Source organism: Prorops nasuta, unplaced genomic scaffold (genome assembly GCF_024137725.1).
Source record: "Prorops nasuta isolate Cenicafe-Biocafe unplaced genomic scaffold, Cenicafe_Pnas_1.2 PNAS00021, whole genome shotgun sequence".
In the NCBI taxonomy this organism is placed as follows: Eukaryota; Metazoa; Arthropoda; class Insecta; order Hymenoptera; family Bethylidae; genus Prorops; species Prorops nasuta.
In genome coordinates this window covers 3,159,804-3,446,678 of record NW_027116818.1, presented here as the reverse complement: position 1 = coordinate 3,446,678, position 286,875 = coordinate 3,159,804, and the positions used below count along the sequence as shown (strand labels likewise).

At 34.5% G+C, this 286,875-nt stretch overlaps 25 protein-coding genes across 53 annotated transcripts; 16 read left to right on the top strand and 9 right to left on the bottom strand.

The window, feature by feature from the left end:
• Positions 1–13,851: 13,851 nt before the first annotated feature.
• On the top strand, positions 13,852–19,941 carry LOC136780928 (muscle segmentation homeobox-like). Its single transcript, XM_066739534.1, has 3 exons — positions 13,852–14,934; positions 18,164–18,345; positions 19,135–19,941. The coding sequence occupies exons 1-3, from the start codon at positions 14,169–14,171 to the stop codon at positions 19,351–19,353; spliced, it is 1,167 nt and encodes a 388-aa protein (XP_066595631.1). The 5' UTR covers positions 13,852–14,168; the 3' UTR covers positions 19,354–19,941.
• A 37,203-nt stretch (positions 19,942–57,144) lies between these two features.
• On the top strand, positions 57,145–60,793 carry LOC136780873 (uncharacterized). Of its 2 annotated transcripts, none has more exons than XM_066739444.1 (7): positions 57,145–57,523; positions 57,591–57,708; positions 58,029–58,232; positions 58,359–58,385; positions 58,472–58,750; positions 58,828–59,126; positions 59,189–60,793. In XM_066739444.1, the coding sequence occupies exons 1-7, from the start codon at positions 57,426–57,428 to the stop codon at positions 59,970–59,972; spliced, it is 1,809 nt and encodes a 602-aa protein (XP_066595541.1). In that variant the 5' UTR covers positions 57,145–57,425; the 3' UTR covers positions 59,973–60,793. The 2 variants fall into 2 exon arrangements, with proteins under 2 accessions (XP_066595541.1, XP_066595540.1); XM_066739443.1 differs by having other exon boundaries at positions 57,154–57,229; positions 57,307–57,523; positions 58,029–58,385.
• Positions 60,794–63,536: 2,743 nt separating this feature from the next.
• LOC136780878 (aldo-keto reductase family 1 member B1-like) lies at positions 63,537–67,032 on the top strand. 2 transcript variants are annotated; one of them, XM_066739452.1, is made up of 6 exons: positions 63,537–63,663; positions 63,805–63,915; positions 65,734–66,213; positions 66,279–66,485; positions 66,591–66,739; positions 66,818–67,032. In XM_066739452.1, the coding sequence occupies exons 2-6, from the start codon at positions 63,841–63,843 to the stop codon at positions 66,858–66,860; spliced, it is 954 nt and encodes a 317-aa protein (XP_066595549.1). In that variant the 5' UTR covers positions 63,537–63,663; positions 63,805–63,840; the 3' UTR covers positions 66,861–67,032. The 2 variants fall into 2 exon arrangements, with proteins under 2 accessions (XP_066595549.1, XP_066595548.1); XM_066739451.1 differs by having other exon boundaries at positions 63,572–63,716.
• A 295-nt stretch (positions 67,033–67,327) lies between these two features.
• LOC136780876 (STAM-binding protein-like A) lies at positions 67,328–71,206 on the bottom strand. 2 transcript variants are annotated; one of them, XM_066739449.1, is made up of 8 exons: positions 70,881–71,205; positions 70,369–70,467; positions 70,069–70,290; positions 69,837–70,010; positions 69,452–69,758; positions 69,265–69,377; positions 69,079–69,181; positions 67,328–68,994 (listed from the first exon to the last, which is right to left on the bottom strand). In XM_066739449.1, exons 1-8 carry the CDS (start codon positions 71,021–71,023, stop codon positions 68,929–68,931), a joined length of 1,227 nt encoding a protein of 408 aa, XP_066595546.1. In that variant the 5' UTR covers positions 71,024–71,205; the 3' UTR covers positions 67,328–68,928. The 2 variants fall into 2 exon arrangements, with proteins under 2 accessions (XP_066595546.1, XP_066595545.1); XM_066739448.1 differs by having other exon boundaries at positions 67,328–69,181; positions 70,881–71,206.
• Positions 71,207–71,244: 38 nt separating this feature from the next.
• Positions 71,245–72,819, top strand: Ercc1 (DNA excision repair protein Ercc1). Its single transcript, XM_066739453.1, has 5 exons — positions 71,245–71,494; positions 71,572–71,770; positions 71,837–72,031; positions 72,098–72,286; positions 72,481–72,819. The coding sequence occupies exons 2-5, from the start codon at positions 71,708–71,710 to the stop codon at positions 72,679–72,681; spliced, it is 648 nt and encodes a 215-aa protein (XP_066595550.1). The 5' UTR covers positions 71,245–71,494; positions 71,572–71,707; the 3' UTR covers positions 72,682–72,819.
• A 270-nt stretch (positions 72,820–73,089) lies between these two features.
• Positions 73,090–74,912, top strand: LOC136780880 (huntingtin-interacting protein K). Of its 3 annotated transcripts, none has more exons than XR_010823842.1 (4): positions 73,090–73,378; positions 73,772–73,879; positions 73,988–74,186; positions 74,605–74,912. XR_010823842.1 is itself a non-coding variant. In XM_066739454.1 (3 exons), exons 1-3 carry the CDS (start codon positions 73,226–73,228, stop codon positions 74,081–74,083), a joined length of 357 nt encoding a protein of 118 aa, XP_066595551.1. In that variant the 5' UTR covers positions 73,090–73,225; the 3' UTR covers positions 74,084–74,912. The 3 variants fall into 3 exon arrangements, 1 of the variants encoding a protein (XP_066595551.1); XR_010823843.1 differs by having other exon boundaries at positions 73,988–74,718; positions 74,787–74,912; XM_066739454.1 differs by having other exon boundaries at positions 73,988–74,912.
• A 163-nt stretch (positions 74,913–75,075) lies between these two features.
• Positions 75,076–84,196, bottom strand: rdx (BTB/POZ and MATH domain-containing protein rdx). Of its 2 annotated transcripts, none has more exons than XM_066739446.1 (8): positions 83,123–84,196; positions 80,606–80,750; positions 79,250–79,371; positions 79,024–79,175; positions 78,811–78,950; positions 78,554–78,731; positions 78,132–78,453; positions 75,076–78,059 (listed from the first exon to the last, which is right to left on the bottom strand). In XM_066739446.1, the coding sequence occupies exons 1-8, from the start codon at positions 83,236–83,238 to the stop codon at positions 77,915–77,917; spliced, it is 1,320 nt and encodes a 439-aa protein (XP_066595543.1). In that variant the 5' UTR covers positions 83,239–84,196; the 3' UTR covers positions 75,076–77,914. The 2 variants fall into 2 exon arrangements, with proteins under 2 accessions (XP_066595543.1, XP_066595544.1); XM_066739447.1 differs by having other exon boundaries at positions 78,823–78,950.
• A 7,254-nt stretch (positions 84,197–91,450) lies between these two features.
• LOC136780874 (cytochrome P450 4C1-like) lies at positions 91,451–95,594 on the bottom strand. Its single transcript, XM_066739445.1, has 10 exons — positions 95,270–95,594; positions 95,092–95,201; positions 94,936–95,026; positions 94,475–94,669; positions 94,319–94,394; positions 93,861–93,987; positions 93,081–93,168; positions 92,912–93,024; positions 92,608–92,845; positions 91,451–92,545 (listed from the first exon to the last, which is right to left on the bottom strand). Exons 1-10 carry the CDS (start codon positions 95,445–95,447, stop codon positions 92,205–92,207), a joined length of 1,557 nt encoding a protein of 518 aa, XP_066595542.1. The 5' UTR covers positions 95,448–95,594; the 3' UTR covers positions 91,451–92,204.
• A 929-nt stretch (positions 95,595–96,523) lies between these two features.
• On the top strand, positions 96,524–97,848 carry LOC136780877 (uncharacterized). Its single transcript, XM_066739450.1, has 3 exons — positions 96,524–96,635; positions 96,699–97,015; positions 97,197–97,848. Exons 1-3 carry the CDS (start codon positions 96,614–96,616, stop codon positions 97,842–97,844), a joined length of 987 nt encoding a protein of 328 aa, XP_066595547.1. The 5' UTR covers positions 96,524–96,613; the 3' UTR covers positions 97,845–97,848.
• A 332-nt stretch (positions 97,849–98,180) lies between these two features.
• LOC136780961 (stabilizer of axonemal microtubules 2-like) lies at positions 98,181–101,128 on the top strand. The gene is made up of 6 exons (XM_066739579.1): positions 98,181–98,249; positions 98,321–98,598; positions 98,888–99,208; positions 100,009–100,258; positions 100,570–100,841; positions 100,918–101,128. Exons 1-6 carry the CDS (start codon positions 98,181–98,183, stop codon positions 101,126–101,128), a joined length of 1,401 nt encoding a protein of 466 aa, XP_066595676.1.
• A 67-nt stretch (positions 101,129–101,195) lies between these two features.
• Positions 101,196–109,371, bottom strand: Stat92E (Signal transducer and transcription activator Stat92E). The gene is made up of 10 exons (XM_066739740.1): positions 108,866–109,371; positions 108,540–108,696; positions 108,293–108,449; positions 107,869–108,215; positions 107,497–107,640; positions 106,970–107,438; positions 106,193–106,871; positions 105,948–106,103; positions 105,638–105,872; positions 101,196–103,380 (listed from the first exon to the last, which is right to left on the bottom strand). The coding sequence occupies exons 2-10, from the start codon at positions 108,665–108,667 to the stop codon at positions 103,203–103,205; spliced, it is 2,493 nt and encodes an 830-aa protein (XP_066595837.1). The 5' UTR covers positions 108,668–108,696; positions 108,866–109,371; the 3' UTR covers positions 101,196–103,202.
• A 651-nt stretch (positions 109,372–110,022) lies between these two features.
• rtet (major facilitator superfamily domain-containing protein rtet) lies at positions 110,023–114,588 on the bottom strand. The gene is made up of 7 exons (XM_066739757.1): positions 112,033–114,588; positions 111,696–111,958; positions 111,326–111,617; positions 111,012–111,232; positions 110,842–110,932; positions 110,640–110,777; positions 110,023–110,557 (listed from the first exon to the last, which is right to left on the bottom strand). Exons 1-7 carry the CDS (start codon positions 112,253–112,255, stop codon positions 110,472–110,474), a joined length of 1,314 nt encoding a protein of 437 aa, XP_066595854.1. The 5' UTR covers positions 112,256–114,588; the 3' UTR covers positions 110,023–110,471.
• Position 114,589: 1 nt separating this feature from the next.
• On the top strand, positions 114,590–114,988 carry LOC136780958 (NADH dehydrogenase [ubiquinone] 1 alpha subcomplex assembly factor 2). Its single transcript, XM_066739578.1, has one exon. It carries the CDS (start codon positions 114,590–114,592, stop codon positions 114,986–114,988), a length of 399 nt encoding a protein of 132 aa, XP_066595675.1.
• A 284-nt stretch (positions 114,989–115,272) lies between these two features.
• On the bottom strand, positions 115,273–123,484 carry hfp (Poly(U)-binding-splicing factor hfp). Of its 16 annotated transcripts, XM_066739750.1 has the most exons (15): positions 123,327–123,412; positions 122,792–122,846; positions 122,303–122,482; positions 122,100–122,223; positions 121,983–122,004; positions 121,838–121,903; positions 121,237–121,729; positions 120,288–120,353; positions 119,903–120,063; positions 118,459–118,517; positions 117,561–117,774; positions 116,622–117,108; positions 116,337–116,542; positions 115,853–116,252; positions 115,273–115,779 (listed from the first exon to the last, which is right to left on the bottom strand). In XM_066739750.1, the coding sequence occupies exons 7-15, from the start codon at positions 121,253–121,255 to the stop codon at positions 115,670–115,672; spliced, it is 1,722 nt and encodes a 573-aa protein (XP_066595847.1). In that variant the 5' UTR covers positions 121,256–121,729; positions 121,838–121,903; positions 121,983–122,004; positions 122,100–122,223; positions 122,303–122,482; positions 122,792–122,846; positions 123,327–123,412; the 3' UTR covers positions 115,273–115,669. The 16 variants fall into 16 exon arrangements, with proteins under 16 accessions (XP_066595847.1, XP_066595842.1, XP_066595848.1 ...); XM_066739745.1 differs by having other exon boundaries at positions 121,237–121,365; positions 121,435–121,729; positions 121,838–122,223; XM_066739751.1 differs by having other exon boundaries at positions 121,237–121,365; positions 121,441–121,729; positions 121,838–122,223.
• A 1,426-nt stretch (positions 123,485–124,910) lies between these two features.
• uex (metal transporter uex) lies at positions 124,911–135,656 on the top strand. 2 transcript variants are annotated; one of them, XM_066739529.1, is made up of 15 exons: positions 124,911–125,495; positions 125,591–126,212; positions 128,755–129,040; positions 129,127–129,270; positions 129,346–129,501; positions 129,569–129,757; positions 129,843–130,016; positions 130,561–130,732; positions 130,800–130,991; positions 131,064–131,210; positions 131,280–131,417; positions 131,480–131,752; positions 131,829–132,064; positions 132,140–132,280; positions 132,469–135,656. In XM_066739529.1, the coding sequence occupies exons 2-15, from the start codon at positions 125,785–125,787 to the stop codon at positions 132,625–132,627; spliced, it is 2,835 nt and encodes a 944-aa protein (XP_066595626.1). In that variant the 5' UTR covers positions 124,911–125,495; positions 125,591–125,784; the 3' UTR covers positions 132,628–135,656. The 2 variants fall into 2 exon arrangements, with proteins under 2 accessions (XP_066595626.1, XP_066595625.1); XM_066739528.1 differs by having other exon boundaries at positions 124,912–125,495; positions 132,140–132,361.
• Positions 135,657–136,882: 1,226 nt separating this feature from the next.
• Positions 136,883–141,363, bottom strand: LOC136780926 (uncharacterized). The gene has a single exon (XM_066739530.1). It carries the CDS (start codon positions 140,051–140,053, stop codon positions 138,482–138,484), a length of 1,572 nt encoding a protein of 523 aa, XP_066595627.1. The 5' UTR covers positions 140,054–141,363; the 3' UTR covers positions 136,883–138,481.
• A 3,876-nt stretch (positions 141,364–145,239) lies between these two features.
• On the bottom strand, positions 145,240–150,753 carry LOC136780870 (sterol O-acyltransferase 1). 2 transcript variants are annotated; one of them, XM_066739437.1, is made up of 10 exons: positions 150,659–150,753; positions 149,136–149,186; positions 148,980–149,050; positions 148,125–148,295; positions 147,653–147,801; positions 147,442–147,581; positions 147,190–147,353; positions 146,777–147,050; positions 146,431–146,662; positions 145,240–146,364 (listed from the first exon to the last, which is right to left on the bottom strand). In XM_066739437.1, the coding sequence occupies exons 1-10, from the start codon at positions 150,689–150,691 to the stop codon at positions 146,252–146,254; spliced, it is 1,398 nt and encodes a 465-aa protein (XP_066595534.1). In that variant the 5' UTR covers positions 150,692–150,753; the 3' UTR covers positions 145,240–146,251. The 2 variants fall into 2 exon arrangements, with proteins under 2 accessions (XP_066595534.1, XP_066595533.1); XM_066739436.1 differs by having other exon boundaries at positions 145,241–146,662; positions 150,659–150,751.
• A 4,492-nt stretch (positions 150,754–155,245) lies between these two features.
• Positions 155,246–162,953, top strand: LOC136780851 (uncharacterized). Of its 2 annotated transcripts, none has more exons than XM_066739399.1 (4): positions 155,246–155,411; positions 161,538–161,694; positions 161,926–162,070; positions 162,246–162,953. In XM_066739399.1, exons 2-4 carry the CDS (start codon positions 161,550–161,552, stop codon positions 162,346–162,348), a joined length of 393 nt encoding a protein of 130 aa, XP_066595496.1. In that variant the 5' UTR covers positions 155,246–155,411; positions 161,538–161,549; the 3' UTR covers positions 162,349–162,953. The 2 variants fall into 2 exon arrangements, with proteins under 2 accessions (XP_066595496.1, XP_066595497.1); XM_066739400.1 differs by lacking the exon at positions 155,246–155,411 and adding an exon at positions 160,850–160,986.
• A 97-nt stretch (positions 162,954–163,050) lies between these two features.
• On the bottom strand, positions 163,051–164,306 carry awd (nucleoside diphosphate kinase). Its single transcript, XM_066739397.1, has 3 exons — positions 164,062–164,306; positions 163,549–163,650; positions 163,051–163,449 (listed from the first exon to the last, which is right to left on the bottom strand). The coding sequence occupies exons 1-3, from the start codon at positions 164,239–164,241 to the stop codon at positions 163,213–163,215; spliced, it is 519 nt and encodes a 172-aa protein (XP_066595494.1). The 5' UTR covers positions 164,242–164,306; the 3' UTR covers positions 163,051–163,212.
• A 1,288-nt stretch (positions 164,307–165,594) lies between these two features.
• Positions 165,595–175,199, top strand: MnM (myomesin and myosin binding protein). Of its 2 annotated transcripts, none has more exons than XM_066739387.1 (8): positions 165,595–166,095; positions 169,220–169,596; positions 169,972–170,194; positions 170,305–170,726; positions 170,912–171,084; positions 171,186–171,528; positions 171,647–172,058; positions 172,456–175,199. In XM_066739387.1, exons 1-8 carry the CDS (start codon positions 165,915–165,917, stop codon positions 174,582–174,584), a joined length of 4,260 nt encoding a protein of 1,419 aa, XP_066595484.1. In that variant the 5' UTR covers positions 165,595–165,914; the 3' UTR covers positions 174,585–175,199. The 2 variants fall into 2 exon arrangements, with proteins under 2 accessions (XP_066595484.1, XP_066595485.1); XM_066739388.1 differs by having other exon boundaries at positions 165,596–165,999.
• A 1,911-nt stretch (positions 175,200–177,110) lies between these two features.
• Positions 177,111–232,934, top strand: LOC136780994 (uncharacterized). 3 transcript variants are annotated; one of them, XM_066739630.1, is made up of 45 exons: positions 177,111–177,279; positions 178,696–178,837; positions 184,314–184,614; positions 185,312–185,492; positions 185,613–185,863; positions 185,947–186,091; positions 186,261–186,473; positions 186,561–186,743; positions 186,821–187,018; positions 187,093–187,229; positions 187,522–187,858; positions 188,143–204,711; positions 205,311–205,559; positions 205,791–205,946; positions 206,055–206,384; positions 206,517–206,689; positions 206,767–206,878; positions 210,372–210,535; positions 210,898–211,119; positions 211,241–211,488; positions 211,676–211,839; positions 211,946–212,216; positions 212,818–213,066; positions 213,527–213,659; positions 218,471–218,639; positions 218,844–218,886; positions 218,964–219,099; positions 219,177–219,333; positions 220,814–220,942; positions 221,145–221,495; positions 221,617–221,782; positions 221,868–222,021; positions 222,289–222,415; positions 222,495–222,695; positions 222,795–222,964; positions 223,151–224,314; positions 224,956–225,118; positions 227,702–228,040; positions 228,509–228,806; positions 229,010–229,151; positions 229,300–229,499; positions 229,741–229,893; positions 229,980–230,103; positions 230,293–231,193; positions 231,501–232,934. In XM_066739630.1, the coding sequence occupies exons 1-45, from the start codon at positions 177,264–177,266 to the stop codon at positions 231,728–231,730; spliced, it is 26,661 nt and encodes an 8,886-aa protein (XP_066595727.1). In that variant the 5' UTR covers positions 177,111–177,263; the 3' UTR covers positions 231,731–232,934. The 3 variants fall into 3 exon arrangements, with proteins under 3 accessions (XP_066595727.1, XP_066595729.1, XP_066595728.1); XM_066739632.1 differs by lacking the exon at positions 230,293–231,193 and having other exon boundaries at positions 231,501–231,679; XM_066739631.1 differs by lacking the exons at positions 177,111–177,279; positions 178,696–178,837 and adding an exon at positions 181,055–182,530.
• Positions 232,935–234,856: 1,922 nt separating this feature from the next.
• LOC136780957 (SEC14 domain and spectrin repeat-containing protein 1-like) lies at positions 234,857–237,490 on the top strand. Its single transcript, XM_066739577.1, has 4 exons — positions 234,857–234,990; positions 236,471–236,689; positions 237,010–237,202; positions 237,365–237,490. Exons 2-4 carry the CDS (start codon positions 236,508–236,510, stop codon positions 237,488–237,490), a joined length of 501 nt encoding a protein of 166 aa, XP_066595674.1. The 5' UTR covers positions 234,857–234,990; positions 236,471–236,507.
• Positions 237,491–237,603: 113 nt separating this feature from the next.
• Positions 237,604–240,353, top strand: LOC136780956 (SEC14 domain and spectrin repeat-containing protein 1-like). Its single transcript, XM_066739576.1, has 9 exons — positions 237,604–237,733; positions 237,854–237,954; positions 238,041–238,250; positions 238,453–238,638; positions 238,814–238,928; positions 238,997–239,238; positions 239,372–239,494; positions 239,782–239,973; positions 240,126–240,353. The coding sequence occupies exons 1-9, from the start codon at positions 237,604–237,606 to the stop codon at positions 240,351–240,353; spliced, it is 1,527 nt and encodes a 508-aa protein (XP_066595673.1).
• A 477-nt stretch (positions 240,354–240,830) lies between these two features.
• On the top strand, positions 240,831–245,000 carry LOC136781007 (uncharacterized). Its single transcript, XM_066739660.1, has 7 exons — positions 240,831–240,857; positions 242,566–242,948; positions 243,342–243,643; positions 243,906–244,099; positions 244,167–244,329; positions 244,417–244,815; positions 244,890–245,000. The coding sequence occupies exons 2-7, from the start codon at positions 242,567–242,569 to the stop codon at positions 244,950–244,952; spliced, it is 1,503 nt and encodes a 500-aa protein (XP_066595757.1). The 5' UTR covers positions 240,831–240,857; position 242,566; the 3' UTR covers positions 244,953–245,000.
• A 2,194-nt stretch (positions 245,001–247,194) lies between these two features.
• Positions 247,195–286,614, top strand: LOC136780995 (uncharacterized). 2 transcript variants are annotated; one of them, XM_066739633.1, is made up of 34 exons: positions 247,195–247,371; positions 255,623–255,814; positions 259,432–259,554; positions 259,957–260,135; positions 260,615–260,862; positions 261,146–261,402; positions 262,099–262,290; positions 262,472–263,260; positions 263,351–263,527; positions 263,704–263,887; positions 264,018–264,595; positions 264,697–265,063; positions 265,290–265,729; positions 266,037–266,430; positions 266,517–266,819; positions 266,964–267,130; positions 267,320–267,610; positions 267,796–267,976; positions 268,051–268,241; positions 268,565–268,843; positions 270,847–271,021; positions 274,536–274,873; positions 275,170–275,395; positions 275,482–275,679; positions 275,772–275,975; positions 276,094–276,257; positions 276,416–280,108; positions 280,423–280,597; positions 281,180–281,980; positions 282,355–282,540; positions 282,867–283,370; positions 284,039–284,136; positions 284,344–284,524; positions 284,835–286,614. In XM_066739633.1, exons 2-34 carry the CDS (start codon positions 255,632–255,634, stop codon positions 284,942–284,944), a joined length of 12,576 nt encoding a protein of 4,191 aa, XP_066595730.1. In that variant the 5' UTR covers positions 247,195–247,371; positions 255,623–255,631; the 3' UTR covers positions 284,945–286,614. The 2 variants fall into 2 exon arrangements, with proteins under 2 accessions (XP_066595730.1, XP_066595731.1); XM_066739634.1 differs by lacking the exons at positions 247,195–247,371; positions 255,623–255,814 and adding an exon at positions 251,322–251,351.
• The last annotated feature ends 261 nt before the right edge of the window (positions 286,615–286,875 follow it).

The following is a 286,875-nucleotide window of genomic DNA, read 5'->3' as shown; positions in this document are numbered from 1 at the left end:
TCGCTAGCCCCGAGTATAATACGTCAAAACGCTGCTGATAAGATATTCAATACATCTCGTAAAGGAACACTCGACTAGTATTTCTCCTCCTAATTATTATAGACGCGTAATCATTTCGCTGTATATATATATATATATATATATATATAGTGTATTATTATTATTACTCATGTTTGTTGGCTTTTATTGGATTGGCAGGCTGCGAATCAACGTCAATTTAATCGGGAGACCAGATGGAGAACTGTCAGCGAGTGTGTATCCTTAAATCAAGATACAATGCTGCCCCATACCCCGATCAGACGTGGATACACTACGAAACATCGTCGATTGTGCAGTCCTTGTTCGCCATGCATGGCTGATCTTGCGTGAAAAGCTCTGATTAAAAGTCTGAATCGTGTGGTTCTCCTCCTAAACGGCTCCTATGTCAAATAAACGTATAATCGTGGGGATCCAAGGTGCCGGGGATTGGCTGCTAGTTCGATTGAAGAAAATTGAAGCTATTAAGACTGGGAGCACTCAGGATATTGAACATGGTGGGTGGAAGATTGCTAGAAAATCACACAGTTGTGGATCGCTTCATCATTTATGACCATTTGCCATCGATTACTGCTCAGATTTCACCGCAAGATCTCGCGTGTCTTACAACGGTTTCAAAAATGTATAATATATACAGTGTAGCAATTAAATCACGAGAGAAAATTAATTTATGATCAATTATTTTAGAAATTATATATGACTTTTTTCGTAAGATCTTCAAGGCTATAATTGATTGGGGCTTGAAAATATTTAAATCTCTTATAATTACGACAATAAATCAGTGTGGTTCTTGGTGATTTAAATTGTACACCCTGTACATATAGGAATTGGTAATTAATCGTAGCAACACAGTCTTAAATGATGATGTCGTTGCTATCAAAAGAATTTAAGGAAAAATCAGCTCTATCGGTTTGGAAAGATCTGACAGCAATCTGGATAGGTCCCATGCAGGTATATAGGATAGAAAAATTCCAAGTGAGGTTTTTACGGTTAAGGAGCAATTGTAGATGCACGCGCGGTGAGTTCTGAGGAGATCGAGTTTGAGAGGCATGTCGGACATTTGGAGATGACGATCTGCCGCCTCGGAAACAGAAACGGCTAGTCCCATTGTCCTGGAAAACGAATGGGACTAGTAATTTTTGAAAGGATCTTACACTAATTATAGTTTCGTCGGCACGATTGTCTCAAATGTGTCAGGCCCTTGTTTGCGGCTTGTTCAAGGATCCATTTCTCTACCCTCCTATTTTTGCTTGCCCTCCTCCATCCTTGGATAATTCCCGAGTCTGCCACCAGACCCCTAATATAACAAGGTCCCTGCACAAATGTACTTTTAATTTTCTCCACACCTATTTCCAATTCCTCAGCTCTTCTTCGTATAATAATAATTTCTCTTCTTAAACTAACAATCCGTGTGACAGCTCGCAGGACGTATCCGTACCTTTGCCGAAGAGTATTAGTGTGTTGGCTCTCTTCTTTATGGTGCGAGGTGAGGATGAAGAAGAAGATGAGGAGGAGGAAGAAGAAGACACATGCACCGCTTTAAAAGTGAGCCTGCGTGCAGGACCACTAACCCGGCAGGCACGAGTCCGATTTATGAATTGCCCAAATAATTTATTAAGCGTAATTTTCAATGGGGCCCAAATTGAATCTGATTTAAGTACAATGCGTTATTGTGTGTAGCCGAGCCGAACGGCTGTACAGAATGCGTTGATTCCACTCCTTGATTCGAAAAGGTGCTAACTAGTCTCCTCCTTCTCTCTCTCTCTCTCTTTCTCTCCCTCCCTCCACATCCTCCGCTTCTCCCTCTTCATCCTCCTCCTCCTTATCTTCTTCTTCGTCTTACTGAATGGGGCCCTAAGATCCTCGTTCAATTTTTCTGTCCACGCCACGCGATTACGTCAGCACTTGTCCGATTTCATCTCGCATCTCGATGAATGCTCTTTGATTGACCCTCCCGAATCACTCTTCTATATCGATCCTTCGTATGACACTACTCGGCCACTTTGCGCTAATTGGCTCTTTTTTATCGTAAAGGGGGAGGGGGAAGGTATAAAATTTTTGTTTCGGTATCACTTTGGTCAAAATAAACAAGTGTCAGAATTTTTCTAGCTCCAATCTAATTCTCTGAATGTGATAAACTATACAACTCTGATTGAGTTGGTATATCGCGAATGAGTAGTGTGTTGTATATATATGTATATACTCTATAGTAATACAATAAACAGAGGCTTTCAATGGAATCCAGTTGGTTGGAAAAGATATATATATATATATATACAGAGAGAGAGAGAGAGAGAGAAGACTAGAGATGAAAATCTCTCGGCCCTCTGGCCCACTCTCATTGTTGTCGTAGCGATGATTTTCCCAAGCAAATACCATCCACGACTAATACAAAAGCGAGTAAATAGCGCAACGAGCCAAGGACCTCACGTATACTACCAAGCAGACCACCCATCGTCGCGTGGATCGTCACCGTCACCGTCGCTTCTCAGAATTTGCCATTCATTCGAACCATGAACTTTCAAAATATATATATACACTATATACCGTACAGTAACGTTAACAAACAATTGAAAACCACTGGCCACAATTTCCTCCTTTTTTCCGCTTTTTTTTCTTCCCGTTTCTCGATCTTGAAGATTGTTTTCTGTTGCGAGCTCCCAGACAGAACACTTTGGAATCCTCGAGAAATATATAAATAAAATCTTTGAAACGCTTGAATTTATTAACCATTTGAATTATGTCTTTGTAGGGTCCTGAAGCTTAGATGAATGAATAGCGTGGCTGATTCGACATTATGCGAGGTAGGTATCGATTGAATTGACCAATTATCGATTGAATTCGCGTTAACATTCCGTTGCGTCACGTTATCATGCGAGAGAGGCAGCGATCAAACGCTGAAGAGAAATGCCGTTTATTCGCGTGCCTGTGTGTTTGTGTTGTTGGCGAATAAAAAAATCCCCAGAGAGAGAGAGAGAGAGAGAGAGAGAGAGAGAGAGAGAGAGAGAGAGACATTTATAGCCCAATCAACAGAGCATTCAAAGATAGTCACACCTTCCTGCAAAAGGGACTAGAAGATACAGCCTGATTTAAGAAGACCTTGATCAATCCTGCAGTCAATTTGCAAGAGCCCTTTGAGAGACATTATCAAGCACGTTATTATTACAAATTATATTTAAAGGGCGTAAATCAAGAAGTCATTTATTCCCATTTCAATCGCAGGATTCTCCTCTCTAATCCTAAACAACAAAGGATGTACATAAATTTCTCTATCCTGACTAAACGGAATTCCCATGGATGATGGAATTCACACGGTGTTTTTCAGCATCGATGGAATAAGAGAGTCTCGAGGCAGTTTTCGAGTATATTCGAAAAAGATCGATCATCGTACGAGACACGTAAGTTTTTCCAAACAAGAAGCAGCTGTGGCGAGGACGATGGCCATTGGCAACACGATATGCTTCAGAATCGCAGAAATCAAAGTGGGAGTCTCTTCTTCATCCTACGTGATTATCGATCACTTTGAATAATCCATTGATACACATACACTAACAAGTACAATAAAACCGAGTAAAAACGTTTATGCACAAGCATATGCATATGCAGTACTATATATAAATCAACAGGAGCCTGCGCGTTTATTAATCCGAATCTGCATTTTTATTTTTCAAAAACCACCCATATTGCGCGCGTATAGACTCATATTTTGAAAGCACTTTAGAAGCATTTAAGGGAACGCTGGAGGAGTTTATGGATCCGAAAAGAGTGGGGCCCAAGCGTCTTTAGGAGCCGCGGACAAAAGGCAGCGGGTCCCCAGGTGTCGGATCGTCTGGCACCATTACAGAACACTATATCACTTTCAGCGGGGACACACCCGGCTGCCTTACAGTGCCATACACGTATATATACATATAGGATGCAGCTCGCGTCAAAGGTCTATCGAAACCTTAATTTCCCTCATTAGGCGACTTTTTGCGAGAATAAGTTCTTTTTTATACACAGTGATCTATCAAATCTCTCGTTAGTCGCACAATGGACCGCGTGATAGTTTCTAATTTATTATATATATATATAGCAGAGAGCGTATAGCTGGGTTGATTCGAGTGTGTGGGCTAAAAGAAAAATAGCATACCAAACCGAACGAGATGTATATACACGAGCCACGAGCGAAGTATAATTCATAGACCCAGGATCCGTTTCAAGCGAGATAATTTTATGACTCTCTCTTTCTCTCTCTTCTTCGAAAAGCGAAGAACCAGTATATATATAGCAAGGACATCGTGGCTTTGAGCGCTTGGGTTCAATTTCAGTCTTTTCACGAGATCGACAATCGACTGTACTCGAGAGGAACGAGCCAGCAGAGAGCCAGCTATCTCATTGTACACCATTCCTATTCAACGCTCGCCTTTTTCGTTCTGCCAAATTTCACAAGTTTTCCCAATTTACTTAATAATAATAATAATAATAATGATCGAGGAATAAGAAAAATCCTCTGGGCATTGTTCTCGCGGTGAAACGTGTGGAGGCAGAGGGGGGAGGTTGAAATATTCAGCGAAGTAAAGCACGAACGATCGTTGTCACATAAATCAAGATATTCATATTGAAATGAAAGGCGGAAAGAAGTTTAGCGAAAAATCGAATTTGCATGCAGTATCGATCTGCATCGTAAGGAGTAGCTCTCCTGCATTGTATAACCTATAGTGTATACATGTGTATACAACTAAGACTATTTCGTTCTAGCATCGAGCTTTATGATTTTATGGTTGCGTTCTGAGAAAGATCTTGTGCCGGAGGTAAAAGGCAAAAGCCAAGAGCCAAGAGCTAAAAGGTACAAGAGGGAATTTAAGGACACCTGCTCCCTGTCGCGTTGTGGGTTCGGCTCAGTGGACTCAATTTCACTCTTTTCAAGTGCTCGACAATCGCATCCACTCGAAAGCGGAAAGCGACACCTATCCATCCCTCATCCATCCCTTTCCAACTTCCTCCCCCCTCCCTTAAGGATATTTAAATAATTTACAATCCACTCGATATCATTTTATATTCGCAATTTTTCCTCTATTTTTATCTTATTTTTTTTATTATTTATTTTACAACGTGCTATAAAGTATCTTGTTTGTTATATATATATATATAGGTATATACAAGGCTCGAACGTGGTCGCCGCAACAGCAGGATCCAAATTGTTCGATTGTCCATCTCGAGTGGGCATTGTCGAGGCGTTGTGCAGCTGCTTCGTGAAACTCTTAAATCGCAATTATGCGACCTAGCCAGGTCGTCCGCCACCAGAGAGGAAAAGGACCATTTTCTGGCGTTTCGCTCAAAAACTGATCCCTTCAACAACCGACAATAACCACGGAACGGAACGAATCCACCTTTCTCTTTCTCACCTATACCACTTGTACTTTCATTCCCACCTCTCATCTTCCTCCTCATTCTTCTTCGACGACCACATTGTTGGGGGCGTGATGTGGCGTGAGCCGGTCCTAACCTTCCGGGCAAAACTATTTTGCTGGAAAACTCTGCACGTAGCCTCGTGTGCCACGCATTTGCTCGATCTCGCTTCTGTCTATGAATTCAAAGCACAAATACATATATACGTTCACACAGGCAGAAATCTCTTTGAAGAGAAAACCTGATTTATCGCACTCTAGCTTCAAATTGCTGCCATTCATACCGCTTGAATTTGCTCCCTTTCACGCTATATATAGATGCTTATAGAAAATTTACAAGACGAACGCGCAAAATGACTGTTTAATAGTCCTTATATATTGGGGTGGATTGTATACAAGGTGTCTATGGTTAACTCGAGTACCAAACCGATAAATTTGTGTGGAACGAATGATTTGAAAAAATTAGAAAGGTTCTTAGTATTTTAGGACATTTTTAAATTCCTTATTTTTTTGCCCAAGTGATGTCTAATATTCAAAGGTCACCAGATGTTAAATATAATTCTACCATTACAATGTTTCGAATCGAAGAATTTCTAATCCATCCCAAAACTCTTTAATTAATAACGAACTCTAATAACAGAGTGCTATAAGAATATTCCTCTAAAAATCAATCAGTCCATACGAATTTAATCAAACACTCTTCTACATTATTCTAATAAATTTCTAACGAAATATGTTCTCTCTCCAACACACTGCATTTATACGTGTTTTTCCACGGACGAATATTCGTCAAGTTTCTCTCCAGCAGTAATTAGAAGCTCGCTACGGCCAATTAACGATTTGCAAGGTTCTTCCCCTCGGCTGCCAAGAGAGAGAAGATTGAACGAGCGAAACGTCGGGCCATCCTTCCCAACTGGATGTGCAATCAATTCGCTTCTACACTTTTATTTGTTACTCTTGCACAGACCGTATGGACTACTACTACTGGGAGGCGCGAAGTTCACGCATGCTTTTCTCTGCCAAGCATCCTAATGGGACCGGCAAAAACCAACTCCAGCTGCGCGCGGGATACTTTGGAATAATCCAAGCGCAAAATAAGAATTGGATAATCTTTAATCGAAGCTACCAGGGATGATATTTTTGGAAGATAAAACGAGAAGGAAGGCTCTTAAACGTACCTTAAAAGAAAAACTGCGAGAGAGAGAAAGAGAGAGGAGCAATCAGGCAGCAAACGCCGAGAGTCGAGTGCTGAAACTTATGGCTACTCTATTTTAAGTAGCGTTTAGTCAATGGTATGCGTGCTCTCGATATTTACAGTATTTTCTTTTTTTACAAATTTTTTTAATATTTGACAGTAGGATAAATAGTCGTTTCAAAGGAGAGACGTTACGGGACATTGTTATAAATTACTTATCAGACGCGTTTCAAGCTTCACTGCTCGGCACGTACAGCTCTGGGATTTGTGGAATCGTTCTTAGCATATATATATATATATATATATACTGTACACCTACCTTTAAACCAACGAACGAAAACATTCAAGAATAAATACATTTGGTGCATATAGAGTGCTGCACTATATTACATCCACATTTAATAATAATCTAGCCGACTAATTGAAGTTTCCTTATAGCCATCGTTCAATTACCAGTATGGCCATAAATATATATCACAAGAGAGGGTTTTAATTATTTCTCTTCGTCCGGCAGCAATTTACAATTGTAATGAAGGAACGTCGTGACTGTGACTACAAAGTGGTACACAAAAATCCGAGAAGAATAAAATTGCGTAATTTTGTCGCGAGTGTGCATAATAAATATATAGGCATATAAATTATATTTAACGATAAAGGCTCCTGGATGGATTTAAGGGAAGCTCCTAAATAAATCATCGAGTTTCTCGTTGCACGTAACTCCTATATAGATAAGCCGATATTTCCTAGAGGTGAATGTGTTAATTCGCCATGATAGGTATGCGCCCGTGAGGCGGATGTGAGCCTCACGATTTCGGAGTACTATTAGTGTATATAGTCGCGTGCGTGGCTCGTTTCTCTAACTCTAAACACGTGTTGTCGCTGCTCCCTTGTATACCGTATCATTTCGCTGCTTTCCAAGAAGTCTTTTCTTTCGAATTCCCGTCGACCGCATTTTACAACCTCCAATAAACTACCCCCCCCCCCCTCCCCCTCCCCCTCTTAAACCACCCATTTCGCATACAATACTAATCATCTAATTACACGCTAAATTATGGAAACGTGGCCAGCAGCGGTAAGAATAATGGAATGGAGAATGGCACGCGAGAAAACGCGAGCACGCAAAGTGCGCCACGAGATATCAATTTTGCTTACGAGTCGCGCGACACTGGCAGCTCCACTAATAGACCGAAAGATGCTCATCTGTTTAGCCTCACCCCGCTCCCCCCTCCCCCTCTTTTCTTCTCCCCTCGACAAAGACGAGGAGTCGCAACGCAACGAGATATATATCTAACGATGAGATAAAGAGGCGCCACGTGCGGGGATTGGTGGAAAATATTCAGTCATCAATTTACATGTAAATGTATATATATATATATATATAAATATATATCTATAGTGTAATTGAATTAATAAGGATTTCAGGTGGATGAAAAAAAGTCCCGTTTGACGAGCAGAGGAAGAGGAATAAGGGGAGAAAAATGGTCTGGTATCTCGAAAGAGAGAAAGAGGGGAGAGGGAAGAGGAACGAAACGGAAAGGAGAGCGGGAGAACGCATACCTCTTAATTGGAACGCTTTGCTTCGCTCTCTAAGCGATTTGGACGGATTTCGGAGGAAATGGGCGTTCAAGTCCTCCAATAACCTACTCCTTTTCTCTCGCCTTAGATTCCACGAGCCACGTGTGCTCTGTCCGATAAATCTCGCAGAATGACGTCATTGCACGCCCCTAAAATACTCGGTAAAAGATTTGTTCGTCAGAATTCGACAAGATTGTCTATCGCCGTTGAGGAGAAGCAGAAGTAGAAACAGAGGAAGAAGAGGAGGAGGAGGAGGAGGAGGGAGAAGATGTAATAAAGTGGCGAGGAAGGAGAAGGCGCGAGAGACGCGTGAAAAAAGGAGGAGGTCTTTTAACAAGCAGACTCATTAGGAGCGTGCTGCTCGCTTTTTACAGCGCGAGACATTTGTAAGCAATACAGACTTGAAAAAACAAACTCTCCTGTCGTTGCTCCCGTGCAGAGGCGGCCTGTTCCTCGACGAGACTCTGGCTGCATGCCACTGCCCCCCCCCCCCTCTTCAACTCTCTTTTCAAGACAAACTCGCCTCTCTGCATATCCCCCCCCCCTTCCCCCTCTTTTAACCAACTCTCAAATAAATTCCACTCTTCAGGACCTCGTTGAACCTCGCGCAATCAAATTTTTATCAATAATCGTCCTGGAGGAAATCTTTATTCCAGTCCCAACCGGTTTCCATTAGAATTTTATTCCCTGTGTAAAGAGCCTCCGTATATATAATTCCGCAGCAAGGTTTATCGTTTACGGTCATATCGCATTGTTATGTCACCTTTCTCGAGAGAATTTCGAGAAATTCAGCACGTTCCCGTATGCTCTATAGCGGTTCTATAATTAAGAGGGAAATAACGAGGGAGTTGTCGAACCTGAACGTAATCACTGGGAACTCGTGCGAAACCCCGAAACACATGTTCCTCGGGAATAACACTTCCTGTCGTTAAACGCCGGCGTCTCTCTACTGTTTTGCCTTCTTCTACGATACCCTTTCCTATGTGTGTGTGCGGGGCTGCAGTGTATATACGTGTATACACCGGCGCTTTTTCAAAATCCACGTCAAAAGTGTATACGACCTAATTGGAAGAGGCGCGATTGTCTCCAGTAATTTTCCGGCTTTTTCACGCCTCGAAGCTCTCCCATTTTTTTCTTTCTCTCCCCCCCCCCCCCCCCCATCCATCTATTTAATAGTTTAATCCAGCGAGGCGTCGAGCGATCTAAACACGCGATATATCTATAACAGCGACGCACGGAGGAGGAACCTATTTTTTCGAGCGGAAGTTGGCTAAGTGATCGCAGCTATATACTGAAAAGTGACATCGTGCACCGTGGCCGAACATTAGCGCCACCAAATGTCGACTATCTCTTCGAAGATATTAATGATTTCCCAAAACTCTTGGAGTTTGTCAAAAAAATCCATGCTTTCGAACGTATATATAGTCGAGATAATTTTTAATTCCTATTCTCAGTGATTTGGCGTTAAACTGAATTTCTATTATCCCTCTTTAGTGTATATTTTTAATTGTCTTTTAGTTAAAATTTTTATACGTTTTACTTTCCTCAATCATAATCATATAGTGTGTGATAGCTACAACGAACAGGTTACAGTTGGTATATATGTTTCCCTGGGAATGTATATGTGGCGTTTGCTTATGAAAAGTAAAGCTACGCGTGTACAATAAAATTTTTATACGAGCAAGATTGCTAAAATGCTCCAAAACTCAATATTACACGTTTTAACGGTCGAGGAGTGTTTGGGATATTTAACTCGCACTATTTGGAAAAATACCCAATGCGACACTTTCTTTCATTAAACACTTTAATGACCATTTAACGAACATGACTCTGTATTTCTGAATGATCCTACCGAGGAGAGTTTAAAAGAAAAGAGCCGCTCTGCTTTTCCGGCTGAAAAGGAAATCACACCTTGGACATTTGTGTCAGTTAGCTGCTTATAGTCATTAATTATCGATGACGTTGACTGATGACCGATGTATGTGTGTACGTATAATTAAAATTCAGCAGCTGATAATAGCGCGAAATATTCTCTTATAATTAAGAGGCTTTTGATAAATGAACTAAGGAAGGAAGGAAGAGAGAGAGAGAGAGAGAGAGAGAGAGAGAGAGAGAGAGAGAGAGAGATTTTAGCGGGGCGGAAGTGCGAGTTGGAGGCGCTAGCAAACCGAGCAAAGTATAAAAGAGAGATCGCATGGCGAACACATGTGGAGGTGTCGAGTGTGTGTCTATAGACACGACGGGACGCTCCATTTCGATTTTCCGACACATTCTATGTAGGCGGGGACCGCAAATATTATTTAACCCTGCTGTAATTATTGCATAGTGTGATTGATTCCTCTTGTATCTCTCAAACATCGCGTAAAGAATATTTCAACCCCTTACAAGATACTGACAAAATTCTTACAGGAGCAGATCTTGATTTCACTCTTGTACCGATCTTTCCAAAATTTCTGCTATAGAATAAAAATATTTCTTAATGTTTTAACGGTTGGACTATATTATCTCTTTAAATGAGTCTAATAAAGTTTTTGTCAAATCAGGACCGTACGTTACCCCTACCTGCCATGAAAAAAAAATCTAATACGAACAACACGTCTCTTTATATTTTTTCCTCGACCACGTTTAACAAACCTAATCGATACGGTAACTAAAATATTTTTCGGAGCTAAATACTGAATGGGGTAGCTGTGATTCTAATCGGTAAGGATATATGTTATATATATATATATACAGTAGAAGAGGGGATGCTCCAGAGGATCGTGCTGGGACGTATACGCGCAGGTTGGCCAATGCACAAAGGGGAGCTGGAGAGGAGATTACGATCTTTCGTTCGTTCGTTTTCTTTCGGTCGCCTTCTCTCGATCGTTCCAATTATTTTCTCCAATTAAAATATCGATTTTCTCCCCCATGACCGCCACCACTCGCGGGAGCCCTCAACCCCCACCCCCATGCCACTACCCTCTATACTATATATACATTCGTTTTCCTCCTCGATATTCAATTACCGCCACTGCCAATGGATTCCTCGCAAAATTCGAGCAAACAAAACCACTCCGAGCCCTTCCCTTCCCTAAAATGAAACTCACGCCATTTTCATCCTCGCGAATTTTCAGATTTCCTCCAATGGAAAAATAAGCCGGTGCTGCACCGTCTGAGAATAGCCAGAAACTAATTTGGCGAATGAGACTGCAAGCGTGTCGGGAGAAACGGACCACCGTGATTGCAATTTTAACGCCAATTTCACTCGAATCTCGTTGGTCCGCAAAAAAACCACTGTATATATGTGTATATATAGTACTACTCTTTTCATGCTCAATATAGTGTAACAGCGTGTTAATAATTACCAACGTGCACGCGCGTTCTCTCTCTCTCTCTGTCATGAACATATACACAGCGTGGATTCGGCAAACGTTGGCATATCCGATTTTTCTATCGAGTTAAAAATTGTTTTAGCGATGGACGGATGTGTTATATGGCAAAACCGTAAATAGCTGGCGGGTGGTCCTCATTATGTGGTCCCTTGGCTGTCCTATCTATTTAACGTATCGTTTGCCTTGGTAAGCATCCAAATTGGACCAAGCAGCGCGCGCGCGCGCGCGCGCGCGCCACCACCACTCACGTCTCTCACGATCCCGTCTTATTTAATTATTAGCCAGTCGACGTTTTTAATAAGTCCCCCTCCTGCCCCTTCACCTTGATTCGAAACACTCAGTTTCCCTTGAAACTGTCCCAATTGCTATATATACATATCGATTGGTAGTTAGCATATTTCACCTGTGTCCAAAGTGTATTTTACGAAAATTCTGTTTTCTCGAAATATTGGCAAATCAACGTTCACCAAGTCGTTTCTCTTAATTCAAAACACTCAATATTTTCCCCAAACGTCCTCATCGCTATACCACGCATCGATCGATCATGACGGTCGCGAGGAAATTTCAACGTTGTCCAGAATATTAGAATCGTGGCGAAAAATCGGGAGGAAAAACCTGAGGGAAACTGCGATAGCGAGGCAGTGCAAGTGGATTGGAGAGTCAATGGCCTGTAAACGTTAATGCTAGGAGTAACGAATATAAGATAGCGAAACGCTTTGTTAAGAGACTTTACGAGCCCCTTTATTGCAGCCAAGTTGATTTCTTCCCGATTGCCGGTCGGTCGACTGCCAAGTATTATACCTTAATACCACTTCAGCCTAAATAGCACATTTACGCCTTTTAATCCTATAACGATGGCTGCCCCATCATCGTCATACGCAAAATGGAAATATCGGGATGAGCTCTGGTTGTTTCGCTTTTATACGACCAAGCATTATTTCGCTTAACTGCGAATCAAAAGCAACATTATTCTTGTTATTGTTATATGCTGTTCTCCCTGTGTGTGCAGATATATATACATATATATATATATTAAGCTATATATACTACCACATTGAACAACCTACAGGGCGGAAGTAGCCGTAGGGAAATTTACGGACGAGAAACGACACGACGCGACGCCAGGCAGGCAATTCCGGCCAAATGGAAGAATCCATCGCGTCCATCCGTGGGCTTCAGCTTTTATTCGCTTGGCCTTATCGAGTCGCCTATCGGGACTCATTTGTTTTTGCTTATCAGTGGCGTCAGCCAACTCTGCACCCCCGAGCCGCCCCCGTATAAATATGACGGACGAGCCTGCTCCGAGCGAACAACGGGAATCAGCTCTATATCGAAACGGAAAGCTGCCACGAAAATCTCCCCTGGAGGGGATCGAGGGATGCAAAGCCAAGAAGAGGAAGGACTCTGAAACGGGGCTGTCTATCCCGCGATTCGACGACCAATCGATACCCCAAGCGAAATTTCACCACTTTGCCATGCGCGCCCACTCTCCTAATTCGCCTCTCGATCTTTCCCGCGCACCCCCTCCCTCCCTACGCTTTATATACAGAGTACAGTATTATATACCTGTACATCCTACACTCGCCACCCTTCATCTCACGCTCCCAACTCGATTTCGCACGAGATAATTACAATTTTCCTGATTATAAGAATAATTTGCATTTTTTTGCACCAATCGCGGAGCCTAATTGCTCAATTACGCTCATTACCGTCTCTGATCTGGAAAGGATTAAATCCCCCATTCGGTATTTCACCCCCATCAGCAGCAGCAGCAGCAGCGGGCTAGATGCCTGCAAATCCCATGAAACTGCGCGTGTAGCGGAAACCGAAAGAGAGCGAGAGGGGGTAGCGTTTCCTTGCCACAAAACTCTATTATACACACGTACACACACATATATACGTGTATATACAGTGTAGGATATCTTTGATGATCGGCTGGCTGACTGGCCTCGATGGAAGGGAAACTCGTCGACGCGAGGGTTGGGCTTCATAGAACGCCGCCTTCCACGAGAGTCTCTCATGCCTGCCTCCGCCTCTCTCTCTCTCTCTCTCTCTCTCTCTCACTCACCCCATCTCTCTTTCTCTCCCGCTCCATCAGATTCTTGCTGCGCACAGCAATAGCCTCCCCCACCACTGTTCCCCCTACCACCACTGTACCACTACTACCATCACACCACGAAATAACACCACCAAAGCTCCCTTCAGCACGTACAGCAGGCAAAAGGAAAAAGTCTGGTCGTTCGCAGCCGAGGCGTCTGAAACCAGTCAGTCCACACGGAGAGCTCGAGCTGAGAAGAGGATCTCGTAGATCACACTGACTTCGATCCTATCGAAAACGCCTCTCGATAACGTTACAATAAACTGTCACTGCCATATATGCTATATATATATATATACACTGCATATATATGTACATACATCATGACCTCTTTTCAACTCTTTGCAAACGTGTGATTTTTTCTACCAAACTTCCTGTGTGTTTTTGTGTGTGTATACACGTACATGTGCACTTGATCTCTCAGCAGTCCTCGCAAGAAGAAGGGTGAGGAAGAAGCGTCGAGGGAGATTATCGTCGCAGAGGGTTAAAAAGCTTGAAGAATGACAGTGCTCAGGATGACGTCCCCAGTGACGCCACCCTCGACCAGTCCAGGCGCTCCGGAGGAAGCCAGGGCCCCCCAGAGGCCGACGCAACATCTCAGTTTCTCCGTCGCCGCTCTGCTGGCGGATACCAAGAAGACGGTCGATCTTCGGGAGACCACGTCCTCGACGAAGAACTCTTCAGAATCGTTGAACAAGTCCAGCAGCGACGAGTCGAGGATCCGCTGTGGTTTGCCGGATGCTGCGACGATCGGTACTTCGACGGAGTTCTACAGGACGGGATCTCTCTCGGTGATCAGAGGCGACGAGTCGCCGTTGCTGCAGAGGTCCATCGTTTCCGGTTGCATAGACTACCGGATGCAGAGCGTGGACTCGAGGTCCTCGCCAAGGTCGTCGAGTGGTCATCATCAGGAGTTTGGCTCGCAGTCGCCGAGGAGCTCGCAGGAGGGTAGATCCGGATGTTCGGAGGCGGAAGACGCGGATGATGATGAGGAGGGTAGTTTGGTGGATGTTGAGGACGTCCAGCAGCAGCAACAGTCTTCGCCGCCGTCGTCGTCGTCGACGAGTCCAGTGAGGCCCACACCGGCCTACATCGGAGGGTTCTCCAGCCTCGGTGGGATCTCCGGGATCCCGGCTGGTCTCCATCCCGCGGTTTGGACCGGCGGCCACCAGGACGCGGCTGCAGCGGCGGCGGCCGCAGCTGCAGCGGCGGTTGCATCCGCGAGCTTCTTCCCTTCGCACTTTTCTCATCACGCACCTCTCAACGGTAAGTTTCGAGATCCCCCTCTTCCTCTTCAGGGCCTCTTCCGCCACTGCTCAAACACTCCATCCACGCCATTCCTTTCCCTCGACCAACCCTTAAATGGTATAAACGATCCTCCCCTCCCCCCTCCCCATTATTTTTCAACTGTTGCTCTCTTCCCTCGAGTGTGTTTCACGCATCGCACCCTCCATCATCTCCCCCCTTTGCTGCTTCCTTTATTTACTGCATCATTCATTCGATTATCTCTCGAGTACTGGAAATTTAGCTCTCCTTCCCCCTATCGAGCCATCCTTTATTTCATCCCCAAGCACATTTATTTCGCCGCACGATGAAAGCCGATTCTACCGCTTCCCCGGCGTTTAACCATTTAAACCTTTTGGCTACTATCCAATTAGCCCACGTGTTCCTCCCCCCTCCTTCCCCCTATTATAAAGTCTCTCTCGCAACTTCATTCCTAACAGGCATAATTAGCCCTGCAGTGTTAATTAATTTATCATTATTACACGGATAAAATTATTAAGCAATTATATATACTAAGAAATACCACCTAACATATCGAAACGATAATCGATTTATAAATTTGATGTAAAAATATTCTTCGCTTGGATGAATCCCTGTTCATACTCGAACAATTTCCATAATATTTGTAATCAAATATTTACTTCTCGTCGAATAATTCCTCCATTTTATTAACACCAGCTACAATTCTTCTTCTTCTATCAAATCTTTATTCCAAAATGAATAAAATTATCATTATAGCATAGTCGGATGTAGAATAGAAGAAAATTGAAATTTTTCTCGATCATCCTCAATGGGAGTGAGGAGTTTAAGTGACGGTAGCGCTAATTATCGCGCGAGTCGCGTTATGAATGACAAGGCACGAATAACGAAACGGTCCCGCGTGAGAGGGGGGAGTCAGAGGGATATTTCTCTTAAACGATCGTTAAAGAGGCAATCACAGCTGCGGAGTCAACTTCCACTCCTCTTTTCTCCCGTCTGTTTGGCTCTCAGCTGAAACAATGGCTGATTCTCGTACGCTACTAATCAAGGGACTTCCACATTGGTCGAGGAATCGATAAACCACCGAGGCCCCCGTTGCCGTCGCTTCCACGCTCCCTATACCACTATGTATGTACCATATATAGTACACACTCTGAAATCTCTACTATGCAACGCCTTATTCGCCTTTAATTGGACAATTATCGCCCTCTACAGCCTGTGACCCCGTCCATTTATATATATTAAACCAAAGCAATGTTTGCTCACTTTAAACACTTTATCGGTTCGCGATCAAATTACGAACAATTGGCGCGGCTCCCTCTCCCCCCTCTATCGAGAATTTATATATTCTTACCACGGTGCAATAATACGAATCACGCGCTGAGAAATAAATATTAAAGTCTCATTTAAAATTCTCAACGATTCTGAAATATACAGAATTTATTCTACATCTTCGCAAGAAAACATCATTAGTTTCTCGATTAAATGAGAAAAATATATTTTTATAATCCAACCGAATCATCGTTCCTTTAACAAGGTTTAATTAACATAAAATATTTACTTAAATCATCAAACAATTTTCAATGCTCTTTTCCCTCGATATTAGCTAATATTTCTCTCCATGTAACAGAGCAGTGTGAGAAATAATAAAGGCGCAGCTATAATCCGCATCGTGACGTGAAATCGGTGCGATTGGATCGCGCGCTCTCGGAGCGAGAGTGTGTGTGTGCAAGGGAGAAAAAGTTGGCTGAGAGGGAATCCAGTGTTGGTGTTGCGCAATGCGGTAGCAAAATGAGCGAGCGAGCGAGCGAGAGAGAGAGAGAGGGAGAGAGACTCGGTCCTGCAGGATCGATCGGGAGGCTGAGATGCGATGGAGCGAGGGGTTTGGGGCCCAGGAACGGCTATCTCGTCCTGATCAGCTAATTATTTCCAATGCACATTCTCCCCGATCGGTGGCCGGATTAAAATCAGGCATCGGCTGCGTTTTTGGTGGCCAAGTTGGAGAGAAATCCCCGAATGCCGAGACTAATTGGGACCCTTAGCGAGCCGCAGCGCGCGATACAAAGGACAATTTCTCCCAGACTTATATCTTTCTCCCTCGCACCGATCGTAAACAACAATAACAACAGCAACAACAACAACAGCCAGTACCTTCTTCTATTCCCCCCACCCCCACTATTTGGCGAACCTTGTGGCTGCGAGGGTTGCTCGCTAAAATTTGAATTTCAAAATTCTCCCAGCAGCCCTTTGTCTCTCGACTTGATCTTTCTACCAATGCTGCCGTTCTCCGAGGCCAATCTATACAAATCTGTCAATTGTCTCGTGACAAATCTCGCTAAGAATATCAGCGATACCCTGGCTGATGTATACAAGCACCTAGGCTCAGATCTGGTTTATATATACATGTGTATATACGTGCTAAGAGCACCCACGAACTACTTAAATTTCCACTTTATATATATATATATATATATAAGAATAATTCACGGGAGAGAGGGAGGGGGGGGGGGGGGATTTTGTGGTTGGAATCGTGTGTTCGAAGAGGGAAAAAAGTAATGAGGGGCCAGTTTTGCGGCGCCGTTCCGACGGAAAATTATGAATTGCGCAGGGAGTGTACAAAAAAGTCGAGCTTGTCTTCTTAGAATATCACGAGGGCAAAAAGCGAAGATTGCGGTCAACCTTTTCCACTCTCACGTATACTATATGTATGTATTTACGTGTATATATATATAGTATAGTAGATATGCATATACGCACATCTCTCCCATCCTGCTCCCGTCGCCGCTGATGGTTTGCCTTTGCTCCCCTCGACTCTCTTTCAGTCAAAAAGGACCGAGCGAGGAAAGATGTCCCGTGGGATCCGCGTCAAGGCCCTTTTTAAATCTTCTCCCAACACTTTGATTTACGAGCGGCCTAAACTCTCCCCCACAACCTGCACCTACCTTTTTTTCTGCATAGCTTTGTTTCGAATACATTTAATAGATTATTTCTAAACTCTCCAAGAATTTGCGTATATCCCCTGCGATATTCCTGTAACGTGTGGTTGCAGAAATGGGCTATTAACAAAGCTCGAGTGCAATTTGAGTTCCTTCAACAATTTGACTGACGAACAGCCTGTCCTCTACAACCTCTTCTCCAAAATGCATCTAATTTATATTTTCTTATTTTCGCTCGTTTTTAATATACTTCATCTATGTACCACCATATTTTAACGTATAACCTCTGATTACAGAGAATGGAGAACCAGCGAAGATCAAGTGCAATTTGCGGAAACACAAACCAAATAGAAAACCGAGAACCCCGTTCACCACCCAACAATTATTGGCGCTGGAGAAAAAGTTCCGGGAAAGGCAGTACCTGAGTGTTGCCGAAAGAGCAGAGTTCTCCTCGTCCCTCCACCTCACCGAGACTCAGGTAATTATCGCGAGCGCGCTAATTAATTAACACAGCCCCAATAACGAGAATCGAAAGCAGAAGAAGGATCGCTATCGCGCGATTAATACAAAGAAAGGCTCCGTGTGTGCTGAATGTATATCACGAAGAAACGTGTTAGTGACCTATCGCAAATCTCCCACACTAGCTATATCTATATAAATGTATTATACTTAGCGACAAATGAATCTTGGCAAAAACACGTTTTTCAATTAGTTTATACAAACACGAGCTTCTTGGTCGGAGGAGAGATAACGAAACACGCGAGTAGTCAAAGAAACTAACAAAGTCCTAAAAACTCGAGCTTTTTTGCGAATAACGATAAGAGTGGAATATATGTATTGTATCTATATATAGTATACACGAGTCAGCCAAGAAACACACAGTTAACTCGAGTATGAGAGAATCGCAGCTCCCGAGCGAATCCTTTGTTCTCCTATTTGCACTTTCGGAACGACGAATGCTTTGATGGGAGTTGAGAGAAAGAAGGTGGGGGAAGGGAAGAAGTCTCGTGCTATGTTGCCAGATGTACGGTAATTAGCGCATGTAAATCTGTAGCATACCAGAGCAAACTCGCGCGCGAACTCGGATGCGCCCCCCTCTCTCTCTCTCTCTCTTTAGAGAGAGAGAAGACGTTAATTTTATTAATAGACTACAAATTGACCGAAACGTAAGTGCAACGCGTGATACTCCCAATAAAAATGAAGATGATGATGATGTTGATCCAGAAGAAGCACGTGGATGTAACAGAGGCTTTTGTTTGATTTTCAGGTGAAGATTTGGTTCCAAAATCGACGGGCAAAGGCAAAACGTCTTCAGGAAGCGGAAATAGAGAAATTACGAATGTCAGCCGTGAGGCAACACCACACGGCTCTTTATGGTTCGCATCCTGGACTATTGACGCCCGCGGGACTCTATCCCGTTGGTATGTTGTCCCATCCTGGATTGGCGCCTCATCATCCTATCGCGCAGCATCCATCGAGGGAATAAAACTGCTGCTGTATTTGCGTATGGTGTATTCGTATATAGAGAGCTCGTTGATAATAATCGTTGGTAGCAACGATGGACTGGAGAACACATTCTGGACGAAATACAGAGTCCAGAAGCTCTTGTACATAATGTGATAGCATATATATGTATATCGATGAAAAAAGGAGCAAGAGAAAAATGGAAAATTCTCTCTCGTAGTGTGATTACGTGCCAAACGTATTAAAGTATATATATACATATATATATATATATATATATATGGTATAAATATATGTCGCGTCGTCGTCGCGAATTTGTAAATATAATGTAAATATGTGTTTATACATATCGCCTCAGTTTCTATGATATGTTTCTAGCGATAAAAGTTGTGTGTAAATACGTCTGGCCAAACCAGTGATCAGAGACGATGTAGATGATCGCTGGATGACGCGATGGAGAAGAGGTATAAGTAAGTGGTACAATTTAATTAGTTTCCTACATATTTACCAATCGAACAGCCAACCTGGGAGTGTACAAACACTTTTTCCAATTTTGTATAAATGTAAATCGTATACGGAGAGTGGAGAACTAGCAGAGTTTATTTAATAAATCATAATTATAAAAAAATTACAAGTTTCTTCCTTTCTCTATCATTATATATAACACACAATATACCTATAATCCTGTAGTGTACCCTAATTGATCCTCCGAATCAATATGCCAATAGATACGACAGCTATCGATAGTTGGAAAGCGCGAGAATAGCTGGAATTAGCATAAATTGATTTTTACCTCGATTAATCGATCGTAAATTTGCTTTGGGAAAAGATTTCCTCGAGGATATGTACGATGCTCGTGGTGGATCGTTGAAATTTTAAGAGCAAGAGGTTAATGGTTGTTCGCTCGTGAATATAACAGTTATAGGCACTTGTGTGTTGAAGTATCGGTTATCCGTCTATATATCCTGTACCACGAGGGACGCTGCAAAAGAATGGAAAAGGAAGTAAAAAAAAGTCTCGGAGAATGAGATTACGCGGTATTGGAGAATGGTGTCTCTGTGCATGATATATATATAAGTATAGCATATATATGTCGCGGGATAAATTAGTCGTGGCAATTAGTTTCGGAATCGGCCGGCTCCTGGCGCCACCATCTTGATTACGAGAGGAAGAGAGAAGCAATTGGAGAAGAGAACCTTTAAAGACAGTAGCCAGCACTGTTTGCCGAAAGACTGCGCGGGCTAATTAGCGATGCCCACCGAGATATCGCCGACGTACGCTAATAATACCGCACATAAATATTCCCAATTTTTTCGTCTCTGACCTACGACTCATCCCCTCCCCTTACGCCATCCCATCAACACTTTTTCTTCATTCCATCGAAAAGATTCAAATCGCGTTATTGTTAAAAGCCTTCGAGGCTCCCTTTTCTGCAGAAAGTCCAACTCACGATCGATGAAAGGACACTTGATTAAGTTCCCTAATAAAGGCATAAATACAAGGGGGGAGAAAGCGTCCGAGATTGGAAAATATTCTCTTTCGTATTCAATTTTTCGTAAGGTATATATATATATATATAATGAAGCTTAAAATTTTGATCGAGGAAGACTAAGAGACGCAGATGCAGCCGGAGCGCGTTATTTACTGGCTTTTCGACGAAAAGGGGAAGGTCCAAAGATATTGAACTTTATTTATAGTTTATTAATTAGAGGATAGGAGCGTCCGGCTGCTTTCTCGCTCGAAACGACCAACTCGCGGAAGAAGAAGAAGAGGACGAAGAGGAAAGAGAAGAAAAAATTTACGGTCGGAGAAGGAATTATAGCTTTCGTAATTTTTACCGAAGCGATGAACGTCGCCGTGCCAGCGGATTTCTCTGGGCGAGGACTCCACGGTAGGCTAATTACGTGTAGTAGATTACCATCTTGTCCTTCTGCCCGAGCTGACCCTGCCGCGTGCGTTCTCTCTCTCTCTCTCTCTCTCTCTCTCTCTCTCTCTCTCTCTCTCTCACTCTCTCTCGAGCCGTTAACTCGTATACCAATACACATCCATCTCTCACACCTTCGGTGAATATTAATATCGCTCGGCGACGCTATCAATAATCCTTTTCATTTGTCAATGGAGTAATTGTCTGCTATAATCACCACTGATTCATCTCTCTCTCTCTCTCTCTCTCTCTCTCTCTTCGTCTCATTTCCAGCAACACATTACGAGTTTTTCCCCAGGACCAGTCGTCTCGGACCGATATAATGATTTAATTAAGTCGCGTCTCGAAGGGGACTAATAATTATTCAAAACGAGCCGGTCGTAAATACTTGGCGTATCGATGGAATGTGCGAGGAGCAAACGACCAAAGTTAATTATCGAAATCTTCGACCAATAAGAATGATAGGTCCAACGAATAAAGCGCGAGTCACGTTTAACGACCGATTAACTCTCTTCGTTACGCAAAGGAATTAATTAGTCGACCATGAACCCCTCTCCTCTTCGCTTTTTCTATTATTACAAATATATAGAAGTTGGAAAATATTTTTCTAAAATATATATTTATATGAAAGTATATTTTCTCTACGCGTATATATATATATATATGACGTTATATCATACATGCTGCACGGTTTGAAGAAAAAGCCAATCGAGTTTCATCATAGTCGAGCACGTTGCACTATATCAAGCCGTCGTCGCACGCTTTGCCAACTCATTCACTCTCCAGTCAAGCCAAGTCAATTATATATATAAATTTCAGCCGACCGGCAATTAACGGCTCGCTCGCTTTTCAATGTAGCGTCACGTGCTACAATTTTTCACGGGGACCACACCGACCCGAGTTATAAATTCTAAAAGTCTAAATCGTTGCTGACTCTCAAAATTGTTACATTATACTGAAACGTTCTTTCTTTTCGTTGTAATTGCGCAAAGTTCATTAGTTTTCATTTGCTTTTTGCTTAAAAAGACTGTGTTATATATAATACAAATACTTGCACCGTAATGCGTTATACATAGTATTATAGCAAGGTCACCGGTATCCTTTGGCGAACCTAGCCGAGCCTAGCCAGGGGAGGCGATAATCGTTGATTTTAATTGCTGCTCGTATAGACGTTGAAGATGTTGAAGACTCTCTCTCTCTCTCTCTCTCTCTCTCACTCTCTCTCACTCTCTCTCTCTCTCGCTCTGCGTTTCGGAAGCCGCGCTGTTAAATCGATGGGATCTCGCAGCGGGAGTTTAATCTCATCCAGTGACTTCCTTCGCCGAAACCGGAAAGTTAAATTTTTCTCAACGATTTAATCTTTCCTCGAGAAATATCTAATCTAACGTGAGTAAATTCTCCCTTTATATATACTCCAATAGCCCTTTTATCAAACAAACATTACATTACGTAATTATTAATTGAAAAAAAGACAGAAATTTATTCCCTTATATTGCTAATAACACAAGACAGTATATCTAGCAAAAATATCCATAACGTTAACAATAAAAGAGAAAGAGACAGACGCGTAAATCTTTATCATTAATTTATGCTAATTGCACCATTATCGCGAAAAAAGAAACAAGGTTTTAACTGTAATAATGGTAGAGGCTCAGGTCTGGTCGCCTGGCAAGATAAATGAGCATAAATCAAAGCATTTGGCAGGCCTTATCAAGATGTATCTATTCCAATTTTACGATAACAAGACCGGCTGTATTTTCGTTACGAGTCGGCGAGCGGTTTATTGATCTTGTCTACTTTCATGCGAATTGTAGGAAAAGTGAAATCAAGCAGAGTGTGTGCGTGTGTTGGTTCAAACGGACACACACACATACACACGCAAAAACCATACAGTTAAATACGTAAAGAGTTTATTAAAGAAAAACTGTACAAGTTTGGAACAATGGTGAAACGAAATCATTTATCAATCGACGTGACTGTATCAGCGCCAAAATGCTCGGTTGTAGTACGAATTAAACGGCGTTCTTAACGTTAATTAATATCCCTGTGCGTGACAGAGCGAAAAAAAATTAAAAGGGTCGAGTCGAACGGAACGGAGATTAGAAGCCTATACGTGTGCATGTGTATATGCGTGTTCCTGTGCGTGTGTGCTCGGCGTTAGTTAATCCTAAACCGGTTATAAACGCGTTGATCATCGCGATATCGATGACTTACTAATTGGACGGATAACAGACAAATATATTTCCGAGAGAAATTTCTCTACTCACCGTTGGAGCGGTCGAGAGTTGGCCGAAGCGACGCGAGGACTGCCGCTACAACCACCGCCAGGTGATGAAAAAACCATCCCTGTTTTACATGCATAATTGGCGAATAAAATTTAATATACGACCGCCTTATAAAATTCTTATTAATCAACGCTTCGTAATTTATTCCTTTCCAACAGTTATATAGCGATATATATACGCTTTCCTATATCTGCCCGACTAATTATCTTAATGACTAGAATAAATAATCGAGGGCTTATATATATATATATATATACAGAGTATATTGTAATTTTGGAGAACGCGTTTATTCGATTATGCTCCGGAACCACGGGGGGTGGCTGCGGAGACAAAGGAAACACGAGTCGTGTTATGCTTTTTCGGATAATTTATTGGACGCTCGACACATTTGCTAAGTAAAGCGCAAAGTGGAAGCTCGTGTATACACGCATCGGTAGGTGGTCGATCGCGTACGTTGTAATATACGAAAGCTCGCTTATATTCGCTTTAAATGATATTCGCATGTACGATAATAACATTATTGTGGAGCGCTTTAAGAACCGAGTGTGACTCACACCGACTTTCCTCGTTGGTATATTCTTAAAATACAATCGCGTATCGATTGAAATAGACCATCATTGATATTTATTTTTATCATTTTTTTTTTAATTTATATAGATTATATAATTAACAGTCCACGGTTTTACATGCCAATTTCGATCAATCCTGTATTATAACTATATATATAATTGGTTATTTTATAACCAATATTTTTTACCATTTATATATATATATATATATATATATATATTTTATTAATCAGCCAATTAGTCAAACTGTCGATTTAACGATATATATACCGACGCGACAGCTTTTCAAAAGCTTCGATCAGTATTACGCGTAACATACACGCGATACAAAGATTGACTGTGAGAGTTTGGTCGTGTATATTTTTTTCTTGACAATTAGCAAGCATAGCTATATATACTCGCGGTACTCTTTAAGGGGAAAACTTGTTAAAAGAAGTCGACAAACGAAGCGTTGTGTTTCCAATTAACATCGATAAGAATGATTAATTTTCTTAGTGTCAAAGGTCACCCGACCGTAACGTCGATGCTTCATCGACGAGCATTGGGATAAACATCCTTTTTTCATTCTACTTTTTATGACGTAAATGTAGAAAACTGTATATATAGCACATAAATGGTAAAGGTAATAATTTCATCTTAATTAGTGGACTATGGGAGAGTCATAAATCACGACGATGGAAGCAGCCAATGAAATTACGTTATAGTATATTATATATATGTTCTTTTTTGTTTATAATATAAGATACATGTATAGGTGTATATATATATATTAAAGAGATAAAAATTAACTGTGTTCCCCCGCATTCTTGCTCCATTACTCCAGGTGACTCGATAAAAATAATTTCACAGCATCCGGCAGCGTGTAAGAGTTTCTCTATCTTTTCTTACCTCATCGCGGAACACCATAAATCACACGGACGGCTAATGGGATCGGCTTTCCTCGCGCGTGATTTCCTCCGCTATTGTCGCTCGCTATCCGATAGCAATCTCATCGATGGCTTAAACTACTGCCTTCAGTCAGAACCTATATATATTTCTATACTATATAGATATGCCACCCCCTCCCCTTTTCACTATCCCTCTTTTAGTTATATATAAATGTGAATCACAATTTTAACATACTCGTCTTTGATACATAATAATACTCGATCAGTGGTCTGTATTAAAATATAGAGACTACCCAGTGTACTTTAAGAAATAATTGTAACTACTTAATTAACGTGTGATTGTAAGAAACTGAAGAGTCGAACGAGTATTATAAAGAAATTTTAGTGACTCGTTTCCCAATTAAGATGGTTTGACAATTTCGATATCGAATTATTGTTAAAATAACGTTTAACAGGTAATGAAACGTCGAGGAGCAATTTTGTTATGATCAATGATACACTTTTATTATTATTATAGTATATATATAAAAGTAAGAAAAGTTTCGAGGTGAAATTATACTCATTGGATTCTCACGAGGACAAAAGTCGAGTTTTATTGGGACGTGATTTCTCCTTGAATGAACGTGGCTCTTGAAACGCGAGTTTTTGGGAGGGAAAAACGTGAATAAAGCGTGGAATTTGAAATTGAAAAGGCTGCTAGTCTATCTTGGGGATATATTGTCCAGATTGGATCCCGGAGAGAATTTAGGCCAAAGGCCCGAGAAGAGGAGCCGAAAAGGGCCCACTTGACTGTTTCCAATGGCTGAATGGATCGCGGACTCACTCGATCCTATAAAGATATTAACTCTCGAGTCGTTGTTGCCGATTGTACGAGAATCGCTCGAGCGAAATGACCTGATACATCTCTATATTTGCCGTGTCAATTTTTTTTTCACCCTCCGGAGAAAAGATTCACTCTTTTAGAAGGCCTCGTAGCTCGTATATATATAGTATATATGTATATTGTATATACACGTATAAATCAGTCCTAGGTTTCTCGTGCGAGTCTCGCTTGTGCAACAAACGCAATGACAAAGAATTTTCTGAAATTTAATATTTTCCTTAGGTTATGTATTTATATAATCTTGCAAATCGTGCAATTATAGTATAATAAGAAAAGGAGGAGTGGTTTATTCGTTTTGCGCCCCGCATTTGCCGATAGTGGCGTGGAGCTGGCGCCCCTCGTTCCAAGGAGGAGCGACGCATGCGCGGAAGCAAAAGGGCAAAGGGTCCAGAAATAAGCAAAGGAGCTGCCTTGGCTTTTATATCTGATTGTCCCTCGGGGGCTGCTGGTAATTAAACTCAAACCAAAATTGCCCACCGACCCGAGAGAGAAACTTTTACCTCTTGGCAAATAACTTTTTCTTCCTCCTTATTTTTCCAAATGGAAATCAAGCTTTTTTCTCGCTTAAATAGATATTTGAAAATAAGAGAAGAGAACGAGGCTGAAGAAGAAGATGAAGAGAAACCGAGTATTCGCCTTTTGGCAAATAATTTTTTCGTCGCTCTTATATTTTTTCAAATAGAAATGATTTTCTTTTTTAACTCAAACAGTTTTTTGAAAATAAGAGAAGAGAACGAGGCTGAAGAAGAGGCTGAAGAAGAAGAAGAAGAAGAAGAAGAGGAGGAGGGACTCGGTACTTGGCTTCATAACTCGCGAGGGGCGTGCACGAATGAAGTTGTCGCGGGACAATGCGACGCATAAATATCTTTCGGTCTTTCACTGTATACATATACCAGCTCCCAACGTATATTCTTCCCCTCAAATAATTGTTCTTTTCTCTCTGATTAAAATCTTCATCACGACTAGAACCAAAGAATCTTCGTCCGCTTTGCACTTGACTATTTTCCAAATCTCTCTTTATTTTGAACACCCCCACCCTCGCCTCTTTCCTCTATACACTTATACATATACTATGTATTACATATATACATATATATTTGTTGGAGAGGACGCGCGATAAATCAAGCGAGAGCACGCTATATGTATACCTCTCCCCTGCAGTCTATACTTTTCAATGGAGATTCTACTTTGATATTTCACTGTTAAATCGATTCGTACAAAAAAGCTTCTTACGTTATTTATACAATACTATTTATATACTACATTGTCTCTCTCTTTCACTCGGAATATAGATATAGTATTATAAGCGCGAAACAACGAAAGAAAGGGATAAAAAGTGGTGCACGATTCACCCGTTGGAGCAGATTTGCCGAGCACGCGCGAGAACCTTTCAACACGAATTCCTCCTAACGCGAGATATCGATTGCTTGGGTTCTGGCAAACTTGCGAAAGAACCAGAATCCTTTTACAATATTATATACATATAAACTACCATTTAAAAATATAGCCATTAATTAAAAAGTTATTGAGAATTAAAAATTCCTTACTCGCAAAGTCGTCCAAGTAAAATGCTCGACTATAATAGAAAAGAGAAACGGTGGTCATCCAATTAACGCACGAATAAAAATTCTCAAGAATTAAAGAGTTCTCTCAGCACACGATGAACATTTGCATCGCGAATAAATATCAAAATAATTAACACGGTCTCTCCGAATTGATATATTTTGCACGATTTATTAACAAGGACACCTTGTATATACTTTGATTCGCACTACTGAGAAAGGGAAAGATTCTAATCATTCGTGAAACGCGATAAGCCGAGAGCTTTACCCGCTGTCTTGGAATGGAATCGAAAATGATCAATTAGGCGATTGTGTCTCGCGAAACGTGCGAGTCTCGAGTGTTGGAGAAGATGAGAATGAAAATCCGTTAGGTTGGAAGAGATCGATGGAATATTTGCGTGTGTGCGTGTGTCATTTGTCATCGTACGGTGGCTTCTGGATAAGGTTGGACAGGCGCACGTGACCTGCGATGGCGTTAAAAGCGCGTGTATCGTTGGATCTGAAATCTTTGGACAATAAGCGCTAACTGGATAACTAGCAGGGTCCTTATCTCCGAGTTGCGATAAGTCGCCGATTCTACTCCCTGCTACATAAACGAGTCGCACCCCGCTCGTCGAAATCACTACTATATTCACATGGTAATGTAGTCGGCCCAACGATATCATCCCCCTCTGCTCGAGGGTGAAGTGTTATATTAACAATTTGGCCTATCAAGCGTCCTTATTATATGTATACATATTTCTCTCTCTCTCTCTTTACGAGCATTATCCCGCCGCACAATCGACTTTTCTCTCAATCGACCATAAAAACTCTTATCTGTAGTATAAGTACACTATGAACTGTATATATATATATATATATATATAGGAACTTCACTCTCTCTTCTCCAGATTTCTTCATTTATTTCGAGACAAACGAGAAGCGAGCGATCATATGAATCGGTCTGTTGTTGTTTCTCAGCGAGGCGCGCGAAAAAACCCTATCGGTTATTCTCGCGCGCGCGCGAGACTCTCGTCGTTAATTATTCTCACTCAGCCAACTGCATTGTCGGCGAACGCCTGTCAAAGGAGCTTTCGGACAAATGCGTCACTGTGCGCGGAAAACGTTTCCCGCACTTGAATTTGCGCATCGTTTAACGCGTTTCGCCGGATATATATACTTATAGGATTCTCTAATAGTGATAATAAAATTCTTGAGCAGGACTCTTTGATTTGCATAATGTTTTTAAGGTGATAAATGATTTGTTTATATAGGTTGGTTGGATAAATGCAAATATGCAATGTATAATTTTTTTAAAAAAGGAGGAATGTTGATAATAGGCTATTAATTTTTGGATTATTTAACACGTTTTACACACGTATTGTAAGCTTGGAATCTCACAGTTTACAACTCTGATAATATTCCCACACTTGAAAAATAGTCCTATGGTTGAAACAAATCTTAATTTGGATAGTAGCAAATAAATATTTATACCAGGATTTATAATAAGCGACTGATTGAATTAAATAACAATTATTTAAATCACAAATCAATTCTATAATCAAATCAATTTTAATCGATTTAATTAAATGTCATTATTATATCGAGTTAATATTTATTCACGACTATTCGAATAAAAAGTTATTGAAATTAAATGATTTATTCTTCCTAGTGCAACGACTCCTTTTTCTTTCTTTCTTCGTAATTGTTTAATGAGTCTACGGGGACAGATGATTCGAAATGGGAAGGCGGTTTCTTTATTGGGCCAACTGGGCAAACAACCCCATCGATAACCCTGGAGAGGGTGAGTGGATCTTGCCTACCTCTCTAAAACAATAAGCCGTTGACTCAAGCTTATCCGCTTACAAGGTAAACGGGGTCGGTGTTTCCGCTCAGATCTTTCGAAAATTCGGAATCGCGCCTGTCTCTCGGTAGTGCGTATATCGATTGTTTACGTAGCTATTAGGGTCTTTGGGCATTAAGGGAAGAGGATCCCTCCGATTTTTGCCGAATATCCCGCAGCCGGCAAAAGCCGCCTTATCTAAATACCGCGCAACAAATAAATCTCTGCAGCAGGCCTTTATATATATATATATATATATTCTATATATTATGCTATTCACACACATACGTGAAAGTGGTATTTTTTAATCATGTAGGAAGATGGAATAAAGTTGATATTACAATATTATAGTAGAATCCCAAATAAACAAAAGAAAATGCATGAAACTCTTGAAACTCTGAACAATGAGACAAAATTGTCAGATAATGTAGAATTTTTCAAAGTGCAGCAGACCTTTTCCTACCTCTTATAAATTATCATATATATATTATTCTATTCATACTTAAACGCGGTATTTTTTAATCGTACAACAGGGTGGAATAGAGGCTATATTACAGTATAGCAGAGCGCCAAAGTGCAGGCCTGCAACGAATCGACGAAAGAAGATGTATGAAATTCCGGGGCACCTCCCACTCGGTTTTCTTCGTCGCTCGAGTAGAATATATTGGATTCTGGTAGTCAATAGAGGCAGTTAGGGGTGGTGGCGTTTTATCACGAGGTCCCGTGATATACTGGGCGGACGCTGTTACAGGGGTTAATCTCTCACGCTCGGTTACCTCCTATTCCTAAACTCACCCTCTTCTTTCCCATCACCTCTCTCTCGCTCTCGCTCTCTCTCTCTCTCTCTCTCTTGGCCCTTCTTTCGTATATATAAACGCACCCCTCCATATAAACACGTATACCACTGCTGCACGCACACACGCGTAGAATGATTCTATGTTTGGAAATGGCTCGTTATTTGGCGATGCGATTAAGATAGCGAGGATCGACAGAGCTTATTAATAGCAAAGAGACTCGATAGAAGCGAAGAAGTATAAGAGTAAGAAGAGAAGAAAGGGCGTGGAAGTGGTTTTGCTGTTGCCTGAGCTGGGAGGATACAGAGGTCCCAAGTTAAGGAGCGCATAAACTGCCCATTAGTATCGGCCAGCCACTGTCCATTGTTTCGTTGTTTGCTGAAACAATTGACGGGCCCAACCGCACTCTACGTGTGTTTGTGCCTGTGCGAGTGTGTGTTAGGTCGTCTCGTTAGCAGCCAGCCAACCACCGTACAGAACGGGGCTTTGTGTCCTTTTTCTCCTCAAAATTGTAACGAGCTTCGTCATATGAGAGTCTGCGATAAATAAAATATGGGGTAGGTCACTAAACCTCCCCCCTCCTTAAAAAATGCACATATATAAAAATATTAATGTTTATCTATTGATAAGAGTACAAGGAAAATTGTCAAAAATATACATCATAATTTTATATAATATTTATCTGTATATTATTTTAAATATAGTAAAAGATTTTTACAAAATATATATTTTTTTATAATAGAGAGATTTGCACAATTTTTTGTATCGTTGCTCTAAGGTTCTTCAAGTGGCAATACACGTTTAAATTGTAGAAAACTAGACTGCGGTGATAATCTGCAAAAGTCTATCGCATATGCTACATTGGCCTTGGAAAGCAAACATGCAAACTGCCTACGATTTTATAGTATAAAACTTCCTGTCCGCTGACCCGCAACCTCTGGCGTGTTATAAACTATGCCATAATAACGACCTAATTCTCGCGAGTCTCATTGCCATTCGAGCCCTCCATTATTCCCCGATGACTCTGCGATTATTTAATTCGATTAATTAGGCGAGCTCTCCTCATGGCGAATCGTGTCGTTGTCGATAACAATTGACCAAAGTGGACTGGCAATTTACCGGTGGAAGCAGCAACACACACAGCGATTAGAAGTCGTGAAATAGAAAAAGAAGGAAGCTAGGAATTTGCAATTTATTAGCGAGTGAAAAAATAAAAAATACCATAGAAAACTTATTATTGAGAATTAGCAAGGTCTTATCGCTTTCGATCGTTCGTTCGTTCTTCTTCTGGCGCTTCGTAAAACACATGCACAATAGTCCACGCCCAGTTCGGTTCAATTTCTCCCTATTCCTCTTGCTTTTTTAGTCTCAACCTCCCCCATTTTTTTCTCTTTTCTCTTTGCGATATAGGCGCGAGCGAGAGAATCGGCTGGCTCTATCCGCATCGAATCTTTCAATAAAAAATTTTGTAGCCCCGCGGAGTCAGCGCCATTTTGTGAGTTTAAATGGAAATCCGGCCAGGGAGGGGGGAGAGAGGGAGAGAGTACAGTATAGGGAGCTAGAGGACTCTTAGCATGCAAATTAAAGTGCTGCCATTTGAATGGGAATAAAACGCCCCCGAGAGTCGTCGTCGTCGTTTCAGAGAGAGAGAGAGAGAGGGAGGGAGGGGGGAGAGAGCAAAAGAAAGTAGGGTAGTTTGGGGTGGTTTGACCGAGAGAAGGGGTGGAGGGCGGAGGTGACTCGAGGCAGGATGGAGGTGGATTTGGGGGTGGTACCGAGGATAAAACGGAAGTGAAGGCCCTTGACGAATCGCGCCAACACTAGAGGTGCTTACGTGGTCGACAGGAAATTTTCACAAAAAGATATCCTTCCCGAAAATACCCGAATTAATATCGCTTTCCATATTTTCTCTCCAAAATGCAAAATCTACCGTGTTATTTATAAAGCTAAACACATATACCATTGCAGAGTAATAATATTTTTTACACAAAAGCTTTTTTCTTTCAATTTAAAACTTGGAAAAGCGTTTTATATACACGGCTATATAGAGTATATCGAAGTAACGAATCGTGAAAAGTTTTCCCTGGTGTCTTTGCAGAGCGAAAAACACATTCCCTCGGGTCTTTGAAAGCTCAAACTCGATAAAGTCTTTGAGAAATTTTGTCCCGTCTCATTTTCCTATTCTCGCGAGTGTTTCGATTACAATCCGTGATTCTTCGCAGGTAAATGAAATAGAAAATGCCAGGTGAAATTGAATAGTTTATTTGTTTGTCGTAAAAAATAAATCAGAGGATGGATTAACGTCAGGTGTGTTGGAGAGTTGCGAGGATTTCTGTTTTAGCCATGCACGTTCGCCCCAAAAGACTTTATAAACTCGAAGAATCACGAGAAAGTTTATTATACATACACTATATATATAACCCGCTAAGAAATCGTTCTGGAAAATTTTCAAGCCTCGTCTCGTTCAGTGGGAGCTTGAATTTCGAGTGACGAGGGTATTAATCTTCCAGCTCTGAAACTTTTATATTCCCGAAAGTTAATCGCGGCTTCTCTCGCTTTTTGTCATCCGCTTTATTAAATTCTCTCCTCCACCCCTCTGAATAATACAGCACTGTGTATAGTAGACGTCCGAATTTCGCCATATTCCACGGGATAAAACATTCCTAAAGATTTCGTTTGACCAATTCATCTATGTAAATAAGAATATACTATATATACGAATATACCTAATATCTGTATATACATATATAGTAGGTGTGTTAAAAAGAGAAGTGGTGGTAGTAGTTCCGGTGATTTTATAAAAGGCATAATTTCTCGGTCCCTCTGCTGGCAATTAAGAGTTTTCACGAGGTTTTTCATAAAAGGACGCATTAAATTTGGCGAGATTCTTGCTGGGTAAAGTAAAAAGAAAGAAGGCTAAAGAGGGAGAAGAAAGAGGAGACTATTCTTTCCTTTACCCCGGGAGAGAAAATATTATTCCTTATTCGTGAAGATGAGGCGTCGTCCTGGAACTTTTACGTCGGGCATTAGGAGAGCGAAATAATTCTAAAGAAATTTCATAACTGTCGTCGAAAGGCCATGCAACTGTAAAAGATGCTCCCCTTGGTAATAAGAAGAAGAGCCAAAGTAAGAGCAGGGATACCAGCTCTATATACATATATATATATATATAGTATATACTCCTTCTTTCTAAGAGAGCCTCAACGTAATAACAGAAAAATAATTGAAATTATAATATATTCCCTGGCTTGATTTCATATACAAGGTGTTCGCTTAACTCGTATACCAATTTCATAAATTCATATGGAACGAATGAATGATTTTAGAAATAAAATTCGTACGTTATTTTTACGTAGCTCTTATAATTATAAAGTTACCAAAAACCGCCATTTTTAAATAAAAAATGGCACCAGTCTTAAGATCATCCAGACAGAAAGTGTGCATTGAGCAGCTTGCTCAGCAATCGCATCTGATTGGCGCAGTCAAATCTCCAACCAATCAGATTCGATTGCGTCACTTCGAGATAAGCACGTTGCTTATCACCTGTCAATCAGTCCAGTTTCCGAATTGCCACGTGGTGGTTGTCAGCAAATCGCGCGCGCGCCGGACTTTTTTTCGTCGTAATCGCTGACGACCAATTAATTTTTCGGGATTAAAAATAATTAAATACTTTATTTCAATCACGCACTTGCAGTTTTATTGTTGTGATTTTTTAATTTTACCCCATAGAGAGGATACTTCAAGTAATGATCAAGTTTTTGTTACAACAATGAACAAAGTGAGTTAATGTAACAGATATATTCATTGTTTTAACGAATAGTTTAGTACGTAATGAACTATTCGTTATAATACCAATGATTTTATTTGTTATATTAACGAAATTTATCCATTGTCGTAAAAAAAAATTGTTCATTGATCGAGGATATTTTTCTCAGTGCTGGTTTAATTAAATTAACACAACAGTGAAATGCATAGTGCGATTGAAATAAAACTATTTACGCTCGAAAGAATTCGCAAATAAAGACAGTGCGCGGCGCGAGTGTTGCGATAGTGCAGTGTTTTGGTGCATGCAGCGGCCAAGGGCAACAGCCTCAAGGACTCTCATAGCCTGTGAGTATTATTTTTCTTATTTCATAGCTACGATAAACCAAAATATTTGTTGATTAGAATTTAAGTGAATAACGTTTTCTTCTTCTGTTTGTTACAGTGGGCGATCTCACTTTGAGATGGAAGTGCGCGTCGCGATAAATAATTTATTTAAATATCCGCGTCGCGTATGTAGTTTCGATTAAAAAATTCGCGTCGCGTCGTTTTAATTTAAAATTAAATTATCGCGAGTGCCGTCTTCGTCATCGTCAACGTATCCTGCAGGCTGCAGATGGATCATCGTTGGATTTTCGCCGAATGAGTGAGTCCCACGGGTAAAACTGTGGATTTTCTTCATTAACCTAAGAATGACCGAGAGAACCAACCGGTAGGTTCCAATCGGTCCTTCTTCGATTAAAACCATTTTTTTCATATTTTCTTGTGTTTTCAGGTTCTTGTTTGCGTTAAAAAAATTTGCGTGCGTGTGTTTTTTTCAGGTTTAGCTTTCCGATGTAGGTAGGCCCCCTAGTTTTGCGTTTTAGGTAGGCATTATAGCTTTCGGTGTTAGGCAGGCTTTCTTTTCAGGTTCTTCATTTGCGCTGTTATATTTTGCGTGCGCGTTTGTTTCTTTTCTCAGGCTCTTCATTGCGTTAACATATTTTGCGTGCGTGTGTTTTTCTTTTCAGGTTTAGCTTTCCGATATAGGTAGGCTTTTTAGCTTTGCGTACTATAGGTAGGCATTATAGTTTTCGGTAATAGGTAGGCTTTCTTTTTCAGGTTCCTATTTCCCAATTTTATTACCCTTTCCCTCCCTTCCCGGGGGTAAGAGCAAACATATGCTCAGGAACGGAGTCACGCGCAACTATAGTTTTGTTCGTTTTTGGTTCTTCCCTTTAAATATTCAAATTATTTGTATATTAAAGATATAAAATTATAGAATAAAGCAAAAATGAACAAACATAGCCTCTGCTCTGTTCAAGACCATTGCAATGTACCCTTCGCGAGGTGCCCCTGATTTCGCAAAAAGCAATGGATCTAGAGGAAAGAAGGTACCTCGAAAAATTTACCTTCCTCTAAAAATATTAAAATCTTAATCACATTCTTTCCCTAAGAATTCATTTATTTGGCACGAATCAAACAGACATCTTGTATATTAATTGACATATTTAAAACGTATCAAAGAGTAAAAAATCATAGACGTAAGAAAATATCATTTCACTAACTATACAACAGACGTAAATATTTTGCTTAAGACTTTCTCGAAGCTCCTAATTCTATTTGCATTCAAACAAGCTTTGACAAAAAATTGGTATCTCTTCAAAGCACACAGAGACATAAATAAATGTTCACCTTCCACTTCTGTAATGTCATAAGAGTCACACTCTAAGTACAGTGCACAAACACAGTTTATTAGCTCTCTCAATAATCGTTCTTCGCTTTTTCACCGCGATTAATTTTCAGCTCCTTTTCTCGTCCCTCCCCAATTCCGTCGCCTATTACTTCTTCAAATCTAATATATTCCAACTCTCCCTCTCTGTCTCGAATCTCATTGAGTTTTTTCTTTCTTTCTTTATTCGTATATCCCCCTTGACTGACGCTATTTCTTTCGCCTTGCGTTCTCAGCTCTCTCTCTCTCTCTCTGATCTCGCAGTGCACCGGCACACTCCCAGCCTATTCGCCATTTCGCTTTTCGTTATCGCATCCAATTCCAACGTCGAAGATATTCGGCTGGCGATAAGGGCGCGCGGAATTTAAATAAAGCGAATCAATATTGAAATCCGGCGCCCTCGCAGCAAACGCGCGCGGCGGCCTCGTCACTTTATACTACGCTCTATATAGGTACGCAGAGTCTCATTTATTCGTAACTCGCGCGCTTTGTCGGACGATCCGATCTCTCCTTTCCCGCGTAAGGCTTTTTTCCTCCTTTCACGCCAGTTCAACCGGCTTCTTCAATGGGCCAAATGATTGGTTTGTACTCGTCGAATTGCGTTTGTTCGACTATATCGCGCAGATACCAATCTCTCCACCCCCTACAAAGTAATCAGCCAACTTTTAACGTCGTAATTCCATCCATTCTTCCTCATTCCCATAAGCTAAATCCTTTGTACAGCTTGCAAGGATCGACGTGTGGAAACTCACTGATTCCCAAAATTAGAACGAACGGAATCAATTTTTTTTCTTTGACCTTCCCAATAAGGTGCGTACGCGATAAACGAGTTTTATTCTTGATGTAAAAATCATAATAAGATATCAATGCTTTTCACAGTATACATCTTTCTGTAGTCTTCAAAAAAATTGATATCTCTCATAGTTCGGGAGCGTCCTCTGGTGAGCCTTCGGTGGTAGAACACCCTGTATATTATAAGCCCGCGGAAATCCGTCGGCAGACGCGAACAGGATAGATCCGGTCCAGTCCCGCGTGGTCGTCTTATAACGGTCTCTCAAAATTTTAGCGTAATTTCGCTATTTCTGTGCGGCCAGGATTCGATATTCCTTAAGCGGATCTCTCACGATTCGGTATTCTCACGTTTCCGAGCAAAACCCCATGGAAATCCCAAGAAGAATAAGATCAGAGAGAGAGAGAGTGTCTGTATTTCTGTATAGGCGCATGCAACCACCGTAGAGATCGACTCTTCGTAAATTCTCCAATATAATGCAACTATATATATATATATATATATATATATACATACACCCCTTGCTATTTTGCATTCAATATATATATATGACACACGCAATATTGAGGATCTTTATAAGAGAAAATACAATTTCCGGCGAGCAATCAGTGGCCAATCAGCAGGAAGCTCTCCGATACTATAAGGGTGAAGGAAGATGGTGTGGTAATGGTATTCTATATAGGTGGACGAACGAGGGGCGAAGAAGCATGAATAAAAGATGGCGACGTAGCGTGCTTACAAGCTGCGCCAAATCTCTAGCTGCTTTTATTCCCTCCTATATATATATATATATATAGAATAAGACAGTTATGTGTTAGTGTGGCCTATGATCGATCGAGCTAATAATACGATGGGGCAAAAGCTCGCGCGATAAAATATCAAAGATGGAATATGTATGGAAAGGTCGGATTAATAGGCCTGTAAACGGCGCAATGATTATCATTAATATTCATAGGGTGACGATACCGCTGCGCACGAGCGTCAAATGATTTATGAGCTTTAATTTTCGCCCCCTGCGAGACACGCCCACTCTGTTCTACACTATATACATGTATATATATATCAACTATATCCCACGTACATATTCAATCTACGTACACGTGTCAGAATCACGAAATTTCCTAATATTATTATCAAAGACGAGAAAATTCCTGATAATCGCTCCATTTCCACTCTTTCCGAGAAACCAAATTTTCCAACCCTTTTCCCAAGCCGCGTGACGCTCGACAAACACGCGCTGCACCGAAAACTATTTAAGGGACGCTCCTCTCCCAGAAAAAGCTATATTACTTGGCTTTTCAAAGGCACCGCCTATGCACGGTAATTCGATGCTTTTCCACCACTTGAAATATACATATATACATTGTTTATAGATTTTCCTCCAGAGCGAGATTGGAAAAACAGCGCGTTGTGGTAAAATCTGTTTTCACACGGGATATAGGTGTTTCGGTGTACGGTCGCGCGCGTTGTTGAAAAGGAGCTTCGATGCCGATGGTGCCTGATGAGCTATATAGTATATACGTATAGCGGTGTGTGCAGGCGGCGTGGCGGCGGGACCAGAGAAGATTGTTTTGGAAAAGCAGCGCGCGCGAGGGCTGTTTGCGGGTGGTTGAATCGGGAATTCAAATAGCGCCGCCATTAAACTGAATAACGAGGAGAGCAGCCGTTCGAAATATGAACACGGCCATGATTTGCGGCCTCGTAAACCCGTTCATAACGAATAATAATGTCACCGCTCGCGCGCGCTCGCCTCCTCGCGTAGGTACGGAGCGGCCTCTTGGTGCTCGCTCTCCCAGTGGAGCTCGAACGCTCCCTCTCCCTGGTCTACGTGTATACACGCGTGTGTGTGTGTGTGTGTGTGTGTGTAGGAGGAAAGCTTGCGGAAATGGCGGCAGAAACCAGAGGGGGCGTTCCTCCCTGGAAATCCACCTACAATAATATTATCCTACAAGATTATTTTTTCATGTTTTCCTTTGGTCTTCTCTCCCTCTCTACGGATGACTGAAATTAAATAAAATCAACGATTATTGTTGTTATATATACATATATCGAGGTACTCGGCGCGGAATGGAAATAAGCCGGGACAAATCAATTTATTACCATTATCCCGCGCGTACACGAGTATCTGAAAAGCGATAAAGTCAGAGCGGTAATTTATCTCGGGGCTCGCGCTGAGTTATGAGATAATGCGCGCGGCTGTACTCTGGAGAGTGTCGAGCTCGTAGCGCGCGCCGCGCCGTGCACAGATTGATTTTTACGGGCTTCCGCTCTTCAACTTATCGCCCCCGATTGATTTTCACTCCTCCTTATGCTGTATATATATATATATATATATATATATAGTGTAGAGTGAGGTACGTCACTAGCTGGGAAATATCATCCAACGATAAACCTCTGAGCGTTTGTTATATCTATCGCGTGCTACTTAGAAATAGTTATATGGTGAATTTTTTCTATTGTTTTTTGCGATAAGAAATTGTGCGAAATCCATTCATTCCGATAGAATTGGTAATAATTATTTTATAGGTAGATAATCATGATATATATAAAAGGGACGAGGGGGAGGGGGCGGTGAACTGAACGCATACCGGCCTTGCTTCGTTTACATAATGAACATGTTATTTTAATTGCCAGCTCGCATAATTTTACGGACTTCCGCTCTTCAACTTATTACTCCTGATTGATTCTCACTCTTTTTTATACTATGCAGTATAGCAACATAAATCACTAGGTAGGAAATATTTTCCACCTATAATCCTACGAGTTTCCATCTTTTGTAACTTACAGAAATATATAACAATAATCAATCTTGTATTGTCTCTGCGAAAAAAAAAATTGTGTGAATTGAATCAATTTTGTAGAAACGATAACAATTATTTTATTTGTCTGGATAACCATGATAAGGGCTATTGGGAAGGGACAGTGAACACTTATCGCTGGCTTCGTTTACATAAAGAACATGTTATTTTAATTGCCAGCTCGCATAATTTTACGGGCTTCCGTTCTTCAACTTATCGCCATCCCTTAGATTTTCGCTCTTCCTTTATACACACACATATATCACAGTATATATCGCAGAAAACATTAGCAACAATTTTTCTCCAGAAAACATCATCAAGTTTCATTTCATCAACAACAATGAGTTTTCCTCAGGTTCTACGACAAGAAATAGTGTGAATTGAATGAATCGGTAGGAACGATAACGTGTTTACGTGGCTATTTCTTTTATAGGTCCAGGAGACTGTAACAGAAGTAGAGGAGAAAGGAGGGGGAGGAGGGGTGAAGATGAGGGCGCACCGGGCTTGCTTCATATACACCTAATAATGAAGATGTTATTTTAATTGCCGGCTCGCGTGAGTATCTGCGCTAATTAACGCACTCTTGCTGCAGCTACGGTCCGTTCCTCCCGAGTGCCCTCCCACCCTCCCCCCTAAGCCTCACCATCGGATAGTCGATACTTAAACACTGAAAAACAATTACGTTATTAGTCCCATTTCATTGTTACCGAGATGAGATTTGTATATAGATATAGTTTGGATACGGAAGGCAAGTAGTCTCGTGAGTTGATATCCCAATGAATCAGGAAGGGTTTAATTAAAAGGAAGTTGAGCCGAGGCGAGCGTGGACGGCCATTAGCATCCAGCGGCTCCGTAATTTGTGCCTCTCTTAATTAAATCATCCGTTGGCCAAACCCCCTTCAAAATACTCTTGCTCCTCTTTTTTTCCTACTGCTCCGTTGCACACTTACATTTTGCACACGTACAGTATATATATATATATATATACCGGTCCGCACTCCACTTTACGCAGGCTTTCTTTGTCAAAATCTGCTTGATTATATCGCGCCGCGCGCGCACCGGTGGCGGGAGAGAAACATGTTGAATTTCCGCGAAGGTAAAGCAAGGGTGAGGTTGAGAGGGTGAAAGGGGGAGGGGTGGGGGAGACAGGCGACAACAATAGGCAGGCCCCCCGCACTACGAACTCTAATATATTGCCATGGAGAATGGAGAATGGAGAATCGAGAATCGAGAATGGAGAATGGAGAATCGCCTTGCTAAAGTATTGGAGCTTGTTAGGCCTACCTGTATAAGGACCTAAGAGGATCTTCTGGCCTCCACCCCCTCCTTTACCGAGGAGGAGGATTCAGTGCTCGGCAGCAGCCCACCGTGTACCACTACAGCCTTTCCTGACTCGGGGAATTTTAATGCGAAAAATTACTCCTAACCGGCAGCGTCAGCTTACGCGCCTGTAAACTCTGTATATATATATATATATATATATACATATGTAAAATAAACCCAAGTTTTTCTTCACTCGATCTTTTCTGCGATTCTAGCATATATATATATATATAGTACACACAACATAAAGATTTATTCCGATACGTCCATCGCGTTGAAATCATTTCGCACGCTCGAAAGAACAAAGAAATATGGATGAACGTGGCCGATCTATCAATCTTTATGAGACGAGCGTATATATATATTTATATATATACACGCAGAAATCTCCTTTAATACCCGTTCTGTAGCCAATGAAAATCCGTGGTAATCTGTGGTCTCGCTCAAATAACGCGCTGCGATAAATATATAAGCTTACTATGTATATACGTAGGAAGGAGCTATCCTGACCCCAGTGGTCGTCTGATTATTGATATAGATACATTAATGCTTGGGGTGGGGAGGTGGTGAGGAGGAGAGAGAGAGAGAGAGAGAGAGAGGGGGTTAATTGACGGGGGGCACCCTCTTTTTTAATAAGCTCCACCCTAGCAATACGCACACAGGAGCGGTAAAAGACTGTGTTAGGGGAAAAAGGGGAAAGGGTGGGGAGGGGGAGGGGGGATCAGTGGGAAAGTGCACCAGCCAAAATCACCGCGTGTAATCTCAGCGTAATGACATTACGCGATTTGCATACGGTGCGCCGAGCTAGATCATGAATTTATTGAGCTCAAACGTGTGCGTAAGCGTATTCGCGCGCGAGCGTATACGTGTCGAGTTCCGGGAGTGGTATGCGTCGCTTAAATACCACGAGCCTGCCTCGTGTCCGTGGTGGCGATTATTAATTTCAGCACGAGCCGAAAGGGAGTCTGTAAGAGGGAAACCGTGCAGCTATATGCGATATTATATGCTAATAAGGCGAGCTTAATTGACCAAGTATTCATATAGCCAACACCTATAGTATATATATATATATATTGGTTGGTTGAAAAAATTGTCGATCATCCCCCCGTTATTCATTTTAAAGCAAAAAAATTAGAGCATGATGTTAAATTTTAATTTCTTCTGACGAAAAATCATGGAACCAACGATTAACTCTTGTTGGTATTTTTTCTTGGGGTATAAAAAACATTTAATCATCCTTATAGTTCTAATAAGGCAGAAGGATTAGCGTAGGGAAATACTTTGTACGTATAAAGAAGAATATTTCCGAGTCGCACGCGACTCGCTCGTAAAACTCGCAGATCGAGTAAAATCCATGAATGAAAAAGCCATTTTCTCGCAGTCGATTATAACGAAACGTGTGAATGGTAAACAGGGCAGGGAAAAAGGTGACTGGCGTTTTTAAGGCGCGTGCGACGATTCCCGGACGAGCAAACCTCGACGTTTTAATCGTGTTTGCTGGAGGTTTAACTGCGGATTAACTCCCTCGGCCACTTTAAATCCCCGGGTGGGAACACTCACAGTCAGCTTATGCTAGTTAGTTGGCCCCACCGACCAACCACGTCCATTTATATACATACATGACTCCTGGCTCCTCTATTCTCTCCCCGAACAATACACACTACCCTCTTCTACCCCTAACATATGCTTTTTTTCCCCTTCGCTCGCGATGGTTACATACGTCGTATACATGTGCTTAACGTAAAGGCGTTTCTCCTATTTTTTCTCGAATAATCATAATAATAATAATACTGTCTTGATCAAATTTATTCGATGCTTTCTTTGAATAAACGATAAATAGCACTGTAGGAAAATTGTGGAAGATTATGGTATATGCGAGATTGCATTATATCTTGTTACAGTGGTATAAAATAAAGGAGAGAGGGTGGAGATTATTATATAGGTTTCCTTTAGCATCAGGGTGCTGCCAATTGACTCTATTGTTGCAGCGAACGATGTACTTTTGTCATTCCCGCATAGTGTACACTCTTGTTCGTATTTTTACCCCTGACTCGACGCGTTCCCTCCAGCTCTTTCTCGTCTCAGCCCTCACGTGCCAAAAATACAATAGTCGAGATAACCGAAAAAGCTTTCTTGCCAATGAAGGGATTTCAACTTGGAGTATAATTTTTCTCAATGATTTTAGACTTTACATTTCGTTGAATTGCTTTAAAATTGCAGTTTTGCTCCACACATGTATGTATGTATATATATACAATAAGAGTGGAGAATTTTCTTTCGAATGGATCATTAAGGTACCTAATTGCACGGAGAAATGTGACTCTAAATAAAGAAAGTGACAGAGATCGAGCGAATAAATAGCCGAGAAGAGACTAATTCGCGTTACACACACATGTAGGAACGACAGTTGGGCACGAGTACATATGCTCACGTCGCCTGGCAAATATGCGAACGTCCAAAGGCTTTGCAGTTTACTCTTTTTCTCTGTTTTAAGCAAAGGGGAGAGGATACACTCACCCCCCCCCCCCCCTCCTCTTCTCTCTCCTTCCGCTGCTGGATACTAGCTAAGCTTCTGCCACTTTTTACCCATGCACTTTCATTCGTCTCGCGCTATACTCGCTTCACATGTGTACGTGTGTCAAAGCTAGGCCACTTAGGCGCCACTTAAACAGCCATTAGTCATTATCCTCCTGAGCAATTAAAGCTTTTCTCTCCTCTCAATGTCCCAACATCGTCTCTCTTAACAACATTGTACCTCTTCCTGATAAATCTAATCAATTTTCACGAATGTAGAATTTTTTATCAATATTTTTATCATCCTCCTGAGCAATTAAAGCTTTTCTCTTTTATCAATGTCCCAACATCGTCTCTTTTAATAACATTACACCTCTCCCTGATCAATCTAACCAATTTTCACGAATAAAAAATTTTTCAACAATTTGAAATGTAAAGCAAACGAAACTACATTTATATATATATATATATATATATATACTTTGAGTTTTCTTACTGCTGGTCCTAAAGGAATTCAAGCCTGCTACTACTATATATGCATGTATACCGCGAACACAAATCACAGAAGCAATGCGAATGGACTATGGTAATGCAGAATGTCATTTGTTAATTTAAATATCACGATAATTCAGTCTGGCTCTCCTGTTCTTTCAGAGCCCATGCCACATTCGTCTCCCTCCGCGCAACATCCGTGTCTCTTTATGGATTCTACGCCTACTCCACCCCCCCCCCCCTTACATCTTCCTCTCCCTCCTCACTCGACCAACAAACAAATCACCAATTTCACGAACGATTAAGAAACTTGTTAATTCACTCGTGAACAATTTTCGTCCCTTACCCAAAGATTTACCGATCGTCTAGACATATAATATATATATAGCGAAGAATCGTAAGGTGAACGGTTCTGAAATTAGAAAGGCGATATCGATTGAGAGAAAGTGCGTGGAAAGAAGTAAAGAACGTAGCAGAGCAAATTCCTCCAAGATTCAGGCATCTCTAAAATTATAAAATTCAAAAGCAAAAAGCTTCGAAAAGTCCTTAGGATTAGGCGTGGTTTACTGCAAGTTGTTGTTACAATTTGACAAAAATTCTGCACGGTTCATGCTCTACTGCACTTTCTCACTCGATTATCGTCACGTTAATTTAGACAGTGTCCACAGTACCCTAAAATTTTGTCTGGTTTAATAGGATCTACATGTATATATAATGGGGAAAGGGAGGAGGATGCAAATGCAAAACGGAAGTCGCTCGAAGATACTTGTTAAGATCGATTGGATGAGTATATTTGAGGGTAAAAAGACCGAGAGCGCCGATAGAGCGATTGTTTTCTTGCTCCGCTCGGTTCTTGGATTATTTATCGCAAGGAGGCACTTGTATCCGGCTGCCATAAACTTCCTGCGCCAGTATTCACTGTCAACTGGGCCTAATGAGGAAGATGGAGAGATCAGCACGACGAACATTCGCTATTCGCTTTAGTTGTAAGTTGGATGGGGGCAGAAGGGTCCAGCGAGATTATACATTATAAATTCTCATGAACGATATTCGGTATCGTTCATTATATATAGTTAAGGACAAATATGGATTAGTGTAATGATAAATATGGAGTCGATCGTTTAAAATTCTTCAAAGTGTGCATGTACAGCAATAAGAGGCAAAGAAACAAATCTCTCTCAGAATTTTGATAAAAATTTCTTAAGCCGTATGTACGCTGTACAGACATCGCAACAGAGCACAGGATAGCATGGCATATAATCCTCGAGAAGCAGAAGAGACGGTAATAGCCAATCACGCGTCGAACGCAAAAACTTGAACGAGAAGTCTCGTAAAGATTCTACCCCTCCCCCCCCCCTTGCTCTGCTGTCGTTTGCCTGACTGGCTCGTATACGAAACGAAAAAGAGAGATACCAAAAGAGAGACGTATAACGTAACGCGCGTCTGAAAAACAAGAGAGGCACGCACAAACCGAAGCTAAAGCTCGCCCACGAGTGAGAGAGGAGGCGCTGCCAAGGGAGAGATATTAATTAGAATAATTACTGCTAACAGGCTCGTTAGCGTTCGACTGAGATAGCAAACGAGCGAGGCAGGGACGCGAAAATAAAATTAGACTTCGAGTCTCTTCTCTTCTCTTCTCTTCTCTTCTCTTCTCTCCTTCCCACGGACAACTGCAAAGTAATTCAACTAACTATGTATAAAGGCCATGCCAACCGGAAAAATCTAGATAGGAGAGGGAATTTTCTGAATAAAAAGGATCCTTGTAAAAATTTCAACTCTAGTCTTTAATTAAAAACTTATCAATCATTAAAAATTATGCAATTTAAGACTTTTTATATATATTTTGTTAGTCAATGATTCGTATTAATGATTCCTGTGACTATAGGAATCAACGAATCATTCGATCAATGCAAAGTCTTTGATCAAAAAATGTTTAATTCTTAATAAACTTTTTTATAAAGATTAAAAGTGAAATATTAAATTTTGTGTTGTTTCTTAATGTTCCCTCCTCTATCTAGGTTTTTCGTGTTAGCACCCCCTTAACACTCTATATGTGTATATAGCATAGTATATAGGTGTTTATAATAAACACCAAAACTCTATCTATATCGCTAGACTCAACAAGACTAATTAGAGAGAGAAAGAAAGAGAGGGTCAAACTTTTTTTAGTCATTTTGCTCGAAAAGAATTACCTCAATCAGGCTGCAGGTACACGCGTCATTTGCATATTCCAGCAGTCTCCTTTCAGACTACCTCTCGACTGGAATTCAGGAGAATCGATGCTCGATCCTCAATCCTTTCCTTTCTCCTTTCCTTTTAGCCTACCTACCTCAACCTCTCCAGCTCACCCTGTACCCCAAAATCCAGCTCGTATGAATTTCAAAGATTTCACCTTCCGTGCCTACTGCACCATAAATTTATTGATTTATATTTAACAATAAATACAAAATATTAAAATGCCAAAAATGTATACATAAAAATACAAAGAATTTAAGACAAATTCACGCGTGCATCTCGCAATTTTCAAAAACCTTTTCATTACCAGCAGCAGTAGTAAAAGTAGTAATAGGAATACAAGTTTTACTGCAGCGCAAGGAAAGAAGAAGGTATTGAGGAAGGAAGGTAACGGAGAGCAATCCTGTCTTTATTCAGGAGCGAGTCGAGGGTCTCCTAATCAATTCCAATTAGAGAGCGGAATATTTGCTGGCTGGCCATGAAGGGACTATTAGCAGTGTCTCCCTTTTCTATACGAGGAGGAAAGAAAGACAAGGAGACACGAAGGAGGTTGAGGGGGAGGGGAGGGGGGAGTTAGTCCGCTACGTCAGTGGCCGTAAATCAAGCACCGGTCCTCTGCTATGTATATATAGCTATACAGCAGCGAGGAGAGAACCAGTGTGCAAGGAGAGTAAAGAGAAAAGAGGCTGGAATAAGATAAAGAGAGAGTCTTGGGCTAACGAAGCAAACATAACTCGAGCGATACAACTCAATACGCGATCCACGGTGACAGTGGGTAAAACAGAGTATTTCTAATTGGCTGGACGGGACGCATGCTGATTAGGCTTTTCTTTCTCGTGCAGTCCAACTCTCTCTCTCTCTCTCTCTCTCTCTCTCTCTCTCTCTATCAAGAGAAGGAGAGAGAGAGAGAGAGAGAGAGAGTTACTCTTCTTCGCGAGAGTATATAGGTAGATAGTATATCTCATCTCCCCCCTCTTTGACGATCTTAGTCCTGGTGGTGGCTTCTCTCCATCGAGAAAACACGTTGATTGGACACATGGGCCATACCCATCCAATCCTGTCCTCCTTGTCACAATACGCCATTCGTTTACCATTGACCCTTGCACAAGCGTAAACTCAAACACACACATGGATGTATGCTATATACGTATATATATGTAGGTTCACCGCTTTTTCTCTCTTAATCTCCTCTAATTACGGGACATCATAATTATCTCCCACCCCATTTCTCCTTTCTACATTAACGCGCAATCGTGTGTTTCGCTAATACGGTGCAAGGGAGGGAGAAAAAAATTTACTACTTTTTTTTCTCTCGACGCGAAGGGAAGAAGAAGAAGATATGGAAGAAGAGGGATACGCGAGGATACGTATATATATATATATATATATATATAAGAGATGCGAGCAGAGGGGTACAATGGCCGTTATTCAAATCCCTCGCTTCTCACGGGGCGAGGGCGCGCGTGCGCGCATTTTTTTCGGAGGACCGAGTTACGTCAAGAGGGAAAAGGTGAGACGGGGTTGAGGAGGGGTGAAGAGGAGAGAGGAAGCTGCTGAACACGTATATGTAGATCGTGGATGGAGATTTCGGGGGAATTCGACGGTGAATCGACGAAGCACGTGGCTAGAAATCAGAAGAGGGTGGAATAAGGGGAGGGGGGAGGGGGAGCATTCTGTCGATCGGAGACTCGAGTCAGTTCCCTTCGGCCCCGACCATATCTATAGGCTGCATGGTGTGCCCCGCCAAATTTAAAATTCTAATCTTATGATTTGTGGCGGCGACTCGCCACTTCTGACTGCGACTGTACCCACCAACCACTCTCAACGACTCTATTAGCCTCCGATACACCGACACTCGACACACACTGCACACTCGCACGGTGCAAACTGCACCGTAGCTCGGCTCCACTCGGCTCGACTCGACACCGGCGCACCAGGAACCGAGCAACCTCCGCCATTGCCAGCACCACCAGCCTCCCTCCCCCTCCTCGAGACCCACCAACTTCTCCTTTAAGAACACGCTTGTTTGTTCTTCGCGTATTATTAAATACCGGCCCACTCTCTCCCTCCCCTCTCCCCCTCTTTCACTCTCTCTCTCTCTCTCTCTCTTAGCTCTCACACAAACGTTCTCTCTTGCTTCTTTCCTTCCTTCCTTCCTTCCTTCCTCCCATACATAGTCCTTCTCTCTCTCTCTCTCTCTCTCTCCAACGAGAGAGCTCGAAACCGTCGAAAGTCAACTTTATTAAGGACTCGTTAGGAGGCGAGTTTCTGTGTGCCAACCTGTTCACTCGAGAGAAAAAGAGGCTGCCTAGGTAAATTACACAAGGCAAACACATTAAATTTGGATCGATGCAATTCGTCGTTAAAAACTCTCGTGGGAGCAAAAAAGCTCTCAACCTTTCTGCCTCGTCCCACCCTCTCCCCCCTCTTCCACGTTTGAAATGTTCCGGCCAATTTAAATACATATTGTTAAGTCGCTTTAATTAAGCCTACTTAATTTTCTACGGGACCTGCTCTCGCTCCCTGTAATTAGTAAGATACCTCGTTCATTTTTTTCTCTCCCTCCTCCCCTTAGATATATTTTCGTACCTATCGCTGCTCTACCCACTGAATTAAAATACAATAAACTTCCTTCCGAGAAATATTTGCAATCATCGCGAGGCTTCGATAGGTTTTTTTCTTATTTTTCATCTTTTGGACAAATTATCGAAATTGTCCACTCGCGTGTCTCATCGAAAGGAACGAATTCTCTCGAATGCAAATGTTCTTCGAGAGCAATTTATTTTAAATAAAAATGTAACACGCGAAAGAAACTTCCTTTCCCCTGCGTTTAACGAGAAAAGAACGGAATATCGATATAGAAGTTCATTTGAGATAATTCATCTGATTATTAAAGTCAAAATCCACCTTATAAACACTATATTTCTCTTAATATATTTATCGAGTCGAAATAAAAATGAAGGTTTATATAAATTTATTAAGGATAAACACGAAATGATTATATTAATTACTGTTTATATATTCATGTTTTGTTTAATGAAAATATTATATAATTAATTGTCTCAATTAATTTTTTTAGATTAATCAGCGCAATCAGCTTATATGCAGAATAAAAATGTTACTTTATTATATCGATTTAACAAATTATTAAATAACTACTAAAATCCATTTATAATGTACTTATATATTTTATTAGTGTAAAGTGTTTTTAATAAACAAGTGTCAATCAATTAACCATATTTTTCTGAGAGTTATTTTGTGTTTAGGAAACTTTTATGCTATAATTTTCTTAGCAGGTTTTCTTCATGTCCGCGCCCTTACTTGTACTCGTACCTGATCATATAATTATATAGCGTGTTAGCGATCCTTAATTTATGTTCTGCTGCTACTGTTTGGGATGTGAAATAAACACGTAAGTACCTACAGCCTAATTAAATCGTTAGAACTACTCAAGACACGATTAAGGTTACGTGCAAAGAATATCATTTTTTTAATGTAAAAACTGCTTATTAAAAAAATTAAATAGACAAAAATTAAAAATTGACTCTGGAGACAGAATTCTTCAGTGAAACGTAATAAAATCTAGACCAAATATTTTTCTCTTTCCTTCTAAAAAACTATTTTAAAACTCGTCGTTTTATACGATTACTGATACTACTGGGTAGGATCATTCTCGGTCGATCCTAACGAGAGATCTCCCAGCAAGTTTCGAGAGATACGTATGTCTCTCCTGGTCGGATCGCTGCGCTAAACGGCTAATAAGACCCTAAAGCGAGGATCTCCCATTCGGGATGCGGACGGAAGCTAATCGAATAATAATAATAATTACAGAGGTGTGGTTAAAACTGTCCAAACATTAAGCTTAAAATCCTAATACTCGCAATACTGCTTAACAATATATTTATTGAAAAAATTATATCGACACAATATACCAAAATTTCTCAATAACCTCATTTTCACATTGACTTAATAAACAAATTAATAAAAACACTAATTAATAACTCACTACCTATCAAGTGCTTTTTTACATAAACTTTTAATTACACCGATTAATAAACAAACTAAATAAAATCCACGTTCGTCGTTTCCACAAGAAAATAATCATCGATGGAATTTCAATAATACAAACACTTTATCCTCTTTTCCTCGAGGTTAATTGTTTCGGAAGAATCCTCCTGGATTTTCTTTGTTCGTAAAATTGACTTTATATAGTATATAATAGAATACTATATAGGCTATCGAGAGGTCCTCTCACCCCACCGTCTCTCTCATAGAAGACATGCACTCGCCATACAGTATATATATGCATATAGCGTATACGAACTGAGAAAAGATCTGGCCGATGAGATAGCAGGGTGATCTGTGAGGCCCGGTGTGTGGTACCCCTTTCGACGAAGATCCTGCTGCACGGTGCAGTGCACGCTTTCGCCTCCTCTGCATCCTCGCTCGCGGGTTAGAGTGAGAGAGTAAGATATATATATATATATATATAGGAGAGGTGGAAGAATCGCGCAAACTTGTGTGCGTCGCAGCGGACCCTCCAAGGCGCTTAAGAGAAAAGGAAGAGGGGGGGGTGGGAGAGAACCGGGAGAGACTCCGATTGAGACGTCGTGGCCTCTTTGTACCCGCCGTGATGCTTTCGTAGCGTCGTCGTATTTACGAGTAACGCCATGTAAGCGTGCACGATTCTTCTCCTCCTCCTACTCTTATTCGTGCCTCGTCGTGACTCCTGCCCCACGCTCTAACTCTATTCACATTTCAATATACCGTGAAACAGCCGCGCACGACGCGCCAAAATTATTCCGTCCTTATCGCAGATATAGATAATTCGCTGGGAGGGGTGGGGGGGGGGGGGGGGGTAATTTTATAATTATAGCGTCGAGTTTATATATAGAGCAAAGTGCGTACGTACTGATTAAGCCAGTTTACGCGTTTCACCATCCAATGACCCGCACTGCCATCTTCTTCGTGGTGGCCCCAGTCCACTCGGAGACTGAAGGACAGCTCTCGATAGATCGAGAATGATCTTGGATGCGACGGGTCACTGGAGTACAATGCTTCCTGCAGGGGAAAGAGGCCAGACTCTCGAAGCTCTGATTGCGCAGTTGCGCACCGTTCGAGCCGGCTGCCTTTGACTCCGATGACTCGCTCTAATCCGTCCCCCGTAATCCTCATTCTCTGCGAGTTAGACAAACAAATCACAATAGAGATCTCTATCGCTTGAAACACACGAATGTGTGTGTGCGCATATAGGCGTGTGTTATAGAATACACACGCATCAGGCTGTGTCGAAACTGTGCGGCTGTGGTACTGGTGCACTGATACGGCGACACAACGACAGGTGGCTCCAACAACGGTTCGGTCTAATGAGTGATGCACCGAGCGCTAATTGGCATTAAGCCGACAGTTCCTTTCTTCTCGATGCCAAAGAGGGAGTTCTATCACATTTGCCTAGCAATTGACCGATGTAGTAATTAAAATCACTCGAGTCGTATATACTGTGTGATAAAGAGTCTGATCCAAAAACAGATGTATTATTTCTCTTTATATACCGGGTGTCCAAAATTTAAAGGACTTGCGATAATTCTAAATATTTAATTGCTCGTTGATTTCAAGGTCCATAGTGTTGATGTTTAGGTATTTGAGGAGAGAATTCAAGGAATAATTATTTTTTATGGATTATATTTACAGCAATCTCTTTAAAGGTTTGAAAAATAAAAAATCGTGACAGATTATTCTTCAAGATCGCTAGAAATGTATATCGTTGTAAATTTTCATTACTGTATTAGCGTAGAAAATATTCGAGAAGACAGAGCGAATAAAAATTACAAGGTGGTAAGTCCTTAAGGTGGACACTGAGTATACACATACATATACGGAATAGCAGCGAATGCATTCTATTAATATCGTTAGCATTTCTACGCTGCCTTTTCGAATATCAATAATGGTCTCGGCTGAAAAGCTGTTTCCATTGTTTCGGCTTGATAGGCTCACCAATCTGCTTTACCGTTTGGCCGGGTGAAGTGGCGAAAAAACGAGAAAAGGAAGAACACAGAAATAAGGGGGCAGAGAGAAGAGCTTCTTGGTTGGATTTAAGGGATGGCCAAGGGGTGACGATGTATGCAACTTGTGTGCTCGGATCTGTTTCTCTTCAACACACACACGCACACACACAGGATATATAAGAGGAGAGAAGAGGGGAGGGAGATTACGATCTAAGTATCCAGAGAAACAAATGCCGAATGCATCTCGGCCATTGTCGGAGATCCTTTGTCGGCAAAAACGAGCGATAGCAACACCTGCGCGCAGGACCACGGCTTGTCTCTCGCCCCCTCGAACCAGTTGTGTGCGTGTGCTTGTCATAGAGAGGTGCTCGTTATTGATTGCTCAATGCGAGAAAGCGCTGCCTCCCCTCCCCTCCTCCTCCCCCTCACCGCACCTCTTTTTTCATCCCTCCCTCTCCCTCCCCCCTCGCGAGCCCCCTACTCTCCTACCCCGACACTACCACCAATGTCGATTCGACGTCCGCGAGAGCACTGCGCACCGAACACCGCGCGCATCGCTTCTTTCGCGTCTCCTCAACGCCCCAGCTTAATGAAATCGTGTCCAGAAGACTTGGTCACGTGGGATCGAGGAGTGGGTGAGGAATTGGAAGGTAGAAATTTTCCGCTTCGTCGCATTCCGGCTGAAGAGGCGAACGAACAGGTAGACTGCGGGGTGTGGGAGGGGGGGGGGACGAACAATGACGAACCAGTCCGATCCTAGAAGAGCCAGTTTACGAAGAAAAATGGGTTTTTAACTCGCGCCAACCTTCTCATACGATGGGACGAGGCGGAGGACGTTTATGCCCGAAGCCATATAATTTGTATCTCCTGACTTTTCCAGGCTCTCGTATATATATATATATATATGTCATACGTATATACAGCGTGTGTTAAGCGCCGCCGTAGGCGTGGCGGGAAAATTAAATCTAGCCCGTACATATATATAGCGTACATCAAGGCAGCATATGCACGTGTACAGCAGAGCGAAATGACAAGATCGTTTGTCATCGTTAAAATAATTCCCTTTCTTCGGCATGTACCTTGAAGAATCTCAGACTCGGGCATCAGGTATCCATCCAATGACTCGGATGGTTTATGGCGTCCTTCGCTTATGCCATATCTGCTGCTGCTCCTGCTAGCTGCTGCTGTTGCTCCGTTGCTGCTTTGGCTGCTCTCGCGACCCGCACCTGTCCTTCTTCAAAATATTCCCACCTACCGTGCCCATCCATGACCGACCGACCAGCCGACCGGTGCGTGTCTAAGTAACCTCCGAACGATACTCATCGACAAATTTGATCATCCATCTCGAACCAACCTTCCTAACTATCCTTCTCAATTATCTCTCTCCGCCAATTTCAATATACCATATATATATATATATATATATATATATATATATATATATATATAATATACGACGCGGCAATCTTTCAAATTCCGAGTTAAAAGGGTCAATTTAAAGGTACGAAAGGAATTAATTTCTTTGTGATTTGTGGCCACTTATCGGAATCGAGGGATCTTCATCGGCTACTTCTGCATTAGGTAGGAAAACTGGCGCTGTGGAACAAGTCGATCCGATACCCACCGCATGGTTTGCTCGCAGCAACAGGCGTACGTTGCAGCTAGCAGCAAATCTTCTCTTCTCTTCTCATTAAGCATGGTAATGCTCGTTCACCTTGCAGATCCTGATCCTTAGCTACCTACTAATTACCGGTGCTCCCTGTATGCTGCTTGCTTGTGGCCTCTCCTTACCCCCTCCCCTCTTCACGCTAATTAATTCCTTCGCTTCAAATATTATCAATCGATCTGCCTAATCCTAAGATCAAATCTGTACAACTATCTAGGTCCAGGATGCTGTTTTAAAAAAACGTCCTAGAGTTATATATATACAAATAGAAGACTGTCTTTGAAACTCTGTATAAAAATTATTAATTTTATTTACGTAAAACATTCTTCTAAAAAACTCTCACATCTTTGACAATTATTTTTATTGCATATATGTTAATAATAATATTTTCTTATTCTTGCATTCTTCCTAGCCTTTTCGAACGATTGACTATAGCTATTATATAGTATAGAGAAAATAACTCGAAAAGACCGTGCAATACCGATTTTGGTCGAAACGATATTCGTAACATCAATTATTTTGGCTAAAGCTTCGGCGTTTTGTTTCGTTCTATTGCGGAGCGGCGACAGTGCTGAGAGTCAAGAGAGAGAGAGAGAGAGAGAGAGAGAGAGAGAGAGAGAGAGGAGGGAAGAGAGAAGAGTGCCTTTTCAGGGAGTTGGCCCGCTATAAATTAAGCAGCGGGGTTCCTACTCCCTCCTTATTACTCTCACCATAACCTATTCTAGTCTTCTCGTTGCTCTCCTCTTCCCTCCCCTCCCCTTACTTTATCCCTGTCATCGAGCCTTCTTCTTCTTCCTCTCTCTTCTGTTTTCTGTTCTCTCGATCCTTTCCCAACTGAACAAATTAAATTAATTTTCTACTACAAGCCATTGTTCTCTTATGAATTCCAATAGGTCCTCTCGAATAATTCTCCTGAAATGGAGATGTTACCATTAGTACAGCATTTCTCCGCTCGGATACTCTAATTTACGACGTGGAATGAAGTAGAAAAAAGTTAGAAGGGGCTTGGGGAGGGAAAAAGAGGAACTGACAACTCTAAATTAATAAAACCAAGCAATTGATCTTGCGTAAGATTGCGTGAGAGGCTTTCTGGGTGGCTCGAGCTATGGAGTTATCGACACTCCAGTATATTAGATATTATAATAAGTGTATATACGAGCAGATAAGGAAGAGCGAAGGAAAGAACGAGTGAAAATCTACTTGTTTCGGTGTGGAGAACGAGCGAGAGAGGGAAAGCACGAAAAGTGGCAGCGCATATATACGCAGGGTTAACGAGACGATAAGAAAGGTCAGAGATCTAGCGTAGCAGGGACGATAAGCAATTTGTAACGTTAGTTGGAAAAAAAAAGTTAATGAAAAAGGAAACATAGAAGAAGAGGTGGAGGAGGAGGCGGAGCACACAGGGGAAGAGGATGAAGAGACTGTTGTTGGCGAGAAAAAAAATTTGGAGTATGTGCGCGTTTTTGGTGGGATGCATATAACTTCTCGCAGATATGGAAAAGCGCCGCACATATGCCTCAACCCCCCCCCCCCCCCCCTCCAACACCATTCTCTGTGGCCAGCCATGACGAAACATAAATGTTATTCCTGTTTGTGTAATTCATGTCTAAACTATTTAGATAGACCGTTATCGCTTACAAACGAGGCGCAAACTCTACTCCCCCCTCCCACTCGTTATCCACGCTTGCGTAATCGAGATCCTCGTTTCGTCTAGCTATCGAGATGCTCTCAAGCTTTCCGCCCTTCTAACGCCATCGACATTACCGAAGCGACGCGACACGACGTGCTTAAAATCCTCTAAACGATATAGCACTACCATACTGTGTGCCAAATGAAAATAACGATGATGCCTATATACACACACTCTTGACACTTTATATCTACCGCGAGAGATCTGCCAACTCCCATATTTTTCCTCACTTTGCTTCCTTTTCCCAAATGTGTCAGACGCACTCCAAAATGAATTATAGCTCGTAGTTATATACCATATGTCTATTTTCACACTAAAAATTGTACATTCAAATCGAACAACGAAAATGGACAAAAGATTGAATTGACCAAGATGCATCTTTCGGATTAATCAATCTTTCGTGCCTCTTTCGGGTCCAATGAGTGAAGTCTCAATATAAAAATAAGATAGAGAGGAAGAGAGAGAGAGAGAGAGGGAACGTTCAGCTCGAGGCTACATTATTAAGGATGAGCTTGTAACAATATCGAACCAGCAGACAAATTGGACCACCCTGGGCTCACTACCCCCTCTGGTGCACGCACTCTTCAAAGAAATTCATCGATGCTACCAGCTGAGATATCAAGATAATGACGACCCTGAAGAGATCTTGACTCTCGTCAAGAATTTAGCTGCGAGATTGAAAGAGTCAAAGAAAAACAAGCTGAGAGGTCAAATGCATTATCTTTTTTTTCTATAATCGCCTCTCTCTCTCTCTCTCTCTCTATCGTTATTACGAAACAATCGCATCGTCTTACAAATAAGCACGAACTTTATTTACCGATCATTTACACCTCTTAAAAGATTAATTTAATCTTCTTTCATTAGTATCTGCTCTTGTTTAAATTCCTAATTTTTATTAGATTACTGCTTAATGTTCGCCGAGTGCAATTGTAGCTTTTTGTAAATCATTGGTTTGTGAATAAAGCAAAAAACAGCAACAAGAATAATTAACAGTAACTACTTGCTGCAAAACAAAATGCGAACAAAAGCCTCCGCACATGGTTGTCGTTAATTCACTTAAATTTAAACTTAAGATCGGAGTACAGAACTTAAAGTCGAGGCGTTTCCTATGTACCAATCATTAGCTTAACTTTAAGTGGCGCGTAAGAAGCGTATGTAGATTCTTCGAAGTAAAATTGGGACTCATCAACGCTATCTGGATAAAAGAAACGTAACGAGTATGCAAAGTTTAATAGCCAACGATCGATTAACATGATGCCTACTTTAATCCCTCGGTCGATAAGCTATATGCAGGCGCCGCAGTGCCACATTAGTTGCATCCATTGATCTACAGGTTGCGCCATCAACGATAATGAAACGAAAGTACGTTCGCGCGTGCTACATAGTACATAATTTTGTATACGCAACGAAAACGCTATATTAACGCTATTTGGCGCTACTGCGCATAGAAAATTGCATGAAACGTATGCACATTGCACAATAGCATTTATAAAGACTGCATGAACCCGCTTAAAATGACTGTTCTTTGTACTTGTATTTACTATTTGTACAATTATTAGCGTTTTGGGCTTTAAGGGCCGGTTTTTTCACCTATTGGTAAAATTTATCTGCTTGGTAAAATTTACAAACTGTAGTAAATTCTATTCAATTTCAAGCTTTAGCAAATGGATAAATTTATCCAGACGTTTGCCAATAGGTGGAACAACCGGCTCTAAGTGGAACGCATTCGAGGCAAACGAAGATGAGTTAAAGCGCGCGAAGTAAGAGCGCTGGTTTCTTTTCAAAGTGGTTCCTAAATGCAACGAAAAATTAAGAAAAGCCATACTTGGCAATCAATGTATACTCTATGGGTGCGTTCACGGAGATGCTATTTAGCGCTATTTGTGCTACTGCGCAGAGAAAATTGCCTATTATGGGTGCGTTCACGGAGACGCTATCAACGCTACTGCGCACATATAATAGGCAATTTTCTCTGCGCAGTAGCACAAATAGCGCTAAATAGCGTCTCCGTGAACGCACCCTATATGTGCGCAGTAGCGTTGATAGCGTCTCTGTGAACGCACTCTATGTATATTAAAATTTGTATTGTATTTGGTTTGTGAGTAAAGCAAATAACTATAAAACGGCATGTGACCTGTAATATTTAAAACAATACGCATTATGATTGAAATTCTTTTATTAAACAAGTTTGTTTTAATCTTCCGAAAAAATTTTATGCTATAAGATATTATGCTCTCATTTAACTCGCCTATTTTTTTTAAAGTCGTTTGCGGTTAAAAGGTTATGTACGGTTCATTTTCTGAGCTTGGTCAACAAGATCTCTTACCCACTTAAAAGTTCCATTTTTAATGATTTTGCCAAAATTATTACAATAAATGAAAAATGGAATTTGAACAAATTTTATCTTTACATGGTATAATCATATTTAGCTTTGTAACATTAATATCAACCATCTTTGGAGTGGTGTATCGGAGCTTGAAGTAAGTTACACATGTTATTGTTAAATGAAAGAATGGTAATTTATGTACAGATAAATTATTTTATTAGGTTAAGATGGCCTGTAAAACTAAATTGTTGGTTTTGCAATTGTATTGCAAAAGTTTCAAGGAAAAATGAACAGTGGTGGTTATGTCCAACTTGCAATCAATATAATGGATTTTCCAAGGTATATTAAAATACGCTTATTTTATGTATAATCTGGAGTCTGGTAAGCTTGCCAGCTGAATTCTGCTAAAATAATTGATTTCATAGGATCCCTATCTTTCACCTACAGCTATACTCTTATGCATTAATAATACATACAAGTATTGACAATGATTTTACATCAATGTTTAAAAGTTAAAGGTAGAAAAAGAGATCTTAGGAAGCAAGTTATCACAGTCTGAATGATCAGCTTTCTGTGCTCCTTTTTGTACATTGTTATATATATAATTGATTAATTCATTTGAAGAAATTTAATAAGCATTTTTTGATTTTATTTGAAAGTCTGGAGATTATAATCATGAAATTCCTGAACAGTACGAAAGTAACTTAAATCATTACGCAACATCACATATAAGAGAAGACAAAAAAAATGTTGACAAATTATTTAAAAATGGATTGTGTAAAGAATGTAATAAAAATGAAAACTTGAAGCTAATAGAGTTAACAAATTTCAATGCCACAAGTGAAAGATTTTATGACAAAGAGGTAAAACAATTTAAAATATACTTGGAGCATAAGTATCCCATATGCTTTGATTGTCAAATGACTGTAAAAAATGTATTGAAGAAACAAGCTAAATGGTTACTACATTATAAAATGTTAATTTTTAAGCAAAAACCAGTTCAACTTTTGACAAAGGTAAACAAATTAAAATATTAATCACATACAACATAATTGAATCAAGTGATAACTTGTGAAAAAGTTATTAAATTATACATTTTTAGAATCATCACAAACTAGAAAAAATGTGCAGAGTAATTCTAACAATTTTGGATTCAGCAACGCTATATAATGCTGGAATATGGATATTACCTATTGGCGGTTTATTGTTTCAATTATGTGCGTGTATTGCCAGTCCAAGAAGCCGTAAAGGTACAGATATTATTATAGCTTCTTTATGGATATGTGTTATAATTCTCACACCCTTCAAAGAAATGAGACTTATAAAAACCAATGTAAAAAATTCATGGTTCTCTATGGAATATGTTACTCAACATCACTTAGTAAGTAATTTAAAAAAATATATATAAAATATTCAGATTTTATGCAAGAAATTATCTATATTTCACAATACTTCCAGAATGTTACTTTTGCATTAATCATAGGATTAATGAACATCAAGCCAAAATTATATGAATTTCAAACAAAGGAGAAAGTATTTTTCAAAAAACTGGATTCTCCGAAACCAATACAAAGTATAAGTAATACCTCAAATAAAAAAACTAATGATGTTGAAATACTGAAGAACATAGTAAATCATAATCAACATCAGATACTAAATCGACAGTCTCCAATTAACATAACTAATATCTCAATGTCTTGTAACACAATGGAAACTCCTCTTCTAATAAAACAACAAAATTTAGAAAATGAACCAATGTGAGTAACACACTTTAAATATAATGTGCATTTAATAAATTTATTAAACAATTTGTTTACAGACCCCAACAATTTAAAAAATCAACTAACAGTTTTACTGGAAACACACATAATTCATCATTATTTTTAAATGGTAATATTATGGATGATAATTATTTAAATACCAGTATAAACTCTTTAAGTACTTTGTCAATAAGTGGAAGTGCACACAGATTATCTGAAAAAGTACCAAGAGATTTTCAGAGAAATGTATACAATTCAGCCAATGTAGAATTATTCAGAAAAGCAAATTATTCATATAGTAGAAGTATTTTAGCGCCTCCAAAGCTAAAATCAGTAACACAAACATCGTGGGTTGCTGGTGGGTATTGGCAAGAAGGTATGAGTGCACCAACCTTATCAAGATCATCTAGTCAAAGTTCTGGATTTGATTCCATTGGATCAAATTTTACTCCTTCAAGGGAACATTCTGTATCGAAATGTGATTTTGATCAATCCTCTGTTACTTCTCATGCATCACAGATCTACTATCCATTTAGATCAGATACTCCTAGCTATGTGACATCCTACAGTCAGCAAATATTAAGGCCACAAAACTTACAGAATCAACCTTCTATCTCGTCACACAGCTTACTGTCTCCAAACTTTGCTTGTAAATCTAATTGTTCAAATCATTGGATACAGACACATAAAATAAGAGAAAATGATAACATAGATTTTAATAAAAAACCTGAACAATGTAAAGGAGGTCCAATTTTGACTACAAACTCTGTTTGGCTGCCAGTACTGCTTTGCAGCTCACTTGTTATGAATATGATTGTATTAATCATGATATTATTGCGTTAGCAGTATGGTTAATGTTTGTTTTATTGTGCAGGTTAAACTTTAAATACTTAATGTTGTATATTTTAGGTAAATGTAAATATTATTATTAGTACTACTATAATTTTCAAAACATAAGCGTTGTATATGAGTTCCAATGTTTTTATTTTTTTGTTTAATACTGCCATAACTAGCCATATACTAAAAAAACATGTGATACAAAAAAGGATGATTAATGTGTTCATTAGCAGTGTTCTATGATAATTGAAAGAATTGTTTCCACTAGTATTTATACAAGTCTTACTACTGCAGACCTGATACATTTTTAATTGTTAACGTTTCTATTACATTGGTATAGCAATTGTTTATTTCATGGCTTTGTTCAAATACTCTAAAAGTATTAGCATAACGCTGCAAGATTTATTTTATATTAGATATTTTTCTAAGTGGACAAAAATTTATATTATGTAATTGAAAAAACTTAGCTCTTTTATAAGAGTTTTATAATATTATAAAACAATTTACAAGGTTCAGATGCACTGCAGGCAGTGATAAAACAATAAATATTAATGAATACTTGGCATTTCTTATTACAGTTTAAAATATTTTTAATACAGACAAAAATGTAATCTTTGTTTTATAATATGAATTATGGTTTGTGTAATAACTGAGTTTATTAAATAAACCTTTACATCTTTATTAGAATTAATTTAGATTGATTTTAAAATTTCCAAAACAGTATACTAACTTAATTCTTTAATCACCTTTTAAATCGAAATTCTAGACAAGATTGCGGTGTTTTTTGACGACCAATTTTAAACAGTGTAAAAAACACTTGTAGATTGATAAAGCTACATCCATCCTTTTACAAATGCTGGTTTCGATGCATTTTATAGAATTTAATCGTATCTTTAAACCTTTTGCCGTTACAAAAACCAAAATTACAGAAGAATAATTAAATTATATTCCTTAACAATATATATACATATATTATGTACAAGCCAAGAATACCTCACCCTCCGAATTTCACTACATTTCCCTACACATTCCTTACCCTTACTTTCCCCTCCCTTCTTCCCTACTACACGTCAATAGAGGATGGTCCATATTTTTCAACACTTAATCTATTCGATGACCCGTTTGCAATGTTCTGTTTCTGTATCCTCATGGTCCCAATGCCTAATGACGACAATAGATGCCCCAGCTTCATTTATGTAGTTAACGCAAACATTACACATACACGCGCATACTCGTTAAACCACTTATAATTTCATATCGAAATATTTAGTTAATAACTAGATGAAATGATGATAAATTCGTGTGGTACGTTGCAAAACTCTTGTAATATACTACAAGAAAGTGGAATTAAAAATAAGGAATTCCATTTTAAAAAAAAATTGGTTGACCTTCATATGACCTTCGCGTAATCTTTCATAATTAAACGAATACCACTATAATAATGTTTTGAAACAATAAAACAATCATGTGTATATCTTTATTTATTGAAAAGTGTATATTTTCGAGAATAATAGGGAAAGAGGAAGGAACTTTATGAACACACCCTGTATATATATTAATTTAATGAAAGATTCTTTTCTCTCTTTATACACGTCGTTCCACTCCTAAATTCGAGACGTTTCAAAAACACAGTAGCTTCCTTCATAAGTCCACGCGCTACTTTCAACAAGTATTTTTCACTAGCATTAAGTCATATCAATTTTCCAAATAATGGGCGTCTCTTTCACTTATTTTAATTTTAATTTTCTATTCAAATACCTATCACGATTATACATGCAATATAACATATAGCGTGTTAGATAAGTGTATAACCGTTTGAGTATCTCAAAAATAAATATTTTAGAGGATAATGTTTCTAAGAAACATTGTAGGGATTTAAACGTTCTATTGAGTGATGATATCTGTTTAACCTTGAAAAATCAGTATATACAAAGGGGGGCTATTTTTTTAATGAGTCATACAATTTTTTATGAATCTATGTGAAGGATAAGAACGCGCGTGCGAGCGCGAGAGGCGTTTTCAATACTCTAATTAGATATTTATTTTCATTGGGAATAACTAAAATTGTAAGTTTTTATATAAATTAACAACGTCGCAGAATTAGCACCAGTGTGAAGTTAGCACTCCAAATTTTAAAAATGGGGAAAAAAACAAACAGTGCTAGTAGCACCCGGAAAAGTTTTACAGTTTCTTGGTATTTTTACAAGAAGTTTTGCAGATTTAAATCGAAAAACTATAAAAAGATGATTTAGGGTGCCAACTTCACTTTCTCTAATATTCAAATGCTCATATCCTTTAAAACTAAAAGTCCTATTGATAAAAACTAATAGACATAGTTATAGAACTCTTTAGGGTGCCATCAGAACTCTAGTTAAAAATCAAAAATTAAAAAAAAAATTAAAATTTTCCATGTATAGAAGTCCCATGGTTAGATTAACATCTTGTGTGGATACGTCAAGGTAGCCTTGACTTTTTCAAATAAAATAGCATATGCTTTAATATTGTTGTAGCTTCTCAAAAGCTTTACAAAATTTAAAATGTTTATTCCACCCAGTCATTTACGCGACATTTAAATTTGAAATTATTGGTAGAACATGAGTAGAACGAATATACATGTATATGCGTAATGGTCACGTACACTATTTCAACCTAGTTCACACCTATGTGCAATTTCAAATCGAGAAATCTTGTAAATGTCTAAATGGAATGATAAATTAAGTGTTTTTGCAAAACTCTTGAGATAATCTATAATATGAATATAAAAAAAAATACTATTTCACTGACAAAATTTAAAGTGATCTTAACGTAATTTTTATAGCGTATTTCTAAGTCAATTAATAAAGTGAAAAATAGATTTTTTAAGTAATATAATTTTAGTATAAATAAATATCTTTTTCGCAAACGCTTTGTTTATAAATTATATTTGAAGGAGTTTCAGCTTTTGGAACACTTTATAGTACATACTCTAGTCTGAAATTGATTGAAATATTCATAGGGAATTCTTATTTAAACTAACCTATCACATAATTTATGAAATTGATTAAAATTTTCGACTATTAAATCATATATGAAATTCTCATGTAAAAAGTTCTGTCAATGCCCTTCTAGACTATTTCATTCGTCTGGAATCTCTGGATCGCGTGATATGCCACTGATAACAGTCACTAGCAAAACGCTTGCTGCTCAGCTGAATCATATCCCGAAGTCACCTGCACTGCTAAACGTACATACACTGAACGTCATAAATGACTTTTCCTACCTAAGGGCTCCTGAAAATAATAGAACCACTGTCTCCCATAAACGCTTTGTAGGAAACAGTATACGATGGTACACACAGTATCTAGAGTATTACCATTACATACTTACAATACTCAAATCCCTATTGTTTATATGGATTATGGTTATGAACGATCATGTAACACATCTCATATTTCAGTATATTCAGCTAATTTCGGAATGCAACCTGAGTGTTTGAAGAGAGTCAAGGAAGAACGGAAAAGTTGATGACTGTTTAGTTGTATTGGGTAAATTCGAGATAATTGTATCGTTCCTAACCTAACCTGACCTAACTGGATATGGTGTGGCGGCCGGCGAATGATCATTGAATCAGTGTTCATCAAAGAGGGGGTACTGGACAGACGGAGAATTTATAAGAAGGAATCCAATCTGCTCTACCCGGTTGCTCTTACAACTGCCGGTCGGTTACATAGTGATAACTCTTTCTTTTATACATATCTATACTCATACAAGGTCATTTTGCTAATTTTGCAATATTTCATAACTCTTTGTAATAGTCTTCTTGTTACTACAGGATTCAAATTTTTTCTCTACTTTTTAGTTTTCATCACTAGATAACTGAAGAAAACAATTAATAATGTCTTTAAACGTGCCGAAAGTAAAGTTTTACAACAACAACGAGATTCCGATTCTTGGTCTTGGAACTTGGAAAGTAAGTCAAAAACTTAATGTTTACAACGTATATTCTTGAAGCTGGGTTTCCATCTCAATGATGACTTTTAATATCTCATATTTTTCCTGCTATCTTTGCATCTTTCACTTTTATCAAAACCATATCAACTTTTGATCCACTAGTTTTCCATTGTCTATTTATTATCATTGTCAATAACAATAACCTAGTAATCTTTGCCCAACGATCTTGCTCCGTTATGAGAATTTACGTGTTTCTATTTTTTAGCCAAATCAGTATATCGAACTTATACACAATTCTAAAAACCTTACACTAAAGGTCTACCGTCTATCTCGTTGGCTAGACTTTCATGTTTAGTTTCATCCCTAATACAAGTTAAATCCGTACAATGTACATAAAGTATAAAAAGGGTGGGCAATAAAAACAGACCTTATAACTCTAACAAAAATCCCCTACTGTGGGTTATTCTATACCTCATAATATTAATTTCTAGATTACTGGTAAAGCTCCTTTTGGGGCTTTGAAAAATATCGCGATGAGATAATCGACCAACTTTTTATTAGAAGCTAAAAATTTTCCACACAAAAAGCCCATATTTCGGAGTAACATCGCCGGCAGCCTGCAGGTTAATGAACCTTACATGTAAGAGCTCTCATCGCTCGAAAGCCATTTTGACCAAATAGATGGAAAGATACTGAAAAATATGATGTTACTACTTTTATTAATGTAGGCATAACCTGTCTTTATGAAAAATCGAAATGAAAAATGCAAATGATTTTGATTATGCAATTTCAAAAATTTACCTAGGGTATAAAATACTTCATAGCAAGGTTCTAAAGTTAAGCTTCAAATGTCATTCATTTTTTGTCTTAAAGAAATTATTGCAGTACATTCAAACTATATTGAATGAACTGTAGGAAAACGAAAAAGTGTTAAAGTTAGTCTTTTTAATGTAACTGATTTATTTTTTGAAGAAAAAACGTGTTTACTACACTTTTATATCATTAAAAAGATAAATTGGCAGAATAAACTTTTATGATTAAAATGACTCAACAATAATCAAAAAAAGAATCAAAAATGCAATTTTTTTAATCACTAAAAGTGATGGCCATAAAAATAAGTTATAAAAATATACTTTGGGTGCCAATGTAATAGTCAAATAAATTAGTTTTCTAAAGTTCTTTAATCGAATATTTTCAAATTTAAAGCATGTCTAACAAGTACATCTGAATATACTTCAAAATCTCCTTAAGTATTTAAGTTCAATGTTCAGCCCAAATAGAACTTAAGTTTAGGCTTATCTCAATAAATTCCTTATAAGTCAGATTATCTAAGATCATGCATAATTCTATGTTCTCATGATAAAATACAATTCAAGCTTTGCTAAGTTTACCAATCAAGTTTTCTGTTATCTACTTATTTACATATACCGGGTGGCTAATTAACTGAGGTCAGACGTGTATATTAGGAGAGTATGAATAATTATACAAATTAATTTGCTATACCACTTTTAAATCTCGTTTTTATTAAAGAAGTTATTAAAGGTAAAAAAATTCTTGATTCAGGGCTTCTTGCGATCTGAAGAATATTCTATCGAAGTCCAACTAATAACGACAAAAATAACAACGGTTTGCTTTACCAGAAGTGTCGAATTGAGCAATATTTAATTCTCAATACGTTTTTTATTAAAGTTTGGTTTAAAAGATGATAGAGGAATTCTTTTCTTACGATTATTCATACTATTCAAATTTGTAGGATTGACCATGGTTGACCGTCCGCCCGATATATTCAAATTATCTTATTTTGTTTTATCTTTAATTTTCATCATTAATTTTTCAGTCCAAACCTGGTGAAGTTACGCGGGCTGTCAAAAGTGCTATAGACATTGGCTACAGACACATTGATTGTGCACATGTTTATGGAAATGAGAAAGAAGTTGGAGATGCAATTAAAGCCAAGTTAGACGAAGGCGTTCTTAAAAGGGAGGACCTTTTTGTAACAAGCAAATTGTGGAACACTTTTCACAGACCTGATTTAGTTGAACCTGCAATTAAAGAGACCCTGAAAAATTTGCAACTCGATCATTTGGATCTGTATTTGATTCACTGGCCATTTGGCTACAAAGAGGATGATGAATTATTTCCCAAGGACTCCAATGGTTTACCTCTGCTTAGTGATGTGGACTATATTGACACCTGGAAAGCGATGGAAACTGTTTTGAACAAAGGATTGGCCAAGAACATAGGAGTTAGTAACTTTAATTCTGAGCAGATTGACAGACTACTTAAGAATTGCACAGTAAAGCCTGTCACCAATCAAGTAAGTATCCTTGGTATAACTAATTTTCTTCTACCTTCTGCTGTTTTATACTTTTATATTCCTAGATTGAGTGTCATCCCTATTTGAACCAACGGAAACTATCCAATTTTTGTAAAGAAAAAGGTATTACAATAACAGCTTATAGTCCTTTGGGTTCACCAGATAGACCATGGGCTAAGCCAGATGACCCTAAACTCCTCGAGGATAAGAAATTGCTTCAGTTATCAGAGAAATATAAGAAAACCCCTGCTCAGTTATTAATTCGTTACCAAGTATGTTTATCTCTTCTGTATATACATTTGAAAACTCTGTTTTTCATCCACTTCTATTACTATCTTATCTTTTCCAAATCAATCAATATACAAATTTGTTGATAGATTGACAGGGGCCACATAGTTATACCCAAGTCAGTCACAGAGTCCAGAATTGCTCAAAATGGTCAAGTATTTGACTTCCAGATGGATTCTGAGGATATCGCTTATATAGACACATTTGATTGCAATGGAAGAATCTGCCCGATGACCGGGTATAAATTTATTATCCTTTAATAATAAGCCCGATAGACTATTCTACGATTGCTAATGTGAACATTATTTTGTTACAGGACCGAATCCGGGCCTTATTACCCATTTAACATTCCTTTTTAAAGCCAAGAAGATCAGTGCACCGATAGTCATGATTGGTACACGATTTCGTTTCTATGATTTCACTAACTATGTTTAGAATAAATTACCCGAAGCGATAAAAACATGCGAAATTTATTTTATTATTCTTGTCTTAAATGACGATGTAGCATTAATTAAAATACAATTGAAATAAGTCTCTTTACAAAGCATATCCGTACCTGTACATTTTATGTTACTCTATTATCTTTTACAGAACTTTAGATAATTTATTTCAACTCAAGATATTTACAACACTTTTTATTAACTTTTATCCGATTTGCAATCCGAGTCTGAGCACCTAGTTTATGTAACATTAAAGAATTTAGGCATGACTCGGAATGCAGTCTCAGTATATCGTGACTAGCAGCATTATTAATCGCGCGTAATAAGAAATATCTGATATTTAGTGCTTTGAGTATTAGCTGGGAACATTTACCAAAACAATACAATGAAGTGAGAATGTATAATTGCATACATATACAAAGTCCTACAAAAGTAACGGCATGTATATACAACACTATATATCCTCACCTGAATATCACTGTGTTTGTATACACATAGCAACTATTATGGAAAATTGATTCGGTTACAATTCAACTAACTTCTTTCCATCTGTACTTTCTTTACCAAATATAATACTGTATTTAGCACGAAGGAAACAACTCAATTTCCTACATTACAGTACGATGAACACGATTGATTTTCTTTCTTCAAAGGCACGATAGATTTACACGATTATGCGCCGACTATTATACCTAAATCAAAATTTGTTCCCCAAATTTTAAAAGTTTAATATTCTAATAGTACAGTAATCATACGCTACTCCATTTTATTCAATAGAATCAATTTTTTGTATTGCACATTCTTGTAACTATTAATGGGATTTCTCATACCGGCATGATAGATTAAAAACGCTGGTCAGCGATATGACGTTATTTTACATGTTTTAGAAAATGATGAACAAATTGAAAATACAGCATCCTTAAGACAATTAGGAACTTTTAATAAAACCAACAAGCCTATAAAAATTGAAATCGGATAAGAAATAACGATGCAGCGTTGTCCGGCGTTTTCGATCTGTAATGTTTCTATAAAGACTTCCATTAACAGGGGCTTTTCAAAAATTTCAAATTTACACGAAACATATGCATTCTTCAAATGCGCGTTTTTAATTTCGACTATAAGTTTATACATGTCGCATTAATTCTACTTTCCAAAAATCAATGCGAGGTATTTTAACACATAGGGTCTCTATAGTCTCGAGAGCAAAATCGATCTAAGTTAGTTTATAATTGCTGAAAGAGTGCGACAGCTTTGCGTACAGTGGGAGAAACTGAATTGTCATCTTTGTTATAATGTTGTATAGGACTTTAGTAGAGAAAGTGCAAAGTGAAATTAATTGAAAGATTGACGAATCAATTTCCCACAGAGTAGATATTAACTTACAAAATATTTCAAGTTTAAATTTAGCATAAATGCTTAGATCGAATGCTGCATCTATATGGTGTTTTAGAAATTTTTCAAGATAAGCAACAAGAACATGAGATGAAATTAGGTGATTCATTGAAGAAAATTAGAAGAAACCTTATCATGGCCTTGACAAGGCTACTAAAGGTCAAATTAATACTGTTACAAAATACATTTCTGCAATTCTTAAAAACTTCCACTTATAATATTTTCTTTTACCGTGTTTAATTTTTAAGATGATTTTGACGGTATGAGTGGTTTGAAATACGCAGGTATAGTATTTTTCTCTCCCTTTAGATCTATTCACACTAAAATCAAAAATAAGAGGATAATTTAAAATGTGCGTAAAACTTTTATATTGCTCTAAGCTAAATCTTTGAAAATTATAAAATGAATCACCCACCAAAACCAATAATTAATTTTCTCTTGCTCATTACATTACGGGAAATTGATTCTTGTGTGGTATAGCAAACTTTAACCTATACTTTCTCAAGAAACTATATATTACACTATGGCCAAACTACACCATAATCAATTTCCCGCATTAAACTTCCTAGCACTGAATCTTTATCTCAGGAAAAGATCACTGTCTTCTCAAATCAACCACAACTACACCAGCTGCAAAATCCAGTTTGCAATGAGTTGCTTTCTGAAAATATTATTACACTAAATGAAAATAAAATCTACAGATTTCGCAAATGTTACACGCGAAACAAAACTGCAGATTGCTTACCGTGTAAAGCGGTGGTTCTGTTGGATGAGGATGGAAGCCCGTTCCTGTACAACTGGCGATAAATTCTAAGCCATATTGCGGCGTTAGGATAAAAAATCCAGTTCTACGAGAAATTCGATAAGACAGTAGTATGAATATAGTACTGATTAATAGAAATTAACGTGTAGCAATGCCGAAGATACGTACTCATCATATTTTGGGGCGCAAACGATAGCTATAGCTTCAGCCATCATCAATTGATATGCGCAATGAGTGTGAAGGTCTACGCTAGATAAGAACGCGGTTTGCGTTGGATGCGTCTGTAAAGTGGGTAATACCCTTAATCATCGAAAGGGATGTATCTTCGTTATAAATTCTTTGATTTTATACATACATGTATCCACCCTAACGTGAATAAATTATGTCGATCCTGATAGTCAAAAATATCTTCTTCGTTATGCGTTGCACAAGAATCTGGAGAGCCCGTTTGTTGCGGAATTAGTAAGTGCGTTACCAAGAGTTTGTTCCTGTCCAGTCTCCCTGCTATTATACCACAAGTTTCTTTATTATTCGCTGTATTTGTAAAAGCCAAGGTGAGGAATTTCTGCAATAATTCATTTGGTAAAACGATATCGCGTAACTTTGGTGTATCATTCGTGGTCGTGGCAGGCTTGGTAGACCTATCTATAAATGGTGTTTTCCTGATAATACAGTAAGAAAAAGTATAGATTTACTAAAATGTTCGATTTTAATCATAGGGATGAGCAGCTTCAACATACTTCTCTCTTGATGGTTGACCTACATTATCTGTCTGTGGATATAGTGTCTTTCTATTATCCTCAGATAAAATTTTAAGATCTTCTTTGTTAGCAGATGCTCCAGATAATTCTTTTACCGTTTTCAGTGCTGCTAATGTGGCCAGTTTCTTTTTCCTTTCCTCCTCTTCCTTCAATCTAACAACAGTTTAGGAGATTATAAAAAAATGTTCACATTAATTCCTACCTAGTATACCTTTGATGTTCTTCTCTCTTTCGCCTCTCCTTATCAGCTAATTCTTTCTCCTTGACCTCTTCCAAATATTTTTCAAATTCTGCTTGATATTGGCTTAACAATTGCTTTTTCAATTCCTCAGCCTTTGTAATAACTTCTCGTAATGCTTCTTGATTTTTAGCCTTTTCTACTCTTGGTACAGTATGATACAGGGGATGATCTCTTATCTTTTCTACAAAGATTCTATAAAAATTTATACATTGCTTGCTTTCATACTGTTATTGAAATTCTTAAATTTTTTTATTTCTCTCTTATACTTACGTTATAAATTTCATGTACAATACATAAGCATCTTCATATTCACCATCATCAATATATGAGTTAGCCATTCTTAAAAGTTGAATACCAGAACGATAATAGCTAAAAAAAATTACAAAAAATTTTAATTAAAAACAAGTTGTTAGGTTGATTATAAAAAAGAAATATTCGGAGCGAGACAGGAATTTGTAAAGTTGAAGAACATGAAAGAAAATCTTCATTTTTTTTAACATAAAACGGATCGAAAGATTATGTTTATCTAGATTGTAATAGCAGTTACACTTAGTTAATGAGTCCGATTAAAGGCTTTTAAATGCATATTTTGTATAAAGTATAATTAAAAAATCAAAATTAATTCCAATCGAAAATGTTTTGAGGTTGGAACGTACAAAAGTTAATATACTGTATAAAAATGTCTACGGCCGTGTAATTTTCTATACATTTGCCGTCGAAACACTATCATATCTCTTGATAATATTTCATGTTTAAATATTTGATTATCAAATTGTCAATACCGTTTTGGTGGAATATTATGATCCATTGTCACATCGCAGGCATGATTAGATAGAATCTTTAGGCGAGTTTTTGGGTCACTAACACTTATGTCCTTGCATAAAATTCTGTTAACGGTGTCATCGTCTGTATCATTTTTTTTCATTTTAAAAAGATAAATTATATGTTCCTATTATAACAATTGCTCAAGACAAATTTTTAAACACTTTAAAGACCAACATAAAACCCTTGAGAGTCTTGAGACTGCTTGAAACACTTCATTTTACTCTCTGACAGTTTCTGACCTTGATAGTAAACACCATAGAGCATAGAGCTACGAAATACCTGGCTGGAGCTGGAGCGTGAAGCCGCTGGAGGGAGCGCAACTCAACGTAAAGTTCATTTTAAAGCGAAGTCAAAGTAGTAGGGGAAGTAAATTGGTTTCGGATTGGATCGCAGTATCCAAGCCGACAGTAGTGAAAAGTGAAAATACACTAGTGTTAATTTGGAACTTAGTGGAAATCAGTGATACCACTGGTATCATAGTACCAGTTGAAAAGCCGAATTGACAGATCGGCGAATTAAAACCAGCAAGTTATTAATCACGCGAATACATAAAATATACTTTCTTTGGAAGGTATATAATGGCAGTTAATTAATTTTGCTGTTAACAACAAATAGCTTTATTAGTTTATATACTCTCTATAATTGCAGATAAATAAAGAAAACACTTGCCACCTCTGGAAATTAGAAGTCACTGTTGAAGAACAAGAGGGTTGTGTCATTTATTTTAAAAATATCCATTTGATATTTATTGCTATCTCCTGTTTTCTTTTATTTCATAAGTAAAATGAGTGCCAAGTTGCCTGAAAGCTCCACAAGGACAAATGCTTTGCTAGTTAGCCATAAGCAGGCACGTTTATCATTTGCTTTTTTTATGCTTTATAGCAAAATGTTTATTATTAATTATCGATTGTAGAAAGGTAACCCACTACTGAAATTCATTACCAATGTTCCATGGGAATTTGCTGATATTGTACCAGACTATGTCATGGGCAATACTGCATGTGCCTTGTTTTTATCCATAAGATATCACCAGCTAAATCCAGATTATATTCATGGACGTTTGAAACTACTTGGTAATGCATACAACCTCAGAGTTCTGCTTGTGCAGGTATTGAGTATAAAATAAGATTTGTGCTGACATTTATGATTTAAAAGTTTTTTATCTAATATTAAGGTAGACATTGCTGATCCACACTGTGCATTGAAGCATCTTACAAGAATTTGCATTCTTGCTGATTTGACCTTAATGCTAGCTTGGAATACAGAAGAAGCTGGACGAATTATAGAAACTTATAAAATTTATGAGAATAAGCCACCAGATTCTATAATGGAACGTTGTGATAGGCTTGTTCCACATGAAAAGGTATCTTGTAGCAGCAGACTAAAAAACAGTTGCTCCACCTGTTGATAAATTTATTTATTTGGTAATGCTTCAAAATAAATATTAGAATTTATTATAACTTGTACTTTTTGTCAAGCAAATAAATTTTATCAGTAAGTGGAAGAGATTATTTAAAATACTGAGTTAATTGCATAAAGTAATGTTTTATCTTATAGATCATGAATGCTTTGACAGCGATTAGGTCTATTAATAAAACTGATGCAACAACTCTTCTACAAACTTTTGGCTCTTTAAAAGCAATTTGTAACACTAATCAAGCAAATTTAGCTCTTTGTCCTGGCATTCGATTGCAAAAAGCTCAAAGGCTGTATAATACACTTCATCAACCTTTTCTGAGAGAGAATAAAACAAAATAAACTTAAAAGATTTTTTTTGTACTGCATATTTAATAAATATATTTTTTTACTGTTGCTTAATTTCACCATACATAAGTTAATTACTTAGCTATAAAAAATTGAAACAAATGTGAAGTCCGTTATAATTAACTTGAAACTATAACTTTAAATTATAAAATCAGCGCGCTAAATGCATACTCAACATGTTAAATTTTTAATAAATTATTGTTAGTGACAACAATGACTATCTATGTGCATGCATGTATACAATAGAGTATACATATGTATTGCCGATAGTCGAAGCCAGTCAAAGGCCAAAGCTTTATTGGCTTGTAAGCTAGTATGGAATTGCGCAGTCGTGTGTGCTACTGTTTTAACAAAAAACATTCCACAAAAGCATTTTTAGTATTGTTTTACTAATAATTGGTACCCCTGCTTTATGTTTGTGTCATTTTTTTTAAACCTCCAACACCTCCTCCCACATTGCTCCCTATTTAGCGCTTTTTCTTTCATGCAAGTGAGTTTGTCTGGACTCTGAAATGACAGAAAATGCCAATTGTTAAAAATGGCGGACGAAGATGTGAACGGGGATTCCGATGAGATACAAGAAAAGGCACAGAAAAAGGTTGCAAAGTATGATAGTGGAGCAGCAGACTTGGAAAGAGTAACTGACTACGCGGAAGAAAAAGAAATATCTTCGTCGGATGGTTTTTCTTGTGTAAGTATATATGATTTTTCATAGCCCACGTGTTTTTCGACCACAATGGTATTACATATATACTTATTGAGCATCGCTGTCGGAAATTTCTTAATTTATAGTTGTCGGTGATTTATTTATTGTTGTCTCTATCAAAAGGAATAGAATATTCAAGTCTGCATAACCTAGTAATGTATACATTAGCAAAGTCAGATTTTTCTATATTTTTCCATGGCATCAATATTATTTTAGCCAGAAAAGCAAAACAAGGGAGTTATTTGGTTTGTTTGTTTTAACAGACTTTCTGGTCTCTATTCCTATGTAACTTTATACTGTCAAAAATGCAGTAAATGCAACTAAATTAAAAAAACTCGTTATATATTCAGATCAATTAATATCTAATGTTGTTTTTAGGCTCTCAGTATCATCGGTGATAGACGCAATAAAGAGGTTGCTGAGAAAAAAGCTAAAGAGAAAGAGCTACTTAAGGTCTCCATTAAAAAGGAGGATGTTGATTTGATTGTGAGTACAGCTAATTATATTTCTAATTTATTTAATTTATCATTATTTGACCAGAGCATTTGAGTATATAGTCAGGCATATCATACTTACCTGTATATGATTTTTCAGATGAAGGAAATGGAGATCAATCGAAATTTAGCAGAGCAGACTCTCAGGGAGCACAGAGGAGATATTGTGGAAGCTTTGATCACATTGACCAATTAAAGTTGTACAGTGTACATTATGCATATAATTCTGTAATTATAGATTTTCATGGTAATTCTTAAAGGGTAAAAAGAAAGAACGATGAGGAAAGAGTGATAAATAGGTATTTTGTCTTATAAGTCCTTTTCTTGATTCCTTTTTTTTTACTCCTATATATCTGTTCTTATTAAAACTAGATTGCCTGAAGAAGTAAAGCCATTTTAACTGCTTTTTAATTTCTGTTAGAGGAGAAAAGTGTTTATAATAATAGAATTTCTTAGAATATTAAGGCTTTTTATACATAAGCTTGTATAAAGTCTTAAAATCCTAAGAAATTCTATTATTATATACATATTTTTCACTAACAGAAATTAAAACAGTCAAAATGACTTCTTCAGGCAATCTAGTGCTAAAGGAGCATAATTTGCTGATATAGACTAACATGAATTTGTTGGAGGCAGTAATATAACATTATGAACAAGGAAAGTTTTCATTATCAATATGAACTACAGATAGTATAGTAATTATACTCTTATTGCCAGGTATGCACAGGTCATTTGGTCGCCCGATATATATCGTAAGCCATTTAACACGATCCGTCATCAATGGATATTCGTGCAAGCGTCACAGATTTTGGATAATACAACGAGATAGCTGTTGCGTACCATTTTCTGTGTTTTGTAACCATTGACACGAACAAATTAAATAATTGTGGTATTTACAGTGACAAATGTGTAACGAGAGAAAGAGAAACTTCATACTCTTTTCATCGTTAGTATAGTTCTTTATACCGAAAAAAATATGAATATCTGAGATATGAGCGTTCGAAATAAATATTTTGTTAAAATAATTTTTAAACGACGGTTAATTACTTAGAAACCGTGGAAATTGACGTATAACGAATGTTGTTTACGAAAGTGATCTTTAACGTCTTTAGAAAAAAAGATCATATTGTCAAAAATGGAAATATTGGAATTACATACCAGTAAGCGAAACTCATAATCAGTATCATTTGAAGTACATTATTGTTTTATTTGTTAAAATATTTTCCTTTTCTTCAATAGGAGCATATGTTAATAATAATAATAGATGTAGTCATGATATCCATAGAGTCTGGTCAATCTTTACATCAAGGCTTTCTTCTCGCGGCTGTAATAATGGTACTGCGAGGATAATGAAGACTGCATAAACTTGTTTCGATTGATAATGAAAATGTCATTTATTTGTTGTGGTGCAATGACTTAAAAATTAAATGGATAAATGAATATCTGTATGAGCTGGGTTTGATGAACGACACACGAGTGATTTAATTGACCACCACTATTGTACGATACGTTACAAAGAAAGTTTAAATTTAAATGCAAGATACAATGGAAGTGTGCCGAACGATGACATAGTGGTAGCCAAGTACAGCAGACGATTGTGTCGGTTTTCATGTGATGAGGTAACATTTGTTTTACTTGTACTTATTTTATCAAATTGTCCAGTCATACAACCGTTATATATTCTTGCTGCAAATTATTCTTTGAAATATTGATCTATATAATTGATTTTTCTCAATCGCTATGCCATTTTATAATTAAATATATTTGCAAACAATCATAAACGAAGACAAAATTTATTACAGTCGATTTAAAAGTGATAAACAACAGAACGGGACTCGAAAAATTTTAACAATTTTTATAAGACCTGATCGCGCGCGCGGGACCTATAGGATACTTGATTTTAAAATGTAGCTTGTGACACAAATGGTTTTTTTTTTATTTGTTGTACAATCTTGAGAAAGTTACTCGAGGAACATGAATTTAGCACAGACCGTAAGATGCAATAGATTTGATTGCACATCGTAACATTGGTAAACCTATTATCCCCTCTAATTATCTTTTTGTATCCCTTTTTGTCGGTATTTTTTGGCTTTACACAGTAAATATTTGCCAATAAAAACTATTAAAAGTAAAAGAAGGGAGTGTATGGATAGCGATCGTTTCTTAAGTAATAAATTCATCACTGGCTGCCAGGATCGATGGAGAAACTGGGAATGAGGAGCGATGATACATTTGCAGAGTAATAGACTTATCACAGAACATGTATGGCATTAAACTTTGTCATTAATGTAATGGTAGAGATATCTCGCATTTAGAATAACCGGTAAAACTAAATCGGAGGATCAGGAAGCCAGTACGACACTAAACAAATGAATATTCTTGTCCCTGGTTGTCCACAAATTGATTTCATCGACCAACGATTGTACTATACTACATTTGTAATTGACTAAAATATATTATATACTCTCCATACGTTCCGTTCACATGTGAAATTATTAGATTTGCCTTAGATCAATTGGCACAAGTTCGCCTCTTCACGGAATTTAAAAAGTCTCTTTAAAGTTGTTTGAAAGTTTTTAGATCAATCATGGACAACCTTTAATTTCATATAGTAGTAGTATAATGGTATTAATGATAATTTATAATTAATAGTAATAATAATAATAATAACGTTAAAAATAAAAATTAATAATAATTAGCAATGAAATAATTGTAATTTGAAACTATCACTTTAGCTACTATATAATAATCCAGAAAACGGAACAAGCTGTGCCTAGCAGAGATAGAAAAGGAGAAACTGCGATAGTGGTAAGGCCGCTCACATCTGCAGACGAAAATTTACAAAATTGTTGGGGCACAGGTTGTTGAGTAGCATTTATCGCAATCATAGTAGTAGTCGTACACGTGTGAGAAGAAGAGATCATAAAAAACACTAACTAGAATCATTTCTCCGTTCTGGAAGATTTTACGCATTAAAACTAAAAAAAAGGGAGAAAAAAATCACTCTATAGGTAATAGACAAAGTACTTAACATATCCCAGCCCTAAGTTGGCAATGTACGCATTTTATCGTTCAGATACGCGGGATATTATTATATTTGATCCATTGGACAAAGGAACGAAATCATTAATCGTCTGGCTGACGCGTCTATCACATCATTTCTCGTGCGTCATGTGCTGGCGTGACAATGGAAAAGCGATTCTTGATCGCTGTTCTTGGTCCTCTGACTGTCAATTCTGTCTGTTTGTTCCTCATTTATTTTTATTCAGATGAGAGACACTGTTGCCGCACGATAATTAATCATCATTCAAGGGGGACCTAATGATACACATATCGAAGTATCACGTACTACTACAGATTTTACACTGGCGATAAGGGAAACGATGCTGCGTTCACTTGTTAGTCCTTAATAACACGTAAGCAGCGATCTCTGTAAACTAGTGATACTGTCCGAGATAGCCGGCAATTTAGAATGTTCTAACAACTTTACTTCACCATTGTCTAGGTAAAGTTCTTCTAATATGGACGCGAACATAGGGCAAAGTACGCGTATCTGCGCACCAGCATACCGACTAAAGCAATTGTCTTGTTCACCATTGACAATCCACCGAACACGAATGTTTGCCACTATTGTATGCACAACACGCATCGACGATCAACCACAAACACACTTTGTGTGAATGAAAATAAGTCTCATGTTGTGTTTCTTTGTCGAGTGTGCCAATGGAGATGGCACGATAAGAGAGAACATTTGCTTATTCCTACTACCAGTACCACCGTAAGAATATGGTCAAGGAGGCTGTAAGACAGGGGGCGGTGGTGGTGGCAGCGACGGAGGTGCCGCTTGTTGTTGCTGCTGTGGTTGTTGTGGTTGTGGCGGAGGAGGTGGTGGTGGTGGTGGTGGTGGAGGAGGTGGTGGTGGTGGTGGCGTCGTCGATGGCGATGGTGGTATAGGCGGTAGTGGCTGCGCCGGTGGTGATGATGACGGAGACGTGGATGTTGTGCCTGGAATTAGCGACGTTTGCTTTCAGCTCTGCTTTACTCGTTTCCTGGGTGGACCGATAGGTGGAATTTGTTGTGTGGCTAATGCACGGAATGCTTCCGCAATTAAATGAGGATGAGAATTCACCATGGATTTAAAGCCAGCAGTGTCCATTACATCCGTTGCATGGCTGTAACAATATTTACATTATAATAAAACAATCGAGTTTTATGTTGGTGTTCCTATATACCAAAATACTTACGTATTGATAAAATCAATGGCTTGTGCTTTCAGCTGATCGGCGCTATGAAGATCGGCGAGTATCAAAATATCAGCCGCGTTCTCTATGGCTAAACTGGTGCACAGTGCTTCTTCGCACATGACCTTTAGCCTTTCGAGTGCGTATTTATCCGCCGCTGCTAATAAATCGTCAGCCATCTTCTCGAGGTTTGCTGCTTTTCCAGTATATATAAACCGTAACATTTCTCTTAAAACCTCGTGATCAACGTCTGTAATATCCACTCGGTTCTGTTTCCTCTCTTCCATCTCGTGCTCAAACATAGCTGAGAATACGGGACTTCGCGCTGCAGAAAAATAGGAGCGTATTATCATTGAGATTGAGATTAAGATATAATACAGTTTGAATTCTATGAGAGCTGAGAAAAATGAAATGTTCTCCAATACCTGCCAATATAGCTTTATGCGCTTGGAACTCCCTACCGCATACTGTAAGCGTGACGTCACTAAATTTTTGGTTCTCAAAAAGTAATCCAAGGTCATCGGGCAATCGACACTCTGGCACTTTGAATTGTATCGTGTTGCTTTGTCCAGAGATGTTAACGCTGTCTGCTACCACACTCACCTGCAGAAGAGTTAATTTTACAATGGTTTGCTCTCGAAAAGTTTGTTCCATTGTCAAATAAATAGGACAATTAACATACAAAGGTATATACCTCACAGAATATCGTGAGTTTGTCATCTGGCAAGAGACCATTGGCTTCATCCAGAAGAAAATCCCTCCTGATGAACTTTTTGAAACCCCAATCTTTGCCTTGGACAAACCTGTATGCCCGTTGACTCTCTATAGAAACAGAATGAGACACAGTTAATTACGCAAAGCTCTATAAAGATGTGGAAAATGTCGAAATCATTACCCATTGCTTTGGTTTCCTCTCTTTTGGCATTAAGAATAGAAAATTTGAATTTTGCTCGAACTTCAGCTTTATTGCACGAGACAAGAAGCAGATAGAGTGATAGGTAATCTTTGCTCTCCTCATCGAGACCCTTTGGATTGACTCTTAGACACCTGAAACAAAAATGAATTAGTAAACTAGTTTACAACCGGACAAAAAAGTGACTGATAAAAATTTATTCTCTTACCATTTCAATTTATCATTGGCCCCTGCTGAAAAGGTCGATGACTTTAAAACCTCTCCCATCTCTTCACGGCAGAAACTGAAGTTATTTATCGTCCACATGTAGCTGAACTTAACCACCTTCACCTGTGCACACAAGACCTTCAAATGCGACACCACGTCAGAATCTATACCGTGGAATCTAGCTTATTATCTAACTACGTTAAAAGCTACACAACCAAACCATCAATTAATTACTAAGATCCACCGAATAATCTCAATAAGGAACCAAAACTGGTCATTAAATCTCGTGTACATAACGCGAGGGATCGAGGCCCTACGAGTCAACGATCTCTGACGTCAGCCACTTTGCTCGACCTTGCTAAACGTAAGAGCGCCATTACCAAGCAAAGAAATTTTAGCAACTTTTCGTCATTTTACTACGATATTCCCTTAATGTCTTTCCAGCTCCGAGGACACGAATAGAAGATAAAATAATCATGACAAGTTCGATGATCCGTGGCTTATGCGATGACCTTCGCACATTGGCAGCGTGAGGTCAACATTCGCATTGCGGGGCAGGTAGAAGGTGACTATCTAGCGAGTTCAATGCACGCTCGTATAGTCGTCTGTCGTTCACTCTATACAACATTCTATATACGCTCACTCTAAAGGAGCTGAATGAGAAATAGTAAAACAAAAAAAAAGAGTAAAACTTGATGAATCCAGCAGAAATTTTCTTAGATTATTCAAGAGGAATGGGGAGGGAGGGGAAGAAGCCTAGTGTACAAAGTATTCTATATACACTCGCTCTGAAGAGGCTGGATGAAAAATTGTGAAACAAAAACAAAAAAAGAGTAAAAATTGATGAGTCGAGAAGAAATTGTCTTGGATTATTTAAGAATAGTATGAGGAGGGGGCAGTGTGTACACAGCATTCTATACACATTAAATCCGAAGATGTTGAATGAGAAGTTTAGCGAGAAAAAATATATAAAAGAAACAAAAAGAGAGCAAAACTTGACGAGTCGAGCAGAAATTTTCTTGGATTATTCAAGAGGAATTAGAGGAGTGGGAGTGGTGGCGGAGGAAGGCAGAGGGTGAGGGGAGAGGAGAGAAAAGGGAAGCCCAGTGTAGAGAGTATGGAGGTTCGGTCGACGCCCCGGGAGTCGTTCAACTTGCGCCGGCGCTCCTTAGCGAGATCGGCCTTGGATCAGCCATGCTCGTGTGCCACAGAGATCTATCGTTGCTGTAGAAAACCCTAACCTCAAAATGTAAATCTATACCTCGAGGGCAAAGCCACTCGTAAAAATAGAGCGAATTTCCTACTTAAATCGTAACTATCTAGACGAGTAGCGACATCTCGCGTGATTTTCACGTACCTGCGTGTAACACCAATTCTCGGCGACAGGGGTGTTCACTTCCGGTGGTGGTGGACTCGGCACACGACTCACTGCCATGCTACTGCTACTGTGTAAATTCGAGGTGACGCGCGATGTTTGTGGCGCACAATCGCTCACCGCAAGCCTGTAAACAATTTATCATATTTAATTTTCTTTGTGCTTTCATTAGAGAATCATTCTTATAGTATAGTAGCCTATGAGAATCAATGAATTATTATGTAGAGAGGTTAGAGAGTGGAGAGGAGTCGAGTCAAGTCGAGTCGAGGCGAATCGAGCCGAGGAATAAAGGCGTGGGCCAGACTACTATACCAAGGGAATCCACCAAGGGAAAGTAGAACGAGGCTCGGTCGAACTCGCTGGTGAAAACGAGCAAGTTAGCTGAAAAGTATCTATGTGTATATGTATACATAGAATTTATACAGCCTCTAGCAGAGAGAGAGATAATATTTGGATATCACTCGATTAGAAAAGCGATCGTCCTCGACTCTCGATACCGAGGACGAGTAATATTGGTGAAATATTTATGGAGAACCAAAGTTAGTCTTGTTTTCAGGATGATATTTTGAAATTAATTTCGAAACAATTAGAAGAGTGATTGTCCTCGACATTCGATCCTGAAGACTAATAAGATTGCTGGAATATTTATAAAAATCGAAGCTAATCTTGTTTTCAAGACAATATTCGAAATCTATCTTGAAAGATGATTAGAAAAGTGATCGTCCTCGACATTTGCTCGGCTGAACTTGATGCCGAGGACGAGTAAGTTTGATGAAATATTTATAAAAATCGAAGTCAGTCTCGTGTTCAAAATAACAATTTATTTAGTAAATAGCACAGGATAAAATCTTATTGATAGTAATGATGTTTGCAGACTAGGCGGCGAGATAGTGGACATAAACGTAATTCAAGACACACGAAAACGGAAGCGTGAGCGGTGTAAAACTATTGCGTTTAGACCTGAGAAACTCGGTTTTTGTGCCTTGATCTACGTTTACGTCCACTACGTCACTATGTCCGTCATCATCCCAAGAAAGACAAATAAGCGAAATAGCATCACAGTTTAAAATTATAAATTATATGAAAAACACATTAAAAAAGAACATTATAATTATTTTAGATACAATACAATACCAAATTTAAAAAGATTACAGAAATTGTAAAACGGAAAAGGTTATATTACAGTATTGGTTACACATTACGGCTTAGGTATACAAAAGATAGTACGTTTAAATATTTGAAAATTAACCTCGAAAACGATTGGTAAACTGCTCGTTCTCGATAATTGTTTGATGAAAACGATTAGAAAAGTACAGAATGAACGGGGGGGGGGGGGCTGACGAAAACTGGTATCTATGTAAATATAGTATTTAGATAAAATCTGAAGTACATCGATGGACCAATAGGAATCCTTTCTGAATCCACAAAAAGCGTGACCAGCCGAAAAATATATATGCTAACGTCACAGTGTATAGAGAGGTTAGAAGAGAAGATAAGCTTATAGCGCAGATTGTATTCGGACGTCAGTCTAAAACGACGATTAGAGCAGTACTCGTCCTCGACACTTGCACGAGGCTAATCGAGGAACAGTGTCGGAATCATTAAGGCCAGATCGATATCGATGTGGGACGAGACGCTTCCATTCCACTCGCACCTAAAACCTGCATCCGACCCGAATTATACTCGTGTTTCAGTCTGATAAGAAAAAAGCAGCTTGTTTCATGGACATGGCGCAATTCGATTTTATATAAGTCTTCCAACGAACGCTTTCAAAGTTGATTCTTTTCGCAAAGAAATATTAGCGCCTGTAAGAGATAAGATGTATTCGTGTGTGTGTGTGTGTGTGTGTGTGTGCACACAAACATATATATAGCGAAACTGAGAAATTGACCATGAGACTCAAGGTCGTCCAGTACGAAGCACGTATTGGTCGGTGCTCTTGCAATGGTACGATACGAGCCAAGAGCCAAGGGAGAAAGAACCATCAGTCCCTTGTCCCTGCTCAGCTTCAATTTAATTAGGACCTATTCGAGAATCGATTTCTCCCAGAGTGTATGCATTATATATAGTATAGCATGGACGCTTACGGCGGCCCTGTATCCTTCAAGCAGAAGGTTGCCAGTTGCCACTGAGCGAGGACAGCCTGCCTTCCTTCCTTCCTTCTTTCCTAGTGCGAAAAAGAAAGAAAAGCTATACAGCCAAGCAAATAGTGCAATTTGAACAATCCAGTAGTGATACATGCGCATGCGCATTGTCACCGGATGTAATCTTGTGATTCATCGTTTATACGAAGACCTTACTTCTATCAATTAGGATTGGTAAGGTTCTTTCTTTCTACTTCTGCTGAAAAATATTAGGCAACAGCTGCAGCATGATGGGCGTGTTAATGGGGAAAGAAATAATTGTCTAAAATGTTTGAAAGAAAATTTTTATTATGGATGGAAAGTAAAAGCGTAAAAACAGCAAGTTGAACGGAGCGTGAAAGAAGAAGATACGCACCGCGCCAGCGCCATTCTGACATGAGATAATCCTGGCCCCGTAGGTGGTGAGAGCAAAGTATCCAGTTCTACGAGAGGCGATTTTTCAGTAGCACTACTAAATCCCACTGAACACATGCGCGCAAATTTCTCTTCTGTTAGAAACGACACACGGACTCCCCATTTCCTTTACCTCCGGTTCCTTTATCTTCTTTTCCTCCTCTAAAAACTACACCTTCACTGCCTCCTCATTCCGACACTTTGAAATCCCTCGTACACTTTTGCTGAACAATGAATCGGTTCAAGAACATCATTGAAGCTTTCTCCCTCGTTTCTCGGCACTGTCACAAACGTATTCGTTCACTTCCATAAAGAGAAACGCTGTTAATGTTATTATATTATGAATGAAGGAAAACTATAGGAAAACGTCACATAACACTTGCGAGAAGATTGTTAGCGCGTGAAATGTGGTGGGATAACGCAACATGGGCCACAACAAGCAAGCAGCAAATATTAATACACATGTATATAGCGAGAAACGAACGGAACGAGCCGAGCGAGCCGAGCCTACGACGATAGCGAAGGCGAACAGACCGACGACGGTTTGACCTCGCGCATCGTGGCAGTGTAGCACACAGTAGGCAAATGTATATAATGTAAATCGAGCTTGCCTTCTTCTTCTCTGTTACGCATTAATGTACTACTACGCGTTATATCGGCAAAACACAGTAACGTAATGAAGAGAGAAAGAGATAGAGAGAGAGAGCGAGAGAGAAGGAAGTGATCTAGGATGAGACGGAATGGAGTGGGAAAGGAGAGAAACGGAAAGCTGCTGTTTCAAGCATTCAAGGCAAGGGGAAAGGGGGTGTAAATAAGGCTGGGAAAGCGAGAGTAGCAGGCATACGGTGTCTAAGGCAGGTATATTCGGAGGTTATACAAAAGGGACATGGAAAAGGAGAGACGAAGGGGCAGTCGCGAAGAGACGAACAGACACACGGACGATTAGGAAAAAAAAAATCACTATGCGCCTCCCCCGATGTGCAGTCGCCAGACACAACTCCGACTCCGACCTCGGTGGTGCTGGCTCGACTGAACGGAGCAGCAATACTGTAGCTAAAATCGCTCCCCCCTCTACCTTTCGTATTAGCTACCTTCGGATTAGTTCGGCTGTTTCCGGCACGGCCCTCGTACCGTGCTGCCGTTCCATCGTCCGTACCCGTCCCGCCGTACCACTCGTTCGTCGTGTATAACGACAAGTACAGATTAAAAAGCGCTGCGAGCAGTGTCGTGGCCGTGCTGTGAGAATTCAGATGAAACAAAGTCGAACCTGTAACCCGTCTCGTCTAACCTTACAGTATACTGTACTCTTAAACTATACACTGTACTCTACTGTACCATACTACTAGTACACTATACCATATTCAGTACCGTATGCTGCATTAGTCTATACTTGGCTACAACTTATTCCTTTGTTGTGGGGAGAAAAACGAGAAATTTCCTCTCTCTTTCCGCGTATTTGCCTCTTCCTCCATTCCCTTCCCGTTTCCTTTCTTCTGGCTGCTTTGTCATTCGATATATCAGACTTCGTCTACAATTTGTTTTAATGGGAAAAAAGAGGTCAGCGAGAAAAATTTAACGAGTGTTTAAGGCGCTTACTTAGGGCCGCCTGGTGTCAATGAGACCGTAACGTCGTGCCGGAATCACGCACAGCGATTGTGACACTATGGGAACGGTAGATAGATCGAGTCAAAAGGATAATTTTCGGTGAAAGTCATTGTGCCGTTCTTAATGATGTATTACAGTATATGATTGGTAAAAAACGAGAAGGGGAAGTGTAAATATTCAAATACTAAAAATAATGAAAGGAGACTAGAATATAGATTTTTTTGTTGTAGGAATTGAAATGCCTAAAACTTAGATGGCGTTACAGAGAGGTTCCCTTGACCCCCTTAAAAAGCGTCCCTGAGACGCACTCGTTCCAAAGCCTAAAAGCACGCGACGGCATCCTGTGTTGAAAAAACGCACCACTTGCCTCCCTTTCCCCTACGCAACCCTTTTAGCCTTACGCAATGAAATCAATGTTGTTGTTGGATTATTCGCCGGACAATGCAGAAATCGCTGAAAAACTCGTGGGCTTTTCAACAAGACAGCCTTTCGTCAGTCAAATAAACACATGTAGGGCAAAATTTCAATTGATTAATCGATTGAAATGAATTTTGTGAAAATGTCTTTTGAGATGAAACTGAGTCAAAGTCAAGACGGAGATCTGATACGGACCTCGCTCAAGTCGGTCAAGGCAGAAGACCGTTAGATCTCGAAGAACACAACTTACATATATATAGATATAGCTGATAACAAGCATTTTACTAGATTGACTTATGGTTTGTTTTTTCAGAACACCATAACGAACGCTACAACCATAGAATCAAATGAGTAGCCCTGGTAGGGAAGTCGAGTTTTTCAGATATTCGCATTAGTTAAGTTTTAATAAAGAGATGGCGAAAAAAAGCTGTGTGAAAGGGAGAGAAAAAGAGAGAGAGAGAAGAAAAAGTGGAAGGTACGTAGCATAAAAGAGACGAGAGGGGAGCGAGAGAGTAGACAGATATTGATGGTGTGTAGTACAATACTAGAATACGGTGTCGTTGTCGTCGTCTACTAAGCACAACTCTGAGACCGAAGGCTTGTTTTATATCGAATAGAGCGTATAGTAGTAAGCGGTGTGCGGCACAGGACGTCCTCGAATGCTCGTTTTACTCGTCCTAGACGACCTCATCGTCAAAAATAACCATTTTAATGCTCGCTTCTCAAGAGTTGGACCCTCTTCTATTGTGCTTTCCGGTTTTCTTACGTATCCCAAGTTTTTTCGGCATCGTTGCTCAAACACAAAAAGCAGCAGACGAATGCTCGAAAATCAAGATTAATGCATGGGTAAAGTGAAAATCACTCTCTGAAGCGAAGGATAAGAAGGAGGTGGTGGTAAAACTTTCAAATCGACGCTGCTCGATCGGCGTATTTTCACTAGCACATTTTCACTCATTGGCTAGTGATTTTCACTTTCTCTCAATGAGCGCTATAATATAGTATTTTGTCGAGGAAACTAATCAATGAAATATAATCACAAGTTTTATGTTTAAGATGGTAAGAAGAATGTATATAATGACATGGAGGCAGAGGAGTATAGGCTAGGGTAGGGTAAGGTAGGGTAAGGTAAGGTAAAGTAAAGTAAGAGATATATGTACACAGAGAGGACAGGGAGAGAACGGAATGGAACGATTTGGACAGAGACGGCCCTGAGCCACTTGCCACAGTAGGTCAACTCCCCTTACCATGTAGTTTGCTTGCTTTTTCGAGCGTCCAATATGATCCTATAGCAATCCAGAAGAAGGCCATCGACAGCTTCATTGTTCATGACAATGATGAAAACATATTTCCCTTCTTTCGCTATTTCTTCGGCAAACAAACAAACAAACAAAGAAGAAATAAAATCAGAGCAGTGTGAGGCTTGGAAAAATGCGTGATTCAAGAATGTACAAACTTTCGAAAGATATTTCTGGGAGGAACTATGCCAGGGACTGGCGAGTAGACGTGCTATTATACAGCTCGCATTGAGTAAAAGTACATGGGTAACCTCGTAAGCGAGTTCACCATGTCGCTTTCACTCCTCATACCGCAACATTAATCCTTCTCTCGAGGACCAGAGCTCTTAATCGATTTTCCAAGCGTAACTATAATTTTCGCTCAAATGCAGGAAGCACCAAACCTCTCTTCTCTCGAAAAAACGTGGCAGTGATAGCTTTTGAGAGGAGCAAAAAAACTCGAGCTATCTTAGCTTCAATTGTGAGTAGGTTATCAGTGAATTTCCGTCTTTTTAGCCCCCCCTGAAACAAAGGATATCAAATTGAATAATCCGTAGTAGAGAGTACGTTTGTAATTTGAACTGAATCACTGATGAATTTCAAGAGGTTGCTGTAGAAATTTGTTGAAAGTAGTTTTAGTAGGTGGGAGAATAGAAGAGTTATAGGAATGGAGATGAAAGAAAAGGGAAGGGAAGGATGGGGGGGGGGGAGCAGGCAGGCAGGCGCAGGCCAGGCCAGGTAGGCGCGTGCCACTTAAACCCGACAAGAAACGCGGTCGCAGCCTCGGCACGTCTGCTCGAGTCTGCTACTCTGCTGTGCTGGCGTTATCCACGGAATGGCTCGAGCAATTTCAGAAATTTTTCGGTTATTTCGTTGGACATCCTCTTTGTCCGCTGGATCACTGGCCAATCGCTTCCTCCGCGTCGATTCTCCAAGCGTGGTTCTGTGTGCTTGCCTTTGGTGAAAATTGTACTCGATGAAGATGATCCAATTGAAAGGGGCAGCAGGAAAAGGAAAGGTTGCCGATTTCACGAACCGGTGCTTGCTCTTTCACAGACCTGCTGCTCTTGCTTGCCCCCAAAACCCTCATACCTCGATCCAACACTAAACTTCTTTTCCGTCCTCTTCTATATACACAATATAGGCTGTACGCACTATGGTGTGTCGATTTAACTCTCCCCCCCCCCCCCCCCTCACAGAGACGTTTCAACTTCTCATTTCGTAGTTTAAAGATTGTTTACATCCTTTTTAGATGGATTATGCCATTCAGTAGAATATTAATACTTACCGATAATGTCTCTTTCTTGATAATAAAATCCACGTGTTCTCCAAAGCATTTTTGTATAGTCTTTACGAGCATTGAAATATCAATGATGATACTTTTTTATATTAACATATTGCATAACACTAGGCTTGTTATCCAATGTTATTCTTCGATATGCTACTCTTTTGAGCGAATTCTAAGAAAACTTCATTTGTTTGCTTATAATATTATTGAATATTTCTCAAGTTGTATCATTTGCATTAAACTGTGTTTACTAATATTAGCCTTTATTTTAATATGTCTAATGTTTCTCGAGTTATGAATGACAATTGTAGGTATAATTCAACTGAGCCTTTTATATCGTCGATGATTTGGCATCTCCTGCAAAATATGACTCAGGAGTGTTTTATCAAGTGAATTTATTTTAACCATTACATTTTTTCAGAACATCGAGATAACTCGAAAGAAATATTAATTTGCATAGGAAGCTTATTTTAGTTGTTAGTTTTTTACAGGTAATAAGTTCCTTAAACTGCAAATATAATAAAAACTTAGCGTAGACGGTTGGTTATAGAATCGAGTGGTATATTAACAAATGAATTTGTTTAAAATGTAAAAAAAGTCAGTTTGAAAAGACAATCCTCGATACCTAATGTAAATGTGTAAATAAATGTAAAATGACGAAACGAGAAAGCAGTTTTGAGTAGGAAGAAAATTTACTCTCGCGAGATGTCGATGTCTCAAGATTGAGACGACGAAAAGGCGAAAGTATTTCCCAAGGTGAAAGCGCCATTCAGCCATCAGTTTATGGAGACGAGTTTGAAAACGGTAACGCGAAACACCGCTATTGGCAATTGGGCAGTAAAGGGCATACATACACGAAAACTTGAAAATTCTCCTTAATTCTCTTCAAGCCATCTTCCATCTATATTTATATTCAACCTCAATAATAACAACAGTTATGAAACTTGGCCGCGATAGTGAAAGTAGCGCTTATAGGACGTTTCACAAACTCAATATTTCGCCAAACTGATGAGGCAGCACACACTTGTATATGTATGTGTATATGTAATACCGTACACATTATTATTGTATACAGTGTGTGGCTTAGCGTGGCTCGATTTCTCGCTACAGATTTCAAATATACTTCTTCTTCATCAGTAGCTCATGGAATCTTATTAACCTTGCTTTAACGTTCAGTCGATAACGTAGGGGTTTTTTTTTCTAACAGAAAATGATGGGAGAGATCCTTGCCAAATAATTATTTCAGATCTTAGATTACGTTGGAAGCTTAAACTTCTTACCAATAGAGAAAGATCACTCGCTGGAAATCTAGCCAGGCTTGGCGAAAGTGAAATTTACGCAATAGCCATATTACATGGTAAAAAAGGAAGTATAAGAATTTAATCGATATTTTTCAAAGCTAAGAAGATAAGTGGCATTATATGCAGTGTAGGGGTGATACTACTTCTGGAAAATATAAACAAGTAGTGTGAATATATTACTTTTACCTAAACACTCCAATTTCCCAATGAAATAAATCATAAAAAAAATCAACGTACCTGCGTTGGGTTTATGCTAAATCTCCTCTCGACAGTAATTACTTTATGAATTTTAACCTCTTGTCCAGAAGAAATTCTAAATTATACTTCAAAAATGCGCACAGTTGCAATAAACTCGTTTATACCCCGCTTAACGCTCCTTTTTATACACTTAGAAAAAATATATTTTTCCCTTAGCTATGTGTTTATCATTGAAACAAACGTGTATTAAGGTCTTGACACAATTGGAATGAATAAGATATTAGATTTTAAATCAAGCAGTTTATGACTTCTCATTGGCCAAAAGCTTGTCTTTGAGAAATTTTGACCAATGAAAAGTCATATAAATTGCTTGATTTAATATCTAATATTTCAATTGTGTCCATCTAGGTCCTAATAGTGGCAATATGCAAGAAATAGCAACTGCGCGCTCTCTATTGGGACAGTTGGTAAGCCAGACACGAAATACAAAAAGAGCTTTTCTCTAAGAGCTGTTTGTCGATAATAATAATAGTATACGAAGCTTATCTCTTTTAAAATTTAAAATTTAAGAAAACAAAAACAATTGGAGCAGTCATATCCAGTCATGGGAGAGAAAAATAAATTTTGTACACATCAGTAATTGATATAAGTAAACAGCATCTTCATGTAATTAATGAGTCGATAAGCAGTTTGCAAAAGTTATGTAGGTGTAACGTGTAATAGAAGCATCCTGTTTTGTAAATCGTACGATCGAATAAATAGAATGAATCTGCTCCTTTTATTTATAGAATATGAATTTTCTTTAAGAGAAAAAAATGTACTACAAAGATAGACTTATCGTTTAAGATATTCATTCAACTAAAAAAAGGGGAGATAGAAAAGAAGCCTCGAACTGTATAGCAACAGACATCGATGAAATTAGAACGCAAGGATACGACAAATTACATTTTAAGGTTAGAAGAGTTTTTCATCTTCTCAAAGTGTTAAATCAACAGTTGTTAATGAATGTGATATAATTCTAGCTAAATATATGTAATAACCATAAAAACCAATAATCAATAGCAAATACCGCTTTTGAATGAAAAAAGGAGCAATTATTAAGCCATCGTTTGTATACTTTACAGATATTCATAGCTTTCATGTGTGCATGCATGTCGTGTGCACATACTTACGTTATAAAGTATCCATGAAAATTGTGTGGTTATGAGCAGTCTGGCTTCCCAATTTGATACACTTCCATCTGGTATTAAATTCACTTGACATTTCTCCACAAATTACCTACCAAAAGCTTATTTGCTCATTTTTAAATATACTCTTGCTCGATAATAACAATCCAGAATCCAGAAATGGTTTTACACTACTACTGCTGTATAGGACTACATAAATACATAAATGTCCTGTTTTATGAACCACTACACGCAACTCTATCTACAATTCCATAACGATCATAACCAATTCCATACGTAGCACGTAGTTACACTACACCACGACTGACCACGACCATACTACACTAACGATGACCGACTGCACTAAAAGCAACAACTAACAACCACTAAAGCTGCGTCTATGTGTGTGTGGCAAAACGTAAGTGTGGAGTGCAGAAAGAGTCGATTGTCGCGCCGTTCTACCTGGTGGCCCTGGTGCCATGTACACTGTGCCAAATTAATTCGCGGGCATTTCAACTAAGTTCTCTTTATACATTTCTGGCCTATACGGCCAATACCAGAGACGAAGGAGAAATTGCTGTAGAGGTATAGGCCAGAGAAGCACGGATTGAAGTTAGCTGAAATGTCCACGAATCAATTTATTTGACACACAGAGCATTACAAAGGCTACGTTCAGGAATCTACTGCCATACCTGCAGCTTCATTTTATTGTCATCTACCAGTAAACGCAGATAGAGAATGATACTGCGACTTGCGAGTGCTGGCTGTGGATTCCCGAATGTATTCTAAGATTGAAGGGAGGAAACGAATTCCAAACGAGGCAGAGAAAAATAATTGGTGGATGATAGTAAAGGCTAAATTTATTAACCGAATTAAGCTCGAATTTCAGCTTAGCAATTATTTAGACAAAATGAAGCTAAGCATATTATATTGAAGTGTGAAATAAATTGATCTTAGCTAAGATCATGCTAAGTTCAAGTTCGGTTTATAAATTTATTTGTAAAAGCTGGGGGAGATATCCGGAACGTATTCAAATTAAGCTAACTTTTAATTTTCTTTTATAGATTTCCATTGTATGGTAGCAAATATTATGCACATAAAAAAAGATTCTTGTATACATATACATACACATATAGGGCACACTAATATATTCTCATATGTTATAAAAATGTATCATTTCAGTTGGTTATGGCCAAGGTCAGGCCAACCGCGCTACTATTAGTAAAAAAAAATGCGTAATCACTTGCATATAAAACATTCAAACTTTTGTGTAGTATTTATAGAGCCTCTATTACTGTAGTTTATTGGTAAAAACGCCAAGAGATCCATTCATTGTATGTTAACCAGTTTTAAAAGCAGAATTTATACTAGAGCCGTGTTCATTTATTAATTGTAAGAGCTGCCATGTATTCACGGTGTTTTGATAAGCAAACGTGGCATTATTTAAAGAACTTTCACAATTCCCATATGCATAGGGCATGTAACAACTTTGTACTTCATATGAAACTTTTGCAGTCAACTATTATACGTCTACTGGCAAGGTTTACATAGCGTTTCCGTATGCAATATCTCAGGAATGCATATAGTATATAAAAGCCTAACCTTCTAGTAGATATCTGACTTCCCCTTTAACCCTTAAATAATGAAACATTTATTTAGGTAACCTTTTCTCTCTCGCACAAGCTGACTATTATTCTAAGGCAAATGACAATAAGCACATCTGTATTTAATACATTAGTTGAAAAGAAAAAGAGAGTCATCTAAATTTTTCACTATCGAGCAGAATTTAGCACATTTAGTCTTTTCGAGTGAAATATATGTTTACACCATTGGACGGACGCAGTATTATAGCAGCGTGCAAGTCGATAGTATCGTAAGTTTTAACGCTTTTAAGCCTCCAAATTCTTAGAATTGCCGTGACAGCTGTTTTCAGCTCGAGCAGTGCGTACTTTTGTCCAATACAATTTCTTGGTCCAGCACTGAATGGAATATATGCGTAAGGATGTCGTCCTTTTGAATTTTCAGGTAAAAATCTATCCGGATCAAATTTATCCGGGTTTGGCCAAAACTCTGGGTTCCGATGAGTACTGTACACATCGAAAGTTATCGTTGTGCCTTTCGGAACTACGTATCCAGCTACAATTTATTTATTAAATGAGTAAATTATATAAAATCGTGTTTTAATTTTTTTTCCTCACCTATTTTTGTATCGTCAATTAATTTTCTTGAAACGGTTGGTGCACTGGGAAACAACCGTAATACCTCTTTGAGCACTCTATCCAAATACTTTAACTCTGTCAATTCTTTGGTCGTGGCTGGCTTTTTGCTGTCGCCAAATACATCTCTTAGTTCATCGTGTACCCTCTCCTGTACTTCCGGCTCGTTACCCAAACAGAACAAGGCCCAGGTTATCGCAACACCTGTAGTGTCATGCCCCTGCACCATAAAAATATATAATATAGTATATTTCGCATAAAATCTTCAAGCTGTGAAGTATCTTACAGCAAACATAAATGTATCCACTTGCTCGCGCAATTCTGTCAATGACAAAGGATTTGAATCTTTCTCACTTGCGTCAAGAAGAAGATCAAGGAAGGCTTTTCTTTTTTGCTTGCCTGTAAAACAAAAATGATGTATTATACAGAACAACTACTAATTTGAATGACTCTACCTAAAAATTCATCAGCTTCAGCGTTATTTTCTTTAGAATTATCAGTACTGTGCTCCACTTTTCGTACCGCTTGCCTTCGACGTATTACCTGGAAGCGATCATAGTCTTAATCAATTTTTTTGTTAACATAAAAGGTAAAAAAAAGGTCAGATCCCTAAAAATGTTCAGAATCAAACGCTTTAAAAAAATAGAAACTTTCAGACAAGTTTTAGAGCTAAAATTAGTCTATCTACCAGTGTTGCAAATTCGACCTTGAAAAGTGGTTTGTGTTTTGAAAGAGAACCGCTTATTTTTTATTGCGCATACACACATTCTGATAGTTTATTTCAAGAGCTTTTCCAAATCTTCGTTTCATCGTTTTATTTCTTCCAATCGTTTACGAAATATTTTGATTTGAAGTATAGAAACCGGTTTGTCTCTCTTTAAAGTAATTAATGTGCGTGATCTTTACGCGTACGCACACATATTGTCGCTCACTAATTTCAAATCAAAGTATTTTTTAAACGTCTGAACAAAATAATAAAATGAAGAGAGCGATTTGGAAAGTCCTTAATATAAGCAACAAAAATGTTCAATAAAAAAGAAGGCTCCGTTAAAAAAACAAAGGCATCCTTCAAATGAACTTTCAAGGTCAAATTTACAAGATTAATAGATAAGCTAATTTAAACTCTTTACCTTTTATCAGAAATATTTTTTCTAAACCGTTTGATTTTTAAATATTTGAAGGCTTTGTCCTTTTTTATACGCTCTGTATATTTTACTTTATTGCAGTCGTTATACTTTTTCTGTAAATCGATGCATCGTTTTAATTGCATTAAAGTATTCTTTGCCCAACTTGGTTTGTTTGAAAATCCAATCTGGCTTGAGCCATGGCCGAAAGAACCGGTAAAAAGTTATTTCAGAAAATCTGTGGAATAAAAACAAACAATTTCTGTATACCTATGTATGTACTACTACTAAGACTATTATATAGGGTTCATTAGTTAAAACGCTTCAGAGTATAGATGTAAAAAGGCGTGTATCCTTTATAGTTTCAGAGATACACGTCATCCGTTTTAATGTCAATTTATATAATATACGACATTAGACCGGTACAGCACCAACCAACACATTGGTCAGAAGGATATAGGTAATACGTTTACGCTTCTTTGACTGATGTGTAGGTAACGTGCTGCATAGTATAAATCGACCCTTAACTAGCGGACCCTGTATGCATGTAATACAGAATGAAGCTTTACGTGTATAGTGCTTTGCTGTATTCGTTCTCCTGGTCAGTGTCAGCCTGTGCATCGATGTTTATGCCCATTGCCGTTTCTATAATTGAAAGAGAGAGATAGAGAAATAGAAGAATAGGTATTGCAGGTGGCAGTGAAAAAGATGATGAGTATTTGTACCACAAATTGTATCGAGAGCACATTTGGTAGCATATGGAAACACATCAACAGCTTTTTTCGGATAATTTGTCGTTTTCTCTTCGAGATGCTTAATCATAAGTTCCGTTTTTTCAGACATAACAACTGCAAACTTTTCCAATATATTGAAATGAAAAGTTGGAGTGATCAGCTTCCTGCTGTGAAACCATTTCTCACCTGTAATAGTAAAATCAAATTAAAATGTGCATAATTAGATGGTCAGGCAATTAACGTGCCCCAGAGCATAGGCACAAGTAAATTTTTCTCATTAACTATTAAGTATGTTATGTTTGTATACAATTTTTTCGAACCATCTCTTTAATTGCATCCAAGCAGGTTTCACAGTAAATTGAAATAATTCGTTCCAACTCTGGAGATATTAAATACCTCGCCTTACATAAAATTAAGAGTGTTTAGATATTACATAAACTTGATGACGTTACCCGTTGATGTTAGAAGACCGGTACCAAGCCATGGCAATAAGAAATCATAAACAAACGACTTTGTGATCTCTTTTGTGCTTGTTATAAGATCCTTGAAAATTAATAGAGGTCAAGTATTAAAGTCTAATTATTTTCTAAGATAATAAGTTGATTTACCTCCATATAATCAGGCTTGTAAATGTGAACATTTCCTTCAAACAAGATCCATGTTCTGAAGATTCCTGCCGGATATTTGAGGCAGTAATCATGTAAAATCTTGAATCGCCCTAAAAACAACAACGGTTGTAAATAACTAACAGCGACGATAGAAATGATTTATTACAAGTAAGCTTACCTTCCTTGGTAGCAGTAATGCCTATATACGTCAAGCCAAAGAAAGGTAAACCTGGTCCTGGTATTTTATTTAACGCGATACGGTAGATACACGCATTGTAAATGGATTGCAGGATATTTATTGATAAAATAATGGCTAAAGCTAGGATGACGAGAAATAACAATGACGTTGGTTCCATCACGGTTGTATGGAGAAGTTGCGTACTCTCTGACGACTGGACTGGACTGCCTGATTTTGACTGGCTGGCTTGGCTAGCGGAGCTTGACTGACTGGTCTGACTGGTCTCCACTGATGATAAGAGCGATAAATTATATGCGGTAGACGCCACGCGATTCAAATGGAGTCTGGACCCAAATGCAACTGAAATATGCACTGCATGACTTGCAATTATTGGCTAACTGGCAATTTTATCATCACGGCGATGATTGTTAAGTATCATCGGACCAACGTGGCTCGATGACATTGCAGCATTTGATTGGAAGCTTAGGGACAGGCGTAGAAAAGGACAAGGATGTTGGTAAAAATTCACCGGGCCATAGTCGAACTGCATCCATGCATATAAGAACGATCAAAGCCCCATGGATGATTGGTACAAGCATATTGGCAAATTTGTTTTTTGCTGTAGGTTTTTGTGGCCAGATAAAAATTAATCTCGTGTTGCCTGCTAATAATCCTACGCATTATCATTTAATATGTAATTTGTAAGTCATGACAAGACCTGTTTTTCTTCTAGCTGTGTTCCATGGTATGCTTAAACTGTTGCTGGAGAGAGATAAATTTTTTTTCCTATATTTCAAAGCACAGGATCTTCCACGTTCCCTTGTTTCTGCCTTGTTAATATCATCAAGAGGATACGTCGTTATTGGCAGTCTAATCCTTGCTATGGAATCTTCCTCCCGAGGCAGGAATCTAAAAGACGAAAAACTTTCTAAACAATTTATAAATATAAAATCTATTATTACACTCACCCCTTTTGACCACGCAGTCCTCTCCTTCCATTGCTAGTTCCTGCGACTTTAATATATTCCAGATTCCCAATGATCAATTTGTCAGTTGTAGAAAAAAAAATGCGCAATAAAAAGATAATAGAGATTAAAAAAATAATATGAAACAAAAGAACGTATATAACAGAATATAACCTGTAAGTGAGAGGCCAGCCAGCCAAGCAAGGCAGCTAGGCTTCTGCTATTCTTCTAACTGTCAATTGTCCACAAATGTTTAGTTGAAGTTTAATCAAATTCTTACAATAGGCCTCATCTTTCTCTTGTCCTCTCTTTCTCTTAACTAACAAAATTTGACCATGTTTTAGTCCAATTAAAAAACTGAAAAAAAATTAGAAAAATCATGGCAAATACACGTGAAAAACGTAAGTAAATATATATATGATAAAATAAAGAGAAATAATTAACTGTGTCGAATAATTCAACAGGAGCTCGACGCAGTTCAAAAGATTTAGGTTTGTGCCCATACTTGGAGGACTGCACGACTCGTCTAGAAAAAATGAGCAGTAGCCTGATGGGACGAGAGAACCATTTAAAGGACAAAATTACAATGATGGAACGGTCAATGCCAGCTCTAATAGCGCACAGCATGCAGATGCTGATGAAAAATTGTGCAAACGTGCCAAACTGTACGTCTCGTCAGTTCATTCAACAATTGGTGTCTGGTTGCAATGGTACTGAGAAGATCCTGCAGGAACTTAAAGACCAAATCCAATCCATCCTGGCGGAATTAACGGAGTTGCACGTACGGCTCCATTGACATTCATGCCAGGTGTGCTTTAGCCTGACAAAAATTAACTCGAAGAGAGAAGGCTTTGCACGATCGTCCATTTACATTTTACTTTCATCGGGCTCTCTATTCTTCATAAAATAAACTCTAAACCCTGCAACGTCTTGCCTGTACATTTATCCCATTTGCATTTTAGAACAAAATTATCTCAACCGACATAGAATTGGAAGAGAGCAAAATGCGTTTATGCTCCTTAGAAATGATGAATCAGGAGATGGATGACGTCATGATGAAGCTTCAGAAGGAACTGGACGAGGACAGAAAGCTCAGTGTAAGCTCTATTCATTCGGAAGATGTTGTATGTATATCGAAGATACGTCAGCTGGCCAAAGAAGAACTTGATTTGAAGCATAACATTGAAGATTTGGAGAGGAAAGAGTTCTACTTTTATGATCAGATCAATCGTCTATTGATGAGTCAAAATGCCCAGTCTGCCTGTAAACATAAGAAGAAAGAAAAGTGTCAAAGGAAAAAATTACCGTGTAGAGGATTAATAGTAAACTTACCAGATTTTTTCATTATTTTGCAAATTTTGTTACTCGTTAGATATAAATACTATTTTTTTACTTCCAAGGCTCTCCAGAGTAGCTGTACTGGCAAATGCAAAGAATTCGAAGAGGACGGTTTATCGAGATTCAACCGTTTGCACTTTAAGCATAAAAAAGAAGATAGGCGATGCATGCAGTGCAGTTGCTCACATAGTAAATCTCCACAGATAATGGATAGTGATGAAAATTCTTGCGATTTATGCTGTTGCGAGAGTGAATACGATGATATGAATTGAATGTAGCCAGCTTGTGTATTACTTAAGTCTAAAATAAATAATAAAGAATCAAAACAAAGAAGATAACAAATATAAAAGTTATGCATTTTGGTATTTACATAAGATTAGATAAGTAATGCTACTACGTTTAATTGACGAAGGGGGACTGAGGGGGATACGCACAATACTGAAAGTGTCAACTTATTTTTTCAATGATACAACGGTATATATATATATATATATATATATATCGTGTTGACAGTGACAGGTGACAGTACGACATGATGACATTTCAATTGACACATCTACGCGAGAAAATAAACGTTTTTACAAAATTTTAGTGGATAAAAATTTATAATGGAGATAGTAAAAGTTTGTACGGAGAAAAGCCCTCCATCATTATCGGGTTATCCATGTAATACAAAAGTAATTAATTTTTTTGTTATTTAGCATATAAGGCAATGAAAATTTTTTTAATATTATACATTCCCATTCAGTGTGGACTGAAATACATTCAACCACCAAGAGTAGAATCATACGCCCCTCAAAATCTCTATCGTCCATCCTCGAAACCTTTCGAGGCTAAAACTACATATCACTTATCCTATTTGGATGGTACTCCAAGCATAAAGGGATATCTTCCTGTGCGACCATACAAGCCAAACTGTAATATTGCTAAGCCTGATGGAAAAATATCAGACGACACGACGAATAAATCAAGTTATCGACCTGTATGGAACATTGTCAAAGCCAAAGCTATCTTACCACAAAGAAGGTAATTAACGTTATGTAGGGGAACGTGGAGCAAAACAAGGTCACAATCAGCTGATAGTGTTTTCCTAATATTAAATAATATGATGCATTAATTGCGATGAAAAAGTATACATATAACTTCTAATGAATAACAACACTCATTAGACACATTTATATTTTTTTACTTTTTAAAGTGTTAATCAAACCCTTTTCACCTTTTAGAAAACAGCGTGTTTAACGCGTTTTACGCCATGGTCCCCTACTCTCTTTCTCTTTTTATTTTTCGAGACTCTAACTGCTTTTCCATATAGGCAATTCCAACGCAAATTACCAATAGAATCTGTGACAACTGCTCGTGAAGATTACGTTGCAAAATATGTGGAAAAGGCCAGAATCATTCCTCCACGCAGTAATATTCGAAGGAGTTCGGAGCCATTTGATGGAAGGTCAACTGTCAAAATGTCGTATGTTGATCCTGGTCCACCAACGCCAAGAAAAAATTTTAAGCCAGATACAAAATATACTCCATCCAACATACCGTTTCTCAAAGATACCACACAGAAATTGAGCTATCAACCATTTCCAATCAAGAGCAAAGAAATTTATCCTTGGATGCTGAAGGCAACCTACAAGTAATAAAACATACAAGTGGTGGCCAGTAAACTATGGCCAATCACATAAATTTGAATGTCATAAATAATTATAAGGAAAAAGTTCTTTTACCATGTTTAATTCAAGCCCTTACTGATGAAATTAGTAAGATTTAAAAATGGTTCAACATAAAATTTCCTATAGGCCGGATTTAAATATAATTCTCTTCGAACGAATATAAAGCCGTAAATCAAACAATTTCCAAACTTCTTTGGTATTACTGGGATAAATAAGAATTCTATTAATAATAAATTAGCAGCGGACAACTGAAATTTTGAAAATTTTGAAAATTTTTACAAATAACATGTTTAACAAATACTTTGGTCTGTCTATATTTATTCAAATAATTAATGATAAATTTATGCAAAGCTATGTGAATCTTTTTCCTTTCTCTTACTTAACAGATCTTGTCTACGTTAAGTCAACACCGTCCATTTCTGTTTATATTAACTTTCGCAATTCCTCGTGTCTACATTGCTGACAAATAAATCCACGAGATGTGAACAAGTGAAGAATAAGTTCCACGTAACTTATTCTAACTACATAATCATATATTTTAAATATTAAAGTACGTGAAAAACATTTTCATGCAACATTTCAAAATATTCAATCGTTCAGTCCTCTCATATTATCCATAAGTTCTGTTTTGACCCAATAATTTTCTACTGAATTTCCATTCTCTACCCAATGTCTTAAGAAAATACGATAATATTGATACATCCTGTATATTAGTAGAAACTTTTGCCAGAGCATATATTTCATTTGGCCATATTTTTTGTAGCCCTCCTGATTCAGCCATGTGCGAAAAAACTACCTACAACCAATGCTACTTGAAGAATCAAGCAATAAATGTGGTAAAACCTATCCTTCCCAATGGAGCAGATATATTTCCTTGCGGAGCTCAATTTTCAGGACGTACAATGTATAACGAGAGTTTTCTTCCATGCGAGCTCATGGCCAACGCTCCTATCCTTCCCATAGGAAGTATCGCCTTGTCAGATGAGAAAATGTCGTGCGACACGACTACCAAGGTTCCTTCTTTAAATCTTCGCTTTTGCTAGAGCAGGACATGATATTTCAATAGCTATCTTAATCCAACCTCGAACTTTGACCATCCAAACATTCTCACTTAGTGTAAAATCTGAAAGTTAACAATATATATTAATCATATTTTACAATAAAAAAAAGATAATTGATTATATATATATAAAAACTTACATTTTCCGTATGATATTTTAGATAGTTTTCTTCTTGTACTAAGTTTGCAATGCGAGGAATTGTCATGGTTTGTTTTTTCATTCTCGGACTACAGTATCCACCTGTTACATGTTGATTTTTACAGCTGAGTTACAAGGCAGTGCGAGGTGAAAAACGAGAACCCATTATTCAAAGAGCAAAAAATATTATGAGCAATGGGCCGATGCAGAGCGAAACAACCAATCGTCGTGACTTTGTAGCTAAAGTAGCAGAAAAATCTAAACCCCTTGTACCCTGTGACAATATACAATCATCTTGTGAAAAATTTGAGTCCTCCACAACGTCTGCACTTTCTTTTCAAAAGCCTAGTCCTATGAAGCCAATTGACAATTTTAAACCAGTGTCTTTATATAAAAAGTATAAAATGCCAAAACTTAAAGACTATGTGAAAATGACAAATTATTCATTTTCAATTACTTTCCATTCTCTCTAGGCCAACGACGAAACTTGAAACAGAGACAATAAACAAATTATCCTTTCAAGCTTGGGAACCAGTTGCAAAAGAGGAATTGTCCTGGATGAAAAAGTACGAATATCAGCCACCCAAGGACAAAATGGCTGGTAGTACCTTGTACAACATGAGTTATCCAGCACCAGGTTATTACGTAGAAGAATGCCCAACAGTCGATTGCCCAGGTCAATAGACTTAATTAACAAACTCTTATACAGATAGGTACAAATAGATTGTTTTTATACAATAAATTCAATATATTTTACATTAAAACATACTTTATTTGTTGCGCAAAATTAATTGTGCGCATCTTATATTACACTAGTGTATACTATATAGTATATACGCATACTATATTATAATTATATTGTATACGACATGTAATGAGGCTACAATATCTCTTACGAGTGGTAAAAATCTTTTCTCAATGATAAAGTAAATTCTATTATTAATATATCAATGTACACTTCATAAATTTTCCATGTTTAATGTCGCAACAGGCTTCAAAATAACGAGAAACAAAATGAATTAAAAAACACACACATTAAGCACGTCTCAGTGGTGTTTTGGCAAATGCGCGACGCTAAAAATCACAATAATCACATGTCAGTGGAGGTGAGACAAACGCGCATAGTATTAAATATCTCAATTAGCAATAATACATCTTGCACAGTGACAAATACACTTTTATCAGCAATATTATTTCGAGCCGCAACTGATTATCGATAGTAGATATGTTCTTGTAGGTATTCCCGGAGAATCCTTGATAAGAATCATCTAATAAACTATTTCATATTTCTATTAACATGAGTCATACCGCAAGACACGAGAAACACAAATACTTCATCTCTATATCGATCTCGACGAATATTGCAAATAGCATAAAATTTTCAATTTCAAAAAGAGTGTAAGGCACATTTATAGATCACACAATTCCAATGCTGTTTTTCACTAATTACATCTTGCTCTTATTTCAAAGTCCAAATATAAATGATATATATAAGGAACTTTAACAATTAACTATACTATTGCCTTCGTGGAGATCAAAGTATACACGTTGAAATCTTTTACCTTATTTGACTAGCTACAATTATCTCTTAATAATTAATGTTATTAACCATGCGGCATACAGTATGTATACTAGAGCTGATTGTCCCAATGCACTGCATTTTCACACCTGAAACTAATTGCACGATACGCATTTACTCGTCAAAACAGCGATGCAATAAATCAATTCTTTACAGTTTCTTTTTATTGCACAATTGCTTCATGACATCAAGTATCATACAGTGAAATTCAGATGCAAGTGTACACGCTCTTGTAAAAGTCAAATTGAACATTAAATTCCTGCTGAAGCATTCATACCTCTTTTTTTTTTTAATTTCTATAGTTTTTGCTTCGCTAGATTCATTCATCGCTTCTTTTTCTCAGTTAAGCGAGCGTCGACATTTTAAATGCATGATGCATGTATACATAAATATTGTTTTGGTTTAAATTGATTAAACTGCAGTGAAAAGTAAGTACAATTCTAGCCCGTGCTATTTTGAGTCTCGCATAATTATTGAATACGTATAAGCTGCTGCGATAGCATAAATTATTTGGCGAATCGAAAAAATTCGATGTGCTACCAACAATCTCGTCGTTATGCATCTATACTGTTTCTGGCATACTACTGAAAAGAGAGATAAGGATACGCTAAAAGACGATTACTTTTGTAGAGCTAAATTGATATAAGCTTTAGAGGGATTTTCGAGTTAGGGCTCTTTAGAAAGCAAGAGCGAGTTGATATTTTAAAAGAACTAAATAAACATATCACTAACTGCTTTAAAAATAAAACTTCATTTACAGAATAAATATTGCACTTATTGTTAATCAATGTAAATAGTAACACAAAACCCTCCTTAGATTAGAGTAAAATGGAAATTTATTGTTTTATAGAATGCAAATGTCTCTCTCTCTCTCTCTCTCTCTCTCACACACACATACTTTTACCTTTTCACATATATGGTACTGCGAAAATTTCTATACTCCCCCTTATGCTAAATAACGCAACGTGAGAATTATAGAATGTTTATCAAAAACATACAATCGGAGTACAAAGAGATAAAACTTGAAAGGGATATTGTCAAATGATAAGAAAGAGTTAGGATCAATGGCTTTTTAGGGGAAGAGGAAGAGAGGCGAGGACGGTAAGGGAGGGAGGAAGAGCTGTCAGGTGTGTCAAAGCGATTAATCAGCCCATGAGACGACATTTCGCGTTGACGTACCTATTGCGGTTTAGAGTTGCCATATGGTTGCATAAACTCGTTGAATCCGAAGCCATTCAATTGGTCCAAGTTGAGATTTTCATCGATGGAGGGAAGCTCGCCAGGACAAATCAATTCCACGTAGTCGATGTCTGCGTTTGGCCTCCCGAAACTTGACTGGCCATGGCCCGGAGCGTAGCTACCACAAATCAAAACACAACCCCAATCACTCTAATATTCAGGATACTTAATTATGTGTGACCGATTCAGCCGGATAGCCGGTACAACACGGCGAATGATACAAGAGCAACCACAAAACACCCCCAGCCAATCAAAGCTTACAATACATCGGTCACTTGAAATTTTCAGTTGCAATTTTTTCTTCTATTTTTGACACTTTACAATCTCTAATTGACTAGTAACTACGTAAAGTAAGAAAGCACGATTCTACAACACTGATAGCGAATTATAATAATGAATAAGAGAAACATGTGTATTTAGACATTATCAAATTGCTAGTTGAAATTTATTGATGGTGATTGGAGTTGCGTTTTGTGCGGACAGCATGAAAACATTCAATTTTCTCGATTATTGTGGTTGTACCGACTTGCTCCAGGCCTTTCTTTGTAAAAGCGGTCTGATATGTTAACACATACATGCATATTATATATATATATAATAGATACGTGTTATACGGGTCATCCAGCTATCAATTACGTGCCACGATATGAGTCGATAAATAAAAAATTTGTTGCGTTGGCAATTTGTGAAAAAATCTTCGAAAAGTTTACCCTATATATCTTATCGTAATTGACAAACTCAGTTTTCACTTAAAGGATGATTCACGACACATCGTGTTGGATTTGAGCTGAGAGACATGCTTCGTTAAAAAATGTCTTAATTTATTTTTCAATACACTGGCTCAAGTTATACAGAAACCTCCAATATGGAATATTGATGTGCATTGTTTTGTATCATTCTGGCAGTAAGAATTGAAAATGGATGATGATAAATGAATCTGGTTCCTATTCTAAATTATCGCTGTAAAATGCTATTTCTGAAAAAAATTGAATCAGTCAGGTAATTATCAGTAATATTGTTATATTATTTGTTTGTTTTTATGTATTATAAAAATTAAAAAATACTCGCAGCGTTGATAAACGAACCCAGCTAGTATTCATCAAGATGTATCGCGGATCACCCTTTGTGCTGTATAAAAATAAAATCAAAAAGAGTGCCTGTTTGGCCAGCCTCATACAAGAAAGTCAAAATTATGTGTTTGTTAAAAAAATTAATACTTTTCTCATTTTTCCATTCACGGCGCTTGAGATTTGTTTTCAATTTTTACTTGCTAACACCTTACTTTATACTAAATTATTAAATCAATTATTGTAGTGCGTTTGAGGCATACACATCTTTCATTTAATGTTCCTTCTCATATACATGAACAGGATTAAGATTTTACAGCATTAATAACAAAAATGTTCCTTCTTCCTTTTATTTAAAGTATGTTCACATGTAGCAAAGTTTCGTTATAAAATATATTTTGCACGTGCGTGTATGTGGATACGTATATTTCCTTCTCTTTTAATAACTTACTTTTACTTGCGAGATCTTTAATGGATAACTATTAACGCGTTTACAAGGATTTTTAGACAACTTAACATCACGATCTGATACAAGTTAATTTTTGTATACATTCAACATTCAATGCTTTAACATTTCTCCAATAACAGATTTATTATACGTATCGACCAATATCTCTGCTATATTCGCACAGACTTATAGAGTACTGAATGGAAAACTATTCCAAATATTTAGGCCTAAATCATTATTTTATATATCAACGAATGAAATGATCATTTTTTTAAATATCATTGCACAAATTTGTAGCATAATTTTAAAAAATATTAACAACACTGCACAACTTCGTACAAACTCATCTCAAAAATAAATAAATACTGATTACTCAGTACTCTAGCTACAACGTATAATCGCAGAGCTTTTGTTGCAACTCGCAAACGTCTTATTTTGATAAACCTCTAACAGCACGTTGTAAAGAATTTTACAAAATATTTCAATCCAAAATACATGCCCTAATTATTCACTATTCGCGCTGTAGATAAAACAGCAATGTAATTAGATAGAATACTGACATAGTATCTACAATGGATAAGATGTAAGAGATGCGCATAAAATTTCACAAGGCGTATTAAATATCAGGAATGTACCTTGTTTTAATATCATGCCCGCTTACTTATTACTCTTAACATTATTTAATGATTTGTGTTGTATAAAATTCTTTTTCATGAGTGCTCGTACTAATGATGAAAAATATAGAAGAACGAGAACGATTTAAATTCTAATGAAAATATATCATGCGCAACTTTTATAAAATATCCATAGCAGTTGGTTGTATAAAATTACGAAAAAATATTTAAATCCAGGGGACTGACCTGGAAGCTACAGATGGAGTATCACGCGTTACAGATGGATCTGGACTATTTGCTTGAAACATTGTGGACGGCGTGGCAGGATAGCTACCGCCTGGTCCACTTTGGCTTCCACCACCTACTCCAACCACTGAAGAGTGTGATGGAGTTTGGCTGCCAACGCCAGGTCCGCCCCAACCAGGTACATGCGTTACCAATAAAGGCTTTACGTAACCATTCGTTGATGTGTTTTGACGATCTGTTTGTTTAACATACACAATTATCACAAGAACCTTTAATAGAAGGCAGAAGCGTTAAAATTTATCAAACTAACCAGAAATAGGTGTGTAATATTTCGAAAATGCTTGATCCTTCGATATATCTGGATACAAATATAATAGGTGTTGCAGGTCAAACACCCTATCTGCCAAACTACGTATAGCAAAGTCTTTACTCGTAAATGGTTGCAGCATAAAGACTTCTGTTTGGTCTAAATAAAAGAGACAAAAAAATCAAATTATAAATTCAGTTGAGTAATTATTTGCTATATCTATGAGCACTTAAATTCCAAGTATTTACCTCCAACCCAAGCAATGGTTATACCCCCAAGCTCCGAATCGGAAAATCGCATTAAGAATGTGCCTGAAACACAATTGGCTAGCATTTCTTCGGCTTGCTTCTTCCTGACAAATCCCAATATGTAACCATCTACCCATGGGTTTTTCAAATGTTCTCTGGTTAATTTCATAACTGCATAGAACCATTCCCAAAATGTAAAGGTTCTTTCAGGTAATGGTTCTTTACAAAACTGGGCCCAGCTCAGTAACAAATTATTGTAATCTTGACCAGCAGCAGTAGAATTTCCCCCTCTAAATACTTTTTCAGCCAAGAATCGAAGGTTGTCCTCAGTCAATGAACGACCTGTCGCAGACCTAAATTTAACGTTCAACGCTTCTGCTACTTGGCTCCAAGGTACTTTGTCAGGTACTGCAAAAGGTACTCTTCCCGGCTCGGCAAATGCATTGTCCCAGGTAACTGTAGCCCATGCGTGCGGCTCTTGATTTCCATGTACGATTACTACTACTGGCAAGCTCAGCGTCCACACCTGGAATACTAGTTCTCCACCGCCTACGCTGAACTGGGATTGGAAAAGCAGCGAAAACTTTTCATCCATAACCGACTCGGTACCTTTCTTGTCCGATCGTCGGATTTTTTTCAATTGCATATTACGAAAGCTTACCGAAAGTTGCCTAGTAGCCTGATAAGCGAAAACAAACAAAAAAGAAAAGACATGAATCAATTTATACAGGGTATGTCTCAAGTAACGTTGATTGATCTGTTCCAATTGTGCATTACCTGATGATATTCCATTGTCCCAGTGTTATTAAGTATTTCACCAATAGCGTCACCACTTTTGGCCAGCTTCTCGCTCTTCAACAAAGCATTGGCTTCTGTCTCGCTGATGATGCTAACTCTTACCTGTGGTGGATTCATGTGAACGTTCAACTTACCGCCCACTAGTAGTCGAACTGTACTTGTAAAACGTGTATTCGTCTTCATAACCTGAGGCGGTTGTTTCTCTATAATAAAGGTACTAGTGACTAGTGAGCTTATAAGTCGGGTAATTTGAGAATTCAAAGCTGGTAAAATGTCTTGCATTCCTGGAGGCTCGAGTGAAAATTTTTGCTTTAGACGCTCGGCTTCTTTGATCTGTTGACGATTTAACCACATCAGCTCCGCAAGACTATCGCACCATTCTTGTATAGATTCCAGATTACTATTAAACGGTGCTCCATTTCCTGCAAGTTGCTGATCTCTTTTCCACCTGCCAAACGCATTTGCCATTTAATAATAGTAAATTAAATATTTGTAGTAAAACCTACCTAATCAGTTCATCGTCAAGTACCCTGGATTGCAGACTATTAAGCCTGGTTATAGTATCTTTTAATTTTTCTGCTAAGGTTAAGCGAAGCTGCATCAATCCAGCTACTTTATGATTTAATAGCTTCTCTTGTTGGTCTTTTTGGCTATAAAATTGGAAAACAAAAATGTATAAGCAAAGATGCCTTTGCTAAAATAAATTATATTATTTACAGGGTCAAAAGTATAAACCAGGCATTTGGCATGTTCCTTTTACCAAAAACTTCAGTTAAACAACCCAATTAAAAACAGTTTATGTAAATTCAACTGTACATAACTGAGTCATTATGGTGTACTTTAAGTGTAAGGGTAAAAAATTAATTTTTTTCTTGTACCTTCGATATTTACTTTCCATTTCCAAATAATGCTGAGTTTTTGGTTGAGCAGCAATCTGTTGGAGATGTGCATTCAATTTTGTACATTCGTGATAGCTAAGTGCAAAAGCTTCCTGTTCCTGCTCCATTTTTCTCAAATCCTCTCCTGTTTCTTGGGTTCGCCTTCTCAAAGACTCAACCTGTTGAGTAATCTCAGCAACAGCATCTCCCACCATTAAACCTATTTGACCACCAGGCATATTCATTGCAACTCCTACATTTTCTGCTTGAGCAACTAACTTCATTTCAGTTCCCAAACAGTGCCTCATAATCTGATATAACGTTGATGGATTTTGACTATATCTTTGCTGTTTTAAAATAAAATATAATTTAGAATATATTTGCATTTCTTAGTAAAAGGACTGAGAAAGAAGAAGTATCTTACACGAAACATTTTTGCAGCTTCCATTAATTTCAACTTTGTTAAGAACATGTCTTCTGTAGTAAAAGAAGCTGCTTTAGATTCTAATTCTTGTATAAGAGAAACAACAAGGTTTGAGATGTACAACTCAAATTGTGGATTTTCTGGCTCTATTTCAGTCCTGCATAGAACAAAAGAGCATAACATTGATTATTCGTAATTGGAGACAAAAATAATATAAGTCCTTGCGATAGGAGTTGTTTTAAATTACCACATTTTTTCTTCGATCCATGATGATAAAAAGTGACGAACTTCTATTGGAAAATTTTCTCCATAAACAGATCTTACTTGCTGCAGTGCCTCTGGGGCTAACTGCTGTGCTTTTGCCCATAGCGACATTTTGGCGGATACTACTTACACTCCTGGACCTGTAAGGAATTTAAAAATTCAGCAGATCTATGTAAGAAGAGTGGGGGATGAATTGTAATTACGAACGGAGGAAGGATAGAAAAGAAAGAAAAAGAGATAGATAAATAGGGGGAGAGAGAGTATGAGAGTGTGAGTATGGTCGAGTTGAAATTATGTTTAAAGAGTTACTCGTCTCTGATGCTGATCCGAAGACAAGCTTCCAGGATATGCGTCGTAGGATTTCAGTCTACCTTTTCGTAGAGCTTATATCGTATGATAAACCTTTCTTATAATATTACTACAAACTTTCAAAAGTTTATTAATATTGCACTATGTACTGTCCAATGTAAATAATTTTCAGTAATAAGCAAGTTTATTTCCGCTTTTTTTTACAAAACGCATTAACTCGATTTCCCTCTCCTCCACTTCAGCCCGCGTCCTCCGACAATCTCCACACTTTTTCAGTCCATAGCACGGACGCAGATAGATAGAGATACAGATGAACGAATAAATGGATATACAGTAATAGAAGTAAACACGGAAAGATTAGTCGCAACAATAATAGAAACAGGAAATGGACGCGATTTACGACAACGACAACAACGACGACAACGGATGACGACCGACGACGACGACGAAGAGTCGGCGAGGCGAGTGTCGCGACGAGTCAGCGCGAACGGCGACGGACTGCGACGGACTGCCGCGAACACAAGTAATTCCGGGAATTTCATACCGTAAATGGTTCGCTTTGTAGTGGAAGGGGTTTACGGTATACCACGTGATTTGACCCTCCAACTAAAATGAGTAAAATGGCGTCTACGCATGACGACAACAATAATTCAGAGATGCACTTGCAGAAACTAGAGAGTCTAGAGAAACAGGCGTTTCGGTTCGAGCCATAGTAAATAGTAAATAGATTAGATCTAGATAGAATGGATTAGGCGGACTTGGCATATACTAGGCCATATGGGGTAATGGGGGACATGCTATATGCTATACATAAGTAGGTATGCTATCGTAGAACGAGTGTATAACACACAAAGCACTAAAATGAATGTATAACAGAGTGAAGATTAACTTAAATTGCTTCAAAGCATACACGTAAATAAAATATTTACCGTCTCATACTATTAGAAGTATAATTTTTTTCATAAAATCTCATTAGATCGTAACTCTAGTCTGAATGCAAATAAAAAGGAGTCTTCGTCCATACAAAAGACGCTATTTTACGTCCATGCTCCGGACCAACTTAAAAAGGCCTTACACCTTTATTATGTGTAAGACTCTCATTCATGGACTAATGTATTAATGCATTAGAATTGTCTATGATTATTAATAAGGTAAAATTAAGCTTACATTAATGATAAGGATTTTACATGGGCCTCAACACACTGACCTTTAAAAATTTAAATAACTAGATTGGTGTGAAACAGGCTCACCGTCCAAGCAAATAACATTTATTTATTAATTTAATTATGCTTATTAAATTGGACATTTGAGAAAAATTGTTGTTTTGTAAAGTCTAATTTAATTGAAAATAATATGTAGTTCTACACTTATTAATTGTAACTTTTAAAATGGATAGAATGAAAATGAAATAGAAACAACTTCCTTAAAAAGTGATCAGCCTTTCAAACAATACATTAAAAAAAACATTAGTTTGTAGCCATGTCTTTTTTATGGTAGACTTCGAACAAGTTTCCACTTTGAAATTAAATATTTTTCAACACTAGTTTCATAGTGGTTTCAATACTAGAAAGCTTCATTTTTTCAAATACCATTATCTTCATTCAATTCATATACGATGTAGTAGCACTGGTGGTAGTATTAGTGCTACAGCAGCCATCAAATATGTCCATTTGCTTCCAATGTACCAGAATGCTAAATAAAAATGACTCTTAAATAGCAGTTATTAAGTCTTTTGTGTAAATTAAATGATAAAGTAAAGAAAATCTGGTAATACCTATAGAGCCTACTATAGGACCACATGCACGAGCTAAAGCTCCAAGAGAGCGAAATATGCCAGTAATTGTGCCTTTCTGATTTTCAGGGCCTACTTGTGATACCAGAGTATTCATGCAAGTCACAACTATAGCTGTAGCTAAAATAATCAAGATTAACTAATAACTATTATTATATATTGTAAAAGTTTTTAAAAAACTTACAAACAGCAAATAATAATATTCCACAGTATAGAGTTAATATGTTCGGTGCTATACCAATTAATACAAAGGCTGGAACAATCAGCCATAATCCCTGAAAATTCAGAATGAAAAGAACTTTTGAAATACAATAGAATCCATGGGTAATTATGAAACTAAAAACTGGTCTTTACCAATTCACCAATTGATTTTGTTTTGCTCAATGGAATATTTCGAACCCATTTAGCTTGCAAGAGGGCCATGATTAGTCCGATGGTCAAGAACATATATCCTTGCTGCATACTAGAGAATCCAAAATAATAATGAGTTAGAAAAGTCAATGTAAACTCCAGCCCACTATATATAAAAAGGTATATAAAATAGATTTGGCCTAGCATTTGCAATTGTTTTCTTTCTGAAATAAATTATAAATTCATTTAGTAAGTTTTACCTCAAGCCAATGCTTACCTAATATTTCTTTAAGTATACATACAGGTAAATACCATACCATGAACAGACAATCCTGATACACCATTAAACAGAAACAGATCTTTTGGATTGACAAAACTAAGAGCTCCTAATAATCCAGTTGAAAGGCATTTTACTCTGTGTTTGTTTGGTAAGCTTTCTTCAAAAGAGAACATAAAAAAAATTAAATTGCAAAAAGCAAGAACAGAAGCAAATGAAGCTGGTAGTGTGTACCAATTTTTGGTCCTACTACCAATAGACATCCAAGAAAACCATGCACCAAACATAGGACCTAACGTGAATCCTATTGAAAAGGCTATTCCAATTAAAGCCTGCAAATATACAAAAACAGGAATTTATTTCTCTGTTCAAGTTAGGTAATATATTTTTAACATTTGACCATACAATACCATTGCTCTTCCCCTTGTTTTGGGGGGAGTAACATCAGATATAATTGCCATGGATAAGCTTATATTTCCTTTACTAATGCCACCTATCAATCTTGCAAATACAAAAATAGGAAAATTACTAGAAAGAACCCAAAGGAGGTGAGAAAGTGCAATTCCTATTAAGCAGAATAGCATTAAATACTTTCTTCCATAAACATCGGATAATGCACCAATTATTGGTGAGCATAAAAACTGGAAAAAGGAGTACATGGACCCAAGTATACCTGTATGACAAAAATATGTTAATATTGATATCTCAATGAAACTGCTATGGTTTACTGCTTTTTATGGTACAAACCTCCATAAAGAATTGTACTGACTTGATCAGGTGCACTGAGAAATATTTGTATATTCTTTATATATTGAAATATTGTTGAGAAAAGTCCATGACCATCATTTTCTTTATAGTGGTCCAGCAAAGCTGGTAGTAGTGGTAATATCATTGTGAATGACAAAAGATCCAATAATAGTGAAAAAAATACAATTCTTATTGTATATGCATTTTTATTATCTCTACCCATTTTATAAAAATATATCTTCAGCAGCAATTGAATGTTTGTGTTCCTTGTTATAAAATTGTTTAGTTACAATTATACTATAAGTATAGTATATAATACTGCATATATATTTTGAAAATCTTGTAAAAATATTGATTAGAATTTTAAATATTTCTTTCGCGTAATACTTTTTATATCTATTTAACGTTTAAAGACTGATACGCGCTATGCTTGACTGCTTGAATTTTGCTGTATTAAGAGCAACAAGTGTCAAAACATTAATATACTGACGATCGCCTGCTTTTTATCCTTTCTGTTGCTCTTTTTTGAACATATTTAATTCCTTGATCACAATCACAATAAATAATACTGTGATAATACTGTCGAAATTAAAGTATAAGGTATAGAATCAGGTGACTCTGTAGTTCGTACTCTGTCAGTCGTCTACACCACTACACTACACTACTTCACTCTACTCTCTCTACCACTCTCTACAATCTCTACTCTCTACTCTCTCTTTACTGCTTTACGGTGCTTTACCTCCTCTTTACCTAGGGCATGAGGTAGGGACAGAGGGGGTCAAGAATCAAAACCTTAGGAGTCTAGGACAAGTCTTGAACAAGTCAGGACAAGCTAGGTCGCTTGGTGAACGAAATAGTCATATGTGCGAGAGGCGAGTAAAATTTTGATGTACATTGCACAGTGAACTGATTGATCTGGCATTCGATACCCTATTGGATTCACATTGCATCGCATTCAGCAAAGACAAAAAGTAGTTGAAAAGGCAATAACAGTTGTCAGCACCAGTGACACCACAAAGAACAACCAAAATCAGCATCATCGACTGCAGATCAATTACTATCGAAAATTCAAACTTAAAGTCCGTATCATTAAATACTACTTAAGCTTAAAGTTGTCTTTGCTAATATCAAGTTGTCTTACGTTAACTTTCAATACAATGCTTTAATTTGATCTTCGGATCTTCGCCTTAAGTAAGTGTTTAGCTGAAGTTCTAACTTAGCTCTGTTTAATTATATCCGGACCCAATATGTGAACATAAAAACAATATCTGAACGGAATATAAAGCTGTGTTTTAAGGATCCAATATCTCTCGGCTCTCTAAATCTATAGATGTCTACATCTATTCTATACGCACTACCGATCTCCTTAGCGTCATATTACTCATATTTATAAATCGAACTTAAGATTAACGCTGTTTTAGTTCTAGCTAAAGCCACTAAGCAGTGACGATAGACGGTAGGAATTTGCTACTCCTAGTTCCTACTTTAACTACTATAGTACTTATGTAGTACTATTCCTATATATATAACATAAGTAGTGGGAATGGGAATCAAAGCGGGAGTCGCCGGGAGTAACAAATTCCCGCCGTATATTATCACTGTCGCTAAGACTAACTTTTCTCACTTTATCACTAATCATCGAGCACTGAACTGAGTCATTACGTCAGATGTGAGATTTAATAGAAAATTTTCTGAGGAAGGAAAGCTGATAATAGTAATAACTCAAAAAATTTGAAGATTTAAGTTTTCAACGTGAGATAAAAGAAGTATTACCTAAGTTTATAACTTTAAAATACAGCAAGATAAATATCTGGTAGAGAAATAGATAAGCATGATACTGATAAGTTTAGTAGTAACAGTGGAACGTACAAGAATTCTAAATCAGCTTAAATTTCAGCTTAGCAATTACTTAAGACAGGGATTGAACTGAGTATTATATTGAAAATTAAAGTGAGACAATTAATTTCAGCTACCAAATCTATAGCAAAATAAATCAATACAGAGCATTTACGAATAAACATTTCAAACACAAACTATAAAGGAATATAACTTTGCATCCAGAATCTGAAATTGAAGGCCTTTGTTTAAATAGCAAGTTCATGGAACATCACCTACTTAAAGATGTTATCTATTACAAGGAAAAAAAAGATAGAATGCATTTGAATACAAGCTCAGTTCAGCCTTCGTCTGAAATATTTGCTAAGGTGAAGTTAGAACTTAGTTCGACTTATTCCACCCTTAGGGTGCGTTCACAGAGACTTAAAAGATAATGTGCGTAAAAAATATCTAAATTATATACGGTCTCCGTGAGGCGTGAACGCGCCCTTAGTCCGCCTCAGTCTCTTCATCCCGTTTTTTCCTGTTTAACGCTATTAACACATCAACTGCTTTGGAGAGATAGGCAAAGATAGGTTAGGTTTACTGTTGTAATTGAGATAACGAAAATATTTAATTCTCGAAGCTTTAAACAGCATTTAATATATATATATATATATATATATATATATACATAGTTATTTTATTATTAGAGGTTCACCTATGATTTATAATATTGCTGATGGCTAAAAGAATCGCAACACAGATTTATGCAAGTTTGAAAAACTTTTGCCTAAAACGCACGCTTGTAGGAGAGGATTATTATGGTACCAAGTATTATGAAGAGCAGCATAAGCCGAACTCCACGTTTAAAAAGCCACATAGATATTTTGAACCAGCAAATAAAGGGGAATTTGATGTAGAGATACCTGCTTTGTGGGAATCATGGTTGCGATATCGTAGACAGATACCACCAACAAAAGAACAAGTAGATGACGACTACATTAGACAAATGGAAGTGAAACAAAAGGCTATGGAATTAGAAGCAGAATATTTAAATAAGTCTAATTTACCAGCAAAAAACCCATCACAACATGAGGAACTTAAGAAGTTTCCTTTATATGACGAGTTCAAAAAATAATGGAGTATTTGGTAGAAAGAAAGTATAAAAACATTATGTAAATATATATATACAAAATGTTTTACGTGAAGTATTGTTATTTAAGAGTTTAATTTTACATACTAAATAAATAATAAAGTGTACATATTACATGAGTAAAATAATTATTTATACTCTTATCTGAAACAATTTATTAATAACCTATTATCTCTATACATTTACAATTGGATTATTTTTATCATATACACTCAGCCATACTATTTGACAAGAAAGCATTGTTTATTAAAACAATAAATGCGAAGTACTTACAATATTTAAATATGAATCCTGTTTATTTTTATAATGAATGTTAACAGTGTTGTTTTATGATCATGTCAAATATTTTACATCTACTACCATTTATACTTAAAAGTTACATATTCATACTGAATCAAGTTGTAGCATCCATGTAAGTTAAAGGAAACTTAAAAAAAATTAATGTAGTCTGTAAAACAAATTGATTTCAATCTAGCATATTATAAATATTCTCTAACATCTTTTCAAAAAGTATGTAATTGAATTCACCTTCTTCTAGTTATACTACTATTAACATATCGCTACTGTAGCAAAATAATGTAGTCAGTCAACAGAAAATACAGGATCTTTCAAGAAAAAGAAAGGAATAGCATGTACACTTTAAAAAAACAAGTATTGTAGAAACGATCAACCTGAAAAATCATTATTGTCGAATAGTGCTTGATCGTATAACTCTCCCTTCACCAATCTTCCTCCGAAATAACGACCATTTAGAGATTCTCTTGCCCTTTCCGCTTCTGTTAAAATATTGGTTGTCAGACTTAAATTTTGGTACGTTCACTAAAATATTTTTAATTATGATTTTCTTACCGCTCATTTGAGAAAATTCGACGAATATTTTGACGATGACTTCAGCATTTTCGTCATCCTCAGATTGATGCTCATTGTAAATGATAACTCGTTCAACAACCCCAAACTTCGAGCATTCGTCTTGAATTTCTTCCTGTAAGCTTTCATCAACATCTTCGAGTGCTACCATATTTCTTAAAATTACAACTCGAGATTCAACTTTTCTCATAAGCTTTTGCATTACCAAATGCCGAGCACTCTGTCCTTTTATTGACATGTTTTCTTGTTGTTGTAACGTTTGCGGCTCAGTTTCTTCTAATAATTTCTTTTGTAATTCCTCCTGTTGTTTCTGATGCGCTGCTTGTTCCTGAGCACGTCTCATAATATCAGGATTCGTTGTCGTCGTCGTCGTTACTGGTAACTAAAGCATTAATTTGTTAACGAAGATAACTATGAAAGCAAATATAAATTAATAATAAAACTTAATATTGTTTATATTACACACCATTGGTGTACCGACAATTGTAGGAGCTACTACTGCTGGTGGGGGTATTACTACGGGCTGCCCTGGAATCGGTTGAATTATTGCAGGCGGTCGAGTTAATGTTTGTGGAATTGCAATGCCTGGCGGTGGTATAACAGGTGCTAAGGACACTGTTGATGGTGCAATAATTGCGGGTGTAATTGTTGGACGCACAATGCCGGGCAATGCTAAAATAAATAAGCCACCGATAAAATGTTCATTATAGATAAAAAATCTTTAATAGTGAATTTGAAATATTTTTTATACCTGTATTTAAAATAGGTGGTGCAGTAGCGCCTAATTTAGTTAATCCAAGAGCAACAGCGTTACTGGCTACTGCATCCATTGCCTGAATTTTAGCAGTAGCTGCAGCAGCAGCAACGGCTGCCGCAGTTGGCATCATGCTCGTTCCACTGGGAGGTCCCATGAGAGCATTAGGTGGTGTTATAGCTCTCCCTACTCTCAAATACTGTCCACCCAAATCGAACAAATTCATAGACGCTATAGCTTCTAAAGCTGCCTGCATAGTTTCATACTCGATAAAGCCGTATCCTTTATGTCTGTGGGGTGAGCTACCTTGTGCAAGCTTGCAATACGTAATTGGACCAAAAGCTTCAAATACAGATTTAATCTCATCCTCCGTCAAATCTTGATGAATCGATGCAATATATATGCGATTGTAATGTTTACTTTCTTCTGTAATTTCGTCGATGACTGACTGCGCCTGTGGCATGTTTGAAGGTCTTCCGACAACCTGAAATTATAATATCCATGCAAAACGATACGTACATTTGCTTAAATATGGCTAGTTTCCCTTTAAACGTTACTAGTAACATTTAACTGAGTTACGTTGTAAAAGGACGCAGCTATTCTTTTATTACAAACAAAAAAGGAAAGTAGGAAAGGATTATTTGATACAGAAGCTGCAAAATATTTTATATGAGCTTAACTTTCTTTGCACATTTATGTTTATACATTCCTCCAAAAAGTGCTTAAATTTAGAATCTGTGCTTTTAATAAAATTTTAGTCAAATAATTGTTAGTGATTAAATTTTATCAAATATCAGGAGGAATGCGAGATATAGAATTTCAAAGATTCGATAAAACTACAAATATGGTGAGACTAAATAAAAATTTGCAGACCTCCGGCGGGATGATAGGATTGCTTGGGGACAGGAAATTCGTTATATAGGTACGTCCTGCTACCTTGATGTTTCGTCCACCAATCATGACACCATTCATCTGTTCCAAAGCCAGCTGAGCAGCTTCAGGAATCTCGTACTCAACAAATGCAAATCCTTTGTGCTTTTGTGTCACTGGATCCCATGACATATTTATTGATTTGATTGGTCCAAAAGGTAGGAAGGCTTGCCGAATTGTGTCTTCTTTCAGTTCGAAGCTGATACTGCCCACGTATACCCTATTTTACGGGAATGTCAGTTTAATCTCAAAATACAAAATAAAAGGAGAAATTAATAATTTGTAAATTTATTAAATTAGCTACTACTTTTTTAAAAAAAATACAATGTATTGCTTTACTATAGAGATAATCGGCTTTATTGATCAAACCAACAAATTTAAGAAATATCTCGTTCATGCTAAAGACCTCTACTACTACTTCATCCGTTTATCTGTAATAAAATGCATGATAATACCTTACAATGAATTGACATTAAGAAAAACTCACTTTGTTAAACAAACAAAAAAACTAAAGTTTTGCTTCTAAAAGAAAAAATGTCACAGAGACGCATGAACTAAAATATTAATAAATAGAGAATGAATGAAAATATAATTTTAGAAAATAGAAGAAAGTTTGCACATAGTTAATATGAACAGCAAATGTAAATATTTAACCAATGCATGCTAAATGTAATAAAAATTGTAATCTCTGAAAGAAATAAAGTGAAACAAGAATGTTATTTTCAGTAAAGGGTTAAGTAAGAGTTTTTAAGTAAAGTTTTAATTTCTTACTAAAATTTTGTGAAAATTATTGATAATTTGAAAGCATGTAATTGTTTAAGCAATTTACATATAGCTTTCGTAGCCAAAATAAACAGCTTCATTCTTGAGGTAATCGGAGGGCTATGGCAAAGAACAAACAAACCTGCACATGAGGGCGAGAGCCTGCTGTCTCTGCACCTGATTCCGTTGACTAGCCATTTGCTGCAACACAAAGGACCATAGGCCTTCTATTGATATCCCACCCCCTTATATATACCATTTCTTGGTCAAATCTCAAAAATCCCTCAAGCTCTTTTACCATTCTATATTCTATGCTCAACTATCAATCCTTTCCATTATTCTTATATAACTATACACAATTTATGATACAATAAAAAAATATTTGTAAAAATATCATAAAGCTGTATAGGTTTCATTTAATTAAAATTTACTTTGTATATTGCTAATTTAATTATAAATAAACTGCTAGTTGGAATTAATTAAAATAGAAAAATCTAAAAGGAAGTATATGTATAGATGATTATATCAATAAATGCTTCTACACAAGAATAATTTAACTATAAGAAAAAAAAGTATAGTTGAGCTCAGAAATATCTTTCAACATCTTCTCAAATCATCCAAAGTATCATGCACAAAAATTGTCCTTTTTGCAGTGGTACAGCTCTGCTCCCGCCGACTATTATCTCAATATTTATCTAATCTCTTATAGTAGAAATTCAGGAAAAAATACAGGAGTGACTGATCTTAAGACGGACTTAAACTGTTTTTTCTTGATTTGGTTGACACTAACCTGCACATTAGCAATAAAACTTGCTGCCGCAGGACCAACTTATTCTTCTGCAGGGAGAAAAAATCAACCGATCAGAGTTTGGTTCATCAACTTTTGACATCTTGTCTGCGTGTATCACTTTATTCGCACGCTCAACGACCGCGAATTGTAAAACATAATATGGTTAAGGTCCAGCTGCATCATCAGCCAAATCCTCAGAGGCAATTATAAAATTCATAATTGACTCCAACTGGATTCAACTGCTGATTTATTGAATTGAAACCTGATAAAACAAATTTAACACGACTCGGCGGGACGAGCTAAATTTGTAAGGACAGAGACTAAGAATTTGAATTTAATTTGACTTTACACATGCTTTTCAGTTTTGTTTTTGATAGATTTCTTAGAAAATTGGCAAAGAGCTAGATAGAGGAAGAAATGTCTGGACATTTGTGAACTCTAATTATTGTCAGTCCTAAAAGACTTTAATTTATTTTATTAACCCTTAGCAAATAGTTTAGGTATTTTAATGTATTATGCATGTGATTTATGATGAATACTCAGTTTGTATAAACTGAGCATTTTAATATTTGCTAAAGATTAAAAAATATATGTACTATGTATTGCTACTTCAGCATTTTCATTGTTTAATGCAAATTATACTAATTTTCAAGAACCACACAAACAAGAATTATATGAAATTAAATACAAATATTTTATGGAAACTATTATGTGAAAATAAAATGTTGAAATAGGAATACTAATTAAAAATGACATGTTAGATGGTAAAGTTCACAAGCCTAACTAGAAGAATTACCTGCTGTTGATGAGCTAATGTCTGCTTCATCAGGACCATTTTTATGCTTTGTTCCATAGCATATTTCTTAGCTCGATTTACGGTATCCTGTTGCTCAGATGTAATTTTTGGTAAACCCGCACCTAATATTCCTGGTAGTGTGAGATATTTAGCACCAGGACCTAAGAAGAAAAATTATATACATAATAAAAAATTTTAATAATTAAAATAGGTGTAATTAACATCTATTTGTCAGATCTTATCAGCTATTGATCACATAGAAAATAAGCAGTGCACCAATAAAACTAAACTTGATACACTTATATAAATACAGTCACTATTATATATGTATACATCATGTTTTAATAAACTGAGTAAAATAAAATTTTTGAAAAAAGTTACATACCCGCAACAACTTGTCCTATTTGATTCAGATCATAAATGGGGCCTGGTAAGAATTCAGAAGCAGGTCCTACAAACAAAATTTGAGTTAGATGTGTTTATTTAGTGTAGAATAGGTCCAGTACTTCCATCATCGTTTATACTGCTTAAAGTTGTTCTATCATCCAGCCAAAATATTAAAAAATATTAGTTTCTTACATATGCTAGTTGGAGCTAGTTTTTATAATTACTAGTAAAAATTGGAAGTGAGTTATTGATCATTCCTCCGAGAAGAAAAGTTTAAAGGTAGTATTTTATGTATGAGAGGAAGCCATGAAATAATTGTCAATTCTTAATCTTTTTTACTTCCAGACTTCCTATTTCTCCAAAGACCATTCACAGTTGTTTTGAATTCTCTAGAAAGTAAATATTAACCAAAACAAGGAAATCATAAACTCATTGAAGCAAACATGTAAATTTAATGCTTTAATTTCAAAATTTTTATTCACTAAAATGGTGAATGAGAAAAGTTACAATGCTTAATTTCATAAAAATTTATTAACAAACAACTGTCTCATTTGAGTAGTCATCTGATTTTTTTATTCACTAAAAGTCTCCTTGTGATTTAGAAAAATTTATGCCATGTATTAAATTATTTTCATTCTAGAATCCTTGAAAGAGAGTCCTAGACGATAGAACTACCTTAAGTTTATCAAACAGAATACCAAATTTATTTTTTGATGATAAAAATACTTTTATTTCATTAGAATTGAAATACTTAGTGATTTTAAATCATGTAAATTATAAAAATTGTCAGTAAAAATACAATTTCACAGAAAACTATGCAGTATTTTCAAAGATGTTATTAAGTTTGCTTTTGTAAAAACTTCTTTTAATATATAAATTTATGATTAAAAAAAAAATTATTACTATCCTATAATATTTTTTTTTTTAGTGTGAACTTGATTAGGTACCAATAATATAATCAAACATAATTTTCTATGCATTATTGAATCTATGATGATATTTGATTGTAATTTAAAAGGCACAAATAAAGGAATGTTGTTGCTGCAGCAGTTTCCATTGTTGGATCTTCAGCCAAACTGTAAGTTCAAAGAAATTAAAACACTCAAGGAAGACCTAGCACAATCTGTTCTACAAGCATAGCTTACATTTACCATACATACAAAATTATTTCAAACAAGGAAAATGGGACCTCTTTTCCTTACTCTTCATAATGCTCAATGTGAGCATTTACAGTTTTATCTCAAATTAATAAAAGAAGTGAAGATAGAGATTTGAGATAGGAAAATGGCCAAAATTTGATAGACAATCTAACTGTGAATTTAAACTATTGTGCAATTATCTCATCACTATCTTGTGATGTCAGCCCTTGCCTATGCACACTGATACAACAATTAAACTATTTGATAATTAGGATTGACAACCAATTTGGTCTGCTAGTCTCTGAAACAGAAATCAGAACACGTTGAAACGTTTTGTTAAGATTTCTCTGTTCGTTTTTAGTTGAGCCTTATATAGATTGTGAATCACGCGAATTAATTAAGATCTAACCGTGTTCTGGGCTGAGCAATGACGGTTGCGCGTACAAATTATCCGAGATTGAGGCGACGCACAAATCTGCAAGCACAAAGCAAAGGAGAACACTCTCAGTGCATTTTCTGCACTAATTTCGTAAATTTTTCCTTGGCCAACCTACCACTTTTTTACCCTATATTTTGCTACACATACACAATGGCGATTTTACACATTTAAATTATTTTAATAATATTTCTGTTTGAATAATTTTGAACTCTTGTACTTTTTCATAACTCACCTGCATTGTATCCAATCTAAACAATATTTCATAAATGTGTTTCAAATAGGGTATATCGCCACTGCTCTCCTAAATTATAAGTCTCTGTAATCGACTTGTATTTCAAAATATTGAACAAATAGTTCTACAATAGAAAAGTGTAGTAAGAAATTTGAGACTCATAACTAGGACCAGCAAAAAAAAAACTATCCTAAAATGCTGACCTATCTAAAATACACATCATATGGGGTACTCGACAATAGATGCTGTATCAGTAGGAGTTTGCAAAACTCTGATTTGTTCTGTTCAACGAATGTAGCAATCTCTTTCTTTCTTTGGCGCACGCTCATGATCACAGCTCAGTCGTAGGCCACAGATTCTGTACTGTCTCTCCGCTGTAACATCTCAGAACAGAAGGACAACCATACATTAGTTTTATTCTTTGGCCAACAATCTTGGATTACCCTATCCTAGCAATATCTATTTTGAAACTGCAGCTCATCAAATAACAGTTAAATTTGCTAGCACTTAATATGTAGCTAGCACCTAATTGCCTTAACTAAATATAATCTATAATCTGCTTCAGCATTTCTTTATAAATTTATTATACATTCCGTTGCTTGTTTGTTCATGATGTTTCCAGTTGTACACATAGAAATATAATTATTTAATAAATAAGCTGTTACAGCTATTAAACCATCTAAGCAAAATACCTTCAACTCTGGACTTCTTGTTGGATGGATCCATGTTATTCTGTGTTGTTGGCACCTATAAAAAAAAATTCCATATTAATTTTCTTAAGTGACAATATACAAATATTATTTTAAACAAAAATAGAATGAAAATTGATTATAACAAAAACACTCTACATCCAATGGTTATTGATTAAATAAAATAATAATTTTACTTCATGGCTAGTCCGACTTAGGTAGCCTATTAATCTAAACTAGATATAACTTTTGAAAAATTATAAAATAAACTTTGTCTACAAATAAAATCAGTAATTTCACATGATTGTTTATAAATAAATACAACTATTGCAGGATATTTTAAGCTTTTAGTAAAACTACGCAAAAGTTACTGAAACGTCTTGAAAAAATAATAAAAATGAATAATTTAATTTTACGACATTTTTGACAAAAATCTGATGTTGAGTTTTCCTCCGCCATTGTGAATAAATACAAATTCTAAATGTTAGTGATCTATGGTGTCAAATTTAGCAAATATAAATCTATATAATTTATATACCATAGCCATTGTTCCATTCATTGTCTATTTACTGTATTGTGGAAAAGTATTTCTTCAAAACAAAACCTAATTATTCTTGATAATTAACGCGTCCTCGTCTCTAATAATCTAGTATAATCTGTAAGCCACTATAAGCGCTATAAGCTGTGTGCAGAGTAAAGGCGGTAAAGGCAGTAAGTAAAGCCGGTTCCACATAGCACAAAACGTGTTCCAGTTGTTGGCGTTTACAATGCTTACCAAATAATAGTTTTTATAACATAAAGGGTGCGTTCCGAGTCACGCATATGCGCGCAGTAAGCACTTAAACTCTATAATAAATGTGACATAAATTGTACATTCTATACGCTTCATGCGTGATTTGGAATGCACCCAAAGTATACAGTTCCATACTTTGTGAATTGGCCCTAAGATGAAAGCGAACCAATCGCAGTTGAAAATTTTGGCAGTGGCTAAGCTGTGATTGGTCTATTTTCATCTTAATGCTTAAAGTTTTTTTGTGCGGTATGATCTATCCTCTAAAGGAAAAGCAAAATAATTTTAACCTCAGGAAATGGCGCGTATTTCAAATTTGTCCAAGCACAAATGCACCTAAAAGCGATTGAAATCAATTGTATTAAAAAATTCTAGTATTATTTAGAACAATTTTATAACCAACTTGATATACAACTGAACACTGAGTTTTTACCTCTAATTTCTTAAAAACTATATTAATGAATATATTCTTCGTTCCTTTTTGAGAACAAAAAACGAAAGGCGCTTTCACGGAACACTTTTAGCATTATCAACACTACTGCATAGTGCGCATAGAAAATTACCTAAAATCTGTACGCAACAGCTTTTACAGTGAATAGTATGCTCCGTTAACGCGCTATTAATATATATCTCTTATTATTTTTCAATCAATTGGAATTAATAACTCTTAGTTGGTATATATATATACTTAGTAAAATCTTAGGGTGCTTATAAAGAATTGGATTTTGAATTGCAGAATAATATGAATTGTGACAATTTGTCTCTCAGGTAGTAAAACTAATCGTAATGATGCCTGAATAACAAAACATTCGATAATTTTTACCAACTTGGATATGGGGTAGAGGATTGCAATTAATAACGATTGTACCATATTTAGTGTATGGTATACATGTACAAACTATTATAAACTATATGGTCCTCTTAATTTCCTAACCAAAAACTTCTTTACGAAAAGTAGTCAGGGAATCAGGGGGCTGAGGAAGCGGCTAAGTTAAAAAGAAATCCTTTAGGTAAACACTACAGCTGTGAATACGATCCGAAATATCTCAGCTATATAAAGCAATTGACTTAGAAGATATGGATTCGACCAGAGCAAGGCGGACTTCTTCCAGACTGCACCAGAATAAACCAGAACTCGATATCGCCACAAGGCTCGCAGAGATGAGATAATAGTATACTAGGTAGAGAGAGTAGCAATAGTAGACAGTGAAGAGTAAAGTCTACTGGCTTGGCCTGTCAGCTGCCTGCCTGTTGATTACGGTCGATGACAACTAACAGTATACTATCCTGCACTCCTGCAGCTTAGTCGCTACGTGTTGCTACCGGTCACCGCAACTTCTCTTCTACCATATATTACACGAATTATGCTTATATTGCCATACTTAATCGAATATTTTAAAGAAATTATTTTATCACAAATAAGATTAATAATGATTATTTTCAGATAAATTTGTAGTGCGACGAGTGTTAGATCCAGATTAGTTCTGGATTAAAGGCGGCAAAAATTTATTCAGGCACATATGTTGATTTGCCTCGTCAACATACTGTCAAATTCCGGCTGTATTCCTTCCCCGTGTGTCGCGTTCACATTTATCAACAAATTTTCGCGCACATCAAATAATTTGTTATAAGTGTAACATAATTTTACACATAATTATAAAATATATTTTCAATGGGGAACTTTCCATGAAGATTCTTTAACTATATGACCATGCGGTCGTGTCTTTACAGACTATAAAATTTATAAAATACATGTGTTATGCCGACTGTAGATTTAAGGGAGCCTTGTAATAAGAAATTGAAGATAAACCCTGTTTTTATACACTCATTTCCAATTACATTCAATTCAAAATAATTTCAAAGGTTGAGGAATATTTGCTTTCGTGAAGGCACTGAAATATACATATATATTACTGGGTAAGATTTGTTGTTATGGTTTTAGAATTTTTGTTATAAAAAATAGATATTTAGTTTCATTTTTACGATTTGAATTTTTCCTGAATCTGGTCTAGGTGGGCTGGACACTGAACAGACTTATTTAGTACAGGGGTGTGGGTGCGGCTGCGTATTATATTTTCGGTATTTGCACTCTTGACGGCGGTATGAGTAATGCGCATGCGCAGAAGATGTCAATCGAGGTTATAAATACAGCATTGCACCCCCCTAAGCAGAGTGAGCTGTGAAGTTGTCACGTTGTATTTGTCGCATGATGGCGCAACATGTTGGTCGAGCAAATATACCGGTTTTATTACTTGTTCTTGCATTTGTTCACTTAGCCAAAAGCAACGTGTTGACTCCCGTCAACACGTTTCATAAATTTAACGTTAAATCTGTGCGTGTGATACAACATGAAGGTGCTGACCCACCAGGAGTTGAGAGCGATGGCGGCCAGCTAGAAATCGTCGGGACAAACCTGACTAACGTTTCGGTAAGCTGGTCGGAAAATCCCGGTGATTGTGATGGAAAAAATGTGCTGAGAGTGTTATTACCCGGGAGCGAAAGGGTCGTTTACCTTTTTGAACATCTTCCTAGATCGACCAATATCTATTTTTGTTTAAAAGCCAACAATGGTTTTTCCGGACGATGGACAAATCTAGGAAATAACTTTACAGTCTCATCTCCGATCATTTCACAGTGAGTCTACATCTGCTATTATATCGTAGAATGTGTTCTCGTTTTTCTCTTCGCCCTATTATACTGTTACCATTTGTTTCTTAACTTTTTATTCTTTTAACCATCTTTTACCTTTCCATTTCCTAAGTAACGAGTCATGTGACATGACACGGTTTTCTTGTCGTGAGAATACACGGCTGCTTTATTGTAAACGTATTTTTGCCATTCCCTTTCTTCTACACTCCTGTTTGTCCATGCTTTAAACTTGACTTTGCTCAAGCTTGATTAATCATGACAAATCTATTGTTACTATATATCTTAAACTATTATTTGTACACGTGTGTGTACATGTATATATCTATGTACTTACATGCTGTTGTTTTCTATTTGATTATATTTGTTATTCAGTAATATAGAAAATTCATCCACTTATGCTGTTGCCTAGTAATGAATATTTAGAAATATTTTTATTTTTCTGCAATTTCCAATAGGAAATTTATTTATTTGTACATGATTACTTTTTAAAGTCCTAAGTTTATTATACATGTTGGATCCTTTTATTTATAACTGAACAAGAAATATTGCATATATAGAATTTTTTTATGCTTTATTTAATTGTTTTTAAGTATTAAATTTTTAAAGAATGACTAAAAAATTGCAATTCCATATAAAATTTTAATAAAACACTTTATAACAAGATTTACATTAAATTAAGATATAATTACATGTCATTTATAATTCCATATACTAATATTTAAATTTCATAGTTTTCATAAATTAAGTACCTCTCCTTTGTTATTGTAAGTCTATTTTAGCTGCAGTTTTTGGCTTTTAACAGTGTCATGCTGTAAGAATAATAAAGTTTGAGATAAAGAAAAATATATTTTAAATGCAGCAGGTACAACCAAAATGAACAAATTTAATTTGAATAGAAAAATCTAAATAGTATGATTTAAAATATATGAGATAAATAACCATAGAATGTTGCATATATAATACCAGTATATAGACAGTTTGTTATTTTACTGTGGATAAGATAAGGTACCAAAGTTTAGTAACCATATACGTGTTACATTATACCTACTGAAAACTCAAATATCATTCCACTGCTATGTGAAGATTGTATGGCAAAATTCTTAAAGTCTTTATTTACTCTTTCTAAAAATATCTGATATAAATATTCGGTAATAGCTGGTAGAGGAACTGAATGGAACCTCTTTTATTTTAAGTCCATTCAAGCTATAATAAAATACTACAAGTCAAGTTATAATGATTTGTCTTCTCAACATATGAGTATTATTATAAATTTAATTAACCATGAATGCTATGAGTAAAATATAAACCAATCAGTATAATAGAAAATCAGTATAATTTTGTGGTTATTTTAAGCCAAATGCATTTCAACTTCCTTCATAGAAGCTATCCAAGTCTATAAATAGAATAGAGTAAATGAACATTTGTTAGAACATTTTTAGTAAAGAGAAATTATAGTGTACAAAAAGTAGTCTTAATCTGTTCTTATTGTTTCCTAAATGGGTTAAAGTTTAACTAATTCTTGATATTATTTAGCACAAGCATATTTAGCTACCAATGAAATATGTCCTAGATTGAATGAATAAAAATAGAGATTATGGCCCACATTTAGATATTTGTAAATTCTGTGGATAGAAGTTATAATACTTTATTAAATAATATATTTGTCTATATTTATAATATTATAGTAATTAATATGTATTAATATATCAACCATTTGTCAATCCAGGCTAAGCATATCACAGTTAATTAAAATTTTTCTTCTCAACGCAATTACATTGCTTCAATAGATTAAGAAGCATTAGATTAATTAAAATCATTTAAGGTCATGATAATGAAGAGCTTCGTAACTTAAAATTTCTCTTTAAAAGTCATCTCTTATTAACAATCTTAAGCGAAATAAATGAAAAGTTTTATGTTGTAAATATTGCAAAAAAAGTAATGTTGTAAATAATTTGGAAAACTTTTAATTTTGATATTTGCAATTTTATTGAAGTCTGTGTTACTCCAAAATAATAAAGTAATCAATAATAGCCAGATGTGAAAAGCTAGCCTGCCCCTCCACACCCTTTAAGCTAACAGAATAAAGGGTGCTCTTGGTAACCTTGACCTACTTAAAACCATATATGTATATAGAACCAATTTAAATTTGTTTTAACAAATATTTAAAAACATTTAAAATAAAAAATATTATAAATTTTGTAAAATATATAAGAAATTTATAAAAATTAAAGATACTATTTTATTAAGAAATATATACTCTTTTTGAGTATATATTTTTTTTATCAAAAGATATGTGGTAGTGCTTTGACAACAATCCATATAAAAAGACTTATACTGCATTGAAAACACTATCTTTTATACACACATACACACACACACACACACAACAGGTTTTCATGCTAAATCCTTAAAACCATCTTTTTAAATGCTGATGCTTTCATTTCATAGAAATTTTAAAAGAATTATTTTTATTTTTATACTATCAAATTTTTTTAATAATAATACAAATAACATATTTTATTCTCAGAAAATATTTTCGTACACGTCGTGCCAATTCACATGATTCAGAACATGATACTGTAACAGCTCAACAAATGCAAAGTGAATCAATTCACATTGAAGGCCTTAGAATAGAAACAGCTGATAAGGATCCATCCTATACAGAGGAAGGAGTGCCTGAAATTCTAGCTGGATCAAAAGTTGTTATAAGATTATTTGGTACTGGAATCACAGAAAATACTTTTATAACTTTCACTGATTCACCATCTCCAGCTGGTGCTATATGTGATAAAATCAGGAGTAAAGAGTTTCAAGTGAGATTTGCACCTACTATACTAGAATAAATAAAAATATAATTAATAATTTGTAATTTTCAATATTTTTTAACATTTTTTTAAAGGTATTTGATGTACAAGACAATACAGCAATTGCTGAAATTACACTCCCATTAGGTTCACCATTTTTCATTTGTGTAAAAAATGCAATTGAAAGGGACAATGATCTTGTTCTGTTTCGACATCAGGGAGAAGAATCATGGAAAACTGTGAGTTTCAGTTTCTTATTCAAAATTTTCTATGGAGTTTTCTGTTTTTACTATTATAATCTATATACTTTTCAGATTCATACTTATGAAAAGTTATTACCTTTGTGGCTTAGTATAGTTATTATACTTACCTGTTTAAGCTTATCAGCACTTTTCTCTGGGCTTAATTTAGGACTAATGGCAATGGATAGAACAGAATTGAAAATTCTCTGCAATACTGGAACAGAAAAGGTATATTTCTATACTTATTAAAAAAAAAAGCTTTTTTATTTACCTTATATCTTAATGTACACTACAGGAAAAACAATATGCAAGAACAATTCAACCTGTACGAAATCATGGAAATTATCTACTATGCTCAATTCTGTTCTCCAATGTATTAGTGAATTCCTGTTTCACTATTTTATTAGATGATTTAACATCTGGATTAGTAGCTATAATTTGTTCAACATTAGCTATTGTCATTTTTGGAGAAATATCACCTCAAGTATGTACAATAAATTGTATAAATAGACTATTAAGAAAGAAATAAAATACATAACAATTTAAATTAAAACCTTTTTTTTTCCTAGGCTATTTGTAGCAGACATGGCTTATGTGTTGGTGCCAAAACAATTTATCTTACAAAATTGACAATGCTTTTGACATTTCCATTAAGCTATCCTATTAGTAAGTTTCTAGATGTAATGCTTGGAGAAGAAATAGGAAATGTATATAACAGAGAGCGCTTAAAAGAACTTGTTAAAGTAAGTATAACTTATTGTTCAGAGTGATATAAAGATCATATCAATATATATTAGTAGATAGCTCATTGGAGATTAAATTTATCAGAAATCTCTTTAATAATATTCTAAATGAATTTTTCTATACATTAATTGTACATTATTTTACATATTTAACTAATTTAATGCTCAAAAAATGTTTTAACACTCTTTTCTACTCAATAATTGTTATTAATTTTATTTAAAATTAAATAAAAATGTTAATATAAATATTAATATTAATTTGTAAGATCAGAGTCAAATCCAGTTAAAACTTGTTGAAGATACTGATCATTTAGCATTTATCTTGAAATTTATCCATCCTATTGAATATGTGCCAGATTACTTATCATTATTACACAAGATAATTCATATATAATAACGCATTTATACTATAAGGATCTCACAAACGTGAAATCTGTTAATTTATAGAATGAGTTTCATATTTTACTACTAACTTTTCTCCTTTTTTTTATAACATAAACTTCTTTTTGTTTTACCATCATCAATATCATTCATAATTTTACAGGTTACAACAGGCTACAATGATTTAGAAAAAGATGAGGTAAATATTATTGCCGGGGCACTGGAATTGCGAAAGAAAACTGTTGCTGATGTGATGACAAGAATTGAAGATGTTTACATGCTTGACTACAATGCAATTTTAGATTTTGAAACAGTTTCAGAAATTATGAAGTCGGGTATGAAACTTATAGTTAGGAAATTTATAAGTATTATGAATTTTTATTTAACTGTTTTATTTAACAGGATTCTCCCGTATTCCCGTGTACGAAGGGAGTAGAACAAATATTGTAACAATGTTGTATATTAAGGATCTCGCATTTGTAGATCCAGATGACAATATGCCACTAAAAACACTCTGTCAATTTTATCAGAATCCCTGTAATTTTATCTTTGAAGATGTCACTCTTGATATAATGTTCAAACAATTTAAAGAAGGTAGGGAAATTTAATTTTACGATCTACAGCTTGTTTATAATATAATTCATCAAGAGAAAAATTTATTTTCAGGCCACAAAGGACATATGGCCTTTGTTCAAAGAGTTAATAACGAAGGTGAAGGCGATCCTTTTTATGAAGTGATCGGTTTAGTTACTTTAGAAGATGTCATTGAGGAATTAATCCAGGCTGAGATTATGGATGAGACAGATGTATTCAGTAAGTAATGTAGTATATTATCATAATTGTTTGAATCTGTTTCTTATTAATATTAATTAATATTTTTAGCTGACAATAGATCGAAGCGTAAAAGGCAAGCTCGACCTAGAATGCAAGATTTTACAGTATTTGCTGAAAAAAAAGAAAATCAGCGTATTCATATATCACCGCAACTCACTCTGGCTATGTTTCAGTATTTATCAACGGGTAAGTTCACCGTTCCAACGGAGTTGAATTTATTTTGTTTATAAACATTGTTTTTTTTATAGCCGTGGATGCTTTTAAATCTGATACTATATCAGAGACGATTTTACGACGTTTGCTTAAACAGGATATTATTTATCATATAAAAGTTAAATCTCGAGAGAAAGCTAGGAATGATCCAGTTGCACTAATATACCAACAAGGAAAAGCTGTTGATTATTTCGTTCTAATTTTGGAAGGCCGTGTCGAAGTCACCGTTGGAAAGGAAAATATGATGTTTGAAAGCGGACCTTTTACTTACTTCGGATCCCAAGCCTTAACTGCTAATATTGGAATTGGTAAAATTATTGACTAAATTTATTTTTTATTTTCTGCAATAACGGCTGTGATTATTTTTTAACAATTTTTTTACAGCTGAATCACCAACGAATGCTAATCCTCAATCTATAGGAAGTATTCAGTCAGTTAACTTGGACTCAATGTTGCGCCATACCTTTGTGCCCGATTATTCAGTGCGAGCCGTTACTGAAGTATTTTACGTAAAAATCAAAAGATCCCTGTATCTTGCTGCAAAACGCGCTACTTTACTCAATAAAAGTCAAAAGGATCAACTTCCTGGACAGGATCAATTTGATGATGAAGTGGAAAAGGTAAACGATGATTTTATTTGTTTTATTAAACAAGTGTTCTTAAAAGTAATAAATTAATCAATGAATTTATTCTAGTTATTGCATTCTTTGGATGAAGATGATAGAAGCGTACCAGAATCTCCAATTTTACCGAAAAATAAAGAAAGGGATAGCGTGGAAAAACTATCAAATCAGTCTCCGATACGTAGTGTCACTGCACCTACTTCACCATTACCAGTTAGTGCTAGCCCAATGACTAACTCCAAATTCATATCCCGTAGTGATCATAATGGAAAATTGAAGAATTCACCAATTAAGGTTTTTGTAGTACCTATACATAGTCATTCACTTTAAGTCCTACCAAATCCCTATGCTTCAAGATTTTTTTGCATTATTTTGTGCTTAAGGTAAATACGTGATTTTAGATGCTTTCAATTGGAAGTTCAATTGACGCACAAGGGAACCAATTGAACTTGGACGCAGAAATTCTATCTCGTCAAGAAGTTGCACGAGTGCTGAACGCAAAGAAATCGGTCGAGGAGGAGGAGAGAATCAATCTTTTAACTAAGTCAGAACACTCTTAACGCTTGCAGAATGGCCGGCCATTTACAAATGGCTCGGTAACAGCTTTAAGGAACAGTTTAGATCAGAATATGCCAGCGTGACACAAGCTGCTGGGGCACTAGGTACTTAACAAATTACTTATGTTAATATATCGTTAAAGCTGGATTGAAATTCTCAGCAATTTTATCATACATTAATAATACATTTCCTTGTATTTTTAAACAAGGTTTAAAAAATGGAAGGATGATTCTTATGGTATAATTTTAAAGAATGAAATCCAAAGAATAATATAAGTTAAATCCATGAGTTTTCTAATTTTATTAGCTTCGAGACTGTACCCAAAATCTTTTTATAAGATTATCTCTTTCTCAGGGAAGATTTGCCAATATTGTCACATTTCGAACAAGTCATTCATATTCAAATAGTATTTCTAGATACATTTCAGATAGCATTTAAAAAACAGATGATATATTTTCTTAATTCACCATTAGTAAGTTTTAAATATTCATATTTTCACATAATGTTGAAGTAAACAAGAAAAATTTCTAGAAACCTTGTTTTACCTTGTTTTACGAACAAATTAAAAAATTTTGTGTCTATTGTAAGTTCGTACAAAAATGTGAGAGCTTTTATCCAATATTATAAATTAGTAATTACAAATACATGCCGGTTGTTTTTATTATAATTTTTGTCATAGTAAGTTGTAAGGATCTGTTTAAACGTGTGTATTGAAATTGAAGATTATTATTTTAGTTTCAATCTAATATGTATTCAATGAATATATTTATGTGCAATCGTACTTTTCAGTTAAGCGTAAACCTACGCTTATAAGGACGGCATTACTGCCACTCAGTTATACATTCAATATGATATAAATACGAATACTGTGATACAATATTACGCTAATAGAATTCTACAAATATTTTTGATTTTGTAAGTCTGCTCTAGCTACTTATGTTTTTTATATATCCATTCTTGAAGCTTTAAATTTATTTAAAACATGTAATGTCACGTGACAATAAATACGATAGTTTTATTTACTGAAGAGATTTATTTGTTTTTGTAGATGCCAGTCTTTTACAAATTACTATGATGAAAGGTACGAAAAAGTATTAGTATTGATCCTAATACCTATAATTTATGGATATCTTTTTCATTAAAATGGGTACAGTTTTTTAGCTAGTTTCAAGTCTTTGAGCAATTTCTAGCTAATATAGTTGTAAAATAAGTGTTTATATGTGATGATTTATTTACATATGTGAAAGGCAGGACTAACGAAAAACTTCCAAGTACTTTTTAATAATAATTACAACTAGTAAACCAAACAGCACATGACATTCATACCATACAGTTAAAAAACAACTAGGTTGTGCTTTTTATCCAATGAGTATTTGGTGAATATATTTTGGATGAAAGAGGCATTTACAAACAATATAAATGCTGTCCAACAACGCATTACTAAACATATAAATGAATTACTTAATTTCTTAAATGATGGTGTTTAAAGTCTCTAGTTTTGGCTTGCTAGATTTTTTTCTACAACAATAATAACACATTAATAGTAGGAATATATAAGATGAAAAAATAATCAATCATATTGTATTAAAATTATGATTAAGGTAATCATATTTTTATTAAGTGCCTTATGAGATTCTATTGCTTGTAAATATAATCCCAAATAATTGGTCGGAAATTGGTTTATACATTTTGTAAACATTCACACATACATTTTTAAGTACATATATAACAGCTATTTTTAATCTATTAAATAAGAATATGATGCTTACAATTCAGTGGAATAAAACATGATTGTAGTAAGTTTTGGCTGATTGGTAAGAGATGCGTCTAATAATCATGTCGTAAAGACTTCTTACAAAAAAAAAAACAAAACAAAAAAATAGCTTGAAAATATTGAATATTTAAGACTATAGCAATAAAAAGACTAGTCCAAGAAAATAAATGCCACTGACACATATCTATAGCTGGGAGTATATTTACAAAAAGTTCATGTAAATATGAATCTTTGATAGCACTAGTGACAAAATTCATCAATGACTTTAAAAAAGTCCTTAATGTAAAGATATAGAATATATATAATAAAATGCAATTCAATTTCAATATAAGAGAAGTTTTTAGATGAATAGAATTTAACAATGAAGTTAAGCCTCAAAGAGCTTATGCTGAGATTCTTTTAAACGTGATATATGATTATTTAACCAATGCAGATAGATTACATAAAAAAAGGTTATTACTTATATTGCATATGCACGTATAAATATTGTCTATACTCTTAAATAAGTTTATTAAATATTGTTGCAAATATAGTGTTTTTTTTTACACTTTTAAGATGAAGCGTTTGCTCCTACAAAGATACATTAGCGAAAAAAGTACTGCCATATTTTGGATAAAAAATATTGTTATTGTTTTAAATATGTACTATTAATTTATTAATATTATGTGTAAAAATGATCAAATTTGTGTTTTGTGTATACACAATTGACTTTACATCCTGGATGAAAAAGAAATTAAGGTAGCCTTTAAATGTTTAAATTATATTATATTGTTATATGTATGTTTTTAATTAATTTTATAACGTGCTCCTTCAGTACGCTCTGATCGGTAGAAAATGATTATAGTTTGTAAATATTTTTATTTTATGTATATTTTTATTCGTTTAATTAACTGAGCGACGCTTTGTCACTATCAATTTGAAAGGATTCATTCAATGATTTTGCTACATTTTACAGTAACGAGTATATATTTATTTAGAAAATTAAATTATTTAACAGACTAGTTGCTATCGGGAAATTATTTGGCAATATCATAAGTGTATTTATTAATAGTATTTAGAGTTAAGATCTCTATTAATTGTTTGGTAGTATCTTGAAAGCATATATGCCTTACTGCGCGCAACATTTAAGATTTATTTACAACACTTTGAAACTTTATGCCTTCTTATTGTAATGGTAAAAATCTTAAATATCTTAAATACATTTGACGAAAATTAAAATTTAACTATTCTTAAATAAAGAAGACGTAAGAACCTGTTGCAAAGTGTTTCTTATTCTTGACTACAGTTTTTATAAATAATGTTCAGGTATTTACATTAATATTCCGACACCCCTATATTTTAATTCAATTAAAGGAATTATTCTGCTTAGTATGTTTGAATAGTATTAATATTTTTTTTTAAATATAATATTTCATAAAAATGCAAAGATTAAAAGAAAATATAATTTTTAAAATCAAAGAGAAATTCTTTCAGTGAAAATTCAAAGTAGTAATTTAACAAAAACATTTAAATGATTATTATGTTGCAAGCTTGATTAAAATTGGATGAAAAATGTAAAAAAACAGTTATTCAAAGTATGCTAAAATACTGACTCATTAACTTTTGAAAATAATGACTTTAATTATTTTTACATTTTATAAAAAAACAATTAAATTACAAATTTAATAACTTAGCTTCGATTTTCTTATAATTAATTCTATATATTTTTCATGCAGTTGTAATCGATTTCCAACGGTGACGGAATGTTACTGTAAGTAACCATAAGTTATTTAGATTTATATGACGTACTTAAATAGTTTGCGGAGATCATATTTATCATTCATATTTTATATGCTCATTGTTCTATTGCATATTCATTCTATATTAATAATTATAGTATGACGTAAAACTATTGTTATCGAAGTTTTGCGTACTATGTCATGACAATATATAGGCAAACCCAAATGTAGCTCAAAGTATCGTCAAATATAATTTAATAAGCTTGTTTTTCTTTCTGTTTATTTTTTAAAAACCATGTACAGATACAAAAATCGTATACTCTAATATATATATATATATATATATATATATATATATATATATACTAGAGATTAATACAAATGGAAAGATTCTTTGGTTACTCATGTATTTTTTTTCTTAATTTTACTGCTGATAAATAACATAGCTAAAGCGACAAACAGTGAAGTAGTTAGGAAATAATAAAAATTGACAGAGACTAAAAAGTATTTGACGGTATGTACGAGTTAGTAAAAATGATCTACTCTCATTTTCAATAGCTACTTACTACTGATAAATTTTATTACAGTATAAATGATTAATTATTATTTTTAAAATAGAGTCGTCTTTTTCGTTTTGAATCAATGTATGCTTTAGATTAGGGGTGGTCACAGCTTCATTATAGTTTACTAAGTATGGTGGACTATTTTTCTTAAAAATATTTTACCACTTACCTTTTAAAATCCTAATTAAAATATCTATGATGGTTTCTTTTCTTCAAAAAAAAAAAAAAAAAAAAAAAAAACAATGAATTTTTGTATGAAGAGTAAGAAGAGTCTCTTGTCTACCATAATTGGTTAAATATCGCTTCACAATGATTTTTAGTTTTTCCGGCTCCTGATGCCTAGGAAAAAAGATTACACAAAACGTGATGGTACCATTTAGTGCTATTAAAAGAGAATAGTACATTTGTGTATAAATAAAATCAGTGAATTACTAATGTTACATATATTAGTTTTTTTAACCCAGTAAGTCAAGTTTTTTGGTATAGAAAATTGTGTGTAGCACCAATAAATAAGCTTATAGGGAAAAGGCGAATAACCACGGACGACTGGTAATTCCAGACATTTAAATAAAACGTTAGTTTAAATGTCCTTTCTATAAAATATAATCATGTATTTAAATAGAAATTGATTTCAGCAAGCATTTGAAATAAAATTTAATTAAAAAAAGCGTAATCTTCTCTTAATAATTTATGCTTTATGTCCGTGATTACTCGCCTTTCCTCAATTCCTAAAAATGACTTTAACTGAGTAAAAAGTTTTATAGACACATGCTTTATTTCTATAGAAGTGAATAAACATAGGTAAACATCGTTTTATTCTGTTCATTTTTATATAAAGATATATAGTTTCTAATGCCATTATACTGTGTAGTTAATTGTGCAAATGAAAATTGAGTAAATATAAGAATACATAATAAATACGTATATTTAGTTTCTTAGGTATCTCTTTTATAATAATCTAACTCTACTTTGATTAGAAAGAAAATTCTGCAATGTTTAATTTATCTATGGGTTAATTACTCCAGTAATTCTACATTAATACATTTATCAGATTTTGTTATAAACTTTAAAGTTAAGTGAAAAGTAAGTACAGTAATCTTGCTAGTCTGGATGGAAAGTTAATAAAAATATGTTAGATCATCTTATATATAATAAAATGCATCAGTTTGCTACAAAAAGCTACAATCGACCATTATTGTATAAAATTAAGTAAAGTAAAATATAGTTTTAGTTGTGAAATAAGAATAATTTTTATTTTAAAATTGAAAAATAAAATAATTATTTATGTGATGAATCAATATGTAAGTTTGAGATAAAATATATTAATGACAGATTCATAATGTTTTCTATTTTATACTATGAATTTCACAATTATATTGATAAATTATCTTTTTTAATTAAAGGAAGTCTTTAAGTTTGATTCACGCTATATAAGTTTATTTTCGATATGTTTTTGCTTTAAAAAAATATTTTTGCATAGAAAATCAATTATGAGATCAATATCGGAGTAATGACGATATATGAATATGGTTATTTATTTCTTATGTTTATCATATCATTCAGACAACAGCAAGCCCCATGAGTATATCTAGAATAAATTTATAATGTAAATTAATCTTTAAACTCTATAAGTAACTGAGTGTTAATCAGTTTTCAGGGTATGCTTGGCTGATTGACAATTCTCAATAAAATAGATATTATATGAATGAATCTATTGTTATTTCTTTTTATTTGATACAATTATTAAATTATCATAAAACTTTATCTATTGCTAATTTCTTATAAAAATATTTCTCTAATACTACATATTAAAAATATCATTGATTTCTCTGCGAACACTATTTTTAATGTCAATTAGTTTTTTCATATCAACTTTATTCTCATTTACAAGACTTTTTATAAGTTCTATTTTATTCTTTATAAAAATTTCCTTATTTTTAGACAGTAGTTTAATGTTTTGCTCATTAATTTTTGGATAATTTACATAATTTTTTATGACACACCAAGGTTCTCCTTCATTGATATGTGTTACTAAATCTATACTAACTTTATTAACATTAATTCTTATTTCTTCAGGTATACAAAGCACAATGGAAGTCTCAGAACTGTCAACTTGTTTCATACAGCTTACTCTTTGAGATTTACTTTCTAATGATAAGACAACATGACTGTTCATAGGCAACTTTTCTTGAAATTTAGCAATAAGAAAGTATTGATTGGACAAATTTTGTACTGTAATTTTTGGATAAGTCAAGGTTCTTTTCATATTAGCATATAAATTAATTCTGTATAATTTCTGTTGTTCTTTTTGTAAATTTTCATTTAAGGTTTGTAATATTTGTACTTGTTCCATAATTTTATCACAGATCACATCCGAGCCTACTAACATGTCTGGCTCAAGTTTAATAAATTCTTCTTTTTCAGGAAACACAACCTTTTCTATATTTTCGACAGATATCGTGTCTAATTCATTATTATTTTTTAAACAAGATATATTATTAGGACTATGATGTTGAAAATGTGTATAACTCTTTTCTTCAGATTTAATCTTTTGAGCTGGACCTTTGGATAATTGTTTTTTTATGTAAAATACTTTGGAACCATTGGAATGGATTATCCATATATTATCAGTGTAGTCCTTACAGAACCCAGCAACTAAAGCTGTAATTTCTGTTCCTATTTGTTCTTTGTCAAACCTAAGCTTTTTATTCTTTACATATAATATAAGTATGGCATTTGACACTGTGACCACTATTATTCCAGCAATTTTCCCACTTTTTTTTACTGGCACTATATTAACAATATCTTTATCACAAGCATAAATCATTTTTACACAGTTATTTAAAAGAAGAAATAATTTCTGTTTATATCCTATGAAGCATGTATTTCCAATTAAATCTGTTTCATCCCATAAGATATTTTTCAAATCCTTATCAGTGTCTTCTAATGACATTCCAAGGAAAGAAAAGTAATTTGACATACTCTCATTAGAATTTATTTCAAACAACATATTACTAGTTTTTTCATGTTTGTTTTCTAAATAAAGAGCATTTCCTTTTGGAGTAAAGGTTTCATAAAATAAAGAGCCTAGTCCTACAGCATTTTTACTTAAAATAGCAAATTCTTTCCCTCGCGAAAATTTGTAAACACCACAAGGTTGAAATATCATAAATATTCTTCCAGAAAAACAATATACATTTTTTATAATCCCTGGTGCAACATAAACTGTCAAATAAGCAGTTGAATCTTCATCTTTATAAGGAAAAATGACAAATCTATTGCCCTCCCAACAGACGCAGATTTCTTCCCCGTAAAATTCGCAAATAATGAAGCTGTTGGGCTTAAAGCTAGAAAGATTTGTCCTTATATACATTCTTCTGAGAGCTATATACACATACGTATATGCTAAATGGTAAATTAAACAGCAAAGTCAGACATACAGCACCATTTTACACTAAAGCCAATTTGTACTTCGTATGTAGGCTCGTACACTGTGGGAAATTGATTCGTCGACCTTTCGGTTAACTTCACTCCGTACTTTTCTGAATTATACCACAGTATAGAAAAAATCATTTAAGTTGGTATCTGTTGTAGAAAGTATAGAAATATGAAAATAATATATATATTTTCATACTCATGTACATATAGTCTACTCGACATTAGTTCATCAAAATAGTAAATGTCAAATAGGTAAAATTCATGAAATATGAAGTATCAGTTGTTTGTAGCACAACAGAAAGAATTATAATAAATAGTTATTTAACCAATATTTTCAAAAATTATGTATTTCTTTAAAGTATGAAAATATTCTGTTTGTCTACAAATAAATCCTTCATTTGTAAATAAGTGTATGCAAGTTATTTAATCAAAAGTTGGACCAGCTGAAGTAAAGGGACTAATGCATAGCAGAAAGAAGAATAGTTGTCAGATGAGTATTCCAAACCACAAAAGCAAAACTGATTGGGATATTTTTCTTGGTTAAAATGTTTGTAATCATTTTTGTTACAGGAATCATTCATCAAGACACATGGTATAATTGTTATTATTTATTGCACATCTCTAATAAAACAGTGATTTGTGAAGTGGACAAAAATTCTTGTATATTTAAAAGTTGAGTGAAATCCATCTATTGCAGTCGCAGCTACTCCGTAAAACTTGGATTTGAAGACTTAAGTAAATCTCACCTAAAAAAATATAATTATTAAAATTAAGAAATGTAAGTCTATCATAATAAGTTATTATTTGTTTACCGTCAAAAGTCTATAGCATGGCCATTATTTTCTAAGACTTTGTTTAGTCTATGCGGGACGGAATTTACCAAATTTTCACAAATTTCAGGTTCTCCTCTCAATTCTTCCCAAACTCTCAACACATGATTTCTCAGGGCTTCTTTAGTTCTTTCAGCCTCTGGTCTCCATCGTTTGGTTATGATGCCCCAGATATTCTCTATGACATTTAAGTCAGGTGATTTGGAAGGCCAATCAACCAGAGAAATTTGTGGATGCCGGTTAAACCAATCTCGTGTCTTGAACGAGGTGTGTACGCTGGAATTATCCTGCACATAGTGAATGGTAGGCATTTCCTCCTCAGGATAGATTGCTCTTACTGTCGGCAGCATGACATCTTCCAATACATTGATATATATATCCGAGTTCATCTTAGTTTCTATTTGATGAAGCTCTCCAATGCCATGCTTGGACATCCAGCCCCAGAATGCCAACGATATTCTACAACTCCTGTCTCGAGGAAGAACATATTTTTCGTTCAACCTTTCGTCATCTGGCCTCCACACGTGCATTCGGCCGTCTGCTGTTGACACAAATACCTTCTCATCTGTCCAGATCGTATTATCCCAGCAATCATCCTGTTGGCCTAAATATTCTAGAGCAAATCCTACACGTCTTTCTCTGTGCTCATTTGTGTATTTAATTTTTCTGCAAGGACGATGGCAATGGACACCTTCTCTATGCAGAATATTACGCACTGTTTTAGGTGTAATATTTAAATTTATCTCACTTAGAACTCTTGCAGATGCTTGGAAAGGATTGTTTTCCATTGAACTACGAATAATTCTGTTTTCTTCTGCAGTTGTTTTAGCAACTCCATGGTTTTCTTTTCTATGATCTGATAATCCTTCCAGGCCATTCTCTCTATACCGATCTATCCACTTACTCACTGTCTGCCTATGCAAATTTAACTTTCTTGCAATTTCAATATTGCTATAATTTTCTCTCTTCAATGCAATAATTTGCCCTCTTGTAATTAAATCTTTTTCCCTTTGATTCATTTTCACTTTTACTTAATTGTAACTTGCAGTCTTTTGTTTTAAACAAAAGACTGCAAGTTACAATTAAGTGGGAAAAAAACAAAAGACAAATAAAGACTGCAAGTTACAATTAAGTAAAAGTGAAAATGAATCAAAGGGAAAAAGATTTAATTACAAGAGGGCAAATTATTGCATTGAAGAGAGAAAATTATAGCAATATTGAAATTGCAAGAAAGTTAAATTTGCATAGGCAGACAGTGAGTAAGTGGATAGATCGGTATAGAGAGAATGGCCTGGAAGGATTATCAGATCATAGAAAAGAAAACCATGGAGTTGCTAAAACAACTGCAGAAGAAAACAGAATTATTCGTAGTTCAATGGAAAACAATCCTTTCCAAGCATCTGCAAGAGTTCTAAGTGAGATAAATTTAAATATTACACCTAAAACAGTGCGTAATATTCTGCATAGAGAAGGTGTCCATTGCCATCGTCCTTGCAGAAAAATTAAATACACAAATGAGCACAGAGAAAGACGTGTAGGATTTGCTCTAGAATATTTAGGCCAACAGGATGATTGCTGGGATAATACGATCTGGACAGATGAGAAGGTATTTGTGTCAACAGCAGACGGCCGAATGCACGTGTGGAGGCCAGATGACGAAAGGTTGAACGAAAAATATGTTCTTCCTCGAGACAGGAGTTGTAGAATATCGTTGGCATTCTGGGGCTGGATGTCCAAGCATGGCATTGGAGAGCTTCATCAAATAGAAACTAAGATGAACTCGGATATATATATCAATGTATTGGAAGATGTCATGCTGCCGACAGTAAGAGCAATCTATCCTGAGGAGGAAATGCCTACCATTCACTATGTGCAGGATAATTCCAGCGTACACACCTCGTTCAAGACACGAGATTGGTTTAACCGGCATCCACAAATTTCTCTGGTTGATTGGCCTTCCAAATCACCTGACTTAAATGTCATAGAGAATATCTGGGGCATCATAACCAAACGATGGAGACCAGAGGCTGAAAGAACTAAAGAAGCCCTGAGAAATCATGTGTTGAGAGTTTGGGAAGAATTGAGAGGAGAACCTGAAATTTGTGAAAATTTGGTAAATTCCGTCCCGCATAGACTAAACAAAGTCTTAGAAAATAATGGCCATGCTATAGACTTTTGACGGTAAACAAATAATAACTTATTATGATAGACTTACATTTCTTAATTTTAATAATTATATTTTTTTAGGTGAGATTTACTTAAGTCTTCAAATCCAAGTTTTACGGAGTAGCTGCGACTGCAATAGATGGATTTCACTCAACTTTTAAATATACAAGAATTTTTGTCCACTTCACAAATCACTGTTTTATTAGAGATGTGCAATAAATAATAACAATTATACCATGTGTCTTGATGAATGATTCCTGTAACAAAAATGATTACAAACATTTTAACCAAGAAAAATATCCCAATCAGTTTTGCTTTTGTGGTTTGGAATACTCATCTGACAACTATTCTTCTTTCTGCTATGCATTAGTCCCTTTACTTCAGCTGGTCCAACTTTTGATTAAATAACTTGCATACACTTATTTACAAATGAAGGATTTATTTGTAGACAAACAGAATATTTTCATACTTTAAAGAAATACATAATTTTTGAAAATATTGGTTAAATAACTATTTATTATAATTCTTTCTGTTGTGCTACAAACAACTGATACTTCATATTTCATGAATTTTACCTATTTGACATTTACTATTTTGATGAACTAATGTCGAGTAGACTATATGTACATGAGTATGAAAATATATATATTATTTTCATATTTCTATACTTTCTACAACAGATACCAACTTAAATGATTTTTTCTATACTGTGGTATAATTCAGAAAAGTACGGAGTGAAGTTAACCGAAAGGTCGACGAATCAATTTCCCACAGTGTAGCAGCAATTCGGCACGCTCATGCGACTCACGCGGTTGCCGGTCAGGCTGTCAGGTGCGATCGGAGAAGTCCAATCCAGTAGACTCAGTAGAGCTATATACTCACTCAGGCCTCAGGGTAGTCCGGCTTGAGGGCCTTGAGGGCTAGCTTAGCCGGGCTAATATGAGGTCTGTTTTCGTTGGCCTACACTTTTAACACTTTCTACACTTTCCGTATTTCTGTCTTTGTCCATTGTATAAGTTGACACCCTAAAAAGTGCACAAAGTGTAAAAAGTGTAGGCAACGAGAACAGACCTATGGTATACTTTCGGGCTAAAGTAGTATATGTAGTTTCCGTTATATGAGCTGTATGTATGAGTTTAGCCCGGCTAGCTTCAAGTGGCCTCAAGCAGCCTCAAGTGCCTCAACCTCAAGCCGGGCTTGGTGAACCTCACCCTCAATTGGGATCTGACACGTGGGCGGAGTCAATATATATAGATATATAGAAAATTCAATATGGCGCAGAAGTGCCTAAGTGTCTAAATGTCTATTGAAATTACAGGAGGGTTATAATGATTTCGATGGAGAATATCTGTACAAACTTTTCTCCCAAATTCAAAAGTTTTAAGGTTTTCAATAATAAATTGCAATTTATTGAAAAATATCCATAAGAATCAATGTAAAACCCGGGCTTCCTCTGCTTTCATTTTTTACCGCTTGGAGCGCTTCAACTATGTCAGATCCCAATACTCAGTCACTTGCTATATACATTTACACATTCAAAATGGCTGAGCTTTTAGAGTAATTTAGGGTGAGATTCACCAAGTCCGGCTTGGGGCTAGCCGGGCTAAACTCATACAGCTCATGTAACGGTAACTATACTACTTTAGCCCGAAGGTATACCATATTAGCCCGGCTAGCCTTCAAGCCGGACTTGGAATCTCACCCTCAACGCTGCTTGGATGACTTGGATCTAACATACATACATATGTATGTTGCCCGTGTCACGTGTTGGATTGTTTGTGTTTATATGTCGTGTATCACTTATGGTTTCTAACCAAACCATTCCTTACATTCCTAACCTAACACTGTAAACTAACATGTCACAAAAAGTGAGTGAGAGCTTTTCCATTTGTACTTTATTCACATTCAATTGCGGTTAAAACTTAATAAAGCTACAACATGTGGTGTGAATATAAGAATAAAGGAAACTTGAGTTTCTTTAGTTTTTTTTAAATGTTTAAAGGCATGAATTTTTACTATTTATTTAACATTCACAACTAAATGCTAACTTAATATACAGAATGAAATACTCAATTTAACATATCAATCAGCATAAAAACATTAAACGTAAGAAAATTTTATTTTGTTACAAAATATCTGAATTTTTTCATAGTAGTTTTTCAAAGTTTCTAGTCTATAATTACATTCAAATAAGACCTATGTATAAATTGATATCTTCTGAAGTTACACACACAGATAAATGAATTTTCACATTCTAGTTCTGAGGTATTTTAAGAGCCTCCTATAGACTTTTTAGAACTGTGTATGGTGTAAAACAGAGGAGACATCCAACACAGTATAATAATTATAGTATTAAAACATTTTCTCCACATGCTTTAATTTATTAATCAAATTAAAAATTGACATTTTATTTAAAATTAATAAAGAAAACAAATTTATTTCGAAAATCTGTATTTGGTAGTTAAGCTATTAAACCATGAAGTAATTTAAGAAGTAAAAAAGATGCAAACTTTTAAAGTAAAAGTATCATTTTACTTTTATATTTCCTTCAAAAGAAATAAAAGTTTTACAACTTTTAAATTATTTTATTTGAAAGTCCAATTAACTGCCAACTACTGATTTCCAGAATAAATTTAAATGTTTTTCATATTTGAGACACATTCAAAAAAGTTTAAAGCTTATACAATTTTGGAAAGTGTGCATATGAATCTGTTAGAAAATTTGTCAGTTGTTTTGTAATATTTGGAAAAAAGCTTTAATTTCTCAGGTTGAGATATACAATATTAATAATAAAAGTTATAAAAAATCTGGAAGTAATTCCTTCTATGAAAGAAATTTAAAAAAATTGCACGCTTGAGTTTTTATAAATATTTCTATCCTTAATTGAATCACAGCTGTGTTCTTTGAACAATTGTATTATATTGAATTGAAACAAAATGACAAAGGAAAAAGGTCTCTTTAAATAAAATATAATATAAATTTATTTGTGTGCCACAATAGGATGCTTTTTTTTCGCATAAATTATATACATTAACAAATATGCAGATAGCCTTAAAAAATTGATTTGTTATTCTTAGGAAAAAAAGTTTTGCAATTTTTGGTTTGTGAAAAGAGCTTCTAATAACAAATTTTGGCTCTTAACAAGTCAGGCTTCTTGGTAAAAAGAAATCTGTTATACTATCTTTGTGAGGGGGACAATTTATCCTGGCATAATACTCCATAGAGTAAAGACTTAACAAGATCCCTGAACCTAGGAAAAGGGTGAACCACATAAAGAGGTTGCCAGCGTTCTTGAATAAAAATACAAAAACCATACCAGCACCTCCAAACATTACTAGCAGCACTGGAAAGAAGAATCGAAAAGCTACTGTTAAAATGTACTCATGAAAAACCGCTGAAGCAAAGAAAACAGCACAGGTGGATACTATTTTGTTATGATTTGTTACACTTTCATACATATCTTTATAGATATAAGTATAAAGCCAATCATGGACTACGACATTCCAAGTTCTATAGTACATTCCATATGAAGTAGCATTCCACCAATCCTGAAAGATATTTTATTTGATTTTAAAATATTTAATAAAAATTGTACAAAAAAATGGAAATTGGCTTAAGTAGATAAAAATTTGTTCAAAATTTAGAGCTATATATCTTCTTACTTTATAAAACAATCTATCTGCGAATTTTAATAACTCGGCAGAAGCATTCATCCAGGAGTGTAGTAAGCAGTAAAAACCGCACAAAAACACAAGTATTCCAGGTACTAATGTACTTAGAACCATGCACAATAAAGTTTTTGGACTTTGAGGTGTTGTACCAAAGTGTTGAAAAACTGGTACCAAAAATCGTTCAAATGTAAATGCTATGTAAAATACTACTGTAATTACTTCTATACAGCAAAAAGCTACTATCTTCCATCTTATTTTCTTTGTTCTGAAAAAAATTAATTATTTACAATTTATGAAAGAGATATGGGTTTCATTATGTATAGTGTCATAGAGTAAATTGATTGTAGAAGCTAATTTAATTAAATTTATATTACAAAAAATTGAATTAATGTACAAATATCTACCTTGGATAATTATTCCTATAAATAAGCGTTGGAGCAAACAAAAAGTACCAAAATTGTGAAAAACTTGGACCCTTTGGCTTTTTATTTTCTGTGTGTGGCTTGTATCCAAGGAATATTGGTGCTGCACTTCTCACGTAAGCGTGAGTCTTCATTAGCAATCGTACCTAATAAATAGATTACAACAAATGATATCCAATAGTTAAAGTAAATATTGGAAAGGAATATAATTCATTCTTTTTTATTTATACATACTTGTTCCATGAGTATTATTATACTGGAAGCTTGTGGAAGATCCTCGACAAAAATAGCTTTAACGGGAAAAATGATAAATCCTATTTGATAACATACTAATAACGTTAACCATCCGTAATCCCATAACTTTAATAAAAGGGCTATAAAAATGGAAGATAAAACTAAAATATAATGTAAAGCATAAATATATAGATGACGCAAAATTGCTTACATTTTGGGTAAAAATTAAGACGACGATTGCCCCACAAACCAAACATAGCATAAGTGGAAATTGTTGAAGCTTGCATTATCACCCAAATATAAATCACAGACGAAAATTTTCCAAACGCTTTTTGTATGGTGGAACAACCAAAACTGGCTCTGAAATAATTAATTATATTAATAAATTGACTTTAATTACGGACAAAACCTTTACATATATAATTGAAAGGTACACTTTCTGTCAAAATCTAATATCAATACTTCGAAATGGGCAATTAATAATTATGTTGCAGTAACTGTTCAATAACCTTTTTTCAGTTTCTGTTTTATTAAAGAGAGTACAATTTCGACGAGTCTTTATTAATTATATAAAAAAATAAATACTCGGATGATTAAAAAGAAATAATGGTTTATTTTTTGCCTACTGTTAAAATAGAAAAATATTTTTTCTTTAACGGTAAAATTAATGTTAAAATACTTACGAGTTGGTTTCAAGAATATCGTACGCAATGGTATTTATAAATAATATAATTAAAATAACAATAAATATATTATAGATTGTACGAATGTGTTCATTAGTCTCAAAAAGATCCGTAAGCAATGAGTTTCTTGTAACAAACTCTTTACTAGGTAAACATCCATCTTTTGATTTTCTGTAAAAGTAAAACTAAATTAAGTATAAATAAGAGATCTCTTACTATTGATAGGATTTTGTATAATCAATATACTATTAAAAATAATTAAGAGCAGAATGTAAATTTATGATTTTTAACAGTTTACATTTGATTAATAGTACATTACTATATGTCATTAAAAAATCAAAAGATCGTAAAGTATCTAAATAGCAGGTATACAAAAAATTATATTATCGTGAAGACTAATTTTCTTATATTATACAAAGTATACATACCATGAAGTCACATTTGAATATGGACGTAAAGGTACTCATTTTCGAAATGATAACAAACGTCAGTTCTTTGTTAGGATTTTACAGAATGTAATTATAAGAAGTATCTAAAAGTTTATAAGGAGCACTAATATTTTTTATATTAACAAAGATAAATCTATTGTTACTTCTATACTGCCACGATAGGACGATTAAGTATAAATATTTTGTATATTAATATTCACGTTAACAAAATTAAAACACTTGTTGATTTCAATAAATAATTATATACTGATACTATGTCTGTGTGTGTGTGATAATCAGAATTAATTATTAATAGAATTTAAAAAAAGTAGTTTCAGTAAATAAGAATTGCATGATATCAATCAATTCAATTTCACAATTATCAATTAAGAACATTTAATTTATAATTTTAATAGGAGAAGCGTACCTTTTGTCTCGGAATTTATCCGAATAATGGAATGTTTCTTTTCTTTTATCTAAATTGGCTTTTGTCATTTTCTGAAAAATAAAAACGAATCATTCTTTAAATGGAATAATAAATGTTTATATTTATTTAAATTTGCAGCTCTTTTTAGTTTTTCACCTGTTGCACCTGACCTCGAAATTTAAAATGTCTCGTCAATTGTGTTTCTTGCTAGAAGATAAAGCCAAACGAATGATAAAAGTCTGATTAAGAATATTGTATTCTTAATATTCGATTGAAAAGGGTTTTATGACATCAATTTTGTTTGGCAAAAATATAAAAAAAAGTGATAAAATTCTTTACTATTCACAACTATTAATTGTTACAAATATTTTAATAATATTTTTTTATGTAATTTAATATGCATAAGTTTGTTGTAGTTAACTTTTCTTATAAATATATGAATTTATATTCAACTGGCATATTTACTCGAAAGTAGAACAAAGTGTCACATTTAGTTTGGTTAAATTAATAACTAATTCCTTAATTTGTATCTCATTAAATGCTTCGATTACTAAAAAGCTAAAAATTCTATTTACAATATTCTTATAAAATTTTGAGTAAATTATCCGTTTAATTCTTGTTAGTTTAAATTAATTCCTATAGAATTTTAATAATAAACTATCAAAATTTTGACAAAAATCAATCAGAAATAATTAGAATGAATCAGATAGTCTAATCAAGGAAAACAACGACTTAGATTTGTTAAAGTTAGGATTTATTATGTGATAAATTAACAAAATAAACACACGTACATCTCTTTTAGAACATAAAGTTTCTTTAACTAAAGAATGGAAATACGAAAAATGGAGTATCTATTTTTCTTAAAATGAGTATTTACTTAAGAAAATTAATAAATGTTATGCTAAATGTCACAGTAAACGATTTAAAATACATACAATTATACTTTGTATAGCTTCTTGGGAATGGGGCCTCATAACTTTTTAGGCATTTAATTATTTTATTATTTCACTATATAATATGTACGTTTAAAACTTTCTCCCGTTTGTATTTCCATTCTTCAGTTGTGACCTGTATATCAACAAATAGATTCCACTTATGGTGGTAATACGCAATTTTCTATGTTACTTTAAATCTATCCCTAGTAGTCTACTACTTATATACCAGTAATTAAAATCTTTACACGATTAAAGTCCAATTGTGTGCGACTTAAGTTTAAATATTTTCAGGAAAATAACTGTGTGAAGTTCTGTGTTTATTTTTAAGAATATATATCAAAATCATTTTCTGACAAACATGAAAATAAACAATAATTTCTAGTAGCATCACCAAATATACTTTTACTAGTTGATAGTTAATTTTTTTATTTTATGCATCTTAGAAATTGTTATTAGTATGTTTAATTTTCACAAAGAAAAATCATCAAATGAAAAGTAGGCTCATGAAAGTATTACTAGTATTTAGCATTTACGTTCATTCTTACAATTTATTATTACTTACATTTGTATTATTATAATTAGTTACAAATAAATACATAAAAATATTATACTATAAGTTTTTGCTCTTATGAGCCGAGATAATATGATTATGTAAAAAATTGACTATATATTGATAATGAAAGTAATAATATTTTTAAATAAAAATAGTAAAAAGCATTTTTCTCCAATGGAGCTTTGGCTCACCTCGTTAGTTAAAATTCCATTAACTATTGACATAATAAATAATTTTCAATTCACAGAATAACTTTGTGAGAGGCACAACACGTTTTGTTATCATTAAGGCAATGACGATTACTGATTTAACACGAACCTTCCGCAGTCTCTCCTTCAAGATATAACGCAACAAACATAATCTGACGCATGCGTCAATGGTTCTCGTATACATACTATTATAATACTAGATATCCTTGCAGCAATTACTTTTAAAAGTTTAGTGTTCTCTTAATTGATTGCCAGGATTTATATTTAAAATTAACATGTGTAGTTATAAAATAATCTAATAAGTCTTTTTCATAAATACAAAATTTATAAATCTCCGAGTTATTACTGCTTCATATATAGTTGCTGACTATAAAATGTTATTTTAAAGAATTTATTCTTCGAAGATGTTAAGCGTACATCTATGGCACATTTTATGTAAGATTTTATAACTTTGGATTGATAAACGCTAAATGAGAGTGTCGTAATATAGGCAAGCATAATTTTAGATTTCTCAGTTTTTATCTAAAAAATTGCTATCTTCATAGTTATCAAATAATTTACTGAACCCTCAAGTTTATATATATATCATAATATTAGAGATGGAAAATCGTAAAAAGAATTGTATAAAGTAATTAAAGCTATACGCGTTGCTTAAAATGTTATTAGTTTTTAAAACATTTTTAATTCAATATTATGCTATTGGTTAATGGATTTTCTTGGTAGGACAGCATTACCAGATTATTCATTTACTATATAGCCATTATGATGCCACGAATTAAGGGATTTTTTGCACATTTATGTATAAAAAATGTACTTATAATGGCACAATGTCTACAAAAGGTATGAAGTACAGACTGGATTTACAAATAACAACTTGTCAAGAGTCATTATTTTACTCTAATAATATCAATACGATAGAATATGATATATGTATAAGAATAAAACAATAATTTTTGACGCATTGTTATGAATAAATCTAGCCGAAAGCGAGATAAAATTTAATTTTAAATACACACAATTCGTTCTACTGTACAAAATATATTATATGCTATAAAAAGGCTTTATTTACTCACAGGAATTTTTCTTTGGATTATATATTATAATAAGGTGATTTTATACATTACACTCACATTATCAGTTTATCATTTAATTCCTAAAAAATTTTTAAGTGAGAGCTAGATACATGTTTTTGCAAGCTCTTTCTTCTTACAATTATCTTATTTTTATTAACAGTTTTTAGATGAGTACGGACTTCTCATATACTCGGTATTCACTCATCAGAAGACAGTAGAAAATACCCCAAAGATGCATAAGAAAGTGTTTATCTAACTCTTGGAGATAATCAGTTTTTCTTGGGAAACTTTTTGATGCTACTCATAAAAAAAAATGATATCTCTTATACATAGTGATGCACTTGAGACACACCAGAGCTAGACATAAGAGAATGTTTGTGTGATGTCTCTGAAAATATAATAGATATCAATTTTTGTTGTAGACCTGATATTTCAGAAACACGTTTCCCCTATGTTTCATGTTGTCAATAAACTCAAAAACTGTGTGTATGCGTCTTTAAAAACTTGTATTCCGCGTATATCAATAAAAAATATTAAGCCTAGTCAAATATTAAATTTCTATATAAACGTTTTATTTCAATATATAAACAATTATACGAAACGTTGTATAATATTAGTTTAATTGATGTTATCAAGAAAGGTATTAAAGATATAAAAATTGTTTAAATGATCCACTATTTTTATATTTCAAATTTATTACTATATTATATCTGTTATTATTAAAAAACTGAATGGTCCAACATATTCAATGTATAAATAAATGATATTTAAATCATTAACAATTAAAAGCTTATTACAATTCGTTTTAATAAATTCGTTGCTTACTCATAGATTAATATTATAAGAAATAACATAAATGTGTGCGTATTATGCAAATTTTCATGTGTGGGCCTTCCTTTTACCTTATCTCGCAAAAGTGAAAAAACTGTATGTTAATTTGTAGGTTTGCCTAACATAGTGTTTATGAGTCCTACGAAAACTTATACAGAGTCACTAACTTCGTTGTAATTTCAAATCTGATATATCCAATCAACAACGAGATAAATAATAAATTAAAACAGAATTTTTATAGGTTCTCGAAAGTAGCTATAAAAATATGTAATGAAATTTCTATAGGTATCTATTTAATTGTAATTAATTTTCTAAGGTGACCTTATAATGTCTAAAACGCCTTTAACTATGAAAAAATTGTTTGCAAAAAGTAATGCATCCATGCAAACTATGTAACCATTGTGTGAACATTCTTTTTCGTCAAAATATATTTTTCTATTATTTTTACTGATCAAGAGTTATATAGATCACCCTGTATACTAGAGCAAACATATGGATTTCAATAACCTTCACGAAGTGCCACTGCCCACTGTGACTTTAAAAGTATTTTACTGCTTGGTACTTATCTTCGCCGATGACTCACTCTGGTGTATGCTTTTCTTTGAGGATATACCTAAGTTATTTTGGACTAAAACTTTTTCCTTGATAGTGGTTAAACATTGCTAGAAAATTTGTTGACTAACTGAAGTCTTACATTTAAACAGTTTTAATCTTTAACATTTTTTAAATGGATTATTAAGCTTGAAAATCATATTCAAATTTTCTCCTTAGAATCTTTTTTCTTAAGTTTTCCAGATAGTAGGTACTAGTCGCGGACACTAAATTTATAATGTAGATCGTATCGATGCAACATATGCGATTAAATTTCAGTGTTTTCACTTAACTTTGGTATTACTTGTCGACCTATGTACTTAAACATTTGTTTGATTAATTTCCAGAGTTGTTAATATCACTTTGAAGATAACGCTTTACACACTTGTGTATGCAAAAAATTAATGCAGCATTCAGTTTTTCAAACAAAATTATTTAAATTGCAATTACCGCTGATTTAGTAGATTTATTATTGCTATAAGTAATAAAATAATTTTCTTTTCTTTAAATATTGCGACGCGAATGTATTAATTTGAGCTAAAGGTGCCTCTGTGCAAATGTATTTGTCGTATCGCTATATTGTAGAAAATTGTTAGTACGTATAGATATTTTATCTCTAACATACTAAGAAATAAAATATCTATGTATATGTATTTAAGGTTTCCATTCATAACCCTGGATGGACTAAATTATATATAATAGAGTATAATATTTTTAAAAATAGTTTAACTACAGAAACATTGTAATTTAAAACACACAAGCGGTTTTTTTAGAATTCACTTAAAAGAGGACGCGATGACATATACGTACACACACCAATATACGCGGGCGCGCGCACATACTCACGTACACACACAAGCCTAATTATATTAGAAACCAAAGTAATGTCTCAATGACACGTACCAAAAAATCGTTGATTGCTATGATTTAATTAGTTTTACTGAAGTTTTTTTAAGAGACGCATCTGGTATAAATAATTTCTTTGATAAGGACTGTGCGGATATTTATGTGAATATATAGTTTGTTATTAAATTTATTATCTTGAAGTAAACTACAAAATTTTAGTATATTTAATTTTTTATAAAGTTACATTAATTCGTAGAAGTTTAATAAATAGTTTAATCAATCAAGTTAATTTAAAAAAAAAGATTTAAATAACTGTATTTGCATACAGATTTGTTATCTAATCACGAGTGCCTTCTCTCTTCCCCCTTTGAGTTAAAAAGCTTCATGTGAGACAAATTATTCGTAAATATTTGATTCTGAAATAAATGTATGGACGAATGGATTTGGACACCTAGTATATTTTTATAGACAAGTTGTGCCAAAAAAATATATATACACAAAAAAATCTCAAGATCTAAGCATTTTAAAAGAAAAAATAATTAATAAATACTTTTCGTATTTTAAAAAAATGTATCAAAAGATTATATCGTTTTGATCTTAGAAGGCGTGAAAAGAACGTATAAAGGTCATCTAGAATTTTTAAAATTAAAAATCTACATTTTTCATTTCGACATCTTAAAGAATTATTTCAAAAGCTTTCCAAAAATACTACGTATATCTTACATTTAAACATTGCGCTGAAATATGTTTTTCAATATGTTTTTCACGGTCAAACAAATATTTGCAAATCCAAGAGATCAAAAACACTTTTTAAATATTTATCAATTAGTTTTTTATTTATAATTTTGTGTCACCCTGTATACACTTATTTCGTTGACTTCGTATCTGCCTTTGTCTGCAGTGGATCCGCATTGTCATTGTGTTAGTGGTTCCCCCACTACTTAATTCCCCACCCTGACTTTTCTTGGTGCGTGTGTACCGTCGTATTTGGCTAAGCCCATCTAAACCAAGTGCCACCACTGACCACATGGGGTATGTGATGTTAGATTGCAAACGCTCTGACCTCCCACTACGTCTTCTAAGCTCATAAGGTTGCATGGACTTAGGTGTCATGGTGAGGGGTCTGCACGTTTGCAATCTGGTATTGTAGCATGAGGGTCGTGGGTAACGTGGGGGAACCGGGGGAACGTAGCAGGGCGTCTGCTTCGTGTTCGTTGCGATTCTTTGGTTGCGATCATTCGTAGCGTCTACTACTGGGAAACGGAACTAAGAGTGTATTGTGTTCTGTGATCGTGTTATACCTGTAAAGTCACCGCTCGGTCTAAGTTTTCCTGTATACCCAACTGTCTACGCCAGCTGGAAAATTTTTGGCTTATAGTAATAATTTGCTAAAGGTAGAGATGATTAAAACTTTTGGTTTCCTTTTTAAATCAACTATCATTCATCCTTAAAATAGTCGCGTACAATCTATTTCTATGATGCAAATTAGTCTCTTACTCTATTAATTTATCATCACTCATTTTCACGTGTTCGTTTTCATGTTTGCTAAACTAGTTCTCCTTGTTGCATTTTGGTGAATCGTTTCCTACAATTGTGTGTAATACAATTTTAATAATATATTTATTATAATTAATGGCATGACTTTTATAATAAAATGCTCACTACATGCTTTATTGAAAATTTTATGGAATTTTGTAGATTATATATTCTTATTTAGATATTTATAATACAGGGATTTCTCACGTAACTGAGGCTGGCTATAACTCATAGAAAATTTAAAATGAATTAAAAAATGACTAGTTGGTTCAATGGCATTGCATGTACCATGAAGTTAATTATATGCAGTTTAGTGCACACTTGTGCTGGAAAACTGCAACCTTATATTTTTGTATTGCGTATTCTTTTACCTGATTTCAAACGCTTTCCAAAACACTATGTAATAGCTTAATCCATTTAACCTTTAGACTGCCAGGCGCCACTCAGTGGCGCCAGACTTTTGTCGCGTTTTACGAAAGTAGATAAAATAAATTGCATATTATGCTGTATTTAATATTATGCAATTATATTAAAGATTGTAACAATTTTATCAATGTTCAACTGTTTAGGAGGTATATAGTCTGTCATAGTTACAAGAGACACCATGTATATCAGGAGGCTCGGTATCGCCCAGCGCTAAGTAATAAAGTAGCAAAAATAACAATATTACCTGCAGGCACGTATGTACAGAAATGTTGGCTTCACCTAAAGTGTGGCCGTGAAAATGCATTTTTCTCTGTAACTATAAAGAATGCTACATTTTTTTATAATACCTTTTTAAAACTAAGAAAAAAATTTCAAAAAGGTCTAGGCAAAAATTAAACCTATTAGAATTACGTGGATATATGAGTTTTCGTGTCCATGTTCTTACTGAGTTAATGCTTAGACAGCTGCATGGTCTCTGATCTATATTTGAACTGCGTAAAATTTTGGAGAATTGAAATAATTATTAATTATAATTTCAGGAAGTTGAGAATAAATTCTATTTTCTATATATATATAGATAACAATTTTCTAATATAAGGTTAATTATTCTTTTTGCGTTGACTACAAAAGGCATGTGATGCAGTACTCAATATTTTAATCATCCTATAACTGTTTAGATTATTACCAGTAAAAAAATATTGACAATCGTATTTTCTTAACAAAGGAAAAAATGAGAATGAAGGCTTCTGCCTTCCCTTGCTCTTATAATTCCTGCCATCGTATTAGCTAACAAAATTGAAAAATGAAGTGATTTATAAATATTAAAAAATGCAAAAAATGTAATCATTGGTTATATTTCTAATTTTCTATGGTTTAAATATTTACTACATCATACTTTTTATATCATGCATAGATATCAATTTTAAGGAAAGTATTATTAGGTAAATAAGCTTTGTTTGTTTTGTATTTTAGTTCTGACAGAATGTCTTAGACAACCTTCGCACGAGTCGTCGTGATATGCTAGATTGTTTAGAACATATTCTGATAAAAAGTTAAAAAAATAATAGATTGCTATTAGTTAACTATACAATCTCTCTTCGTGTTTTCAATACCTATCCATTTCAAATTTTAATTTTCTAGAATATTTCCATGATGAAACTTTGACTAACACCTTGAATTCGTGTTAATTGGATCATTTACCTTAATTATGTAAAAAGAAACCAATACACAATAAAAGTTAAGACATGATTGAGACTTTTAAATCTATACTGTGTCTAAAAAAGAGAAATAAATGTTACAGTCCGACAAATACTAACGACTTTCAGTTTTTTTATAAGAAGCAATTAGTCTTTTCTTTTCAATGTACTCTTTTAACAAAGTAAATTTACTCCTCTGTTGCGCAAAAATAATTCTGTCATGATTCATTTTATGAATATATTTTAGTTTTTAACCGGAATTATATTAAATTTTAATATCTTTATTATCTTAAATCTAGAATCTCCTTTCTTAAAAATATCAGTATTTTTTAAACATGACAATGTTTTTTTTGGAATATAACTTTCTCAAAACGAGTGTTACTATTCTTTAAATAACCTTATCTTATCATTTGTTATCCCATGAACGATTCATTTCCTTCAACAGAAACAAATTAGTATTTGACCTACATTAGTGTGGTATTATATTGATATTATTGGTATATATATTTAATTTCACATAGTATCTGTGTGGTAATGGATTATAAGAGAATTACAAAAATTATTAGTGAATTGGATAATGAAAATTACCTAACTACTTACAGGTGTGTTGTATATAGGGTGTACACATAAAAAAGTAGGGGCTTCTTAAATTTTTTAAAACTATGTAACTTAAACAAAAATTTGTAGGATCCTTAAAAAGTACCTTTCCAAATATACCAGATAGTTTTCAGTTTAATCTTATGTGAAATTTTAAGAGCATGTATAAGCTTTTTTGAGTTTTATCATACAAAATCTCATTTTTTATTTCATACTCTTGTAATTTATCTTAACATTTGTTTAGAACCTAGATATCATTTTTTTTATTTTATCCAGTCGTTTACGAGATATTTCGATTTGATATTGTATATTTAAGTGAGTTTGTTTGAAGTAGAGTATGTACGTGCTCACTATACGTGTACACATGGATATTCGTTCACCTAATGTATATTTAAAAATTGAAATATTTCATAAACGACTGGATGAAATGAAAAAATAAAAATAATATTTTAAAAGGCTTTTGTGATAAGTTATAAAAATTTACATTAAACAATAAGTGATTCCACTAAAAAAAACTCATAGTGACGAATATATATCGTTTAAATATCTACTTCAACGTTAAACTGGAAACGCAATATGAAAATATTTATACTTTTTTTTTAATAGTCCTACAGATTTCTTTCCTGAAACATTTAGTTTTTACGATATTTAGAGAACTAACCTTTATCACACATCTTGCATATGTTTTGAACACTATAGGAATTAGTAAATTTTATTAGTAATAGTATTTTATTATATTATTAAATAAGCGATTAATTAATTATGCATAACTTAGTATAATATAATTAATAATCAATTATTATTATTACACCCAGAATAGGCGTCTGACTTTATTATTCAGAGTATACATTACAACATATTTTCACAGCAAGTAACCAAGCACCACATGTATTCATTCAGCAACACGATGCTTTCTACCGTAATCCAATAGCAAAAGAGAAATGTATTAGCTGATTGTTAGAGTAAAGCACACCTCTGAAACTCGAGAAATAAATCTTTTTTTAATGCGTTTTAAAGCATGGAAAATTCTTTTGACTGTAATTTTTGACTCAGTTTAAATAAAAGCGTTTGTAAATTAAATGGCAAATCTGTGGTTTTAAATCTTTTCAGCATTTTTATGTTATTCCCCATTATAAAATACTCTTTACGATGAAGTCTATGCTTCATTATTAATCACGTTTAACGGACATACTAGGAGTAGGATAAAATTATAAATTACAAACGTAATACCGAATACGAGTAATTATTGGACATTATTTTTGAGTCTCATTATTCTATATATAGACTAGTTCTTTTATTTTTTATACTTTTTTACCAGTATAAAAGAGTGATTAGTTTTTTTGTATAGAAAAAACTAAAACTCAATATTTGATCAGTATGTAGCTAATTACATCCTTTTACCTATCACAAAAGAAGTTTCCATATTTTGTATAATAGCGTATAACATCCTTACATAAGAAACGTAAAATAAGGTGACAATTCTTGTAGTCTACTGTCGGTATAGTTTTACAGATTTTAGCAAAATTATATTTTTTCTTTGTCTACTTGTTTTACTAGCAAACCTATGAGTTATGTAATTTATTTTCAAATGCTCACATGTTCGTATGTCGCTTTATGTAACTGTACAGAATTTCCTTTATGATACAGGCATTTTATTCGGATATATTTGAAATTTAAAACAAACAAAATTCGGTCATGAGTATGTTGGAATAATTAATGATCAAGTGTTCAAAATCTGTTAGAAGGTAAAAGAAGATGAAATCTAGTATCTACTATTAAGCTATTGAATTCAATTTTATAAGTGAAGTTTTTTTTTAAATTTATAAACTTAGTAATTGCTTTGATGTACTTGTAGAATATTTTTAATTAAAATGACTATTCGTAAAGATCATGCAAGAAATATTAACTTTCTGAATTAAAAATTGTAAAAAAGAATAATGTAGGTAACGATAAGAATTCAATTTTTATTGTTTTAACTATTTTTTTATAAAGGAAACAATGTGTAATGGAACAATAGAGACAAAACAACAAATTCTGATGACTCATACAATAACGGTGTGAGGTGTTTGCAAATTACATAAGAGATTCACATGAATGAACTATACTTTTGCTAGATTTTTTTTGCTCAAGTATAATCATGAGTAAATTAATATAATTTACTTTGAGTTTACTACAAATTAAATGTATTAAATGGAGTTGCATAAAGTTCTTAAAGAAAAAAATTGTAATTACTAATTCATAAAATACCTGTACCGAATAAAAATATCTATATTAATTAATTTTTTTCTGTTTTTAATGTTATATATTTGAAAGCATAATGTATTTGTGAGAATTACAAACTCTTATTTATCTCCCGTTTCTAAAGTTCTCAAATATTGTAATTTAAGGAGAGAGGTTTAATAATTTCTATACCTAGAAATTAATTTTCAATTACTACTAAAAAAAACATACATTAATATAAATATCGTAAATAGCTTCAGGAAAAATTTCCAAATGAATCACCGTCCAGAAGTAGAGCAAGTCACATACGTCAGCACATTTGATGCCATACAATTTTATTCAATAGAGCCTAAAAAATTAACTACTTTTATAATTAATTTCCTCTATTCTTGGACGGTGAATCATTTGGAGATTTTTCCTAAAGTTAAACACAAAATAATAATATTCGTGTATGTTAATATTTTTCAAGTACCTGCAGTAAGGATATTATTTATTGTGTTATGTAAAGCTTATTGAACCTCTTTAATATAAATAAAAGAATAAGCACACGAATGATTGAATTTTGCAAAAGCAATTTGTTTTTTAGTAGCTCGCGTTTTTCGCTGACATACTACTTATTTATCGCTTATCGATTTTCTTTCAATTCGGGTCGTTGATAGGTTTCCAAAATCGTTATAGGTATGAAAGGTGAGATTAGAGTGAGTCGGTAGTTAGTTGTGGCCCCCCCCCACATGAAACACATTTGGTGTTCAAATATAAGAGCTCATTTGCTGTTATCATACTTGTGTCGCCTATGACGACAGTTATCTAGAAATTTATGACTCATGTTTGAAAATGCCTTATAGCGTTACAATATAACACTGCTCGTATAGTGACAGCTTTCAGATCGTGGTAATGTTTCTAGCCGCACACTGTACAGATTTTTGTTTCATTCCAGTTGCATATTTTACTAAATACATTTTTATTTAATTATTTTTTAATTAAAAACACAGTGGTAAGTAAATTGTGTAAATAATACCGATCATTTATAATATTCTCCTGAGAGATTTAATATCAGAATTTACGAATACTCGTGTTTGGAGTTTGAGTGTGAACTTTGCTGAAATGTGATAGATGTTGTGTATGTGGAACCACTGCGTATTTAGAATTCGTTCACTAACTTATCTTTTTAATTCTAAATCTCATAAAGGCCTGGATTAAATAGTACATTAATCAAGTGTTTTAAAAAGCTTTCAGGATAAGCTGCCAGAATATTTAATCATATATATATATATATATATATATATATATATATGGAATTACATTTGAAAAATGATTATATACTTTGAAAGCTTAAACGATTTGACCTTGAGAAATGAGACCCTTCCTATAATAATGTTGTTCATTTTCAAGAAAAAAATTGATCCTCCTAACTGTTTTCAACGATTAAAAATAAGCACAATAACGAAAGTAGCCATAAGTCAACACCTACCGGGTGTCTGGATAATTAGTGATTTATAAATGATTTCCTTGTATTTATAATATTTTTAATTTTTGTTAAAACAGAAAAGTAACGTAATGGAGCCCGGTAAAGGGCCTTATCAACCTCCACCTCCAGGATTTGTACCATCTTCAGGACATCCACCACCTCCAGGATATCCACCAAATTCAGGTTTTGCACCTCCTCCGCCTTACAATGATCCTGGTGTACCACAGCAAACAAGTAAATACTTTAAAAAAACTGTAATTATAAAAAATATAATATAGAGATTCAGCAGTGTACCTGACTGAATGCATATCATGATCTTGATATTTACTTGTGTATACAATGATAACGCATTATTTATCATTCTTCAATTTAACGAGAATTCTGAGTCATGAAAATTTTTTCTGACGCTAGCGTAATTTTTTATTTTTTTATAAATTTAATTAACATATGTTTCTGTGTTTACAGATGTTGTCATTATACAAGCGCCAAATTTTGGCTCCGAGCCTCAAAGACTCCTGTGTCCATATTGTAGAGCTGAAATTTCTACCAGAGTTGAATCCGACTGCAACACGAAAACTCATCTCTTCGCACTAGGCCTTTGTTTACTAGGGTAACTTTAAAATTTCTTTTTATGAAAATTTTATTGTTTTTGGCTCGAGAGAGAATCAATATTATTAATTATTTAAGAAAGCATACACAGTAGGGCAATTTCTGTAAGATAAATGATTAAGCAAAGATAAGAATTCGTTATTTTTCTGTTCTGATTGATAATTTTTTCATTGCAGATTTTGGTGCTGTATCCCATGTCCTTATTGTATGGACACTTGTTTGGTGAAAAAGCATTACTGCCCAGCATGTAAAGAATTTCTTGGACAATCTGAAAATTAAGAGACCAAACGAAAACATCTTTTGTGATAACTTCGTTCCTATTTTCTTCTATATGTAAATATGATTATTTACATGCTACAAAAAGAATACAATTAGAATATCGGACCTTCAATTGCGGCTGTTACTTTCTTCGTCGAAGAATTTTCAGCAAACGCACTTGCACAAAGTTTAAGAGTACTCTACAATTTAAACACTCGAACTCGTAATTACTAAAACATCATTATAAGTGCCATTTGCATTCCCATGTGAATATAAAACTATTTTTTAAGAGTAATATTATGGGATGCAGCTTATTTAAACGATTGAAATTATATTTCAATTTTGTCTGCAAAGGGTTCCATTATCCCCCAAACTTCTAAATATATACTTATTCTTATAAAAACAACTGTTTTCTTTAGTTACATTTGTATACTTGCATTATGCAGTAGACACATATTTAAAGACTTTGAAAATAATTTTGGTGTACATACGTTCAATTTAATATTTCTGGAGTATTATATTTACTTAATAATTAATGTGAAATTTACTGTAATATAATGTAGATTAAAAGATTAGACTATTGGATAACTTTTGCCACAAAGTTAATTAAATTTTTTATGTCAGTATATGTGTTATGTATGAATTTCTTTTCAGAAATATACTTTATTTTCTGTTTGATGCATTAGTTGTATCTGCATTGTTTTGTATGATTAAAATTTCCAGTTTTTATGTTATTAAAATAAGCTGGTTTATTACACTGCTGGCAGTTATTATACAGTTTTTATGTACAATTATTGGATGATTACAGTGCTTGGCAATATCTAGCCATGGAATTTAATATAATTTTCTAGATTTTCGCCCTGGAATGATTAAGCTTAGGATGATCTATTCATAGATCCATTTCTCAGCCCAAGATGCCCAGTCTACAACATCTTTTTTCTTATCAGGGAACCAAAGATTGATTTCTTTAGTAGCTGATTCTACGGAATCAGAACCATGGATGATATTACGTCCAACCTCAATACAGTAATCACCACGTATGGTTCCCGGTGCAGAATCTTTAGGATTAGTTTCACCAAGCATGAAACGCCCAGTCTTAACAGCATTCAAGCCTTCCCAAACCTTGAAAATTATAAATATTGAAATATAAGCTGCATTAGCTACATATCATTTTAGTAAAAAATTTATCAATATGAATAAGATATGTTAAGAAACAATTACCATTGGCACTACTGGGCCTGAGCTCATGTACTTGACAAGACCAGGGAAGAAAGGTTTGGAAGAAAGGTCAGCATAGTGTTTTTTGAGGAGATCTTCCTCAGCCTATGATAAAGAATATATGTAATTAGTATAAATAATTGCTAAATATTTAATACAAATTAATTTAATATTTAAAGTGATATAGCTTTAAAAAATAAAATCAATATTAGGTTATATTTAATCTTGTTCCCTTAGTGTATTACATAAATCTAAAATTGTCTTAAGATTAGCACAGATAATGCAGTTATAGATTCAGCTTGCAACCATACTGGAGCTTCTTTTTCAAACACATGATTGATTATATATCCAAAGTTTTATGCGAGGAAAATTGTTTATTATCTAAAAAGGTTAAATTATTTTTTCCATAATTTGATAATGGACTTTGATAGATACAAATTAAAAACGTGAGTCAATAATTAGAGGTCAGACAGCTATAGATATTAATGAAACATAAGCTTTAAAAAGGTTACGTACCCAAACCATTTTCATGGCAACGAGTTTGAAGCCTTTTTCTTCGAACCTTTGAACTATTTTCCCCACGAGACCACGCTGGACTCCATCAGGCTTAATCATGATAAAGGTACGCTCGTTTTTTCCAGACATAATGAACTCAAAAAGAAACTGAAGTAAAGTTAGAAAAGTGCACAAGACCATACAGTGCCGGGAACACGAGGTTGAGTGAAGGTCTTTAGAACCGCTAACAACGAGGTTATTTTTAATACCACTTCGGTCACGAACAACTAAGTTTTTAAAGATGGCAAACTCTATTATATTAGTTTCCAGTAATTGCCACCACCGTCGCTCTGGCGCTACTGTAGTTTTAAATATTATATTAATTTTAATTCTACGAGTGTTGTTTCTTACGTAAACTATTTAAACAAAGTTAATATTTTATTTTACAAAATGTTCGTCTAATATACTTTATAAGGCATTAAGGTTAGAGATGAAGCAAGAGTACTTCTTTAAGACATCATAAACTACACCCTCTTAAGTTTATCAATTTCATGACTAGTTGGATATTTAAAAATATTTATTAAATTTGAAAAGTAAAACTTAATTTTTTAATATGTCTAGTACAGTTGTAAGTATTGTTGTTCGTATTCTTTTAATTACAAGATTTTTACATAAATAATTAAATCTTTTGAAAATAAAAAAAAACGCTTTTATAATATTCTCTTTACAAGAAGAAAATATTAAAGTAAATTTTACTTTGTACCCTTGGTTGAACCACCATATTTTTTTATTTCCAGGAAAAATGATTGAATTTAGACAAAATTATTATGGGACCATTAAAATGTACCTGAAATGAACTCGTTTATCTTGAAAATGAAAAGAAGATAATAGTGCAGCTGAGGGCATACACTAAAATTTACTTTAATATATTTCTCTGTGTATATAATCAAAATCTTCAAAATTATATTATTGAGTTATGACTAATTTAGTATTTTAATGGACTATTAATATATAAAATTTGCATATAATAATTCAAAATATTAAAGATAGAAAACATTGTTTTTTATATTTTATTTCTTCACAAGTCATTAAAAAGCGATATAATTTTCATATGCACTAAACGAATATATAAAATATTAATTAATTTAGCAATAATTAGTAATCTGCAAAATAATAATTGGAGCTTTTTAAATAATAATCGTGAAAAATCAGTAATAATTATGGTCGTGATTGATTTTCGATGTACGAATAAAAAAACATTCTTTGAACTTTCTAAAGTAGATAAATTTACGAATACCAAAATCTACATATGATGATGAAAAAAAAATGATTTTGAAGTTAACTGGTTAAAATTTGTTCGTAGCTCGGTGAAAACCGGATGTATCTCTAAATATTGTTTATATGACATTAGTATAAAATGGTAGATCATGCCAAACATAGACGTCGAGGAACCTTAATAGATTGGTGTCGCTACGGTCGTCTACCACGAAGAAATCTTCAGCCAGTGCAGCTTGGAGCCTCGCGCTATATCGGGCCACCTCCTCACTTCCTTTTTCCTTCTTTCTTTAATATTTCTCTCTCCCACTTCCCCCTCTCTTTATTCTTTCCATCGTTTTCTCTTCGTGTCGGCCAATACCGGAGTGGGAGGGTTCACGGAGCTTTTCCGGAGCTTTTTCGCTCTTTCTTTCTCTTTTTTTCTCTTACACAGACAAACACATATATACACACCAGCTGTAATTTTTTCATCCACTCGAAGTCATTAAAATCATACATCTATATACGCCCCTAATCGGCCTCGACTCTCGAAAAACTGGCCAGGAAAAGCGCCGTCGTCGAGCCGAGCTCGGCGAAGTGGAGGAACAAGAGGAGTCATCATGGGCAACGCCAACGCGAAGAGCAGTTCCACCAGAAGCTTACCTACCAGCAACAACTCCATAAGATTACGCTGGGATGGTACAGGTACATGTGCTTCACCCTTAAATTTTAATTTCCATCCTCCAATTGTGACGAATAAGTGTGTTCCAATTATAATGGTCGCGATGAGCTTTAAACAAGGTAATGCAAGCTCCTGTGCTTCAATTTTGTCCCTGATAACTCGAGGTGTATGAAAAGCTCAATTGTTAGGGATACAAAAAGTGAATGTCATTTATACTGGTGTCAAAAAGTTTTGTAAAAGCGATATGAAATTTCTGTGCTTTTTTTGGAGTTGTTAATTCTTTGATTCAAATTGAAAACTCCAACTTTGGATTATTTTTCTAATCTACTACATTGTGCGATACGAGTGAGATATTCGTCTACATTTAAAGCACAGAGATTTCGATAAGTTGGTTCGTGATTTGTGTACTTTTTAAAATCATCAATTCTTTTGTTTTGCCTAAAAGCTACAGTTTCTGGTCCATTTGTTTCGTTTTATAAAACTGTGATAAAAAAGTGAAATTTGTTTATGTTACTAGTACAGAATTTTGCATAAAGCAGTTGAAACTCGTGTACTCTATTTTAACTTAATAATCCCTTTAGTCTTACTGGATACTCTAGTTTTGTGATCCAGATTTTTGCTCATTGTTCTAAAACCGTGATAGAAGAGTGAAATTCAATTGTAAAATTTGCAAGAAAATTAAAATAAGGTAGCTCAGATAAGTGTATTGCATTTTCAATACCAAATTTTTTATTCTCTTAATAAATTTAGTAGAATTAAACTATACAAGGTGTCCGACTAACGCATGTCAAATAAATTCTTATACAGTGGATGATTAGAAGAATTAAATGTCTATACCATTTTTCCCTCTGATATAAATTAAAAAATTATTACAGATTAAAAGCATGTCTTCAGCAATATGGAAAGTCATAATGAGTTTCTACTTAAGGATCTTTCATCCTTAAAAAATTTTTTTTAAGGGCTATATAGAAAAATAATCTAAATATTTTATTTTTGAAATCATTCCCTATATATGAATTAAATAGTCTGGAATGAATTAATCGCAGACACCTTGTATATACATTGTAAGAAGTTTAAAATAAGCTACTCCAGAAGCACGTGATCCAATCCAATCTTTAGATTATCCAACTTGAAAAATACTTCTAAAATTTCCTACTCCAAAACTGGAGTTTAAAGAAGCAGTTCATCAGGTACAGACAAGTTTTGCATTAAATTGTTCTCGAAATGGATATTGCTTATATTTAGTTTAACATCGTGTTGAATCTGTGGTACGAAGTGTTTTTAGTGTTATTTTTATGGATTGGTGAAAAAACGATGGTAATTTGGAGTCTGCTATGGTTCAAAACTGTGACTTGAAAATTATTTATAGTCATTTAAACAGAAACTGCTTTCTTCAGCACGTCTATTGTAAGATTGCGAAAATGACCATTCCGTTCATTCCGATTGGTGGCGTTTCGATAGTGGGATGTCTGCTAAAATTAGGTCCAACTAATCTGTCAAGTTTCTTGTGGTATTAAGTGATCGCAAATACTTGGGTAAAATACAAATATATTAGTGTAATAAGTAATTAAATTATATTTTTCGAAAGGTGTATATGTTGTTGTATTTTGCAAAGAAATCATCTATCTTGCACACCTGCAAGTAATTTATATAAAGGATTTACTTTCTAGGCAGATAAATCGATGTGGTATTTTTTTATAAATTGAATGAAAATGTATTTTTCCATGAAAAAAACTGGCTGGAGAAATTGAAATCTTTTCTTGTTGATTTTATATTTTATTCATAAAAAAATTAATGACAAATATTGATGTATGCATAAGTGAGTTAGGGTCATCAGTACAGAAAGTGTTTTCTTATTGATGCCTGAATGGTGTACAATAAAGAATAGTGAATTTAATTCAGATGAGTGTCAATGCATCTTTTATACAAGACATTTTTTATTTAAAACAATGATTATGACTTGCAGTAGTTGTAATAAATTATTAAATTAACTGAAGCACTCTTAGCAATATAAGGAAAGAAGAAGGCTCGATTGAATGATGTGATTAAAAAAGTGATTTAAATATAATATCTAACAAGTTCAACATTCTGTTTTTATCATGATTTAAAAGAATATATATTTATCTAAATTATGAACTAATGCACACCATGCTAATCTTTTGTGTCTTATATACTTGATAGCCATAGAAGAAGACATGAATTTTAATTACCTATTTTAGCATACAAAATAATTATTATCAAAACTGTTAGAGCTTTTTTTTCATAAAATATGTCAAAATGAGAAGCAAACAATTTGAGAAGAATACCACTCCGTATTTACACTAAAAATATGAAGACATTCTCTTTGTTGTAATTTGAGATATCGCGTGTACACTAGTTCGGAAAATGCTGTTTCAAGATAATCGCATGCAAAATTTGCCTCTCAACTACGCAAATAGATCCTGCTCTCCTCTACAGTAAACGCTATAACTTTGGAACTAGATTAAGTATCGACTAAAAAGCTGCAGTGAAAAATAATTGTAAAGGTTCAAATAACTTTTTTTAAACAAATAAGACTTTTCAATACTTGAAAAATGTTGAAGTAATTTTTTCCTTTAAAATTCTAAAATAAAAATTCATTAAAAATAAGAAATATACTATATACCATGGATGCTCGATAATTGTCAGTCTGAAAATTTTAGGTAAAATAAATATTTTTAAGATATATTAATTCCAAATATCAAATTGATAGAGGATTCCGTAATTTTTTTCAATTGATCAGACTTACTTAGAATAATTCAGTGATCAGCAGTAATTTTAAACAACTAAAATTTTGAGATTGACATTGATTGAGTGTCTATAATGTTTAGTTAAAATGAAAGTTTATATTTCCCAACATAAGTAGGATAATACGGGCACAGATATCTGAAATTGATCACATACCTATTCTTAACCCATTTGTATCATAAACTCATAGTATTATGCGTGGAATTTTCCTAACCATTATCACTGAAGCGTACAAATTCGTGTTACATTTGTATGCATAATAAAAAAATGCTAGTCTGATGAAATATTAGCTAACTTAAAATTTGTAGTTTATTTCATTGGTTACCTAAAATAATTAAACTAAAAGCAAAACATCTTTTGGTTCAAACTGATTAAAAAATTATTAAAATAGTATCTTAAATAATTAAAATGGAGTTGATCTCAAGAATCACAAAGAATAAAAAAAATTTACAATCTTTCTATCTTTTTCACACACAGGTATACCAGCTCCACCAGGAAAACCAATTCTGGTGACAGGAACGGACGATTCGCGCACATTGGTGACCTTGAGTTGGGAAAGATCGCATTACAATGGAGGAGCTGCAATCACCGGATATGTGGTGGAACAACGTACATCTGGTTCCACTAACTGGATCAAAAGTTCACCGAGCTTTTGCACTTACCCAGAACTTACTCTGGGCAACCTTCAACCAGGATTTCGCTACCTCTTCCGAGTTCGGGCTCAAAATTTTATGGGGCTCTCAGAGCCCAGCGAAGTCTCTGACCCTCTCGCAGTAACTTTGATACCATTGACAGCGACTCCACCAAGTTTCGATTCTCAGCTTCAAGATACTTTGGCTTATTTGGACAATCGTGTTTGTACAAAAATTAAATGATTTTTTTAGAAATGAACCCTTGTCTGAAAACATGGATCTTTTATGTCCGGATTAAAACGGTTAAATCAATATTTACTCTGATTGACTTGCTTCTTTTATTTAACAACTATATGACAAAAATATATTTTAATTATTTTGTAATTGATATATCGAATGGAAGGTTTATAACATTAACATGCAATTCTTGAGTTTATTGACAGGATAAAAAAATATATGGGACATGAAAGATCTAGTCTTTTAGAAAAGTGTCAAATACACGTTTACAGACGTAGGATTAAACTTTATTCTCGTCGTTGAAATTTATTCAACAAGAAAAATCATTATTTAAAAATATTTTCATATTTTCATTTACAGGTTGAATTTATTCTGAGTGTTTCTGGAAATCCACTACCGAGTGTTTCGTGGTACAAGGATGATGCACCTATTTTCAGTAGCAGACGCACAAGGGTTTACGATGAAAATGGAAAACATATATTGTTGATACGACAAATAGTCCTTTCAGACGATGGGGAGATAAAATGTGTGGCTAATAATAAAGCTGGTCAGGTTACCACTACAGCTAAATTAACCGTAAAAGGTAATTGAATCAAAGTTCAATAGCAGCACATATTAGTCTATATAATGATTGACTTTTATTTTTAATTTAATTGTTAAGACCAGAGAGAATAATATATATAAACTTTGTAGCTCCACCACGTGTGCGTTTTGCAAAGCAGTACAACGAGGGCTTGCTTTTCGAGCAAAACGAGACGATCAGGTTGAGAGTTTCCTTTACCGGACGGCCTTCGCCCACGCTCACATGGCTGCACGACGGAGAACCTATAAAAGAAGACGAGAGGCAGAAATTGACAACGGATTGCGCGAAAGGCGAATCCTTCTTGCAAATTCGTTCGGCGTCTCGTGACGATAGAGGAGAATACACTGTTAGAGCGACAAGTCCCCTTGGGGAGGATGTAGTTTCTTGCTTGGTGACAATTACCGATAGACCTGCTGCTCCAGAAAAACTCGTCGTCGACATGAGTTTAGGAAGATCTGTCAGTTTGTCTTGGCAAAAGCCACGAGATGATGGCGGTTGCGAAATAGGCACTTACATCGTGGAATACTATAGAGTATATAAATACTAGATAATCATAACACAATTCTTAGTTTTCGTATCGATAGCAAATTTGCCAATCCAAATAATGATAATTTATTTTAATTTTTCAATTTCTACCTTTGCCATGTACAGTTAGTGAGAAAAAAATTATTAACCGAACTAAATAAATTCACTGAATCATCCAATATTAATTTTCAGATCGGTTGGGACGTTTGGCTAAAAGGAGCTACAAGCAGATATACAAAAGCAACATTATCAGAATTAATAGAAGGCTCCGAGTACAAGTTTAGGGTCAAAGCTGAAAATCCTTATGGCGTTAGCGAGCCCAGCGAAGAGAGTGACGTGATTTTTGTACCAGATTTAAGGAGGGGGTATGGAACAATTGCAATACCTCCTGTCGTTTTTTCACATTTAAAAAAATTAGAATTCTACAGAATTAATTCGTCAAAATTTTAATTTAATTTGATTATAGAATAACGTCACCACCTTTGCGAGGAAAGTCTCATAGTAGCAGAGAAATTAGCAGATTTCGTGGTGAGAAACGTGAAGTGAGCTTCATAGAGCCCACACCACGAACGAGAAGTCTCACTAGGGAGGGTAAAACGAGCGAGTCTGATGGCTTTAGCGAAAGATCTTCGTCGGTGCAGAGGCTCGCTTCCGGTAGACCATCGCGAGCCGACAGTAGAGTCACATTTGCACCGGAAACGACGGTTCATGGGATCTCATCCGAGCCACCTATACCACCTGCTAGAACAAGGGACCAATCACACCTCAAACTCAATCGAATCGAAATCTCGAGAACCAGTGTTGAAACAGTAAATATCACCACCGTTAATATGGAACTTTATCAATTGTTTTTAGCTAACAAATGGTTTGAATCCATTTCCAATTTACAAAATCAACAGTTTCGATTAACAGTTTAATTTCTAATAGGAAATTCTTCAAATAAGACAAACACCAACCTCTCCGGAACGTACGATGAGAATTACAATTTCACCACCTGAAACTGATACAAACGAAGAGCCTCGTATTCCTGTAAGACATTCAAGGTCAAGATCAAGGTCAATATCCATCACGAGGGAGCAAAGTCCATCAGCTTTGGAAAAATCACCTGATTCTGGAGGCTCAATGGGTTTCGTTTTAAAGAAACAAACATCGATATCTAGTGATTCTGCGAGCTATTTTGATGATAAAAAAACTAACGTAGATAGAGATTCAAGATCAGTCCCAAGGGATGACGATGAAAATGAACTGCATGGGAGCTCAGAGTTTATGTTAGTACTGTATCCGGAGGGTGTAGATTACCCTGTTCAAAGAAACGAGGAAGAGAAGAGACTAAAAGAATGTAAGTAAATAAATAGATATCAAAATTTTAATTAATTTTAATATTAACGAAAATTGAAAGTCGATTTGATATACTCTTCTCCAAAAATTAGGGCTTCGAAAAATGATAAATAAATGCATAGTTGATTTTTCGTTATTATATACAAGCAATTTGAAATCTGTGCCATTTTATTCTTGCTGCTTTTCATAATTGAATATCGTTCTATTAAAATTTTATATATGAGTAAGTCTCTTACACCATAATGATGCCTAATTGAGAATGTATCCTTATCATATCATAGCAGGAATAGTGAATTACGATCATTGCAAAGAAACTACATTTTTAACAAAATAAAACATTAAAATTGACAATAAGAGTAACAACGGTTGCATAAAATTGTGGATGATTTCTCTTGTAGATGACGGAAAAAGTACAGAGGAGGAAATGAACGACGAGGACGATTTAGTGCCACCACCTATGTCGATGTCCCTTCCAGAATTATTCAGTCCATATCATCAGCCAGTAGAGGTAATGCGAGAAGCTGTAAGCTCCACAGAGTTACTGCATGAACGAGCAATGGAGCGTTTTTACAAAGCAGTCGCTGTGGAGAAAGCTACGAACAGATCCAAGCGTAAATCAGAAGTAGAAAGGGTAACTGGAGAGTTGGCTACTACGACTATAACAGAAAGTACTGAAGAAAAAAGACGAGGATCCATGGATATAAAAACTGAAGAAATATTAGATAGAAGACTGTCATTTCGTAGAAGATCTTCAGGTACATCCGATGTCCAGAGTTTATTGGCATCTTGGCAGATGAAGAAGAATCGACGAAGATCGAGCGAAGGACATCAAGGAAAATCATCGATAAAAACTTTACCCTCGCTTCAACTTGATTTCCATGCAACATCAGATCCCAATTTATTACCAAAAATTGAAACTACAACGGATCAGCCTTGGGAAAAGGACAGTGTGGACAAAGGGGTTGAGCGTTTGCGTAGATGGCACGAAAGCAATGTAGTACTTTCGGAAGAGACATCTGGAATCCTATCGACAACCCAAGTAGCTTCACCTAGTAGTGATGTTCCCATTCCTCAAGAAGTATCGAAGGTTAAACAGGTGGAGAATGAGAATGACTTCGAAGAAAGTATCGAGAGTTCTGAAGACTCTTCTGAACTTAATAGTAGTACCAATGAGGATATAATGATGTTGAAGACTAGAATCCTGGCTAGACAAGAGTGGGAAGACGAGGATACATATCATCCACGTGGAAGACCCATACCACATATCAACACTGATCCCTACGAGTCTTTTAACAGGGTTCACCAGTTAGACTTGTCCCAACCAGCATCACCCAGACCAGTTTCCCCAATTTCAACATCCGGTCAGCCTCCACGGTCTATATTGAAGAAACGCCCTGAGGAACCGATTCCATTGAACAGTTTTAGCAGACCTATTCCACCTGAAATAGCAATCAAACCTCAACCGCAGTATGGATCTAATCTGAGGAAGCAATCATTGAATGATATGTCGAATGAAACGATGGGCGTTGCTGCAATGTCGGAATCTGATGCTGACAGTATTTTTTCAGCAGCTGAAGTCGCCAGGAATCGAAGAATTCAGGCGAAGCGTAGATCGACGAGTGTAGAATCTGAAGACAATGAAGAGGACATTGAAGCCAGAATGGCGATGATTAGCCATTATACTGAAATCGTTCGGGAACATACGCATCCAATCAGCACAACTCGCAGATCATCGATATCTGATAGGACGAGGATGCAGACTCACGAAGACAAAGAGGAGCCAAAAGAGACGATGAACGAAAATGTGAAAAAAGAGGAAACGATGAAACCAGAAATTGATACGAGTCAGCAGCGTTTAGAACGACTTTCTAGAAGAAGCATGGAACGTTCACGGACTCCAATGACCAGGGGGAAGATAAACGAGTCACAAAGGGACAGATCGACTTCCAGGACCAAGTCTCCAGCTTCTAGATCCAGAAATGTGTCAGTTGAGAGGGAAAGAACTTCCCAAATGCAATCTTCCAAGACAAGAAGACGCACACCTTCCCAGGAACGTACAAGCAGACAATCCACCAGATCCGGAATTGAGGATTCTAGACCAGTTAGGGATAAATCTGGCGAACGCACGACTCGAAGAAGTGCCAAGTCTTCATCAAGGCCAACTTCAAGGTCGAATTCGAAAGACAGATATCGATCAACAACTCCCAGTGATTCCAAGATAGAGTCTCTTCAGAGGACACTGGAGAGTAAAACCTACAGACCCCATAGGGTCTCCACAGTTGATCCGCCTAGTGGAACAGGTCAGCCTAAGGAAGACCAGCTTGCTGCAGATGCCATGAAGAATGTCAGATTGACTGTTGGCTTCCTAACTGACTTTTGTTTGCTATTAGCTGCCATTTATGTTTATTTATTTAAAAAGGAGACTCTGGCCGTTCCTTTTATAGCTCTCTTGCTTTATCGGCGCATTCAGCATGAACTTCAAAGGCGTTTCTCACGTGGTAAATGGTTTTCTCGCAGAAAAAATTAGAATCGTTCCTTATATTTGTAATCTCCAAAATTTCGTTTGGCATTATTCTTCGCATAATTGGACATGGTGATAAGCATAGAAAGTGTAGAGTTTATGATCGATAAGAGTAATTATACTGGTTAGTTTTACATCCTATGTGAATTGCATCAATTTATCAAATCAAATGATCACCTACGTTGCTATTTATTCACGCGTTTTTCACCTATTTTTCCTCCTCTCACGAAAATGTGATATACACCATGAGTTCTGCTATTTTTCAAGCCTATATTGTTAAGAATTGTTTAAGCACTTTAAACCATTCTTCTTGCTTAGCTATTTATTTTGTAAATCCATTTAAAGTTTAAGCTCATTGGATTAAGAGATCGTGCTCAGCTATTCCCCTTCGAGTACTTTACGAGACAGATGACAAAAGGTAAATTTATCTTTTTAACGATAAACTTAATTATAGTTTATACTGTACGTATATGAAAGACGATGTTAAGAAATATTTATTAATGAATTTTACCTATTGTTTCCTACAGATAATAATAATATATTGCTATTTTAAGATTCACAGTAAAATATATGTGCAAGACTACGTGTATATGTTGCATATAGATATATGAATAAAAATAGTTCTCATTATTTATTCTTTTATCCTTTAACCTAAAATCGTTACGTATGAAATATCATTGAACAATTATTGTTTGAGTACAAAATTCCTCAGCAATAATAATAGTTACCAACAATTATAATAAATGAATAAAAATTGATTTCTAAATTAACCAGTTTAAATCTTTTCAAATAAACAATATGTATCACAAAATTTTCTTAACAATATATCAATAAAAAAGAATTATTATCAAAGTAAATTTAGAAGATTATAATAAAAAAAATATATTTCCCGTTAATCCGTTGAAGGAATTTGTAGTAGTTGGCGCCGCGTAAGACAAATCTTTACCAACTGTTACATCAGAAGTGTGAACGAGGGGGATAGAGGTAACGACGACGTGTAGAATGAAATAAAGATAAACAAGCATTAAAGAGAGAGAGAGAGAGCAGATGACGAGAAATTAGATGACGACGAAGAGAAGAGTTAAACAAATATTAGAAAGTTAAGAAAAAATAAAAGAAAAGTAAAACAAAAAAATAAGGAGATCGAGGACAAGTGTAAAATTTCGAAGAAGAATAAAAAGAAGAGGAGGAGGTTGAGAGAGGGTTATACGCGTGCGCGCATGTCGTTAAAACAACGAGTTCGAGTGATGGGTCGCTTTGCGAGACGATTTTAGATCGGAGCCTGGGCCTCCTGCCGTCAGAGATTTGTTGGGGCGCAGGGTGTGCCACGCCAAGCCACGCCACTCCACACTAGCGACTAGCGTTCATCTCAGACACTGGCACACGCCAAGAAGAGAAGGAGAGGAGAGGCCGAACACGCCGGACCATAGCTTGCCGGAAGCGGTGCCGGTTTCTCTGCTTCCGTTGCTCTTCAACCTTCTTCAACCTTCGACGATACTTCAGAGTCAAATACAGAAAAAGTGATTTCAATGGGAACAACCTTTAGCAGCTCGGACATTCATCATGACCTTAACAGGTAACGTGCTAAGTGATTTTCTACAAATATGTGTACATATATATTTACACATATACACACATATGCATTTGAATGAATGTGTGCGTTTTGCAGTTTTAAAGTACTCTCAGAATTCTAATATTCCTTTTCAATCTTTCTCACCGCTCTATTCTATTATTTCACTCCCCCCTCCCACCCCTTCTTTCTATCTCACACACACACATGCAACTATATTTCTTTCGATGCTCACTGATACATACGATATATGTATATCGCGAAGGGAGAACACGTCTCTGGATTATATCATTACCTCGTGGCTGACAATCTTAATCACTTAACTTTTAGATCTAAATTATTTTTATTTATTTTATTAGATTTTTTTTAACGATGAGCTATATATTTATTTCTAATTTGTTTTGGCGGTAAGGCTTCTATATTTTTTCGTATTTTGTATATTTGTATCGCGAATTTTTTTATGTTTTAAAAATTATACTTTTTCCACTTTTCTAACGCTTGATGAAACTTATTTTTAATTAACATTTATCTCATTCTTTTCTTCTTATTGCAATCAAATTACTAGGATTTATTACTTTTTATTTATTAATTTTATTCTATTTGAATCTTGCACGAAGGTTATCTGCTCTAAGAAAGAAGTTCATAACATTTGTTAGTCGTCAATCCTTCATGTGTACTTGATAATTTTCATACTGAGAGCTGTCAACTCTATTTTATACATTTTTTACTTTTGTAGATTTTCGATGAATAAACCAGATGTTACTTAAAATTGTCTTTTTTTTATATTTCACAGTTTCTTTACGCATAATAATTGGGTTTTCTCTTATCTTGTATCACTCTGTAATTTTTAAAGCAAATTTTTGAAGTCCAATTTTCCTATAATAATTGCCGGCTACACATTGTATGCTTTTCATAGGGTTTTCAAACATTTCCCATCATTCTGGTTCTTCTTCTCTTTCTAGACTTGGATCGCTGGATATTTGAATGTCATTTCCGCCTGACTGACAATTTTATTCGTTTAATTCAAGTTTGTCTTGCGTCTTTTTCAACCCAAGTTGTTCACAAAACTACGGCATCTCGTTGTATCACTTCTGCTGTGCTGACAGGACTGACCGATGGATCCCATTGGCCGTAAGATATTTTATTTCTTATTTATCGATAAATTTTGTAATTATCTAGGGATCGCTTTTATTTTTTTAAACGGCAGTATCTATTTTTATTTAATTTTTTTATATATTAAATCACAAGCTCTTCATATGACTGTATATTAATTAGAATTGAATATAGGTTTCAAAATATATTTAAAATCTGTACTTAGGCATGAGTTTGGCCGAGGATATAGTATAACTACTACGTATATATGCTTGAGTTCGCTCACCCAACTAGAATTTCAAATCCAAGTATTTCGTAAACGCTTAATTTAAATCGTGTACTAATAAATTGTTTTAGAAAGCTTTTTTTTAAGATGAGCCATACAAAATATATAATATACAAGATAAGTAAAAAGTCCAGGTACAGCAGAACAACTCCAAAATTTCGAGTGACAAAAAAATGATTAAAGGTTTAGTATTTTTTGCTGACTATTCAATGGTGACCATGGATTTGAACTTGTTCACTATTCAAGGTCAATTTAATTTTTTAAAATGAAAATTCGTATTTTACATCCCGGAAACAATATCAGCGGGAAAAATTATGTTGAGATATAATCTTGAGGAGCTCCAAGTTTGACCTTTATAGGTCATTTCCAGCTGAAAAATATAGAACGGTGAGAAAATCAAGAAAATCAGTATATAAGAGAAAAATAAAATACTAAATAGACCTTACAACCATGTACCTTTAAAAAAAGTTGACGTTGAAGACTATTTTTCCTATTTTAGAATATTGATAATTAGTTTTTTTCCTGCAATAGTACTATGGCTATGTTAAATGAGCGAGAGAGAATAATCATTCTTATAATGAAAGGTTGGGGTAACAATGGGATATTATTGGTACAGAAGTGCAGGTTTATAATCAAACATTTAGAGTAAAACAAGAATCGATATCAAGAATGATTGTTAGTAGAACAGTAAAACGTTTCAATACAAGTGGCACTATGAAAGATCTCTCTAGATCAGGTCGTCCAGTAGAGCAACCAATGAAACGAACCAGCTGAATGTGGCACTATCTGTTATTGAAGACCCTCATAACTCTATTAAGAAATTGCAATAGCAACATGAAATTAGTTATAATTCGATATAACAAATATTGTTAATTGCAAAGAAGTTGGCGGTAATCTTTTAAGCACAATATTTAATGGGTCTGCAGCTAATGTTTCAATTAAAAAACTAACTATTATTAAGTATTTCTTCTTGATTTGAATTTAATTGGTTAGGAGTACACTTCACTTAAATAACTTTCAGGGTTAGATTCATAGTCACCATTGAATAGGAAAGGAAAAATCCTAAGTCAGAGTTAATATATTTCATTATGCATTTGGAGAAGCTTGAAAATAATTAGTTATAAATTCATTTTATAATGATATATTTATTGTATTCATGCATTTTTTAGACTATACCGAAGGCGCAGAAGAGCCACCCTGGTTGGATAAAGAAGATCAGGAGTTACAAGTTCAAGGACGACCAGGAGAAGACATTATAATCGAAATAAAGATTAAATCTGCTGAACTATGCGAATCACTTCAATTTGAACTGTGAGTCGTCAACATTTTTTACAATCTATTTTGAAGCATTGACAGAATTACTTTATCGTTCAATAATAAGATTTGATTTTAAATTCTTCATATTATTCCTTAATTGTTATTAGACAATTAATGCTAACAATTCTTCCTTAACTTTTTATTGCAATTCTTTAATTAAATTTGATTTAAGATTTGAAATAATTTTAAACTATTTTCCTAATTGATAAACGATATATCATTTAATGCTCCAGCAGCTTTTACTAGAAGATTAATGCTGACGTATTTCAACCCCTAAAAGTATTATACATTAATTCATGTCCAATTCATAATCTATACCCTCTTTATACATATTCTACTCTTCATTCTTAACAATTGGCAGTAATATTTGCTAAAACCTTGGAACGTGCCAAGGATCCAACGCAGTTTATTTCGAGCTTTAACGCATTTCATTTTCACGTAGGATCAAAGTATTCTAGTCGGGTTGCTTTTCTCATTGAGACTCATACGACAAATTTTATTTTGTTTAAAATTTTTATAATTTCTCACTGAACGACCTTTGTGCCTTTCTTCCAATTTCAAGAGACACTTTAATTCGGTTACTGTTTAAATAAAGGTATGCAATTCTTATGTGGTTATCATCTTAAAATATCTCTTGCTTTGTATATAATTGTTTATCTAAACTATTATATATTTCTATTATTATATTTAATAGTACTTTATAAATTTAGTTCTTTTTAAGATAACTAAGCGTTTGATTTTTTCTTTGATTAAAAATATCGATTAATTTTTCTATTATAACATAACATGTAATTAATTTAATATTAGCTAAATTACTCATGTTTGCGAATATTTACTTTTTGTGCGAATGATTAGTGGATAATAATTAGAATCGATTAAATCTTTTCAATTTTTTAAAGTATCATTTTGATTTATAGAGAAAAGTAGAGTGTAATTGGTAATAGAGGATAATAACTAACAGTCTAAAATATCATAAGGCAATTTACTAATACTTATCATTTTTAACAATCAGTGTGCTTACAACTAGTATTCCAAATGCAACATTTTAATGTCAGATATATAAAATTTAGATCCATCACTTATTTGTCGGTTTTTCCGATCTTCCTTAGATGTTTCCAAATACCCACATTGGCCTATGTATATCTAACCTTTGGCTTTTCCAACTACTTTGCTGCAGGCTAATTTCGAGCGAGCTTGAGATATTTGAGAAAGACTAGAAGAGGTTAGTTAGAAATGCATTCAATTCTTGAGAATTATTGCATATATTTCGCTCGACCAGATGTCCTCATTAGTTTAGTTCTTGAAAAATTGAAAGTTAATAATTTGTGGTTAAAAATATTAATTCTGTCAACTTAAATTTGATACAAAGTAACATTTTTATTCAATATGTAACTCTAATGCTTATGATTAATTATATATAGTTACTCAAATTTTGTCATTTTAGCTTTTTTGGACATCAGTATAATTTAAATTAGAGAATGATACTAATATTTTTAACACGTATGTAATACTTTAACTTTCAAATCCTTCAAAATATACATCTGACTTTAATCTCTTTATGCCAAAATAAACAGTATAATACCCTTTATGAAAAGTACATTATGAATTTTATAAAAATAAATTCCATTCAATTAAGAACACGATTTATTACTATAATTTATTCATGCGAAAAAAAAAATTTAGTCAAAAAGACATCGATATACGTAAACTAGTAAATTGAGAAATTTAAAATCATCGCTTTTTTTTATAAATTCAATGTGTTTTTTATTTAAATGCTTTATTAAAATAAATGGCTTTACGTAGACGTTTTTGCATTAACTTTATAATTTTACGGCCACAATACAATTATTATTATGGTCGTAAGTGAGTTAAGAGCCGAGATTAAAAAAAGGGAGGGAAAAGCTAAAAATATGTATCTATAAATAGTGCATATACATATATAAGAGAGAGAGAGAGAGAGAGAGAGAGAGAGGCAGATAAAAAGGGGCAAAAGAGGAGGTAGCATAAATCATACACGACAAAGTATTAAATCTCGCGAAGACGTTATAAAGTTGAAGAATTCGTTAAAATACGCGTGTATTAGGTGCCGCCCATTTCGGAGTAATTCAAAATTGGCTTTCGGGGGAGAGGAGGGGGGATTTAGCGCGGGCGCCGCGACGTTTCGGCATCGCCGCGTCATATCAGTGTACCGAGGGAGCGCCGTGAGGACGATCGACGCGATTTTCTCCGATCTTAAAGCGTCTTGGTCTCGTTTTCCCCAAAAATAGTCGGGTTCTGGTCACGTCTATCCCCAACAAGTGTCATGTCGAGCCTCACAGACCCATAAATCCTTAGAAATCTTCAGAGAACACGAGTCTCAGCGACGAGATACTGTGGCCGGTTTTCAAGAAATTCCATTGTTCTAAAATGAACTATGTTGAGACTCAACTCCGAAAGTTCATAAAATCGTCGAGCGAGTTTTATTCGATTTGAAAAAATGTATAGATTTTTGGTGATTTTACATCTGGCCAGCTTACACGAATTTTTGGTCAATTTTGCAATATAATTTTAATACTTCTTCGAGATACGATTGGAGACGCTATACCACTGAAGATCTATGTAAAAGGATAGGCTTTGGAATTTATGAATTTCGACGCTACCTGTTGGTGCCATTTTGGTGAAATAAAAATTGTTGCCAACACATGAAAATTGTTGTATCTTTTGTGCCTTCGAAACTGACCAAATTCAGATGAATTTTTAGTTAACTACGTTAAAAAATTCATTATTTCTTCGAGACGAGATTCGAGACGCTATATCATTAAAAATTATGTTTTTATGTGAAACAATGCAATTTTTTATTCTACCCCATGAATCATACGAGCTCTTCCTGAAAGCCAATTTTTCTCTACAACAAAGATTTCGACGTATCGAAAGCAGATATTTGATCAACGAATTGGAGTTTCAGGCTTGACAGTGTGAACATTTTTGAGAGTTTATCGTCTATACGTAGAATAAAATTGGAAAATCAACTGATTCCTCAGGGGTAACGAAATTTGGTTGGAAGGAAATCTCAGAAAACTCAGAAATCTTTCTGAGTAGTTCAATCGGTGGTCCTCTAAGTGATATCAACTCCTCCCTCGGTATACGAAAATTCTTGGAATCATCATTCCTACTGGTTTCATCTTTCAACTAATTTATGTTCGTGTGAAAAATCGTGCATACACATTTTCAATGGAGTAAAAAAGCCTGCTTAACTCTTTTATATTACGTTTACTCGAGAGCTGAAAGCTTCTCACAAGTGAAATTCGTCACAAGTTGATAAAAAAATTAAATTCTTTTTTTGCAACATATGAAAAGTTAGTTCTATTTTTATTATTATTTTAAATAATAATTTTGTTACGTAAAAAGGGATGGAGTTCTTGTGATAATTTGGTCTTCGGTTTGTCAATAATTTATTGATCTGTGCGAAGGAGTTTTTCAACAGAAAAAAACGAGAATAAACTGAAAGATGAAGTGCTGCATGGTGATGTGGAGATATGTGATTGTACGTTTTGACAGACGTGGCGAGTTTTAGAAGCTTGATCGCTTTGAGCTTTTTCGTTGGATTTTTTAACGCTGGGCTAGCATTATGGGGAGTCAGTGCTGCAAATGTGCTAATGGCAAAAATCCTTGCACCTCGGGGTCCTCCGACAACGGATCGGTGTACCGGTAAACTATAATTTTAGAAATTAAACATTGTACTTTTAAATAAACATTTATTGTTGATTCAATCGACACAAATTTTCGTTTAATCAAAACCTATTTTTCATCGAGTAGAACTACGATACTGATAAATAACAGAATTATTCAACTTTAGTATAAAACAACATTAATTTACTAAAAATAAACCAGAAATATTAAAGTAATGCTTTTACAAAAAATCTAGGAAATATTTACTGATTAAAAACATATCTTAGCAAAAAATAGTGCTATTAAATCAAATCATTTAAAAGCATACAAAATTATTGCAGATGGTCTACAAAAATCTTAGAAAAAACTACTTAATTAATATATCAAAATGCACACATAATCGAGAAGAGTTACAATCCTTTTTATACTACTTAAAGAAGAAAGCCATGAAACGATGAGTTCTTTTAAAAAGTGTCTAAAATTTATATAGATTTTTCGAACAAATTAATTTTTTTGTTACTATCTATAATTGAATGCTAAATTGGTTAATGTTTTGAAAAAACGATAAATTTGTTTTGTGACTCGAAAGACGAATTTTGGAGGAGGATCGAGGCGATATCAGCTGATTGGGTGGACTTGGTTAGAATTTAGTTGGTCGGATTTACAGACAACCGTACAATTTAAAAGGTCCACGCTTGGCATTGATCTACTGGCCTATTTTCGTTCAGTTTTTACATGTCTAGAAGACTCGAGAAAACAACCGACTCGAGACATCGAGGCTGCATGACCTGCACAAAGCTTACATCATCCGGAAAGATTGTTCGAAAATTTGAAGTCTTCGAGGTGGTCGAAACACGAGGACTCTCGAGATCATTGGCTGATCTAGAAATATCGCGGCTTCAAAATTCGTGGTGCAACTGCGTGTTACTTATATAACAACAGCGAGCCGAATCACCGTTGACGCAATTCTTCCCTTTCGGTTCCACGTCGAAGAATTTCGTACCTTGCAAATCTACAAGTAAATTGACCCGTGTTATATGGAAAGAATACTCGAATGTATTGATGTAAAAATAAAATTTAACATTTTCATCTAAATTTTTGCTGGATAAGTGAAAAGAACTAGACTCTTTCTAATGTAACGATAAAGTGGGATTTTTTTACCTCAAACTGTAGCCCTTAATCTCTATATTGAATAACTGTTTTATAGTTATATTGGGGGAACAAAAATCCCACGGTATCGTAACACTGTCTCTGTCTCTGACAAAGGGGTCAGCAATGTTTTATTTAGACTTTGTACTTTTAAATATAGAGAACGTGTAGACCGATTGTGAAAATATACTGTTATGCTCGTTTAACCGTTGCCGCCTTTTCTCTTTCCGATTGGACAAAACAAAGATGGCCGCCAACCGCTTCATCAGCTGATCATCCTAGCTCCATTCACATATCTCTTCTAATTTTTTAAAATTAACTCTTGTTTGCACATTGAAAGCTGCACACAAATAATTTAACTTTTCAAAAATCACATTAAAAGATCACTGCTATTTTATGTACGCATTGCTTTTTCATTTTGTTTGAGTATTTTATTATTACAATGAAAACAAGTAGTATTTGTAATACTCTGACCATAAATTAGAGCTTTTACATCCACGATTTCTGTGTGTGTGGCTACAGAAACTCATTTTAATACGGAACGAGATAAAACAAAAAATTTAAATTTCTTGAACTTTGTTACTTTTTATATTTTATAATAATAATAATGTTAAAATTGTACGAAAACTGATGTTACAAGAAAATATGTTTAGCGGAGAAAATTGGATTTCAGAATTCACGAGCAGCGTCCAATTCCGCCTGACAAGTACAGCATCCTGAAAAGGCACAACATTGTACAGTTGACCTTGAAACAGTCGCAAAAGGACGATACCGGTCATTACGCGCTGGTAGCAACGAGACTCGGTCAAACACTTGACAGAGGATCTCAAAGGAGGATTCAACTAATCGTGGAGGAGCCTGGATATGAGGAGGGTGATCCACCTGCGTTTATCAGACGACTCAGTGATCTTGTCGTTAAAGTAGGAACAAGAACTAGGTTCCTCGTGGAAATTCGAAGTTCGACAGCCCCTAAGGTGAACGATTTTTTTTATCTAACAAATCTTACTGAAAAAATAAACTTAAACACAATTCCACATACTTTTTAAGAAGGATATATCTTAATTTGTTTACACAAAAAATCGGAAATCTTGAAATAATTAATGATTTTTTTATTCCATTTCTTTTTATAATGACCAATTTGGGTAATTTATAAAAAGAGTAAGTACAAATTTAGTAGGAAAAAAGAGAAAAAACAGATGTCGAAGCTTGAACGCGGAAGCACTGGCGTGACATATTGCCACTTTACCGTAGATTTCACTGTCGGTTTTACCATCATACCAGACGGACCTTACGAGAGGCCAGTCTAAACGGGATACGATAGGTCAATGACCCGAGCTTACACGTAGAAGATAAGAGAAAATGAAAATCATCTATACTGGTTACTCTTCTTCCTCCTAAGACCCCTATTGCTATTATTATTCGCTTATGTATTCCTACCAGCTATTTCCAGAGTTTACATGATACAAATATATTCTAAACTTACCCCTAATGCACTGCCAATCTCCGTCACCTTTTCGATCAATCAGTAATTTATGTTTATTTTCATTATGACTATGGAATGTTTTATTCTTCAATCAGAAAGCTGTCATGACGAAGTCATCCAACATTATGATAGTGATGTTGGTGATTATGATTACGCTGATTAAAAATGTGGTAATGTTTCATTTATAGGTCACTTGGCACAGAAACGACCGAACCATTCAAGAAGGCTCGAGGTATTCTTTGGTTCACGAGGGAAATTTTTATTGCATCGATGTGGCACCTGTCACAATCGAGGACGAAGGGCACTGGACTTGTATGGCAGAGAATCGAAGTGGGAGATCATCTTGTACTTGTTCTTTAAACGTTATTGGTCAGTATTTTCTACCTATTTAATTGATTGGAGTGTATTTCAATTTTTATTCTGAAGCAACAGGGTATTTATCACATTCTGATTGAAAACAAAAAATTATTATTGATAATCAATTTTCAGTGCCCAAAGCATATAAGCGACCAGAATTCGTGGAAGAATTGAGAGCATTACTGACAGAAACTGGGACTGTGTCATTGGAGTGTAAAGTAATTGGAGTACCAACTCCTGTATTAAAGTGGTTTAAAGATAATAAGGAAATCAAAGCTGGAGATGTTTTTGCACTCACTGCAAATTCTGATGATCCAACTTCTTTGGGAACTTATACTTGTGAAGCTTTTAATTGCATGGGAACTGCTTATTCATCATCAAGAGTAATTTATACTAAATACCTAATATTTTTAATTATGATAGAGCAGTGACTATTGCTTAAAATCCTTATAATTTACAATTATAGGTTCATGTAGTAGGCAGGGGTAGCAGAGAGGGTTCATTGAAACCAGCAGATACTTTAATATCATCGGGCCCTCTTCCAATTTTCAAGCGATTACTTCAAGATGAATGCTGCAGAATCGGAGATACTATCACATTGTCATGTCAAGGTAAATTATTACCTATTTATGCCTTCAGTGAATCAAGTAGTAATGGTTTACGTGTGAGCAGACCATTCCAATACTCAAGCCCAAAAAAAGTTAATTATTTCCACAAATTAATATAACATTTAATTATCATTTATTCTCATTATGATCAACATTATATAATTGTTTTCAGTCCAAGTACCACCATGGCCCAATGCAATTACTTGGTACAACAAAGAAGGTCGTGTGGATGCAAGTGAAAAGTACCATATCATGGAAGATGGTATTGGTGGATATTCCATTGAAATTAGATCTGTGGAAGCTATGGATGAGGGAGAATGGAAATGTGTTGCAACCAACGATGCCAATATAAAGCAGTTTACTACCTGCCACGTTGCCATGTCCAGTGAGTGGTTTATGAACCTTACAAGTAAAACGAAAATCACTGGGTTCCATCAAATATGATTTCATAAATGTTGACGTCTGTTGGCAGTTCCAAAGAATTATAGAAAACCACGATTCATGGAAAGTTTAAAAGCTGTTTTGACTGAGGAAGGTCTGGTTTCGTTCGAATGCAAAGTTGTTGGTTTCCCAACGCCGCTTTTGAAATGGTTCAAGGATGGACAAGAGCTAAAACCAGGAGATGTTTATCAGCTTACAGGGACCAATTCTCTAGGTAGCTCATTTAGTGATATTTATACCACTATTTTTAAAAAAGATTGTAATGTTTGTTCACATAACTATTGCATTTAGGCTCTTACTGCTGCATTGCGAGGAATTGTATGGGAGAAGCAAAAAGTACTGCAGAATTAACAGTTGAAGACATTCAAAATCAATTAAATGAAGAAGAACGTATGCAACTTATGAGTATCAATCAACCACCAAAATTTATTAAGGGACTTCGAAGTTCTGAAGCTAGGATCAATGAAGAATTTCGATTTTCCATTCAAGGTTTGTTCTTCGATCAATTAGCTGTTATTACAAGAAACTTTTAATTTTCACAAACTTTTCAACAATTATTCTAGTAAGTGTTATACCAGAACCACATTTATCTTGGTATCGAGATGAAACACCTGTCGATGAGAATGACAAATACGTGATGACTAGGGAGCACGTTGGAACTTGTCATTTGGATGTAAAGAAGCTTGAATTCATGGATCAAGTAGGTAGCAATTAATAAATTCAACCTTTAGTGGACAGGCCTTCTTTTAGAAAATTTTAAAATTTGTTTCCAAAATATAGGAGTGTTAAGAAACTTTATATACACCCTCTATTTATTAGTGTGAGATTATTTATGAAAAAATTCTCGTTACTCCAAAACGTAAAAATAAGTTTCTGGTCGGGAGGAAATTAATATCGGTGTTCTTAATTAAATGCATTTTGATTCTTAATCATACTTAATAAAAAAATATATTTTTTGAAGTTATTTGTACATTAGAAAAAAATTATTACAGGCTGAATGGAGATGCATAGCTACCAACGATTTTGGACACAGTGTTACTTCGTGTTTCCTTAAACTCATAATTCCTAAACATTACAAGAAGCCTAAATTTTTGGAAAATTTACGAGCAATATTATCAGAAGAGGGTGCAGTAAATCTTGAATGTAAAGTAATTGGAGTTCCTCAACCAGTACTGAAATGGTATAAAGATGGCTCTGAACTCAAACCAGGTGACATTCATAGAATAATATCTGGACAGGATGGAACTTGCTGCTTGGGAACTTATACTTGCGAAGCTACAAATTGTATGGGAACAGTTAGCAGCTCAGCCTCACTTCTAGGCTTTGAAGGTAAATTACAAATAGAATAATTAAAAATGCTTCAACAAGCACTTCTCGTAGCATATTTTTTAGGTTTAAATTAATACACAGCCATCAGATAGATTTTTAAAAGTATTTAAAATATATGTTAATCAGTTATTTTTCTTAAATGCTTACTGTCTAGATTTTTAGAATCATAGCCTGAAGTCAGTTGTCTACACTTTTGCAAAAAAATATTTTTTTAACGAAGCTTTTCCTGAAAGCGAATCAACTTCACAATATATCATTGTATGAGATATGTGTAACATTTACAGGAGGTGTCAAAGAAGCTCAACAAGGAATCACTCATGAACTAGCCAGGAATCTTTCGCTATCCACGATCCACGAAGAGAGGACATCCCAGTTATACGATACTCCTCAAACTGATCATTCAGTGACATTAGACGATCGTGGTGAAGTCTCCTTTAGCTTGGATGGCAAAGAAGTATCAGTCAGCCTCTACGAGACTCCAGATCTTACGGAAGAGGAAGCCCTACAGATCGTCGAGATGTACGCCGATCAATTATCAGAACATGTGACCGAACACAATGTGATCGAACTTCCTCCAATGAGGTTTGTAAAGGAAACATCAAATTCTGGAAATTTACTAATGGAGGCTGTGGTGATTGATGTATCGCCTGATTATTTCGTGAGTGCTGAAGAGGGTGATGACCTTAGAACAGAGGCTGACCTTGAAGATGTATCGATTTTGGATGACCAAACATACGTATCGTCACCGGATGTTAATTCGCGAGAGTCTTTAAAAAGAACAGCGAGGCAAATGTTAGGTGATGACGATAAGAGACCGGTGAGACCTCCGAGGAAGAAAAGTTCCGGGAGTTCTTCAAAAAGCGAGAAAAGTGATAAAACTCAATACAACGAATCAGAGACCTTCCATAGTGCGGAGAAAGGACAACAAGTTGTGTCCATGCATGTGCAGGATGACAGTGATCTTTTCACCGATGCTTTGTCATCTTTACGTTTTTCAATCTCTGAGGATCATGGACGGGTGACCAGTGAGAGAAAAAGAAGCTTGAGTGCTGGTGATCGAACTACTGGATCTAGTTTGGAGGATGCCTCATTGAATTCTGCCACTGGTAGTCCAAGAAAGAAAAAGACTCGAAAGAAACAATTAAAACTGGAGAAAAGCAGCTCGGAAGAGTCTTCGGTACTTGACGAAGTTGGCTCTAAACAGAAAAATGAACTAGAAGCGATGACCTATGATCAACATGTTGAAGAATTGAGAAAAGACGAATTGGAATCCTCGACTTTATCTAAAAACAAAAGAGAGCGTTTGATGGGAACTATAGAACGTTTGAGACATCCAGCTTTGTCGATTCGTAATGCTTTGATAAAAATCAATTCTTTCTCGTTAAGGGATGATATAGAAAATGGTAACTTGAATCAAGTAGTAATAGAAGAAATTATCAGACCCATACAACGTCTTTGCGAAGAAATATCTGCTATAGAAAATAAGACCTTGAGAAAGGGTGGTGACAGATCTATTCAAGCTGTGAGGATGTCCTTATTAGAGAGCATTGGTGGTCCCACCGAGGAGCTTTTACGTGGAATGGAGCAAATAGAACAGGAAAAGAACATAATATCAAAGAAACCTGAACTAATTGCTATATTAGAATCGTTGACAGATCCTGTAGATGAAATTGTAACAGGTATCACAAGAATTGAATATGAACTAAATGGTCAGGCAACTGGAGAAAGGCCTATTGTATTTCTGCGAATGGCACAAACAATTTCCCAGTTAGAAGAACCACTGAAGAAAATGTCTGAGACTTCAATGGAAACTTCAGCTTTAGTTTCAATGTTTAGAGAAGTTTTGGACACGGTAGATTTTTTTTTGAACGATGTTTCGGTTAATCCGTCGACAGGAACAGTTGAAACAGTTGATGTTATAGTGGTTGAATCCATAGCCAGGCCAATCGAAGACATAGTGCGAGTACTGATTGGTACACCTGTCCCTGAATCCACTTTAATAGACATTCCCCAGGTTCTTAATAGGCTATCTCAACCTGCACGTGAGCTAAATTTAAGATTGGATGGTCTCACGACTGCTCTAGAAACTTATGAGGAGAAAGGTATCCTTTCTGAACATCGTTCAAAGTTAGTTGGATCCCTAAAAGACTGTTTAGTTAATATTACCAAAGAAATTTCCAAACTCATGAGTAGTGAGTCTATAAAGAAACTTGAAAAAACTAAGAAAATGACAAAAGACTTCGAAGATTACCAAGAGGTTAAAGAAGACATATTCAAAGGGCCAGTAATGGCATTTGAGGAATCCTTGAAAAGCTTTGAAGAAATCTTAACCACACCTGACCCTAGGTACATGAATCTTTTGAACTGTATCGAAGAAATCAATGATAAACTGCAGATGTATTCTCAAAGTAATCAGAGCATATTGGATACATTGGTGAGCATCGAAGCTCCTTTAAAGGCATTGGATACAGCTCTGATCGTTGTTTCAGCAACTAAAGATTCCTCAACTATTTTCGATCACCTTAGGGCTCCAATTGTACAATTGACATCTGTGGTCATGTCTCTAGACTCAGCCCCAGCAGATCACATTTTAAACCTTCTCTACAAAATTCACGATATGATGAGTTCTAAGCAAGCACAGAAGATCACCAGAGAGATTTCTACAGAATCACACAGTTTGGTCGAACAGATTCTGGATCCTCTGATCGACATTCAATCTGGACTAAGTTCGGTACTTCAAGATTTGGAGGAATCTATAGCAACCATCAGCCCAAGTAGTGCCACACAACAACTATTTACTTCACCTAAGATGGTTGAAAGTTTATTGGAGCTTAGGCTATGTGTTTCGGATGCTGTTCACGTAGCTATGACTTTAAAAGAGATGGAAACTTTAAATCAATTGATGGATCTACAGCCACCTCTGGTGGATCTTCAATCTGCTCTTGTCAGTGAACAAGCAAATGTTAAGGATATTCCAGCTATGCAAAACGTATTAACATCGATAAGAAAGCTACAAAGTGTTATGGTGCAGAGTGTACATTGCCAACAAACACCTGACATTGTAAGTTTAATGGAACCTGTTAAAATAATATTGGATAACGTGGCTGGACAAATGTCCTCGATGATCGAAAATTTATCACTTACCCAAAAGGAAGGAGCAAATGTTCTAAGCCACATGAACATCGATCAGGGCCTTAGCAATATTCATTTTGCTCTTTCTTCAGTACTCGAGAAAATTGAAAATATTGGGAGCTCGTCTGATTTGCCTTTGTCAGTGAGTGCGAAAGAGTTAAGACAGTGTATTGGAGTTGCTGCTGTTAATATTGCTAATAAAGGATCGCCCAAAGACTCTGAAGTTATTGAAGAATTGTTTTATTTGAGGGAGCCTTTACTTGCTCTGCAAAGAGGTTTATTATCCGAAAGACACAATCCAGAAGAAGTAGACATTTTGAATGATTTAACTATGCCCATTGCAAAATTAAAAGTCATGATTAAAAATATAATTCAAACTGGTGTAAACAAAGAACAAATGACTCCCTTATTAGCATTGATCGAAGAAGTAGAAAATGATATTTCTTTGATATCAAGAGAAATTCAAAAGCAAATTTCGAAAGAAGAAAGATCCATTGCTCTAATTAAAAAAGTGAAAGAATCATTAGAGACAATTAATGTATGGGTTAAGCCGATGGATATTGATAAGAAACAAGAAGATTCAAACTTAAATTCTGCTATCAATCATATTAGGAAAAGTATCATGAAAATTTCTCAAGTTTTGACAACTGAAATGCCAATGGACGTTCGACTGGTAGAGGTAATAACTGATCTTGGAGAGCCTTTGGTAAATTTGCAAACTGCCATATCTAATCTTGAAACTGAAAACTTACAAACATTGGAAGATTTAAGTTGGCCTATACAATATATTTCACAAGCAATTGAAAGTGTATTAGTTGAACACCCTAAAGAAACAAATTTGCAAGCAATGAAATTGATAATACAAGAAATAGAGAGGCAAATTCCTGTAGCCATTTCAGAAGTTTTGAGGAAGGAAAAGGAAGTCATAGAAAAGCAGGAGATAGACGAGAAAGAAATTATTAAAGATAAAATGATGAGTACAATAGCATCCTTGAAGAATATAGGATCAAAAATGACTGGTATTCTAGAAAATTACGAGCAACCTACTGCAACAAGTGCTATTATTCCCACATCAAAATTAGCTAATACGTTTCAAGATTTAAAGAAAACCCTATCCACCATTCACGGTAATATTACCAGTACCACTAAAGAAGGAATATTTAACAAAGGGAAATTATTGCACAGCATTGTTTGCTTCAATTATTTGGCACAACCATTAAAAGCTATTCTTCAACTATTGAAAAGACCCTATGAACTAAATGCACAAGATTTACTGATTTTAAATCATTTGGACCAGATTTTAGGAAGCGTAAGTGAAGATTTACTAGAACCAGCAATGGAAGCAGTGGTTGAAGATAAAATACTGTTTAAAGATCTAAAGTCGATAGTTGAAACCATTGAAGAAATAAAGACTAACGTGCATGCAGTAGTAAAAGATGTTTCGTCCAGACAAGAGCTTTTCGATACATTGCGTGATATTTCCAAACCTCTGGAGAATATAAGGGATCGCATGACAAATCTTGAAAGTATAGCAGAGGACACTTTGGAAACTGACGTGACAAATAGTTTATTGAAACCAATAGAAAAATTATTAGATAAAATTTATGCCACCTCACGAGAAATGCAGCTATTGGATTCCAGAAGGAATACAATTATGGAAATGAGAAATTTAATTGCTCCATTCGTCGAATTCATCAGTTGTCTTTCTGTTGTTCAAAGCAGTCGACGGAGCTCTGTAGCGAAAGCTGCGATATTGGATGAAAGGAAATCTGTTATACTACAGGCTGTTGAGGGTCTTCGGATGCAACTTTGCGAAACTCTGAATAATATATCGAATGATAAAGATTCATCAGTATTTATAGATTCCTTGAAGCAATTGAATGCTGGTATATTATCTGTTCAAAAACAAATTGTTAAGTCAGATTACTCGCGAAGACCTAGTAATATAAGTGCTCCACTTAAAATACGTTTAGCAGGTCCTTTGGAACATTTGTGTGGTACAATTGTTAGACTCGAGAAATATGTAGATAAACCAACATATGAAGTTCTTTCGAGCTCTCTCGTATTGCTTCAGAAACAGATTACGTTGCCACAAACCCAAACTTCCGAGATAATTGATCAAACTGTGGATGAAGAAGCAATTGTCGAAGGATTTCTATTCCCAGCCAATCAACTACATTTCTCGTTAAATGCTCTGAAAGATAACATTAGCAATAAGAGTATTTCACTTTCTACTGATGAAGCAACTCAACTTTTGCAAAGTTTAACAGTTTCTGCTGCACGATTGAAGAATTCCTTGTTATCTCATCGCAAAGAATTGTTAGAGGATGGAGTGTCCGATGGAGCCTCGATCATAGAAACACTCACTGCGGTTCTTCAAGTTTTGGATAACATACATAATGATATAACTGACATTGGAATACTGACTAAAGTTGATGTAAAGATGCAGGAGAATCGAGAAAGTTCAGCTAAATCTGCTGTTACAATTACTCAAGTAGAAACTGTAGTTGATGAGGTAGTCGAAATTTCTAAGCATGAAATGGAGAGTCTGACAGTAGTGGAACAATTCGAACCTGATAAAGAAGATAAACGAATCATTGCACCTACGACTGATGATAATAATACAGCTGTAGAATCGTTAAAAGAAATTGCTAGTGTATCCAAAACAGAAAAGACAGCTGAAGAAGTTAGGGCAACTGAGTCTAATGATAAGGAAACGCTGATAGAGGTGATAAAAGATGTATCAGAATTATCTGAAAAAGCAACTGAATTTCAAGATTTGGTTACAGATATATCTGAAGATATGGAAACACCTGACGAAGTGAAAAAATATTCTGATGTAATTAAAGAAGAGGACAAAGTAGCTGATGATACTGTAATCAAGGATAAAACTGATGTTGAGGATGCAATAAAAGAGACTGATAGCAAATCAGAAGTGAAACAAGAAGGAGCTTTGAAGGATTTACATGTACAAACAGAAATAATAGAAGCAGAAAATGCACACAAGCAATTTGAAAAAGTTGTATTAACTCTAGAAAAATTAGATAAATCTGTAAAAGAGCTTGGAGAATCAGTTGTTTCAATTATGGAAAAACAAATTTCTACGGAATCTAGTAAATTAGATACTACGATGTTATCACAAGCTTTGGTCAATATAGAATCGATAAGTTCTGATGCTTGCAGCGAATTATCAATTTTACAATCAGAACCTAAATTGACAAACATATTAGAATCATTGCAAACTATTCAACAAGTAACGAAATCTATTTCATCGTGGTTTGAGGAAATTTCACAAATAGGAATTGAAGATTCCTCTGTAATACCTTTTCGTCCTTTATTGGCAGCACTGGGAACCTTGGAGAAATCGTTAATCAACTTGAAACAAATTAATTATCCTATAGAATTAATTACGAATGAAGAAATATTTGTTTCTACTGTTACAGATTTGTCAAAGTCTGTTAACAGTGTTGTCAAAGTGATAGGCTCAGGTCTGAATGTTAAAAAGGTTACAATAATTGAAGAACCAGAGGTAGCTGAAGTTAAATCTAAAGGGGAACATATTGAAGAAACAACGGCCCGCCCATTGGAGGAATTGATAGAAGCAATTATGGTTTCACAAGCAATAAAGCCTGAGGACACTTCACCTTTTGGATCAGTTTCACCAGCTCCAGAGCCAGCTGATATGCAAGATTTAATGAAAGAAGCTGTTGATGATTCTCAGAGTAACATATTAGGAAAGAGGAACAAAGAGTTGTTGATAAGACTTTCAGCTCCTGTAGAAAAATTACATAAGATAATAACTACAATTGGAGATCAGGCATCACGAGCTGAAGTGTCCCTTGATGAGAAAGCTAAATGTATAACTTTGTTCAAGGACACTCAAGAAATTCTTCAACAATTAGAACAGTCTTTGCACAGATCTACACAGGAGAAATACGAACTAACTAACGATGACGTTGAAGAATTAAAGCAATGTGTGCTTTCCTTGCAAGCATTAGTTGTTGAGCCAGTTATACAAAAATCTGTAGCTGTTATTGAAAATAAACCTACAGTTTTGAATTTTGCTGAGTGTACGACAGATAAATCGACAATAATGGAAGGAGTTGAGAAATCATTGGAAGAGCTTAAATCAGCACTTGCAGCTGATCAAGAAATAATCACTGTTGCTCCAGTAAAAGTAGTCTCAGATTTAACAGAAACATTAGCTATAGAAGTTTTTGCATCTTCCGTTCAAGAACTCGAGGATCAATGTACTGCTTTGATTGATGAGAAGCAAAGATTTAAATCTACTTTAGAAGACGTTCGAGAATTGCAAAACGCCATTTTAGGAACCATTGACACGCCTCTGCAAACTTTACGGGAGCTTACTTTTGATGTACAGCAAGAGAAAGCAACAGAAAGTGTGATAGGTAAACCTGAAGAAAAAGGAATAAACAAAGTCGTGAGATGTATGCTGGCAGCTTTGGAACAGATAGAATTTGTGATACAAGAAAATTTGGCGGAATCTGAGTCTTCAGTGAAAAACCAACAGGCTGCTCAGTTGTCAGTTGTGGAATCCTTGGAAAATGCTATAGTAACTGTTCAAGAAGTACAACTATTGGAGCCAGAAGTAAAAGAATGCAACTTCAAGACAAACATCCCAGTAGAAGTTGGTCAAGAATCTTTTGAAAATTTAAAGAAGTCGTTGGCTAATGTTAAAGAATTGATTCAACCTCAATTGGAAGAAGTGCAACATATTTCAGTAGAAGAGAAACAAAGAACTCTGGAGGTTTTAGGAGAATCTTTGGAACAAGTGAAAGAATGGTGTATAGCTATTGCTAAACAAAAAGTAGTGGAAGCAGACATTACTCCTAAAGGAGTGGAAATAGACACTCAACTTCTTCACGCTATTGTTCATCCAATTCAAGTTTTAAGAGAAAAAATATCTAATTTAGAAGAGCTAAAAGTGGATACAGTAGAAGCTTTATCACCAGTGTATGATATTAAGCCTAGTGTTTCTTTAAGTATATTAGAAAAACCACTTGAAAAATTAGAGAATATATTAAATGTACCTGTCCATGAAGTTAGCTTGCCAACATATGAAGTTTTCACTGAATTAAATAAAGATAAATTGCCACTTGAGCAAATAAAACCAATCCTGCATGAATTGGAGGAATCAATAGCTACAATTGAGGAGAATTTGTCTCTAGATGTCGCAAAAGATTCTACAACTAAAGATACTTCAACAGTAAAGGAATGTGCTACAGAGTTAAATGAGTTAAAAATTTCCATTGCTGCTATTGAATCATTAATGAATGATCAATTAGATGAAACCACAGATCTATCGTCAATACAGCAAAAAGTAATTGAAACTTTTGCAGATTCTGTTACAAAACTTGCTGAAAAATGTTCAATTGCAATTTTAAAAGCTGCAGAGATTAAAGAATTTGAAGAACCGAAATTTGAAATTCTCGAATCAATGATATCTCCAATTCAAGTGCTTCGTGGGACTGTATCTAAAATACAGGAGAGTCTGCATGAAGTAGACCAATCGAAAGTGGAAACCAGGGAAGCAGAAACAAAACTGGACTCGTTAATTCAGCCACTTGACCAACTCAAACAAACTCTACAGATGGCTATACAACAAACTTTGGCTTCACAAGAAGAAGCTACAGGAGTTCCCGAAGAAAATGCTTTATCCAAAGAACAAATCTTACTACAGCCTATCTTGAAGGAACTTGAAAAATCAGTTACCACAGTACAAGATCATGTCCTGTTTGAAATGGAATCTGATCATATAGATACTTTAGAACTTGCTAAAAATTTGGTATCTGCTATTGAGGAGCCACTTGCCAAAGTTGAGGTTGCAGCATTAAAAGTTTACGAAGTTGTAACTCAAAGTGAGAAACCTGAAATTAGTGAAGAAATGCCAGCTCTTCAAGCTTTAGTGGACTCAATAAAAGAACTCGATAGCCATTGCACAGATTTGGTAATTCAGAAAACTCAGGTAGAAGCTGCTAAGACCGAAGTGGAATCAGAACGATTAGAAACAGTCAGTGTGGAAACTATTCAGTCTATAGTTAATCCAGTAGTAGATATTTGCCAAGCAATTGTGAAATATAACGAAGAACATTATGAAGAGACTGAAATTATTAAAATTGATGACAATAAACAATTGAAATGTGCATTGAGCTCACTGGTCCATCCTTTGGAGGATCTGGAAAAAGTTTTACGAGCAGGTACGGAACAAACTAATTCGCTCACGAGTGAAGAAACTAAAAAATTAACGGTGGTACCATTGCAGTCTCTCGATTTAATACCTGTTCTAACCGAATTACAGAAATCTATTGCCACTGTTGAAGAAAATATTGTTTGCGAAACTACAAATGAAACTACAGAAGTATTACCTAGTACAACAGCAATTGAGAAACCATTAAAAGAATTTAAAGAATCAGTTGCTTCCATGGTGACGGAAATGATAGAAGGTGATAAAATATCAGCTCTGGAAACATTGGGTGAATTAGTGGAAAAATTCAAAGCAGAATTTGTTACAATTCTAGAATTATCGAAGGAAACTGTAACAGTGGCACCAGAAGAAAAAGTGAAAGAATTGCTGAAAGAAACTGTCACGGTTACGCCAGAAGAGGAAGCGAAAGAATTGGTTACTCCTATACACAATATTCAAGAGGCCATTTCTAGCTTTGAGAAACAAGAATTGGAAACTTTGAGTTCCACTAAATTGGCAGAAATAGCTACAGCATTAGTTAATTTAGCAACACCCTTGGAGCAATTGGAGGAGAAATTAGCAACTGCGAGTCAAGAAGAAGAAGCATCATTAATTCAACCGGATATCAAACCTGTCCTGGAAGAGTTGGAAAAGTCTACGATTTCAAGCTCCGAGCAAATTTCAGCTTTATTGGAAAGTTTATCCCCGATCATTGATCAAGCTGAAACGTTAGAATTGCAAAATGTTACAAAAACCTTGGAAGAGTTACAATTGTGTGTAGCAGCTCTGGCACAATTACCAATTGTAACTGAACAAGATATAAAAGCTTCAACCGAGGAAAGTAGCTCAACGTTGCAAGAGTTTGCAAAAATAGTTGAAGGATTCACCGAACATTGTTCAGTCATTATAACTAAACCAAAAATAATGCAAGCTTTGTCAACAAAAAAAATTGAAAAACCGAAGAGACTAGAAGAGCATATTCGTGATAAAATTATATCTCCCATTCAGGTACTTCAGGAGTCTGTAGCAGCCATTGAGGAAGAAGCAATGCAGAAAGCAGAAATTCTAGAAATTTCAGATAAAAAAGAACCTGTGACTTTACTAAGTAGCTTAATTAATCCATTGGAACAATTAAACGATTATTTTGTAGCTGCAATGGGAATGGAGCAACAAGATTTTGAAAATGTTGAAAATTTGGAAAAGGATAAGTATCCTATCGAAAAGCTATCTTTAAATCCTATCCTGGAAGAATTCCAGAATGCAATTGCTTTAATTGAGGAGCATTCAATTTTAGAGCCAGAGCTTCAAGAAACTTCAGAATTGACAGAGGCATCTAAACTACAATCAATAGCCGAACCATTAGCTAAATTGAAGATGTCCATAGCATCGATGCAACAAGATACATCTTTAGAGCAAGAAAGTTTTCAAGAAATCCCAAATGACGAAGATATTTTGAAACTGCAAACTTTTGCCAATTCTGTACACGAGCTCGTAGAAAAATTAGCCACAGTCGATTGTCATCAGCTTATTATGGAACCAGCAGCAGTAACTATTTCTGAAGATGCTTCGTCTCTAAAAACTTGGGCTGACGCTGTTGAAGAGCGAATGGATAATGCTATTCCACTAATAACAGAGATTCAGGATGTCACAGATGTTCAGTTTGATACTGCAGAGTCTATGTCTGAAAATGATATTTCTATATTGAAAGCATTAGCGAAACCTTTGCACGAGCTGCAAGAGTCATTGGCTCTGATCATTGAAGAACAAAAAACAGTGGATTCGAATGAAGCTACCCAGGCAATTTCTGACAAGGATACTGTGTCCTTAATGAAGGCAGTTATGATTCCTTTATTAGAATTAAGAGATGCTGCTGCGTCTATTATTCAAGAACAAATGATCGTGGAGTCTGCGGAAGCATTGTGTGAAGATGGAAGGCCTGAAATTTTAACACTAAATCCTCTTTTGGAACCATTGGAAAATCTTTGCAAATCTGTTGCTGTTATGCAAGATCAAATTCTAGTTGAAAATGTTGAAAGTGATCAGCTTACGACACAATCATCTTTGTTAAGCGTTGTTGCTGAGCCTTTAATCGAACTTCAAAGAAGTCTTTCTATATTAGAGGAAAGGGTCATATCACCAGATGTTGAGAGCTTATCTGAGGAGATGCAAAAATCATGGATAAATGAACAATTAAATGCTCCACTGCATGAAATTGAACAGTCTATAGAAGAAATATGCAAATATACTGTAGAGGACCTTTCACAGAACATTGTTCAAGATTGGTCGATAATAGAAGAACTTGAAAAACCTGTTGAAAGTATAATTTCATCCATTCTTGACATGAAAGCTACTTTTGATAGTGAAGAAATAGCGTTAGAGCGTGTAATTGAGTATGAAGCGTTACAGACGCTTGTCAAGCCTCTGTGTGCTGTTCAGGAGAACTTTAAAAGTTTATATGAGAAAAAAGAAACGCAATTTGATAATGATAACATTGTTGATACTATTGTAGATGCTTTGTACGATCTTGAAAAAGGGATTTCAATAGTTAAAGAACAAATTGCTGATAAACCTTATTCTGATTATGCTAGTAAACAAGAAGATGCTAATATATTTGCTGCTTTAACTCTGCCTTTACTGGAGTTACATCGGTCTATAGCTACTGTCGAAACATCACCAATTGAATATTTTCATAATTTACAGGAACCATTAGTGGCACTTCAGGTGGCATTGAAAGTTATAGCAAATACTCTGAAAACTACAGAAATAAAATATACTTTAAAAATAAAAGAAAAAGTTAAAGAAGACCTTGATTTTGATGCAAAATCAACGGCAGTAGAAAGGGAACGATTAAATAAGGAAGTAGATGAAAGTAAGTCTATACATGATCAACAAATGAAGCAGGAAACAGAAGATGATAAAGTTAGGAAAGATTCTGCAGTGATGGAAAACGTACAGAAGCATAAAGCTAAAGCAGCAGAAGCTGTAATAATTAAAGAAGAGGAAAAGGAAGAATTTTCAGAGGAAGAAAAAATATTAAAGAAAGATGAAGAAGATCGGAAGGAAAAGGAAGAAGCTGAGAGATTGAAAAAAGAGGAGGAAGATCTAAAAGTAAAAGACGACGTTGAGAGGTTGAAAAAAGAGGAGGAGGATCGAAAAGCTAGGGAGGAAGTTGAGAGATTAAAAAAAGAGGAGGACGAACGAAAAGCTAATGAGGAAGCTGAAAGGTTGAAAAAGGAAAATGAGGATCGAAAAGCTAAGGAGGAATCTGAGAGATTGAAAAAGCAGGAGGAGGAGCGAAAAGCTAAGGAGGAAGCTGAAAGGTTGAAAAAGGAAGAGGAGGATCAAAAATCTAAGGAGGAATCTGAGAGATTAAAAAAGGAGGAGCAAGATCGAAAAGTTAAGGAGGAGGCTGAGAGATTGAAAAAAGAGGAGGAGGAGGAACAAAAAGCTAGGGATGAAGCTGAAAGGTTAAAAAAGGAAGAGAAGGATCGTAAAGCTAAGGAGGAAGCTGAGAGATTGAAAAAAGAGGAGGACGACCGAAAAACTAGGGAGGAAGCTGAGAGATTGAAAAAGGAGGAAGAGGATCGAAAAGCTAAGGCGGAAGTTGAGAGATTGAAAAAAGAGGAGGACGAGCGAAATGCTAGGGATGAAGCTGAGAGATTGAAAAAGGAGGAGGAGGATCGAAAAACTAAGGAGGAAGCTGAGAGATTGAAAAAGGAAGAGGATCGTAAAGCTAAGGAGGAAGCTGATAGATTGAAAAAAGAGGAGGATGACCGAAAAGCTAGGGAGGAAGCTGAGAGATTGAAAAAGGAGGAGCTGGATCTAAAAACTAAGGAGGAAGCTGAGAGATTGAAAAAGGAGGAGGAGGACCGAAAAGCTAAGGAGGAAGCTGAGAGATTGAAAAAAGAGGAGCTGGATCGAAAAGCTAAGGAGGAAGCTGAGAGATTGAAAAAGGAGGAGGAGGATCAAAAAGTTAAGGAGGAAGCTGAGAGATTGAAAAAGGTGGAGGAGGATCGAAAAGCTAAGGAGGAAGCTGAGAGATTGAAAAAGGAGGAGGAGAATAGAAAAGCTAAGGAGGAAGCTGAGAGATTGAAAAAGGAGGAGGAGGACCGAAAAGCTAAGGAGGAAGCTGATAGATTGAAAAAAGAGGAGGATGACCGAAAAGCTAAGGAGGAAGCTGAGAGATTGAAAAAAGAGGAGGACGACCGAAAAGCTAAGGAGGAAGCTGAGAGATTGAAAAAGGAGGATCTGGATCGAAAAGCTAAGGAGGAAGCTGAGAGATTGAAAAAGGAGGAGCTGGATCGAAAAGCTAAGGAGGAAGCTGAGAGATTGAAAAAAGAGGAGGACGACCGAAAAGCTAAGGAGGAAGCTGAGAGATTGAAAAAGGAGGAGCTGGATCGAAAAGCTAAGGAGGAAGCTGAGAGATTGAAAAAAGAGGAGAACGACCGAAAAGCTAAGGAGGAAGCTGAGAGATTGAAAAAGGAGGAGGAGGATCGAAAAGGTAAGGAGGAAGTTGAGAGATTGAAAAAAGAGGAGGACGACCGAAAAGCTAAGGAGGAAGCTGAGAGATTGAAAAAGGAGGAGCTGGATCGAAAAGCTAAGGAGGAAGCTGAGAGATTGAAAAAGGAGGAGGAGGATCGAAAAGCTAAGGAGGAAGTTGAGAGATTGAAAAAGGAGGAGGACGACCGAAAAGCTAAGGAGGAAGTTGAGAGATTGAAAAAGGAGGAGGACGACCGAAAAGCTAAGGAGGAAGTTGATAGGTTAAAAAAGGAAGAGGATGATCGTAAAGCAAAAGAGGAAGCTGACAGATTGAAAAAGGAGGAGGAGGATCGAAAAGCTAAGGAGGAAGCTGAGAGATTGAAAAGGGAGGAGGAGGAGGATCGTAAAGCTAAGGAGGAAGCTGATAGATTGAAAAAGGAGGAAGAGGATCGAAAAGCTAAAGAGGAAGCTGAGAGTATGAAAAAGGATGAGGAGGATCGAAAAGTTAAGGAGGAAGCCGAGAGATTGAAAAAGGAGGAGGAGGAGCGAAAAGCTAAGGAGGAAGCTGAACGATTGAAAAAGGAGGAGGACGACCGAAAAGCTAAGGAGGAAGCTGATAGGTTGAAAAAGGAAGAGGATGATCGTCAAGCAAAAGAGGAGGCTGATAGGTTGAAAAAGGAAGAGGATGATCGAAAAGCTAAGGAGGAAGCTGAGAGATTGAAAAAGGAGGAGCTGGATCGAAAAGCTAAGGAGGAAGCTGAGAGATTGAAAAAAGAGGAGGACGACCGAAAAGCTAAGGAGGAAGCTGAGAGATTGAAAAAGGAGGAGGTGGATCGAAAAGCTAAGGAGGAAGCTGAGAGATTGAAAAAAGAGGAGGAGGATCGAAAAGCTAAGGAGGAAGCTGAGAGATTGAAAAAGGAGGAGGACGACCGAAAAGCTAAGGTGGAAGCTGAGAGATTGAAAAAGGAGGAGGAGGAGGACCGCAAAGCTATGGAGGAAGCTGGGAGATTTAAAAAAGAGAAAGATGATCGAGAAGGGTCAAAGACAGCTGAAAAGAAGTTAGGGAAAAAACTTGGAGTTGAATCTGAGCAGGAAAAATTAATAGATGAGAAAGATGCTTCTAAAAGACAAGAGGAAACGGAAGAATCCAAACAGGAGGTTAAATTTTCAAAGAAGAAAGATGTCCAGGATATTAAAGAGGAAGCAGAGAAAAAGCTGGTGAAGCAACAACTGGAAGAAGGTGAAGAAACGAATAAATTAGAGTTGCAAGATAAAGGACAGGAAGTAAAAGTCTTAGAAATGGAGAAGAAGAAAAAGTTAGGTTCTAGACGTAAGTCTAAGGCATTGATAGAACAGATGAAAGAGGAAGATCTGAATTCTAAAGAAGAAACAAAAAAGCTTAAAGAAAAAGAAGATAGAAAATTAAGGGAGCGCGCTGCAATATTAAAAAAAGATGAAGAACAACGCAAAATTAAAGAAGATGAATATCAAAGGAAGAAAGCAAAAGAAAAATGGAAAACTGAAGAGGAATCACTAAAGTCAACGGTATTGATGGAGGAAAAAGATAGAATAGAGAAAATAAAGAAGGAAGAATTAGATCTTAAAAATACAGCAGATAAGTTAAGATCGACAAGAGATGAGCGTAGAATCAAAGCTGAGTTAGAGATATCAATGAAAATACAGGAAACGAAGAAAATGGCCGAAAAAGTAAGGACGTTTGATAAGGAGCAGGATAGTTTAGGCGAAAAATATGTTGATCAAGAGAGTGTTACAGTGTCAGGCATCAGAGATAAAGAAATAGAAAAGTTTGATGACGTGATAAGTTTCAAAACGTCAAATAGACAAGCCTATAATAGCACAATGGATAAATATGGTAGTCCGGCAAAAGGACCTCAAAAGTTTAAAGATACGGATTCAAATTATGTTTTGATAGATCAGGTACCCAGATTTAGATCTGACAGGAAACACCATGATATACCTAGATACGAAGCAAGTCGATTCAGATCTATGGAGGATGTCAGCATAAAGGAAGCAAGAAGCAGAAGCAAAGAGTTTGAGTTAAAATTTCCAAGACCTGTTTCAAGAATAGAATCTCCAAGATTTGACGACCGAAAATACAGGGATGTTTATCGTTTCCGAACGAAATTTGATGAACACAGAAGGGATGAACATTTGCTCAGATATAGACAGCACGAGACCAATCGACAAATTTCACGTTTGAGTCTAGAGAGGCCAACTTCTAGTAGGATTTCATTTTACTCTTCAGACAGAGATCTATCTCAGGACCTGAAGTCTTTCAGGAGTGAACGAATGTCTCCAGTATCATCTTTGGACATTCCAAGATCGTTAAGTTGGAGAGAGTCTCTGGCCAAACCTTTGACGAGAAGCAGCGACGAGATTTTGAATTACAAAATACGAGACGTTTTATCCGATAGATCCCTTTACGAATCTTTGTATTATGGAATCCAGAGAAAAAGAGATGCACGCTTTCACGGATCTAGATCTAGCACTTTGTTGAAATACAGCGATTCTTTGCCTGGTTTAACTGAGAATTCGGATTCTGCCATAAGTTTGTCCAGTAAATCCCCGAGATACTACACAGATACCAAATCTTCCTTTAAATCTGAAAATGATTATCGAGAGCACAGTGCAACTTCATACTCGAGTATTAGTAAGACTGATAGTGTCTCTTCGGAAAAGGGTAGAAAACCATATTTCTGTACAAAGCTGACTAACAGAACCGTTGGCCAAGGTATGAGGACAAGATTAACTTGTACTGTCCTTGGGCATCCCGAGCCTAAAGTCTATTGGACCAAAGATGGAGAACGATTTCCGGCGCAAACTACACGCTGTCGCACAAAGTATGATAGTGGAATGGCTTATCTTGAGCTTCAGGAAGCTCTTCCCGAGGATTGTGGTAACTACGCCTGCATAGCTGAAAACAAATATGGTATCGCGTCCACAGAGTCTACATTGAAGGTTTATGTTGATTACGATCAGACGCAGTCACCTCCAGTCTTTACCAGAACTATAAGAGGTATATTTTTTTATGTTTTCAGCTATATTATTTTGTTTTATTAATATTTAGAAAAAATGAATATAAAGACATTTACTGCATAGATTTTTCCAAGAATTCTATACATAAGAATTTTATGAGTAGAAATATTTCTAATAATTTTACGAGAAAGTATAGAAAAATCTCTAAAGAATCAACAAAAATATTTTAATTTATAAATTCAATGCAATTTTTATAAACGAAGAAAATAATGAAATTTGTTAGTTCGACTTATTTAAAGTATAATCAAACTTCATTATAGTTATTTTTGCTTAGTTAGAGAACATATAATCATTATTTTCTTTATCCTAAAAACTAGCTTTCCGGAAATTAGGATCAAGCGGAAGAGCAAAAATCTGATTAACAAATAATGTTGACAATGATGTTCTGCATACACATTTAAATTTGTTCCGCATATGAATATTATTTTTTTTATAAAGTACTTTATTAATAGGAAAAAAACAAATGATATAGAGATTATACTGTTTTGTAAAGCATAAGCATTTATCTACTATTTTATATATATATACACTTAATGTAATTATCACCTTAAGAAAAAGATATTATTTTAACATTTTTAGATATGTATCGATTTGCTGATAATGAATTAGTTTTGGAATGTCGGGTACGTGGAAATCCGGCACCAACGATTACTTGGATGAAGGAAGGAAAACTTCTCTTGGGCGATCGCTATCGTTATTGCGACCTTGGTGATGGTCTGCATCAATTACAGATATCTGATCCTAACACTTTTGATAGTGGAATGTACACGTGCAAGGCAGAGAATGACTTGAAAGCCGAAAAAATTTCACACCTTGTTCAAGTACAAGGTAAAATATATTTGAAATAAATTAAGCTCTAACTTAGAAATTAAATTAAAAATAAGTTTAATTATATAAGGTTGTAACACATGAAATACTCTACTTTAAGATTAAAATTCACTGATAAAGTAAAATAGACCATATAGTACGTTTCAACATAAACATTATTTTTCTTTACTTTTACACGATGCAATTGTATGAAAAGCTGATTTTATAAAAATATATCACATTATATTTTAGATCGAGAAAAAAGCACACTTTCAAAACGAGATTGGATTTTTGATGATGGAAGCTACATTAGTTCAGAAACTTCTAAAAAACCTAGATTTTATAGTTATTTGTACGATCATTGTGTGCCAACTGGAGGTACTATTGCTTTGCAAGTAGAAGTGAGGGGTAAGGTTTTAAATATAATGTTGTAATACTAAACAATGAGAAAATAATGTTTTTAAACTCTGTGTGAATTTTCTTCTATATTATTATACGCATAATTTAAATTTTTAGGAATACCAACACCAGAAATAAAGTGGCTACATGGAGACAGGGGCTCTCCAATTTCATTCTCGAAGGCAATGACTTTTGCTGAATCCGGCGTGCACACTTTAATTTTACCAGAAGCAACGGAATCTGAGAAAGGAACTTATATCTGTAGAGCTATCAATGCACACGGTTATGTTGATAGCAGAGCAACAATAGAAGTTGTATCACCTACAGCATTCGATGATGGAAAACCAGCAATGTTTGTATGTAGACCCAGAGAAAAGTCATTGTCAGTTACCGTAGGTGAAGATGTTAGTATTTCCTTCCGGATGACTGGAAATCCCAAACCACGGGGTAAAATAAATCATCTTTATTTATAAAAATATTATTTTTTCATTATTAACCTATGGGGGTGGTCACAAATGTGGCTAGTAACTCAGTTATATTTGCCTTTATTCTTGTATTAATTATTTCAATTCTTTTTAGTAATATGGATGAAGGGCTTAACTGATATCACGAATGGATCAAGGTCTCATAAAGAAGTACTTGATGATTATGTTAGATTAAATCTGAAAAGAGCAATACCAGGTGATGAAGGTACCTACTGCATCCTTATTAAGAATCGTTATGGATGCGACAGATGTTTCTTCTCAATACGGGTGAGTAAGATTAATTAAATTTTTCTTTATATAAATTTATCCTTCAGAATGATAATATTTTTTCATTCTATGATTAGGTTAAACAACGAGCAAGATCATTGACCCCTTGTCCGGATTGGGCTGTTAGTCGTGATGAAACCGAGACTCTATTACAGGATATCCACAAAGGAGAGCATACGTACATCAAAAGTAAGATAATACATTTTATGTACTAATAAATACAGCTTACTAAAAAAAATATTTTCATATGAAAGGGGTTGCATACAATTTTCAGATTCAGCTCGGTATATTTAATTTATAATGTTTTCAACATCTACCTTTAACTATTGTTGTTTAAAAAATAAAATGTTCATATGCAATCCTTATTTACCGTTTTCAAGAGTGTCGAAGAATTAATTAAATTAATATCAATAATTACAGAATTATAATTAAAACTAATACTCTGGTGATTGTAGATACACTTGTATCATTTATTTGGCACAAATTCATGTGGCTTGTTGCCAAACTATCACGGAAGTGCTAAAAATTATCGGCTTCTTTTCTCCCTTTTCTTTATGAGATGAATCTGTCTAAAATTATTTCTAAAAAATTTTGTAATTGCAAAAGAAATTTACAATATTTTGTAGTACTTATACTAAAGCAAAATATTTATTATAATAAATAATTCTATCACGCGTTTCCTAAGATATTTCAATTTGAAGTAGCTATTATTAGAATGAAGGTACTTTGAATTATGCAAAAGAAAATACCAGATGCATAGCAATACTGCAGGGATATGTTACATAAATTAAAAATAATATCTGAGTGAAATAATATTTTCAAGCTGGTAACAAGCCAAGCATGACTCACGGAAGATAAAACATGTTCTCTCTCATTTGTCAAATTGCATGCTAATCTATCTGAAATATTTTTCTAATTTGTATAAAAAAAAAATATGAAATATTAAAATAAAAAACAAACCAGAAGTATAAGTCGGTCGGAACGAAGCTAAAGTGGTGGGAGAAAGAGGCGGACTCCCATCTTAATTATGCGTAGATATAGCACATAGGAAATGAAGTTACTTGAGAAAAAAAACCCTACCTAACACCGAAAGCTATAATGCCTAACAAATACGTAAAACTAAAGAGCCTATACCTATATCGGAAAGCTATACCTGAAAAAAAATATACACGGCAAAAATGCACGCAAAATTCAATATCGCAAAGGGCCTGAAAAACATGAAAAAAAAAAACAAGAAATGATTTTAACTAAAGGAGGACCGACTGATACCTATTGGTAGGTTTTCTGTCGTTCTTTAGTTAATAAAAAAATCTCCACAGTTTTACCCGTGGGACTCACTCATTCGGCGAAATTCCATCGATGATGGCACTCGCCTGTAATAAAAAAAAAACAAAACGTTATTTAGATAAAAAATATGTAATTAATATTGCAATTTATTCAGTTTTAAAATAAAGACAATGAGACTTACAGGCTGAGTCCTTGAGGCTGCTGCCCTAGGCCGCTGCAAGCACCCAAACACAACACACGCGACGCGGATGTTTTAAACTTCGCTAAAACGGAAATGGTTTAAAAGACACTACACGCGCACTAAACGACTTCGATATTTAAACTTTACTTTACGACGCGGGTGTTTAAAATTTCACTAAACGACGCGGATGACCGAACGCGCACTAACACCTCAAAGTGAGGTCGCCCACTGCAACAAAGAAAAATCAAAACGTTAATCAGAAAAATTATATTAAATTAATTTTGAAGTTTATTCAACTTTTAAATCAAAACAATGTAACTTACAGGCTGTGAGAGATCTTGAGGTTATCCTTGACCGCTGCAAACACCAAGCCACTGCACAAACACAACACGCCCGCCGCGCATTGACAATGTTTACAAGTTTTTTTGGATTATGCGAATTTTTTTGTCGCGCGGCAAATGCTTTTATTTTTATCACACAGTGCATTCCAATATTACATTGTATTATAAAACTTTATTTAATTAGTAATATAAAAAATCCAAATTCAATTAAAATTATTTTAATGTAATAATGATAATATATTATAAAGTATTCTTTAATTATTAATTTAGAAAAGTTAAAATTCCGATAAAAATATTTTAATATAACAATGGAATTACACGTGTGCGATTAAAATAAAGCGTTCAATTATTGTTAATCCCGAATAATAGCATTGTTTAAAAGATACGTTATGATTGGTTGAATTTACTGAATTGACTAATCATAACGTATCACTAAGCTGTTTGCTTTGCTTATAAGGATGGTTTTTAAAGTTCGAACCAGGCTAGTAACAAATGTTCGCGGGAGTGAAGCCAAAATGGTGGAGGAAAGAGACTGACCACCATCTTGATTGTTGGTAGATGTAGCACACAAATGATATATATGCTATTATGTGCTGCATCTACTTACAATCATGATGGCAGCCATCCTCTTTCCCCCACTACTTTGGCTTCACTTTTCTGGCCTCAAACGAACCTTACGTTCCCTCCAGATATCTTGTACCTTCATGATAAGAAAATTATCATTTTTAAAAATGATTTTTTTTTATTATAATATATTAAAAAATATTTTTTAATATAAATATGTTTAGAGGAGATGTAAAAAGAATATTATAGGTTAAAGTTTCATCCAAACTATGTCTTTGATGTAACTAACTTTTTCAACTTAATAGATATTTATTATTACCGAAAGCTTCGATTCATATTTTACAATGACTTGAAGACAGGCTATTTTAGATCACATAGTTTATCAAATTTCATTTATATTTGATAATTTTTCGCAGTATTTACGTAAACATTTTGCTGATTTAAATTGAATTTTCTTTCGGATATAAATATGATCATATCAAATTTCATTTGCTTTACTTTATTAAAAATTTATTAGACCCTTTGCGTATGAAATATAAAATACAGCAAATAGGTCAGCATTTTATATTCTTAAAACGTCATTTAGTCGGTGCTAGAATCGTTACGGCTTCATGATAAACAAGAATAAATTCGCACGTCATTTTCGCAAGGCAGTTCGTGTAACGAGAGATACACTTGTACGACACCACCTACATTCACAATTTCAAGAAACATCTTCGGCTTGGTTATTTTCGTTTACCCCGCCTCCTCCACAAGCCTACTTCAATATTCTCTCAAAAATTGAAATTCAGTCTGCATCGAGACGCGAATTCTTGAAGAATACAGAAATTCCTTCGGTTTCGCTTTTTCAGTGTCATAGTTTCATTTGCTTGAATCAATCGATACTATTTATTATTATAATAGATAGAATACAATTGAAAAATATCAAATCAGGGATTAGCTCAATTAATTGTTACCTTGTATTTATTCAAAGTACTTAATCAAATACTCATCAATGTTTGTTAATCAATTTTAAAAATGACTTCGCACAGCCATGGGATTTTTGTGAATGGAGATAATGAAGATATGACAATTTTTCGTTTAAGAAGATCTTGGACTAATAAAGAATGCTTAATCACAGACTTTTTGGAGTACTTATACAGTCATCGAGGTTATTTGTTATTTACAATTAGTGTCAGTTATTGTAAAAATATATAGCTTAATATTAAACATTTATTATTTAATAGGATTATTTTGGGATTACCGGAGTAGCTTTGCAATTAATTATTGCATGATCCAAAATAAAATTTACTTTGCTCTTCATGCTTAGATGTTCCTGGACCAATTAGCAGCGAACCTGTTGTGATTGATGGGGGAAGAAATTGGCTGTCCCTTACTTGGGGAAAAGCCGAAAGAAGAGGCCCAGCTCCCGTTATTGCATACAGGGTTGATGCTTGGTTGTTGGGTGAAGAAGGTGGAGCTCGATGGACCGAGGTACTTAACATTTAATAGTTATAAAATATTATTCCTAATTATGCTTAATAGTACATAGGGTATATACTTTAATTTTCTTCAGATGATAGACGTAAAACTTAATGTATCTCCGTAAATATATAAAAGATATTACTTTATTCTAAAGGACCTTTTCGAAAATTCTTTTATTTAAATTATAAAATGAAGTATGGAACATATGGATATTTTTTATATTTATTGTTTTAAATTAATTTTTGGATCCATCATCTGAGATAAATTAAAATATACTAGCAATAGAATTAATATACTACTAACAGTTGTATTACTTTTGCTAAATGGTATAACGTAGCTATAAAATATTAATTAAAAAAAATTAATTACAGCTAGGCATCACGCCTATCAACACATTTGATGCCTTCAATCTGAAGCCAGGTCAAAGATACAAGTTTCGAATAACTCCTAGGAACAGATACGGTTGGGGTGAATCTGTTACAATGTCCAGTCCTGTTACTGTCAGCGAGATTATTGAACTTCCAGAGTTCACGACTCTGCTACCTGCACAGTTAAAGGTCCTAGCTGGATCCACTGTTAAACTGGAATGCGAGGTTAGTTTTTGCAAAATAAAATTTTATTATTCTTGATTTTCCTAATTAATTTCATTTAATAAAGCAATATAAATTTAATCAATATTAATTATTAATTATTTCAAATTACGATATTCTTCAGGTTGCTGGAGATTCGAAAATAGACGTTCGATGGTACCGAGATACCACAGAGATTAATCCGAACGAAGATACGCGATGTACCATTTATTATAATGGTTTTAAATGCTTATTAACCATTGGGAATGTCCAAGAAAGTGATTCAGGAAGATACATATGCGAGGCTTCTAGCAAACTGGGAAAAACTTCGTCCTTTGCACGAGTTCTGGTAGTAACTGATCCAGAAATTATTGAAGCTGATGAAAGAACTAAGTAAATATATTGATAAGAAATTTAATCGATTCCTAATAATAATTTTAATTAAAAATACAAATGACTTACTATTAATATTTAAACAGAAAATATAGAAAATAAATTTAGATTCAATTTTCTTTACATTTAAATTAATTTTAATGACTTTGAGTATTGAGAAAAGTTTATTAAAAACTGTTCATTATAGAGCTTTAATGGGTACGAAAGAAGAGAGACCACCGCAATACACTATGAGAATTCGCGACAGGAGAGTACAGGCAACGTATCCAGTGAGGCTCACTTGTCAAGTCGTGGGTCATCCAACTCCCAAGGTCACGTGGTTCAAGGATGACAAAGACATTGTTGAAGATGGTAATCGTCGAATTTTGATAAATGATGTTCGAATTCTAATTTATTATTCCACGTTACATTCTGATCGTTTTGACCAAAATAATCCATATCGATTTATTTTGTTTAGCCCATCACGTTTTCTGGAACGATGATTCAGGCTTCCACACGTTGGAGGTCATTCATTCGACCGTGGAAGATTCAGGGTGTTACATGGTTACAGCGAGAAATGATTTTGGCTCGGTATCCTGTAGATGTAGCCTAATCGTAGACAAGGGCATTCGTGCTTATGTTGCCCCAGAATTTCTCCGTGACCTTGGACCATCGTACTCAGTAAAATTGGGTGAAGAGCTTAGAATATCTGCACAAGTTGAGGCCTATCCAAGCGTAGGAATTATATGGTATGTCTAATAAAATTACAAAACATTACTGAAATCGAACTAAATAAAATTCTTAAAATAGATTATAATATTTATTTAATACTATCATGGGATTCAACTCAACCATATTAGTATTTAGCTTATTGATAGTAACATTCCTCTGTGTGTGAATTGCTTAGTAATTTTAAAAACTGCACTACTTTTATTTTTTAAATAACAAATGCTTAATATATTCGATGTAATTAATACCTAATCAATATATAATATAAGCTATTTCACGAATAGATATCTATACATTTCTTTCTCTCTTGATATTGAAAAAAACAAAAATACAAAGTCATGTATTCGCAGAACAACCACAATTCAAACTACAATTTTTTTAGTACATAAAGCTTTCTGTCTTGTAGAAAAATTTATAATTTGTCGCTCACATTACTTTTAAAATGACAGATTCAATTAGGCTACATAATTAGAGCCGGATGAACGGTGTCTTTATTAGCGAGTGATTTATTTATGTTAATAATACTGTAACGTTATATTCCACATGACATAACGATTAATGATACTTCTCAGTTCTGTAATGCGATTAATATCATAATATGATGATCGAGAAATTTTGTAGGCACCGGGATGGAATTCGTTTGCGGCCCAGTAGGCGAATAGTCATGACTTTGACTCACGATGGTACAGTCGAGCTATCATTAGCCAATGTAACAGCGAGAGACGCAGGACTGTACAGTTGCACAGCCACTAATGAAGTAGGCAGAGCTGAAACCACCACCAAAATCGTAGTCCTTGATAGCACTAAATCTCAAGAAGAGTCCCTTACCCATGGACCACCGGCTGTTACCATCGCACCTCCAGATATGCCGTGAGTCAAGTTAATCATCAGTCCTGATAAAACAAACAAGAAAATTAAGAATTATCATCATGAAAATAATTGATCCATAATAACAATGTGATAAGGAACTTCAATACTTAATCAAGTTATATTTCTATTTTATTATTTTAGAAATATTGGAGTAATGTTATAATTTTAAGGACATGTTAATCCTAAAACAGTCAGTGGTTAATGTTTGATTCTTTTAATTGACTAAATCTGACTTTCAACAAATTAAATACCTTGCAACAATTTGTTACCCATTTAACTGGGATCATTTAAAATGAATCTACATAGTTAGAACTTTTTCGTTTATTCCCTTGCAATTGAAAATATTGAGTTAAACTAATCCATGCATTGTAAAATCACATTTCTAATAAATGTTTTAGCTGAGGGTTATGGTAATAATAAATTAGAAAAGTATTTTAGTAATTGTTATATATTTATTCAGATATTCAAAGGAGCCTCTATTCATCACCAAGCCATTATCCACCGAAGCAGTTGAAGGCGATACAGTGATAATACTTTGCGAAGTTGTTGGTGATCCAAAACCGGAAGTTATTTGGCTCCGTGACTTCCTCAAGGTAAGTCCGGATTGTGTAATTTTGTTCTTTTTAGGTGAAAAGAGGAGTATAAGGTGATGGAAGATTTGCGTCACTGTACATAAATTGAACGTTTACGGTGATTTTAAGGATGCTTGTGTATAATTTTCGCCAGGGGATATGTACATATGTCCAAAAAAGACCTCATTTATTATTCCCAAAGGCAGCTGAACTTACTCTCGCCTTCACTATTAAAAGCCCATTGGCGAAGATAATTTCACAACGTGCTACGCTTTGAGACGTGAGCAGCTTGCAAGAATAGGCATAGTTCAAAATTGAAAGTCTTTGGTTCCTAAAAACAGTCACGCGCTAAAAAATCTTTTATAGGTCTTTCGTGGATTCGTAATTGTCATTGATGCTCGACACACAAAAATTACCGATTCGTTAAATAATCTTTTCTTTTCTTAAATTGATTTATTATTTTCTGTTAAATACCGCGAATAATTTTTGTTATAGTAATTAATACTATGACGAAAAATAACTGTAAATTCTTAAAAACAGTCATGAGCTAAAAAATTATTTGTCTTTCATGGATTTTTGATTACATTTTATATTATCCAAATCAAGGCATTTATATCGTATGTATAAGGTAATTGCAAAAGTTCCTTTGTATAATGTGCTGTATCTTAGTAAGTTAATTTTATATAAGATCATTTTAATGACAAGGTCATTACCATGAATGTATGCTGTTGATTAAAAAACTGTGTTAAATAAATGCAGAAAAAAATAGAAAATATTTAGCAAAAAATGATCGGTAATAATTTTTGAAGATGGAAACATAATTTGGCTGTAAGATAATCTTAAGATGTAGGTCAAGGTAGTACGAAAGAAAATGACAATGTGTTATGCGGTATTATGCCCATAATGGGTCAAGTATTATATGCGTCGGTGAAACTGTATATACAGATATTATTGAACACTCTAAATGGTAATAGTAATTTATGTCTGGTTAGTCATTGGATATAGTGGGAGAAAGGGTGGAATGATTATGCTTTTTGAAACAAACCGCTTAGGATATAAATGAAAAGTATTAATCACTCCTCGGTTAGCAAGGATGACCAGCTGTGTTCAAAGTATTTCTAGTTTACACAAATTAAAATCTTCCATAGCCTCTCATTAATAACCATTTACGTGTTATATCACTGTCCATGGTTTTAAAAAACTACATAACTTTAACATTAACTACATTAAATCTTTTAAAAATAGGATTAGAGTATTATTGAATAGTTGGAGATACGCAAGGAAGTGGCAAAGTGATTAATTGTCGATTTGCATTGGTGTATGTTTGCAAAAGGCTCCACCCCCACTTACCGAGAGTAAATTCCCACCGACAGATCGTCAGGGCAAAGCTGCATGCGGTAAAACAGTCTGCTCGTGACTTTGACCAACGTTAGGCGAGTCCACTTAGGTTTCGTATTTTTTATTAATCGATAAATAATAGAAGCCACATCGCGAGTGCTAAGTGTTTTCAATTTTTTTCAGTCTCGGATATTTGTCCACTCTGCTTATATTCACTTCCTTGTGAGTTTTAATTGTTCCAATACACTTATTTTTAAATTTGATTAAATTAGTATAATTAATCAATTTTTTAACGAGGATTACAAGAATTAGTTTAGATTTAGGGGATTGATAATAAAAATATAAATGAAACTTTTAACTCTTTTCTATTCAATATTTTTACAGATTTATTCATTTTTAGTCTTCCAATCTTTTACTTTCTTGTACATTCTTAAAGCATTAATTAATTCTAACTAGTGATATTTTATTAGCGTTCCTTTTTAATTTGTACAGTAAATTATAGTACCTAGGATTTCACACAATTTAATTTAATATTGATTGTGTATAATTATTACTATTTTTTTTAACACAATGGTACATTTTTTATATGCACAATTAAGCTTTTATTCAAATTTTATCGAAGCAATATTCATCGAGGCTCGATAAAAAGTTTTTCTTTATTTCATCATTTAACGTTTCAAGCTATATAGCTATATTTTACTTTCAACTACGCTTAGTAATCGCCGCCACGCCAAAAACGGGTGGCGTGTACGTACTTGGTTCAGTCGGAGGGCACGTTTAAAGTCAAGTCACACGGTTCCACGAAGCTTTACACCCAACAAAATACACTGAAATTCTCAAGTATCTCTTTCACCAAGGTTCTTATAAGACTTTTACGAATATCTCACCAACTCTCATTATTTTTAAGCATCACAGGCTAAAAGGAAAATATATTTCTAATTGATTTTAGAATGAGCAAATAAATTACGGTATTTGTTAAATTTACTTTAACGAGTCTAATGTATAAATCATTACTACTAGAAACGATACATCGATTATCAGGCAGCAGATTAATTAACAAGTTGTTAAAAATAGTTGATATTTAATTGGAAGAAAGAAATTATTGCCTTTATTTTATACACACACAAAGAATAATATTTAGGTAGTTATAATTGATTTCTAGGTTTTGAATCTTATAAGAAGGGTACTTAAAACTATGAAAAATGATTGGAAAATTGTTCATAAAATAATAATAATTCTTTTAAATAAATCATATAACAATGGAAGGCAAAAACATAATTTTATTAAAATTGTGTGTATATAGGAATAACTTATATAAAAATTGTCTATACATTTTTCCAAGAGATCTACACTTAGAGAAGTTTGAAAAACCTTATTAAAAATAATTTTATTACAAAATTATTCATTGATGATGAAAAAACATGATAGCAAAATGAAGTATATTGGTCATGCATGTCTATCATAACAAGATGCAGGATCTCACCTCATTTTAGCAACAAATATGGCAATTTAGTAGCAGAATGTGTTGAGTCTGTATAACGTTAGAACTTGTTTAATAAATTCATCGCAGCTCACATTAAAAACTTATACTTAAAACTTTTAATTTCTCGAAAATAGCATTTGTTGACCTATTTACTATTTTGGAATAAAGAAAATAGGTATCAATAAAATATATTTTAAATATAAACATTTATAAAAAGCAAAACTAGCAATTTTTATTTAACAAGCATGAATTATTTAAAATGAGATAAACGTTTTATAAGAGGCATCAATTTTATCATTTATCGTGTTCTTAATAAAGATGTGAATGTCATGTTTGATTAATGCAACCAGTGTGACGATCCAATGGCAGAATTGGCGTAACGTGTATAATTTTATGGAAAGCTCATAAATTTGCAATTTAAAACTATACATTACATATTATATCGAATGTTCCCACAAGTTATTAAAGCAAGCTAGGGTTTAAATCGTAATATTTTCTAATATAATTCAGATCCTTTTAACATGTCAGTCACAACTTGCTTTCATTGGAATATTGAAAGAATTCTTTACTATTTTTTTTTATTACTGTTTAATAAAATGTTAAATTTAAAAGGTTGGCTTTAGTCAAACTTTTAAAGATATTCAAGGATATTAATTGGTAGGCAGAGGAAGGGGACGTCCTTTCTAGTCGTGCACTGGCTACCCTCTTATCGAGCACCTCCTTCTGCAATTAGCAAGCTCACCGTTTCATTCATATTTTACCGAATTACTTGGGAATTCGATTTGATTACACAAATTGACATTTCGTATAAAGCTTTTGAAGGTTCTAAACAAAAGTTGCATGGTTCTTTATTCATCTCTCTGTATTTTAGTGTAATCTCTGGACTTCTTTAAATTGATTTAAAAATTGTACCCTCAAAAACCAATTAATATAATTTCAATTGATCAATTATATAACCTATTTGGGACGATTCGAGACACTCTAAATTATTGCACAAAATGATGATCTTTGAATCAGTGATATTGTGTATGAGTAAGGGGAGTGGAGTATGTGGGAGCAAAGTTCGCTCAGTAAGTCAAACGGAGTAGCTTCGGTCGACCCTTTATATTGATTTGAATAATCTAAGCTCAAAAAACAAATAACTTGTTACATTGATTGATGAAATGATCAGTTTGGGAAATATTCTACACGTATTCTAGATAGCTACACAAAATAATAGTCTTTGAATCTGCGGGATAAAGCGAAAGGGAGGGGGAAGGGCAGATGTCCATTCAATAAGTCAAATGGATTGACACGTGAGATTCGAGTGAAGTTTGCCGAAGTGTAAGAGGAAGAGAGTGAGAAAAAAGAGAGGTGAAACGTCTTCGTCAGGGCTTTAGTCCATATAGGGAGCGAAAGTTGATCGGAACGCTCGGGATTAATCCTATTGCGCTCCCAACTCAAGAATACTGGAATGCAACACACTACTACGTTTTCCTGTAATCACCTTGTCGCCGGAAGCACGCTTTGCTTTTTATGGCAAATTCATTAGTTCGATAATTTCTTGTGCAATCAACAATCACCCCGCCTTCATTAGTAAATTCATCAATCTTTAAGCGCTTAATTTTTATCGTGCTTATTTTTTTCGCGATCCTCCCATGGGAACCAGAAGTTATATGATTACGTATTTTTCCTTTACCACAGCTAATTTACCCATAAGGAAACATTAATTGGACCAATTTAAATGCTTTAAATTGTAGAATTTTCAATCCTTGACAATTTGTTAGTTGAAAGTTAGGTTAAAAAATTGTACAAGAATTTTTTTCTTCAATTTTCTTTCGTCAGAAGATTTTTCAAGTTGGACAGATTGATCTTAAATAAGAGTATATGTAAAATAACTCACTTTAATATGCATATACTTTCAATTATTTTGAAAAAAAAAAGAAAATATGTAGAGCATGGATTATTTTAAGAAGTACATGAATAATAATTTTTTATATTTATCAAGTAATGCAAGCACTATTTTTTATAGGCCGATTATTATCGGGACGCTGCGCATTTCCGACACGTGGGATCTGGACCGCAATATCGATTGGAGATACCATATGCCAAACTCGATTATACCGGCACATATTCTGTAATCGCGAAAAATTGTCATGGGGAAGCTAAGGCGGTGATTTCATTACAGATCTACGCTAAAGGTGAAAAACAACTCCAATATTAACATAATTAAATATTATTATACTTTCATGACAAAAAATTAACAATCTGTTTACTGAATTTTCAGTACTAACATTGGAATTAAAATAAATATATTCAATTGATAAATTACTTCTGCAACGAAATTAAAATTTAATTTATAAATTCTAATCTACACTAAACATTTAATACCCGTTTCATCGTAGGTCAAGGGAAGGAAGAAGAAATGAGAAAAACTGTTAAACACGGGTATGTCTTAATTTTTGAAAAATTCTTAATTACTACTAAATTATTAAAAAAACGAGTTATTTATTTTATTTGTATAGAAAAGTGCTGACTCTGCCAATTATACAAAAAGAGCTTAGGGATTTGCGATGCTGCGATGGTGACGCTGTAACTTTGGAGTGTAGAGTTCATGCAACACCAGAGTCGCCATTTATAAGATGGGAGCACCGTGGAAAAGTAATAATAATTGTTAATTAAAATAATTCTACAAAGTTCATCAGTGATACCTATAAGCTACGTTTTTTTTAAATTAGATATTGCATTTGGGTGGCGATTTTACGGGTGAGTTCGACGGGGAGACTGCACGTTTGACCATCGAACACGTTTATCCGGAAGACGAGGGCGTCTACACCTGCGTGGCCTACAATGACCTTGGGAAAGCATTTACATCAGCCTGTTTAGTCGTGGACGGTAAATTTACTTATCCCTATCGATAGTAATTATTCATTATCCCTATATCTGTTGTAAACTAGGTAGAATTTATTTTGTTGCATAGCTGATAATGAATATATTTTCGTTCGGGCTATAAATTTTCGCAATTTAGGAAAATTGATTAAACATGATGGAACGATTGTAATAAATAAACTAACCACGGTATTTTCAATCATTTTCACGACCACAGCTCAGAAACCCTTTTTGGAATCATGGGAATTAACTCACTTAGAATATATAAGGTTAGAAAAGTTTCTAAGATATTTTTACATCTCAAAATAAGTTCGGAAATTGTTTCAGGAACGTTCCTGACACGAATACACAGGGTGCTTTATTTTTAAAAACTTATTTTGAATTATCTGTAAGCTGACAAGCTTTATGAGGAAAACTTAAATATAAAAATCATCTGATTTAAAACGCCCTATAAGATTTTACCATTGTTTAGAACTTGGACACTGCATTCAAGTATTCTGAAAGATGATTTCCTGAAACTTTCCTAATCATACCTTTATTAACGTTATAGGTACCATATAACTACGTTATTGCAATATTAATTTTTAATGTTTAAAAATTCTATAGAAATGACGAAAGTAGCTCACGCATAATTTTATGATGCAACGTTGTACTACAATGCTTGAGTTCCCTCTATTGGAGCGCAAATAAGTTTGAAGTTTTGAAAATGAAAATTTATGCTGGCGTTAATAAATCGAATTAAGATTTTCATGTATGATAGTCCTGCATGTCAACTTGACGAGTTGACGTCCTTTCAACGATACTTATAGCACACGTTACTGTGTCTTTATACGTGTGCCGGTGACGCGTGACGGAATTTAATGCTATTAATACGTCATATCTATCAAGGCACTCTCCACTCCTCGGTTAATCCACCACGTAGCCATTTCCTATGTCACACGTGCTCCGATTAATCACTTTTGAATATTTTATCAATTGACGCAAACAATACGCGTCATTTCTTCTCACTTTTTATTTTCCAAATTGAGTGATTGTGCCTGTGTATGCGTAGCTGTTCGGAGCACCGTTTCAACCAAGCCCACATAAATAAGCAGCTTCAAATTTAAATTTCTTGCGAATGCTAGGATGAAATGATAAATCCATCAATGTTTCGGAAAACTCTTGAGATAAGTTGCAAAACATGCAATACAAAATAGGAGGTTCTATTTAAACAAATCGATTGGACTTTTTTATTACCTTCATGTGAGCTTTCAAGGTTAAATAAATCTCAGTATAAAGTAGTTTGAGTACTTTGAAGAAAACACGTGTTTTTTGTTTTATTTTATTTAAAAATGTTTTGGCTTTGAAATAAAAGCAGGAGGGTGTGATTAAAGTTAGGGATTAATAATGTTAGTTCCTTTTAGAGGTAGCATGTATAATAATAATAATAATTAAATGCTAGTTTTGTAATAGCAGTTATCATAAAAACTTCGATATTATATTTCAGTACCAGAAGGAAAAGAAAACGTGATTATGCAGAGATTAACCAGACCGATAGGTTTAATATCAGCTGGCTCAACCCCCAAATCAACCCCACGGTCTACACCCATGAGAAGCTTATCACCAGCAGCCTCACGTATGAGACTCAATTTTTATTATTTTATTTTATAAAATCTTTCACACAAAAAAAAAATAAGTGCAATATATTTTTTATACAAAATTTTATTTCCAACAAAAGCTCAGGCTACAATACCTTTAATTGGCTTTTAGATTGTAATGGAAATTAACTTTTGTATGTTTATTATATTTATCATTTAATTATTAAAAATTGTCGATAGATGGTCGTGAATTGAGGTCACCACAAATAACGCTCCAACGAGCAAGCTCGGAACGTCGTCGTCCAAAATTCAGCCCACCGAAATTTTATGCAGTTCCTCACAATCGATTGGTTGAAGAAGGTGAGACGGTTAGGTTCCAATGTGCGGTTGTAGGGCATCCGCTCCCGTGGGTCAAATGGGATAAAAATGGAACTGCTATAATGGCAAATTCTCGACATTCCGTGAAGGAAAGGGACGACGTTAGGATTCTCGAAATTAGTGACGTCACTCAAGATGACGCTGGTCTCTACAGGGTTACATTGGAAAATGATTTTGGACGAATCGAGGCCAGTGCTCGTTTGGAAGTTATCAGTAAGAATTTTCTTGTCGTCGTACAATTACAAAATTTATTATCGAGTATTGTATTGGCCTTGAAAAGTGTATATAATATTAGTTATTAATCACTTACGAACATATTGAAATAAAATTTTAGATCGCAACGACACAGTTACCAGAAGTATTAGAACTAGAAGCGCATCTCCGAGAACTTATCCTTCATACGATCAAAGTCTTTTGGACACCACGACTAGGACCGATGGGAGGCTACAACTTCTTTGTGGATTGAGAGGCTCGCCAAGGCCAACACCAGCATGGTACAGGTAAAATATAAAACAAATTATCCTTTGATATCCTGTTTTATCATTATTAATTATTTCGTGAAAAATAAAATTATTTTTTGTACAGAAATGGCCAACCTTTAGAACGATCGAACAGAATTACAAGGTTTTTCGATGGAAAAACTGCTAAAATCGAAATCGCGAATGTAAAAGCGAGTGATGCTGGTGAATATACCTGCGTTGCAACGAATGTCCTTGGATCTACAAGAAGCTCCTGCGAGGTTGTTAAATTTTTTAATATTTAATGCTTTTTGGGATGTTTACTTCACTTTAGAATGTAATAGAAATTAATTTATCTCCTTAACTATAAGAGATACAATTGTTTGCATAAATTCTTTTTGAATACAAATAGAGAAATTATTTAAAATAGTCCTATGCAGAATAATGGTATTAAACGTTTGTTGTATTTAAATTTTTATACCAATGGTCTTTATATGTAAGATAAAGAAGCTGTCAAATAATTAAACCGAAATTTATTTTTTTTTCAGGTTACGATATTAGATTCTCATGATCAGTCGACAAGCGACAAGGATCCTCCAAGATTTTTACAATCGCTTCCAAAAGACACTATAGTCATGGAGAAGCATTGTTACGAACTCCAGACACGATTAACTGGTAGAGTATTATTTAAACTCGTTTATTAAGTAATTCGATATACTTCAGAAAAGAAAAATACTGTAATATAAATTTATAGGTACACCGCCATTTATAGTGACCTGGCTGAAAGATGGTCATAAGGTACCAGATTGCGAATATTACAAATATGTAATTTATAACGATGGAGGTGTGGCTCTCAGATTTTCAGACGTTTATCCCCAAGATGCTGGAGAATATTCTTGCATCGTTAGAAATGATTTTGGAGAAACTTCTTGCACTGGTGTATTCGCTGTTCAAGGTTGCCTAAAACATCTTAATTTATAAATATTTTCTTAACGTTGTAATATACCTGTATTTTTATAATATAATATTACAAATTAAATTTATTTAATTACAGATTACAAATATGCACGATTCATAGCACCAGAGTTTACAAAAAAGCCACTATCAGTTACAATTGCAAAAGGAGAAACTGCTTGTTTTTGTGCACGAGTTCAAAGCCAAAAACCTGTCGAAATTTACTGGACAGTAAATGGAAAGAATGCACGAGAAAACTTCAGATGCAAAGTAAAAATTTTTCCAATATTTTTCTTTTATTAAAAATAATAATTTTTTCAAAGATTATCATAATGCTTTGCTAGTTTATCAACCTTAATAGGGTCGGAATAGTTATCTGTAGATCCTAATAGAAATAAATTTAAGCTTTGTTCGCAATTAGAATTTAATAAAAAACATTTTATTATATAATTACAGATTGAGAAGGATGGATACACAAGTATTTTAAGGATACACGAAGTTTGTTGGAAAGATATTGGAGAAGTCCGTTGCACAGCATCTGTAACCAATAATGGACCAAGTATAAGTTGTGCAGCCCAATTACGATTGAAACGATTAGCTCACGAAGACCCAGATATGGTAACAACCAACGAGGAGGACACAAAAGTTTATTTAAAACCAGAAAAAATCTGCTGTTTATCTATCCGACGACGAAACACAGAAAAATCATCTAATAGGGCTCGATCTTCCTCATTCCCACGACAATCCAAGGTCAATCAGAAATCTTTGTCTCCTTTGCCATCTCAAAAAGTTCCTAAATTGCCTGTAAATAGAAAAGTAAAGAAAGAGCTGCAAATGAAAAATCTAAAAGCTGAGAATTCTCCAAAGATTATACTGATCAATGAGGAAGACAAGATTAACTTGAAGAGGGCTGAGTCTGCTATTAGTGAACACAATGACATCGAAAGTTATTCGACTGATTTTGCAAGATTGAATGAGAAAAATGCAGAAATCAGCAGATTTATGGAGGATCCTTTAGTTACAGACAAATTTTATTCTGATATAGAGAATGATATCTCTGATACTTACAAGATACTGGAGAAGATGGGCAGAGAAATCAATGATCTTGTAGGTATGAAATTTCATGATGAGGATTTCGTTTCTGAATTGGACAATTTTGAGGGAAATTTTGCAAATCATTTAAATGAGAATGAAAAGGTTGTCGAAAGTATGCACGATGATGTTGATGAAATGAAAATTTATGGACAAAACTGTAATGGTGAGACTAATGGTGTTGCTAATAACAATGAGAAATCTCAGGTAAAGAGTAATTGTGATCAAATATGTTATATACCGAACGATAAGCAAGCACCTACTGACTCTATTGCATGCGATAACACGAATACTCGAGATAATTCTGAGAATCATATGAACAATGACGTTAATGTAAAAACAGAGAGTGAATCATTCAATGATAAAATAGTGAAAAATCTGGGGAAAGAGTCGGCAGACGATAATAAATTAATAGCACCCATGATCACTGAAGCTCCTTTGGATGTCACCATTTTTCGAGGCTGTAAGACGACCTTGAGAGCTAAGTTTCAAGGTCAACCGAAGCCATCCATCAAGTGGTACAGAGCGGTGAGTGAAATTTTTTTTTTCTTTCTCGCATGTTAACTATATATGAAATTTAAGTTATTCCTTTCGTGTTTGATAATGTATCAACACTATTTCCCCTCTATCTTATTCAGCATGACAACGATTGGGTAATTGAGTAATTATGTAAATGCGTTACGCAAAGGATTCATTTACCTCTGGTGATGGTGTATTTGTATTTGAATGTTAGTGTAATCTCGTGTATACACACTTACGTAATCAAGCATAAAGGGCAAACCGTGCATATTCAGTCGTTATTTAAAATAAATTTTCCATTTGCATATTTGCTTTTTCGCTATTTATCAAATTTTAAAAGCTAATTGCACCAGCCATATCGACCCCATTTTTCTCCTATGTAAAGTTCTAATACCATATACAACATTTTTTCCCAAGTTAATTATTTTCGAGGAATTTAGACAACCTCAGACTTTTACGAAGCACTGCATAAAACAGCCACATGGCTGTCGTATATCAATCTGACGTTCAGTTTTTTAAATTTGTCATAAATACCATTTTTGGAGCTCTTTTAGTCTCTTTCTTGACTTGATTTAGATAGAAATAATATATTATATATATTTTTTACTCGTTGCTTTGAATAATATTTTGCATTTTTTGAGTAATTACAGGGCCAGGAATTAAAGCCTGATCTAAGGACCGAAATTACACACGAGTCTAACGAATCAATCTTGACTTTGAATGACATAATAGCGGATAATGCAGGCAAATATGAAGTTTTGGCGGAAAATATATTAGGAAAAGACCGGAGACACTTCAGCTTAGCTGTTAAAGGTAAAGAAAATTTGAATTATACTAGTGTATTTTTACCCATGTATATAGTACGATTAATATCTATTAGAACAACGATCTTGTTGTATGAACATTTAAATTGAAGGGAATCTATCAGCATACCGAGTATGCGTGGCCTTACATAAATAATTGTATGTCGCTTCGAACGAGACAATCAGTGTTTATAGTTCTTGAGAATTTGAGATTGCAGCACTAGATCTTGCTGATGCACGATTGATAATTGCAATTTATAATGCAATAGTAATTTTTACATAATTATATTTGCCACTTGTCACTATCACCTTTTTATTTTCACTAAAACTGCAAAACTGCAACATTTTAAATAGGAAATTTATGTAAAAATTATTTATATACAGGAGGATTATCTAACATAAATATAAATAATATTGACACTTATCGTATAAGATACCCTTTAAATTAATTAAAAAACGCTCGTAATATTTTAAATTACAATCAATAAATTAAACCTACCCAGCAATATATATCTTAAACACAATTCAAGTTGAAAAAGAGGCAAATGAATTGAAAAGAATTTAACCAAGTTCATTAAAACGTTCACTGATAATTGAACGTGCGCTGGATCTGATTAAAAAGAGTTAAAGTTAAGAAATTAGGTCGGTGGAAACAAGCTGAAGTAAATTCGATGGAATTTAAATTGAAGCCAATGACAAACTATGAAATTCCTTTATAAAACGAGCCTTTAAGATTGTTCTGTTTTGTAGGATAGTACATTTCCAAGAGGTTCTCAAGTATCCTGAGAAATGATCTGTGGAAGGGGTAAAAAACATAATTCGGAACGGGACACCCATTGTTATTAGCACGACAGTGTGCCTTACACAGATTTACATGGATTGTCAAGCTGTCGTTTATTCAGTTTCCTGACTCCAGCAAGGCAGACAACTATCTTACGTGACAAGTCGCGCAATAATTCGTCTCCCCCCTCCCTCAGACTATCATTGCTTCTTTCTTTGCTTTATTTCAATCCCCTCTTCCACTACTCCATATTCTGAGATCTCTTTCTTTCTCTCTTTCTCTCTCTCTCTCTCTCATTCCTCCCCACTCCATTTTAAACGTAAATGCTTCATTCCACGAGATCCCAGTGATCTCACAGAGCAATCTAGTTAGTATCAGCCGGAACGCATAATGAAACGCTTCAAAACTACCGATCTCGGTCTCTTTATTCGTCCCATTCGGTGATTTTAAACTCGCACAACATTAAATGGGTAATTAAACTGCTAAGTTCACGCCTAAGTTAAAATTTCGTATCATTTTTAAGTGAGCTGTGTGAACGAGTAACAAACATAAATTAAATTTTTTCAAGTGAATTTAGTGAATGTATAATGAGACGATTTAGAACTAAGGATTTTGGTCTCTTTGTTTATCCCATTAGGTGATTTAATTTTCACTCTAAACATTAAATGGATAATTAACCTATTCTGTTCACACATAAATAAATTTTCTTCTTTTTTTAAAGCGGATTTATGTTGTTTCGCATTTCATCACTGTGGATTAATCAGTGTATTTTTAATAGTTAATTTGCATTAATTCACTTGGATTTTAAATTAACGATAAGTTTATTCCCAGAGTTGAGAATATAATTTAAATAACTTCTGATAATTTAAATTACTTTGCAGCTCTATTTAATTACTGTGTGATATCGGTGTTAATTACTTAATTATTTCATCCACCTTGTATAATTAAGTTTATTCAATCTCATCCGTCTTATCTGGTTGAATCGAGTTCTGAATTATTGCTTCTACATTGTCCTTATGAGAATTAAATTAATACAAATTGCTAATATAGGGGAAGAATTTTTGGTTTATTTTTTCTGAATCTTGATTAGGAAAAGTTCTGAAATTTGTGAAAGTGGAATTTTTACGAGGCTAGTACTAATTATCGTTTAGGTTCCGAAAGCTGCTCTTCATCAAATGTAGGTCAACTTAAATATCAGACTTCTTTAGAATAATTTTCGCCTTCGCAATTAATAACGACAGCTTATTTTGTATAACCCTTCACGAAAACATTTGTATAGGATTTTAATGTTCTATTCATTTCAAAGAGTTTGATTGGTTTTGTGTATGAAACGATAAATTCTAATGACATAAAATTTTATGTCATATAGAATTAATAGGCCACGTATTGGGATAGTGATTCCTGTATGAGTTGTATAATAAGTGCAGAAAATTTAACTGTGTTGGTATTTCTTCTGGCCACACGTGGTGGCCTTAATTCTTTTATCTAATGTTCTCAGTTCTTTTTAATTTCCATCCTTGTGGTATGCAGAGACAACGTCAAGGTCTCTATTGATGTCTTTTGTGTTTTACTTCAACAAAAGGTTATTTGTAAATTTACCGTTGTATTTTATGCTATCCAATTAATCATATTCAAAACAAAAAATTCCACTTCATGAATCACATTGGTAATTGTTTGGAAAATTTTATTTAATTCGATGCAAATTCAGTTAAAAGATTAAAATCACTTCTAATAAATGAAGAATTAAGTTGAAATTTATCTTCATATTTTAATGAGTGACAAAGAAAGTTTATAGAGACTGTTTTGACATAGGTCCACCAGATCCACCATCAGGTGTACCTTGCGTGAGCAGTTTACCGGGATCGACTACGATTAGCTGGCGGTCCCCAGCTTACGATGGGGGCTGTACCGTTACGGGATACTCCGTGGAAATGTGTTGCGCAGGTGAAAACACGTGGACGACCATCGCCGAGTCCTGTCACTCTCTGAGTCATACCATCTCAGAAGCCAATGCTGATTGCTTCGTGCCTGGTGAAACTTATTGTTTTAGAGTTAGAGCCGAAAATATCCACGGACCCAGCGAACCAGGGCCCCAATCGGACCCAGTAAAAGTTACACTGTACGAAGATACATCCCTATTAGAGACTGAAGGTAAATAAAATCGAATGATCGACATCTTTTCAATCTTTTGTATTAATTTTGACATTGAATCATATCAAAATATTATGTTGGGTTATAAATAACTTTTGTTACTGTTTAGATGACTCGGTAAATGCTAGATAATTTATTAAGTGACGTAATTCTTTTGATTAGAAAAATATTAGAAATTTCTATAATCTCCTGATAAAATGCTAATTGTGTCAAATATGATTAACAATCATTCATGGTAATTTTAAAATTTAAACCTGTGTTAAAATATTAAGTTGGCTCATAAATGACCTTTTTATGAACACTGTAGATTCTACCTGATTGCATTGTATTTTATTTATGACTGAAATTATTTATTATAAATATTAAATATTGAAAATATAATGTTCTAGTTTTAAAAATAAATTTGAGGATAGAAAGTGCTCGGTAATATTTATAGGAAATTGATGATCAATTTTAAATATTTTGCAGATACTTTTGAAACTCCATTTGAAGCTAAAATGGTAGAGTTAGAGGCTATGCAATTATTCCATGAGAGATTCGATGTGCATGAAGAGCTTGGTAAAGGCAGATATGGAACTGTGAAGAGAATCGCCGATAAAACGACAAATACCCATTTTGCAGCGAAATTTGTTCGAACTATTAAAGCAAAGGATCGTCAGCAAGTCCGAGAAGAAATTAGGATTATGAATATGCTTAGGCATCCCAAACTGCTGTTATTAGCTGCTGCTTTCGAAAGTCCTCGAGAATGTGTCATGGTGACCGAATAGTAAGTGAATTTACTCTGATAAAACTGTGGTTTTATAATCTAAATTCGTAAATTAAAAACTATTGTGAATACCCAACAAATATTATTCATATTGATAAAAAGAAGTGTATAAATTAATCTCATACAAATCAAGAAATCATTTTGAATTAAAGATTATTTATATGTATTGTAACTGTATAATCTAAATATTTTATCAATTTTAGTATTTCCGGTGGTGAGCTTTTCGAGAGGGTTGTAGCTGATGATTTCACCCTTACCGAAAAAGACAGCATTCTTTTTATGAGACAAATCTGTGAGGGTGTAGAATACATGCATCAAAATAGTGTTGTACACTTGGATTTAAAGGTAGGCTATAATGAATAATAGATAGAATTTACTATTTAAAAATAAAATAATTTTCAATAGCAATGCAAGGATCCACAAATAAAATTAACAAGAATGAATAAATTAAAATATGCTAATTGATAATTATTATTTTTAATTTGATTTACAGCCAGAAAATATTATGTGCCATACTCGCACATCTCATCAGATCAAGTTGATTGACTTTGGCCTGGCCCAAACTCTAAAACCAGACACTCCAATTCGAGTTTTATTTGGTACTCCAGAGTTCATTCCACCAGAAATTATTAACTATGAGCCAATCGGTACTGAATCAGATATGTGGAGCGTGGGTGTTATTTGTTATGTTTTGTAAGTGTATATTATATTTTTTTAATATAAAAATTGGTATATTATACTACCGAGTTAAAAATAAAATTTGCTGATACGATTTCTATTCTTAATATGGTAATGTACTGATATACTATGGTAGAATGTCATATCTGCAGTTATAATGATTTTCTCGATTTCATGCTGAATGTACAAATACAGTGATTTTCCAATGTGCAGGAGTTGAATATAATATATTAATATTGCTAAACAACTTTTTCAGATTAACTGGTCTGTCACCCTTTATGGGTGAAAACGATGCTGAAACCTTTGCCAACATCACTTTAGCTGATTACGATTTGGAGGATGAGGCCTTTGATGCAATCTCAGAAAACGCTAAGGATTTTATCAGTCGATTACTAATTAAGAGAAAAGAGTAAGTTAAAATCACATTTAAACTTATTTCACAATATTATTGTCATTGATAAAGCCTGTAAAAAAATAAAATTACATAATTTCCAGATCTCGAATGTCTGCAAATCAATGTTTATCGCATCCTTGGATGGCACAGCAAACAGAAAAAATGAGTAGGATAGCTTTGCCAAAGGAGAAATTGAAGAGATTCATTATAAGAAGAAAGTGGCAGGTGAATAATCAATTGTTATTTTATTGTAAATAGATTTGTTGTGTGGATTTTTATTTTAATAACAATCAAATTTCTGTTTTGAAGTTACTTAATAATGCATGCTTTTCAATTAATTCTGTTCAATATTTATTATTATTTTACGTATGTATTTATTTTTGAGTTTTCGTTTTGGTTGATGTGTTCTAACAGAAAACAGGGAATGCCATTCGCGCACTAGGAAGAATGGCACTTCTTTCTTCGAAAGGCAAAAAGAATTGTTCCATTGAAAATGTAGAAGCAGATGGTTTAATTAAGCAAGATGCAGCTGCCAATGGAAACAGTGAAAATATTAATGCTAAAAATAATCCAATATCAGTGGAAGAAATTTCAAAACAAAACCAAGTTAATTTACTTAACGAAGGAACTGACAGTCCTAAAGATGCAAATAAAGTAATTAATAACAGTAAGCACGAGATTCATGATACAGATTCAAATTTTAACAAAATTAGTACTGAAAATGATGAAGATTTTAATGAAGTGATCAACAAGGCTGATATTGAAAGCAATGAAAAGGATTCCAGTCTCAGTGTTCCCTGTGCAAAATACGAATCAGCTTTGGACATTCCAGTATATAAAGATGTTTTATTGCCTACAAATATTATAAACTCTACGAATAAAGGAGATTTCGAAGTTGATGCAAAGACTGAAGAGTCGATAGAAGAGGAAAAGTTAGAGAATAAAGAAAAGTCAGAAGATAACGAGATCACAAATCTCAAGAAGAAACTGTGCGAAAAAGAATTAATTGAAAATGAATTATTGAAAAATCACATTCCACGTAGAGCTTTGAGAGGTGATTCACGTGATTCTGGTATCGACGATTGCAACTCAAACGCTACAACTTCCTGTCTTCAAATCGACGAGTCCGGAATGGTTTCAGTTATCAAAGAAGAAATGGATAACGAAATCAGCTTGATAAAAGACAAAATAGAGGATATTTCGAATATTCTCAAAGATAAAAATTCTTTTGACAATTCTAATAAAATAGGCGATACGGCATTAGCAAAACAGAATACGACTCTACTTTCATACGAAACTAATTTTCAACATGAAGGTTTGTAGTTTGGGTTTTGCTGTTCCTTAACTATATTGTAAGATTTAATTAAATTATATTTGTTTAGAATTTAATATTTAACTCTTTGAAAAAGAAATTTTCTTTTAAATATTTTTAATTTTTGAAATTTATATTGCACTTTCCAAATAAATTTAATTTCTTTGACAGTGTGAATAATAAGCTGTTTTTTATTAACAGCTTATTATGTATAATTAATAACTATAAATCGGTTAAAATGAGAAATAATAATTCAAACGAAAAGAATTTTTAGGAGTTACAAATGAATTTTATTATTGCTTGATTACAGCCTCAAGTAAAACTAAGGACACAGGGATAATAGGTGGCCGCGTTCGAACAAAATTTGTTCCAACTGGAAATGTTAGCCGCACCGCCAAGTTGTTTGAAATGGAAAAAGTTAATTCAGCTTCACCAAATTCTTCTCAAAATCCACATCGCATTCACTCTGTAAGCGCAATGGCTACAGAAAAACCTTATAATGAGAGGATACAACGAGCTTTTGCCTTTTGGAACAAGTAAAATTTGCATTAATTATATTACAAGAAAAAGCCAACGAACGTACGAAAAATAAGTTAATATGCGAATATATTCGAATTATTTTTTATAACAATTTATCGATGAAAAACTTATCGCTATTAGAGAATATCTTTTAAAATATTGATCAACGTAAAACTCGTAAACATTCGACAACAAACAAGGAAATGTTTGGAGAACAAACTCGAGAAATTTTTATATAATTTATTTTTTTTAATTTGGTTATATATTTAAAAATTGTTCAAAATAAATTTTATCGATAAAGAGAGTAAATACGAGAATAGGACAAGGCTATTTATTCTTGGCGTTTGTAGAAATTAGGAGAAAATATTTAATCTAAGGCACAATACGAAGCTGAGACAAAGTTAGTGCAAAAATTATGAGGCTTTCTTTGTCAAGAAACTTGTGAAAGTCTGATTTATAAGGCTTGCTTGTTTTACGTGGAAGGCGTTAGCATTTTCTCACTCACCAATTAAAAGTAAAACGAACAATCTTATACAGTACATAACTTGATAGATGCGTGCGCTTTTAACAATCTATAGTAGAGAGTAGAGAACGTAATTGTGTAACTGTGGTCACATGATTTGTATAAAATGTAACGAATAACTCGGCACAATGATAATTTTTATCACTATATACCGCGAAAACAATTCTTATATTAAATTGATTTTCATCGAATGACTTTCTATTCAAAGAATTTCAGCATAAATCGCTTAACCAAATATATGAGTAATTTTAAGGTTTGTAGTCGCCGTTTTATATTTAATGTTCATAGTACCGGCGACTTTTTATAAGAATGACAATTATTTAAATATTTTAAATTATACTTGAAAAATATTACGAATAATAAATAGCAATGTTTCGTGTATAAAGTTTTGAAAAAGCACAATAATAATATTATTAATAAGGAAGACTATGAGTCTCCATAAATTGTAGATATTCGATTAATATATTGTGAGTGCCTTATGTAACCTAGATCGTCGACAATAAATTTTACAATATTGGCCATTACAATTTTCAAGATACATGTAAATAGCGATAATGACGTGACAATAGAACTTTAACAATACTGTATTTATTATTTTACAACGATATGATTTATTAGTGGTTCTCACGGGAGAGATGTAATCACTAATGCGTCTGTAACCTCATTACGAGTCATAAAAAATAAAAAAACGTATGCAACATTCTTGTATCTTTTTTTCTCAATTTCTGACAAATTTTTACATTACAAATTTAAAACGTCTTGTATTTTAATTATAAATTATGTCTAGGTAAACTTAATTATGATACTAATCAATATTTCATTCATTTTGCAACTAAAATGTTATTTTGGTAAGTATTTAAGAAATATTTGTCTAGCCTTGCTTATTTTTATGATGAAAAAATCACAGGTTTTTTTGGTTATAAAAAGTTTTGTAATATTGTAACGATAAGAAGAATCTCTTTTAAGAAAATAGATCATTCAGGGCCTGGCCTTTTCACCCTGTATCTGAAACTGTTTTACCAACATCGCGAAATTCCTACAGCTATATTGTATTACTAAACTATAACTGATAAGCTTTGAAACGAAAACTGAATAATGAAGTATTATTTATCTATTTCTTTAAACTATTTAATAAATACTAAGTATTTTAACAAATGAATCTATAATCGCTACTGATAAATGTATTAGTAAAAAATAATATAATTCGGATTTCATACAAACCTCCTGAATTGATCTAGCTATTATGACTTGCTTTATTACTATTCCAACAATAAAGAAATCGAAAATAATTAAATGCTTTTAAAAAATTTAAAGAGCTCCTCAGCAGTTTTTTAACGACAAGAAACTGCTTTAATTGGATGAGAAATTAATCACAATTAAGACTACGTTTATATTTTAATACAAATGAATATGTTACGTAAAGTAGAATTATCGCAAATCTTATTCCACAATTATTAAAAACGAACAATTGTAACACTTTTTAAGACACTGCACTTCTTTTTAATTTGTTTGTGTTTCAGTTGCATGAGCTGGGAGAGATATCACGCATGTAAATTCATATATTCGCGGTAGATTTTCTCTCGAAGGCGCTTTAGCTCGAAGAAGGACGAAGTGAATAAGAGTCGAAGAGAGGACTAGAGACGGAGTTATAAGTTGACTGTGTAAAAATTGAAGATGTGGGAAGAAGAGAGATGGAGAGTGAGTGAATAAGGAATAGAGAGAGAGAGAAAGAAATGTGTATGAGAGGTAAAGTGAAGGGAAATAATAAGAGAAAAAGAGAGAGGAAGAGAGAAAAGGAAATGTATACGAAGAGGAGTAAAGTGAAGGGAGATAAAAAGAGAAAAGAGGGAGGCAGAGAGAGGGGGAGAAAGAGAGAAGTGGTTTAAGAGGGAAAAGTGGAGTGAGAGGAAAGGAGAGGGGATAAGGAAGGCGAGAGAGGTACCACGGTATAATCGGTGCCAGAGTACCGTTGGACCTGAATGGACCAGAGGTAGCTTTCGGTTTTCCTGCAGCATCCGCGCCGGACAGTCGATCCCGGTACAATTGCACCGAGCTCTTGCTCCTTCTGCATCGTTTCCGCTTGTATAATTCGCCAAAGTCTACCCTACTGGATTCTTTCGTTAGGCATAATTTCCTATCCTCTCTTGTTGGTATGCCAGATTTATTCAGTGTAGTTTGTTCGTAAATTCAGTAAACTTTATATCAGCTTCAACTAAATTTTTATTCAACCTGTTTTCCCTCTTTGAGTTTTCACCTCCTATTTCTGATTATTCGTTTCAAAAGACTTTTCTACAAATTTATGTATTTTTATTCATTATATTCTTTATTTTTTAATTTTTATTTGACGTTGATTTTTCTAATTTAATTGTAATACACTTTTTGAAAAATTAATTTATTCACATTTATCAATATTCTTTTCTTTCTCTTAAGTTTTTCTAGTGTTTTATAATGTTAACTTTTAGTTACGTTTATAATTAGCAGTGGATTAAAATTATTCATCTATCACAAAAGTTTCTTCAGTTTCAACACGCATCCTGTGAAGAGTGAATACATTATTATTAATGGTGCCTTAGATTGAAAGTACCAATCGATTGAAATCTTGTCGAAAACCAGTTTAACGTTCGGTCTAGCGGATCATGAATGAAATATTCTTCAGGAGTGTAAACTATAAACAAGCTTGGGACTATTTATTGGTATCACATATTCATTGACCGAAACACCTGTTAAAACATTTTGCCTTCAGAATTCTGAAAAATTGGTGAGTTTGGATCACGAGGAATTTTTTAAGAGAAACCGGAAGTTGGAGTTTAAAAAGGGTCGATAAAAGTTTGAACGAAGTTGATTAGTTTTACTGGGGACCTTCCAAGACACGAAGAAGGGGAAAGAGCGACAGTATGCATTTGGGTGGATCAGGCTGACCACGTACATGGGTCAGGTGTATCTGACAGTGTAACAGCTGCTTATCCTGGTGTGTTTCCGGTGAACTTATAAGGCACACACGAGCTCGATTCAAATGTATTATAAACAAATCAATTAAAATACTGTACTAAATTTTATAATCATATGATAGTGTTTATTAAAAATTTTTTTCTAATTAGAGGCCTTTGTGAAATGAATCTAGGTGTAATATGTGATCAACCGTGTAAGTTTGAATGAATTTAATTGACAACGTATATAGGTCAAGTTTACTGATAACTAAAGATTTTATAAAAAAAAAAAATAGTCGAATACCAAAAGCTCTAATAAATTTTAAAGTTACATGTCAGTGTTAATTGAGGATTCCTCTTATTAGGGACCTTCGTTGAGTAAAGGGATAGTGGAAGTGTGACTGCTTGTATGTAATTAAACAATTTTTTTTATTCGGATACATAGATCAGATGTGTGTGTATACTGATAATCAATTAATTTATAATTAAATCAATTGGATATACCTAAAGGTCCTAAAAAATATATATTTATATATGCCAGTGTTAATTAAAGAAGTATTGCATTAGGAATTATATTAATCTAAGGCGGATGAGGGGGGGGGGGGGGAGATTAACGTGTGTAGTAAGGTGAATCTACCTGATCGCGTACATAAATCAGGTGTACTTGTCAAAATAAGAGTCGTGAGTTCGAATGAACTTGTAAGTATAAGCCAAAAAACGAGAACTATCCAAGATTTTATAAATAAATCAATCAAAAAGCTTTAAACAATGATTTAATCACAATACCAGTTTTAATTGAAGATTCTTCGTGAAATTTTTGAAGCTCGATAATTTTCGACACACTTAAAAGCATATCGTGCTTCTTTAGAAAGTCATCTTTGGATACGATATCATTTAATGTACTTGGTTGTGTGCGTTTTCACGCAGACTCCGCTAGATTGATATAAGGCACACCTAGTTTTCAACCAGACGTAATGAGAGGCGTTGAACTCTCGCTCGCCAACCCGGTAAATTCCTACTACTTTGTTTTCATTTTAAGCATGAAAACAAAGATTAAATTAATATACGGTGAAATAAATGTTTAATACTTTTAAGAGAAAATTTTAAAGATATCTTTTATCTCTGGTAGAAGTAATTAATAATAAATAGTAATTATATTTGAACACTTTAATTACAAAATTATATAATTTTAAATGATATACTTTTCCTACAAATTAGTCGCTAATTAAAATTAATATAACGTATTATTTTTGTGTTATAAAATTGATATTTTACATATAATTATAGTAATTATTGTTATGGTTCTTTTAGAGTGCACAAAAAATGCGAACGTGAGAACATATCAGAGATGCCTATGAAGGGTCTACAACCACATGTCCTAGAGGCATTAGAATCGGAGCTTGCCTACATTCCTGGAGGTAGAGATTTGGAAGGGCGACCCTTGATTATCGTTAATGTACCTGCTGAACTTCAGCCTAATACGAAGACCAGGCTGGAATGTCTTATCGAATATTTTTTACATATTTTCAGGTAATTCTTTCTGCATTGTTTTTTTGCACAAATGGATGAGCTTCTCAGATATAATTTTCTATGTATGGCATAAATTGTTGGTGTTTATATTGTGGAATTAATGCTGCCTGTAATGTAGAACGATGGCCTAAATCAGTAGTTATCATTATGAAACTTTCTGAAATTCCACAGCCTATTCATAGATCAAGTCACCGTTCTTTCTGTAGCATATATTTTAACAAATATAAATGCACGTGCTTAAATTCCTTTTCAAAGGATTTGATCAAATTTAGTCAATTTTTGATTGATTGATAACGTAGTACAAATTTGTGATTAAACAGCGATGAAACTAAACAAAGAGGACTTGGCCTAATTGTGGATGCACGCCGTGGAGCATGGCGAGTGGCAAGATCCTGTTTGAGATTGGCAACAACACTTATGGGATCACGTGCAGCATTGGTAATTGTAGTGAGACCTGATGGATTTTGGGATAAACGTGTCGATAATTGCACCAAGTCCCATAAAGATGGCGAGGTAAAACTTGTATATTTCAGTGTTTTGTGTTACTTAAAATTATAAGAAGTTAATCCTATACAAATGCAGATATCAACATATTGATGTATAAAATATTCATTATTTTTTAACCAAATATTTTTAGATATGTAAGATTTAATATAATAATAATATTTGTTTTAGCCTACTTATGTTACGCTGGAAAGATTATCATCTTACATAGATTTTGCCCAACTACCATATGAGTTGGAAGGCAATAAATCATATGATCATGCAGAATGGATTAAAACAAGAGTGGTATTAGCTTAAGTTTATTTTTATATTATGACTTATAATATATTATAAACTCAATGATCGAGGGATGGTAAATTTTGCAGAGAGTGGATGATTATTGCAAGGATATGTCAGAATTAATATCAAAAATGACTGATCTGCAACAAAATTTGGAGACTTTGAGTGAAATTCGTACCAGGCAATCAGAAAATCAATTAGAAATTTACTGGGAGACTGGAATGGATTTGTCTGCTAGTGCTCAACGTATTATTAATTCAGGTAGTTTTTTTAATATTACAAATAAAATATGTTAGCTAATATAAAGAATTATACGTCACTGATGATTTAAATAAATTTGCTTTACTACTTAATTTTTACTAAACGAGTAACAAATTGTAGGTAGAAGTCTAGCAAATTTATTGTGTGGAGAAACAGCACAAGATTTAATTGATACAGTCCAGTGTATTCACGAGCTGCTTGATATTGTACAAATCAAACAGGTAAAGATTTTTAGCTTTTTTTCTATAAAGTGCAGCATAAGTGATTTCATTATTCATGGTCATCTTAATATAAAATAATGTTTCAGTTGGATATAGAAAATGCCTGGTTGCGAATGGAGCAGTGTTTAGATATTGCAAAAACAATAGGTACATTGGAAGAAGGAGTTGCTGAAGTTACTAATTGGATTTTGGGACCAGCTGACACTATGCTAAATTCTTCCTATCAAGTTGGTTTTGATGTGTCTTCCTCAGAGGAATTAAGAAGAGATCACGAAAAACTGGAACTTGAATGCAGGGTAAATATAAAAGTTATCTCTGTAAAAAATTTTAGAAAATTACTATGAAATCTAGTCCATATTTTTGTAGTTCATTCTACAATCACTTAATATAATAACATCGTACATGTGCTTACAATTTAAAGATTTTTTTCATAAAATAACGTTTCACCGTTATTTAAAATGATAAAATTCTTCTACATATTTCATACATTTTTTGTAGGAAACTTATGGTCGTTACGCTGAATTGCTTCATAAAATCGACAGTATTCCAAGTAGTCGTTTACCCGAAGATCTAAAATCTCAAAGAGATTTTATGGATTTTGTGTGCCGTAGTTTCGCATCCAGACTAGAGAGGAGAAGAAATATTCTTATTACATCGCAAAGATTTTTTAGGCTGGTTTCAGAAGTAAGTCGCCATATCCTATTCAACTCTTATGTTAACAAATATATTTAACACTGTCCAAAAAAGCCATTAGCTCTGAAATAAGATTACTCCCCAAAAGTAAATTATTTTTAATAAGATAATTAAACTTTATCACAGAAAATATTAAATGTACGAAATAAAATTGTTAAATTTTCAGTATTTTGACAAGACTAGTGAAGTATTCGATAAATTAGTGATGAGTAATAGAACTCATGATTTTTCCCAAGCTAGTGCTAAGCTTTTGAAGTTAGAAGAAAGTCAGGCTATTTTAGGTGAGGAATAAAAATATCTTTAATACCTTATCTATAAAAGCTGATGTCGAATTTATATCATTATTCAGAGAAATTAGAAAAGGAGCTTGTTAAAGAGGGAGAAAAACTATCCGATATACTTTCTATGCCTGTCAAGGATGCTTTGGGCCGAGATGTACAAGTCGATTACCAGGAAGATATAATAAATGTCAGAGATATCCTAGATGCAACTCATGCTAGAAAAAATATTTTTAACGATAGTGTGAAGCTGCAAAAAGTTACCCTACAGCAAATAAACTTAATTAATACCTACGAAAATGATGCTGAGCAGGTTTTAATTTTTCTACTAATTACACCTAAAATTATAACAAATAAATAGTACAGTTATATATAATCAATTTAAAATTCTACGAGATTTAATTGTCAATTAAAAAAGCTAAACCCTATTTTTTCAATCATTTTAGGCTGCTAAATGGCTTAATGATTTGTTTGACGTATTAATGGAAAAGCATGCCGAAGTAGGATGCAATGCAAATGAAATGCAATTACAAAAAGATGAGCATCAATCTTTCCAAGAAACAGCAAAGGTAATAAAAATATTTATGTGTGATTTTAATTGCATTATTATAAACTCACATAATGAAAAGTAGATGTATCCACAAAAATGTTCCTTGTGACAATTATATAATCTTATCATTAAAATATAGGCACATACACACAACACCCAGTTTTATGGTCAAAACATTTAATCTTTGTAACATTCAATTTCTTTGTTAATTATTCAATATAACCTATTTGCATTTAATAAATAATAGTATATTAATTAACTTTCCATATTTGATAAATCGTTTTTAATCATGAAATATTTATGCAGGGGACTTACGACTACGGCTGTCAATTGATAAATGGAGCTAGGGTGTTAAGAATGTCCTGCAGATTGTCCTTGGAAAAAAGCGTAAATCTTTCTGCAAAATTACGTCAAGTATGGAAACAAATCAGAACTGTTGGCCAAGAACAACTAACTCGATTAAGAATCTGCGCAATTTTTTATCGTAACGTTGAAGATGTATGTATGAAAGATTATTTGTTGGCCAAAAGTTAATTTCTATTTTACGTATAAAAATAATTTTGTTCTATTTTTAAGGGATAAAATTGTATTAATTTTTGTTCTTTCTAATTTATTTATTTTCTTAATTACCTTAAATTATATATTCACAGCATTGCTCCAGATTGAATGAACTGATCTCAATGGTGGAATCCTTGAAAACCGTAACAGAAGCAGAAGGCTTTACTTTTGAGTCGAAGACAAGGGCTGAAATTCGAGAAATCCTTGGAAATCGAGAGAAACTTTTAATGGAAGTTGGACGCATGGTTAGATTGGGAAGACTTTTGAGGTCGAGATTGAAAGAACCTTTAATCCAACAACGGCAAGTACGGCATTATTAAAAAGCACACTGTCTAAAATTACACAAAATATCTTTTTTTACTACAATTATTTCTATGCAATACTCAATTTATATCTAATTAACTTATTAAACTTCTTATCAAACAGTATAATTAAAATTGATCATAACATACTTTTCTACTCCAAATTGAGCAATGTAAAATCGTGAAATGTTAAATTTTAATTAAATAATATTCATATTATGCTGGACTGTTAAATATTAATTTGGGTATGAAAAAATTATATTATTAAAATTGGAAATATAATAAAAATGAACTTGGATGTTAAAATAAAAAGACGCTGTCTTTGGTAGTAAACTTGAAATTCTGGCGTGGAGTTTGTACGTATTCTTAAATTGGGAGGTCTGGAGTATATGATGAATTTAAATGGAACAGAAGTGGGTGAAACTCGTGAGAGGGGTGATGTACTCAAAGAGCAGTGTTCTTGTGCATACGTCAGTCTATGACTGGGCACTGGCGGGTCGCCGTACTTTAAAATTGGTGCACGTAAGTCTAACTGATCAAAATACATATGCCACGTAGAGGGTTCTTCGTTCAACAAATGAATATCAATTAGGAATAGTTACGAACAAAGAATGATTTGACTCAAAATTTCCTAACAATGTGTGTGATTGTTCTAACTCTTTAATCATTTATAAATTTTATATATTATGCTAGTTATGACTGATTCGTGATCTTCGTTTATCGTTATTGTTACTGTTATTATTATTATTACCTCATTAACAGTGCAAAATTCGTTTACGTGCATCAACTGTTTTATAAAATTGTGAAAAATAAAACTTAGATTTCGAATGTTAATCGTGGTGAATTTGATAAAATTCAAAATTTATTGGGTGCAACAATTTGCTGATAATTTGTTTATTTTATATGCTTTTCTTTTTTAACTTTCATTCACATACGTGTCCCTGGCACTATATTCCACTTGGCCGTGCTTCATTCGGTGTGTTCCGGTATTCTTGTGTTCTATTTTCCAACTAACATTAAGGGGAATTTTTGTATTTATCTATGTATTTATTATACAATTTTGGGAAATCTTTACAACAATTTTTGTATTTATCATATTTCTTCAGTTCAAAATTCATTTACACAACGAAATTAGTATCTATTAGTTTTTACTGATATTTATAATCTGAAGTAGTGTGGATACCATAATTTTTAGATAACTTTCATAAATTTTCTTATAAAAAATAATTTATTTCTGTGTTAAAAACTTTCACCTTTTTTCTAATAAATTTAAAATTATTTTCTGTCATTTTGCATGTTGGTTATTCACTTTCTAATATTGTAGTATTATAAGTTCTACCTTATGCCAATATTTTCAAATATTTTTGTAAAGTTTATTCAACTATTTTCGAATAATCAATTGGTAGGTTATCGCGTATACAATAGAGATATTAGTAAATCGGGGTATTTTGTCGAGTCGTTGGATTCAGTTTCACCGAAATTAGAACTTTGTCCCACTTTGGAGGAAGACATCTGGTTCGTGAAAGCCAAGCCTCAGAATGTTATTATCCCTTATGTAATTCCGGAGTTTTGACAGTTTCCAATGAAAATGCTACTACTGGCACCAATTTCATCGATTCCATAAAATCCAATAATATCATGATTTAAGAAAATTTAGGTTTAAATTTATAAATACTTTTAATTGCCTATGTATAATTTAACCGGCTACAATAAAATAGGAATATAATAAGGATTGATTCTTTAGTTTATTGTTTACTTTATTTTAATTAAAAAATTGCTATTTTATAGCAATCTATTCTATACAATTAACACATGGATATCAGAATTATTTATAGAGGATTTTAATGGTGTTTGAACTAAAATTCGACGTAATCCAATTTCATTCTTTATTTGTAGTGCAGTATAGCTGCAGTTGAAATTGATATACTACATATAGCAGTAATAAAGAAAATGTAAATTGTGAAAAAAGACATCAGCATTTTAGTAATAATTGTAGATAACCCAGTTTTCACGTAAATATCATTGATTCTAATATAATTTAATAGTTCGCTCCGAAAAGAAATTGCCTACCTCATTTAATTTGCAAAATGAATCAAACAGTGAGCTACTCTCTATTACATGATCCTAAACTATATTTTTTCAACAAACAAAAATAATTTTGTATAACGAATAAATTTTTGGAATATATATTGTTTATAAGTTCTATCTGAAGTGGTTTTTGTTTGTACAGAATGTACGAGAACGAGGAGGATGGGAGCGGAGCTGGCAAAGGGAGCAATTTAACAGCGATCGAGGCGATTTCCGCTCGATTAGCGGAAGTGACGAGGCTCGCCGAGCGCTTGGATGCTAAATTGTGCGAGGCCGGTGCACGAACTCGGCCAGTGCCCATGTCCAGTTCCTCGCAAACCACAAATTCCACCATTTTCAGTTCTTCGCAAAATTCTAGCTCCATTGGTTCAATTTCTTCTCAAACTACAAGCTACGCAACCAGTTCCACGAACACTTACTCTACTTCTACCACCGCCCCATCAGCTTTAATGGCGGCACTTCCGGTATCTACATGCGTCCCAGCAATCTCAACCACGAACCAAACCGAATCAACGACCGCTATTGGTAAAAAAATAAACGTTTCTATTTTTATTCCAAAATAAAGATTTTATCTTTACGTATGATACTTTTAATGCTATAAATCGGATTAATCCACCTCCTGATATACGAACACGATAATGTAGCAAGAGAAGCAAAATAAAGGATAAAGGGTGGAGTGATAGTTATATGATTTGAGATGGCAATTTAAGATGATGCCATTTGTTTGACCTTAAATGTCATTTCAAGGTCACGCGAAAGTCATTTTAGAATTTTTAAATGGAATCTAATGTTTATTGCACATTATTTTATCTTATCTCAAGAGCTATTCGAAACTCTATGCTACATAAGCTTGCAGCTTCGTCCAGTTATTTACTTGATATATCAATTTCAATTTGCAATTTGTATATGTATGCATAGCTGGACCCACCAAAATGGCGACTGAAGTTTCTGCAGACTCAGGCGACTCTGCATCGAAGTCTTCCAGTCCACCCCCCCTTCCACCTCCTCAACTACCCCTTCAAAGTCCTGAAATGTGTGTTGGTGTTGGGTTATCGTCGACTTTGGACTCTCCGCTTCCTCCACTGTGTTTTGCAGAGGATGAAACAGTGGGGAGAGAATCTGACTTCGCATCACAAGGCCACTACGAAGCTATTTCGAGTGACACCGAATTTCCACCGCCACCGGAAGAAGCAGAGATGGAAAAACACGCTCAATTTCAAGTAATACCTAAATTCATCAATTCGTATCTTCGAATATTCTAAAATTTAGCTCCCTTTTTTATCTGTGTTATTATGATTCAAAGTTTTTCGTTGAAAAAATCTTAGTAAATTTACAGTTTTCTCAAAACAAAAATTAAGAACAGTGTCAGGTTTAAAATAATTTTAAATGTCCCAATTTTGTTGTAATTTTTTGTTACGTAGTTTATTTGTTAAATAATAATTTTCTTGAGACGGGAATATTTTATTTTGTTGATTTTAATAGGAAACCAAAAAACAAATGGGGGATGAAAGCAACGCTGAGGATTCGGCTATCGAAGGCTACGTTACAGCTACGGAATGTTCGACAACTCCTACAGGTCGATCAAGAAGCGATTCTTTAGTATTATCCCCAGAAATCGACAATATCCCAGAGTTTGCATTCACGCCGGAAACGCATTTTCAATACAATAATAACAGGTGCGTAGTTTTTTTTTAAATTTTCAACATTTACTGTTTATCATCAACGTTTCTTTATTATTCATAGATTTGGAACCGACGAAAAAATAAATATTGGGACCAATGAGAAAATAGAGATATCAGACAACTTGGAGACAAATAAAACTAAACTATCAGATACCAAATCTGATGAAGTGAATTTAAATGGACTAGTAGCTGATAAATTTGTTTTATATGAAAAGGCTACAGACGTAAGTTGAAGATAGTTATTACGAATAAAAATGATAGCTCTTTAATAATAATTATTGTTAAATTGATGATTAAATTTTCCAATGCAGGAAAGTACACGAAAAGTGGTAAAAGAAGTTACTGAAACAACAACAGTTCGGATTTCCTATGACACTAGGTATGGTGTGGCCTCTCACAAGGTGATATCAAATGTTCAAGAAGAACATGGGCAACACGTGGACTATCACGAGATGCAGGACGCGGAATATCATGTAGCAATGAATGATACTGTCCAGAATGAAACAAACAAGCAATTGGAAACTTTTGAGAATATTCCAACTAGAAACATATTGGATCTAGAGAGATATTCACCAATTATGCCAGATGTTAAGGAAATGTCTCTTTTTAAATGTGAATATGCGAAACGTGAAGATAGGGGAATTGGAATTTCACCACTTAAAACTGACAGGAATGGAAATCTTGAAGAGTTTTTCGAAGAATCTAGAAAGGTGAGTCTGGAGGATTCGTGCGATGACGAGAAGAATGAAAATTGCAGTTGCAACGATGTTTCTGCTTGTTGCAGCCAATCTGTGGTTTCTTGCCATTCGAAGTTTGTCGAAGTCACCACAGCATCTTTGGCAAATGAAAATCGTTATGGCTTACCATTACCTAATCTCACTTAGCTTTACAATAGTATTACAATGAAAAAAATAATCTTTGGATTTAAAATAATCTTTATTTGAGTATTCATGATTTTAAATATTTACTTGATATTACAATAAATTTTAATTAAAGGAATTAAAATTGGTCTGATTCAAATAAACTTTTATTTAATGTAATATGTTTAATATCAAAACCAAGTAACTTTTTTAATTATTAATATTTAAATAATGATTTATTTTAATTAAATGAATATTTTTTCTAAATTTATACAAAATGTCCGTCAATTAAAATGCTCTTGAACATAGACATATGAAGATGTGTATCTCCATAATTGTACATATAGATATGAAATGTTTACATTATATCTTTTCGAAGTCTCTTATTATTTGCATTAAAAGAGGTATTCTGTAAGTTTTCATATCTTTAATAATTACGGAGATAATGATAAAGGCTTTCTTTTGTGTATTCTTCAAGACGTTTGAAGTGATAGGTTCTATAACATTGTAATACAGTTTTTTGTGTTTGCATGGATGTGTATATGGTGCGTTACTGTTTTTTAATGCATTTTATTCTTGCATCTACACATGTTTCTATTTTTTTTATGTTTATTCAATCACGTTTTTCTGGGGCAGTTATTTTTTTGCAAATGGAAAAGTAGTACAACTCAAAAGGGTACTCCGAGCAGAGTGTTATAAAATAACAATAATTTAAACTGGCTGCGAGGTTTATTTTATCTTTTTAAGAATTTTATGTTTTATGATAGATTGTTATGTTTAAGTATTTCTAATGAGAAATTAATTATCTAACACAAGTTATGAGATTTATTATAATATATTATATTTTTTATTGTTTCATTAACAAAGCTTTAACAAAGATCAAAGTTAGTTACAATATAAAAAATATACATTGTTCTAGCAAATATGACCCTCTAAATTATCTCTGTTCTTTTAATGACAAAAAATGGTACAAGATAAATTTAGATTTTTTGCAAGGGCGTTAATAATTAATTATACATAACAGGAAATTTTTTTAATATCACCGTTCTTTAGATTTCACGACCATTGATATTTTTTAGTATGGGCACTATTTCCATCTTCGACTAAAAACATGCTCATTCTCCGCAATCGCGAATTTGGTACTCTCAGACGTTGGGATACTTATCTGATGGACCCTGTATACATACATCATTTCTTGCCATTATAAAAAACAACAGAGATATTTTAGATGTTTATATTTATTGGGACACCCTGTATATTAAGTTATTTTCCCATGGAAAGATTTGTATGTTACACGTCTTTTTGTTAAATAAAGTAAGAGTTTTTCCTTAACAGTTATTTGTTCATACACCCAAAATCTAACGTTATTAATTTTATTTTGTTCATTGCTTTACCAGTGAGGAGTTTATCATAACAAGGCACATTATTACGAGTTTGAATAAATTTTTATGCACCTCTTATTAAAAAGCTCGCCTTCAGAATTTGGTGAACACCGTTACATTCCAATCGATAATTGACCAAACTGCTATGTCGTACAAGAAGTTTATATGTTGCAGAATACAAAAAAGTTCTTCAAGATTAAATCTTTACGTTTTTTTGAGAGATAAAGCTTCTCCGAGCTGAAAGTACAGTTACCGTAACGCTTCGTTCTTTTCAGCCATGCATAAAATCTGTAGTTTGAGATTTATGTAGGTTCTTTACCGTTTTGACCGTCTCTTCACCTCAATATAGGTACACCTCTAAAAATCTTACGGATTATTTTTAAACAATTACGCGAAAAACAAACATTTTAATTTAAAAACACAAACATATCTTTAAATCCTAGCTATCTAATTTAATATAAAAATAAAAAAAAAATCAGTCAAACATTTGTATAATTTTTGTAATTAATAAATGTTAAATTAAACTGATAATACATGAATTGCACTACTATAAGTATTTCATTAATTGTACCAATATTAACGTGATTTAAGAGAGATTTTCGAAGGGGGCGCGATTTATGTCGAGTCTCGAGCTCGGGAATAATCGTGTTTCAGGTTTGTGGATGCTTTGTGTGCGTTCACATGGAGTGTTCACCAGCCTAACGTCGTCTCGTCTCACCTTGGTTGATTCTTAAGGGGCGGAGGGGGGAGGGGACTGGCAATTCGTGCGTGGCTGTCTGGTGTTTCATTCGCGCGTTCGGTGGTAGCGGGTTAGCGGCTGCTGCGAGGCTCAAGAATCAACTCGGTCTAGTGCAGCTTCAGAGTTCAACCTCAGTCTCAGTCTCGACTCGGCCGCCGGCCCCTAAACCTCTGGCCGACGCAGCACAAACGCGCGCGATTCGTTTCTCGTGACATGTGTCAACTGCTTTTCACTCAGTTTTCCAACTCACTTTTTCATCTTGTTCATAAAACGTTTTTCCTTTAGGTAACCTGTCCCCTCCAGCCCCAGAAATAAAATTAATCGATCAATCACTCTTCATCCCGATAAATCAAGCAAAACCTTATTGTCCCAAGCGGCCTTGTACCATTTTTATCCTTACATAAGAATATTTATTAGGATGAGTCCTATAAAATTTTTTATGTCGGATAAATTGTGTTCTTTATTTAAAAATGATATAATAAGAATATTATTTTTCTTTTAATTAATATTTTTTATTTGCACGATTTCTACAAAGTAATCGTAATGTTTGAGAAACTTTGTTCATCCATTTAATTATAATTTTCATTGCATCAATACTTTGACACTTTTCTCAATTATTATAAGGTTTAATTTTTTCCCGTTCTAACATAATTTTTGTTTCATCGTGATTTTATCGATCCATTTAATATATTTTTTACAATATTTGCTTGATTTTACTGGGTAGCAAGATTTGTGGATCTGAATCAAAGTTTTTTTCCTACCAAATAGTGATTTTGAACTGTTTTTCATTACAGTATTTATTTAATTCTTATTGGATTTCTACCCACGATCGACGACTCCGATATGTATTATTTTTTTATTGGGTTTGTGATTTAGTTTTAAAGCGTGCGGATTAAAAACGATTTTATTGATTAAGAATTTCTAAATGTCATTTAAAATTGATATTTCTTCTTATAATTTTGTTAATTATGCTATCGCGTCAAATTTATTGTGCCAGACTGGGTGTTTAAAAAAAATGCTAATGCAAACATAACAATTTTTGAAATTAAAAAATAGATGTATCTTTCTTATTTGTCTCGAAGAAAATTTATTTATTGAAATACTTTTAAAATTTTTTCTGTACGATCTGTGACATGAAACGTGCAGCGTGCGTGACTTTTCTTTTAATTTTAGCTAAAATGGGATGATTTAAATGTCCTTCACGCTTCTACTGTGATTCGTACACTGAACAAACTGTCGATTTCACTTATTTGGATATCACGTAAGTGTCGATCGACCAAAACTATATTGATTGTTAGTAGAAGAGAAACTCTGGAGTAAAAAATATTAATAATTTAATCAACAAATAATTATCGTGAGTCCTTCAATAATTATTTTTCTTAAAAACGTTTAACGTTGTCGAAGTAAAGAAAAATCAACAGAAAGCTGCACTGAATTAAATGCTAATGATAAAAAATATCAAACTAATTAAGGAAGTTACTACAAAAAATTATAAATGTTGAACTACAAAACTATTGAAAGTAAAATTTAGCTAATAATTTTAGTTATGAGCTTGTTTTTCAACAGTAGAGTGAACCGTTATTATATCACGGTTTAAAATACGTTCATGAATCTATTTATACCTACAAAAATTGCTCACCTTAAAAAAAAACTTACGCTTCAAGCAACAAAAACTTGTAATTTTACATTTTATTACGTTTATCATTTGCTAATTTTCATGATGATTTGTAAAGAAAAAAAAATGTCTATAAGGGTTGCAAATATATGTTTAAAACATTAAAAAATCATGCAGATTTCAGGATAACAGGTTGAATTGGTTATTCGTTCTTTCCTAGTTCAAATAGGCAATCGATTGTTTAATTTAGCAGTAAAACGTGATTCGGTCATTCGTAAGGAATTATCTAATTTCGTGTAGAGTCAGGAGAGCCCCCTTCTCCCTCCTAGTTAAAAGATAATCCGGTGCCTGTGTAGTCTGCATAGGACATTTTTCGCTTAGGTGTGTGCGACATGGTTCTACTCACAAATGCTCATACTTATATATGGCGAGAGTGCACACGATGCGAAAAGCCATAACACGTCGGATTACGTTGTGTCAAGGTTAAGCGTGCTTCAGATACTTTTTAGCGTAGAAATATGTCAAGCGCTATATTTTCTTACGCAGTGCACGTAAGATTCAATACTGATCTCAATTATCCCTTATTCACTAGTATAACACGCTTTTTTCTGATTTTTTTTTATAAAAATTGACAGGACTGTCTTTCATGTTATTTATAAACTTGTTATTCTCTTAAAATTCTTCGTTAGAATAAAATTCAATAATATATAAGGTGTTCGATCATTTCGTTCCAAATTGATAAATTTATGCAGAGTTAATGATTTTAAGAATAAGATTTTTATAAGACTTTTTTCTTCAATTTCTAACTAAAAACATACTTCCCTTTAAGTCAATGTATAGCCTCAACAATTCCTGACCAATACTAGATGATTGCTAAATATTTCTATCAATTACAATTCTTAAATCAAAGAAATTTTTAATTGTTAAATAGTTTTTGATTAAGAGCTGGATAAAATAAGATGTACGACTTTTTATATAGAAATTGTTGATTTGATATGTTAACCAGATATTTGATATTTGTATAAGACAGAAGTATCTAGATCGTGGCAAAATATTGTTTTCACTTTCCATTTAACCATTACAGTGCCTTCAATAAATTACAAACAATAGATCAAATTAAATTCTTTATATTTAACATTTTTATTTTTGTATTACGATGTGAGAAACCAATTGAAGAAACATTGACAAAACTAATAAATATTTAAGTGATAAAGTGTATTTACTGTAAGAAAGTAGGCAGTAGTCACTTTGCTTATATTCAACTCACAATCTGAACTAACACAGAAAGCTTTTAAAATGCTATCATGCAACTTTCGAGTTGCGTATAAGCAAAGTTGCATCTGATCGATGTACGTAAAAGGAACCGAACTTTTCCATAAACCTACCTACCCAATCTCTTTTTTTCAATTGGATCAATTCCTCTCGCTTCATTTACTCATTTTAATCGATCAGTCTCACGTCTTTTAACGTATAATCCAAATAATTCCGATTTAGTTTGATTGAAAAGGATTATGCGAACCAAACTTTTCCATTAGCACTTAATATTTATTGTTCTTTTATTTTACCAATATCTTCCTTTCAATACAATTCAACTTATTTAGAATTGGAATTGAATTTTATTCTTAACATTCAATATATTTATCTCGATTTATTTCCCCCCTGCTCTATTTATTCATTTTAACCCATGCATCAATCCCACATTTGGTTTCAAATGTAGTAAATCAAGCTCAACTTTAGCTTTTAAAAAATTTATATAAATCGAACATTTCTTGAACATCTAAATAACTATTTTAACGTAGTTAAATCGACTCGATTTATTTATTCATTTTAATAGATCATCGCATCCTTCCTTTCCAATAAAAGTAATCCATCTAAATCCTACTTTAATGTTGAACAAATTTATCTGTGTGTGTGTGTGTGTGAATTCAGCTATTTCTCAAACTTCCAGAATCTAATAACATTTTTTCATCTGGATCGAATATACTCGTTTCATCTCGTCGTTCTCATCAACCGAACTAGTTTTTTCCTTCGATATAATTAACTGCGTTTAGCTTTGATGTTGTTAATAATGTTTATGTGGCCCTAACTTTTTCATAAACATCCAGATATTTTTTTTTCATACCGATCGACTTCACTAGTTCTATTTATTCATTTCAATCGATCAATCCCACATTCTCATTTAAATATAATCAATCTAGTCCAGCTTTAAGACTAAAAAACTTTCTGTGACGTAATGCAATCTCTCATTATAATCTGAGAATATAACACATGTATATCCGCTTCTATTCGGACCATTTGAACACCAAATAGATTCACGTAACAAAAACAGTAATTTCTTTCTCACAAACACAAATCTCTCAAAATTTAAAAAAATAATCTAAAATAATCGAAATCCATATTAACTGATAAATTACAAAAATTCGAAAATGAAATAGCCTTGTGTCAACGATTTGAAATTAAAATCGAGATAAGCTGATAAAAACACACTGTATGATTCAATAAAAAAAAGGGTAGGAGTCGCGCCTTTGCTTAGATCGTGGCTATTTTTATCGGATTATTTCGCGTTCTTATTGAATTTGTTCGTTTTCCGTTTCGTGAGTGGATCAACCGTCTGTACAGCTATGGCTGTTCGATGATGGTGTTGGCTTTGGTATGTATTTGTGTTAGTTTCGTTGATGTATACTCTGTGTGTACCTTTACCTCCTATACTCGCCGCACGAAGAACGGCGGAACACGGTCAAACGCACACAGCTACAGCGAAGCACCAGTCAGGCCGGTTTTATCGTCTATTCGTTCCTCGTCCCGTGGCGCAGATGACGTCACTGGACAAAGATAGCTATATCCTATAAACATACGTTTGGTCCAGGAGGTATATCGTGAATTTAGATGTTTATTAACGGGGCGTTTCCGATTTTTTCTCTTCCTTGCCCTATCCGAGGGACCATGCAACTGTCTCGTGGATCATCGTTTATAATATTACCTCGCTGTAGATACTTTGTTTCATTATCAGAATTGGTCATACATGAGGTTGGCAACAAATTTAAATGTAAGAAGAGAACAAAAAATTTGGGAAAAATTAAAACAAAATATTTTCTCTTCTTGCCCAACTCGAGAGACCATGCAACTGTCTTGTGGTCATCGTTTATAATATTACCTCGTTGTAGGTACTTTGTTTCATTATCATAATTGGTCATACATAAGGTCGTAAAAAAATTTAAATGTAAAAAGAGAACAATTTGGGAAAAATGAAGACGAAAGAGGGAAATAATTATTTGAATAGTTCTGTGAAAGAAAAAAGAGACATGTGTAAAAATTTAATTTTCTCTTTAAATAAGATGTCTTGACAAACATGTTCATACATGTAAAGTCTTCGAAAATCCTGAAAAGTTGAAAACTCAGCGTGTTGGGAACAAATTATAATAGATACGTATTTTTGTTACCTTTTAAAACAATTTCGTATGGTTGCATTGGTTTGACCATGCAAGGCAAGTTCAAGGACATACGAAGGCCATCTTCAGTGTTTTAAATGCATGGAAATCCAATTTTTACTACGCATTTTTATAATTTATCTTAAAAGCTTTTCAAAATACTGGAAGAAGTTAAAACTTTGTTCAGGAATTTACGAGGTAATTGGATTTCAAATTAGAGTCAGGTGAGCGAGTAAGAATTTGTATTCCTAATAAGCGTATTGCACTTCAGGTCTCACACTTATCTGCATTTTGTATAGTCTCATATCAAAATCGTTTATTTATTCAGACATCTGGTATCATATTTTATTCCGAGAAACTCTCATTGCATCAATAAAATATAATATAACAATAACCACAACAATAATATTAATTCCTAATCAAGATTAATGAGAAAGTAATTGAATAATTTATTCTTGTTATACGTAACTTTATACTGCAAATTCACGTGTGAATTACATGAATGATTGAATTAACCTTAAACATATGAATTTTCGTAGATGTTGTGTAAAATAGAACTAGGTGAGGGGAGGGGGGGGGGGGGTAGACGATCTGTTTATACGGTGATAAAGTTAGGCAATTCTTTTTTTTTTGTTAATCCCGCTAGACCAGATGAAAGAAGGAAGTTAGCCACAGTCTGTCTGAGGAATTTTCGCAGACGTGCTTTGGCGAACGGCCAAAAATAACGCTGATGAACAGAAGCTAAGATAGAGATGAGAGAAAATAATTCTTACACATGCACTGTTTTTGAGTAATAAGAGAGAGGTGGCTTCTCGTGGCGTTAATATTCCATGCTACTCCCCCGTCTTTTAAACTCTTGAAATAGCGTTTGGTGATCCTGAAAATTAAAGCTTTCAAAAAGCTCACACAGCTATCTTAATAATTTATTTTCTCTAATTAGCTGTGTAAAGAAAGACACACACAAATTTTTCAAACATCTTATATCTATAAATAAAAAGCCTGTCTCATAAATTATCTTTTTTGTTTTAACCTTTGAATTTTTTAAAGACAATCATATCAATTTCTCAATTCTAATTATTATTATTCACAGTATTTATATTTTCGAAATTTCTAAGTTTTTAATCAGGCTTTTTTTTCAACATTGTTTTGTTGGTAATTTGAGGAGTTATTATTGGAAAAATGATGGAAAATATAAATTAATAGGGCGAAAATTTTCAATTCCTGCGTGATGAGATAGTTTTTAGTTTCTTATCTTATTTTAATTATTCTGATTGCATATATTAAGATAAGAAAATAAGCAGGAACTATTGAGGAAGGGAAATTGCTACATCCATTAGATCGGCATACATGAAACAGCTTCTTCATTTTGGCCTCGCGATGGACGGTTGCCTAAAATAGTCCGTAATTATGACAACCGTCGATAATCTGTACGAGAAGATCTTTCATGACGTCATTTCTATCTTTTAACGACTGTGAATCCTTGTATTATTATTTGAATGTCGATTAATAGCTTTATTATTTGTTTTGACAAAAGTCCTTCTATTTTTAACTTATATCTGATTTTCAATTTCTAACGAAGCTCATTCACGTCTGCCATTGTTCTTGGTTAAAATAATCAATAAAAGAACATCAATTAGAAGTTAATTGTTAAACCGAATACGTTTTGTTTATTACTGTTTAAGCTTAAGAAGAAAAATGCATAAGGACTCTGTATACGGCATACTTGCTTTTGCAATGTTTAAATGTTTTACTATTCGACGGGTATAATTAAATAACACTTCAAAAATTTAAATTAAAGGGTGCATACAAAAATTTCACAATTATATAATAAGCATATTACGCGATTTTAATTGCTTCTTCCGGAATTTAATAAATTCTTCTGAATAAACTAATCAACTGTTGCATAAATTGTCGTTTCACTTGCCAACACCATCGTTTTACTACAACTGTTATTACGTATAAAGCAATAAATAGCCTACGTGATATTGCATTAATTCTTCTGCAATTTAAACATTTTTATCCTCTTGACATTCAATTGTCATATTTCCTATAATTTTTTATCATTAGATCTCAGATGTTTATGCAAATATAGATATTTGTAAAGAAACTTTGGCTTGAGATAAATTACAGAATTTGAGTATACTCCATTTTTTAACTTAGCGCTCAGTTCGTAAAATTGTGATAAATAATTTACATCAATTAAACCAATTGAATTTAGTCAGCTATTTACATAAAGATCCGCAGTCTATTAACAAAGTTGTTTTCCCATTAGTTTTCTAATAATTTAAAATATTAGAAAATGAAGATATTAATTAAAATCGTTAGTCATAACTCGTAATTAACATTTTGTGACATAATATAGTCGTCCATTGATCACTACAATTATTATTTCCTCTGTGATATTTCACTAATGCTTCTGCACTTAATTAATTTCTCTTGAATGGATTCAGCTGTCATTTCCATTTTCATAATCCAGCCAACGCTAGTATTTCTTACTGGGAACTTACAATGTCCAATTTTTCAGTGATTATTACTTATTGTAATGTAACAGCTAATCTAGGATGCACTACCTTCGCGTTGTGTTACAATGAAAATTTGAAATTCAAATTATGTTCGAGTATATTCCACACGTCGGTTAACTTGTGAATCGATTCAGCTGATGGAGTAGCAACGATGCTTGAGAGAAATTAACGTTACTCGTGCTGTTGACTGACATCATTGATAAAATTATGACGTAACTGTCTTTTCCTTGAAGAAAAATGGACTTGAAGATAATGAAACTCTAATTAAGAGTTAAATTTGCGTAATAAAAAGAAACGGAGACTGTAATTAATTAATAAATAGCATTATGAATATCTGTGGTTATTATCTTCGCAAAATCATATTTAATGATTATTATTAAATTGAAAGGTTATTTGTATAAAAATTAGAAAAATCCTGGTTAGAAAACAAAGATACTTGGCAATCCTGATATTTGTATCAGTATTCATTGAATATTTGCAATATTTAAATTCGAAAAATAGATGAGGAATAAGAAATTGATAAATAATAATACGAGATAATTCATTTCCCCCTGAGAAAGCATTAAATCATTTTTCATGACAAAGTTCATGCTTGTTGATAAAATTATGCGAATGATACTACATTCAATACTATGAATCACTCAACCTTGGGAAAATTCTGTTTGGGTGTATTAAACGCCAGCAAGAAACACAGGCACTATAGATATAAGATATAATAGTTTTAATAAAATTATAACGTATCATCTGGCACGAAGTAATAATCTTGAAATTTCTAACTCTATCTGGACACGTTTATTCTATTTTATTACAATTGAAGAAATGTAATTATAACAAGTCGTTATACAAATATTAAAGGCAAAGTAATGAAAAAGGTCCAAAGATACAGGGAAAAAACTTTGAATATGATTCTTGGATTTGATGAAATTTTTGATTCCACATTTTGGTTGGAATAATTATATACGTAAAAATAGTTTACAAGGATGGTGGATGGTCACGATACAATGGAGCTCGAGGAAAGTTCCGAAGTAGCCAGGCAAACGGATTCTCGCCCTACGATGATCAACGATGAGCAAGTGAACCAAGAAGGAACCACACCTACGACAACTATTAGCACGATAGCAGTGCAAAGTGGCAAAACACAAATCGTTATAGCTTTGCTACAAGTAAGAAAATGAAATGAACCTCGTTTCATCGACTTTTTACTTATCCCTATAAATAGTATGTTTCAATTATTTCACATCCTGTTATTAGTTTATGCAAACATCTCTAAATGTAAAATTTAGGATAATTATAAAGGAAATGGTTTAAAATCATTTATACTGAAAAAAAAATGAATTGATTCAAATAAAGCTTGACTTGAATAGCACCAAATGAAAATGTATGCGATTTTAACAAATGACTGATTAAATTGATAAAAAGTTATTTGAATCATTTCTTTTTTTCAGTGTATATAAAACTAATACTAAATTAACCACTTTTGCTTTATTTATGTGGCTACAAATGATTATTTGGTTTAACAGCAACATTTTTCTCAACTAATACTCTAATTTCTAAATATTTATGTTAATTTAAAAAACAACTAAAATTGTTTAAATAAATATTTTTCTATTTGCTGTTTTTCTCACAGAAATTGAATAATATTTTGTTATTTAATTCAGTTTTAATATTACAAATAGAAACTGATATATTGTTATAGCTAAATAATTCATTATCCATAAGGAATTTTTTTAAATAAAAATTTGGTAATTATTAGAGAAATTTCAGAGAATTATTCAAAAGGAGAGAATGCATCCGGAGAAAAGTGAGGAATCTCGTGGGTGAAAGTGAATTTTACTTGGACTGGAATTGCAGTTGGTTAGCTTTGGTTATGAGTGAGGCTACGTGTACACGTGTGTCGGATTATGTGCGTGTGGGTGCATACAAAGTTAGGGACGAAACTGTTCGGTAAGCGGAATGGGAAGAACAACCGGTATGGCCAGGCATCGCCTTGTTCGGCAGCTTGAAATTGGGACAACGTGCTGTTGGAGAACAGAAAACCACTACGAGGCTCCTTAGAGTGCTTTAGACTCCTTTGACCAATTTTAGAACGTGGAAGAGGACCGGTCTGGTGATTTATGAAATTCTCCTTTTTTCCTCTCTCCTCAATCATTTTTATTCTTTTTCTCCCACCTATCCACCGTGTCATTATAGCACATTTTCACTGGTCCAAACGCCTTTAGGAAGCAAATTAATATTTCCGGATCCAAAAGTCCCACCTACAACATCAGATCTGTAATAATGTTTATCCAAGCAACTTCCATGCTAATTATCTTGATACTAAACGTTCCAAGCACACTCGATATACGCCAACTTACAGTTTTTCTTTTTCTGCCTATAATATTATTTTTTCTATGAGTAGAAAGTCTGTTATGAAAGTTGGATATTATTTAAACAATCGAACAAAGTTAAATGAATTGTTTCTCAATTTATAATGATTACAAAAATAGTTTTTTGTCAATAGAATTTCCATTTTGTAGCTTTTTTCAGTGTAATTATTTTAATTTTAATTGAACAGTGAATAAAAATTATTAAACAATTAAATAAAGCTATGACATCTTATGAAGAGTCCCTCAAGTTCTATAAATAAATTAATTTTATAGTAATATTTCGAGTTTAATTTATCGGTAAATACAAACTTTACGTAGTTATATTTACAATGTATACGAGAGTAATAAATATTAAAAAATGGTAAAAATCGTACACTGTTAGGCGTCCACGGCTCAACATTAGAAGGACCGAAACGCACGATGCAGTTAAATTTATCCTTCGCGGAGTTTGGAGAATTCGTTTTGCTCTATGGCTACCTAAAGCGCTGACGGATTCGAAAAGACTCGGAAATAGCTATGGACTCGTGTCCCGAAATATCTAACGCCATATAACTCAAATATATGCAGTATAATACAGTGAACGAATTATTTGCAAAATGTACATACATTATGTACTACCACAAGTAATGTATCCCAACTAAATCATAAATTATCTTTGAAATGGACATAGATATATCATCAGTCTATTTCGTGGAATTGTCCAAGAAATTTGGCAATTCAACTGTCATACTAGTAGTTGATGTGGTTAAAATTAAATTAATAACAAGAATTTTTAAGATGCATTCATTTTGTGTGTATAAAATATTCTGTCGATCGTTTAAAATAATTTACAAAACTAATTCTTAATGAATTTAATTTCAGGAATTTAGCAAATTTTCTTCAGAGATTATTAGCTTAATAAAAAAGTACAAACGGAAGCACATGGGTAACCAGATCGTTTAGGTTAAGCATTGGCCGAATGCCAAAGCATAAAAATGGAAGCATATCTAACTTTTCTGTGATCTCACCATGAGTTCAACGAACCTGCTTCCAAATTCACGTAACTTTTTCATATTGCAAATCAGATTATTCTTGTGTTTTATATATTGCAGTATTAAATTGAGTAATATAATAGTAAATCAATAATTGACAAAACTGTTTTTATTATGTATAATAATAAGATTTAGATTGGTTTACAAACTATTAGATTTTATTTATTAAAAAATAATCAAAAAATATAGTTATGAGACACAGATTTTCATTACTTAATAAACTCTATCTACGAGACCATATTTTGAATAAAAAGTGAAATCATTGCGAGGAGGAAAATATATATCTACCCGTATTTGGCTTCTTAATACAAAAGATACATTTAAGAAGCTCGAGGTTATCTTCATCGTTTGGCCTCGCCTATCGATCAGTTGTTTCTTCGTGCACGAAAATTTATCTACAAGTATAACATTGCCTGTCTATTTGTCGTGTCTTATGCTCATCCCTTATCATGCACTCATCTGTATATATGTCTATATTTCTAATTATATTTGTTCATAATTATTTTCATCCTAGCTTGTGATGCACCTACAGTATATAATTATTTATTTTACATTAATTCGAGAAACACGTAAGCTTCAGCATTTAACAAGCTATATAACACTCATGAAAGAAAAAAATATATATATTCTAAAGAAAATCAAAGGGCAATATAGTGTTAGTCACTACTTCTAAAACTCGTAAAAACTATTCTTCTTATTTTTCAAAATATATTATTCTTTTTAGTCGGAGGCGATTAAATTTATTCCAATAATTTCATGCTCATCTAGTTTTGTGCTCACGCGTGTACTTTCTGTACGTTGACAAATTTCTGCTTTACGCTGCTTCGTGTTTATAGGACAGGTTCATTTTACTCAACGTTAATTCTAACTGCTTTACTGAGCAAGTTCTCAGTATTCACTTCTCAACCTTATTCTGTTCTATATATTATACTTGAAGGAACGTACAAAATAACTGAATACAAGTGATAATAATTTGTTAAAAAATATAAATAATTATCCTTTGAAAAAAAAATCGATATATGATTACTTTAAAATCCTTAAAAACATTGTTTATTAACTATTCGAAAAGAAATGTATTATACTTCAGTATAGATAGTTAGAATTCACGTGTGTCTATAATGGAAGCAGAATTGGAAAAGGGATTGTGACTATCGTGGGTCTATTTTGACCAGCACGTACGTGTCTGCACGAGTGGATGAAGAAGCTGTGTATAGTTTATGGTGGCTTGGATGGGGTTAGCTTGGCTATTTCTTGCGTTTTGCATGATGTTGCACGTATGCACTGTACCGGAAATGTAGAGTCGAACCTTCCCGAAATGAAGCTATTAAATTTAATGCGATCTGTCGCTCGGTCAGGTTTAATTTTGCCGTTTGTTACTTTCAGAACGATGAGTGGCTGCGCTTGAAAGTGCTGGAGGTTCAACCGAGCCTTGTGAAGTTGGGTGCCACGGTCGATGAAGCCACGGAGCTTCTCTCTGCTCATGATGAGGTGCTTCTGCGATTGCAGGTAAAGAACTTCTTTTCTTCAAGACAATTAATCGTCAAAAACTCTTATATGGATCAGTATTTATTTATCAAATTTTTATTATTAAACACACTAAAGCCTTTTTTGTTTCTTAATGAAGATTATGTCCAGAAAATAAATTTTTATTTGAAGGGGCATTAAAAGTTTGTCTCGTTAATTTAGTGTTTTTCGATTCTTTTATTATAAAAATATATTTGTAATTTCATTCTACAATATATTTAATATTTTTTATAAAATTGTCAATTGTTTCTTAATTTATGTTTAAAAACGTGTACGATTTATTTAATTATTTTTTCGATCTTTATATTATGAATGAGCCTTGAAATAAATTGTTAAATTTCTTCTAATATATACTAATGGAAAAATGGAAAAATATGAGTTTAGAGTAAACAGAGTCCGGTGGAGGAGCTGCTCCGTCAAGCAGACCAATTAATTTCGACCCAGAGACCGAGGGCAGAAGTTTACGCAGCTATGGCTGAAACTCTGGGCCAAGCTTGGAGAGATGTGAATACTCTTCTGGAACGTCGAAAGCAAATATTAGATGCCAACGTTCTCTTCCAATGGTACACGCCATTTTTTAGCCCTAAAATCACCTTAAACCATTTTAATCTTTTTTCTTTCTGCTTCGTTTATTTCTTATTTAACCTGCAGAGGATGGGTCCAGCCACTATACTGGCCTCACACAAATTTGGCTGTTGTATCTTTACATTCTGTATATGGATAAATTTGTTGCAAAATTAAAAATTAATTTCAATGGAAAAAATTCCTGTCCTTTAAAGGTTAATAACTTCTATGAACTCTCTTCTTATGTTTAGAGATAATCAAATCAATCGTATTCACTTGAAAAAATTTATCCCCGCAGACATTCTCTATTGCAAAAAGTTTTATTTAGAAGATATAGAATTGGTTGTAAATTATTTATGAAGAGGTAAAGTAGTGAAAGTAGTAAAGTTGTCAGTGAAATAATGGAAGCAAAAAGAATTTTTTTAAACCACTTGACAAGTATTTTCTATTATTCTAAATTACCTCTCCTTCATTATAGTCGGACTCATGAGTGCAGAGAAAGTATGAAGGCACTGGAAATGGCCTGCAATGACACTTTGCTACCCATTGAAATTGAAGCTGTAAAGAATTTCTTGACGAAGATTCACAACTTGAGAAAGAATATGCTGGAAGCCCTGATGGGGGCTTTGAAAGAAGGCAAAACACTTTTGGAGAGACTGAAAGAAGTTTCTAGTGCAAACATTACGGATTCTGAGCCAGAAAAAATTAAAATTGAGGCCTATAATGGTAAGAATTGCCTAATTGTTTCTATATGAAGCTTTTGCAATCTTCGTTATTCATGGCAGCCGAACATTTATTTGAAACTTCAACAAAATATTTATTACACTATTATTCTAAACTGATCTTTACACAAAAATGCTAATGAGCTTCTATACTTTTGGCAACAAGTATATTTTTTAAAATAAAATTAGAATGTTAGTCAAGAAATAGTTAGAAAACTTGTATGAGAAATGGGACCTGATTAATATTATTTGAAAATACTAATAAATTTTTTTTTGTTTAAATAAAGCTATAATGCAAGTGGAGAAGTGGTTGGAAGACTTGCACGACAGAAGACGTCTCATAGAAATATCGTTTAAGAACAGAAAGACTCAATTGGAACAATGTTTAGCCCTCGCCCTTCTCGCTACCGACCTTCGAGATCTTGAAGAGATTCTGAATGACAGAATAGCTGCTTTAGCCAGCAGTTGCGATCAGCTAGGTGATTCCTCTTCCAGTGCAGAATTATTGCTATTTGAATTGAAGAAGCTACAAATTGATGCAAAGGTGATTATATTCTAAAAATTGTCAAGAAACAATGAATTGATATATCTAATAATCTCCAAAAAAAAGTATGTGTTTACGTCACGACTTTAGTACACACCTTCAGTAGTTCCCAAACCTATTTAAATTTCTATCAACCATACAACATACAATTTGTACAATAAATTAATTTAAATGTTAATGAAATATTTGAATTCTAAATAGTACGTAGGTGTATGAATTTCGTGTATAATCGCAGCAGGCTCACTGGCCCTATTCACAGCTAAATAGACTTACCTTAATACGATTTTGAACTGTACACGTATAACCTGAAAAAGGCTTAGATCAAATAAAAAATTAATACGCCCTTTATAAATCTTCGATGCAAGCTTAACCCGAAAGAAAATTTATTATTATTTTTACTTTAGCTAAAAAAATTGATAAAAACTAAAATATATAAAGATCCTTATCTCAAACACACTGATATCAGTATAATTAAAATTTTTTAATTAAATATTTCGCAAAGATATTTTATTAACTTTTCGCGTCATTGAGACTAAAATTATGCAAAATCAAAAACGTTTTAAAACTGCAAGTTTTTGTAACACCTTATCTACAATATTGAAGGAAATAAACTCATGAATTATTGATTTGAAAAGAAAATCTGCTTTGCATAAATTTGGATTTGCATAAATTTAACGAATGCTGCTCTTCTTATAGGAGTTCCAGGATCGATCGATTAAGATAACAAAGTCAACGGAGAAGTTGGTATCATCAGGGCATTTTGCAGGAGAACAAGCGACCGATCAAGCATACGCGATTCTCGGAGCAGCCGCTGATTATGTAAATGATTTGGATCAGTACGAGGCTTTGTTGAACAGAGCAATAGCCTTCTTTGATTTGGCACGATCGGTTAGTAGATATATTATGTTTCAATAAACAGATTTCTCAGAAATATTTATGAAACGAAATGTATAAAGTATTAAACTATTTTTAATCGCGAATAATTATCATCATTCAATTACTAATAGTTAAGTCTAGTTAATTATAAATTTAAGTTTGAATGTAAAAAAATAATGGACATTTTTTCAAGGCTATTACGAAACTTGACCAACTGGAGATCCAGTTGATGACGACGGAGCATCCAGTATACTCGACCAAATTGGCTCGTTTGCACTCACAAATTGCCAATGCAATAGAGGATGTCACTTCGAAACCATTGACCGAAGGATACGCACTGCTAAACATCACAGGAAGGGAAGTACCTGGTGCAAAAGGAGTCAAACGTAGCGTGGAGGAATTAGAGAACTACAAAATTCGTTTGATGCAGCATTGCACTGCCCACGAAAAGGAGAATCTTCAGGTCTCCCAAACGATCACTAGTTTTCTAAAAAGACGCGAAGAACTTCAGAATTGGTTACTCAGCATTGCCGAAGCGTTCCTCAGGGGTCACCAAGATATGGGCAGTGACTTATCAATGGCTGAAGACTTTTGTGGACTTCACCATCAATTGCTTACAGACTTGGAAGAGAAAACTCATGAAGTGGACACTTTAGGATTCGAAATTCTGCCAATTAACGAGCGTTTGGACGAATCTCAGAAAAGTGACATTGATGCAAATATTATGGAACTTCAGAATTCTTGGAAGAAATGTAAAAATCTGGTGGCTGTTAGGATCAAGCTTGGTGCAAGCTATGCAGAGTTTCACGAATCTGCAGAAAATCTCGACAAGGAAATTGATTTGATTCAGAAGGAACTTAAGGATGTCACTCTTTTAAGTGAGAATCACGTTCAGCAGTTGGAGCTCAAGTGGAAGACTTTGCAACCCCTTTATACTAAACTTACCAAATATGGGAAGAAATTCTTGGATGAGGCTTCAATGGTAATTATACCTCTTATTGTCATATTTAATTGTTATTCTATAAAATTTAACAAGAAGATGCAAGTTATAGCTATATTTTTTTACTTTTAGGTTGATGATCCTTACTTAGACGTACCTAGGGCTTGTCTTTGTGTTCAATCTTTGCTGGAAAAATTTGCTAATAAACAAATAACTGTTACAGAGTCTTATGAGAAGTGGCAAACAGCTACTCATATTCTGAAACAAAGAATAGAAGAGCACGAACGTAGAGTTAAAGAAAGTACGAGAGTAAGTAATTTTTATTGTTTTATCAATTATAATTTTATATGTTAAATGTATATTATTACTCTTTATTTATTTCTTATATAAATTATATTTTGTGATGTCATGTTTGTTTCTTCTTATACATACAAGTCATTATATTATTGTACTTTAAATTCATATCGTTTATAAAATTTTTACAGACGTTGGAATGGGTCTCCAAATTTAGAGAGCAGCTTTATCCCGTGATAACGTCTCTCACTTACAAAGTTTCTGATATTCTTCAAGATTTACAAACTTCAAAATTCCGTATTGTACCGGAGCTAAATAAAGCTGTAGCTGAATTGGACGTTAGAATTAAAAGTATTGAGACATATTTTGAAAAAGGTAATTAAAAGCTAACTAATAAGCGATTTATCGTTTATTTATGTATATTTTATAACTCGAATGTAATATATATGAAAAATAATATTTTTACAACAATTAGAAAAACTTTAATAAAACGTTTTACTAACAGATGATGTCCAAATTCATGAAGAAATCTCATCAAGACTCACTGACACTTATAAAAATTTACGACAAACTGCAGAAAATTATGGAGACCTTATAGAATTATTAATATCTATTTTTAATAGTTTGGACGATATTGAACAAAGAATAAGTCACACAAAAATTCTGGCAGATCATCTAAAATCTTACAAGACAATTTCTGAATTGGATAATGCTTGGGTTGAAATAGATTCCTCTGCAATATTCATTTCTGACAATCTAAAGAGAGTTCAATCTAAGATTGAGCGTTGCATTGCAAAAATTGAACTTGAAGAGCCACCAGAAGCTGCTGCCCTGGATATCCAGAAATTGAAGCACATTTTTGAAAATATCAAATCTAATTGGCAGGCATTCTGGAAGAAAACTGAATCAAAAGTCGAGGAATACAAACGTGAATGCAGTTTTGATGAAGACCTTGAAAGAATTGAGTCTGACCTTGGTGATCTTAACGAACAATTAAAAAATGTTGATGGTAAATTTGGGGAAAATCTGCAAATGGCAAAGTCAGCATCATCTGCCTTTAATCAATTTGAAAATACCATTAAAGTGAGTATTTTTTTAAAGAATCAATAAGTATAATAATTAATCAAATCATGTAAATAGTATAGTTTATTAATTTTTATTTTGATATTTCTTTTGTGAAAAAGGTTTTAGATCAGAGAATAGAGACTTTTATTCGAACAACCGAAGAGACTACAGCTCCATGGACTCCTAAGATTCAAAACGATGTTAATGCACTAAAAACGAGATGGGAGACTTTGAAGAAACGAGCAGAAAACACGAGGAAACGTATAGATTTATGTATCAAATATTTTGTATTGCTAGAAGAAGCAAAAGATTGGTATCGAAAGGGCAATAAATTGTTAATTGTGCTGACTAGAAAAGCTAGTGGTGTAAAATCCCCACAAGAAGCAGCTGAGCTTCTAAAAGAAATTGATAGTTACCTTAAGCCTGGTGAAGACGTACAGGAACAAAGAATTGAGAAAATCAGAGGGTTGTCCACTATTGTATTTGGTAAATATTAAATTACTGCATTATTAAATAAATAAGATCTTTTACTCTTATTTCTTAAAATATATTATTTATACATTTTTTTAAAAGACACTTCTCAAATGAATCTGCGGAAACTAAATATTATACTCCAACTAAATACATTGTTAAAAACTATAAATCTTAATTAACTGATGAATTTATGGAATAACCATTAATAACAAAATCTTGACCCCTTATATTTGTTCAGGAACGGATAGGCTACCACAATTTCAAGAGGTTGTAGCAGAAAATAGACAAATGCTGGATTCATTCGCAGTCGTTTCTTCGGAGTTAAGAACACTGATAGACAACTTAAAAGACATTGAAGATTTTCGTGAGAAATTTAGAATGGAAAAGGAAGAAGCAGACGAAAAGCTGCATGCAATAAAAGCTGAAGCCTTAGCAGCTGAAGTAGCCAGGGCAGAAGCTGAAAGTGCTAGACGAATAGCAGAGAAGCTTGCTGCTGAAACTTTAGAAAAAGCAACGATTCATGCTCAGAGAATTCAAGAGGAGAGGCTGGAGAAGCAAAAACCACTTGTATTACCATCTACCTCAGTTTCTGCTCAAACTGACACGATTGAAACTACCCATGAAGAAATTGTGGAGGAAACTGAGATTACGAAAAAAGAGATTCACATTTTTCAAAAAGTAAGTTTGACCATTGATCCATTTTAAACGTCTTGAAATATTTTTTTTAAATTACGTTCTCTAAGATTTATAAAAAGAAATGATTCAAGTAAAAGCTGTTTTATTTAAAGGGGATGGGACTAAACCATTGGTTTGACCTTGGAAGGTTACAAGAGAGTATCATAGTTTTTTTAAAAGTTCCCCTATTTTGATTATAAATTTTTGTAGCTTATCTCAGAGGCTTTCTAAAATATTTTTACAAATTTAATAATCATCTTATATTTCAAGTAAATGTATTTGGATTATAACTATTATTTTTTATGTTTAGACTCAAATAGAAAAAACTGACGTCATTCAACGAGAACCGAGTCCTTTGAAGGCAGTCAATTTAGAGGATGAAAAGGAAGAAGTTTTCGAATCGATCAATCTGGAAAAAGAAGGATTTGCTCCAAAATTTACGTTCCCATTAAATGACTTAATTGTTCAGGAAGGTGATAGTGTCACTCTTATATGTAGACTGATTGGAAGTCCAACACCGGAAGTCATTTGGTACAAAGATGGTGTATCTATGCTAAATAATCCAGACTATGTGACAAAATTCGTGGGTGATACTTGCACTTTGGAAATTGAAGAAACTTTTACTGAAGACTCAGCAAAATTCACATGCAAAGCCTTCAATATCTATGGCTCTGTTGAGACTACAGCTACTCTTACTGTGAAAGGTATTCAGTCATTTATTTATATATAGTATATAAAATCATAATTTTTTGTTGATTAGTAATTAAACTAGCACTATTCTGTTTTATAGAAACAGCTTCTGAAGAACAATTAAGTCCACCTGAGTTTTTGAAGGAATTGCTACCATCGACAGTTTTGTCAGGTAATCCCCATCAATTTGAATGCAAAGTTCGAGGTAATCCATTGCCAACAGTGGAATGGTACAAGAATGAAATAAGTATCGATAATTGTCCTGATTATTTCACTACTTATAACAATGGTGTTGCATTACTTAAATTTGAACAAGTCCTTTTGGAAGATAGTGCAATTTACACATGCAAGGCAATTAATCGATTGGGAGAAAAATCGACATCAGTTCCTCTAATCGTTAAAGGTAAAGTCAATGTTAAATCCTAATTCACAATTTTAATGATAATGCATTACTTTGATTTAAAAGTTTTACGAGAACTATTTAACTTAAATAAATTAATTATAAATAAATTCCTTATCACACACACATTTTGTTAATTATTTTCAGCATTTGAAATTCCTAAAGAGAAACCATATTTTCTAACACCTTTGTCAAACGTGGTTGTTACCACTAGAGGAAGATTGACACTTACATGTGAAGCTAAAGGAAACCCTATGCCAGAGTTTTCTTGGTTGCATAATGGAAATAGCATTAAACAATCAAATGAAATTAAGGTAACAGTATTTACAATGAAAGATTCTGAAAATTTAATATTTTCTGTTTTACCCTATCAGTTCAGTATAAATGGGTGAAATTTACCTAAATAACACTTCAATTGTAAATGTTAACAAGTTATCAAAGACAAACAATTAAATTTGATTAATCTTACCTGATTCTCATATTAAAAATGCTGTTGTTCTTAGGTTGAAACAATTGATGGTCAATCTTCCCTAATAATTCCACAAACTTTCCCAAAGTTTGCTGGTTTTTATTCGGTGATTGCGACAAATGAAATGGGCGAGGCCCTTACGTCCTGTAGTGTCACAGTTCAAGGACGAGCATCCGAGGAAATTAGCGACTCGGAATTGGTTTGTAGCGAAGAGCTGATAGAACAAATACCATCTAAAATTCAACTGCCTTTAAAAGATCTCGTGGTTAAAGAGGGTTCAGCTGCAAGGTTGGATTGCATAATTATTGGTCAACCAGAACCAGAGGTAATTATTATTAAAAATCAAATAAAATTATCACCTCCTCTAAAACCCTCTAAAGTCTTATTAGAGTCTGTATTGAAAAGTGTACATTAAAAAAATTAAATCTTAATTTGAAATTTATAAACAATACTTCTAATTTCTTTTTCAAGTATTTGGAAGTTGTACAAATTGATGTTTGACATTTTTAGGTAATTTGGTATCACGACGAGAAGCCAGTGAAAGAGTCAGCAGATTTCCAGCTATTATTTCAAGGTGATAAGTGTTCTTTAGTCATTCACGAGGCTTTCCTCGACGATGCTGGCGTGTATAAAGTAGTTGCCATTAATTCTGGCGGCGAAGCATCTAGTCAATGCATAGTATCCGTAACCTGTAGGTGTTTACTCAAGAAGCAAAATTCCCACGAGTATAATGTTTCCATAAGCTGGTTATTTTTCTTTGTACAGCAACATCCGAGGAAAAACGAAGTGACGAAGCAGTTGCTGCCCTATCACCAGAATTTGTCGCTTTGCCTACTGACCTACTAGTTGCTCAAGGTGACAATGCAAAGTTCGAATGTGTTGTCATTGGAGAACCAAAACCACAAGTTAGATGGTTCTCAGATGCTGGAGAAATTTTACCAAATGATAGAATTTTGGTATGCTTAAATTTGTCCATTATATGATTTCATAGGAATAAGATTTATTTATATAATTTAATGGGTTAATTCAATAGTTTATTAGTTAAATAAATTATATTTACGCTAGTCAGTAATACCAACATTCGATATCTAAAAAATTAATTGATCCCTGTTGTTTATTTTTACTTGCTAAAGACAAATAATTATTCAATGTAGCATTGATTAATCTATGTGTTTATGATATTATTTTTATATATTCGATGTTATAAATTTATAATAACATGTAAATGATGTAAAACAGTCAGAAATGAGTGATTAATTTTCAATTTCATTTGTTCCAGATACATCAAGATGTTGATGGTGCAAGCTATCTCAAGATTCTGTCGACAGTACCTGAGGATAAAGGCAACTATGTAGTGAAAGCGTCGAATCTTCACGGGGAAGCTAAAGCCTTTGCAAAATTAACTGTAAAATCATTAGGAATATTTGAAACTGAATTTATACAAATGGAAGAGAAACAGATTCCTCCTGAATTCAAAACATCATTCGATGACAGAATAGTCAAGGGGGGAGTTTCTACTAAATTCGAATGTATTGTTACCGGCAAACCTACACCAAAGGTAATATTGTATTCTTTTGTCAATCACATACAGTATGTTATAATTACAAAGCAACATATAGGCTTATTCGTTTTAGTTTCTACCATTACATTTTTAGTACTATCGTTATGCTTGTCATTTTTCATTGAATAAGTTAACAAAGTATTAATCACAGATAGTGCTTAAGGTACAGATTACAACGAACAAACCTAATGCACAGTTATTATTAGTCTGTTGTAATAAATTACAGAGTGTACTACTAAAATGTACACCAGGAAGTGAATGTAAGGACTCATTTATCTCCACAATTATAAGAGACATCAATTCCGTTCATACAATTTTTTTGAAGCTTTGCATGATTTTAACTCTGAGAGGCTGTATACAAAAAATTAATATTTATTATAGTTTCGGAGATAAGTGAGCCCTGATTTGCTCTATTGCTCCCCTTTCAGATTAGCACCTTTATATGAAATACACCATATGGTGTATTAAATATGAAGGAATATATTTCAAACATATCAAATTATGCCTATAAAACCTTCGACTTTATTCTATTCAAGGGTAGTTGTACGAATAAAATTAAATAAAATTATGCAGCATTAAATTATATAAATTTAAATAAAAAGACACAGCAAAATGATCGAGAGTATTTCTTTCACTAGGTCGATTAAAAAGTGAAGGTAGTGTAAGTGTTTCGATATTTTAATGTTTTCTTAACTGTTCTCATATTAAAACGTCTTTGTTATATCCACCATACATTTATTACTCTAGATATATGTTACTATATGTATGAAAAATCTACTTTTTTCGAATACATCGTCATTATCATTGCTGTCTTTTCAAATATATATATAGTCTGCTTTTGTAATGAGCATTCATACACTCAAAATGGTAACAGTGAGTGTATGGTATTTTCCAACTAAGTTTGAGTTACACAACCATTTTTTATGCTTCTGTTTGCTGCTCCACGCCTGCTTTAGAATATGTCCATTGACTTTTTGCAATTTAAACCAAAAAATGCACAAAAGTTTTTTTTTCTAAAAACATTTCGTTTCTATGAATGTTATAAAATTAATAGAATAAATGGTACAGAAGAGTCAATACCATTTAACGTCGTATCATCACTTTGAAAAATATTTTGTCTCAATCTAGTATTACAAAAATGATTATGATATTGTAATTACTAAGCTGAGATCCAAAAATAACCTAAAAGCAATTAATAGTTAGCTCGCTTCCTTTTATATTAACGTGTAACGAAAATATAAAGTAAACCTAAAAACAGATTTTTTTTTCTTAAAGTTATGCAAATCAAATTGTTACAAACATTTGTTAAGGTACGACAGTAAAAATTTTAAACAGAAATAAAATATACTGAAGTCTTTGATAAAAATCTGTTCTGCTATGATACAGTATGAAAGCTTCTACTAAGATAATTTGGTTAAAAAAAAGAAAAATAAGTTGAGGAGATTTGTGTAAAAGCAAAGAGTTAAGACGAACAGTTGGCCAGCTTGTCAGATCGCAAGAGGGTTTAATTTTGTGTCTACCAACTAAAAATAACTGGGAACAATATACCTGATGTGAAAATTCGTGGATGCAGTTTTGCCAAGACTGTCCTCGCGTTATTTCGTACCGCGCTAAGCTCTCTGGTCTTCAAGGTACTTTCAAAAATCGAAAACTAATTATTTAAAAAAAAACATTTTGAAAACAAATCTTGTGAAAAATTAAACCTCTTCTGGGCAATTTTTAGTACTCTCTTCAAAATCAATATTAAATAAACAACATTGAAAATATTAATAAGAAAATTTCATAATTACTTAATCTGTGATTTTTGGGATTTTTCTATGCGAGAGAAATAAGATAGGAACTACTTTAAATCGGTTTGGTGCATGTTTAAATTTGTTTCTTGAATAGATAGTTTCTTTGATTTGGAAATGATATACAAATGATGATTGTTCGATAAATTTGTGATACTACGGAGTTAGTGGACGTACGTTAATACAAGTTGGATGGTTTAATTTTTGCAGTGTCAGTGGCTATTCAATGGGGAACCTGTTCATGGAAATGATTTTTTGGTATCAACTAGCGGTGATTGGCAAGTTTTGACTATTCCAGAGACTTCCGCTGTTCATGCTGGGGTAATTTCCTGTGTAGCAGAAAATCCTATTGGGAAAGCAGTGTGTAGTGCAAGATTGGGAGTTGGTGAGTTACAAATCTATATTAAATTATCTTTAAGAATAATTCGTATCAATTCACCAAACCTGACGAGTAGTAAAAATGTTAATAGAGTCAAAATGACTTAATTTCTAGTCATAATAATATAGCATTTAATAATTTTCATATCATTATTATTTTTTTTTATAAAGGAAATTCCTAATCTACAGTAATTATAATTTTACTATATCACTTTTAAGAATTTTTCCACCGATTTATTAAAGAGCTAAGCTGTCTAGAAGCAAAATTGGTTCTAATGACCTCAAAACGATATTTTTTCTGGTGATAATGATGTCAATATTACAATAATTTTTCTGCAATTATTTATTTCTTTTAAACAAATTTGTGATGCCCTCTCCATTATAGTAATGATAATAATATTAATATTTATAAATTGATTAATGGATAAAATCCTATAATTTTAAATTTCAATTAATTTGAAGTAGAGCCACAAAATTCTAAGAAAAATTATGAAAATGAAGGAATGCTGAAGAAAGCATTGAATATCTATCGATCTTGTCCATAAAGAAAATCAATATAATTCGAACAGATGATACGATAGAGACATGGAAAAAGAATAGAGTGTCAGGGAATATGTGGATATCGTAGCAGCTGCTTACTTTGAAATTCGATACTGCGCCACTATTTTCACTTCGAATTCGTCCCAATTTATCTGAAGAAACGTTGAAAATTCTTACGCGTGTTTTGGCGCCAAGGCAGCTTGGGAACTAAATTCTATTTATCGCTGGGTCAATGAGCCATACCTTTCTATCGAATAGTAAAATCGTTAGTACCTTTTTCTATTTATTGTTCAGAATTTATCGTTTAAACGAAACGTAATTCCCGAAACTTTCGTTTTAATTCGTTTCCAAAGTTTTTGTGAGTCACGACTAATATTAGGATTCATGTCACTCGGGGGGATGAAAGTGACGTCCTGACGCCTACCCGTAGGTAGGCAGCACTTAAATTATAGATCTAGTCATGTAACAGTTAATAGAAGTACGTTTGAGATCTTCAAATAATTATTTGCATTTATTTGATCATAGACTCGGTATTCGGAGGTCGGTTCTTAAATTAAAATAAATTAGCAGATAAATTTTATAACCAACATTGTTAAAGCATCAAAAAGGTCGAAGTTGAATGATAATTTCCTTCCTTTCTATTAGTGTTTCTGTTATTATAGACTACTAAATGCGTGATGTAACTGAAATTGCTAAAAAATCAAAGGGGTAAAAGGTGGACAATAACATGTGCTTTAACTCTGTTGGAGTTTCTGTCATGACAAAATGTTAAATGAAAAATTCCAAACAACCGAGTAAATTGATTGATGCGAATATTGCGGTTGACTTTGGTATATAGATGAATAGCAGAAAATCGATATAAAACAGTGTATAAGAGCAGCTGGTGCTTCTGTGGGTCAGTTCCGCGTTTCTCGTGTCAGAAGGACCCAAAGCGACTTGCTCTGCCCACTCACTTGCACTCTGCGGACTCCCCTACCTCCCCCTCAGGTCGCGTTATTTTCGTCGGCACGAATACCCGGCACGTAGCCCCACGAGAGTCGCTAACCCGTCGAAATCGAGATAAGTCGTCGTCTCCGAGAAGTCCAGTCCAGTTCGATCCAAAATCTAGTGTTGCAGCTCGTACACACCTGGGCTAGCTAATTGCAGGTAAATCGATAGGGAACTCGTTAAATGGGCCATCCAGTGAGGATCAAACAAATTCGATCTAAATCTCTTTGCAAAATTGGCTCAACTTTGCCCTCGACTCTCGAAATCCTTTGATTAATTTGACCTTCACCTGTAAGCACCTTCATCCATTAGGATTTTTTTCCTGTGTGAATCTTTTGGATTAAAAAATAATTGCCTCATTTTTTAAATTTTATTTTTTGTAAAAGAAATACTCATGGGGAGTTTCTTTAATTTCATATGGTGCTTGAAATTTGATATGCTGTTGTCGAGCTTCTGTGAAAATGTAGCTTACTTGGTATTTGCCAGATTAAAAATGATCGGTGATATCTTTAATATTGCAATTTCAGTAGCTATATAGTCATTATTACATTTTTTATAATAATTAATGCAACTGCTACATTTTATATTTCTATTTTACAGTGTCAAATTTTAAGTAATACATTGACGTTAGTCAAGTTACTGAAATTTATTTTTGTATATTTATTACGCGTTAAATTTATTATCAAAGAAAATAAATTTTATATTTACATATAGAAAACTTGTGGTTCTGTTCATTTAACCTGATTTTTATCTTTGCAAAAAGTAGTCATAAAATCATTTGGTGTAAATAAAATAACACAGAATATTGCTAACTTTTGTTTAGTGCAAACTTGGGCTTCAATTATTTATTTTTAGAGCTGTTCCTAAGTTTTATTTAACTTTTACTTCTCATGAGTTTAAAATGTTTATCTTGAAATATACTGTGGTGATTGTTAACACATCTATTGATTTGTTTAATTAACAGTTTTTGTTATAAAAAATTATACTTACTTAAAATTTGATAGTCCAGTAAATTGCAGCCTGTACAAATATAAGCCAATTTTAGAAACAGTATGTTTATCATTGTGAAGGTCAAACACTTCACAATAGAATGCAGTAGTTGGTATGCAGTTCATTATGAGTAACCACTATGAGAATTGTAACAGATTTTGATTTATGCTGATTTTCATGATTCACGATTTGATTGTTATGTAACAATCCATTGGCAATATATTTTCTCGATCACACAACTTTCCAGAAATTGATCAGTCTACGATTATCGCAGATTAATATAGTTTATTGAGGGCGAACGATAAATTTTATGGTCTAAATGCATTGAGTTACATTTCCTGCGTTCCAGTAAATTTCAAAACTAAATTCCTTGGTATCCTGCCAAAATTTTAGCCTACTCTAACGAGTCATACTATGAAATTTTTAATAATAATGTTTTATTCGTGCCTATCCAATGTTTCGATTTCTGTTATAATTGTTGGAGCTGACAGTATTATATACATAAAGATCTCTATTCGAATGCATCATTTTGTTGCACCTTGCAAATTCTGAAATTAATTTTAAAACAACACATGATAGAAGGCGGTAAGCTATTAATACATTCGTGATTCAGAGTAATCAATTAAAGAAAATTATTTCCCCAACTGGTTTTTTTAAATCCCATATATCTAAACCGTAACTCTGTTACGCCCACACTCTTTATATTCGTCATGTTTTAATCGTAAAAAATGTATTGTTGTATTAATGGTCGAAGGAATTTCAGTCGTCAGAAAAAACTGGCTATTTCCAATAACACACAAGCAACTCTACATATATATATTTTTTTATGACTAAATCTATGAATTCTTTAAACGCTATTTCAGAAACTAATGTAAATATTGAATTTAATTTTAAACGCGAAAGATATCATCATTTTTTTAAAAACGAACTAAAACATTATTACCAAATTGTTGAATTAAATAAATAATATAATTTACTATATCCACTAATAATTTTTGTCTCAGATTCAGAGCCGCAGTTATCAGAAGTAACTCAGATTGAGAAAAGTTTTGAATTAGACGGATATCCAACCGAAGACATGCAGGCATCGAGCAGCAGTGAGAAACATTATTCTTCGGAGAAGAAAGTAGGTGAGGGCGGATCGATAGGTGAACTAACTACTAAAATGTCATCGACTATTACTCAATCGTCATCTACCTGTACGAAGAAAGAATTCGTCTCATCCGTCACATCTTCGTCACTTTCAAAAACTGGACACGAGCCCACCAGTGTTTGCCTGAAATCTATTATTCAAAGCTCGGAACAATCTTCGTCAGAGAATGGAGCTCCGCCAGTTGTACAGGTAATGCAGCTGTAACATAAATTAAGATATTTAATTAGTTTATAAACAAGTCATGTCGAATTGTTCATATTTCAAGTAAATTGGCAATTAAATCCCACTACTACTCATCACACCTACTGTTTACGTGTAATAAGACACGGTTAGTATCTGAGAGTAATGAGAGTATAGAGAAAATAAACAGTGTCTTATTACTTATTATTAAAAAAATATATAAAATGTTAAAAAATATAATATATAAAAAAAATAAAATGTTATAATTACATTTGCAGTTATTATAAATAATAATATTCTTTTAGTCACACAAAGTGGAGGAATACGAGAAAATTATACAAGAAAAACCTGGCGAGTTTCATCAAGAAAAGACAGTGGTAGTTGTTCAGGGTGAAGATGGGAAAAAACAGGATGTAAAAGCTCAAATTCAAAAGCCATGCAAAAGAGTAACAGCTCCACGGTTTGTTTCTCCTTTAACTGGAATGATAGTGGACCAGGGTAGCAATGTTGTTCTTGAAGGCATTATTGACGGTAGTGTATTATTAAAAATTTTAAATAATTAATGTACAATAAGTGAAGATCAAAAATATCAAATAATAATTTCATATAATTCTCAGGACACCCATCACCTACAATTGTTTGGACAAAAAATGATCAGGAATTAAAGCAAAAAACTGGTTTAAAAACTTCTTACGCCTATAATCATGTGCGTTTGGAGATAAGTAATGTAAATGTGAATGATACTGGTCGCTACACGTGTACTGCTTCTAGCGAAGCTGGTACAGCCAGCAGCACAGCTGATCTCATAGTCAAAAGTAAGTAAGAAATATATGTTATTAATATCCATGATGATTGGAGAGGAATTTATCGTTGGAAATTTTCAACAATATTTATTAAACTATTTCAGAAACCATATTCCCACCAGTTTTTGGCAAGAGGCTTCAAGCTCAAGTAATAAAACGAGGTGATCGGGCAATTATGGAAGTCGAGGTCACTGGTACCCCAGAACCAACTGTCACGTGGTTCAAAGATGACATACCAATTAAAGAACAACCACCTGAATTGAGGATCAAACAACAGGGAAATTATTATATGCTGATTATTGAAAAATGTACATATTTTTCAAAGAAAAATTTATAGAGACGATTCTTTTTTTTAGTCAATTTTCTTTTGTATCTTATTAAATTTTGGAATTATTAATAAAAGTATATGTTCATTTTTTATTTTAGCTGCGAAGACTCATGCTGGAAAATATATGGTACGTGCAACAAACACTGGTGGGGAAGCTATGAGTATTGCAGATTTCGCTGTATTCGAGCCGACACCTGACACAATGACCGAGGTTCACAAAACTGTAATTTACGAAAATACACAAGACAAGAGATTCGTCAAGGTACGTTGCATTCCAAATTATTTTAAGCAACAATCTATTTTTTAAACTTAGAAGTTACAATCTAAGTAAAGCATTAGAATAAATTTAAGAAAATATCTTTAAAAATCATAGGACGTTGTCACGAAGCATTTTTCATTTGATAATAAATTCGTGTATAGCCCGAGCCACCAAAGGTAGAAATCCCAACAGTCAAGCCAGCGATTCAACAAGTAATAACAGCACCACCGACTTCTACATTCAAAATTCCCTCGATCCCTGCATCCTCTCATTCCGTCAGCCGCACAACCGAAATCATCGACACTCCTGAGCTAAAATCTTCGAAATCAGAAACGATATCTTCGACAATCGAATCTCATCAGACAGAAACGAAATCCGAGCAGAAGTTTCATATGAAACTTCAGCACCAAACTCCTCCTATATCCGAGCCGAAATCTGCATTGAAGGACAGGTATTTTCTCGACGAAGTTTCTCGCAAGGAAGAGGTCAAGGTCAAAGAGATACCAGCGAAATTTGAGGAAAAGATCGATAACGAGAACGTTGAGACTTCGACCATCGCTAAGAAGGACGCACTCAGCTTTTTCGAGTCCATGACGAGAGAGCCTGAACCAACTCCTTCCAAAGGCCCACCCAAGGAAATGATCAAATTGGTTGAGGACTCACAAGGTCACGAGGTTAAAGTGGGAAAACTCACCGAAAATTACGAACGATCATCGACGTTCCAGGAAACGAAAAAATTGGAGAGAAAGTCTCAGGACTTCCAAACTACCAAGAAATCTGTCCAGGATATTTTTACGCGACTGGAGCAAGGACCCTCGCCCAGAGGAGTCGATAATAAACTTTTTGAGTTCCTAACGCACGACGATTACAGAGTGCCTCCAGCTGATACCCAAAGGAAGTACGAGGATGTAAAGTCCAGCTTTTCTAAATCTGAAATTCACTTTGACACGACAGATTTGGGATTTAATCTCGTCCCTGAACCACCACCGGAAATAAGTTATATGCCAAAGGTAGAGGAAGTGAAGAAAAAGCGACCAGATGTATCTATCAAAGCGAGACAGTTGCAAGAATCGTTTGAGAGAAACTTGTCTCCTATCGATGCACCAATAGGAGGCGTGAAAATTTTCCCTACGGTTTCTCCCAAAAGCGAAGAAAAGCTACCGGAACCAAAAAGCTCACCAGCCTTTACGCTACCACCACCACCATTCGAATTAAAAAAAGAAGAACACGTGGGCTACGTAAAATCAAATTTTCAAGAGAAAAAAGAATTTTCAGAGAAGAAAGAATTTATGGAGGAGAAGAACTTCCAGGTTTCAAAATTCTCTTCTTCAACTCCAGCTCCAGTTTTCAAGCCTGTTTCATTCCCAATGGGTGAGACTAAAAGAGAATTTGTGGAAAAGAAGGAATTTTTGAAAGATGAACAATTATTCGAAGCTCCCAAGTTCACTCCTTCACCTCCAACTCCTACATTTCCTGCAACGACTTTCAAGACTGTTTCGCCTCCATCGTACGGATTCAAAAAAGAGGTTTTCGAGAAGAAGGAAATTGTGAAAGATGAAAAACTGCACGAAGTACCCAAATTCACTCCTTCAGCTTCAGCAATTCCTGTACCAACTTTCAAGACTGTGTCATCGCCATTGGTTGAAACTAAAAGAGAAGTATTCGAGAAGAAGGAATTCGTTAAAGATGAAAAACTGTTCGATGTTCCCAAGTTCACTCCAGCTTCGACCCTAACCTCAACAACTTTCAAGTCTGTTTCATCTCCATCGTATGAAACCAAAAGAGATGTTTTGGAGAAGAAAGAATTCGTGAAGGATGAAAAAATATTTGATGTTCCCAAGTTCGTTCCTTCAGCTCCAACAATTTCTTCAACTTTCAAGTCTGTATCATCACCAACGGTGGAGACCAAAAGAGAAGTGTTCGAGAAGAAAGAATTCGAACGAAGCGAGAAAAAGTTTGAACCTCCAAAAGTCACCCCAGCTCCAGCTTTCAGACCAGCCTCTCCTCCTCGTCCTTGGTCAGCATCATCAGATTTTGAGACCAAATCTCACATATCTACGGATTTATCAGAATACCGATGCCACTCCGAGGCTTCCAGCCATCAAGAAATATATAGGTCCTCTTCGCCAAAACCTTCAGCTGATGCTTTGGCTATGGAAAAATCTTGGGCAAAAAAAACATCAGAGTCTGCAAGGAAATCTTGGCCACCACAAACTGAGTCTGTGTTATCATCTCACAAGGAGGAATTCAAAGTCCCTGGTGGTGATAATTACAAATCAGAATCGAAGGAATTCAGTAGCCAAGTCGAGCAGATACCAGGTGGAATAAAGAAGACCAGCGTTGAGACTTCCAGCTCTGTGGAAAAACGTAGTTGGTCTAACAAGGATGATCTGACGACCAAGGAAATCAAGAAAGAATTCAAAGAAACTGCACCAACAATAATTCCATCTCCTAGACCTATAATATACGATGCTAAAACGATCAAAGTGGATCACACTGTGAACGCGTTGCAAGAAAAATCCACGATAGAAAAATATATCAGCGAATGCGAAGTAAAGAAGACAGAATCCACAGAGAAGACTATCGAAGAATTTGGTTCGAAGAAAGTATGGACAGGTGTGGATGACTTAAAAGCGCCTAGTTTAGTGAAAAAAGTCGAGCCACCAAAGAAATCGATAGAAAATTGGCCTTGTTTGAGAGAGCAACTAGCAACACCTGAACCAGTGATACATTTGGAACCAGGTCCACCGCCTGAAATAGGATTCGCCCCAAGTCCAGTAGTCAAGGAAAAGAAAATTGAAAGATTTGAAAAATCTGTTGAGATGTCGTTGGACTCCCAGCCAGCAAAGATTCCTCCAGTAGTCACAAGAACAACCCCACTACCTGTGACACCAAAGAAAAGGGAGGATCTTTATATCCCTCCACCTGCGTTGCCTCCAAAGGACGTTAGACTTACTCCTCCACCATTACCAGTGAAAACCTTGCCTCCCCTGGAACCGTTCCCATTTCAACCATCACCAGTGATCAGTAAACCATCGACCAAGCTTCCTCCACCACCAATGCCAACGAAATTCGTGAAGGGATGCTTCAGCCAAGAAAGTGACTACGAATCTGACTTCGATGGACGTTTTAAATCTAAATGGCGTCCTTATGAAAGCGACAGTGAAGAGCCTCGTTATAGAAAAGTTAAGGCTCCTGTGGCCAAGCAACCAACAAGACCTAAATCAACCGAACCGGAACCACCACCACCATCCAGTTTTGATATTCCTCCAGCGGAGTACATAATTCCAGCTAGGCCTGTATCATACACCGAGGACTATCAGCAGAAGGGTAACAAGAAGACAGTGATGAAGAGGCACGAGAGAGATTGGAAGCAACAACAGAGATTCCAACAGCAACAACCTATTCCAGTGTCTCCCATAACCTTGAAACCAGGCTCACCTCCAATTTATGTCCAGCCTGTTATCAAACCTGCACCTCCCAAGTCTCCACCGACCAAGAAACCTGAATCTCCAAAGTTCAAAGTGAAGATTTTCCAGCAGGAAAGTGGATACATGGCTGATACAGATGAACCTCTTCAGCAAAAAGCTTCTTCTGTTAGTATTCAGAAAAGCTCCGGAAAACAGGATGGATCCTTCACATCAATGACGTCACATATGGAATCACATTCTTCTTACTCAGAGAGCAAGTCTGAATATTTCGAGAAAAAGTCCTATGAATCTCAACAGGAAAAGAAAGCTCAATCCTTTACCCAATCCAGTTTTATCCCTACTGAACCACCGAAACAGCAATTTAATCAACAACGTAGTTCATTCGTGGAGAAGTCGTTCGCTTCTAAAAGTAAACCTATGAAGGTTCGAATATTTTCGTGCTTCGTGTGTTTATGTGTGCGCGATAGTTTCCAAGTATTTATTGTAATAACAATTGTAAAAAGCATGTTGTTTTCCACACTGTCATTCCTTAAATTAAATGCCCTAACTAATTTGTTCTTGAATATTTCAATTTTTATACACACACTATATTAACATATAATTTTATTATGTATTACATTGAGTCTTTCACCGAGTGCAACTAACGTATTTTAAAGGATTTATAAATCTATTTAATAATCAATACAAAGATATTTCTTTAGATTATTATATATAAATCAATACTATTTATTTATTAGGATACAAAAATAACACAACCCTCGCTAAGTCCTTCTCAATTCGTCAAAGGCGAATTTCGTGAGAGCGATTACGAGAGTGACTACGAAACAAGAATACCACCCTTATGGAAGCCTTCAGGGTCAGAAAGCGACGATCACACGTTCAGACCAGTAAAGCCAAGTGTACCAGGTCCAGGTATTTCTAATTTCTCAAAATTGATGATAAAAATTAAGTCGCCCTTTAAAAAATAAATCAGGGTCCAGAAAATATTGAATGATACAGTAAATAGATACATATCGGTGATTGGCTTAGTAATTTTTATATTGTACTTTAAAACTTTTTTCCAGCTTACAAGAAGTAGATCTCCTGGCAAGCTTTCTTTTCCTCTCGTTGTTTACCTCACAAGAAAAAGTTCTCCTCTTTTTCCGTATCGCTTGCTATCTCTTTTTCTTCCTCTTTCAACAGCTATAAGTACGTACCAGATTTCTTTTCTAACCCTCGCTTTTAATCCAAGCAATTTCATCCAGCTTTCTTCATCGCTTTCTTCCACCGTACTAATTCTCTAACTCTCGTAGAAAAGCTAGAGAATTTATAGTTACTCTCGTCCATTTTGCGGACAAAGCTTAGAAATCTTCGCTGAAATGCAAAATGAACATCGATCGATACCAGTAAAAGCAAAATCATTCTTCGACGGTTAGTCCTGTATTCGTTCATGTCACGCGCTCTCTTCCGGTTATCTTCTCGTTCGAGGTCAAGTGGCGAATATTTTCTACCTAGGAAAACCCAAGGATTCGACTTCACGAGCTTCAACGTTCGTAGACGGAACGAGCCTGGAAAGCAGCAGAGCATCCGAGATCAGAAAAGAGGTCGTTCAAGAGAAGCCAAGACCTAAATCAGTTCTGCTACCAGGTGCACCAGCAGAAATCGCTTATGCACCACCACCGGATCCCAAATTTTACGAATCTCAAACTGGGATTCCCTTCCATCACGGTGCCATTGGTACCGAGACTAAGAAAACCTTGAAAATGGATGAGTTTACGGACACCAGTAGAAGAATAGTTACGGTAGAACATACCAGTAGAATGATCAAACTGGGTGATGGTCATCAGTCCACAAAATTCGATGCTTTCGAGACTCCAGGGCCCAAAGTACATCCTCAACATTTCAGGGTGCCAACTCCAAAGAAATTTGTTCAGGGTCAGTTTAAGGAGTCCGATTACGACAGTGATGCGGATTACGGTAGGATCAGGCCAAAGTGGGTGCCAGTTGCTGATAGTGACACGGAGGATCCGCACTACAGAAGGGTTCAACCTCCCAAACCTAGGGCAACTGGAGCTTCTAATGCTCCAATTCGTCACGAGCACGTGATCTCCCCTATGGAATTCGATAGAAGTCCACCAGTGCTAAAGAAAGACACGTTTGTTAAAGAATTCATTAGGAATGATGCTAACAGTGAAAGATGTGTCTCTGAAGTGAAACAGCAACGACAGATTTCGTTTCCTGATAAGACGATTCGACCAGGATCTCCACCAGAATTTGGATATGTCTCCAGGAGTGAAGTTGGAAAAACTGCTACTCGTAAGGGTCACATTTTAGTATTTTCCAAAGTGACCTCGACTTGATTTCTCCTCTTATTGATCTTCTGTGCAATTATTTCATGTTTCATGATACAAGACATGATCGGTTAGAATTTTTTTTAGAAACGATTGTTGTGTACAAAATTAAACGTAATTTTCTTAAATTTCGTTGTCCACAATTATCTGTATACAAGCTACAATTGTAGAATTAGCGACAGGGTAGAGTGAAAAAGGAGGGGTGGGGGATTAAGAAGTACTTACACAAATGGGGAAGAAAATCTTTTGGAAGTCACTGTACTACGTATCGTTACATTAGTATTTTTTATATTAGATTATCAAGTGAAAGCATTTACGTATAAAAATGACTATTCGTAGAAATAGCATCGCGTCACATGAGTGACATGACCAGCACCTTTAAACAGAAGACGCAAAAATTTGCCACTGACATCCAAACTGATCTGAAGCAGGGCAAACCAATCCTGAAACACTCTTCGGATTCGCGACTAGGTGCTACCGATGAGCCCAGAACTTACCGAGAAGAATCTCGAGTTGCTGAGCATGGTAAATGAGATAATTTATCGCGTTGATTGTAAATTCATTTTCAAAATATATTCAGAGATTTTTTAATTTATATTACTAGATAAATTGATTTCTTCTTCAAACTTAGAGCAATAAATTTTACATTAGCAATTACGAATAATGTATCGTTTAATCAATACAGTTCTAAATGCAAATTTTTATTTTAAAATACTTGATTTCTATAAAAATAAAAAAAAAACAGTTAGACATTATCTAATAACTGTGTATAATTTCATCGTTTCAATTGAATGATCAATGAAGACTAGAAAGATGATGTTTGAAATAACGCTGATTAATGATACGAACAGGAACGAAACACATCGATCCAGATACAGGCTTGATATACTTCAAGTACGATTTCGGCTACGAATTCGGGATTATATTTCCCGGTGAAGGAACCAAGACCACCAGCAGTGGCAGCAAAACGATTCAAGGTCAACGACGCAACAGTGACATAGAAGTACCAGTGACGCACGAATTCACGAGGGCAGAAAATGGCTACTCTAAAAAGAGTGGTAGTTCGTCCTTGGGCAGACCCAACAAGACTGGGAACAGGTCGAAGACTGTGAAATGGGAACCAACTTCGGAGAGCGAATTCTCCGAAGCTGAAGATGCGAGAAATGCTAGGAAGAGATACTCCACTGGTTCGACCTTTAGCAATTTTCATCCACCCAGCATTGTGATACCCTATTCACCATCACCATCCAAGTGGGACCACACGACGCCCAGCCCTCTTTATCTCAGTCCAACCCTGCAGAGTCTATCCCCTCATTACAGTAGCGCTGGACCCCCCAGCAACGTTGAATCTGCAGGTACTTCAAAGCCTGCACGATTTTGCATCGTATATTGCTTTTTGCAAAATATGTTTTTTTCTGGCATATTTATTGTGAACGTCTATCTTGTCTTTCGTTAGATTTATATTTTTGTAAATACTTGTTTTAAATTCTGTTTCGAATTTGGGTGAATGTACAAGTTGCACGATTCTGCATCGTTTATCGATTTTCACAGGATATATTTTTTCTAGCATAATTTTTTGCTAATGGCTATTCTGTTTTTGTCCTTGATTTATATTTTTGTAAATGTTTGCTTTCGACTCCATTGCGAGTTTGGATGAGTCTACAGGTTGCACGATTCTGCATCGTTTATTGGTTTTTGCTGGATATATTTATTCCGGCATAATTATTACTCACAGTTATCTTGGGCAGTTTTACTGCAATTTTAGTGAATCCATGATTAAGAATATAGAAAAGCTTCAACATTAAATAAAATTAAACTATAAGTTTCAAAATAATAGCTACTAATTTCTATAAAGCCTACTTGAAAATTTGTTGTTTAATTAAATTTTGTCTATGCATTAACAACATCCTATTTTCCTTTCAACCAGAACTAAGTTTGAAATGTTATATATTTGTTTTTCAAGGAATATCGACGAGGCTCATATGCAATCATTCTTGTAATGCAAATCATTTTTATGTTATAGATTCACCATGGCCAGTAACAAATGGAATGTCATCCGACAAAGAAGTCGTTAAACCTTACATTGAATTGTTGCCGAAGAGAGCTCCTATGTTCATCACGGTAATAATTAGTATACCAGAAATAGTCAAAATTATTTATTAAATTCTTACTCGAGTTATATCTTTTAATTTTTTCCAATTAGAATATAAATAATATTTTATGTATTATAATTTTGCATGTAACGCAAATATTAAGCATAATTTAAATGCAATAAAAGTTATAATATAGTTGTTTAATGATAAAATGGTTCTTATTTTATTTTTTTAGCCATTGAGAGATATAGCTGTTGTCAGTGGACAATCAGCAAAATTCGAGTGCATCGTTCAAGCTGAACCTCAGCCAAATATTTTATGGTCCAAGGATGGAAGAATCATCGAAAATTCACCAAATCATGAAATCTATTATAGGAACGGAGTTTGCAGGTTGACTATTAATCAATCTCATCCAGGTAATAAAATTATAATTTAAGGTTAATACACCCATCAAATAGGCTAATGCAGAATAATTCTTAATTTCAATACGAAGTTTAACAGTACTGTAATATATTGAACAATTTATAATTTTATAAATCTCTAAATTTTACTACATTTTTTTAAACCTATTTTTAACAATAGTGAGTCAAAACAATAGCCACTAATTCATATTAAAGTCTATCTTAGGATCCCTGTAATACTCTATTTAAAAATAAAGATAGCTCAAATATTACAAACATTTGTAAAAAATTAAGAATACTTTACAATATTTTCTGTTCATTTCAGGTAATGCTGGTACCTACTCGTGCACCGCGACGAATGGATTAGGCTCAACTGAAACCTCATCGACATTACAGGTTCCAGGTAATAGACGATCAATTTATGGGCCTTATTAATTAAAGGTGAATGGGATCGTTAGTAACAAAATAAATATGCATAATGGTGGTGGAAAATCGTGTCTACTAAAGCTCTATAAACCGAGCACGACTCTCTATCCTTTTTACAAAATCTCAATTTTTACACTTAGTATATCGTAAAAAAAATAATTTATTACATTTTTGAAAAAAATATTTTTTTGGAAAATTGTGGCTTATCCAAAAAAATTATGTTAATGAATGTATTTATTGAATTAATTTATTCTAATAACGTTAAACTTGATATAATTCGAGATCAAATAAAGAAATAAGAAAACCTGAAATTAAAGATGAAGTAAATTGTGATCAATATTATTCTTAAATCATTTCTAAATGCTAAAAGTTTATTGCTTTCGATGTTGGATTCTGGGAAAACGTGAAGAGACTCCTTTTGCATATTTTTCTCGCCACTCTCTCTTTCATTTCTGCCTACATATATCTTTTTAATTACGCACGCAGTCTGAGTATGTGACTTCTGCTTGACCTTCCGGATCTATCGAATTAAACGAGCATGTCAAATTCTGGTGTAGATTCTATATGTTAATGCTGCTTTTACTTTCATTTCGTGAAAATCACTCGAATCAAAGCATTTTTTTAATGCTGCAATATACAAAATTCTTAAACTACAATTAATCCAATAAGATTTGTATCCCAGTTGTGGCTAAACTCGGTATATTATTTTTAAATATTTATTTTCCTTACAATATCAAATATACTAAAATCACTAAATAACTTTACTTTTTCTCTTCCAAATAAAAATTGAGTCATAAAAATTTATAGATATTTCTCTCTCTGTACTTTTTATCAAAAGTAATACACTGCAATAGAAAAAATGCTTTTCGTATTATTATATCAGCTTCTGACAATTGCAATTAGTCCATCGTTATTGTAGGAGTAATGTAGTCTCGAGTTTTAGTTGCTAAAAGCATTTTCTCTTTTTGAGGCTTCTCGTAAAATACTCATAATGAAGATCGTTGGACAAATTGCATTGGGCTAAAGCTGGTTTCAATCGCTAAATTTAGCACAGTGATACTTTTTCGAACATAAACTAGTCACCGCTGTCTTACTTAACAATGTACAATCGGGAGTAACGATAGCTAGGAAGGTAAATAGCCTCACTATTTTGGCAGCCTTCACGTTTCGTATAGAACAGTAAAATGGTGGGGGTATATCTATATCTAACTAGCTATCGTTACCTTCGATCCTATCAAAATAACAAGGCTAGTATTTATTATTTATAAGGATAAAATAGATTATTATTAATGTTTTAATGATCCAACATAAAAAAAAAATATAAAAAATTTTGATTTAAAACATTTTTACAGTTCATTTACATTTGAAATATATTTTATTCATCAAAGAGTATTATATTTATTGAGAATTATTAGTAGTATTGTTATTGATATTGCTACCATATCATGATTGTCCAAAATCAACAAGTAAATTATCGACTATAGAAGTAATTGTTTTAAAATTTGAAAATTTATCACAAAATTCGAGCTTCTCATCATCTTTTACGAAACGAAAATATATTATATTCATCATAGAACATTATATTTATAGCGAATTACTGTTATTTATCCTGATCATCCAACGTAACACAACTATACAGTGTAAATAAACGTATTGCTTATTCTGCGAACTAAATCTAAGTTCTCTGGTGTACTGAATTATTTCTGCTTACCTCATATCCATCCTTAAATCCTCTCTTCTTCACTTTTAAACTTTCTCAACTATGGAAGAGATTGGTAAAAGGGATCGGTTTGGCTGAAAGGTAATTACTAATATCTATCAAGTGGATTTTATCTAAAAAAAAATTGATCTGGATTAAGTGTATTTAAATTGTGTTAACTCTTGAAGGATAAGGACGATTTTATCTTTTAATTATAATGAAGTTTTCTTAATAAAAATTA

Coding starts and splice junctions, on each gene's coding strand:
- LOC136780928 (XM_066739534.1), top strand. CDS start 14,169: ATGACAGTGCTCAGGATGACGTCCCCAGTGACGCCACCCTCGACCAGT. Junction 14,935..18,163: donor TCATCACGCACCTCTCAACG/GTAAGTTTCGAG, acceptor CTCTGATTACAG/AGAATGGAGAACCAGCGAAG. Junction 18,346..19,134: donor TCCACCTCACCGAGACTCAG/GTAATTATCGCG, acceptor TTTGATTTTCAG/GTGAAGATTTGGTTCCAAAA.
- LOC136780874 (XM_066739445.1), bottom strand. CDS start 95,447: ATGGAACCAACGTCATTGTTATTTCTCGTCATCCTAGCTTTAGCCATT. Junction 93,988..94,318: donor TACAGCAAAGCACTATACAC/GTAAAGCTTCAT, acceptor TTTATTCCACAG/ATTTTCTGAAATAACTTTTT. Junction 92,546..92,607: donor AATTGACGATACAAAAATAG/GTGAGGAAAAAA, acceptor AATAAATTGTAG/CTGGATACGTAGTTCCGAAA.
- uex (XM_066739528.1), top strand. CDS start 125,785: ATGATGGCGCAACATGTTGGTCGAGCAAATATACCGGTTTTATTACTT. Junction 129,758..129,842: donor TTGGAGAAATATCACCTCAA/GTATGTACAATA, acceptor TTTTTTTCCTAG/GCTATTTGTAGCAGACATGG. Junction 131,211..131,279: donor GGATGAGACAGATGTATTCA/GTAAGTAATGTA, acceptor TAATATTTTTAG/CTGACAATAGATCGAAGCGT.
- MnM (XM_066739387.1), top strand. CDS start 165,915: ATGGGCAACGCCAACGCGAAGAGCAGTTCCACCAGAAGCTTACCTACC. Junction 166,096..169,219: donor CGCGATGAGCTTTAAACAAG/GTAATGCAAGCT, acceptor TTTCACACACAG/GTATACCAGCTCCACCAGGA. Junction 170,727..170,911: donor ACATCGTGGAATACTATAGA/GTATATAAATAC, acceptor ATTAATTTTCAG/ATCGGTTGGGACGTTTGGCT.
- awd (XM_066739397.1), bottom strand. CDS start 164,241: ATGGTCTTGTGCACTTTTCTAACTTTACTTCAGTTTCTTTTTGAGTTC. Junction 163,651..164,061: donor TTGCCATGAAAATGGTTTGG/GTACGTAACCTT, acceptor TCTTTATCATAG/GCTGAGGAAGATCTCCTCAA. Junction 163,450..163,548: donor CAGGCCCAGTAGTGCCAATG/GTAATTGTTTCT, acceptor ATAATTTTCAAG/GTTTGGGAAGGCTTGAATGC.
- LOC136780995 (XM_066739633.1), top strand. CDS start 255,632: ATGGTGGATGGTCACGATACAATGGAGCTCGAGGAAAGTTCCGAAGTA. Junction 255,815..259,431: donor TCGTTATAGCTTTGCTACAA/GTAAGAAAATGA, acceptor TGTTACTTTCAG/AACGATGAGTGGCTGCGCTT. Junction 259,555..259,956: donor AGGTGCTTCTGCGATTGCAG/GTAAAGAACTTC, acceptor ATATGAGTTTAG/AGTAAACAGAGTCCGGTGGA.
- LOC136780957 (XM_066739577.1), top strand. CDS start 236,508: ATGCCTATGAAGGGTCTACAACCACATGTCCTAGAGGCATTAGAATCG. Junction 236,690..237,009: donor TATTTTTTACATATTTTCAG/GTAATTCTTTCT, acceptor GTGATTAAACAG/CGATGAAACTAAACAAAGAG. Junction 237,203..237,364: donor AGTCCCATAAAGATGGCGAG/GTAAAACTTGTA, acceptor TATTTGTTTTAG/CCTACTTATGTTACGCTGGA.
- LOC136780877 (XM_066739450.1), top strand. CDS start 96,614: ATGGCAAATACACGTGAAAAAC. Junction 96,636..96,698: donor GGCAAATACACGTGAAAAAC/GTAAGTAAATAT, acceptor ATAATTCAACAG/GAGCTCGACGCAGTTCAAAA. Junction 97,016..97,196: donor CGGAATTAACGGAGTTGCAC/GTACGGCTCCAT, acceptor TTTGCATTTTAG/AACAAAATTATCTCAACCGA.
- rtet (XM_066739757.1), bottom strand. CDS start 112,255: ATGGGTAGAGATAATAAAAATGCATATACAATAAGAATTGTATTTTTT. Junction 111,959..112,032: donor CAGTACAATTCTTTATGGAG/GTTTGTACCATA, acceptor TTTGTCATACAG/GTATACTTGGGTCCATGTAC. Junction 110,558..110,639: donor TCCTATAGTAGGCTCTATAG/GTATTACCAGAT, acceptor ATTTTTATTTAG/CATTCTGGTACATTGGAAGC.
- LOC136780878 (XM_066739452.1), top strand. CDS start 63,841: ATGTCTTTAAACGTGCCGAAAGTAAAGTTTTACAACAACAACGAGATT. Junction 66,214..66,278: donor TAAAGCCTGTCACCAATCAA/GTAAGTATCCTT, acceptor TTATATTCCTAG/ATTGAGTGTCATCCCTATTT. Junction 66,740..66,817: donor AGAATCTGCCCGATGACCGG/GTATAAATTTAT, acceptor ATTTTGTTACAG/GACCGAATCCGGGCCTTATT.
- LOC136780926 (XM_066739530.1), bottom strand. CDS start 140,053: ATGTATATAAGGACAAATCTTTCTAGCTTTAAGCCCAACAGCTTCATT.
- LOC136780880 (XM_066739454.1), top strand. CDS start 73,226: ATGGCGGACGAAGATGTGAACGGGGATTCCGATGAGATACAAGAAAAG. Junction 73,379..73,771: donor CGTCGGATGGTTTTTCTTGT/GTAAGTATATAT, acceptor TGTTGTTTTTAG/GCTCTCAGTATCATCGGTGA. Junction 73,880..73,987: donor AGGAGGATGTTGATTTGATT/GTGAGTACAGCT, acceptor ATGATTTTTCAG/ATGAAGGAAATGGAGATCAA.
- Stat92E (XM_066739740.1), bottom strand. CDS start 108,667: ATGTCGCTATGGGCAAAAGCACAGCAGTTAGCCCCAGAGGCACTGCAG. Junction 107,641..107,868: donor ATGGAAAGTAAATATCGAAG/GTACAAGAAAAA, acceptor CCAATTTTATAG/CCAAAAAGACCAACAAGAGA. Junction 106,104..106,192: donor AACCATTGCTTGGGTTGGAG/GTAAATACTTGG, acceptor TCTTTTATTTAG/ACCAAACAGAAGTCTTTATG.
- hfp (XM_066739741.1), bottom strand. CDS start 123,347: ATGAATGGAACAATGGCTATG. Junction 120,354..122,791: donor CAAGAAGTCCAGAGTTGAAG/GTATTTTGCTTA, acceptor TTTTGTTTGTAG/GACCTGCTTCTGAATTCTTA. Junction 117,109..117,560: donor TTGGTGGACGAAACATCAAG/GTAGCAGGACGT, acceptor TTATAATTTCAG/GTTGTCGGAAGACCTTCAAA.
- rdx (XM_066739446.1), bottom strand. CDS start 83,238: ATGTGTTCAGTGGGATTTAGTAGTGCTACTGAAAAATCGCCTCTCGTA. Junction 79,372..80,605: donor AGAATTGGTGTTACACGCAG/GTACGTGAAAAT, acceptor TTGTGTGCACAG/GTGAAGGTGGTTAAGTTCAG. Junction 78,951..79,023: donor AGAGGAAACCAAAGCAATGG/GTAATGATTTCG, acceptor CTGTTTCTATAG/AGAGTCAACGGGCATACAGG.
- Ercc1 (XM_066739453.1), top strand. CDS start 71,708: ATGAGTGCCAAGTTGCCTGAAAGCTCCACAAGGACAAATGCTTTGCTA. Junction 71,771..71,836: donor TGCTAGTTAGCCATAAGCAG/GCACGTTTATCA, acceptor TATCGATTGTAG/AAAGGTAACCCACTACTGAA. Junction 72,287..72,480: donor GGCTTGTTCCACATGAAAAG/GTATCTTGTAGC, acceptor TTTATCTTATAG/ATCATGAATGCTTTGACAGC.
- LOC136780994 (XM_066739630.1), top strand. Junction 187,230..187,521: donor AGCTTGAATTCATGGATCAA/GTAGGTAGCAAT, acceptor AAATTATTACAG/GCTGAATGGAGATGCATAGC. Junction 206,690..206,766: donor GATGTTTCTTCTCAATACGG/GTGAGTAAGATT, acceptor TTCTATGATTAG/GTTAAACAACGAGCAAGATC.
- LOC136780870 (XM_066739436.1), bottom strand. CDS start 150,691: ATGTCAATAGTTAATGGAATTTTAACTAACGAG. Junction 147,354..147,441: donor TAATAATACTCATGGAACAA/GTATGTATAAAT, acceptor TCTATTTATTAG/GTACGATTGCTAATGAAGAC. Junction 146,663..146,776: donor CAGATAGATTGTTTTATAAA/GTAAGAAGATAT, acceptor AATATCTTTCAG/GATTGGTGGAATGCTACTTC.
- LOC136780958 (XM_066739578.1), top strand. CDS start 114,590: ATGGCTAAAAGAATCGCAACACAGATTTATGCAAGTTTGAAAAACTTT.
- LOC136780956 (XM_066739576.1), top strand. CDS start 237,604: ATGACTGATCTGCAACAAAATTTGGAGACTTTGAGTGAAATTCGTACC. Junction 239,239..239,371: donor ACGAAAATGATGCTGAGCAG/GTTTTAATTTTT, acceptor CAATCATTTTAG/GCTGCTAAATGGCTTAATGA. Junction 239,974..240,125: donor TTTATCGTAACGTTGAAGAT/GTATGTATGAAA, acceptor ATATATTCACAG/CATTGCTCCAGATTGAATGA.
- LOC136780876 (XM_066739448.1), bottom strand. CDS start 71,023: ATGAAAAAAAATGATACAGACGATGACACCGTTAACAGAATTTTATGC. Junction 70,011..70,068: donor AAGAGAGAAGAACATCAAAG/GTATACTAGGTA, acceptor AACTGTTGTTAG/ATTGAAGGAAGAGGAGGAAA. Junction 69,378..69,451: donor TCACGTTAGGGTGGATACAT/GTATGTATAAAA, acceptor CCCACTTTACAG/ACGCATCCAACGCAAACCGC.
- LOC136780851 (XM_066739399.1), top strand. CDS start 161,550: ATGGAGCCCGGTAAAGGGCCTTATCAACCTCCACCTCCAGGATTTGTA. Junction 161,695..161,925: donor TGGTGTACCACAGCAAACAA/GTAAATACTTTA, acceptor CTGTGTTTACAG/ATGTTGTCATTATACAAGCG. Junction 162,071..162,245: donor CTAGGCCTTTGTTTACTAGG/GTAACTTTAAAA, acceptor TTTTCATTGCAG/ATTTTGGTGCTGTATCCCAT.
- LOC136780961 (XM_066739579.1), top strand. CDS start 98,181: ATGGAGATAGTAAAAGTTTGTACGGAGAAAAGCCCTCCATCATTATCG. Junction 99,209..100,008: donor ATGCTGAAGGCAACCTACAA/GTAATAAAACAT, acceptor TATTTTTTGTAG/CCCTCCTGATTCAGCCATGT. Junction 100,842..100,917: donor CCAGTGTCTTTATATAAAAA/GTATAAAATGCC, acceptor CATTCTCTCTAG/GCCAACGACGAAACTTGAAA.
- LOC136781007 (XM_066739660.1), top strand. CDS start 242,567: ATGTACGAGAACGAGGAGGATGGGAGCGGAGCTGGCAAAGGGAGCAAT. Junction 243,644..243,905: donor AAAAACACGCTCAATTTCAA/GTAATACCTAAA, acceptor TGATTTTAATAG/GAAACCAAAAAACAAATGGG. Junction 244,330..244,416: donor TATATGAAAAGGCTACAGAC/GTAAGTTGAAGA, acceptor TTTCCAATGCAG/GAAAGTACACGAAAAGTGGT.
- LOC136780873 (XM_066739443.1), top strand. CDS start 57,426: ATGGAATTTGAACAAATTTTATCTTTACATGGTATAATCATATTTAGC. Junction 58,386..58,471: donor CAGTTCAACTTTTGACAAAG/GTAAACAAATTA, acceptor ATACATTTTTAG/AATCATCACAAACTAGAAAA. Junction 59,127..59,188: donor AATTTAGAAAATGAACCAAT/GTGAGTAACACA, acceptor ATTTGTTTACAG/ACCCCAACAATTTAAAAAAT.